Source organism: Eutrigla gurnardus (genome assembly GCF_963514095.1).
Source record: "Eutrigla gurnardus genome assembly, chromosome: 10".
In the NCBI taxonomy this organism is placed as follows: Eukaryota; Metazoa; Chordata; class Actinopteri; order Perciformes; family Triglidae; genus Eutrigla; species Eutrigla gurnardus.
Window position 1 is genome coordinate 12921015 of NC_139924.1, and position 250553 is coordinate 13171567.

The 250553-nt window shown below is 42.2% G+C and overlaps 14 protein-coding genes across 23 annotated transcripts; 4 read left to right on the forward strand and 10 right to left on the reverse strand.

The window, feature by feature from the left end:
• Positions 1 to 246: 246 nt before the first annotated feature.
• On the reverse strand, positions 247 to 912 carry LOC311020452 (zona pellucida sperm-binding protein 3-like; the record flags this gene model as incomplete). The annotated part of the gene is made up of 2 exons (XM_084020474.1): positions 247 to 385; positions 469 to 912. 2 exons carry the CDS (start codon positions 910 to 912, stop codon positions 263 to 265), a joined length of 567 nt encoding a protein of 188 aa, XP_083876600.1. The 3' UTR covers positions 247 to 262.
• A 4983-nt stretch (positions 913 to 5895) lies between these two features.
• LOC311019912 (aldehyde dehydrogenase, dimeric NADP-preferring-like) lies at positions 5896 to 13326 on the reverse strand. Of its 2 annotated transcripts, XM_084019573.1 has the most exons (10): positions 13188 to 13326; positions 10875 to 11064; positions 10564 to 10795; positions 9883 to 9968; positions 9483 to 9691; positions 8191 to 8308; positions 7962 to 8103; positions 7722 to 7888; positions 7532 to 7631; positions 5898 to 6767 (listed from the first exon to the last, which is right to left on the reverse strand). In XM_084019573.1, the coding sequence occupies exons 2-10, from the start codon at positions 11028 to 11030 to the stop codon at positions 6448 to 6450; spliced, it is 1530 nt and encodes a 509-aa protein (XP_083875699.1). In that variant the 5' UTR covers positions 11031 to 11064; positions 13188 to 13326; the 3' UTR covers positions 5898 to 6447. The 2 variants fall into 2 exon arrangements, with proteins under 2 accessions (XP_083875698.1, XP_083875699.1); XM_084019572.1 differs by having other exon boundaries at positions 5896 to 6767; positions 7532 to 7888.
• A 384-nt stretch (positions 13327 to 13710) lies between these two features.
• LOC311019815 (aldehyde dehydrogenase family 3 member A2-like) lies at positions 13711 to 24079 on the reverse strand. 2 transcript variants are annotated; one of them, XM_084019419.1, is made up of 11 exons: positions 23939 to 24079; positions 23333 to 23494; positions 23020 to 23251; positions 22596 to 22681; positions 22286 to 22494; positions 22006 to 22123; positions 21592 to 21733; positions 21106 to 21272; positions 20870 to 20969; positions 19673 to 19911; positions 13711 to 14123 (listed from the first exon to the last, which is right to left on the reverse strand). In XM_084019419.1, the coding sequence occupies exons 2-11, from the start codon at positions 23492 to 23494 to the stop codon at positions 14109 to 14111; spliced, it is 1470 nt and encodes a 489-aa protein (XP_083875545.1). In that variant the 5' UTR covers positions 23939 to 24079; the 3' UTR covers positions 13711 to 14108. The 2 variants fall into 2 exon arrangements, with proteins under 2 accessions (XP_083875545.1, XP_083875544.1); XM_084019418.1 differs by lacking the exon at positions 13711 to 14123 and having other exon boundaries at positions 18478 to 19911.
• A 527-nt stretch (positions 24080 to 24606) lies between these two features.
• On the reverse strand, positions 24607 to 57187 carry ulk2 (unc-51 like autophagy activating kinase 2). Its single transcript, XM_084018637.1, has 27 exons — positions 56060 to 57187; positions 53045 to 53137; positions 52841 to 52882; positions 46887 to 46919; positions 45719 to 45755; positions 43715 to 43888; positions 43137 to 43210; positions 39085 to 39186; positions 38940 to 38998; positions 38583 to 38665; positions 38396 to 38446; positions 38203 to 38291; positions 37217 to 37385; positions 36404 to 36461; positions 33516 to 33665; positions 31927 to 32072; positions 31753 to 31833; positions 31275 to 31540; positions 31007 to 31185; positions 30675 to 30784; positions 30333 to 30470; positions 29981 to 30222; positions 29335 to 29513; positions 29079 to 29197; positions 28718 to 28875; positions 28444 to 28579; positions 24607 to 28282 (listed from the first exon to the last, which is right to left on the reverse strand). Exons 1-27 carry the CDS (start codon positions 56147 to 56149, stop codon positions 28218 to 28220), a joined length of 3123 nt encoding a protein of 1040 aa, XP_083874763.1. The 5' UTR covers positions 56150 to 57187; the 3' UTR covers positions 24607 to 28217.
• Positions 57188 to 61041: 3854 nt separating this feature from the next.
• Positions 61042 to 126839, forward strand: LOC311019999 (neurofibromin). 5 transcript variants are annotated; one of them, XM_084019707.1, is made up of 57 exons: positions 61042 to 61282; positions 65271 to 65414; positions 67084 to 67167; positions 70185 to 70375; positions 70915 to 71021; positions 71286 to 71353; positions 72954 to 73029; positions 74795 to 74952; positions 75094 to 75267; positions 75656 to 75784; positions 75892 to 75966; positions 76053 to 76184; positions 76912 to 77049; positions 77239 to 77352; positions 78059 to 78138; positions 78766 to 78889; positions 79734 to 79980; positions 81387 to 81460; positions 81551 to 81634; positions 81874 to 82260; positions 82530 to 82669; positions 83669 to 83791; positions 84272 to 84355; positions 84460 to 84576; positions 84857 to 85038; positions 85133 to 85344; positions 85596 to 85757; positions 86036 to 86133; positions 87355 to 87490; positions 89959 to 90021; positions 94902 to 95060; positions 95406 to 95503; positions 96009 to 96155; positions 96275 to 96421; positions 97486 to 97596; positions 109944 to 110376; positions 110471 to 110811; positions 111215 to 111417; positions 111935 to 112128; positions 112204 to 112344; positions 116098 to 116377; positions 116511 to 116725; positions 117042 to 117103; positions 117457 to 117598; positions 118676 to 118777; positions 119239 to 119379; positions 120636 to 120762; positions 121072 to 121203; positions 121347 to 121482; positions 121735 to 121895; positions 122880 to 123002; positions 123100 to 123218; positions 123317 to 123417; positions 124539 to 124681; positions 124975 to 125021; positions 125591 to 125807; positions 126572 to 126839. In XM_084019707.1, exons 1-57 carry the CDS (start codon positions 61223 to 61225, stop codon positions 126712 to 126714), a joined length of 8328 nt encoding a protein of 2775 aa, XP_083875833.1. In that variant the 5' UTR covers positions 61042 to 61222; the 3' UTR covers positions 126715 to 126839. The 5 variants fall into 5 exon arrangements, with proteins under 5 accessions (XP_083875833.1, XP_083875832.1, XP_083875835.1 ...); XM_084019706.1 differs by having other exon boundaries at positions 81871 to 82260; positions 126572 to 126838; XM_084019709.1 differs by lacking the exon at positions 89959 to 90021.
• On the reverse strand, positions 97884 to 102658 carry LOC311019831 (oligodendrocyte-myelin glycoprotein-like). The gene is made up of 3 exons (XM_084019439.1): positions 102345 to 102658; positions 101423 to 101635; positions 97884 to 101086 (listed from the first exon to the last, which is right to left on the reverse strand). The coding sequence occupies exons 1-3, from the start codon at positions 102398 to 102400 to the stop codon at positions 100108 to 100110; spliced, it is 1248 nt and encodes a 415-aa protein (XP_083875565.1). The 5' UTR covers positions 102401 to 102658; the 3' UTR covers positions 97884 to 100107.
• Positions 103599 to 106872, reverse strand: LOC311020084 (uncharacterized protein). The gene is made up of 2 exons (XM_084019901.1): positions 106741 to 106872; positions 103599 to 106257 (listed from the first exon to the last, which is right to left on the reverse strand). The coding sequence occupies exon 2, from the start codon at positions 106210 to 106212 to the stop codon at positions 104893 to 104895; it is 1320 nt and encodes a 439-aa protein (XP_083876027.1). The 5' UTR covers positions 106213 to 106257; positions 106741 to 106872; the 3' UTR covers positions 103599 to 104892.
• On the reverse strand, positions 108193 to 114187 carry LOC311020000 (uncharacterized protein). The gene is made up of 3 exons (XM_084019711.1): positions 113947 to 114187; positions 109686 to 109762; positions 108193 to 109489 (listed from the first exon to the last, which is right to left on the reverse strand). Exon 3 carries the CDS (start codon positions 109481 to 109483, stop codon positions 108830 to 108832), a length of 654 nt encoding a protein of 217 aa, XP_083875837.1. The 5' UTR covers positions 109484 to 109489; positions 109686 to 109762; positions 113947 to 114187; the 3' UTR covers positions 108193 to 108829.
• A 5189-nt stretch (positions 126840 to 132028) lies between the features above and the next one.
• LOC311019848 (ATP-binding cassette sub-family G member 4-like) lies at positions 132029 to 153253 on the reverse strand. The gene is made up of 15 exons (XM_084019459.1): positions 153116 to 153253; positions 145289 to 145542; positions 142044 to 142161; positions 141519 to 141651; positions 141345 to 141395; positions 140369 to 140514; positions 139851 to 139974; positions 135897 to 136011; positions 135666 to 135805; positions 135319 to 135417; positions 134983 to 135151; positions 134775 to 134875; positions 133808 to 133966; positions 133604 to 133722; positions 132029 to 133422 (listed from the first exon to the last, which is right to left on the reverse strand). The coding sequence occupies exons 2-15, from the start codon at positions 145527 to 145529 to the stop codon at positions 133197 to 133199; spliced, it is 1941 nt and encodes a 646-aa protein (XP_083875585.1). The 5' UTR covers positions 145530 to 145542; positions 153116 to 153253; the 3' UTR covers positions 132029 to 133196.
• Positions 153254 to 166187: 12934 nt separating this feature from the next.
• Positions 166188 to 167433, reverse strand: LOC311019446 (transcobalamin-1-like). Its single transcript, XM_084018868.1, has 5 exons — positions 167415 to 167433; positions 167235 to 167312; positions 166911 to 167052; positions 166506 to 166642; positions 166188 to 166405 (listed from the first exon to the last, which is right to left on the reverse strand). The coding sequence occupies exons 2-5, from the start codon at positions 167302 to 167304 to the stop codon at positions 166344 to 166346; spliced, it is 411 nt and encodes a 136-aa protein (XP_083874994.1). The 5' UTR covers positions 167305 to 167312; positions 167415 to 167433; the 3' UTR covers positions 166188 to 166343.
• Positions 167434 to 173287: 5854 nt separating this feature from the next.
• map4k1 (mitogen-activated protein kinase kinase kinase kinase 1) lies at positions 173288 to 205838 on the forward strand. 2 transcript variants are annotated; one of them, XM_084019551.1, is made up of 32 exons: positions 173288 to 173573; positions 187223 to 187280; positions 188035 to 188125; positions 188199 to 188263; positions 189298 to 189353; positions 189681 to 189728; positions 190278 to 190320; positions 190897 to 190969; positions 191149 to 191280; positions 191435 to 191497; positions 191788 to 191869; positions 192514 to 192630; positions 192887 to 192968; positions 193386 to 193438; positions 194175 to 194221; positions 194300 to 194344; positions 194856 to 194876; positions 194968 to 195013; positions 195729 to 195882; positions 196972 to 197072; positions 197736 to 197777; positions 198148 to 198226; positions 198321 to 198397; positions 198952 to 199012; positions 199772 to 199874; positions 199978 to 200036; positions 200778 to 200878; positions 201815 to 201992; positions 202536 to 202604; positions 203205 to 203291; positions 203881 to 204007; positions 204949 to 205838. In XM_084019551.1, exons 1-32 carry the CDS (start codon positions 173433 to 173435, stop codon positions 205043 to 205045), a joined length of 2598 nt encoding a protein of 865 aa, XP_083875677.1. In that variant the 5' UTR covers positions 173288 to 173432; the 3' UTR covers positions 205046 to 205838. The 2 variants fall into 2 exon arrangements, with proteins under 2 accessions (XP_083875677.1, XP_083875676.1); XM_084019550.1 differs by having other exon boundaries at positions 173289 to 173573; positions 200775 to 200878.
• Positions 205839 to 209354: 3516 nt separating this feature from the next.
• Positions 209355 to 219378, forward strand: LOC311019539 (WD repeat-containing protein 20). Its single transcript, XM_084019061.1, has 4 exons — positions 209355 to 210036; positions 210903 to 211085; positions 212253 to 213662; positions 214251 to 219378. Exons 1-4 carry the CDS (start codon positions 209626 to 209628, stop codon positions 214296 to 214298), a joined length of 2052 nt encoding a protein of 683 aa, XP_083875187.1. The 5' UTR covers positions 209355 to 209625; the 3' UTR covers positions 214299 to 219378.
• Positions 219379 to 221592: 2214 nt separating this feature from the next.
• On the forward strand, positions 221593 to 235420 carry hif1al (hypoxia inducible factor 1 subunit alpha, like). Of its 2 annotated transcripts, none has more exons than XM_084020114.1 (15): positions 221593 to 221743; positions 224762 to 224952; positions 225779 to 225927; positions 226378 to 226462; positions 227441 to 227556; positions 228199 to 228383; positions 228879 to 228985; positions 229292 to 229439; positions 229529 to 229782; positions 230281 to 230429; positions 230515 to 230556; positions 230879 to 231036; positions 232127 to 232238; positions 232945 to 233068; positions 234204 to 235420. In XM_084020114.1, exons 1-15 carry the CDS (start codon positions 221709 to 221711, stop codon positions 234269 to 234271), a joined length of 1923 nt encoding a protein of 640 aa, XP_083876240.1. In that variant the 5' UTR covers positions 221593 to 221708; the 3' UTR covers positions 234272 to 235420. The 2 variants fall into 2 exon arrangements, with proteins under 2 accessions (XP_083876240.1, XP_083876241.1); XM_084020115.1 differs by having other exon boundaries at positions 225782 to 225927.
• Positions 235421 to 238540: 3120 nt separating this feature from the next.
• On the reverse strand, positions 238541 to 248651 carry LOC311019995 (sushi domain-containing protein 6). 2 transcript variants are annotated; one of them, XM_084019701.1, is made up of 5 exons: positions 248387 to 248651; positions 243793 to 243899; positions 241583 to 241786; positions 240666 to 240810; positions 238541 to 240444 (listed from the first exon to the last, which is right to left on the reverse strand). In XM_084019701.1, exons 2-5 carry the CDS (start codon positions 243884 to 243886, stop codon positions 240108 to 240110), a joined length of 780 nt encoding a protein of 259 aa, XP_083875827.1. In that variant the 5' UTR covers positions 243887 to 243899; positions 248387 to 248651; the 3' UTR covers positions 238541 to 240107. The 2 variants fall into 2 exon arrangements, with proteins under 2 accessions (XP_083875827.1, XP_083875828.1); XM_084019702.1 differs by having other exon boundaries at positions 238541 to 240441; positions 248387 to 248622.
• Positions 248652 to 250553: the final 1902 nt, after the last annotated feature.

Here is a 250553-nt window from a genome sequence, read left to right on the forward strand (position 1 = left end):
GTTATTATGAAACATGTAGCTAAAAGCCTTCGTTTGGTGGCGGTTCCTCAAAGTCCTGTTATCTGATATCAATTGTATAGCGAGTCATTCAGCTGTACACAATCAGGTGTTGCACCATTTTCTGTAACCAAATTAAGAAGTTCAGTCTTGTATTTCAGGTCAAGTTAAGGTAAACCAGTGAGTTAGGAATTTTATTGTGGTTTGCCGTTACATAAAATGCTGGTTTCTTCAGTGTTCTCAGTTAGCTGATCCAGCATCCAGTTCACACCCGGTAGTGGCACTCCACCCCGATGACAGCACTCTGGTGCCTCGTGATGCCACTTCTACCAGACGCTTTGGGGTTGTAGACCAGCATGAACGCATAAACGAAAGCACTCTCCGTCATCTAAGGGAAAGAAGAGAGAACAACATTTTGACATTGCTCGACTGAACGTGTAATATCAATGCATTTTATGAATTAACCCTCACCGTCAGTGTGCTGCCACAGCTGTGCAGCTCATAGTTAAAGCTCAGCACATGAGACGAGTCGTCGACCTCGGTGGCTGAACAACCTCCCAGGGTGAGGTCTTCTGGCCTGATCAGCCTGCCCCGACCCAGCAGGTCCTGGCTGACTTCCACCCGGATGGTGCTCTCGCCACATCTCACTGCAACGCGGTCGGGCCTCGCCGGCTGCTGCACTTCAAACTCGACGGGGGGCTCTTTCACCAAATCGACCGGCTCCTTTGGAAACGACCAGGAGAACGGTTCAACCTCCGTCTGGATCTGCGTCGCCTGTTGAGTAGATTCCCCGGAGGGCTCCGACTCGACGTCCACCTGGATGGCCCAGGTGTTGGGTTTTCTCTTACCGAGGAACCGAGCGTCACTCAGGCTCACACATGCAAACACAAACACAATCAGCTGCATGGACCCCATTGTTGCAAACACACTTTGCAGCACAGCTTTCTGAAGAACAAGCAGAGCAAGGAAGTGAACAGCCCTTGCTGACGAGCCCTTTTCATAGCAGCCAGTGACACGTGGTTGCAGGGTCAGCACAGGTGTAGTTGATCAATTTAATTATGGTCCCTTTCTATTTAGTGTTTCACAGTCATTCCAGAGCCAGCACGCACCGTACCAGGGTCCCGGCTAACCTAAATGGAACAGGGCCATCATTAATGGGATTAATTACACCTGCGTTTATCTGGCCTTCACATGTCTGGCTGCTGTGAAAAGTCTTTAAGGTCACAAAAGACATTAAATCAAAAAATTATATAATACAAACTTTGGGATTTGATAATGATGTTGAATGAATGAAGCCAAGAAATATTTTAGGCAGCCCATGCAATATAAGATGATCTTAAATAATGTGATGATCTAATAATCAAGGGTTGCAATGATTAATAGTTTGGTTTATTTTGTGGGGAAAAGCCCCGTTGCAGCTTCTAGAGGCCAGGGTGACACATGTGACTGTCCACAGAAAAAAAACCCAATTATTTTAAACTTACACTAAAACAAAGAGATGAAGAGATAAAGCAGCACATCCTCAGAGACCAGCAAATATGAGTTATTTCTGCTTGAAAGATTAACTCATCCATCTAATCTAGAATGTTATGTTGGTGAACCTTTGGTTTCAGCTCTATTATAAATATGATGTATTCCTTTACATTAAACTGTGAAGCTATAAATAAAGGCAGATCAAATGTTCTTCAACTTAATCAACTGGAATATTTACTTGGAAAGGAGTATCTTTACAATGTTGCTTTGCTACTTTTATTTAAATAGTTTTTCATTTAAAGAAGTTGGAAAATACAACACATGTTAGGTTTTTAACAAGAAGGTGGACTCAGGTGTTTATATATAATGGTGATGTGGGGTGATGAGATGCAGGTGTTTTCAATAGAGCCAATCAACAGAGGGAGAGGGAGGAGCCACGGCCACAGAGAGCACTTACAGAAGGACAAAGGGAACACTGATGAAGAACCAGGACAGATGAGAGGAGTTCTTATAGGCTCACAAACCAAAGCGATCTTCAAAATAATATCAAAACTCTTAGAGCAGCTTTAACTCATGATTCGGCTCCTACAGTTTTAATACTTATTAATGAAATAACTGTAAGCTGAAAGTAATGTGGGGATTTTGTTGCAGCAGAAGTTGACTTCAAACATAATATTCTTGTTAGAATAGAAAAAGGCTTTATTTTATTTTGGTGGAACCAATGATTGTGTTGGTGTAAAAAAGACAAGCTGCCATTATCAGGCCCTGTCCATATTCAACCATACTTCAGGGTAAAATAAGCACATTTAAAGGATGTTCACGATGACTAATTCAGTTCAGTGTGGATGGTTGTCGTCTCTGTGTGTAAGCCCTGATAGTCTGGTGGCCTGTCCAGGGTGAAACCTGCCTTCATGGTCTTCACAGGACCCGGCTGACGTAGACCACGAGGCCGCGTCCTCCGAAGAATGTGACCTCTGAACCGGAGGCAGCTACAAACTTTCTGTTTCAACTGATTTCTCTTCCACATCAACATGTACATTATTATTGACATTATTATTGAGATGTTAGCAATACGTTGGGAGAAAAAAACCAAACCCCACACATCCAAACTTCAATCCAAATGTTAAGCCGAGTGAAATATGTGTGAGAGCGACGTCCTTCTTTCCAAAGCAGCAGTATGACTGAGGAATGTGTGTGTGTGTGTGTGTGTGTGTGTGTGTGTGTGTGTGTGTGTGTGTGTGTGTGTGTGTGTGTGTGTGTGTGTGTGTGTCATACTAGTTCATTAGGGTTTAGATAAACATGATCCCTCACATACTGATAATGGCCCTTTGAGACATTAGGAGTCGATTCATTATGATCCCAAATCAAATGCACCTTGTTTGTGAAAGGCAGAGTTGACAGTTGCTGGTCAACTTCCAAACCAATCAATATTCCAGGCTGTACTACATGTGAAACAGGCACATTTTAATGGAGCTGGACAAACCCAGTTATTCCTAGGATGTCCTTACTACTTTGGAGTCTTTGACACTTTGAGCGCCACAAATAAAGACTGCATGGCCAATTATGAAACATGTAGCTAAAAGCCTTCGTTTGGCGGCGGTTCCTCAAAGTCCTGTTATCTGATATGGGCCATTCTACCGAATTCGTGCAAATTGCTGTCCCACAATAAAAAAACATAGAAATATGGTACAATATATGTATGGACAAAGTTTTAGGAAAAAAACAACTTTTGAAAATGAGTTTCCAACTCTGGACTCTGCACGAATTCGGTAGAATGGCCCATATCAGTTAGCGAGTCATTCAGCTGTACACAATCAGGTGTTGCACCATTTTCTGTAACCAAATTAAGAAGTTCAGTCTTGTATTTCAGGTCAAGTTAAGGTAAACCAGTGAGTCAGGAATTTTATTGTGGTTTGCCGTTACATAAAATGCTGGTTTCTTCACAGTGTTCTCAGTTGGGTTTTGCAAGCTGATCCTTTGGAAACGACCAGGAGAACGGTTCAACCTCCGTCTGGATCTGCTTCGAGTTGACAGAATAAAAGACATAATTCTCGTATGATGACATTATTTAGGAAATGAATCCTTCCGAGTTTGTTGGTTAGGAGCTTTCAACTTTCTGTTCACGTCGCTGGATGACGTGTCGTATAACATCAAATTGCTGTAATCTGTGTGCTTATGTGTCAACCTAAAGGCTCTTTATAGAATAATAGAATAAAAAAAGAATGTTCCTGCCTGTATTGATGTTCTATGAATGGTTTAATCTGTTTTTTCTCTACAGAGATCAGAACAAAGACAAAGAAGAACCTGCTGAGCGACGCCGGACCATCCGGCTGTGAGTTGGCCTCCTTTAATGGTCTAACGAGACACTTTAATTACACTTTAGCTGGATTTTATTCTCTCGTCTTTTCTTCTATTTATTTATGTTGTTCATGTAGTCTAGATCAGACTTACTGAGTGGGTTTGTAATGTTGGCAGACTGGGATTTCGTGGCAACAAATGAGGGCAAATATCCACAAAGTAAACTTTACAGTCCAGCGGCAGCAAAGCCCTGAAACTACAGAACCGTCTTCAGATGTTTATCCTGCAGTTCAACAAAGAGGTCAGAGAGTCGGAGAACTGTGAAACCTGCTATTACAAGACTCCACTAGACCACATATAATAGTTTGGTTTTTCAGATAACTGCCATGGTCTACACATTACACTCCAAACAGGCCAATCCAAGGAAGTCCCAGGTCCAATCCCAATGTCCCCCCTCAGACCTTCAGTGCCTTTAGGGACTATGAGTGGAAAGACAACTAATGGGAAAGAACTTGACATGTCACATTACTTTGATGACACAGAAACACTTGTTTTCCTTTGTAATGAAGCCCGTTCCTCTGACATGCGTTTTATGTCCCATTTTAAATCCTTGACGTGAATGTTTCTGTGTAAATGTCGTAAAACTGTGTGTTGTCCTCTTTGTTTAGCTTTTTTGAAATTCCTCCGGCCCTTCCTGGTAACCCCTGTGTTTAACGTCACAACGCTATGATTTGTGGGTAATTCCCGTGCCTCAAAGCCTGTGAGTGTGTGAGTGTGGACGTTGGGATTGGGCCATAATGTCCTTGTAGTGGGTAAGGCTACTGTAGGCTCCGCCTCAGCGTGTTCTAGTAGTTGAGTGTCCTGAGATAACTTGTTGTTGTGATATGACTCTATAAATACATTTAAATGATGCTGAGGTTTGGTCCCTCCATGGCTCCGCCTCCTCTGGTTCACAGCATGAAGGTCTCCCTGGTGTAAAACTAACAGGACATTGTTTTCCTGGCTAAGTCATGGACCGGTGTCTCCAGCTGATCTCATGTCCCAGAACAGTAAACAGCCTGACTCGACTACATGCCACTGGTATTTAGGCCCACAGGAACTCATTACAAGTGAAATGAGCCTCTTAGAGCTGAAGCAGGGTGCTGAGATAGCAGCTGTTTCCTTTTGCTGGCTGACAAGCGGACTGCCTGGATATCCACATACCTATTAAGTGATAAAGCTGTCAGTTTAGAGCTTAGCAGAGCATCTCAGAGGAACAGGGAGAGCTCGATGCTAATGGGTGCAGCGCGTAAATGATTTTGAAGGCCTTGAATCCGCTTTCTTCACGCAGCCCTCTTGTAGCCGTGCACCATTTAGCTCTAAGTTGAACAGTAGAGGGCCAACCGCCTGGACAGAAACATCATATTGCAGCATGAAGAGACCGGTATAGCCCCCTCCAGCATTAAGTCAGACTTTATTCTATATGGGCCATATGTTTGCAGTTTTAAATTGCTCCTCTCAACCAAGATCACAAGTATTTTCCTTTTTTATTAACTTCCATTACCTACAGCTGTTGTGATTGTGAATGAACTTCAGTAAGTCCACATATAGATCAATTTATGAAGATGTACAGAACATAATGCTTGAGAGGTGAGGGAAAGTAGCATGAATGTAAGGTAATTGATAGATGCATATGATAAACGGGGGATATTTGGGTTGTACATGTAAGCACTGGCATAGTTGGTTGTGTTGGATATTTGATCAATATTCCTCCTTTTCGAACACGTTATTTTGTGTTTTTTGTTGTTTATGAGAATTTGTATGTTGAGCTTTCTATTGTGTACTGTTCATTTTATTTTGTATTATTTGTTTTTTGTACATTTTACTGTATTTATTACTCTTTGTACGGCAACAGCATTGAAACTCTCAAATTAAAATCACTAAACTGTTTTCTATGTTTTCGTGTTTTGGTGCACTGAAGGGAAAAAAAGGTTTTGAAAACTGGACTAAAGATCCTCAAGTTCAGTTCAGGAAAGGAATACAAAAAAATAAAAGTATTGCTTGAAGAAGAAGAATGTTTTTAGAAGCAGAGAATTATAAATGGTGTGAAAAAAAATGGAAGATGATAATATATCAACAAATCGTTTATTCTGGAACAACAGGCAAAATACACATTTCCTCAAAGTGAATGTTAACTTGCACTCATGAAGAATGCAGAGCAGGACTCTGGTGTTTAAGACGTCTGATACAAAATACACACAGCAAATAAAAGTTAGATGAAAGGGTTATCCCTATGTTTACCTTTTTAAAATATCTGAATATAAAATAGGATTCAAAGTGTGCTCAGATGTGTTCTTAACATGGAAATCCCTTGTTATGTAAAATCACAAAAGCATCTGCACACTCAAATCTGTGCAAAAATATATATATTTTTTTATAAAGCATGTTTTCAGTCAGAGACCAAGAAGCAGTGTCTAACTATCTGTGGCGGCTCAGAGGTAGAGCGTAGATCGGCGTTCTTGATGCTGAACCCTGAATCTCCCCTGAAGGCTGTGCCATCGGTGTGTGAATGTGTGAGTTAGATCCTGATGGGCAGGTTGGCACCTCGCGTGTATAAATGTCTGTGAGAATGGGCGAATATCGACATGTAAAGTGCTTTAAGTCGGTGGAAAGACTAGAAAAGCGCTGTGTGAATGCAGGTTACCATCTATTGTAAAAGCCCCTCCAATACCAGCAGGTACAGTTGAGGCCTGCAGCTATGAGCAGGATGACCAGCAGGGCCACGAACAGGCCCAGGCCGATGATGGTGGCGACGATGGCCCAGATCAGCGTTCTCTTGGACATGTCGATCAGGGGCGACTTGAGGGCCATCCGCACCTTACGCGCCCGCCGGCGGTCCTGAGGAGGGTACCGGGCCAGGTTGACACTCTCCATGCGCAGGGAGCGGACCAGGCACGCCCTCTGGTGGCTCAGCTGGTCAAAGGAGTACTTACCATGGTAGCGGCCCATACCACTCTGACCTGGAGGGGTCACAAACAAGTGTGTCATTTAAATTAAAACACGTCATTATAATATATGGAGTAACTCCAAATAGATTTGTATTTTCGACGAGAGTTTCACTTGGTGTCTAAGTCCCACCCCTTGAACACAGACTGGCCAATCACAGAGTAGCATCAGCCAACCCACAATCACTTTATATTTTCTTCATTTTCAGTTTTCAGAGTTTAATAAGTCATAAATATGTTCCTGCGATACTTCGATGATACACCAGCTACTGAAGGTGTACTGAATGTACACACTTGCTGCTTTTGTGTTTTTGTGTTTGATTCTTTAGAGGTCAATCTGCTCCTTTCCGTACTGTTGTGTGTGATGTGGCGGTTCACTTTTATACTACATAAAAAATCAACACTTGCTCCCGCACTCACTTGAAGCTCTTCTATTTAATCAGTCAACGTTTCAGTCTATTGACCTTCATGACCTTAATGAAGGTCAATAGACTGAAACGTTGACTGATTAAATAAAAGAGCTTCAAGTGAGTGCGGGAGCAAGTGTTGATTTTTTATGTTGAACTTGACTGAGGATCTGTTCCCAGCACCACCCCAAAGGAGAATGTGCATGCTGATTACGATCACTTTTATACTGTCATCTCTAATGTGTCCAGCTTCTTTTCAGTGGGAGGAATTGAAGCCACACTGTCCGTCTACAGTCTATCTTCAACCCTGCACCGCCCTCATGATGAAGTCCACCAAACTAAACACACAGACAATAATGCACTTGGACTCACCAACACCACCAAACGGCAGCGAGCTGAGTGTGTAGTGCATCATGACGTCGTTGACCGTCACTCCTCCACTCGTGGTCTCCTCGATCATCCTTTTCGTTGCCTTCCGGAGACAAAAAACCCATAAAAGGACAAAGAACGTTAAACATGGAAACACGTTTTCAACGTCCTCCTTGCTGCTGTTTCCTCTCACCTTCTTATCAGAGCAGAAGATGTAGAGCGCCAGAGGTTTCTCTCTTTCGTTGATGAAGCGGACGGCGTCATCCATGTCACTCACGGTCACTATGGGCAACAAGGGGCCGAAGATCTCCTCCTGCATCAGTCTGGAGTGGGGGGGCACGTCCTTCAGCACGGTCGGGGCTGCATGTACGAGGAGCAACGTTCATTAGACACAAATCTAGACTTCAACACTGACCTCGTTGCATCTGCCTACCAATGTAGCGCTGTGAGGCGTCGCTCTGCCCTCCCACCACCGGGGTGTAACCCTCCATCAGAGCCATGACTCTGTTGAAATTACGCTGATTGATGATTCGACCGTAGTCTGGCGAGCATTTGGGATCGGCACCGTAGAATTCCTGGGATGAATGAAAAGGTTTGGATGAGACTTAGCTTGATTAGGTGTTAGCTAACGTGTTAGCTGAGACAGGTTTACAGGACGGTACCAGGAGAGTTTGCCGGATGCATTCCACCACCCGGCCCTGGATGCAGGGTTCACACAGGATGAAGTCTGGAGCGATGCACGTCTGACCACAGTTGGCAAACTTTCCCCACGTGATACGACTGCAAGACGAACCGGAATCAATGAGCACATTTATAGAGTTGCTCACTTTCATTTACATTTCAACTAAAGCACAATTATAATAATAATAATAATAATGTATAAATATTTAATTTCTCAAAATCTGTGCTTCACATACAGGGTGAAACAACTATAGTACAACATTAAAACTAAATCAGACTAGATAAATCAAACCTTAAACAAAAGATTTCCAAGACACAAGTTTGAAAGTGATCCATCTGGATTCTGGGTCGCAGCTGTTAAGAAAGTTAGCTTCATAATTTAAGGTCACCTTTACAGCTAAGTGTTAAAGGAGAGCGTACCTGGGTTTCATGGGTCCTATGTTCCCCACTTTGTATGTGACCGGGGATCATAGGACCCTTTTTTTAAAAATACACTAAATACTAATAACAAATATGGAAACACGTTTTTATTATACTACTAATAATAATAAATAATCAATCAATAAATAAATGCTAATAATAAATACACTAAATATCTAAATCTCAATTTAAATAATGAAATGGAGAAAAATAATTCAGTGCATAGGACCCCTTTTTGGGGAAAAACGGGGAACATAGAGGTGACCCCTGTTAAAGCAATCTTAGTAGCTAACATCATTGGTAGCGTGGTAATGACCTGTCAATCACAAGGTAGCCCCGCCCTAAAGCATCCCCTGCTTTATGGTCTATTTGACTCTAAATGGACCATCATTTACTAAATGAACATCATGAACATGAACAGAAGTAGACAGGATCGCTCTCCAGAGGGTCATTGACCTCTAAGCACAGCACTCTCCCGTCACTGGAGGACATGTTCAGGACTCACAGCCTCCACAGAACCGCCATCGCCATCTGTTCTCTCTGCTGCCATCTGGTGGTGCTACAGAGTGCTCAAGGCCAGCCCTCCAGTTTTGATAACAGAGTCATCATTGAACTGAACTCCCAGTGAAATGCACTAATGCCTACACCGGATTACTTGACATTCCTTGACCACCTGCCAAACGTTTCTAGCGATGACATGTACAGCCGCATGTCATCTTTCCACCGCTGGCTGTCGAGGTAGTGTCCTGTTCTAAACCATGACAAGCCAGAGTTGAGACCAGGAAGCAGAGTTGCCGTCACCCAAAACCAAAACCACTGAAATGAATTCAATCAAACGGGATTGGCGTGTTACCGGCAGGCAACTCTGATGTCACAGTCCTTGTCGATGTAGCAGGGGCTCTTCCCTCCCAGCTCCAGGGTCACTGGCGTGAGATGGCGAGCTGCAGCCTCCATCACTATTTTACCCACGGTGCTGCTGCCGGTGTAGAAGACGTGGTCGAACCTGAGCCTCAGCAGCTCCTGTGTCTCCGTCACTCCGCCCGTTACAACCGGGTACAGGTCCTGCAAACAAACGGCAACGTCTTATTCATCTTATTTTATTTCATCCACACAACTAGGTCACATTCCATGATGATGCCAGCCTTTAGAACGGTGCGAGATGGAGGGAGTCCCGCTCATACAGTGGCCCTGTGTTGGTACGTTACAGCACCTCTGAACATTATTCCCTCAACAATAGCTGCTGGTGTTCAGACCTTGTCCAGATAGCGCGGCAGCAGAGCCCGGAGGAGGAGGGACGAGTATTCGCTGAGCTCTGACGGCTTCACCACAGCTGCGTTGCCTGGAGAGAGAGAACACGGCTTTCTGTGAATGGAATGAGGTCACTGAGGGGTGTGGGAGGCCGAGAATGCTCGAGAACTGGAGAGATATTGCTCTCTCACTTCTTCTCCAACCTGTGTTGTAATGTGCAATGTTGGTTTTATTTAAAAAAAAATGTACTGCCAGATTTGAACGTCTTCCAGACTCTTATCATCCCAGACCAGACGAAAATGTCTAATAATTGACTTGTGTTCATTAAAACGGCTCAACAAGCAAAATGACTGGTTGATGAATAAACCAGATGCTGATTTACTTAAAGTGGGCATAAAGGGCTCAAAAGATTGATTGAGATTGGGCCTCTGTGTCACCTGTGTTGTATTTATCTCGTCAGCTTGTGTCTTGTTGTCTGATTAGTTGTGCTCTGTAAGTGTGTGTGTATCAGTATCTGGACTACATAACCCCCAATCCCCCTTCAACCTGAACAAATGTCTAAACAGCAATTTATTTCTGTGGGTTAAATTCTCATGCAGGAAAACTGAGTACACTGGCACCAGCGGTGGATACATTACAGTGAGCTCTGAAGAGGTATTGAAGGAGGAGACAGAAAGGTTGCCTACCAGCAGCGATAGCCCCAACCAGGGGCAGGAGGGTGAGCGCCCAGGGGTAGTTCCAGGCCCCGATGATGAGCACCACTCCCAGAGGCTCCGGCTGGACATACACCTCGTCTGAAATGGTGAGGATGTTCCTCTCCACCGGCCGAGGAGCCGCCCACTCTGCCAGCTTCTCTATCGCCAGCTTGATCTCATTCTCAATGCCAATCAGCTCCAAGAGCGGTGTGTCGTACTGGCTCTGTAGGAAACGCAGCACGCTCAGCACATGATTGGTCTGTTACACGTTAAACGCAGCGGTGTGCTGTTCCTCCACTCACCCTGTTGATGTCCTGTTTGAGAGCAGCGGAGATCTCGGTCTCTTTCTCAGTGATCATCCTCTGCAGGGCGTGAAGCTGCTGCAGCCTGAACTCCAGAGGCCGAGTCCTGCCGCTCAGGAAGGCCTCCTTGGCTCGCTTCACCGCCTGTCGCTCCATTCAGACGGACTGAAGACTCAAAGAGACTCTGGAACTGCAGACACACATGGAAGACAGCGGGCCCGTCTGCTTGGAATCTGGATTTCAATGTTTTGCTCGACAATATGACACAGAGATTATTATTTGCAATAATCCAATCCAAAAAAATCCAATAGAAAAACCTCATTGGCTGTTTGTCGAGGGAACCAATGTGATGCTAACTATTGGACGGCTGACGAAAATATTTCCTCTCTGCACCTCTGTAATGTCACCTACAAAAGGACTTAAATGGATAATGGAGTTTTATTTATATAGTTCCTTCAAAGTCTTCCACTCAATGTGTTTTACATATCAACATTCACCCACATTCATACACTGAGCCACATATTCCCCCACACTCACGATGGCGCAGCCTTCAAGAGCAATATGGGCTTCAGTATCGTGTCCAAAGACACTTTGAGACGTGGACTGAAGGAGCGTCGGCCAAATGAATAATCCGATTAAGGCTGTGTGATGGCTCTAGTGTCGCGGACTCCCTCAGTGCACTCTGTCTCAGGAGGCAGGTGCAATAGGTGAGCTGCCCAATCTGAACCATGCTCTCCAGGTTTGTCTCCTGAGAGGACAAACTGGGTACAGGTGATGCAAGAGTGGGACGTAGTCATGGTGACGTCACCCATTTGTTTGTGGACTCACAGCTTTGAAGCCTCAAGTTTAGCATTTTGGCCGTCACCATCTTGGTTTTTTTGCAACCAGTGAAGGAAGTGACCATATTTGTACTGTGGAGGAGCGACGGGTGGATCTGAGGAACACAAGCAGGCACCCTTTGTGGATCTGGATCCTTCTGGTGTGAAAGTGCTAACAAAGTTAGCTTTATAATACAAGGTGGATTAATTAGCTATAAGTAATCTTAATAGCTAATTGCATTAGTATCGTGGTAGCGACGGTAGTGAGGACGCGGTAGCGACCTGTCAACCAACAAGGTAGCCCCACCCCGCCCTAAATCTTTTTTTTGCTTAATGAACATCATGCTGGATTGAAGAAGACTTTAAACCAGAGATTGAGACCATAAACTCATGTTTACAATGTTTACTGAGATAATAAATCAAGTGAGGAGTAGTAGGGTCATCTTCTCATAGACTTCCATGCAATCAGACTTTTTGCAACCAGAGGAGTCGCCCCCTGATGGTCGGTAGAGAGAATGCACGTATAAGGCGTTTAATGCCTAGCTTTGGACACATTGATATGATTCCTCTGTGGTGTATTTCTTCCTGATTGTCGGGCGTTGCGATGCAGGAAGAGAGTCTACACGTGTAGGGAGCCTGTAGCTGCTATGCCGCTGCTGCTGAGGAGGGTGTCGGGTGTCGAGCTACTTCATATACTCTGGGACCCGCACATATTCAGGTAGGCACGTCCTGATTGGCCAGCTACGCTGATGCAAAATTTCAGCGGGCCATTTTGTTTGTAGGAAGGTACTAGTAGAGAACGAGGGTCTGTGGGAATGGGGAGATATCGGATTTTATCACGAATTGCGAAAAAAAAAAAAAAAAAAACGCTCACCCCTAAAAGTTGATTGTGGTGAATTTCTGTTTTCGGGATAATTGCAAATGTCGCCAAGTGACTTGAAAAAGCTGCTATTCACCATCATGGTAGACAGAAATACTTTTTTAATGAATCCTTTATTTATGCAGGGACACCTTATGATTTATGATCATTTTAGTTAAGATTATTTGATTATATTTCACTCGAAAAGTTGTGTCTGATCTGTGACGCAATAAACATATTTGTTTCTTAAGTATTTCCATATGTTTTAGTGCCATTTTAAGAATGCATAATTTTAAGATAATCAGGATAATCAGGATTCTCTTCTTTAAAAAAGACAATCAACTCTGACCTCGGCTGACCTTTTTCTGATTTGGTAAGACTCATGTTGGAGCCTGACTTTGCTTTAGTCTACAATGCGAGTCAAGGAAAGCGTGTTTTTTTTTTTTTTTTGCTAAATTGTGACACTTTTGCAATTACCATAGGCCTATTTTGAACGTTAACCTCCTGTACGCCCGCGTTGACACAGCGTGCATTAACAGATATCTGTCAGCTGATGTAGCCTACAAGTACAAGCACTTCAAATATCATCTGATGGTTTAATCCGTTTAGTAGTTTGACTCCGAAAAGCGGACTCACCTGTTCCCGCAGGTCAAATCCTCATCCAGCGGACTCTCAATAAAACACTGGTTCAATAAGCCGTCACTGATGTGATCTGAACGCGGTTCAGATGTCCGCCACGCAGCGGGCTGACTGACTGCGCGTCATTGTACACTGCTCACCAGTCAGGCTGCTCCGGGATCAGTTTACCGAGCAGCCTGGTCACTGTGACCAGCGACGTCATTCAGACCCCCCTCCTCGCGCGCACAACCATTAAAAGTAGCACGTTTTCATCAAATAACGTACAGACCTACCTGGACCGTCGTAGCTCGCTTGCGTTTCTTCTTTTACAGGCAACAGCTGAGCTAATTTTTTACCCAGAGTCATAATGGAGGTCAATGTATCTTAATAACTCCAGAATAGCCGAGTCATAAATGACAATAACCTTGGGATTGTGTTAATAATATGCCTCTCATATCAAACTCACATCAGGTTTGTACAAGGTGCAAAAAACAAACAAACAACTGCTCAATTCTAATTTGTGTTGATGTTTAATTGCAGAAAGTGTTGAGCTCAATGAAAAAACCTCATTAAAAGCAGACACAGTGATGGATGTTACATGTAAATGAATTACTTTGTGATGGAATGCTTTATGAGCTCAGAAACTACAATACAAATCTACACTTAGCAGGTTCAACACAAATATTACAGCTGACCTTGCTATAAATAAAACGACAATAAAAATGTGATAAAATGTGACAGCCGCTTTAAGATGTTCAGAAATAAAATGCCACACGTTAAAAGGACAGTGTGCATGAATGTGAAATGATATGGACCAGTGAGGTGTAGGAGTGAGGTATTTCACTATAGGCCAGGGTTTTCCCAGGATCCTCTGCACCACCAGGCTTCAAACCAGTACCCCAGGCTTCAACCCGGACCCCCGGTTTCTGCTCCTCGGCCTCATAGCAGGAATCTCTGCAACAAACACAACACCCAGATTAAATATGAAGAGACAAACTGTTGGGAACTTAACTGTTCACAGAGGCACAACAAGTGTGGATGTCAACAAAGGTGGTGGACCAAAACAAAAGGGGCCATTTAGCAAAGGGGAGTGAGGCATGCTGGGTAATCAAAGGGAGGGTAGATGAGGGGGCATTATGTGGTTAGATTTCCTGGACAACACCACACATTGTCTGCCGCAGACAAAGCCATTGTTGTATGAGCGTACAGGCCTGTAGGATTGTGTGTGTGTGTGTGTGTGTGTGCGTGTGTGCGCGCGCGCTCATATCTGGTTATCTTGAGAAACCGTATTTGTCATTTTTAAAAGGTCATCACACAAATATCCAACAACAATCTCTTCTATTGTCACATAAATAAACAACTGTTGCGTAAAAGAAATGTTTCCTGCTATTAAGAGGAATATGGTCCAATCAGTCGATCTCCGGTCAGCTGAGGTCAGACAATGTAACAACGTGTGTCAATTATTAACAAAGTATTAGCTAACCCTAACTACATTATATCACTGTTACATCTCATGGTTGTTGGGCTCCATATCCTGATACTCATCAAAATATGATTTGATCTCTTAAAATGACATTAAATTTACTGGAATGTTTATAGTTTTTATTTTTTCATTTTGTCAGACATCTTTTTTAGCGGAAAACATTAAAATGATCTTGAGTAGAAAACTTGCAGCTGCTCTATATTATTATATCTATATAGCTATTTTTTCCCTATCAAATGAATCTGATTTAGCAGCATTCCACTATTGATACAGATCTTTATGACTGAATATTGGTTCATGGTCTTTAACAAGTACTGCCTTTCAGCTACAGAAACTGTTCAATTTCAAAATATTCAGCTTTAAGAACTTAAAACTACTATGATTTTTCTGGTTTCTACTAACTGTACATCATCAAATCCTCTGAAATCTACTCCACATTTAAATGCTTTCACATACTTTCAGTGGCAGATTTCATTTAATCTTTAAACGAGTTACACAACTTTTAAAGCATGACTCAGCTTTTTGATACATTTTACAGTTATTGAATGATCGCTGTTTATTTTTTATGCTATTTCCAGACCTTTTCTGATGACTATGACTATTGTTCCTCTTTGATGCGTCTGTCTGTCTGTCTCTCAATTCAATTCAAACTTTATTGGCACGGGAAAAATACAAAGCAAGTTTGAAATAAAGACAAAAAGATGTACGTACAGTAATGTAAAGATCAAAATACAGAAATGCATTAACATTACAACATAATTTATAATAATAATAATATATAGGTTAGGTATAGGTAAGTTTAACTTACAAATACAAACACAATTGTTATTTTGCTCTAAAAGATATACACTGTAGGCTATAAACAGATAAGTAAAGATAAAAATAAAAAATAGAAAATTGTACATTTACATTTAGGTCATTTAGCAGACGCTTTTGTCCAAAGCGACTTACAATAAGTACATTTGTCAAAAGAAGGAAACAAAGAAACCACAACGTATCATTGCCGATAAAGTAAGAGCTAAAAATAGAACAAGTGTTGGGTCCTCGTCTGAGGGGGGGGGGGGGGGGGGGGGGTGTTAGTGGGTCATGCTATGTAGAGTCGAGGTGAAGTCTGAACAGGTGAGTCTTGAGCCTTTTTCGGAAGATGGCAAATGACTCTGCTGTCCTGACATTAGTCGGGAGTTCGTTCCACCACTGAGGCACCAGAACAGAGAAGAGTCTGGACTTTGCTGAGCGACATTTGTTTGATTTCAGCGATGGTGGTACCAGCCGGCCAGCTGAAGTAGAGGAGCGAAGTGCTCGCTTCGGGGCATGAGGTTTGACCAGTGTTTGAAGGTAGATGGGTGCCGTTCCATTGATGGCCCTGAAGACCAGTGTCATCGTCTTGAATTGGATGCGTGCTGCAACAGGGAGCCAGTGGAGGTCACGGAGGAGGGGGGTCACATGGGAGAATTTGGGTAGATTGAAGATAAGGCGTACTGCAGCATTCTGGATACGCTGCAATGGTTTAATCGCAGAGGCCGGGAGTCCGGCCAGGAGAGAGTTGCAGTAGTCAAGGTGGGAGATGACCAGTGCTTGGACCAGGAGTTGTGTTGCATCCTTTGTGAGGAAAGTCAGAATCCTGCAGATATTGTAGATGGCAAATCTGCAGGATCGGGCCACAGCAGTGATGTTGGGGGTGCAGGATAGTTGGTCATCGAGGATTACACCCAGGTTCCTCACAGTTGAGGAAGGTAATACTGTGATGCCCTCGACAGTGACCGACAGGTCCATGCGAGGACAGTCTTTCCCTGGGATGAAGAGGAGTTCGGTTTTATTCAGGTTAAGCTTGAGGTGATGTGCAGTTGTCCAGACGGAGATGTCAGCCAGACAGTCCGAGATGCGAGTTGCAATGTGGGTGTCAGAGGACGGGGGGAAAGAGAGGAACAGCTGGGTGTCATCTGCGTAGCAATGGTAGGAGAATCCATGCAATGTAATAACAGAACCTAGTGATCTGGTGTATAGTGAGAACAGAAGCGGTCCTAATACTGAGTCTTGAGGGACACCCGTGTCCAGAGAACAGGGTTTGGACATAGAGCCATTCCATGTGACCTGAAAGGTGCGATTTGTCAGGTATGATGTAAACCAGGCGAGAGTCAGTTATGCCAAGTTCAGCCAGAGTGGAGAGGAGGATTTGGTGGTTGACTGTGTCGAATGCAGCAGATAGGTCGAGGAGAATGAGAACGGAGGAGTGGGATGAGGCTCTGGCATCTCGCAGGGACTCGGTCACTGTGAGGAGGGCCGTCTCAGTGGAGTGAGCAGTCCTGAATCCTGATTGTTTAGGGTCTAGGAGGTTGTTCTGCGAGAGATAGGATGACAGTTGGTTGTAGGCGGCACGTTCCAAGGTTTTAGAGGAGGAATGAAAGAAGAGATACAGGTCTGTAGCTTTGGATGTCAGCAGCGTCTAGGGTGGGTTTTTTAAGGAGAGGCTTCACTGTAGCTGTCTTAAAAGCCGCTGGAATGACACCTGAGGTGAGGGAGGAGTTGATCAGGGTGGTGAGGAATGGCAAGATGTCGTGTGAGATGTCCTGGAGAAGAGAGAAGGGAATCGGTTCAAGGGAGCAGGTGGTGGCACGGTTAGATGTAACAAGTGCGTAAACGTCTTCAGAGGTGAGGGGGCTAAAGCTGGTAAGGCCATCAGAGTTGAGAGTTGGGGGAGTTTCCTGGGGTTGGAGGCAGAAGAGTTGATCTTTGCGAGGTAGAAGGCAGATTTAGCTGCCGAAACAGTTGAGGTGAAGTCAGAGAGGAGGTGGTGGTAGTGAGCAAGGTCCACGTGCTGGCCCGATTTCTTCCATTTTCTCTCTGATGCTCGCAGCAATGATCTGTTGGTTCGCAGAGGTTCAGACAGCCAGGGAGGGGAGGGAGATGATCGCGCAGGTCGTGAGATTGGGGGACAGAGAGTGTCCAAAGAAGAGGAGAGTGAGGACATCAGGATGGAGGAGGCTTGTAGACAATAGGCAGTTAAAAAATAGAATTACAAATAAGTAAACTGCGTTAACACCAACATTTTTGTCTTTTTTAAAGTAATGTAGTTTAAAAGTATATGTTCTGTACAGTTATGGAAGTTTATTGGTTTTCAAAATCTTTTTTTTTATATTTTTTAATCTGTGGAGAAAATAAGTCTCTGATGTATTGATGCAGTTGGCAGGTTGCAGCTTAGTTTTCACCTAATGTTGTGTACTCGATTCACAGTCTGACCCCTTTAGGACGCAGGTCTGACCTCTTTAGGACGGAGGTTTGACCCCTTTAGGATGCAGGTTTGACCTCTTTAGGACGGAGGTTTGACCCCTTTAGGATGCAGGTTTGACCTCTTTAGGACGGAGGTTTGACCCCTTTAGGATGCAGGTTTCTGCAGAGGCAGAAATCCTCCCCCCCCAAAAAAAAAATCTTTGTAAAGCAGAAAAACGTGTTCCTGCGTTAATTTTCAGGTTATATATAAATAAATAAATAAAAATCAGGCAGCTGCAGCTCATCCAGAATGTTGCTGCCAACACTATTGAATACGTTATTGTTCACTACAGCTTTCTCATAAATTTAAGAGATAGATTATCTATTTTTCCTGCTTATTTTGTTGTTCTTAAATCACACTTCTACTGTTTTTATTCCATTAATTCTATATTCTATACAAATAAACTTGCCTTGCCTAACAAATGTACCATTTACTTATCTTTGCTGAAAACTACAGGCCTGTCTTTCATCGTCACTGAACTTTTAAAAAAAGAAAGAAGGTGATTTGGTATAAGATTCATACCTTCAACAGGAACCAAGGGACAGAGTAGAAAAGCCAGAAAGCTTTAAGAGACAGACAAACACATTTTTGGTTTTGCCTTTATCTTTTAATACATGAACTTGCATGGTTTTGGCCCTTGAAGGCAACAGTAGTCTTACTAGCAACGTCATCAGCAGCCATTGGTCATTTTAATGAAAGGTTGTCAACAAAGCTCTGCGTTACTTGATGGTGTGACAGCTTCTCGTTGTTTCTTAAACAGGTGAATGACAGGCTTGTTGTTTAGGAAAATTACATGAGAAATGAAAGGATTTTAGTGGAGGTGATACTTTATCTGCATTTAATTTTGGTTAGTAAAAAGAAAACCTAGAAAACCGTTATATTTCTTTCCTAAAAAAATAAATCATAGTGATGCTTTATTTTACAGGTCTTTTTCTTTTTTTCTTTTTTTTTTTACAGTTTCCTAGAAAGGAAGTGAGTTTTATCTGTTAATGCAAAAGTTCCTGAAAGGAGCAAAGTAATTCAGCACTAACTATAGGGGAAAATGAGACATTGTTCAACTGGTTCACTTCCAATTTAATTACTCCTAAACTGCTAGTTTTTTTTTAGTCAATTCACAGTAAAGTAAGTGAAATGAGTCTTCAGACAAAGACAAGCATTTCATTTCGATACATGTAGACAATTAAGTGTTGAATAATTCATTAATTGATACATATGAGTTTAAATTACATAGTTGTTTCATGGAAGTTCCTTTTGAAAAGTAATTATGAGTAATTATGAACTGAATGCAACTCACTAACCTCACATAAATGTCTCAGAACTCAAATCTCCCTGTAATTAGTGCCAAATTAAATAGTTCAGAAGCTACAGACCAGGGATGGGACGATATAGGATTTTATCTTGGATCGTGATAAAAAAAATACTCCATTATCAGGATCATCATCACATCGTAAAATTGTGTCACGAGTGACTTGAAAAAGCTGTTTAGTTTACTATGAAGGTAGAAAAGTAGAAAAATAAAGCCCGATATAAAAATAAATACAGGATTTGTATTTGTAACAAAAAGCAAAGGGATTCCAGCAAGTTTTAGTGTCATTTTAAGAGTTAAGCATATTTTGATGATTGAGAGGGTGATCCTGACATTTTCATATCGTCCCAAGCCTACTACTGACGTGCAAAATAACATGTTGCCGATATGAAACCGAAACCTTTGATTGCCGTCTGGACCGGATTGGGATGTGCTCCTTTCCTTACCTGCACCACAAATGCAGCCAAGCCAGCCAATGAGGCCAGCAGTGCCATGTGCCGCAGCCAGCGCACATTGACCCCCTTGAGCAGCAGCAATCGAGCCCAGCCCAGCTTTTGGGCTGTGTGAGGGGGGTAACGCATGCTGTTGACTCCCTCCATCTTCAGCTTCTTGATCAGACAGCTGCGCAGGTGGCTGAGCCGGTCAAAGCTGTGCTGGCCGTGGTAACAACCCATACCGCTGTTCCCTGAGCGAGAAGGGGGCGAGGCAGTCGGCTATAAATGTGACAGTTTATGCACTGTTCAAAACAAAATGTTAAGCACATTTTTCACAATTACAGCAATTACATACAAAGCCAATGCAAAGATGCAAACAGATGCAAATTAACACTGGGTTGCGCAATATACTCCTTCTGTTGCAGCTGAATCAGAAATGAAGGAAACAAATCTTGTCTCCTGTGTTTGTGGTCCCTCAGAGCTCTATGATATTAGGCCAGAGACCAAACCAGACTATGTGGAGAAACCAGAGACTGTCTATGGTACAAACAACAAGGTCACTGTCGTATTTATGTCCAGATGACCATATTTGGACTGTTGATGGAGCATTCTGGGAAAGGATGTGGAGGCGGTGGAGAATTACAAGTACCTGGGTGTTACCATCAACCACAGACTGGACTGGAGGTCCGACACTGAAGCTGTGTACAAGAAGGGGATGAGCAGACTCTACTTCCTGAGGAAGCTGAGATCCTTCAACGTTTGCAGAAAGATGTTGGAGATCTTTTATCAGTCCATCAGGGATAATCCTGACCTCCCTCTCCACCACACACTAGTCAGACGGCGGAGCACCTTCCCCAACAGGCTGCTTTAGCTCCGCTGTCATAGCAACAGATACAAGAAACCTTTCCTGCCACAAGCCATCACATTCCACAACAACTCTCTCACCTCTGACAGAGAGAACTCGGAAGTCTCTCTTGTATAGTTTATTATTGTATATTGTATAGTTTATTATTGTATATTGTATAGTTTGCACTGTATATATACACTGTATATATCTTGTTTTTCTATTTATGTTATGTAGTACAAAGTGTTTTGCTGATCCACTGCTGCTCTGTCAAAATAATTTCCCTCCTCCTCTCCAGTGAAAGTTAACCCCTAAATAAAAGAAGGCTACATGGCTGCAGGTTGGTTTCATCGTTATACACTCACCTACTCCTCCAAACGGCAGGGCGCTGACAGTAAAATGGACCAGACAGTCATTAGCCAGTAGAGCTCCACTGGACGTCTCCGCTATCACCTTTTTGATCAGCTGTTTATCAGATACAAACAGAGCATTGTGGGTACAATCTCACCAACATCATAACATTCACATTTGCAGACTCACAAATACTTTAATATTCACTTGAGTTATGGGAAACAAAGATGTCTGCTGGCGATGCATTTACCTTATTGTCGTGGGAGAAGATGTATATAACCAGAGGTTTTTCTCTCTCATTAATAAACTGGATGGCCTCGTCGACACCGCTCACTGTGATGATGGGCAGCAGCGGCCCAAAGATCTCCTCCTTCATCACCTTGGATTCCCCGGTAACGTCCTTCAACACAGTGGGGGCTGCAAAGAGGCAGGAAGTAGAGGCTCAGAGGACGGATACTGCTTTAAATACAGATAGTGTAGCGCAACAGTTACCAGTTTTAAGAATCCTGGCAAGAACACAATAGACAATGGACAAAACTATCATGTAATCAACATTTTAAGAAGCGAGTGGAGTGGGTTTGGAAAAGGGATACGTTTAATGTCATTAGTTTAGTGTTTTTCAAACTATCCGAGGGTATTTTTTAACCTTCCCCGTGACCCAGGGGTAGCAGACCAGAGGGGGAGGCTAACATACAGTACAAATTATTTTTAGCGACCAGTCAAACACACCATGTACCTATGTAGCACTGGGATTCATCACTCTCTCCGCCAACAGCAACTGTGCTCCCCTCCATTAGAGCCATGACCCTCTGAAAGTGCCGCTGGTTGATAATGCGTCCGTAGTCCTCGAAGGTTTCTGGATTCTCTGTGTAGAATTCCTGCAATGTGTAAAATAAAAGATGAATGAAATTCAGATTACTTATTACATGTTTCATACACATTTTACCAATACATTTCCATGAATTTGAGGCAAATTTTCATGACTATACACTCTCTGAGACATGGATACATTAAAAAATAAGCTTGTGCTTTGCTCGAAAGCCGTCATTGCGCCGTGCAAGCCATCGGGAAATAATGGGACTCAGAATGCAGTGGTGCTATTTTGGTGTTATGTGTGAAAGGCCATTTACAATCCAAATCTTCGACCAACCTTGATGCACTTCTTGATCTCTTCCACGACTTGGCTCTGAATGCAGGGTTCACACAGGATGAAGTCTGGAGCGATGCACGTCTGGCCACAGTTGACAAACTTTCCCCACGTGATACGACTGTATTGGGAGAAGACAAATAATGCAAAAGTCTCAAAGCTTGACGATACACCTTTATGTTGTGGTAGCTCCTCAACTGCTGTGTGTTATGGTGGCTATTTGAAGCTGCAATGGAGTTCGCCTAATGGCATTTTTGTGTTCCTTTTTACAGTTCAGACTGACCGACATGCGACACTGATGTTGCAGCTTTTGTCGATGTAGCAGGGGCTCTTCCCTCCCAGCTCCAGGGTCACTGGGGTGAGGTGGCGAGCTGCAGCCTCCATCACTACTTTACCCACCGTGCTGTTTCCCGTGTAGAAGACGTGGTCAAATCTCTGCTTCAACAGCTCCTGGGTCTCTGGTACTCCACCTATCACCACTGGGTACAGATCCTAGTTGGAGCATATGCAGGCATTAAAGAAAATCCCTGTATATTCACATCAGATGCCAATAAAGAGTTTACATATCACGTCAAACAAAGCAGGAGGCTCACTTTGTCCAGATACTGAGGGAGGAGTTCCTCCATGACCTTGGCAGAGTGATGGCTGATCTCAGATGGCTTTATTACCGCTGCATTACCTGAAAGAGAGATGGCAGACTTCCATTCAATCACACTACTTTTGCCAACAGGAGTCGCCCCCTGATGGCCGGTAGAGAGAATGCAAGTTTAGGCATATCAGCAGTGGCTTCACTGTTCAGAACCGGAGGGGCAGCAGCAGATATTTGGGCCCTATGAAAGAATATAATATTGGGTCCCCCCCTCCGACCAAAACCACCCACCAGCCTAGCTGGGCGGCCCCTGTCAGTACTGGGCTATTTGTTATGGCTGGTTGCATTCTGGTCTAGTGAATCTTCTGTTGGCAGAGACATATGTATATATGTATATGTATGGTTCAGCGTGCACAAAGGTTGCCTACCAGCAGCGATAGCCCCAACCAGGGGCTGAAGGGTGACCGCCCAGGGGTAGTTCCAGGCCCCGATGATGAGCACCACTCCCAGAGGCTCCGGCTGCACATAAACCTCGTCTGAAATGGTGAGGAGGTTCTTCTCTACCGGCCGAGGAGCCGCCCACTCTGCCAGTTTCTTCATTGCCAGCTCGATCTCTCCCTCCAGTCCCAGTGTCTCAAACAGCTCGGTCCCATTTTCACTCTGAAAGGAAGGAGGAACAAAATCCAGAACTCATCCTTGCTCTTCTTTATTATAGTTCATAAACGTCCCGTTGAAACTCACCATGCCTCGGTCCCTTTTGACAGCATCTGCAATGTCCTTCCGTCTCTCTGTGGTGAAGCGCAGCAGGCTCTTCAGCTGGTGGATCCTGTAATCCAGGGGCTTGGTCTTCCCAGTCTGGAAGGACTTCCTGGCCCGTTGTACCACCAGCTGTTCCCGGGACATCTGGGAGAGAAACACCTAACGTTACCAAGTGCTTTCACGTCAGCTTTCAATTCTCTCTCTTAAAGATTATTTTCGGTTGATGACGAGTCTGTGACAGCTGTTGCTAACTAACCGTAGCTAGCATTGCTAGCGTTAGCACTACGCGAAGTGTAGGTAAAGTAACGATACCGGTCAAGTTATTGTGCACATAACCATCATGTGCAACCCAAGACCTTTTGTTTTAACAAACACTTACTTACTATGTTACTTTAAAAGACACAATAACACAAACCAGCGTCACTGTAAGTTAAGCTAACGTCTTATTTGGATGAGCACATCCTAGAAGTCCGACTGGTTTCGCTTGGTTGCTAACGGCAGCTAGCTAAAGTAAATATACGAACAACATAAAGTTAACAGCTATGAAAGAGACGACCTGGAGACAGATATTACCATTTAAAGTCTTACCTTTCAGAGGCACTTGCGCGTCCTTACCAGCTGTAGTATTTAACTGTCGCCTGCAGTGTCAACTACCGGTAACTTATGTCGTGTTTGGCTACACCCAGAGCCGTATGTAGAAAGAGTTGCGTCAACGGAAGTTTAAAACGCCGGATCGTCACGTGATTCATGGCCTTCAGCCCGTTCCAGGAAGTGCTTGGAGGAAAATCTTTTTATATGAAAAAAACCATTCATTATAATATTGATATAACCACAATAACATTAAATCAGAATATATCTACACGTATGCGTATCAGCTTGGCTTGAGTGTTGCAGTGCAACATGTTACCTAATCCAGTAGACTGTATGCATCACTCTCTGCGTTACTTTTCTGTGCCTTTGGGGATTATAAAGGGTTGAAACCCTTTGACCACCTCTTATTGTGTTTTTATATTCATGGTTTTGGGGGTTTCAGCTGAAAGGATTAGCCTAACATTGTCCTACATGCTATAACTTCTTCTATAAGTATACATCTAAGCAACACATTCGTTAAATGGAATACACTTGTGAAATTATAGTCAAATTTATTGATGGTCTAGATCGGGCAATGATATTTTAAAACTATTCATGTATAGGCCTACATTACACAGTCAGTGATTTATTGCTGGCTGCCCTTCCTGCATTTGGCAGTTTAAACTGTTGCTTTGAGCCCAGATTGTGTTGAACCTTTTCAAATTTGTCCATTATAGGTCCCTCTCTGCAGCGAACTCCGCCCCTTCATGTGAACGCGCTCACATCCAACCCTCAGTGTTGCTACCCACCGCCGTTCGGCTAAGTGAAACCAGACAATGAATAGATACCCTGGGTATGTTGAACTCGCTTATTAGTACAGGCATCAGATTTTGTCGCCTCTGGGAAAACAACACAGAACCAGGCTCGAAAGAATAAAACACAGCAAGACATTTTAATTTTTTCTCTTTTTTCATAATAAAGACTGTATTCGTGTTCCATAAAGAACCAAGACAGACACCCCTTGGTGAGGGACAAGTATAACATTAACATTTCTCTTTTAAAAATCGGTGCGGAAAGTGTTGCATTACCAGGTGGAGAGGCCCAAAAAAACGGGGTACAAACATTCAAGATTCTAGAGGTTCTACAGGGTAAAATGCAGACTTGGTACCCATGCTTCATCCAAAACAGTTCATCTTATGTTACAGTCCATGGACAAAAATGCAGGCGGGTTTCCATCAGCTTTATTTGTCCCTCTTCCGTCTGTGTGCAGTAAAAAGGCTTTGTGTGGTTCAGAGAGCTCATGACGAGGATGAGAGAAACTGAAACCCAGATATGTCTCAGAAAAACAACAGTATATCAGAGAAACAGGCCCAGAGACCTGTGAATGCATTTATAAACATTTTTACACAGAAAAAAGAATTTACTCACAGCTATACAGAGGAGTAGGCCTACATCTGCTTTTCACAAGAAGAAGGCAACTCCTTTTCCATCGTGAACTACTGGCCTTAATGCACGCGTGTATATACACACTCATACAGTACAGACACTGTTGGGAGGTGGAGGGACAGAGTGGATACTAGGCAGTGCAGATTGTGACAAATCTAGTATATCATGACATTTCGGGAAACGTTTATGAAATCTGAAGAAGACATCACACTCATTTCAGAAAATGTCATGACAAATGCATGTCTTGATCTCGACAACGAACAGTCCTGGTAGAAAGAGTTCTCTGGAAAGTTTTGGAGCTGCCACAAGTTCTGTTGTATACTTTGGCACACTCCTGTTGTGCCAAAGTATCTTTCCTTATCAAACCCTTGGCAGACATGAATAAAATGTATCAAATTCATCTATGTACATATAAAGATTTGTGCTCTTTGACTGACAGGCCTTCTGATCTGGTATCACTGACACCCCCAACTCAAACTGTGACTCACACACACACTCACTCCCGTATACATATATACAAGTTTCATAACATCAAGTTTTGTTTAAAAAATGAGCTACAGATACTGACAGAACATATAGGCTGTAGTATTTTAGTAAATTAAACGTATCATTAAGGTAACTTGTCAAGTAATATGACCATTCAGTTTCACAATCCACTCCACAGGGGCTTTAGAGTGGATGCTGATTGGTCGTTCAGCACTGCAGTGATGGGAAGGGACCTGCAGCCACTTTTCTTCCGACTGTCCGAGCTGACGGACCGTGGGAAAAATTGTGGGCAGTGTGAGCCACTGTCTCCCGAAATTGACCTTAACCCTTCCTCACTGTGAACAACATATTAATCGAGCGTCTGTTACATTCCTACAAAACTGGGCAACAAGGGAAACAATATCACAAGCATCCGTGAGATGTTTCTATCATTTGCAAGAGCAAAATCAATATCAAGTTAACAAAAGCCAATCAAAGCACCCATGCTCTGTATTTTTACGAGATTTATCAAGCCACAAGTATTTTTTTTTTATTATAAATTATGTTAGTTTGACGTTTGAGAACAACTGCAGCTGCTGTCATCTCAATGGCAAAGAACAAGGATGCCTTTAATATGCCAGACAAAACGTGCGTTATTAAAGGGATGTTCCTCCAATTTAGCATCACACCTTCTTTTACACACCTTACTCATGCTCATAATGTAAAGCGGTACCATCGGACATCAGACCCTCCTCGCCTGGAAATGCCTATATTTTGCAAACTCCACCCCCTCAGTTTACAACACAGGTTTTCAGTCAAAGACATTTAGTTGACGAGCATAAATAAAGACAACCCTGATGACATCATCAAGGAGATACTAACCCTGATGACATCATTTGGCTTACAATGTCAGAATTTAGAAAGCTCACATCAGAGAGGACATTTTAAGATTCACAGGACGTTAACAGATTTCCATGTGTCAAATTGGTGTCACGCCCCTTTAAAGCTAGAGCCTTTCTGGCTCTTTTGCACTGAAATGAATATCCGTTTCATTCAAGCTGTTGCCAATGCTGATTACGCCTTCCACTGTGAGTGGAGCAGCACACAAGGTGCCATCAACCATTTGGAGAGAACGCTCCAGATAAAAAAGAAACGCAGTGTTCAGAGGAATGATTAAAAATAGTATAGAAAAATCAAGTGACAGTTACAGAGCGCTCCTGGAGGTGGGAGGGACGTGGCAAGCGCCCTTGCAGACATTTGACAGAAGCATTTTGACAGTATTTGTGTAATTCAAATTCAGAAATAATACTATTTTTAATTAAAAAAGTTTCACACTCTGGCTTAAAATGTATGAGTTTAAATCAGCTAAAAAGAGAAACATGGTTCTGTCAAACATCTAGTTATCTTGACAGATGAGGTCCCGCATAGTTGAGCTGCAGACAATTTGTCTCGGCTGACAGCACTCTTTCCCAGGTTGCTCGGCCTTATGGGAAATGCATACATTCTGTAGACGTGTTCATCGTGCATACAGAGCAGGTAAGTTGGAGCAGGAGTGATCAGAAAACAGTTTCCTTGCCTTCACATTTCTACCTTCAGAACTGATATCGGTACAGATACACACCTCTTCCTGTCAATCCTCAATAAAGTGCTTGAGCTAACGACACAAGGAAAATTAAAACAAAGCATTTACAAATCTCTAGCTTCCTTTGCTCACATGGCTGTCGAGTTTCTGTAAGAAGAGTTTGTGTTTATGTAAAAATCCACGTCCGTTACAGTGATCGGCTGGAAGCCGTTTGCTAACTTCTTCAAACTCCAATACTTGAGGTTTTCAAGATAGGCAGGAGATATCCATGTTCTTCTGAACCAATAAATAGGAACAATAATAAGTCCAAACATATAGAAAATAATAACTGAACAGTAAGCAGGATTTAAAAAAAGATAAACTGCTTAACAGAGTTCGAGTCTCTTGAATCCAACAACACCGTTTCATAGTCCTGTCCGTCTTCTTGTTCTTCTGGTAAAAAAACGTGATATCCTGGAAGATGGACATAAGTTTTATATATATGTATATATATATTGATCAGATGGTTTTTCACCATCATAGCTAATAAGAAGAATGCACTCAAAAGTGCATGCTTTAAGTCCACATCCACTTCAGCCTTTTTGTTTCAGGATCCGTTGGCATCTTTGGTTGTAAATTTGTGCATCAGTCGCTTCTCACAGTTCAGCCCGTGATGCAGCCGGTATGATGATAAATACAGATGAAAGCTATCAAATGAAAAGTGCTCGAACTGCTACAGGAGGGAACGGCGGCTTTGTGATGATGGACGTCAAACAATCTCGGGACGTGGTCCCTCTGTGTACGCGTCGGCTTACGGGAGGGCTGCTACTCGTAGAGTGTGACGGTGCAGTAGCAGAGGGCCGAGATCCTGCGGTCCACACTGGCCTTGTCTGCAGGAAACAAAACAACGACAGTTGTTAGACAGACTACAAGTGCTGTATTCACAAACATTTTTAGAATGCTCTCAGAGAGCTCCTCACTCAAAATATTCTTTTAAAGAAAGCTGCATGAGGCCTGCTGGTTCGGACTGCGTCTCAGAATTTGTACTCACATTTGACCACGTTCTCAATGTCAGTGGGGTCCTGTAGGATCTTGGATAGACCGTCCAGCAGCATGGCCGCCTTGCTGTAGCGGTAGGCAATATCTTCTGTCTGCTTGAACATCTCATCCAGAGCTGCTGACTGAACCTGACACACACACACAGCATCACATCAGGCTGACCGAGTAGAGATTATAGCTGTACTGAACATACCGTTTGGAAAACCCGGTGGAAATGAGGAGAATCAATACCAGACAATTATTTCATTATAGCGCCTGACACTCACCATCTCCACAGCGTTGTTGTAGATGAGTTTCTCCGCGGTGATGCTGTTGATTTCATCCATAAAGCGCTGCTTATCAGAGAAGAAGTGGTTGAGTTTGTCCGTCAGTCGCCGGCAGAGGGAGATGCAGCTTTTGTAACGCTCGTTCAGACTCTTCACCACTGAGAGAAAACAGGGAGATGGATTCGTTTGTTTGAATAAGTGTGAGTCATATTAAATAAAAAGTGCGTAATTAAATAGCCACAGGTAAGTTTTACATAACAACAGCGTCTTTCTCCTGCTAATGAAGTGGGTGAACAGCAGATTCCAGTTTAATGCATCTGTTACAGTCTAAGTCAAGTAATAGGAAATGACATGTCCTTACCCTGTTTGACAGCAGTGGAAGGGTTGAGCTTTGCTGATTTAATCTGAGCCTTGGCAAGATGGAGAGAGGAAGCCAGGAGCTGAGCAGCCTTCATGTAGAGCACCAGCTGCTCCACCAGCCTGTAGGGGGCAGCACAACCATAGTATATAAAAATACTGCAGCATCACCAATGAACAAAGAACCTCTGCAGACTACATGATATTAGCGATTGCATGAGATAATCAGAGATTCAGACTAGACTTCCGTCATTCCTTACCCCCACTCTTTGCTGAGCTGGCTGATCTGGTCCACAACCACACTGTCCTGGGGGGGGTAGAGGGAGGCGGCCGACGCACCAAGCTCTGCCCCTCCAGCTCGCACTGCTGCCATCTCCAGGACGCAGTCAGTGAATGACAGCATCATCCTGAGGTGCATCAAGGTGTCTGTGTGCTCCCGCTGGACCAGGAAACACAAAAGAAGGTTGAAAGAGCATTCCAGTGAGTCATGAATGGGAAAATATAGGACGTTATCTTGGATTTAACAAAAAAAAGTTTATTGTGGTAAATTTTCATTAACTGGATAATTAATTAACTACTGTGGTAGTAGTGGTAAAAATAGAGCCTGATTTTAAAAATGTGGTTAATCCAATATTTATGTAGTGAGACCTTTTGACTTTTGATCATCTTATTTAAGATTATTTCATTATGGTTGAAAAAGTAGGATGTTTACTAAAAAAGAAGAAGAGGTATGTCTTATGTGACGCAATAAAAATACTTGTTACTCAACAAAATGTAAACTTATACCAGTATGATAATATCGGGATAATTGTGAAATAAAATGTTCACATCTTTCCACGTCTAATCATGAAGTTGTCTAATTCATCCATATTCCTTTTAAGTGATGAATAGAAAACACCTCCTCACCTCCATGAGAGTCTCCTCAGGCAGCTCCGGTGCTTCGAATGTGATGAATCCCTCCAAGCTGGGAGGTGAGGTCCCATAGGGAACATAGCGCAGGCTGTTGGGTGCCCCCTCAGTCCCAGGGAGAGCCTGCCCACCCCCAAAGCCCACCGGAGGAGAAGAGCCCAGGGCCATTCCTGGAGGAGATCCGACATAGACCCGTCCGCTAGTGGAGCACAGGGAGCCGGCTGAACTGTTGGAGCCCACTGAGAGAAGGACAGGGAGGGAAAGCCGAGGATCATGAGATCTGTACTGAAGAACACCTCACAGTCCTCCTGCTTCTGTTATAGCTTCATCACAGGGGAAGGGTCCTCACCTGACGTTGTGCGTGGTCGTGTTCCCAGGTGGCTGCAGGTTGGAGGGGTGCTGCTGTTGGGCGGTGAACCCACGGTGAAAAGGACAGCACGGGAACTCGGTGACCCACCCTGAACCAGCCCGCTGGGACCTGCAGGGGCTTTGAGAGGAGGAAAGGTAATTGTTTGATTATTTGTCTGTCACGCACTTTAAAGAATTGCAGTTTAAATGAAGCATCAGTTATAAAAAAGTATCAAGTAACAGTATGTTTGTACACAGAATACAGACACGTCATTAGTAGTTTCAAATATTGACTAAATGGCTGAGCTAGCACAACCTGTGGTAAACTGTAGTATCCCCATACCTGTGTCCATAGGCCGCTCTGTGTTCAAGCTATCATTGCTGCCCTGATAGGCCTGTCCACCCAGAGTGATTCTGATTGGCTGCTCAGACAGACGTCCTGTACTAACAGACCTGCGGGAAAAACCATCAGATAACGTCAACACGACGTCAAACAGCAGACAGAGTGAAGTCTCATAGTAGACGAGAGACAAAGGGGTGTCAAAGTTATCCAAAGTGGTGATGAACCATAATAACTGGACCAGACCTGATCGCCATGAATGGACATCATTTATCAGGTTAAGATGGAAGCTGAGATGGGTGCAAAACAGATGGGTTTCTTTTAGTGAGTCCTACCTGCCAAAGGTCCTGCTGGCCTCGGGGGCAGCTGGGCGTCCGGTGAGGTACGGGCTGCAGTGGTGGACACAGATATCATGGGTATCTGTCAACGTCTTGGTGGACACGGGGCTGTCCGCCAGCGCCATCAAGTTACAGGACGCCTGCGTTTTGGGGATCTTGAATGGTGCCGAAATGGTCTGAATGGGGAAAAAAAAACATTAAACATGGAAACTTCAACAACTGGTATTTTAGCTTATTTGGTACACTCAATAATGTCTTCACTCACCTTAGTTGGAGAGCCAATTATGGTGGGCAGCGGGGACTTCTGCAGCCAGTCGGACGTGCGGGGGGAGGAGCCAAGGAGCTTGGTGGGGGAGGAGCCGAGGTTGGCTGGTCGTCCGAGCTGAGGGGAATGACTACAGGAGGAGGAGGAAGGTTGAATGGGGTCTGATAACTGCTTGTGGAGTTTCTGCCTGGTCTGGTACACCTCCGTCAAGGTGGGGGAACTCTGGAGCCGAGCCCCCAGGAGCTGAGATAGTGAGACAGGGGAACCTAGAGAAGATAAAGGGCCCAAATTAGAGTTCTATTCAAGTTAATAATAATCCATATAGTATACAGTAGTATAACGAGCAACATGTATAGCAACATGTATAGTGCATTCACATTCTTTGCATTGATATGGTACAATGAATCTTATTCAAGTGATCAGGTTAACCAGAAGACCCAGCTATGAAGAGGACAGGTGGATTTTTGTCTGAACGGACCTCCTGAGGAGCTGCGACTGCGAGGCTCGTGGTTCTGCAGGTGACAGCAGCAGTGACCCAGCTGCTCAGGGATGGTGCCCACTGCAAACACAGTAATTAGCATTGTGAGTCCAAGGCATGGCTGGAAGGTGTTATTAAAAAGCTGCTTAGAGACATGTCTGGACATGCCCTTACCAAGAGGCGAGGGGGAGTAGGGCCTGGAGCTGCCGATGGAGAGACGCCTGCCTACTGTCTGAGGGACGTCTGCAGAGCTGGGGGACCCCGACCCCACTTTGGGAAAGCCCATAGGACTAGTGTTGGAGCGCCTCACAGTGCCAGACCTACAGAACACAACCACGGATCAAAAACAGTATGTGAGTAGAGGGATAGATCTGAAGTGCAAGTAAAAGCAGCTTAACAAAAACGCATACAGGTGAGGGTGGAAGTTTCATTTAGCCACCATTTTAAGACATGTAAAAACTTTGAAATTCACAAGAGGTGTAATAAAACGTGTGATTTCACACTCAACTCCAAGTTTAAGGACTCATATCAGCAGCTCTCTGAACAACAGAACTGATCTCCCAGTGGAAAGAAGGGCCACCCTTCCCATCTGCTTTGCCTTCACATAAAAACACCAACAAACCCTCCAAGCAACAGGTTGGGAAGCCACAAGCCCAAGCAGGCACTTTCTGTATGTTCAGTGACAGTGTATGGCTGATTAAATAACAGCCTGTATTTTCATTACCTAGCTTCAAAGTTCACTCCCAAATGGAGTAAAACATTAGGCAAACATTGATATCAACAAACAGGTGAACATTCCAAGTTTTTTTTTTCTAATCACAGTCTTGGTATGGTCATGAAAACGTTCATGTTACTTTATAAATAGTAATTTCCAGTCCCCGAGAAGTTCTGGGGCAAATAAATAAACCGACAACATTCTTGGAAATTAGCTTCATAAATACTAATTCATATATGTGGTTCAGATAAGAAAAGAACAATCTATAATGGTTAAACAATACTTTAATGATTGAGCAGATCCCCCTGCTAACACTCCTGGGAATTTGAAACAGTCCATAAAATGTTTGTCTCAGTTCAACCAACAGGAATCATCTATTTGGGGAAATCCTGCGATTAAAGGGAAGAAAACAGCATGTTGGAGGGCTCAAAGGGTTTTTTGCTGATCTATTTGGGGCAACAGTCTGGGAGAAAATTACCTAAAATATAAATACGCAATCAAGTACCTCAAAATTGTACATTACTGTATTAAGTTACATTTCAGCACAACAAGAACCAAAGCACAGTTGTTTACAAGAGCAACATAGATCTAGACTCCGCACCAAATGATGCATATAATTAAAATAGACCACATTTTCTTCCAGACAAGCATGATTCCTTTAGGGGTCTGAGGTCAACCCATCTGACAAAATCCTGTGAAAGCCTTCATGCATGTTGTGTGGGGCATTGTGTTGTTTTGAGGAGGATAGGATGTAACCCGTCATGCTGTGCTTTTGTTTTTGCTTTCCATCTATACTTGTGTATGTTGTTACCTGCAGACTAACACATGGATCGTATGTTTTCTACTTTAGTGTTGCAAAATGTTTGAGAAGAAACATAAAATATATTTTTTTAATTGTCGCACGGCATGAAAAAGGTACAAAGTCTTGGAAATGTATACATACCGGTATGTAAAATGTGTACTAACACTGTAGCCGCTAAAAAGCTATAACGCTATGTTAAGTCAGAACCCTCCCTTCACTCTCAGGCCAAGCAGAGGAGGCTCTTACCTGGGGGAGCCGTACAACGTGGTGGTCGGGCTGCTGGAGAGGTTCTGCTTGATGCGTTGGTAGTTGCGGATCTGGGTGGGAACAGGGATGGGGGTGGTCTCGGCCCTTGGGGACACCATGGGGGTCTGTCCCGGCGTGGGCTGCGGCTGCCTGGAGGGGAAGAACGGCGAGATGGGGGCAGTTAGCCAGTGGTGGTTCCATGTCCGCAGGACATCTTCAGGGGTGTCAACACCCATGCTTGTGTCAGCAGAACACCAAGCAGGACAACTCTAGAATCTAGGGACTTTGTGTTCTTTGTTTTCTGCTGTTTGGAGGAAGGTTGAAGAACTTAACTTTAGCTTGGCTGATCATGAGGGCAGTGAGTTGGTAAAAAAAAAAGAAGAAAAGTGGGCCAGGCTTCCATGTAAACACAACAGGAGAGCCAATCAGCTTGAAGCTCATTCTGATAGGGGCCGGGCTAGAGGCGGGGCTGGCCAGTGACACGTGCGAGGCACGTCCTCTGTGTGTTCAGCAGACACAGGAGGGGAAGTGCAAAGAGGCACAGCTCATTTGCATTCTTTTGTTATTCCTGAGACAAAATGTTCTCGAACATAGCGAGTCATGACCGAGTCACCCACGAGGGCCTTTGCTTACATACAGAATGCAAAGAAAAGAGGAGGAGTGGAGGGAAAGACCGTTAGAGAGTGGGACCAGTTGGAAACCAGTATTACATAATGATTTGAAGCCTGGGAGGGCCTAGAAGGGAGAGAGGAGGAGGACACGTGAGACCAGTGCAGACAAAGAACCAGAGAGAAGTTGCTTTGTTGGATTCCTGTATTTCTGAAATATAAACCGGACCACGTGCCGCCCTTCTCCTCGCACTTCACACGGATCAAAAAGACATTTGATACAGTAACCCATTATGGGGGCTTTTTATTTTCCCCATGTTGCTTAAAGCTTCATTGATTTCCGCCGAGGCTTAATATGGAGAGGAATTTTGTCCGCTATTCGTTGTTAAAAACCATCTGCTTACGTTGTCTCCCTTTTCCATCTTCTAATCTTCATTAATAATCATCTCTCTCCAGACATCCTGCCCTTCTCTCTATCTCCCCAAACCCACACTCTGCTCATCTCCCTCCACTCCTATCGATCTGGCAACCACAGGGAGCTTCAGGAGCTCTTTGAGAATGTGGCTGCTGTTGCTAAATTGCAAGGGACAACTCCTATAATGAAGAAAATAATTGGTCCTTCCTGTGTCAATGAGTGACTAACTTATGAAAGCGGTAAAGAGTTATTGCTATGGAGACAGCAGTTAAAAGGATAGGAGCGGGAGGGAGTAACGCCGGTCGCACAAACTGTTCGAGGAGGATGAGACAGAATGGCAACAAAGACAAAACAAAGTGAGTGCAATGACAAAGGTATCAGAAAGGGAAGAGCACAGCTCAGCTTGAGGCTGTTTACACAGTTAAACAGGAAAGCGGGGAGATAGAAGAAGTGTGAAAAAGTCTCTTACTAATCCTAAGAGTACTAAAATGTTCCCGCATTAGTCCAACAAGAAAAAAGGCATTAATAGCAACATTTCATTGAAAAAGGGGGAAGTAAATAAAGTAAACAAAGAGCAACAGACAGCAGGGTGCCTCCAAGCTTTAGAGAGGAAAATATCCCTATTTAGCCATCTGAAACAGAATTTAAGACTAATTAGAGAACTCTTCCCTGCAGAGAAAGAGGTCAGTAAATGCTACGAGAGGAGAATGTGGTTGCAGTACATGTGAGCATGTTTTGATCTTTAACTACACAGCTGAGGCTCACTAATAACACTCACGTATTGTTATTGCGGGCAAAATCTGGGGAGTGTGCAAGTCTATTCTTATCACTCAGCCCTCGGTGGGTCAGGTGCTTTATTTAGCACAGCACCACCTTGTTGTTTAGCTCAAGGTCTGATTCATAACCCACTCATCATGCAGATTAGACGGTGGGCAGAAGAATTCACTCATGGATAAAGGGCAGTGCGTGTGATTTGTGGTGAAACGCTGAGAGCTTGTGGCCAGAGAGCTAGAAATGAAGGAATAACGGAGGCTTTGCTGACATAAAAACACATTCAAGGCTGTGTGTGTGAAATGGTATCTGACTCACAGCAGCATGTGACACTTGCATTGAATTGTCAGTCTATTTTCTACTCTGACTCTTTTCAACATCTAGTTCATACCCTGTGAACTGTGTCTGATTAGTCAGTGATGCTCGGCTACATAAAACATTTTTAAAAAAAAGTATCCACAGCATTCACAGCGGCTTTACACACCATTTTAATGTCATTGGTAATTTATATGACCAATTTGCGACCAAAATCTGAAAAACTGAAGCTAGCAACATCAGCTTTTATTGTTGATCACAGCAAGTTGACAACAAGACAGCTCGTAAAACCACAACATTCTCACACTTGTTTTGGTATGGATTCGTTTCAGAGGTGGATTAGAGGCAGGATTTGTTACCTTTGGTCGGACTAGCTGTTGCCCTGTTTCCAGTCTTTATGAGGCTAACAAGCTAACCCTCAGCAAGACAGCAATACGTGTTTCACAAAATCAATCAATCACTAACTTTACTTGTCCGAAGTGGAGCAATTGGTTATGAAACACAGTGCACATAAATATAACACTAAGAAGAGAGAAAAAAAGACGATATATTTGTTAAACGTCACCTTTAATTCTATTTTCATTTATCATGTTTGGCTCCCACAGCTTTACTGCTCATTGACCCTGGGTTCTGAGTTCCTGCAGGCTTTTCATTTCTTAATTTCTTTGTTTACAGCTTTTAGCACTGGTTCATTACAGGTCATGCTGTTAGTCAGGTTCATTGTGTGAGATGTTTGTTTTTCAATATCCAAACTATCTGGTTGATAGCATTGTACTCACCCTCCGCACATGAAGTATTCACTGGAGGGCCGACGACCCGCTCCCATTGGCTGGTCATCTGAGGAGAAGGAAAGAAAGGAATATTAAAGGAGCAACAGCCTTAACTGGTGTATAAATCAACAGTAATTAGGTAATTAAATGCCACTCAAAAGGCCAGCTGACACCGTTATGCTCTGTTCATTGTTTGAGTGGAGTACTAGCAGAAGTGTGTGTGTGTGTGTGTGTCTGTGTGTGTTGCAGCAGGTGTCGAGTAAGAGGGTTCATTACACCAGTCAAGAGGGTAAATGTGCGTAGCTACTGTTTGTGGATTGACGTCTACAATTACAGCATTAAATGGTGAGCAGCTGTCAGATGTGCGTGGCAATGTAACGACCAACAGCATGACAGAAGCAGAAGTAACTTTAACTTATCATATGATAGTATTTCAAGATTGGGCAACCCACTTGTGTGAATAAGCACAGCTACAGGTTTGAGTGAGTTAGCTTAACACACCATGCTATTGTTTTGGTTTCAAAACTTTATAAGCGCTCCCTCTGAGGAACCGTTATATTGATGTGACAGAAAGCAACAGTTGAACTGTCACAACAACGGTAAAGAAGCTGGTAAACACAAAGGCTGACATGGAGCAGGAATTGTGACTGATTCATGTTGTGATACTGTATGCATCACACGAGATCACAATCATTTATCAAGATGATAATCAAATATTCTTAAATAAGATGATCACAAATCATAAGGTGTCCCTACATGAATAAGGGAATGAGGGAATATATGGGAAACACAGCAGTGTAGAGTGTGTGTGGTGGCACTTACAGCTGTCAGTAGAGATGTGAGGCACCAGGACAAAGTCATCAGTGTCACAGGACGAGTTCTTGCTGCTGTTGCTCCCTGCAGACTCCTTGGACAACTGCAGGAAGTTGGGCGGACCGAGTGGTGGGGAAGGCAGACCATCTTCTGCTAGTGTTTGCATGTCTGGGAGAGACTGTGTGTTCACAGAGAGACAGAGAGTGAGAGGAGAGAGAGAGACAGAGAGAGAGAGAGAGAGAGAGAGAGAGAGAAGAGGATTAAGTTATAGTGAGCCTCCTGAATGATACAACTAGGCAGTGCTGACTCTCAACACTCACATCCTGGCGAGTTAGTGTCACTTTATAGTTGTAATATAGTTTATAGTTGTGTAAAATTAAACATTTAATTTCTAGTCAATTTCTATTTTATATAGCATTTGTATAGTTTCTAATGTATGTTTAATGTATGTTCTATGTATGTTATTGCTACTGGATGCTTGAATTTCCTTCGGGATCAATAAAGTATCCATCCATCCATCTATCTATCTATCTATCTATCTATCTATCTATCTATCTATCTATCTATCTATCTATCTATCTATCTATCTATCTATCTATCCATCTATCCATCTATCTATCTATCTATCTATCTATCCATCTATCTATCCATCTATCTATCTATCTAACTCACCCTGCATTCCCACTGCTGCTGAGATTTTTATATAATTTTATTATATATATATATATACACATTATTTTTAGATTATATAATTATTTATATTTTATATACTATTACATTACACATTACTTTATTTATTTTTAACTGACTTAGAAGTATCAGATTATTTTCCCTTTTTCAACACCATGTAACTTTTCAGGCACATTTGTACCTGAAGAAGCAAGCAGGCATAATAAGAGCACAACAGGAGGGCATGGCGAACATTTCATTATCTTTGTCACAGAGTAAGTGCAATGCCCTTTGAATGAGGATTTATGATGCAATATCTAACTCACAGGAGGGGAGTTGTAGCGGATGCATGGGGAGTTGCCACAGGAACTGTCCACCACTGCATTGGAGGTGCTTGGGACTGGCACCGGACACGCTGATGGCATTGAATACATATGATTAATCATGTTTTCAGGTTGGGTGGTGTGAAAGTGTAGTACAGTAAGTTATGTTGCTTGGGAATGTGACCTTTGTTCTTACATTTTTTAATGGTGGATGAAGGCTCCAGGAAAGGATGGCTGAAAAACATGTCTGCAGAGGGGCAGAACAGATCACAGATTAATTTTCTTTACAGGGATGTTATTCTCAGTTTCCTGCCCACGTACAGATGTAAATTAGTTTATAGCTAACTATGGTACAGAAACATTTCTATTATGTCACCACTGACCAAAGTCCATCCTGTCTTTCTGACTCCTCTGCAGCAGCCCGAGCAGAAGGTGGCCAAGTTGTTGGGACGTCTCCCTTGGGATGCTGGGTAATTAGAGCATGGGAACATTAATACTTGTTGGGTGTAAAAACTGCGGCTATGTTGACTTGCCAGCTGTACTTGTGTCACATTCTACAGCAAGTGCAAAGAACAAGTAACCCTATGACACTGGAATATTCAAAGTTAAAGCTACTCAAACTACTAATTAAACGATAATAAACTACCAAATTAATTACAAGTTAATTGCATGTCATAATCTATGAGAAGGGTCAAATTAAGTCTTGGTCGCAATCTGAGTCACATGGTTTTGTGGCTTACATGGGTTGTAGATTCTTGTTCTTCTCATAAAACATCCGTAGGTCTTGGGGACTATTGGCCTGAAAATATTTATATAGAAATGAGATGCACGGACACACACATCTACAAACACATGCGTTACTGGTTTGTTGTGCACAGTATTTACCTGGAACGGTGGCTTGCCGACCAGACACTGGTAAATGACTGTCCCTATGCTCCACAGGTCGGCCTTGGCATCGTAGTTCTGGGACATGATGACCTCTGGGGCCTGAGGGAGGAAAGGTCACATGTAAAGATCGAGAGCCGCGGACACAACACATATGACAAAAACTGACCACATATTGCGCATGAAAACATAGTTAACCTAATTAGGTGACATTAACTATTAGTCAACACTGCACAATAAAAGTCCTGTATTTACATTTACATTTAGGTCATTTAGCAGACGCTTTTGTCCAAAGCGACTTACAATAAGTACATTTGTCAAAAGAAGGAAACAAAGAAACCACGACGTATCATTGCCGATGCAGTAAGAGCTAAAAATAGAACAAGTGCTAGGTCCTCATCTGAGTAAAGTAGTACTTCAAGAGTAACAGTGCTACGATCCGAGTTTTTTTTTTTTTTTTTGCGGGGGGGGGGGGGGGGGTCGAGGGAGGGTGTTAGTGGGTCATGCTATGTAGAGTCGAGGTGAAGTCTGAACAGGTGAGTCTTGAGCCTTTTTCGGAAGATGGCAAATGACTCTGCTGTCCTGACATTGGTCGGGAGTTCGTTCCACCACTGAGGCACCAGAACAGAGAAGAGTCTGGACTTTGCTGAGCGACATTTGTTTGATTTCAGCGATGGTGGTACCAGCCGGCCAGCTGAAGTAGAGGAGCGGAGTGCTCGCTTCGGGGCATGAGGTTTGACCAGTGTTTGAAGGTAGGCAGGTGCCGTTCCATTGATGGCCCTGAAGGCCAGTGTCATCGTCTTGAATTGGATGCGTGCTGCAACAGGGAGCCAGTGGAGGTCACGGAGGAGGGGGGTCACGTGGGAGAATTTGGGTAGATTGAAGATAAGGCGTGCTGCAGCGTTCTGGATACGCTGCAATGGTTTAATCGCATAGGCCGGGAGTCCGGCCAGGAGAGAGTTGCAGTAGTCAAGGCGGGAGATGACCAGTGCTTGGACCAAGAGCTGCGTTGCATCCTTTGTGAGGAAGGTCCGAATCCTGCGGATATTGTAGAGGGCAAATCTGCAGGCTCGGGCCACAGCAGTGATGTTGGGGGTGCAGGATAGTTGGTCATCGAGGATTACACCCAGGTTCCTCGCAGTTGAGGAAGGAAATACTGTGATGCCCTCAACAGTGACCGACAGGTCCATGTGAGGGCAGTCTTTCCCTGGGATGAAGAGGAGTTCGGTTTTATTCAGGTTAAGCTTGAGGTGATGTGCAGTTGTCCAGACAGAGATGTCAGCCAGACAGTCCGAGATGCGAGTTGCAATGTGAGCGTCAGAGGACGGGGGAAAAGAGAGGAACAGCTGGGTGTCATCAGCGTAGCAATGGTAGGAGAATCCATGCGATGTGATAACAGAACCTAGTGATCTGGTGTATAGTGAGAACAGAAGCGGTCCTAATACTGAGCCTTGAGGGACACCCGTGTCCAGAGAGCAGGGTTTGGACATAGAGCCATTCCATGTGACCTGAAAGGTGCGGTTTGTCAGGTATGATGTAAACCAGGTGAGAGCAGAGTCGGTTATGCCAAGTTCAGCCAGAGTGGAGAGGAGAATTTGGTGGTTGACTGTGTCGAATGCAGCAGATAGGTCAAGGAGAATGAGAACGGAGGAGTTGGATGATGTTTTGGCGTCTCGCAGGGACTCGGTCACAGTGAGGAGGGCCGTCTCAGTGGAGTGGGCAGTCCTGAATCCTGATTGGTTAGGGTCTAGGAGGTTCTTCCGCAAGAGATAGGATGACAGTTGGTTGTAGGCAGCACGTTCCAAGGTTTTAGAGAGGAATGAAAGAAGAGATACAGGTCTGTAGCTTTGGATGTCAGTAGCGTCAAGGGTGGGTTTTTTCAGGAGAGGCTTCACGATAGCGGTCTTAAAATCCGCTGGAATGACACCTGAGGTGAGGGAGGAGTTGATCAGGGTGGTGAGGAATGGCAAGATGTCGTGTGAGATGTCCTGGAGAAGAGAGGAGGGAATCGGGTCAAGGGAGCAGGTGGTGGCACGGTTAGATGTAACAAGTGCGTGAACGTCTTCAGAGGTGAGGGGGCTAAAGCTGGTAAGACCATCCGAGTTGAGAGTTGGGGGAGATGTCTTCTGGGAGGGAATAGGCGTGAATGATGAGCTGATGTCATTTACTCTCTTGGTAAAGTAAGTTGCAAAGTCATCGGCAGTAAGGAAGGAAGGGGGCGGAGGGGTAGGAGGGGTGAGGAGGGAAGAGAACATGGAGAAGAGTTTCCTGGGGTTGGAGGCAGAAGAGTTGATCTTTGCCAGGTAGAAGGCAGATTTAGCTGCCGAAACAGTTGAGGTGAAGTCAGAGAGGAGGAGGTGGTAGTGAGCAAGGTCCTCGTGCTGTCCCGATTTCTTCCATTTTCTCTCTGACGCTCGCAACAATGATCTGTTGGTTCGCAGAGGTTCAGACAGCCAGGGAGGGGGGGGAGATGATCGCGCCGGTCGTGCGATTGGGGGACAGAGAGTGTCCAAAGAAGAGGCGAGTGAGGACATCAGGATAGAGGAGGCTTCCTCAGTAGGCATTAAGGAGAACTGTTCCGAGGATGGGAGCGAGGAGATAACAGTTGAGGAGAGAGCGGAGGGAGTGAGGGATTTCAGGTTGCGGCGGCTGGTGACCATTCGAGGCGTAGAGGGGAGGGATGTGGTGGGCTTCATGGGGAGGGAGAAAGTCACAAAGTGGTGGTCGGACACGGTGAGCGGGGTAACAGAGATTGCCGAGATGCCACAGGATCTTGTGAAGACAAGGTCAAGTTGGTTCCCGGCCCGGTGAGTTGGTGGAGAGGGGGAGAGCGTAAGGTCAAATGCGGAAAAGAAGTCGATGAATTCAGATGAGTGTAGCTTTCCCGAGTGGATGTTGAAGTCACCGAGGACGACGAGCGGTGTGCCATCATCAGGGGAGCAGCTCAGGAGGGCATCCATCTCATCCAAAAAGTCACCAAGAGGACCGGGTGGGCGATAGATCACTATGATGTTGAGTTTGAAAGGAATGGTGACAGCGACGGCGTGAAATTCAAGCGTAGATTGGGGTAGGTGGTCGAGAGGAAGGACCTGGTAGGACCATGTGGGTGAGATGAGGAACCCAGTTCCTCCTCCTCGCCCTGTTCGTCTTGGAGAGTGTGAAAATGAGTAGGCAGTTGAAAGGGCAGCTGGAGTGGCAGTGTTTTCTGGGGTGATCCAGGTCTCTGTGAGGGCCAGGAAGTGGAGAGACTGCAGGGAGGCATAGGCTGAGATGGTGTCCGCCTTCTTGACTGCAGACTGGCAGTTCCACAGCCCCCCTAGTACTTCAAGTTCCTTACCGGTGGAGATTGGTGGGTAGCAGAGATTGGATGGGTTACAGCCTCGAATGAAGGGACTTCGGTAAAATCTTCGGTAAAGTATTCAAATGTGTACTACAAGTGAAACATGAAAGTGAAGTTCTACGATGCCGGACAGTTTAAAGACTAAAAAAAGAATCATACTTCAATTATTATATATTTTGTGAGTAAAATCTGAATCTGCAATGTAATCAGTAATCTCTCTCTGTCAGCTAAAAATAGTACTAAATGTAAAGTACACAGCAAGTAGTATAAATTTGAGTTGAATATTTTTTAAATGGTTTAATGGCTTTTTTGTGAATTATTTTGAGGTTGAATGAATTAGAATAGAAACATTCAATACTTTTCATGTCTAAATATCATAATGAATCTATAACTGTTTACATATTGTCCACATTGTGTAACTGTAATGTGCCCCTGGTTTTCTTCCAGCTGCGACTTGAGTGTGTGAAGGACCTTCTGGATATCGAACAGGTGTATTGTGAGGAACCAAGGACGCGTTTAGTGTGAAGTTGTTTGTGTGAGCGGTTCTCAAGAAAGTGGCAAGCAGCAACAGCAGAGGCCAAGCATTAAGCATGTTCTGAACATGCAGGTTTTAAACGGGCACTGCACTAGTTTTAAAATGTCTGCCCTTAGCTGCATTTGTAGACACACACACATAAACATGAACAAAACATGAACATAAAAACACACTGACCATATACATGGGAGAGCCACATAGTGTGGCAGCCATCATGTTGCTCTGAAGGTACCGTGCGAAGCCAAAGTCAGCTGCAGAACAGAGGCATAAAACAAACCAGTCAGGACACGTGTTATTAGTTGGAACTCAAACCACTATTAATGGCTGGGGAGACGACCACTGGAACCAGTAACGCATGCATACAAGTGTCTCGCACTCAAAACAGAGTTGAGACAGTGAACTTGTTATTCTTGTTTCAAAATAAGATATTTTAAGTGTGAGTAGGTATGGCTATGTACACAGAAAAAAAATATTACTTTTTGTCTGTCGTTCTGCTTCAACAAGTCATTATTTGGTTTTTGAATTCAAAAGTTAGACCAACTAGGGGAGAGTGACTTTTAAAAAAATAGTTTTTATTGTAACTACAATTTTGGATTCTTTAGCTGCTCGACATTGTTTTTATTTCAGCCTTCTAATTCAGTCAATTATGTCTTGATGAGCAGTCAAAAGATAGGAAATACACTACATATGGCTCACTAGATACATAAGCACTTTGATATTAGTCCCAAAAAACGTTTTCATTTAAATTCTGTTACCTATTTTAATGCGGATGCCGCTGATGCTGGACTTCTTGCGACCCACATATGACAGCAGGATGTTCTGTGGCTTCAGGTCACGGTGGATGATTCCTTTGCTGTTGAGGATGCGCATGGCAGCCGCTATCTGCTGGAGGAAAATCCTCAGCGTCTCTTCTCTCAGTGTCCCCTTTGCTAAAGAAAAGACAGATAAAGAAAATGGTTTACAACAACTTCTGCTTGTTTAGAAGGAAACTCCACAGGGCACCTTTCAGTAAATCAAAATGATGATTTTCTTTCTTCCTGCTGCCTAGTGAACCACAGTTAAGAAACATTTAGCAGATTTTAAACCAGATCTCTTCTTATCTTGTTCGGTATATAGCGTGAAAAATCTGTTGTTCTTCCACATACCAGTGACGTGACGAACTACAAAGTTGCCCTTGAAAATGGCTAAGGATGTTATGAATGACGATTCTTTAAAATGTACATTTTACAGTGCTTTGACTGACTCAGATATGCAGACATATTGAGCCCAAATTGGGATTCGAACCAGCTTCACTTGACGTAAGCCCATAATTAGCATATTCTAGCAAACAGTGTGAATTGAGGCAGTGAAGGTCCTATTCCCTGGTGGTAGTGAAATAAATCTAATCCGATGAGAAACTAAGAGGATTCCCCTCTCTCTATCAAGCCATTGTGATAACAGTGTAGGCATAGATCAAACCAGTAAGCTTATCAACCTTAATCTAGGATTTGGAGGTTTGCTCTGCCCACCACGGTGGACCAGCTTCGAACATGGAAACGTTGTGTAAGTTGTGTAATCATTCACTAGTGAGATTCTCTTACATAACAGTCGATGGCCAATACCAACGCATCATATATGTAAACAACGGTCACAGGGACGAACGAGTTCAAGATGGGCAGCCAGTTGGCTGACTCCTGGGCCACCCTGCCCCCGCTGGTCTGACCTTGACCCATTCTGTAAATGTGGACATGTTGGGCAGGTACATGATGCAAAAGTACAGCGATAAGGGAGCCGTTCCAGCAAAACAATCAGAGCTTTTATGAAACAGAGGTGTAAACACCTGTGGTTATCTGACATATGTTTTGGCAAACTGCCATTCATTACGAGGGATTTGAGATTCCATGAGTCAACCTGATTTTAACTCTGCAAAACTATTCACAGCAACTATAATAACACAAACTTTGCATATTATTATTATTTCAATTTAAGAAAGAAAGAAATCTGCGTGCCGCTGTGTCTAAAGCCTATCAGCTTCTCCTCCTGTGTCTGTGGTCCACCAGAGGTCTACGATAGTAGCTCATATCAGTCCAGAGACCAGACCATGTGGAGGAACCAGACACTGTCCATGGTCCAAACAACAAGGTCACTGCTGTATTGATGTCTAGATGACGCTATTGTCAGTGTTGATGGAGCAGCTACAATGGCAGAAAACAAGTATTTTAAAGGTTCTTGTCAACATGATGTAGTTATTTTGGCATTCTTTTGATCTGTTTATTGCAATTAAATCACAGCTAAATAGTTTAGTGTGGGTTCATCCAGCTGTAGTAAACCAGCTGACGTGTGTCTTGATAGATACAGTGAATCCAGCTTGGTGAAATTCACCAGCACCCCTGTGTGATGTTATGAACTCAGACAGGATGTCGTTTGTTTTTTTTTACTGTTTTTTTTATGTTTTACATGTTTTCCATCACATTCACCATTCAGCTTAAGGCGAGTTGTTGTTCTATGAAGAGAATCGCTGACCTTTCTTCAAAACTATCAGACTCATAAAAGCTGTGCTGACTGACTCTGAAACAGAGAAGGGAGTGTAGTGGTTCCCACACAAGCTTCCCCCACATGGAAAACATGAAGACGTACAAACACTCACAGATACACAACATCTACAACATCCCCACATGACACAAAGATGCATTATTACACAAACTATTCAACTCACATAGAAGATGACTGCACACATACCCACACCCACACTCATACCAGCTGCAGTCACATGTGCTTACCTTGCAGATAGTCGGCAAGATCACCTCCATTACAGTACTGTGTGGGGAGACAAACAATCACTATCAGCAATAACTACATTTAGGTTCAACAAAGTGAAGCAGAGAAGCAGGGATGAGAGAATATATAAGGTGAATTTCCATTATTGGGATAATCGTTAATATCATCATGAGTGACTTGGAAAAGCTGTCTAGCTGCTATCATGGTAGACGTGAAAATTCAGTCTGAGTTTAAAAATAGGGGATACAGTAGGATACAGTATTTCTTCAGTCAGTTTCCGTTATTAGGAGGCTTTCAGGGTTGTGACTGTTTTTTAATGCCAGTTTAATTATTTTAAAGCACATTTTCCCAATTCTATCATTAGACTTGCTCTAACCACCTGAAGCCTTTTTTCCTCAATGAGGCATTCCTTGCAAAAGACAAGGCTTTTTCCTGAATCGCTTGCACAGCTTTTCGATGAGTGGCAGACTCTGGCTCTTCTGACCTGTAGCTCTGTGCCGCTGCTTCCTAAAGGCTTGGGGAAGCAGCTTTGAGCTGCACTTCATTGGAGGTGCTAGGTTAAAATTTGCATGTACAATAAGCCATGTGATGGTGAGCTTCATGCTGGATCAGCAGGGTTAGTTTTGCATTTCCAGCTCTGATGAAGAGCTGCACACTTGCACTGCTTCTGTAAACTGTGTCTCATCCAGAGAGAGTCCTCAGGCAGCTGTAGCACAGGTCAAACGTTCTGCCAGCTCTGAACAGACATGTGTTCAACAGGCTCTTCATTAGTTTATCTTTCATCTGGGTCAGCTTTGAAAATAATGAATGTAAATGTATGTAACCTAGTCCTATGACAGCTGATCCACACACGCACAGATTCCAAAGGAGTGATTGAGTATTCGGTAGAGCTGTCTAAACATAGATCACAACACGATTTCAAGCCAAAGGCTTTCGGGGAAAACGGTGGTGTATTTCTAGGGAGTAACTTGAGGTTCAGTCAAGTTTGTTTTCAACCCTGCAGCAATCTGGGAGTGTTGCGAAACATGTTACTTAAAAAAAAAAAAAAAAAAAGCATTTGTAAGGTGACTAATTACTCTCACAGTAAAGTAACACATTAGGTTGAAAAACAACAGAGAAGAGGCTATGAGCTCTGACTCATCACACACACAGTCACGTTTCTGTTCTTACCTCCATGACGAGGAAAACAGAGTTGGGTGTTTCCTGGAAGAGAAGGGACACAGAATCAGTTACAAAATCAATTGATCCTGAAGCAGTCATCAGCTCAACCACACAGTCATAAGAAAACAGACCAAAAACCCACAGTCCATAAAACCAGCGATTAGTGTTTCTGATAAAAATAAACATAAATACATAATAATGTATTTTTGTCTCAACATAAGACAACATAATTTCATCTTTTTGACAAGTTATAGAATATGTTCATGACAACATTGCATAGTCATCACACACACTGGATAGACCTTTATAAGAAAGCATGCTGCTGTTACATGTACATATTGTTTCAGTAACAAAATGCTGCTTCTACTTTCATGCTGTTGCAAAGTACTCAATTTAATGCCATCAAATCTGCAAATGAAGGTGTGCATAAATTATAGCAATTTTGATTCCGATTGCCCTCAAAACACAGGTAAGGTGCCCGAGTTCCCAAAATGTTCCAACTACAACTATCTATTAAAATGTGCTATAGTTCAAATTCTGAGCACATTTATTGGGTTTTCATGACTTTCAAGTGAATCACTTCATTCACGGCCGTCAAACCATTCTGTATTTTAAAAAACACCAGGGGAACATGGTCTGACCACTAGCTACACCACCGTGCCACCACACAGGTCACTGGCGTGTTTGTAAGTAGCTCAGTCTTTTCCAATCCTGTGTGTTTTCTCCACTTGAGGCAGGTGGTAGTGGGGGATGGGCCACCAGTATCCATTCTGACTGTATGTGTGAGAACATGTGTATGTCAGGGGGGCAGGGTTACATAATGAGGATTTATTCTGCAGTGCAAACAGGAGAGGAAGGGGGATGGGAGTAAATGGCCACAAAACACTTGGAAGAGTGTTTTTCTATTGAACATCATTAAAAACTGATGCTGCATGGAGAAACATTTATTTTATGATTCACTGGCACTTTCGCAATTTGTTGTTGTCTATGTCTCTGTCGTCATAACCTTATCCCACTCATGTAATGGTAGAATCTGCAGGCGGGACAGAAGGACGAAAGGAATGTAAAGTCCCGAGACAGCACGACATACACAAAAACACTGTGGACTGCCAAGAGTCCATGTGAGCCAAATCAGCACTGTGTGCGGTTAGTCGTTCACTTATTGCGTCACACTCCAGCTCCAGGAATGGTTATGCAACAATATGGGGGATGGGATATGACCAAACTGGGGAGGGTGGAGGTGGGGGAGCCTGTGTGTACTGGGGGGGGAGAGAGGTTAAGCACGTGTAGGGAGCCAGCATGCTCTTTTCACACAAGCCACAAGTATAATCTGGGGAATTCTGGGTAAACTGGTGTGGAAGCCTGTGCTTTGATACAACAGCCCTCACGCAGTGACAGAAGACTCTCAGTGAGAGTCGCAAGGAAAACAGTAATTATGTGCTGAGGACAAAAGGTCAGCAGTGTTTTGGTATTTCTGGTGTGTGACTCAGGTAAAGAGAGCAGGATGTGTATTATTTTGCGGGTGTACAGTTTGTGATTACACAGACATGCTGATGTGGCCACTTCCAACGGACACACTTAACACAGTGCAGGAACAGAACGTCCCATGAAAGTGCACTTGCCAGCCGAAATGTTACGACACACAGCAATACTGCACTTTCACATGAAACGCTAGTATGGTTTTCAAAACCTGCTAGGTCGCATATCTCAATTATAGTCCTCAAGAAACTTTTTCTCATGCAAGAGAGAGACGCTGTACTAAAGATCTAGTGAGTTTGCACTACACACCGTGTTGCAACAACAAGGTTTAATTTTTAAATTAAATCAACAAAACACAAAATGATGAAAGAATTCATTTAAACCTCTCTTCTTTTTTTTTTTACTCGAAACCTAGATTCAACCTAATTCTGTTGCAGCAAAACTCCAGTTTTACATGCGATCCAGTATAAACTTTAAACTTACACTTGAGGATGAACTTTTGAGATGGACTGATCAAAATAATCAAGTTCCTCAACCCAATTGAGTTTTATGATTCTGCGGCTCCATGTCTATGATGTTGCTGCTCCTTTCTCTCAAGGTACCGGTTCAGCAAGGAAACTGTTATTGAGCTGAACAGGCAGAACAGACCAACCGTCTCTGTTTTTCCTTACTGTGAATTGTATTTCCTTTGTTTGTTTTTTTACTTTTAGAGAGATAAGAGATGAGTTTTGGATTGTGAAACACTCATTTTAAATCAACTAATTTCAAACCGAATTTTGTATGCGTTTGCCTGCACCGCAGTGAGCAGCAACATTGTTTTCATCTGAGCCTCTGTTCCTGCCAGTTAAATGTCTGGAAAGCAAAGCTCTGTAAAGGAATGTGGACAGACCCCAGGGTGGTTCTTACGTACTGCAGCTTTTCTAGGAAAACTCACTGAGCGCCAAAGATCCAAGAACATGTGCTCGCCTCACACACACACACACACACACACACACACACACACACACACACACACACACACACACACACACACACGGCTGGCCAGAACACAATGTTCGTGAGGAACAACACCAGCTATTGTTGACTCGCATACCAAAACACTTCATAACCCCCCCTGTTGTTATTGTTTGTGAAACACCCTCATCGATACTACACAGACTGTATATAATTGGACGTTGCTGTCGTGACGTCACCCATTGGTTTGTTTCTTGGAAAGTTTGCAACCAGTGAATCAAAAAAATAAAATAAAATAAAAAAATCATCATCTGACTGAACATTGCCAATATTTATGGTCTCAATCTCTAGTTTCAAGTCTTCTTCAATACAGCATGATGTTCATTTAGTAAATTGTGGTCCATTTAGAGTCAAATAGACCACAGGATGCTGTTTGTGATTGACAGGTCACACTACCAACAACACTTAGCTGTAAAGTTGACCTTGAATTATGAAGCTAACTTTGTTAACAACTTCACACCAGAATCCAGATGGATCCAGACCCAGAAAGGGTGCCGCTCTGCTGCTTGTGTTTACCAGATCCACCCGTTGCTCCTCCATAGTCCAAATATGGTCACTTCCTCCACCGGTTGCATATATCCAAGATGGCGTCGGCCAAAATGCAGAATGCGAGGCTTCAAAACTGTATTCCACCAATGAGTGACATGACCATGTCTATGCTTACTTCTTATTTACAGTCTATGATGGTAACAGTGAATCACATGTGTGGTAGGCCACTACTACAACTATAATGATTTAGAAGTTGGGAGAAAGTTTAAATCTGGCCACCTCAGATCACCTCAGATTATCTCTGTTGCCAGTTTCCAAAAATGTAAACAGCAAACCTGGACTGTGTAGCGAGAGAGGAGATATCCATAGAGCTCTGACACAGGACACCTGATTATGACCCTGTTTACTTCACGCTGCTGCAGCTTGCTTAACATTAACCTCTCCACGAAGGAGGACAGGGAGCCACTCAGCTGTGTGCTTATGACGGTCATCAAAGGCAGCATACAAAGCAGCTCCTCCAAACAGCCAGAATAAGAATCTAAAAGCCCTGCAGACTCTCGTCAATGCACTGCCACTCTGAGAGGCAAACAGGCAGCCAAAGTTTTACTGTATTCCTTAAAGCAGGCAGAGGCCATACATAGTAAACATGAAAGTTTTATAAAGTAATGTTTTAAACATTTCAAAAGACTGAAACTTCTTACTTATTTATTATATCATTACTGTGACCTATATTTCTATTTGTCATTAAAGCATTGGAAATGCCTTTTCTAATCAAAAATAAAGGGTTTCATGACCAATCAGTTGCACAAACCAGCTCGGGTTACATTTCCAGTTCTGTTGGGTAAACCTAGTCTTATGGGCCAGAATTCAATTCAAGATAAATATTGATAAATTGTAACATGTGAAACAAGAAACTGGAAAAAGAGAGACAAATATACAAAATGATTGAGGCATTGAAAGAAGAGGAAGAGGGGAACGTTTCCAAAGGGTTACAGAGAGGAAATCTAAACCATTATACAACACAAGGCTGCAGGGGATGGGAAAAAGAGAAGCCAGCTGGTCAGAAGAAGACACAGGGAACAAAAAGACAAAGTGCCTAAAGTGAAGCAAGACTAGCCCAGTGAATGTTACAGGCGACAGAAGCAGACAAACAAAATCAAAAAACAAAGACAGGAACTGCATGAAGAGACCTACTGAACCAACACAGTTGACAACGTGGGCTTTGAGGGACTCAGAATAGGCATCAAAACATAGCAGCAGTATATTAGTGTCTGTCTACTGCCAAAACCTCTTCTTCGTCTGCCTAAAGCATTCAAAGCATTAAAAATAATCAATCTCTCACCTACTAAATACAATATCATCCCAAACATAATACAAATATAACACAACCCTTCCAATATGGATTTTTAACGTATTAAACGAACAAGCTATAACATGTTAAAAAATAATACATTTTGTGCAAGTTGTTTCTTTTCAACTGCTAATGCTAATCGCTAGCATGCTGGGAGTATGGTGGGGTAAGTGCTGGTAAAGGGTCTGTTATTGTGACACAAAATAGCATAACATTCAAGCCTCTGTGAATTAGCAATTAGCATTAGTCATTCACAGGCTAATTAAAAGGGAAATGGCTACTCTTCACAATACAGTCTGTAGAGTCAAGAGACATTCTGTTTATAGGAGGGGGAAGGGAGAGAGAGAGGGAAGGGAGGGGAGGTTAGTTGTTGATAAAAGCTGCCTCAATATACACCACTTGCCTCCAGATCAGCCAATAGCAAAATTAAATTGCATTAGCCAGGATTCACCCAGAAAAGGGCAGCTGCTTTGTGTATTCATAAATACTTCGCACTAAAATGTAAAGATTAAATTCCAAGATGGCGACCATAACTACACCATAACTACATTCACTTCTTATATACCGTCTATGCTAAACTAATAAACATTGGTTTTGGAAAAGGTAGTTTGGGGCTTTAGTTTCTCTTTAAGGTTATGGATTTTCATTTTTTTATTTAACAGCACTCAATCAAAGAAAAAAATCAGTGGATTTTGTTCACTGTTAAAATCAAGAAGCAGTTCTTAAAATCAAAAATATACTATCTGTGTTTTTTAGCATCGTCACTGAGGGAAGCTACGATCAGCTACCTTACCCTAACCCTAGCCTGCTGAGCTATGACTGTGCTCCTCGACTGCCAACGTCTGGAAGAGGTTATTACATTAGCTCGACTAATGGAGGGATGAGGAGATGGTTGGAGGAGGGAAAGGGTGGATGGACTGATCAGCAGGGTCCCTGCGGGAGGGTTATGCAAACACAGGAAGAACCACTACAACGTGGGAAGTGCTTCATCATCACATCATATGTCCTTAAAGGAAGTACGCTCAAATGTAAGGTGCATTCGGTCCCAAAGCCTCATAGTTAGGGCTGTAGTAGAAGCTGAGCTCAGAATTACTTCACAGAGGCTAAACAGCACAATCCAAACCACTGGACTAATGGATTTTGCCACACTGCAATAGTCTGACCCTGAATCAGCATTAACCTGAAGGACTAGCCAATAGAAACATTGATCCTCTTGATTTGTGGATCTGGATTCATTTGACTAGATTCCAGTTTTTGCCAACACTGGCTCCATAGATAGTGGAACAGATGAGGTCTGAGAGGTACTTGCTTGTCTGCCAGAGCAAACAGCCCTTCGATGTACATACATACTGAAATGAGCCTGCATTTATACAGCGCCTTTCTAGTCCTCCCACCACTCAAAGTGCTTTACTCTACATGTCAACATTCATGTCACCTTTCACACACATTCATACACTGATGGCAGAGGCTGCATGCATTGTACCACCTAACAATTCACACACACCAATGGCAAAGCCAAGGATCAGACCACTGACATTCCGATAAGTGGATGACCTCTACCTCTAAGCCACTGAATACTGAATTCTCCATTAAGCTTATATCCATTTGATGCAGAAGAAAATAAACTTACCTGGACATCATACAGTGCCACAATGTTTTCATGCTGCAGTTCCTGATTAAAAACAGAAACAGAAAAACAAGATGCATTAGCAGGAATATTCACTAAGCTACAGCAGTTCATGGAATGACTTTCAGTGTTATTTCTTATGAGGGTAGTCAAGACTCATTTCTGTCCAATATGCAGACTCAAAGCCAATTAAGTGTTAATGCTCACCTTCAGGATTTTGATTTCCTTGCCAAGAAGGATCTGGGACTTGGACAGGTTCTTCTTATTAATGCTTTTGATGGCCACCTCCCAATCTGTCTTCTGCAGAACACAGAGAGCGAGATGGAGAGGAAAAAACAGATTAAAACAACTTGAAGATCATTCAGATCAACCAAATAATTTCAGTGCTATTTCTCAAATACAGTATAATTGCAGTGTTGCAGCCAGCCATGCATTTCTTCTTAAAGGGGACATATCATGCTCATTGTCAGGTTCATACTTGTATTTGTGCTTTCTACTATAACATGTTTACATGCCTTAATGTTAAAAAAACAACAACATTATTTTACTCATTCCGTCTGTCTGTATTTATCTGAAACGCTCTGTTTCAGTGCCTGTCTCTCTAAGTCCCCCTTGAAAAAGTCCACTGGACTGATTGGCTTGCGAGGACAATATGGCAGTAATGATCAGTTGAATCGAGGGCTGGACCAAATGCGTTTGTGAAAATGGATTTGAAAGACTGAACGCCAACAAAAATGGATTGAAGCAGAATATTTCATTAGATAAAAATACATTGTGAATTTTGGAAATTTACATTTTTTCCCCCCATACATTTTGACTGCATCGCTCGCTTTGCGTGCATTTGTGTGTGTTTGAGTGGAGTGAGAGAAGAATTGACAAGAAGCATGGAGGAAACTCTAGCCATCCCTCTAACACCAGGTCACTTGGCTTTCTGACTGCTCGGCCAGCCTATTACTATGAATGACACGCTGACTGACGAGGCACTCGGATGACAGCTACAACGGGAGCCAGGCAACCTACTTACACTAAAAGCTAAGTGAGACTGGGCCGAGATAATGTTTCCACATGAGCTCCTGGAGCGGGTATTTAAAGACTCTTGGAGCTCACGTGAGCTAAAAGGTTGTCAGGACATGTGCTGCACACCCAACCAAGGACACACATATATATATATATATAAGGGGAAAAACACACAGAGAGTATGCACACATTCAATAAACGGTCAGTGGAAGCTGAGGAAGAAATGCGATGAATAAAAAGACTTTCCAAATGAATCTAGGTTAAAAGGAGATGTTCTTGTTCTGTGGGTGTGCTCCGCCTAAAGCCTGGCATTGAATCTAGCACACAAGGGAGTGACATGAGTCTGTGTGTGTGTGTGTGTGTGCGTGTGTGTAACACACTGCCAACTGAATTGCATCCATACCCAGCTCACTGACAGCCTCCCCCAGCCAAGTGTGACTGAGCTGCAGACTCTGCTGCCATAGAAAACAAATGTGACCCTGCTGGCCCATCATGTAATGCTGGAGGGTGAGGAGGCAAGGGGGAGAGACGTTTCATCAAACTAAAGTAATGGCTCGGTAGTACACTACAGGATGGAGAGTAAAGCAGTGCAGACTAAGCATTTGTCCACTGCACAGAGTCATGCTGCAGAGACGGAAGCATGCATTCATTTTCAAGAATAATGCATGATCTCATTTATGAAACACGGCCGATTACAGAGGTGTGAGCAACAAAGAGATTAAGGTCAGCAACGCTGCAACTAGAAGTTGGCCGAAGGGGCTGTGATAGCGGAAAAATGAGACCGAGAAAAGTGATATGAAACCAAAGGAGGATCAAAATAAGGATGGAATGATATAGAATTATATTGCGGAAAAAGCCACTCACAACAAATGGAACCTGGTAAATTTTCATTATCGGGATAATCGTAAATATCGTTGTGAAAAATAGAGCTTGATTTAATTTGCATTTGCATGAAACAAACAATTCAAGTGATAAATTATTAGATTTTTATTCAAATTAAAATGAACAAAATGTCAGCATTAGTTGTCCTAATTATGTATTATAAGTTGCTTAGAGCTAGACATTAAACAGGTTATACTTCCCTCTAATATGTATATATTTGTGAAAACATCTCCTACAAAACATAATAATAACTTCACTGAATATAAATGTCTTTTTTCTGCATTTGTTTTTTGTTAAATCAGTGTACAAAAACACAATTGCAACTGCATTTAGCTGGTTGTCCTGTATCATCCCTGGTGATCCTTTGAATAATTGCTTGACATTACAGTGTAACAGGAGCCCATACGTAACATCCAACACTGCCTAAGCAATGAAGCAATCCATCACGTCTGTTGCAGGCAGGTGGCTCTAACCTTCCAGTTCGCCCTGAGGTGGAAATAATCCTATAAATAGGCTGAATGACATGCAGATAATAAGACTTAAACATTAAATACACCGATCACATGCTGGGACAATTTTAAGAGGACAGGAAAGCATGTGAGCAGTGGACAGACGTGCTGCTGGACAGACGTGCTGCTAGACGCACAGCGTCCAGTCATGACTGGGTGATTGTTCGCAGGGCTACATTCAGCTCCGTTCCCAGGTTGTGAGCTAGTTGTCGCTCCAGCAGGGAGCATTGGGATGCTTTAATGTGGCTTTCATTGAGTAATTCAGGACCATCTATTTCACACCAGTAGCAACGGGGGCAACATGATGTCATCCCCTGCATCTCTGCCTCACATACACAAACAAACCACCCTTGCCTGTGTCCTTGTCTGATAGAAACCAACAACCAAGTAGGATATGATAAGCATCGTGTTTATAAGGCAATAGTGCTTCACTGGGAACCTTGTGCAGCTCTTACATAAGGTTGGATTGTATCCTTAAAAAGGCAAAAGGAAAAACACTGCACCGCATCCTCCCTCCTGCCTCAGTACGTCAGCAAGTCATTCAGTGCTGCCTGACTCATCCCTTTCATGAATGAACCGGGCGCCATAAATACACTCGGACACCTAACTTCAGGGTGATGAACACTGAGATCATGTCTCAACATAACTGCACAGAACATCAGACTGGATCGACATGTTTGGTCGCATGCAATATGACCACGCCAGAGAAAAAGTGATTCTGCACTGCTACACACCGACCCAGATTGTCTAATGATCTGTAATCCTGCAAAGAGAGGAGGGGAAGACAAACTACACATGGACTGTATTTATTTACCTTCCTGTGTCTTCCTTTGAACACCACAGCAAAGGCTCCATGTCCAACCAGGTCTTTTCTGCTGTACTCAAAATCTCCCACGGTCTCCATTGTGGTGGGCTGGTGGTCCAGCCGACGCTGGGCACCGGTGGTACGCCTCAAAACGTTGCTCTCCTCTCAAGAGGATAACCCGAGGGCAGATTGTGCTCTCAGTCCTGTTTATGCCGCTTCTTGCACTGCGGATTTACTTCATGACAGGCTGCTCTGATGAGCCTTATTGCATAAATAAAAGATGCAGTCGGGACATGATGCATTCACATGCCTTCTAAATTGCTCGGGATGTTTGTAATATCACGCAGAACAGACGGCTCTGAGCATGGCTCACAGCAATTCGGAGCTAAACTGTGCCCGTGCCAGCTGTCCCTCTTTGACCCCGTTGGATAGCTGCGACCCAGCTTTACATTACTCTCCAAGGTGGCCGACTAACACACTGCGTGTCCCCAGTCTCCTGACCTGCTCGGAGGGACAGTCTACATGATGCCAGCCCCGCTAGACATGAGCAGGCACAGACTGGAGGCAGCTGCAGACAGCGAGCTATCTGTTAGCCCGACAGTGACATAACCCTGTGGCAACACCTAGCGTCATAGCTGCCGTAGTAGCAAATGCGTGAATGATAAATTTGACGATACGTAATAATGTAAATCTGCTTCTAGACGAGTTGTAGCATCATATAAAAGCAAGCTAACATCGGCGAGCCCGTCCACGGCGGATGAGCAAGCTTAATGATGGAGCACAGATGTCAACACAGAGCTGTTGTTTATCTGAAGGTTGAGTCCTTTACGATCCGTCTTCCTCGACAACACGTCCGAGTCCATTAGAGGCATCCTCTCCCGTCGAAAATCCCTGACGTTTCCCCGGTGAGCGTTAATTTCATCCGTGTGACACAGAAAAAACACTTGGTTGTCCGCTCCGTCGTCAAGCCTTTCAGAGCAGCTAACGGTAATGTTAGCACTGGAAGTAGCCGTCGCCTTTTCGGTTGTGTTCGCTTCCACGTTAGGCGACTTTATGCTAGCCTTTTAATAATAACTGCCGTTTTTTAAATCACTGTACAGCTCTGTCATGTCAAGACAGAAGGAAGGTCCGTTCGCTCGCGGTGGTTTACACAATACTGGAGCTGGTACGGCGTCCGTGCATTATATACGATCCTTCCGCGGAGGCCAGTTTTAGACATGTCCTTCCGCTGCGAAGGTTAGTCCGTCAGTTTTAAAATGATTAGTCTGGGATTAAAGACAAACGCATTGAAGGAAAACGTTTTGGACTATATGAGCTAATCAAACTGTCTATATTGCAGCAACCACATTATTTTCATACATAGCATTTTGGACGGATGTGTGCAAAGTGTTCTCTATAAACGTGTGGGGACTCCCACATTGCTACCAACATTACCAGATATATCGTTAATATTTTTAAAGATATGACATGTCATACATACAACAGATGTATTGGTCAAAATAGCTTTAAAAATGTAAAAGCACACAGGCTGTTTACATAATAGAATATTGGGTCTGTTTAGATTTGACCCCCTCTGGTGGCTGAAAACACAACTACTATAGTACAGGAGCAGAATATTTCTTCAAGCAACCTGCAATTTTACCACAACCTGAACACATAACAGGCTTCATAAATATACAGGCCACCAAGGTTATTTACGACCTGACGTCGCCAGCCCCCCGCGACCATTAACAGGGTAAGCGGTCAACGATGGATGGATAGTTATAGAATATGTGATTAAAAAATAATTCATATACAAGTGATGAAAAATAATCTAATTAGTGTTGGTGCAATGTCAATGTGACTTAATCTTAACAATGCAAGGCAAAAAAAATGCAAGAGATGTTAGTAGGGATAATACAATACAGGGCGAACAGAGCTTTAGGGGTGCTGAGCACCCAATGATCCCCCCCAAAAATCCCTTTTTTGTAAACAAAAAACTGTACATTTTAACGTTATTTTGGACTATCATTCCCACATTTGTGAATGAAGATCAGACCTTTTGGGGTAGTGGAAATCACTGTGACTGGAAATGTTAGTTTAATGCTGAGCCAAAAAAGCCATCACTTGGTTTTACAAAGTACTACAAATTGTATTAAATTGTTAATATATTAAGTTTAAAGTAAACCATAAGTAGGCTATACAAGTCCGTGTTTGACAAGCTTTTTTGACCGTTTAAGCGTGTCAAACACGGACTTGCGTTTAAAAAAACAACATGACTGTTATTTTTATATTGCATTTATCTATGCAGATATCTAATATTCTGTATATCACAAAAGATCTCAAATCGATTAATAATAAAATAACAGCCCAACAACTTTCATCTACAATGTGTTGCCAAAGTTTTAACTATAGCACTAAAAATAAGAACAGTACATGCATGTGGATTTTGAATGGTGAGTGCATGGAAAGACTTTCTACCGGAGGCGACGTAGAATTCTCTAACAAATACATGCTTCTGAACCAGGCTGCAACCTCCATTTCTGAAAAGTGAAGCCAATTCTCAAGTGCCTTAAACTTGCCTCTACTTCTGTGGACACCTGAAATGTTCATGAATTTGACAGTGTGACAGGGGAGTGATGATATATACACATCAACATAAAAAAAATCCTTTCCTTTATTTGTCAATAATCTAACCCTAATCAACAGTACATATACTACAATTATTCATATGAAACAAAGAAGCCACTACTACAAACATAACAGGTGAATTCACTTCTGATGGTCCCACCAGCCCACCAATGCACTTACTTACCCAACCAAATGAAAAAAGGATTTTCTTTACACATTTCTTATTATTTACTTCAGAGCTGCATTGGTGGTTCAAATCTGGGTTCGGGTCAGCCTTCTGCAGTTGGCCTGTTCTCCCTGTGTTAGTGTGGGTTCTCTCTGGCGTCCTCCCACAGTCCAATGACATCCAGCATAGATTGACTGATGACTCCATAGGTGTGAATGTGAGCATGAATGGTTGTCTGCCTTTGCCCGACGTCACCTGGGATCGGCCTAAGAGCCTAAGAGACAGCCACATAGAGATGTGCCAGCTCACCTTGGCTACCATAAAGAATGCTACATGTGGTATGTTTACAAAATGGGATGTCTGTGATGATGGTGTTGAACAGCGAGGTGAATTTCACAAACAGGGTCCTTGCGTATGTCCCTGCTGCATCAAGGTGCTGCAGGATGTAGTGCACACCCGTTGACTCATCCACAGACCTTTCTGCCTGGCAATGCAGGTGGTCCAGCAGGGGTCCTGTGGCTCAACTAGTCTCTCAAAGGATTTGATGAGCACAGATATCAGGGCGATGGGCCTCTCGTCATTTAATGCTGTGATAGAGAGTTTCTTGGGGACCAGAGTGGAACATTTAAAACAGGAGGGGACTTCATATAGCTCCAGTGAAGACTTTTAGGGTGCACTCACACTAGACAATCTGTACCTTGCCCAGGCAGGATTGAGCCTAAAGTCCGGATTGTTTGACTAGTGTGAGTGCTCCGCACGGTTCTCAAGCACGGTACACTCGTCGGCCCCGGCACGGTTGGAAGAGGTGTATTTCCTCATGGTATGGTTCATGCACGAGCACATGCATGGGTGTGCAACGTGGACATGATGTAGGCTATGATTGATAGGCCGCCCCACTCATTATCGCTCAGTGTTCAATTCAGATTGGCCCCCGCCATCGAGTCGATTTCTGACTGAAAAAACTGGTGATGACTATAGATTCTGAGCTTGGGCATGCTTCAGGCTCGTGGTGTGACAGGTACCGGAGCAAAATTGTACCAGAACACAAGGCAATGCTCCATCCTTTTACGATAAAAATGCCGCTCTGTGCTCTGTCCAAAATCGGCTTCACTCATGTTGCTCGCCAGCTCAGGGTTATGCCTTCATCTCCGCCACCCACCTTTGTTGCTGCCCTCCAGTTGGCTCCCCAGAGTGGGTTCCGCCTTTGATAGGAGCATCCAGGTCACCCCCCCAGAGCCCAGAATCACATTATCCTGGCTAAATAAAGCTTATAATAATAATAAAAATAATAATAATAATAATAATAATAATAATAGTTGTTTGTTTTTTTCACCTATCTTTGTTCAGCCTTGTTGTCCTTTTTTTGGCTGTATGTCTATTTCTATCTCTGTTTCTACTGGAACTGTGTATACAATTTAGATAATAATAAGAAAACTGTCATTGGTCAGATTCCACTTTTTTTTAAATGCTCTGATGATGCAATTGGATGTATATTTGGAATACAATTCGTCCTAATTCAGAAAATCTGATTCTGAAAATGTAAAGGTGTGATGAGACCCTTTTTGTGTCCAAATCACCTTTAAATACTGATACATTCTAGACATAACACTTGTGGGTGATTGTTATTGATAGTGTTAAGTCTACAGATTGTGTAAATTTGTTTTTGTCAAGACATTTGGAAGGACTAGAAATTGTTAATGAAAACAATACAATCCATTCTTAGTACTGAAAACATTCTGATAGGCCTGATCGTGTTGACGCATGCGCGCCACATGATCCGACAATATAACAGAATTGTCTACATCATGAGCGGAAGTGTAGGATATCTTACTTCAAAATAAAAGAAAAAGAATTTCACGGGGAAAACTGCCGCAGATGGTTGAGCAGAACATATATTCACAGTAACATGTGGGGTTGTAGCTGTATCTGCGGAGGTTGTAACGTCCATTTCACAGTTTCAGTGACCTTAAATACAGATGCAAGACTGTATTTACACTTTTAACAGAAGCAGAGGCATTTCTAGTTTATGTTTTAAGACTCAATATGACCTTCCAACTGTTTCTTCCCTTACTTTGTCTTTGCATTTATATATTTTTATTTCGAAAAACATTTCGACAACAATCGTTACTTTGAAGATTGTGACAGGAAGTGGTCTTTTTCGTTCAAGCTTGCTTGACCCTGGTCTCCAACACCTCCCATCAATTTCTCTGAAGAAGACTTCCGGTGGTGTGTCATGGCGGTGGCATGGTGAAGGCTACAGAAAGGGAAAAATACTCGCCCCTTTCGTCCTTTCCCATCGATTCAGGACAGATTTTCATTCATAAATAAGCCTGTCAGCTCCGGTCTCATACCTTGGATTTAGCAAGCACAGCGTCGCGGTGTCCCTCCGCCCGGCCATGGCGGCTCACAAACCAGTGGAGTGGGTCCAGGCCGTGATTACTAGATTTGATGAGCAGGTAAGATGGGTTGATTCAGTGGCTGGGTGTAGCAAGCTCCGGTCGTCTTGAGGCCGCACCACTCCGGCAAAAGTTACATTTACACAGACGAGATCCTGTTTACTAGCACATTAAAGGAGCGTTTTCCCGTTAGGAACAGTTCCTCGACTGATACGTGGTCTGTTTTGCTCGTCCAAGCTGCACAACACTGAAGATGATGTCTTTCTAGCTAGCGCCGTCTCCACGATCAATTAGCAGATGTGTCCCGCATTTGTCCTGGACTCTGTACGGGCCTAACCCGGTCAATTGCGAAAAAATACTCAACAAAACAATATGCTAGGGACATTTGTACGTGCACGCAAACGTCTGTGTACCAGTTAAAGTTCCTCAGCTAACGTTTCTTTTCTTGCCAGCTAGGTAGCTAACGTTAGCAGGCCTAGCTATCTAATGTAAACAAATGAGATGTGACTGGGTTAACTCGCTGTGTTCGTATGAGCAAATGAAGTAAGTGGCATGTGAGGAAACGCAGTTAGTGAGGGTGAATGCTGCTCTCCCTGCTAGCTAATATCCCAACAGCCACCGTCAGGTAGTTTAGTCGATATGACGTGTGAATCAACTGCTAAACAGCTTTTATTTTCCACATGGAATATCGATATACAATTAATATTGATAATTATTTTAACTTGCTCATATTGATATTATTCACATATACTAGCCCAGCTATATCAGCACGGTTTGTTAGAATGGACATTCACATTAATGTAGCCTGAGTAAACTTTACAAATTAATTAATCATCCATACTGTCCACAATGTTGGAACGCACATTGCTATCCCAAGACAAGTGACAACTTACCTAAACTATTAATATTGCAGATACAAATTAAACCTTTTAGTCACAATTGCCTATTCAAGCCACTAGATGGTTATGAGTTTTTTTCCTGGTGTGGTAATCGGTACAGTCAACTGGATTGGATGATGTAGATTGTAATTCAAACAATTCAGTTTGTCAGGTGCATGATGCAACATTTATGACAGGTCTTTATGGTGTTGGTCAGTCTGTCTGCTTGAATGACAAACCCAATTTACTGCAATAAAACAGATTGAAGTTAGATGAACCAAGTAAAAACTGTATGGTTTTAGATTGACATGTTAACAAACTGTATAATTTGCAGTTTGAGTGGGCTGGTGGCCAGCGGCAGTGCTAGCTCTAATATTCCTCAAGCCTTATTCCCCATCGCTTCAGACAGGCTAGTTAGCTAGCTATCTGTCTCCAGAGCTGCATCCATTCTGGGCTTTGAGGGTATCACTGTATACCAGGGTATTTAGAAACATAACAGTAGGATTATCAATACCATCATAAACACAGGCGTGGCGCCTCCTTTATTGATGTGATGTGTTGTAGTGACCAGCAGATGCCACCAGAGGTCGTCTCGATAGTGTAAGCTTGTTGAGCTCAGAAAGATGGAAACTCAGTGTTTCCATCTTTTGTTGCCTTGATAAGCTTATAGTTTATAGTAGGGATGTCAGTTTTGGATAATATTGCTTTTGGAAAATTGAGTTGACATACAGGCACTTTCCTTTTACCTCAGTGCTCCTTTGACCCAATGAACTTTGCTGCTGCAACGGTTATAGCCATCCAGTTTTCATGTTTTGTGTTATCATATTATTTTATTTCCTGTTGGCTTTGCTGAAGTTCACATTTTGCCACATCTTATGAGGTTATGGTTGCAGCCACCCATATACCACTGGTATTTGCTCAAAAAATTTGATTGGTAGTCTCCCTAAAGGCCGATCAGATGAGGCAACAATTCTGATTTGAAATGTCTTTAATAATCGTTTATCCGCTTTCAAGCATTCACTTTAATCCGCTCTTGAGAGCGACACTACAAGGAGCTCTGTGACGTGGAGTCAGGTTTGCATGCAATGGTGTCACAGAGCTCGCAGACGCCGTAGTGTGCCCAGCTTGCATTTCCTGCATACACACCGGACATGTCACTTGTTGAGCATGTTTGGGATGCTCTGGATCGGCATATACAACAGCGTCTTCCACTTCCTGCAAATATCTAGCAACTTCGCACAGCCATTGCAGAGTGGCCCAACAGTCCACAGACCACAATCAACAACCTGATCAACTCTCTGTGAAGGAGATGTGTTGCACTGTGTGATGCAAATGGGGCCTTTTTTTCATGTTGTCCAATCAGCATCTTGATATGCCACACCTGTCAGGTGGATGGATTATCTCGACAACGGGGGGGTGCTCACTAACATGGACACATTTTGAGAGAAATAGGTGTATGTAGATAAAGTCTAAGTTCTTTGATTTCAGTTCATGAAAAATGGGAGAAAAAACAAAACTGTTGCATTTATATTTTGTTCAGTGCAATTTCTGTCAAACTTAAAGGTTCCTTTTTAGTGAGATATGAAGATATGACACCTTTTTGTTATTATTATATTATTTATGTTCTCTCTGAAGTTGAACATCACACAAACACTGTAGAACATTATAAAAATGAATTTCAAATAAATACAATGGCTATATATGATGAACTAAAATCTTAGGAACACAAGCAAATGGACAACTAAATTCTAGATACAAAATAAAAATGACCTCACTGTACCCTTTTTAATTTAAAAATTGCTGGGAAACAAACCCATAAATAAATAGACAAAAACATTCTGTATATCCTCAAGCAGCTTTCAAACGTAAACGAAGGAGAACATAAATCACTGTGTCTCTTGTTTTTTACCGTAAAGCATGCCGCTGGAGAATGACGACGCTATGGTCTGTTGTTGTTGCCCAGCTATTACACTGGTGGATCTAGAGGTCTTCAACTGGGGGTCCATGACCCATAGGGGTCCGAAGATTTACTGCAGTCCCCGAAATGATTTGATATACAACATATAATAAGCAAATAAAAATCTTCCTATTTATTCAATGTTATGAGGTGAAATTGTGATGTAGAAATGCCAATGTAGAACTAAAATATTTTCTATAAATATATGAATCAACAGTTATTATTTTAATGGCGTAGCATTGTAAACCTACATCATTACAAAGTACTTTTATACCTACTGCACTATAAGCTGCACTACACATTATTATTATTGACCTGTTTAATTAACAACACAATTTTATACGATATGTAATTGGGGTCCCTCCACCATGTCACTATAGGCCTAGGGGTCCTTGGCCTGAAAAACGTTGAAGACCTCTGATCTAGAGGACCAGTGTTTCTGGTTTGGGACTGTTAAATCCTGCATTGTGCAGCTCTAGAGGACGGCACTGCTTCAGATGGTAAACAGATTGGTGGTGTTATTGGTGATTGGTGTGCTTTCCACACAGTCTGCAGTGCTACTACTCGGCATCTTGTCAGACTATAAATATCCAAAATATCTCCAAACTAGACGTGTCTTTTCAACAATGACCTCGTCTTTGGAGCATCAGGCCTTGTTCTCATATTTTCTGTCAAAACACGGAAGGAATTAGTTCTATGGACCACGTCTTACATTTCTATTTAGGAAAAGAGTTGTTATTGCGATAATTATCGCTATCGTTTTAATGCCCAGCCCTAATCTGGAGCATGTGTTTATAGTGATACTTGTTACCTGAAGTGGATGGATGTAGATAGGTTTCTAATACATTACATTTCTACCAAATGTGGAGCTAATATTTGCAGAGTAATTAACGTTCCAGCACATCAATACTTCTGTGACACGCTTACTACTGAAGGTTTACTGAATGCAGGGTTTCCGCTACGTTCCACGGCCGCTGCTGCATAAATGATTGCCACCACTGCTTCAGAATTTTAGGAAATGAAGTCGCAATTCCACGAGTCTGCGAGGGCTTTTATATTGAGAATCTACTGCCAGGTTTCGCTAAGACGTATATTCATGTGTTTATATACAATATGCCCATATTGAGGGAATTATGAATTGACTCCACTGTAACGTATTGGCATGGGTGAACAGTGTGTTATCATCACCATCCTCTCTTCTCTTTTCTTTCAGCTTCCCATTAAAGTTGGACACCAGAACACCCACACCAAAGTAAGCACAGAGCACAACAAGGAATGTCTGATCAACATCTCCAAGTACAAGTTCTCCCTTGTCATCAGTGGCCTCACCACCATCCTCAAAAATGTCAACAACATGGTGAGTGGGGTTCTTTCTCTTCTGTTTCAGGAGAACAGTGGACAGCTTCTATATGTTTATCACTTTTGAAAGACTTTTTAGTTGTCAGTTGTCTAATCATTCCTCTTCTTAATACTCGTAGTGAAGGAATAATTGGACACCCAAAATATTCTGCAGTGTGCTGCAGCAAAATGCACAAAAACACATGGACAGACAGACACGCGGTCACACACACACACACACACACACACACACACACACACACACGAATGAATGAATGAACGGAAGGACGGACGGATACGCGCGCATAGACAGAGAGACGCGCACACAGACGCAAACAAGCAGGGACAGAGAAATACACACAGACGGACAGACAGACAGGGACGCACGCACACACACACATGGATGGATGCAAACACACACACGCACATGGACGGACACATGCGACAATCTCATGATCTTCCTGGTGGAGATAACCATATTAGACAAATGCAGGAAGGACAACTGGCAAAACAATCAACAAATGTGTGGATCTGCAAATGAATTGGCTTGTAATAGTGCTGCCCCATCTAAAGCACGAGTAGATTAAAAATGTAAACTTTATTTTGAAATTACTTGAACTTGAGTTCTGCATTTAACCCATCCTCGGATTTAAGATTAGCAAAGTGTTCAAGGGGCAACTTGGGATCAAACTGCCAACCTCGTCATGACAGGACTACTCGCTGTACTCCCAGAGCCACAACCTTACATGTGTGTGTTTCTTATAGAATAGAGTACAAGAATATAATATCTACTTTATCATCCCCTTAGAGAAGTTATGGCCTGCTGTGTGACAACTTAAACCTTATTCTTTCACCTCTAGCAGTGTGAAACAGACTGTGGAGTGAATGAAAAATGTAAAATCATAATTTTAAGCATGTACATTAGCAGATTTAATAATGTATATCAATAATATGTAGCCGTAAGTAACCCTCTACTCCTGCATCCCAATGTGTGTTTGACTTTTCTGTTAGTATCTCTGCGATAAAACAACACAAAAATGTGGAATCTGTAGACTCTTGCCTTCCTATTTCCTTCCCTAACGAGAGCATACGTCACTCACACAGCCAACTGGAAGGGAGACAGCATAGTTTCTTAATTGGTGGCTTCATTTCAACCAAAAGACACTCAGTCGCTCTCAGAGTGAATTAAAGAGCCGACTAGAAAGCAGACAAACGAGTATTGAACATTTTTAAATCATCTGATCCGCTCTTCCGAAAAAAGCTCAAGACCCCCCCTCCCCCCCCAAAAAATGCACTATGTTCTTACGTATCACTTTGATCATAGCACTGTTGTACTCAAGGTATCCTTGTTGAACAGCTACTACTTAACTCAGATGAGGACATAACACTTGTTTCTACGTTAAAATTTTCCCACACAAAACATGAAAACTGGAAATAAAAAATCAAAATCATTGAAGCTTTGACATTCCATTGTGCCCATATGCAGTAGTCACATTGCAGGATCCCCAATACTCCTAATCTGCCCAGTGCAAATCTATACATACAATGTGTTTATGAATAAATTCTTTCATCTAGCCTCTTAATTTTGCTCTCAAAGTGCACTAGAAGCAGAAAAGTCGAACCTTGGGTGTTTCCTGATGCTGTGTTCTTCTGTCTTAATGACTGAATTTGTTTCACTGTGTTCTTAGCGGATATTTGGAGAAGCTTCTGAGAAGAACCTCTACCTCTCCCAGCTCATCATCCTGGACACCCTGGAAAAGTGCCTCGCTGGGGTGAGTCTTCCCTTCTGAACATCCTGTTTGGAAAAAAAATTAAACAATTTACAAAAACGAAATAGATTTAAAAAATGATCGATCCACACCTTCACGACAAGCCTTTGTGTATGGAGCAGGCGGTGACCTCCCATCCTTGCGCATTACTATGAAATAGGGTTGCACGGTATACCGGTACTAATTTGGTACCGGGGTACTGAGGCATTTAAAACGGTACTATATTGCATTTGGACGGGACCGGTACTTGCAGCGCCGCCGGCAGCGCCCGCAACAGCGCGGCGAACTCGCCGCGTGACGTCACCGCGTTGTAACTACAGCTGAGAGGACGAGGAGCGAGCCGCAGCTTGGAGAGATAAAAGGAAAAAGCAAGCAAGCCGGAGGAAACCGCTAGCAAGTTAGCGAGCAGCGTGGACGGTAGCAACAAACAGAGCAGGAGGAAAGCTTGGAGAGAGAGAGAGAGAGAGAGAGAGAGAGAGAGAGAGAGAGAGAGAGAGAGAGAGAGAGAGAGAGAGAGAGAGAGAGAGAGAGAGAGAGAGAGAGAGAGAGAGAGAGAGAGAGAGAGAGAGAGAGAGAGAGAGAGAGAGAGAGAGAGAGAGAGAGAGAGAGAGAGAGAGATGCACGGAGAGGAGAATGGCTGCTGCCACCGTCACCACGCCGCAACTTGCGGACAAACCAGCGCCGCGAAGTGCGATATGGCCGTACTTTAGCTTAAAACAAATGCGCAAAGCGAGGCAGTTAACGCGATGCACCACTGTGTAAACGGTGTTTAATAAACATGCATGGCCAACGGCGGAAACACCTCCGACTAGCCGAACACTTAAAGGACCAGCCCCCAGACCTGCACACTGAACTCAGGGAACGACATGTCATTTACTCAGGAAAAAAAGCCACATTCAGTGCTAAAAGCAAGCGCCACCGCCCTTCACTCTTAACAAAAGTAGCTCTGGAAACAAAAAAATAGAGCTGGTTTGTTTATATTATATTTTATATTATATTATTGTATTTATATTTTAACATTTTTTAAATTGTGTGCATTAGAAAAGCTTGTCTTTGTGGTATTTTATTTTATTTGCTGATTAATATGTTATTGTTCTAAGATTTTCTATTAAAATAAAGTCAGTAATAACAGTTTTTGCGTTCACTTTTTTATTTGAAAAAGTATCGAAAAGAACCGAAAAGTACCGAAACACATGTTGGTACCGGTACCGGTACCAAAATGTTGGTATCGTGACAACACTACTATGAAATCAAACTGAGAAATGATTCAGTGTCTCTGCCACTGTGTTTGTTTTCACCCAGACACACACCTCTGTTAATGCACTTATCCTCTATTAATCACACTCTCTTCATGTCTGGGAGGTTCTTCGGTGAACCAGCAGGTCCGGATAACATTTGCAGGCTTTTGGTGGGAGGCTGTAATCTGGTGGGAACTGCTCTCAGCTTCCTGTACAGGTTTTTATCATTAATGTTCGTAGTTGTAAGGAAGCCAAGTACTTTTATGAGGTTTGTCATTAAGTTGAAGTAAGGCTGTACCTGCAAGGTATCTTCCAAAGTCACTTATGTTCAGCTGCCATTATTGGAGCTTGGAGATATGGAATAGGGTAAAGGAGTAGGATGGCCATTGTCATTTTGAGGTCTGTTATGCTGCACAGAAGTAGCATGGTCATTCGCAAACTCAACTCATGACTCTGACTCCATGAACATATTCATCTTTATAGATGCTAGATAATATGAGGTGATGAGGGAAGCAGACTGGTTTGGTCTGGAAAGAAGGATTTGAATGAAATGTTGCAGTGAGATTTTTAGTTGAGGTTCTGTATTTGCTGGCACATTAGCCTTTTCTAGCTATAGGTTAACATCCTCTTCAGGAGCACATCCTTGATGACGCTCTGCCATGGCACAGACTGGCGGTGTATTTCTGTTTAAACCAGGCGGCAACCCCCACTTCTGAAATGTGAAGCCAAGGCCGATGTGCCTAAACTTGCATTCTCTTTACTGTCCATTCGGGGGCGACTCTTCTAGTTGCAAAAAGAAGTCTGATTGTATAGAAGTCTAAGAAAATGATCCTACTTCTCACTTAATGTATTACCTCAGTAAATATTGTAAACATGTGTTTATGGTCTTAATCTCTAGTTTCAAGTCTTCTTCAATACAGCATGATGATCATTTAGTAAATTATGATCCATTTAGAGCCACAGACCATAAAGCAGGGAATGCTTTAGGGCGGGACTACCTTGTGATTGACAGGTCGCTATCACAGAGTCAATAACGTGGCGTCGCTACCGTGGCTACCAATGCAATTAGCTACTAAAGGCCTTTTTACACAGACGATGAGGCCGTAATTGCACCGCTAATAAAGCTTTATTTACTTTGCGGCGTAACGCCGCACCTGTGTTTGTGGAACGAGTGAGACGTCACACGGCCAGCGAGAGTGCCGCTGCCCGTGTGATGTGTTAAATGAGCGTCGGAAATCCAATTAGCTCGAGCGCCTACAAACAACTATGAAAGGTGAACTTCTGCTCGTCTCGCATATTTACACAACTGCAACTGAAGTTGCTGTGCATCATAAACATGTCGATGCGTACAATGGTGGTCTCATTTGAGCAACTACCAGCTTTTCATCTAATTCGGATCTACGCTTTGAGCTCGTTAAATTCGCCGTCGGCATGTCGCCCTGGTAACGTATCTTCACCATCTCACGTTGACGGGGCTGAAAAAAGGAGCGATACTCCCGCAGCAAAAAAGCAGTGTAAAAGGGGCTATAGATTACTTCAACATTTAGTTGTAAAGTTGACCTTTAATCATGAAGCTGACTTTGTTAACCGCGTCACACCTGAAAACAGATGGAGTCAGATGCATTAAGGTTGCTGCAGCGGGTGTTTCGGTTAGAAAAAGTAACCTGTTCTTTTGGGGTGCTGACCCATAGGTCTCCCAGTTTCAACATGATGGATCACATCAATGAAACAGACTAAAGCCTTTTCTTAACTGTCTTCCTCCTCTCTGTCCTCCAACATCAGCAATCCAAGGACTGCTTGCGTCTGGATGAGACGATGCTGGTCAAACAGCTGCTGCCGGAGATCTGCTATTTCATCCATACGTACCGCGAGGGCCACCAGCACGCCGCTGAGCTCCGGGCCTCAGCTTCAGCCGTCCTCTTCTCTCTGAGCTGCAACAACTTCAATGCTGTCTTCAGCCGCATATCCACCAGGTAGCTCACTTACCCAATTTGATTTTGATTTTGTTCGTAGCTGTTTGCAGCTTTAATTCGATATCGTTCTTTATGGACTTTTACCGGAATCATATCATGATGTTATGATCTCATCAAGTTAGCTTTCTGCAAATGTATGTCATCCAGTTCAATACACTTGAATTGAACACTTTTGAAATATTTTCATTTTGATATTTGATATACTTTATTTTAATGCATTTCAATATCACGATAATGTTTTCATCCTCGTGGAAGAACATCTTGATGTGGGCTAAAACATTGAGAGTTCATTTCATGATCTCTCTGGCTGCATTCAAGGCAGCAGGATTCATGTGTGTTTTGCTGTTTTTGGGCCTAAAACCCTATTAGGGCAGTTTTTTTGCCACTATGTAATGCTTGCTCCTGATGTTGTGACTTTGAAAATGTATTAACTCTGAAAATCATGAGCGTATTCTAGTCCTGCTCAATGTGTTAAGTGTCCTGAGCTAACTTCTGTTGTGATATGACACTATAAATAAAATTGAATTGAATTTCCTCAGGCTCCAGGAGCTGACAGTGTGCTCCGAGGACAATGTGGATGTTCATGACATAGAGCTAATGCAGTACATCAATGTGGACTGCTCCAAGCTGAAGAGGCTGCTACAAGGTTAGTTGAATATAGTATGTTGTCATTCACTTTGGATGTAACTGTTTTATTTCTGAGAGCTGGTCTTGAGTGTAGGCCACTGAGAATCCTTAGAGATTGTAGCAAAGCATGTGTACTTCTGTAAGTAAGTTCTTCTGAAGTTGGTTCTTCTGTAAAGGTTTCAAAGAAGTCCGGATGTGTGCGGAAGCCAGAAATGATCAAGAAATTGAGATAGAGGTTGAGCCAATGCTTTCGATGCATGTGTTGATTCTGTTTTTCTTGCAGAAACTGTGATGAAGTTTAGAGCTCTCAAGAAGCCCGCCCAGCTAGCAGTCATCAACAGTTTAGAGAAGGTACGTCTATCATTCCTTTTCTCTCCCGAAATATAAGACGGTCCTGAAAAGTGAAGCCAAAGCTGAAGTGTCTTAAACTTGCATTCTCTCTACTGGCCACCAGGAGGTGACAACTCTGGTTGTAAAAAGAAGTCAGATTGCATGGAAGTCAATGAGAAAATACCGCTACTTCTCACTTGATTTATTTTTTCAGTAAACATGGGTTTATGGTCTCAATCTCTAGTTTCAAGTCTTCTTCAATGCAGAATGAAGTTTGTGCATGCAAACGTCACACTCAACACTGTGCTTTTCATCAACAACAATACAGTATATACATTTCCATCCCTTTTCAGCTGTAAATGGCATAAGTACACATTATGTTCAAATACTTAACAAAGAACACTTACAGAAAAATCATAAACAAGCATATATATATATATATATATATAAGACACCCATCCAGAAGATTAAAAGAGTAAAGAAAATGGTACGAGTAATTAATTACAATAGCAGAGATAAAACAAACAACATTCAGGCCATGTATTGCATGTGTTCTATGTGATGAGCATATATAGTAGGTGTAAATGAGTTGGATAGGAGGGTCGTGGTCCACCGATTAATAAGCCTCATTGTATTAGCAAGGCCACGATGGGGTTCCATCGTCTAATAAATATGGGTTTTTGGATCCTTGGCAAATATGTGATTTGGTCCTTCTGATAGAGGTCCCATAGTTTCTGGATCCACATGTTGTAAGTGGGATGATCTGGTTTCAGCCATTTAATTGTTATGCACTTCAAGGCTGCTGTATTTTATAAGGTACTTCTTACCCCCCCCCATCCAACCCCTCAGGTATTACTCCTAATAGTTCCACAGTAGGATCTTGTAGAATATCCTGTTGCAATACACCTCTTACGACATCGTTTTGTGACACACAGCAGAACATTACCAGGAGATACACTGTTTGTTTTTGCAACTTCACTGTTGAGGATCGTGATGTTTATTGTAACTGTAGTCTGCTTCCTTACGTTTGCTCCAAACCCTCAACAAAGCAGTCCGTGTTCACTTTTCTGTGGCACAATAACCTTCAGTAGTTTGGATAGGTCATCATTCAATTACATTTTTAATTCATTTATATAGCCCAATATCACAAATTTGCTTCAGAGGCATCAGCTTTACAATCCTTACAACATACGACATCCTCTCTCCCCCGACCCTCTCAACGGATATGGAAAAACTCCCTAAAAAGTGGATGACGCCTCAGGGAGAACAACTGAGGAGGGATCCCTCCCCCAGGGTGGACAGATGTTGAATAGATGTCATGTGTACAGAATAAACAACACAATAAAATTACAGCATAGTCGGGGACAATGAGCAACTACTGGTGGCTGCATTAGAGCCGAGGTAGTATTTTAAATTATTTTATCGGCAGTTGGGGGGAAAAAAAAGATTCTGATAATTGTAAAAATGTTGAATATCCCAGCAGATAATTGGCCAGGTTACCAATCAGTCGATCCCTGTACCCTATACTGAATAGCTGGAATTTTAACAATAATTGAGCCAGTTTACCACATGTTCTGTGTACAGGTTCCTCTTATACTTATGCAGTTTTCTCTTTCTACAGGCGTTTTGGAACTGGGTGGAGAATTACCCAGATGAGTTCACTATGCTTTACCAGCGACCACAGGCAGATATGGCAGGTATGAATGGATTCAAAACATTTAGACTGTATCTCTGCCCGTCTATACATCTACATCTTTGCTCATCAATCAAAAAAAACAACCAAATAAAGCATGTCATCAGATGGACAGGTGCACTCAGTAGAGTGCAGATCTCCGCCAAGTCTCTGCAATAAAATACTGCTGTATTGTGTGATTGAATGAACAGAACACACACTTGACTAATCCCATCTTTACTTATATGGAGGACTAAACCTGCCAATATAATAATAAATAAATGACTCATTAAATAAATTAATACATAAACAAGATAAAGAAAGAAATGTAGAAATGAGGGCTGTCAATTGATAAATTACGATTAATCACCATTCGTAAATATATAAGAAAAATTTAACTCACCAAACCCATCTTGGTTAGTCTTCCCACTTTTCAAACAATCACCGCCTCTGGTTTGGTCAAAGTAAATGCTTTATTCCCTGCATTAGATGTGAAGACATTCTGATGCTTCTGCTGCTTCTCTGACCTCCCGAGGTGTTTTTGGATAGTTTTGTTTCCATGGAATTTAAATTAGGGGTTTTACGACTCTAATGGTAAAAATGTACTTTAAAATGACTGTTTTTATTTATGGGATATGGAATTTAGCGACAAAGATGCTGCCATTTCTGGTTAAATACATTCTACTCTCTAACAACAGTGTACATCTTTGTAGGGATCCTTTTTCATTAACTATTACAATCATTAAAAACGAAAGTATCAAAATTGAAGGAGAGCAAACTGTGAGGAACTCCTGAACCCGACCAACATGTTCTCCACAGAGGAGATCCCTGCTGACATGGAGCATCCTGGACAGTATAACCCTGGCTATCACAGGGCTGACGCATCATGCAGCCAGGACAGGCACCCAAAATATAATGCAGTTTGATGCAACAGAATGCAAAATTAGTCATGAACATCACAGGCTCGCTCGCTCACTCACAAACGCACACACGAGTGATCACATCATTCTCCTGTAGGAGATAATGATAATAATCAAATGTATGTAGGCGCGGGTTGAAAGAATACTTATCTTCAAGGTCTTTATTTTTAGACTAGAAACACAGCTATTGTAATAGTCTGGAAAGAAAACAGGGTTTATAGAGAAGTCTCTCTGATAATATCGTTTTGTCTAATCGGATGAATAAATGTCATCACATTCATGCAAGAAACCTTAAACCCTTGGATCAGGATGACAAACACCCTCAAGTTAATCGAGGAGAATTTAAAACAAAATCATTGCAAGTGACAAGTGAAAATCGTCTATCTTGCTCTAATGGTACAGAAGTAAAAATAGAGACTGATTTTTGTTCAAAAATACAGGTATCATGTAGTTAAAAAAAATAGACTCACCCAATGTTGCCATTTTTAAAATGTATTTATCATTTATTTATGCAGGTAGACTTTATCATATTTAAGGTCATTTTATCAATTTACTGTAAAAAGACAAAATACATGTCCTATCTGTGACGCTCGACAGAATGTGAGGTAAAGTAATTACAGTATGTTTTATTGACATTTTAATTGAGCTTTATAATTGAGCATATTTTGATGACCAGCCACCTCTATATGAATAGTATGAGCAAATACCTGATGGTTCTATTGTCCCATGGTTAATAGCCTTCATACTGCCCGTCATTGGCACACATTCACTGGGTATTTAAACCCTTAAGGTATCATTTTCAGAGTTTCAGAGTGTGTTTTGTGCATGGCGGCCTAAGTAATTTCCTACCGTGCGTGTGTGTGTGTTCAGAAGCTGCAGAGAAGTTGTTTGACCTGGTCGACAGCTTTGCAGAGAGCGCCAAGAGGAAGGCAGCTGTGTGGCCTCTGCAAATCATCCTCCTCATCCTCTGTCCAGAGATCACACACACCATCTCTAAAGACACAGTGGAAGACAGCAAAGCCAACAAGGTGTGAGGGACACACACACACACACACACACACACACACACACACACACACACACACACACACACACACACACACACACACACACACACACACACACAGTGTCGAGCCTAATGCACACTTTTCCTGCTGTTGTTTCTGCAGAAACTGTTCTTGGACAGTTTACGGAAAGCGCTGGCAGGCCAGGGCGGCGGCAAGCAGCTGATGGAGAGCGCTGCCATCGCCTGTGTCAAACTGTGTAAAGCCTCCACCTACATCAACTGGGAGGATCACTCAACCATTTTCCTATTGGTCCAGTCCATCGTCATGGATCTCAAGGTCTGGCCAGTTACAGAAAATAGTTTTTTCTCTCTTCATGTTCATCTTCTTTGTATCTATTTATGTCAAATCAGCCAGATAATTAAATTATTTAACAATTTCAAAAAAAGTGAATTTCCTGATTATGATCCTTATGTAGGTTAAATGGATTTCAGGCAAAAGGATGCAGAAAGACATTTAGGGGAAGCAGGTTACATCTGGACAGGTTCCTAGTCTATCACAGCGCTGACATATAGATACATAGAGACAGACAACCATTCACACTCACATTCACAGCTTCAGGACATTTAAGTCCTGGTTTGCTTATTGTGACGAGTCTGGAGTATATATCTAGGAAATGTGCTTGTGAGTGACCTGAAGTGACCCGTGGTACTCCCTGTCCCACCAGGCTCTGCTGTTCAACCCAGCCAAGCCCTTTTGGAGGGGGGCGGGCAGCCAGAATGCTGACGTGGAGCTCATGATGGACTGCTTCGTCTCCTGTTTCCGCATCAATCCTCACAACAACCAGCACTTTAAGGTGGCCTGATGAACGCGATGTTAATATTAATATATATAACATGGAGCAGGTACGTAATATCAGTTGCTTGAGCCAATCCTGATGACTGTTTCCTCTTTGCCCTGAAGGTCTGTTTGGCCGCCACCTCCCCCTCCACCTTTCACTTTGTCCTGGTCAACTCGTTGAACAGAATTATCACCAACGTAAGCCTGCAGAGCTTCTTTACGTATAAGTAATGAAAACATTTTCATGCATTACATGTCTCTCACCCTGTGTTGTCTACTTTCAGTCCCATCTGGACTGGTGGCCTAAAATTGATGCGGTGTACTGCTACTCTGGAGAGCTCCGCTTTATGTTCTCAGACACCCTTAACCGGGTGACCCAGGGCGCCACCACCCACGCTTCACTACGCATGACCCCGGTGAGACCACAGTAACATGTTACATTACATTTTTGTTTGGGAAATCCTATAATGATCCAAAATGAACTGGTACTGATAATATCATTAATTGCACAGAACTGTGATGAGAACAGTAGCCAGTGTTTAAACTGTGATGGAGGTTCAAAAGGGATAGAAATGTGCAGAAAAGTAACAAAATAACACAGACTGCAAAGGAATGGAGCTGGCAACCTGCTTTATCTGAACGACCGGATGACTTAACATGGCAAATGCCTGAACATAGATGAGTAAATAGGGCTAACATCATCTGTCACAATTAGGGATGGGACCATGTAAGATTTTATCGTGGCTTGTGATCAATGACAATAAGTTAATTGTGGTGAATTTGCGTTATAGAAATTGTCACGAGTGACTTGAAATAGCTGTTGAGATCACTAGATAAAAAATAAAAAAAAACACAGGACGCAAAAAACGTGTGTGCGTGTGTAAATGTATATATGCGTGTGTGTGTGTGTGTATGTATGTATGTGTATATATATATGTGTGTGTGTATATGTTTATATGCGTGTGTGTGTGTGTGTGTTTGTGTGTGTGTGTGTATGTATATATGCGTGTGTGTGTATGTATGTGTGTGTATATATATGTGTGTGTGTATACGTATATATGTATATATGCGTGTGTGTGCCATTTAAAGCAACGTGCCTGAAGTCAACCCGAGTCCTCCGTGTTGTGTGCTGCTCTCCCACAGAGTCTGACATTCAAAGGGAAGATGACCACCAGCCTTAAGTTCAAAGAGAAAGCCACAGAACTGGACACTCGAAGTTACAAGTGCCTCCTTCTCGCTCTGGTCAAACTCATCCACGCTGACCCCAAACTCATGTTGCATGTGAGTTTGACACAGAATGTCAGAATGTGTATCATTTAATTATGACTCCTTTTCTTGAATGCAGTTTTTTTTTTACGCACCCATATAAGTTCGATATTTTGTATTTTGTTATTTTGTGTCAATCTCAATTAATTTCAACTGGAATGACAAACAACCTTCTTGAACGTGAACGTATGTGTTGTGTGTCAGAACCCAGTGAAGCAAGCTCCAGAGATGCAGAGCAGCACAGCAGAGCTCATCACCGGCCTGGTGCAGCTGTTACCTTTAACTAACACCACTCAGCTCTCACAAGAAGCCATGGAGGTCAGTGAACAAACCCACTCCTTCACTGAATGCATGACTTACAGTGTTCACACCAAATGTCCTGTCTGAGTTCATAACATCACACAGAAGTGCTCGTGATTTTATTGAGCTGGGAATAGCAAGACGCATGTTGGCTGGTTTACTACAGTGTTATGAGCCCTAAATAACTATTTAGGATATGGGTAAAAAGTAATGATGGTGATTTGTAAAATTTCTGAAGTCATGCTTTGTTATGTCTGTCTGTGCAACCTCATCTAGACTGAATAAATTAAGTTGCTTATTAAACCGGACCATGTATAACTTCTTCCCAAAATATGATTCAATATAGTCTGTGCATCACTCACCACTCAGTGAGGATTGTTATACCCCATACAGTGGACTCCCAAGTACACCACAACTCATCTGTAGTGTACAACCAACTGTCACGAGTAGTTCTGTGTGTTAAGTAGCTGCCAATCAGTGGAAAGAAATGGGTGTCGAGTGTGAACCCAGTAAAAGCAATTTACATTTTTTTGTTGTTGCTGTTTTTACTACTTTGGTATCATTTGTTTAACATTTATTCAGCATGTATTTATATTTTTGCTGTAAAACATACACTAACCACAAATGATTGTTTCTGTGTCCTCCTCCTGGTTCCTTGTCTTCCTCTCCTGTCTCCTATCTCCTGTCCTGCCTTCCTCTCCTGTCTCCTGTCTCCTGTCTCCAGGCTCTGTTAGTTCTGCACCAGCCAGAGACCATAGACATGTGGAATCCTGATGCCCCCATGGAGACGTTTTGGGACATCAGGTACCCAACAATCTTCTCAACTTTCCATGAAGAAGAGGGAGATCAGATTCCATGCTCTAATCTAAGATCTAATGCAGTCATACCCATAGAGTCTGCTGTGACTCTTTACAGCGTCAGATCCTTGTATTTTTAAACATTTTCATCACATTTAATTGATATAAAACGAACATTATCATTAGTCATTAGACTTTATCCCAGAAAGCACATTTTTAGTTGATATTTCTAACCTTGCTGTGCTTTGAGGTCTACAATAAAGATTGTGTCGTAAATCGCTGCAACTGATCTGAAAACACAGGTTGTGATGCGTGATATTGGAGGGCTTTTGCCTGATTTTAATGTGAATATATATAACATTCATGTGAGATGTTTCATTTAAAGTGTACTAACGACAGGTGTCACCGGTATTGTTAACTAGGACAGGTGTGATTTGAGTGGTTGAGAAACAGTTCTCAGTAGCAGAATATAGAGTGTGTTCAAACCTGATTAATGTGCTGGATTATGGTTGCTATGATACGTCATCACCCCACAGATGGACATTTTCATCAGGTTGATCAGTTTACGAGATATTGGGGTAAGCATTAGGATTTCATTATAACAACGTTCTTACTTTTTTGCTTCTGTCTTCAGTTCACAGGTGCTCTTCCTTGTTTGCCGCAAACTGATTGGCCAGCAACTGGTTAATGGGACAGAAGTTCTCAAATGGCTGAGGGAGATCCTCATCTGCAGGAACAAGTTTCTGCTCAAGAACAAGGTACAGGTCCGTTCCTTAACTCTATAATGATAACAACAATAATAATAACATGCCAACAACTGAACAAATGATGCAGTTCCTTCAGAACAATCGTGAGAATAAAATACTATGACTCAATATGGGCATGTAGATTTCTTCAGGCCTGCAATCTCAAGTCAAGTAAAACAGCTTCTTGTGTCGTGGCGAAGCATGTACATTTCCCAAATTGCCATGGTTTATGCCGTTCCAAGAAATCCCAAAAGACTTGCAGTTTGGCATGGTGAAGGTCTTGTGCTGAAAGGATTTGAGAGGGACTCCTTAAATCCCATAGGAGGAGTTATGTTCCATACCGGAAATTGGCTAAATGATGTCACATGACATCATCGTTAGAAGTATTGACTATTCCTTTGCAATATGGTGTTACATTAACTGGAGGCGCTCTGGAGCTTGATGGCCACACCCGAGCCCAATCAATTTAGAGCTTTGCCGTTTTCACCAGTTCTGACTTTTTCATACGTTTTTGAGCATCACAAGCACCTCTAAAACCTTTCAAAAACCAATAGTGCACCAAAAGTGCCCTTCCACTTTCAGTGCCAGGATAGAAAGCATTAAAAGAAACGAAAAAAGCAGACGAGCAGCTAGTATAGAAAAGGCATAACCAAGGTCATATTACACGTAACAGTTCATGTCAATGTCATGTTCTGCTGTCATGTTCGGCAGTGTAGTCCTCTAGGAGCCTGTTTCGCGGGCTGATCAGCAGGTTTTTGGTGTTGTTTATGCTCTGAACAGTTTAAGATTTGCTGTGGCAGCCTGTTTGTGAGAGAAGCGGTGTGTAAAATGTGTATTTGGTCTTTGATTGCTCCAGGAGTGTGCCACTATGGGTGGCGGCATCCCCATCTGCCGGCAGGCGCAGACGAAGCTGGAGGTGTCTCTCTACATGTTCCTGTGGAGTCCCGACACCGAGGCGGTCCTGGTGGCCATGTCATGTTTCCGCCACCTCTGTGAGGAGGCTGACATCCGCAGCGCTGCTGACGAGGTGCCCGTCCAGAACATCCTGCCCAACTACCCCACCTTCAGTGAACTGGCCTCCGTCAGCAACATGATGGGAACAGGTCAGTACTGCTAGTCTCTTACTCTTCAAGCTGACTTGGTTAGGTTCTCATACGGAGTGGTACAACTTAGCGAAGTTTTCAGCACTGCACCTCGTGTATTATATGTCAATGATGTTTCATTTTTATAATATAAACTGCTGATCTTTGAAAAACAAAAACACTTGACTGTCTGACAGGTGCGTTGGGGGAACTAGCTGCCCAAATATTGATTAAATGACGACATTAATTTCCCACCATCAGGTGGCAAAGCTATTCCAAGTGGATGCTGCACCTGCAGTTATATTTCAAAGAAAAACATTTTTGTTTGGTACACCAGAACATTATAATATGCCCATCCTGATATATGCACACTAGGCTTGGGCGATATTAGGGTATACCAGGGTATTCAGGTATCCCGACGATGGGATTTTCTGCTCATTCTTGTGTTGTAGTGACCAGTAGACGCCACCAGAGGTCACCTCTATAGTGTAACACAGTGTGCCAAACCACCGGTCTGCAGAGAAAAAAATCAATAACTTGCTCACTAATGTTTAATTTTGGGTGGGAATGTTGCCACAGACATGGAGATCCTATTTCAAAGCAGCAAGTACAAGCACTTTCTTTAGTGGGTCATATGATCAATCACCATTGTTTCAAGTTTTTTTAATATAATTAACAGTTTTGGCGCATGTTTCCCTCACACCGGTCCACGAAAATGTTGCCTGCGTGGTACCGGTCCGTGACGTAAAAAAGGTTGGGGACCACTAGTGCAACAGGCAGCTGAGGTCAGAAAGGTGGAAACTCAGTGTTTCCATCTTTTGTTGCCGAAAAGCTGATAGTTTACAGCAGGGATGTCAGTTTTGGTTAATTTAGAAAAGCTTAGTGTCCCTGAGTCACAATTATGGTGTTCCTAATTAGGCCATATCCCAATTAGGCAGGGGACGACAGTAAAATGTCATGTCACAATTCTCCTGCTAAAATATTTTGTGTCACAGATAAGACATCTTTTTTAGTGAAAAACAATCGATAATCTTCCTGCATAAATAAAAAATAAATACATGCATTTTTCTATCCTGTAGTTTTTTAAATTAGACTCCATTTCCGCTTCTCTATCATGATAGTGAGCTAGACAGCTTTTTCAAGTCACTTGTGACAATATTTACAATTATCCTCATAACTGTGATCAATTTATTGTGATTGATGTTTTTTATTGTGATCCGCAATAACATCGTCCCATCCCTACTCCTATTCTACCAGATAATGGCTCCAGACTATGGATATTAGCTGATATAATGGGTATTTTGAAAGTATGGCGCATAAAATGGTGCATAAAATTCCCAGTTGTAGCGCTGAGTTCAATGTAATTCCTCTCTCTGAGATTTTGTACAAATTCTGTAGGTTTAACAGTTGTGGTTTCATTTCCACAGGCCGGTCCACATTGCAGAAGCGGGTGATGGCGTTGCTAAGGAGGATAGAGCACCCTACCCCAGGAAACATTGAGGTAACGTTGAGTTCAACTCTAGCAACTCAGTTTTCCCTCACCTCTGTTCGTGCACTATTATAATTTGATTGTCTATTCATCCACTTTCAGGCTTGGGAGGACACATATACTAAATGGGACCAGGTCACCAAACAGATTCTCAACTTTCCTAAAAACAAGGCAGATGATGGGCAGGTAAGCATGTTAAAGAAGCTACCGTAGAGTGATGGAGTTATGATCTAATATGATATGATGGCATTGGTTTGATCTAAGGAGGTGTCGGATGTTTGCTCCATGTTTAAAGACATCCTGACTGACCAGCAACATGGCGTGGCGATGTAATCCATTCCTGGTCATTCCTCTTATCCTCACAGATGTTGCCTCTCCGGTGTTGTGCTCCTGTCGTTCAGTGCCTCTTTGTCTCCCCACAGCAGGAGTGGATCAACATGACGGGCTTCCTGTGTGCTCTGGGTGGCGTGTGTCTCCAGCAGCGCAGCACCCCCGGCCCAGCCACCTACAGCCCACCTATGGGCCCCATGAGCGAGCGCAAACACTCCATGATCTCCATGGGGCCCTGTGATGTGTCTAACCCCGTGGCCTCAGCCTCCTCCTGCTCCTCATCGGCATCCAGCGAGACGCCCGTCAGCCGCTTCCTGGACCGGCTGCTGGCCCTTCTGGTCTGTGGCCACGACAGGGTCGGCCTCCACGTTCGCACTAACGTGAAAGACCTGCTGGGTCTGGAGCTCAGCCCCGCTCTCTACCCCATGCTTTTCAATAAGCTGAGGAACAGCATCGGCAAGTTCTTTGACACGCAGGGACCGGTGAGTGGAGGCAGTGTTTTTAGCAGCTCTTCAAAATCACACTTTGGCGTGCACCATGATGATTCTAGTAGATATTAAATATAAAATATTAACTTCATTCCAAATCTGCCTGTATTGATACACTATTGGATTAATTAAAAAAATAGTAATCCATGTCCGATCCAATCGAACACAATTTCCTATTCTTATCCAAGATCAGCTGTTTTGTATTGGTTTGCTTTTATCTATTTTTTTGTGTGAAATGTACTAAGTAGTTCTCCTGTTTCCAGGTTCCTATCAATGACACTAACACCCAGTTTGTGGAGCAGACCATAGCCATCATGAAGAACCTGTTAGATAACCACACAGAGGGCAGTTCTGAACACCTGGGACAGGCTAGCATCGAGACCATGATGCTCAACCTGGTCAGGTCAGTAGCTGTCAGTGAGTGAGTGAGTGAGTGATGCAGTTATACCATTGGTTTGTCAAGTTGGAGTTTCCCTATTGGCCGTTGCCTTTTCAGAATGTATAGGTGCGGTTTCTGTTTTCTGTTACAATTTTCCCACTTCTTCAACACACATGGTATTGCAGAAAAGTATCCATACTCATCTCGAAAGCCTCATTAGAGAGAGAGCTTTAAAATATTATAATCTCTGTTGCTTTCAGTTTTTATGCGACAGCCATGGCCGGAGTTATTAGCAAATGTTTATGGTATGATAACGATCACATTTCATATACCGTGGTGTATTGCTGCAACCCCAGCCACGAGGATGCCCTAAACAATGCGCATGACATCAAATGTAAAAGCTATGGGGAAACAGAAAAGGCCCCGGAGAAGAGAACGGAAAACCAGTCAGCATCGAGTGGGAAGGGGTCGAAGTCACTGACCAGAAATCAGTGGAGGGCCACAGAGAGATCAAGCATGGCATTCTCATCGGACTCCAGAAGCCATATTTGAACTGAGACTGGGTTAATGCAGGGTGCGTTAACCCAGTCTCAGTTCAAATATGGCTTCTGGAGTCAGATGAGAATGTCATACATACGACAAAACATGGTGCCATGTGTCTTGATTTGATTAAATACCAGTCATACATTGAAACATTTTATTAATGTGATGTGTTGTAGTAATTTAAGGGCACCCTTGATGCAGGCAACAGGCAGGCAGCCAAACTGAAATAGTGGGTATTTTTCATCGAGCCATCTTATGAGCCTGGTGGTCAGGTCCACTACTCCACTCTGAGTCTGAGAACTGAACCAGATACTGGTCCAGCCCAGCGAAGAGGGAACCTTACTGGTCAACAGATGTAAGACCAACAGATTCTGCCTCAATCTGTTGGATGTTGGCAAACATCACAGCATTGCTTTTGATCGTATGGTGACTTAAAGGACAAAGTGTTCTGAGGTTATTGACCTGTGCTCCATCCCTCAGGTATGTGCGCATCCTGGGCAACGCCGTCCATGCAATCCAGATCAAAACCAAGCTGTGCCAGCTGGTGGAGGTGATGATGGAGAGACGAGATGACTTGTCCTTCTGCCAGGAAATGAAGTTCAGGTCAGTGACGGCACGCATGACGTTTACAGGTCAATGACAGCCAACTCTACGAATCAACATCAGGTTTTTATTCATTCATTTTGTTAGGATAAGCACGAAGATATGATTAAAACTTATAAAATGACACTCAAGTACACTGGAATCACAGACGCATCTTTTCAACCAAATCATCTAAATAAAGGATCATAAATCTTAAGGTTTCCCTGTAAATACAGAATAAGTAGAAATGTATTATTGTATCCTGCATTTTCAGGTTCTATTTTTAACTTCTCAACCATAATTGTGAACTAGACAACTTTTTCAAGTCGCTTATGACGATATTTATGATTATCCTGCCAAATAAACCACATCAACTTATTGGGATCTCGTCCCATCCCTGGATTTATGTTTCCCTCTTCTTCACTGCCCTCTACTTCAGATACTCATTTATTTCTCCTGGGTCAGTTTGGAAGGTTTCACTCATGCTGCTGTCGTTTGTAGGAACAAGATGGTGGAGTACCTGACCGACTGGGTGATGGGAACCTCCAACCAAGCTGCTGATGATGACATCAAGTGTCTGACAAGGTGCAGCCCGGTTGCATGTTAACTAATGCATTGTAAGGAGCTGAGAGAGCTCCCTCCTCACTATTGTGTGCTTCCTGTGTGTGTATGTTTGTGTGCCTGTGCAGGGACCTGGACCAGGCCAGTATGGAGGCAGTTGTGTCTCTGTTAGCTGGTCTTCCCCTTCAGCCAGAGGAGGGAGATGGAGTAGAACTGATGGAGGCCAAATCTCAGCTCTTCCTCAAGTAAGAACACCGGTGCACTCCTGAAGGGCGATGGATGTAACATATGATCAGAAATTAATATTAACTGAAGATGACATGTCTGGATGTTCTCAGTCATCCAGGTCCTGGTAATCCTTAGGCATTTTTACACGGACATCCTGCCATTATCACAGAAAGAAGACCCCTCAATATATTTATACTGAACTTTGCGGTTTAACGCTGCATAGCGCCACAATGGTGTCTCCCCCAACTGCATGGGCATATCTTTTCTAATGAATGTGTTCTTTGTGGTGCTGTCCAGGTACTTCACACTGTTCATGAACCTGCTGAACGACTGCAGTGAGGTGGAAGATGAGGGTCAGTCAGTGGGGGGACGAAAGAGAGGAATGTCACGCCGTCTGGCCTCCCTCCGCCATTGCACCGTCCTGGCCATGTCCAATCTGCTCAACGCTAACGTGGACAGTGGCCTCATGCACTCTATCGGTGAGTCGGCCACAACCGCCACTGGTCGTAGCGTTTGAGAAGTTTTGCTTTGGTCATAGAAGTTACCAACAGAGTGTTCCCGTTCCTCCTCCAGGTCTGGGCTACCACAAGGACCTCCAGACTCGAGCCACCTTCATGGAAGTGCTGACCAAGATCCTGCAGCAGGGAACGGAGTTTGACACCCTGGCAGAGACGGTTCTGGCTGACCGCTTTGAGAGGCTGGTGGAGCTGGTCACCATGATGGGAGACCAGGGAGAGCTGCCCATTGCCATGGCACTGGCTAATGTGGTTCCTGGGTCCCAGTGGGTGTGTACCTCTTCTTGATTAAGGATTGGTTTCAAAAACACTGGGCACACAACTTAAATACCACCGCTCAACTTGGAGTATGTGATCAGAGTTGTAATGTTTTTATCCTTAACGGTTTTATTGATCACTCAGCACAGGTATATTGTAAAACAATACATAACTTTACTTTATGTGGAATAAAAGTCTAAAAGGTTGACTTATATCCATAAAACCTTCCAGCTTTGATGTGCATGTGTTTGTTGTATTTCCAGGATGAGCTGGCCCGAGTCCTGGTGACGCTGTTTGACTCCCGCCACCTCCTCTACCAGCTGCTGTGGAACATGTTCTCCAAAGAGGTGGAGCTGGCCGACTCCATGCAGACTCTCTTCAGAGGAAACAGCCTGGCCAGTAAAATAATGACCTTCTGTTTCAAGGTAGAAAACACAGAACGACTCCTTCCATGAAATAATTAGAAATACCTAATTCTGGGGCAGCCGGTGGTGCAGTGGTTAGGGCAGCCGCCCATGTACAATGTCTTCTCCCTCTCTCTCCCTGTTTGCACACTGTCTGTATAAAAATAATAAAAGGCTTGAACGGCGCTCTAGCCGAAAAAATAATCTTTAAAAAAAAGAAATGCCTAAGTCGTGCCTCAAACATCACCCTAATAGGGCATGTTGTAAGTATGTCAACTGTATATTGTGTTGTCTTGTAGGTTTATGGGGCAGCATACCTGCAGAAGCTACTAGAGCCTTTATTAAGAGGGGTCATCAACACCCCTGAACACATCAGCTTTGAGGTGGACCCCACCAGGTAAGCATCTGAATCCCTACTCTGATGATGTATAGTAGATGTAATATAACCCAATTTTCCCCTGGGTATCAATGCATTTCTGATTCTGACATATACTTGGAGATATGACAGTAAATGATGTGTCGACGGTCTCTCATCTGCGTGATGCTTTCAAATGCTCCACACTGAAAGGAAGTCTGTCGTTTTCCCTCATTCACGGTCACTTTGCTTCTTGATTACTTGCTCTTCTTCACTTCCATTAGTTTTGTTTCTTTTTCTCGGGACTGGAAGATGAATGGTCTTCTTTCTCTGCCTTTTTATCCTCCATTGTGAGTCAGCAGTAATGAAACGTACCTGGCTGCGCCAGTCAAACACTTTAGGCTAGAGGGAGCCTGACTCAGCAGTTGGAAGTTACCGATTTCTGATTACAATGAAACGCAGCATACTCCGTATTAATTTACCATAATGTAACAATTACTTGAACAATGCCACTATCTTGTGGATACAATCTGATATGGAAGTTTCCCATGAAATATTGACAAAAAATGTAAATCTTCACTGATTGTCCGCAGATGTTACATTTGCTGTCTCGCATCACAGCACCAAAAACACCTGCACACTTTCTAGGTCATGTGACCAGCCTAAATATGTTGTATTGTTAATTATGATTTACTGTGTTTGGGTAGAAGAGTGTGGAAAATGGATATGTAGGAGCTTTACATTTCCCCTCTGCTGATAATTATAAATTGTGTTTTTGGAGGTGAGGGATATGCCCAGAGGGAGTGGCTATTAGTTTAAACAATAGATTATATATTGTAGTTGGCGATAGAAAAGTCTTGGTGTGGTTACAGAGGAGTTAACAGCTATGGGGTGTCCAGACTGCAAAATGGAATTACACTGTTTTTTCCCTGCGTTGAAGTGTAAGATTTATTGAGGAACTCCAGTCAGTCCTGTTTTTTTTTTTTTTGTATATAGTATTTTCCACTTTTTCAAATTTGTCCATCTTTTGTAAATATTTTCACTCTTTTCACGTTGGCAGGCCAGCATAATAAATTACACCATTGACACATTTCCGACTACGCCAGTGTTTTTGCAAGTCAAGTTTTGTGTTTGGATTAGAACCCTGAAGAATCCCACTGGAACTGTGAACACAGTTACTTTACAGTTCCTACTTATTACTAACAAGTTGGACTCATAAGTGACCAGCGTTATAAGACAATATCTGTGTGTGTGTCTCATCAGGCTGGAACAAGGTGAGAACCTGGAAGAGAACCAGAGGAACCTGCTGCAGATCACCGAGCGGTTCTTCCAGGCCATCATCAGTTCCTCCAGCGAGTTCCCCCCACAGCTCCGCAGTGTCTGCCACTGTCTTTACCAGGTAGATCTCCCCCCTCCTCCCCCCCTCTCACTCCACCACGGCGCCCAGCTGCTCACCCAGCCTCTCTGCCCCTACCTATTTGTGCAGTATCACTTACACATTTCAAGCTCCTGCCTCTCTCTCTACATACCTTTTAACTACATACATGCTGCTGGACCAATACAGCCAGACCTTTCTGTTTCCACGTGCTCAGTGTTTCGACATTTTAGATCCAGGACACTGAGGTGATTCTAAAACATGACCTTGTTTTCCTAGTTTTTGCCATTGTGACAATTAATTGTTCACTTTCCTCACTTAAGTTCATCAGAAGTGCTGCTTTCCAGTTGACACATTATATAAGCAGCAGGAATACTACCCAAATAGGAATGCAGCCAACAATGAAAAGTGTCTTTGCAATTACATAAAGTATTGAAAAAAATGCCCATTATCATTTCCGAAAGCCCCGGGGTGATATTAAGATTTTTGATCAAAAATCTGATCAAAACATGAACTCAATTTGAAGACAAAGAGAAATACATTTGCAATTGGTTAATATTTGGCATGTTTTTGCTTGCAAGATGACTTTAATATGTTATCAGTTGGTAAATTGTTGTTCAATTGATCAAGCATTTCTTCAGATTAAGCACGTTGTAGGCAGAAGGCACGACCAGAAAAAAAAGGATGTTACAAACACTAACATGCTATAAACGCGTTAGAAACACTAACATGCTATAAACGCCTTAGAAACACTAACATGCTATAAACGCCTTAGAAACACTAACATAACAGCATAAGAGCAGCTGTTATTGTAAATGCCTGTGATCCAGTGCTATTGTCCAGATATCATATCCTGATACAGATCACATGTTTATACCACATGGGGATGACTGATGGTGGCAAAAACTAGTAAAATGGGCTCTGGTTGAAGAAAACCAAGTTCGGATGGGTTAAAACAGGTTTCATTGACTATTGGATAACATGTGATGGTGAATCACACTGCAGTGATTCATGCGATGGTGAACACATTGTGAGTAAGTAAATAAAACGCACACAATTATAAAGTAATTCTCTCATGGGGGAAAAAAAAGTGTGATCACACCTAATCCGTTGCATTGTCATGATATCAGCATCTCTACTCTACTTGGTGCATCTGTTGGATGGTGGAAGAAAAGATCATCCGCACTCTTCCTGCCATATCAGCAAATCATTATTAGGATCTCAAATAACTGCGAAAAACGGGAGGATTCTGTGCCTTTATTTTGTCATAGACAGCAGTAGAGAGATGACAGGAAACAAGGGGGGAGAGACAGATGGGAACAACATGCAACAAAGGTCTCGGGCCGGATGTGAACTACAGAACCGTAACCTCAAGACCAGCAGGGCGCTCCCTGGAGAGAGACTTACAACTCAAAGAAATGCATACATTAGATTAGCCAAGCAGGGAACTGAGCTAAGCATTCCAGTTTTTAATCCATGGATGCAGGTGTGGTTTAACTTCTGGTCTTTTACAAAAAGCCATACTCACCTCCGATAATAAAGTTGCTTGATGTTATGAACACTGAAATGTGATGTTTTCAACAATAAATACCATCCGCTTCCATTTTGCTGCTGTACACTCATCTCACAGAGTATCACAGCCGTTGTCAGATCAGTGCAGATATCTTCCATATCTCATGCTTTCTTTGTCCATCAAAATGGATTTCTTTTTGCAGAAAACATCCAAACCCGGCAGCTCCATGTAGACCTTTCCATTTAACCATGAGTTTTAATATGGAGCTCAAATGAAAAAATTATTTCCAATTAAAAATGTTGGTCCCTACTGTCCATGCCCAAAACTGATGGATTAGGTGTGATCACAGCAACTGACTGGCCTGTATCACCGTATATATTTACCAAATACTATTGTAGTGTGAACTCAATATACACACACACACACACACACACTTTCCACGTCTTCTCCACCTGAATGTCAGCCTCACACTGCTGTTGCAGCTGCTGATGCTGCTGCTGCTGCTATCTCAGCTGCTATCTCGGCCTTACCACAGTGGAAAGGAAGCTCCTCAGCTCCGTCTACTCACGCTCAACAACTGAATGAATTTATCAAGGTGTTACACGTATTGCTAATTCAGAACGCTTCACACCCACACATACAAATGTTGTATTTTCCATGTGTTGACATCTTTGATTTCTCATTCTTTCCTTCTTGGATTTCCTTTTGCAACTGTGTAGGCACACACACGCACTAACGCAGTCCGCTGAAGTCAAACCACGCTAGCGCATGCATGGATACGCTTTAGACCCCTGAGCAGCGATGAACACTTTTCTAACGGCAGCTTTGATTTTCCTGTGTTTTACTAGATGTGAATGTGCGTACATGTTGAATGGTTAGGGCTGTGCTGCCTGTGTGTGCCTGTGTGTGTGTGTGTGTGGGTGCGTGTGTGTGTGTAGCTGGTGCTGTGACCATGATTGTGCTCATCTCTGTTCTGTAGGCTACTTGCCACTCTCTACTGAGTAAAGCAACAGTAAAAGAAAAAAAGGAAAACAAAAAAGCAGTAAGTTTGGAGAATCTATTTTCCCTCAGACACTTTCCCCCTAAACCAAAAAAGCTTTTTTTGCATTTTATCCATTTTATTTATTCATTTTTTTATATACAGTTTTGATTTGGTGTGTCTCTGGAAATGTTTTATTCTTTTCTTCATATCAGCTTTGTCTACAACCCTCTCTTAAAATCATTGTACTAATATCAGCACCATTTGATGTATTTTCAATTAACAGTTTCCAGGAAACCGTGGCATTTTCTTTTTGTCTTTTCTTTCTGGACTGGTGTTTACTCTCCAGGAGACATTTTCTCAGAACATTTCATCTGCACTCAAATCATGGTTTTTCATCTTTTTATGACTTATTTTAATAAGTCAACCGCCCCAACACACACACACACACACACACACACACACACACACACACCTACCTGCGTGCCTCACTATATAAACGACATGAATGGTCCTGATGAAATATTCTGAAAAACTGGCCTTCCTCTGTCATGGGTTGGATTCTTCGGCTGAATGGTCTCTCTTTTCTCCACCATATGTTTAGGGCAGTGTGCTTTGAATTTAGGAGTGATTTACTTTTTATTTTTCTCCAGTGCCCTCCCACAAAACCGTGTCACTCACTTGAGAATTGAAATGCTCATTGGCAGATTTGCTCTTGCTTAAACTCTTTTGCTTGACTCTCAGTGCTCACACCCAACATGTCTCTCTTTCTCAATGATCAAATACAAAGAAGCCCCACCTAAAATGACCTCTATATTTGATTGGTTATGAAGCAACAGTGTTGATGTACGTTATTAAAGCATTAGAGTGGCTGTGTTGCCAGTGAGGATTCCTTTCATTTTGGCTTTGAGTTAAGTTAGTTACAGGATTGAAAGCTATGATCAGTAAGAGATCCATAGCATCAATAGAATAAGAACTCAGTAAATCATAGGCATTTCTACTAGAGGAGGATTGGGGCTTAATGGCAAAGTTGCAAAGTAAACATACTGGTATATAAACATGACACCTGAGGAAGTTACTGTACTGTAATTGTTGAGGTCACTGGAGAAAATGCAGCACCATTGACAAGCTCTATTAATTTGCCTTTACATTCTCACCCTGACCTAGTGTTGAGTTATGTTCACACCAGACGTGAAGCTAATTTTCGCCTTCATGACGCCAACAAGGTTTCATCAATCATGGCTGAAATAACCTTTATTGCTGCGTTGTACATGTTGTGAAGTCCCAACTACACCAGGAAACCAAATGCCGTCCTGTCTTGAATTCTTAACATCATCCCGAGGTACTCGGTGGATTTCACTGAGCTGTACTCACTGTGGAAAAACAAGACACATCAGCGGGTTTACTACAGCGATATGAACCCAAAACAAACAATTTTGTTGTGATTTAATTGCAATAAATGGATAAAAAGGATTCTGAAATAACTACATAAAGACAACAATTTATAAAAAAGTCCAAAGTCATGGTTTAAGTCTGTCTGCAAGACGACAAGCAAACAACCTTTAAAATGCTTGATTTCTGAATGGAGTTTGGATCTATCAGAGCTACACTTTGCTAACATATTAGCTGCTCCATCAATACGTAAAATAACATCATCTAGACATCGATATGGCAGTGACCTTGTTGTTTGTACGATAGACAGTCTCTGGTTTCTACACATAGTTACGAATATGAGGTTCTATCGTAGAGCTCTGGGAGACCAAAAGCTGCTACCATATATCTTCTCTCCATTTCTGATTGATGACAGGAGGAGAATCTCAACACGGCTTCATGCAAATATTTTGCTCCAGTTGAGCGTCAATTTCAACTCGATTCACTTTGCGTTTGGTGTGAACACCCTTTAGAGCATTCTATGAGCATCCGACCGGAGAGCTAGCGGAGAACATAAATGCATTGTCGAAGAGATACCTGCATGAGCTGAATGTGAGGCAAAGGCTGGTGTCCGCTGCAACGCTTATCTTTACATGGAAGGGACAAAAGAAAACGGTTCGGGACAGCAAGGGGGCGGAGACGTTTATTCAAGATGTGGCATAGAGGACCATGGCAGTCGATATTGAAAACATGAGGAAGTATGGTAACTTATATGATGGTTGTGTATAGGGCCAATGTGGTTAGTCAGTTGATTTGAGTTACTTTGCACAGGGTTATGTTCTTTTTGTACATGTATAGACTGTTTATTTGAGTAGGCCTGATAATGTTTTGGACAACCTTATTTTGACACTATTACTGACATTGTAGTTACAGTCCCAGGGTATTTATAGGTTTGACGATGATGGCTAACAGGTACATTTAACAGTGCTTGGGATAGTTTGAGTTGTGTAATTAGGTGGCTTTGTGGTACATGGAAGGCTACAGTGTGGCATTAAAATTGGGGAACACCAATGTTTGCTGACAGTGGGTTTGTTCAAGATGCCCCGTTTGTCTGCCAAGCCCTAATTGTCTATTTTGAGATTAAATTGGGGGGCAGTACAGTAGAGGCGAAGGATGAGGTCACCATGAAGTAGCCCCACCCTCCCCCTGCCGGCTATCACAACCGCCCTCCAAGACCTTATGGGTGTATGTGGTGGGACACAGTGGGACAGGTAGGGGGCGTGTCATAGAGAAGGAGGCACGGGTGGATCCCCACCACCAGGCTGCAACCCCGCATCTCCAGGAGAGGAGGGGGAAGGCACGAGCCCCAGGTCACCCATCCCTAAACTAAACCCTGGATCTGTCGAGGGGTAGAGCCACCATCCAACAAGGTGGCAGCAACCCCTGTACCCATCAGGTACATCACCCAAGAGCAAAAATGTGAATGTGTGTGTAATCATATGTGAAACATGCGTGTGTGAGTGTGCGCGTTTGTCAGCGTGTGTACGATTTGTAAATAGTGTTGGACATAATACAAAGAGAGGCTTGATGTGATCATGTAGAAATAACACATACAAGAGGGAAACAAGTGCACAGGGGAAAGAGAAAATGAGAAAGAAACAAAGTGAGCCTGTGGTAGACTCTGCTAGTGGGGTTTGGGTGGTGAATCCGGTGGAAGGTGACGGTCTTCACGGTGTCTGGAGGGAGTTTTGCTGTTGTAGAAAAGCCTTTTTCCGTCTCCGCTGGGTTTTCCTCCGGATCTTCCTCCGGGTCTTCCTCTGCCCGCTCAGGTCTTCCCGAGAAGACCAAAATATCCCCCATGCCTCTAACTTGTTTGTCTAGAATCATCGTTTTTCCTTTTTTTTTTTTCCTTTTGAGAGAAGTGAAACACCATCAGTGAGGGGTTTTACAGACTCTCTGAGGATTCTGTTGCTGGCTGAACTCCAGAGAGTCCTGCAAGGCCTCAAACTCTCTGTGGGCAACGAAAACTTTATGGTTCCGACTAAAGCAAACGGAATGATAAAACAGTGACTGGGAAGGAAGACTTTAGTATTTGAGCCCTGATCAATGGAATTTGGACTGTGTTATGCAATATATACCCACCTAACATTGAAGATTGAATGATCTCAAGATGATTGATAAAGTGATAGGAAATATGGAGGATCAAGTTCTACTGGGAGGGATTTTGAACCAGGTAATGGATGATTGATAAGAGTAAGCCCAGTGGTAAATCTTCACCCAGGGATATAGCTGCAATCCAGATGTTGGCAATGGAATTGAGTTCAGTGGATATATGGAGATTAGTGACTCCACGTGAGAGAGAATACACATTTTACCCTCACTGCCACAAGTCTCATTCTTCTGATATCGAATGCGTTAATAGACTCGGTAGTGGACCGCTCCGTGACCACGGAACAGTGGATTTGCATGTTGACTTGAATACAGATAAGGTTAAAAGAGGTTGTTGGAGGCTTAATACTACGTTGCTTCAAGATGAATCATTTAGCAACACATTGTCAGAGGATCATAAATCCTGAAATGAATATTGGTTCCACAGGAAAAATGTCCTCTGTTTGGGAAGCATCAAATGCATATATAAGAGGGAATATCATTGCTCACTCTTAAAAAGTAAAGGAAGAGAATGAAAGAATGAAAAAACTTTAGATGAAGAAGAAGTTTCTGGCAAGTCACCAGGTTTGGCTGGCTTCCCGGTTTAATATTAAGAAATATTTTGTGTGTACTTTCACACTTTTGTGTGAAACGGGCTCTTTTCCTGATACATTTAATGAAGCTTTAATTTCTCTTATCCCTAAAAAGGACAGCAATACTTCAGACCCATCTGATTTCAGACCTGTAAGTCTCCTTGCGGTAGATTGTAGGACACTGGCATAAAATACAACAAGGCATTATAAATGGTCAGTAGGTTTTATTAAAAACAGACTGAACTGAACTCTGCAGAAGTAACTGTCGATTCTGCAGCTTCTCACGTGTCACAAACAGCCCTGATAAGCTTTAAAGAAAGATGTGATTTTTTATCTTTCACCCGTACGGCTCGGCAACCGCTTTGCACCACAACTCATGGCTCTGCATCTGTCATCCACCTTCTTTTTTTCTGATCACGTCCAGTTTTCATCCTTCACCAACGAAGAGGAGACAGTTGGTTTGCTTGTCTTGCTCTTCCTCTTTGTTGGGCTGTAACTGGACTAAGAATCTGGTTACAGCCCAAAATGACCTGGGATTGTTTCTAAGTCTCTCTTCATATGTCTTCTTCCACCGCTCCTCCTTCTGAACCCGACATCTTTTACTGTTTTGGCCATGGATCACCTTCCTCTGCTCTGTTACACACAATGATTCATGTTTATTTTTGTTATTTTCATCATTCCCTTCTTTGCTCTTTCATGTACTGAAATCCATTTCAATATTTCTTCTTTCCCTTTGCTCAAACCTCTCTATTCTGTTCCATCTGTTCTACATTTCCCCTTTGTTTTCCCTTCCTTTGTCTTCCCTTGTTCCCGCCATCCTCCTTCACACAGGTGGTGAGTCAGCGTTTCCCACAGAACAGTATTGGCGCGGTGGGCAGTGCCATGTTCCTGCGCTTTGTCAACCCCGCTATTGTGTCTCCCTATGAGGCCGGCATCTTGGACAAGAAGCCCCTACCCAGGATAGAACGGGGTCTCAAACTCATGTCCAAGGTAAGCCTGACGAAGAGACCGGTTTTATGATGCAGTTGGGTTTAGGACGGCTTTATTTAACGGGGGATTAAGTCATACTGGTGTGATTGTGTTTAAAAAGTGGCCATATAGAGCACAGTAAATCCACATAGACTAAAATGTGTTATTGATACATATTTAGTAACAACATCTCAGTCATGCTATGTGCCTGTTCATTTTCTGACCTTTATGAAACCACTCTGGCTCAGACTTGTTAGGTCCAGTCCAGTCAAGTTTCGGAACAAACCTCTGCTTAGTCTAGGAGTTTGTTTTGTGGATTTGTTTTGTTGTAATATTCATGTTGTATATTCCTGTCTTTTCCTTAAGATTCTGCAGAGCATTGCAAACCATGTTTTGTTTACGAAAGAAGAACACATGAGGCCTTTTAATGACTTTGTTAAGAGCAACTTTGATTCAGCCAGAAGGTAAGACACCTGGAACATGTTGCTAATTACCCTCATTCAGTCCATGAACACAGAAATGTTTTCTTCACATAAAATCATCTGTGCATAAATGAACAAGATGGTTCATTCTAGGGTTAAAACTAGATGCCTAGTTGCCATGGCTACAAAAAAAAAGGGACACATGACACTGCATTCATGTTCAGCTAGTAAATGATCGTATTGTGTCATAAATGTCAGCCGCATTTGAATAAATATGAGTTTTTCTTGTGGTTTAGATGGATTTACTTTATTGATCCCAAGTTGGGAAATTTAAGTATTTAAAAAAAAAAAAGTACCGTTCTTGTGTGGTTAATTCAGCCACACATCTCATGCGACCTACTTTCAGCTAGAGTTTTTGTGAGATCCTTCTAATGATAAAACTACTAGTGTACAAACCATGCAGGGTATCTTTAACTAAAGCAGTGTTGTGCCTGAATAGTATCCTTTGTCTAGAGGTTGAATGCATTGAATCTTGTCTCCATCGCAGGTTTTTCTTGGACATAGCGTCTGACTCCCCGCCCAGCGACTCGGTCAACCACAGCCTGTCCTTTATCAGTGACAGTAATGTGCTCGCCCTCCACCGCCTGCTGTGGAACAACCAGGAGAGGATCGGCCAGTACCTCTCCAGTAACAGGTCAGGGTAGATGATTTCATGCAGCACACCAGTGTGTTCTGCTGTATGTCCTCAATTATTAACGCAGTCTTTACCACTCATTCTTTTTGTCAAATGATTAATTATGATCTCATTTCCAGGGACCACAAGGCTGTTGGCAGGCGACCCTTTGACAAGATGGCCACCCTACTGGCTTACCTGGGACCACCTGAACACAAACCTGTGGCTGACACACACTGGTCCAGTCTCAACCTAACCAGCTCCAAGTTTGAGGAGTTCATGACAAGGTAGCGTTCATCCCTTCCTGTAATATAATGTAACTCCCAATACAAGCACGTCACAGAATATATCATGGATGGGGCCCTTCATCCATCATTGATTATCAGCTGTGACAGTCAGATTACACAGCTATGATGAAGCTGTGTGTGCTTTCTGATCTCTCAGTGATAAATGTCTTAAACCACCCCTGGGTTTCTGGGTTTAGGGTGTTTCCTCTGTAGTTTCCTCCAAGCAGCAACCACTACGACCTCATGCTGAAGTTCATACCAATGTGCTTTTCTAGCTGGTGTTTCCTGCAGTCTTTCTAAAACTGAAGTTTTCTGTCAATAGTTTTCTTCAGCTGAAAACAAAAGCTATAACAATATGTCAGAGTAAAAACAACACCTTTGGGTTATAATCCATGGGGAAATATGTCTGCCGTAAGAATTTGAGTTGATTCCTGGGTGTAAACTGCTTTTAAATACATAATTACATCATAGTCTCAAATATTACAAAATATGTATCTAACAAATCCTGAAGTGTGATACAACAGCACAAAGTCCCACAACCTTTTTTAACCCCCTATCCGAGTCATTTAATATTGAGTATGTTGAGTATGAGGGCACCAGTTATGTTGGGGCCAGCAGGGGGTGACAATTGGAATATGGCTCTTTGGGAAAAAAAGAATGATTGAAAATATAATGATGTTATTGATATAAATTGACTCTCTGGGCACCACCCTTTTAGAAGGGGGGGGGGGGGGGGGGAGCCAATTCACAATTTAATTTACTCTCATTTACTAACAAATAAACCAGATGTCAACCTATTTTACTGAAGAGTGTAGCCAAGTGCTTTTAACCTGCAATCTCTCTACTAGCCATCAGGGGGCTCCTCTGTTTGCAAAAATGTATTATTTCAGTAAACATTGTAAACATGAGTTTATGATCTCAATCTCTAGTTTGAAGACATAAAGACAGCAGCAGGGTAGGCTTTAGGGCGGGGCTACCTTGGAATTGACAGGTCGAATACGGGGAAATCTCTCTGAAACCCTGTTAATTTAAACTGACCCTCAGATCTCTGGTTTGGTTTGTAGGCACCAGGTCCACGAGAAGGAGGAGTTCAAAGCCTTAAAGACCCTTAACATCTTCTACCAAGCCGGAACCTCCAAGACCGGCAACCCAGTGTTCTACTACGTGGCCCGAAGGTAGGAGCTGGGCGTCCATCTTTCTTCTCTTCTTATAGTGAGGTTACTGCTAGGTTCTTCTGAGGTTTTTCTGTCATATTTATGCATTCATCTGAAAGGTTTAGCAGTGGAGGGGTTTAGCACACAACCAGAACAGATAAACATACTGTGGAGAATAGTTGGCTCAAACATGCATAACAGCAGTTTAATTGCTGTTTGAGTTCAGAGTAAAGTCGATGCATTTGTAAAAGCAGCAAATCAAACATACTGAATATTGTGACCAGGAAAATGAAACTCCGGTTCTCTTTAATGCAGTAACATACAACAGTTCTGTAGTATGACAGATGATTCTAGCATGTTTACCCTCCCAATATACATATAACAAGACATAATATAAGGGCTGTAACTGTTTTTGAGTATTTGTGCCAAACAGTCATGGAACCAGGTTCATGACCTGAGCCACTTAACCACACACAGGCTACATGGTGTGTAGATTAATGCGTGTAATGTGTGCAAATTCCACCTGGAAACCTTTGGCGCCATTAGCAGCATGCACTGAAGTTAGCATAACAAGCTAATGTGTGCAAGTCGGGCACACGATGGTGAGAGCATATGAAACGCTGGAGCTGGAAGAGCTGACTGCATCCATTAAATCTGTTGTTTTTTTAATTTTGCTTCCCGCACAGTCGCCTCAATGGAGAAAGAGGTTTATATAAAACAGGGAAGGTGTGTCGGCGTTGCTTCACTGTCGTCGGTGATGTGAATGGATAAAGTTTCAAAATTGTTGTCAAACCAATGGAAGTTTTTAAATTTTGTAGCAAAAGAGATTATTTTCAGTTGTATAGCCTATCATGACCTGTTGCCTTCTGGACAAGTGTTTGTACAGTTTAATACAGAATTGTTTGAAATGTTCCTTATTTTTATAATGGAAATAATGACCTCCGTATCCAGCAAGTGAATTGCAACCGTCTCCAGCTCTTGCACTACTGTCTTCTTATGCATTTGTTCCCCCCATCACATACATACATCACATACCAACATCGTCTTTTTTGTTCAGTCCTGTGAATCGTTATTTATGACACAACTAGTCGTGCAGTCCAGGTATAGATCTGGTTATGCTAAATACTTTTACATCCGGGTTCATAATGTCGTCCATAAAGTTTCTGCTGCCATTTGTATTTTCTTTTGTTTCCGAACTGTTCATGATTTTCCGAAGGTCGCCACCTACTATTCAAGATGATCATTTTAAGAATTGGCATAGTCTCACATAGCGTTCAACCTAAATGTTAGGGAAACGTGGAAAGCAAGGCTGTTCACATTGTTTCTTTGTTGCAAGTTAGCCATCCAACTTCTCCTCACACCACTTCCTGTCCTGCTGTCCAGGATAATTGCTCCTGCAGCATCACAGGGGCCATGCAGGCACTGTATCAGGGTGTCTAAGTTAGAGTTACAGAGGGCGTAATACATTGTCAGCCCACTTTTGAATGGCCTTACAGTAAGAAAAAACAGCACCAACATCGGGTCTCATTCACCAATATCGCCAAAAGTTTTTCCTTAAATTTGTTCTTAAAAAAGGGTCCTAAAAGAAGTCGACATCAGATTAATGACGTGTTAATTCTAACAGCGGACTACTTTATTACATTTTGGCAAATTATTTAAACAACATTTGTATAGGAGTGAGGTTTTTAGCCTTTAATTGATCACTTTAAGTGGTTTCTACTAAGCAATAACCAATTGTACTTACTACTACTGCACAACTGAATTAAATAAAACAACCAGTTATTTTGTAGAATTATGTCAGCACTCAAATGTGGGGAGATACTGTTCTTATCTAAGAACAAATCCCTAATAGGACATTGGTGAATGTCAGAATCTCTATACAAACTGCATACATGGGTTTTTGGAAGAATCTTCTTCTTTAAAACGTTTGGTGAATGAGGCCCATTGTGAAGTTAAAGTGTGAAAAAATAGACCAGATGCCGAAACTTTGGCTGAATATGGTGAGCCAGCCGTAGACCTTTGCACCGTGGCGAGTCCTGTGTGAACAGTTCCTCTGGTTCACGGCGGCACCAAAAGGGAAACGAAGCTAGCATCTAGCGTAATTTTGATTCCGTGGCCAGTGTGAACCCGGCGTTATTTGTTCATACGTTTCTACTGCAGACAGGAAAACCTTTAACCATTCCATGAATTCCTGTTTCAATGATTTCATTTAACTAGCCCTTTATTGGTGACTTTTTTCATATTTTGTTGTGTAGACTACATTAGGCTTCTCACTACTCATTACATGTCCAACCATGTATTCACATATTCTGTTAGTCTTGTAGGTTTATACAGTTCATCGTTGTTTGTAGGGTTTTGAGAGACATCGTCATGTTGTACATGTTCAGCTCGTTGAAAACATGATACACTTGATGGTGACAAAAGGCAGTAACAGTCTCAACAGTTTTTACAAGAGAAATGACAATAGAGGTGTGAAGTGGAGTTACTGGGTCGTACATTCACTCTCCAGGAGATGTATCCATACAAGGTGGTTCAGAAGGTGTTGAACAGTGTTGTCATGACTAAAACGGTCAGTGTGACCGTTTGTTGAGTCTTGATGAGGAGTCTGTGACATGTATTCCTCGCTGCTTTGGGCTTCTTCGGTGAGGATGGGTTTGCCGTTGTGCTTATGTGTGTGGAGAACCTGTCAAAATCAGTGGTGGATGTCCAGACGAACACCATGTGGTCACCAGATTCATTCACTCCTCTTTTGTCCTGATATTTCCCCGTCTCAAAAAGGGATTTCACCTGGAAACTCGACGTGGCTTCTCCAGTCCTTGCAGGTGATCGGCCGTCATGCCCTTCACCTCTGCTGTTAACCCAGAGCGGTGGCTCTGTGAACAGGGCAGCATGCCACTCCCCCCCTGGTGTTCCTGGATGGGTTTGCCCACAGACAGGTCTTGTGTAACAGGGGCAGCCTAATATGGTTGCACGGGTCTGCCCCGCCCATGTCAGGAGCTTTGTTATGTTTTGTTCTTCTTCACAAGCCCAGGGGTTATCCCCGAGAGTCATCACCTCCAGTCCTACCAGCTTATCAAATATCCCTTCTGACAACCAGGAGAAGCGATTCGCATGCAAGTAGAAGTTAGCTAGCCTCGGCATTCGATCCAACGATCCCGGCAGGATCTTCATGAGATAGTTATGAGACAAATCAATGCTCTCCAAGTTGTGTGGCATATTCGTGGGCACAGTCCAAAACCTGTTGTGACTGAGGTTGAGAGCGTGGAGACTTGGCAGCGTGTTGTTGATGAAGACGACTTTCTCCAGCTCATTATCGGACAGGTCCAGTACTTTCAGGTTCCAGTGGTAAGCCGTGTCGTTTTTGTCCAGCGAGCGCAGATGGTTCCCCACCGCTCGGATGTTCCACAGAGACCGCGGCAGGGCGGGGGGCAGGGTCTCCAGGCGGTTGTAGGACAGGTCCAGGGTCCGCAAGTGGGCATAGTGGGTGAGCTGGCTGCCCAGACCCTGCAAGCTGTCAGAAGAGTGCAGTATAAAAAAAGACATCCACCTACATACATACACAGTAATATAGAGGTAGCTTTAATTCTGACACCGCTAACATTCTTTAGCTCATTTTTTTCTTTACCTGACAAACTAGCCCCACTAGGGATGGGGCGTTATGTGTTTTTATTGTGATCCACAATAAAAACACATGATGTTGATCGTGGTGAATTTCCATGATCCGGATAATCTTGATAATAATCGCCACGAGTGACTCGAAAAAAGCTGCATAGTTGGCCATCATGGTAGAGAAGTGAAAATGACCCAACACATGGCAGTTGCTCCAGTGCTGCATACAGCTGCTTACCTATTAAAAGAGAGGTTAAGGAAGTGGATGTTGTGCTGCAGACCAGGCGGCAGCTTGGTAAGGCCTCGTGAGGAGCAGTCGACCATACGGTGTCCCCCACTGCAGGAGCACACGGTGGGGCAGATCGACAGCACCCGACCTCCCAGCAGCCCGCACAGCAGCAACAGGAACAGGCAGAGCAGAGAGGCGGAGCTGACAGGCATGGTCAGGGCTCTGGGAAGGAGAGAGAGCTGTTCAATAGGAGGACAGGCATGCTGAATTGTAGAAACAGCAAAATGGTAGCAAAATATGCTGGGTTTACACTATTTCATGTGTAATGGATCTGGTTTTCCATATGTATTATAGTGACTCCAATATTATAGATTGGTTCATTTAAATCCTGAATATCTGTAGTGTAAAGAGTTCTGTTTTGATTCTCATATGAAAACTGGATTGGATAAAGGTGCTAGTCATCCTGAGAGTTGAATCTCTGCCAGTGGGACTGGAGCTCGCAGTGCTGCAGTGAGACTCAATTCATTCAGGGCAATACAGTAACTGTGTGTCCGCAACTGCAGATGCCCCGAAATCTAGTCTAAAGACTCGCTCGTTTGTGTGTCTGTGTTTTTAGACAGAGGACTCAGGCTCATGTTAACACCCTTTAAATGTGTTGCAGAAATCGGTTCACGGCATTGCATTGTTTGATGGATGGAGGCAGGTGATTTTCTGCTGTGTTGGTGCCATGACTAAATTCCTTTTGTTTTATTTAATTGCCGTAATATAACTTTTACCAATTTCTCCATAAAAGGAGAACTCTGCATAGAGACTGTTTCCTCATGAGCCAGTACAACATCACACAGTTGTTTACTGCTAGTTTAGCATTGAAATGGCTCACTCCTATGTGGGTAGCATGTTTGTCCTTATCTTCCCGCTTCAAATCACTCACCTCATCCTTTTTAGTGTTGCTCTGTCATCTCTCCTTTTCTCCTGTCGTTTCCTCATCCAGCAGTTTCCCCCCTTATGTACTTTATTGGTTGCTGGTGGAAGGTTCTGGTCTCCACATCTCTTCTCTGGCAGTTATGGATGTTGTTGCCTGGCGTTTAACATGCTGCCTGCGAGTGCCGACCCCCGTCGTCCTGCTCACTTCTCTGTAGGTTTTCCCGATGCAGCCGGAGGTTTAGGTTAGGAGAAGGAGAGATGCATAGAGGGGAGGGAGAGAAGGAGACAGAGAATTGCAGCAGCAAGCCAGCCCACTCTGCTGCTGATGAGGCAAGCAGGAGCTGTGTGTGTGTGTGTGTGTGTGTGTGTGTGTGTGTGTGTGTGTCTTTCTTGTGCATGCGCCGAGGCGGAGCTTACCTTGATTTAGACACCCAACAATGTTTCCTCCATCATGGCCGAAATAATCGCCTTTTCTGCTTTGTACATGTTGAAGTCCCAGATACACCAGCAAACCAAATGCTGTCCTGTCTGATATCATAACATCATCCAGAGGTGCTCGGTGAATTTCACCAAGCTGTATTCACTGTGACTAACAACACACACATCGACTGGTTTACTAAAGCTGGATGAACCCAAAATAAACTATTTAGCTGTAACTATCGTAGATAGGACGCAGCGGCCTTTCCTGATATTCTGCACCATACGAATTAAGGAAGAGTGCCGTTTGGTCTACCGGCATGTGGTGTGCTGTAATGTATATTGGCTGAAATGGCAACAAAGCCCGACTTGACTTGACTTGACTAGAGCTCTGGGTGACCACAGACAGATACAATATTTTTTTCGGAGGAGGATCTCACCACATATTAGGAATCAGTAATAATAATAATAAATAGTGACTTTTTAAAATGAAACACATTATCAGTCTTTAGTTAATAGTAGGCTACTCAAAGTCATCAGTAAAACCATGAATAAAAGTCCTGCATTCAAACTTTTACTTCAAGTACAGATCGAAAGAGATGCATTACCAGCACAGTGTACTTATTTATTTATGATCTGTTTAAGGTGGTGCTTTAATTTATAATGCTGGATAGTTACATGAACAACAATTTGTCATATTTAATTATATTTTGTAAGTAACTCTGAATCTGCAATGTAACCTATGTCAGATACATTTTGGCTAGGACAACAATGGTGTCCTCTGAATAAGAAGTATAGTATCAAAACAAATCTTTATATGTTAGGGACTTGGAGGAGCGTGGCTGATAACAATCGGAGCTCAGGCGTGTCGCTGCTCCAGTTTGAAGGTTTCCTGCCTTGTACTTCTGACAGCAGCTCATTGATTTCACCAGTTTTGTTGGCTCATGGCCAGCTAACAGGGTGACTGCTGGTACATTTGTCAGTAAAAATGACTGTAATATGTATTACTCGCCATGTGAATGCAGTGAAGAAATCATCAGTTTCTTCTCGTTTTTCAGGTTTGAATATTTTTAATTGTAAGTTATTTGAGGCGACCAGTTATTGTACAGCTGAAGAAGTATGTGGAAGTGGGTTTGCATTTAATGTGTCACCAACCACAACCGCTTAAACGTGTGGCAGAAACCAGTTTCACACTGCGTATTTCAGAATTCTCTATAATAAAAGAAACACAAGACAAGTAAAACATATTTTACAGTTCAACAAACATTTTTTGATCTGGATTATTACCAATTTGTAAAGATATAATCCATACTCTTAAACATATAAAACCATTAAGCCATAAAGCACTGAAGCACAGATCAATACACCTCTCAAATTCAACTTTCTAATGTGCCCTTAATTGCAAATTAAACATACTCAGTTAAAACATACCTCATGATTGCACAAGTAATGGTGGTGATTCAATAAAAATGCACAACAAGTAAGCTGGATTCAGATTAACAGGAAAAATGTGCATTTGAGTTCTCCAACCATAGCACTTTCTAACAAATATTTGTTCTCACACCACATAACCTCTGCTTTTCCATCACCTGCAAAGAAATACGAAGGTGCCAATATGTGCATGGTTATATTTTGTTTTTCACAGGTCGGGCTAGGCAAAGACGCTGGCAAGAAAGTATTTTAGATTTACAGTTTTCATGTCTGGGTGATATGACCATTATATTACATGGTGATGAAGGAAAGACAGCAGGACTCTGGAGTTTTCAGCAAGATAATTGTATCTCTGATCATTCTCACACCAAAGTTACCTGACGTTTGACTCTGACATTTCCCTCTGCATGACATATGATTGAGGATCTGACAATGTGTAAAAAAATAAAATAAATAAATGTCTTTTTACTCGAGGCCCTACTATAGTTTGCTGGTATGTTATCTAGTTTTCCTTTAACCATGATCTTCTGTGTTAATATACTGCTTTTTGTTCTGCTTTCTCAAATGTTGCTTCAGAGATCAGATAAATATCACTCTTGTCACCATTTCCTCCAGCGTTGACAAGTTTCCTGTGTTATCAGTCACAGTTGACTTTGCTTAGAAACCACTGAAAGTGGGTGCTTCAGGTGGGCTGGGCTGAAGTTCAATTACGGTTGCTCAAAGCCCTCATTCATTTGTGGCTGAGGTTTTTCCACAGCTCCAGATAGAATGAGGGGATTTTCAGAATCCTCTTGATTGTGGTCTGCAGCCTCTGAATTATTATCTGTGGACAGCAGTTGATTTGTTTCTGAAGAGGTCACCAAGACGGAGTTTTCTACAGTCTCTGGAGCGCCTCCTGTGCTGTTCACATCTGGAACAACTACTACAGTCCCATTGCTTCCTTTTACATCATTTCCCTCCGGCTCTCCACCAACTGAACTCCCTTGATGATCTCCAAACGTAGTGCCTGGAATGTCTTCCTCTGTGTCTGGGAGCATTGAGAACCTTTTGGAAAGTCTCTGAGGCAGGAAACTGGAAAGAGGAATTTGGTTAGATGACCGTAGTGTTACCTCGCCATTGTCCGGTCCACCCTCAAGAAATGGCGAAGGCCCAGCCCAGTCGCTGGTTGTTATCTGCTGCTTCTGAAGCTTCCGTTTCTTTATGAAGATGACGAGGAACCCCACCATCATCAATATCAGGGCTCCACCTATTAGCCCTGCCACCACTTTACCGTTGCTTGTTCCCTTAGGGGAGTTTGCATTTTTTTCTGGAGGATCTTGTCTGCCGTTTGTCGTGCCGATGTGGATGAATGGTCTCTTTGTGGTGGACATTGAAGTTTTGTATAAACCTGTGGAAGGCGTGGCATCATCAGCTGTTCCTGGGCTTCCACTTGTAGATTTGTTTTCATCAGGCTTGGTAGACGTGCTTGTAGTAGAGCTGATGTTTGTAGACTGTGTTCTACCTGGGGACGGATTGGCAATGGTATCATTGGCGAATTGGCTTTGAGTGGAGCTGCTTTGCATTGATGGTGCCCATGTCGTCGTGGTCGGGATGCTGGTGTGACTGGTTGCACCTGCTGCTGCTGCTGCTGCTGCTGCTGATGTTGTAAATTGTGTTCCTGTTGTGGACGTCTTGCCTGCTGTTGAGCTGTTTATCTGAGATGATGTGGGATTAGTTGGAGTTGCTGCTGTTTGATTATCTGGTAGGACTGTCTGGGAAGGTGTGGTTGGCAGGGAAGGTTTTGTGTTGGGTTCTGTGTATTTTCCTCCTTTTGGATCAACCGTCATAGACGGTGTGATGGTACCAGCTGAGCCCTCTGAGAGTGGATTTGATGTGGACTCCTCCCGTCTAGTTGTCTGGCCGTGAGTGAACCCATTTCCTGTTACTTGTGTTCCCGTCATCACTTCAGTGACATTCATATTCTGGCCACTGCTTCCTTGTAGCTGCAGCAGCCATATGAAAATCAGGCTTACGAAATTGATGCTCATTTTTAATTTTTTTTGGCCTTTTGGACGATTGCTGTGTCTTTGTTGCTAGAACAGAAGAAGATGATTTGTGATGCGAAGCAAACAATCTGATGCAATTTGGTCTTACGTAATGTAACCGTTTGCTCAAAATGTATCTCTAAATAAACAAATGTTTCAAGGGGACATACATGGTGCATTTAAGAGCACTACAGTCAATGGTTTCATCGGACTTCGTCTCTCTTTAGTGACATTTTTAGAAGTAATAGTAAGCATTAACTTTGAAGATGATTTTTTTCTTTTTTTTTTAATCAAACTTGTCATTTACATTTTTTCAGTCAGAAATTGCCATCAACATGTGGTGGTGGGACTGTTTCTAATCCTTTTAATATATGCAAGTTGTCTGTAAGTAGATTAGTTATCTTTGGCTCGGTTTCAATACACTTGTGTGGACACTTTGCCCCATTTTTAGCTCCAGCATCAATCCAAGGCGCCCTAGGGATAAGCTGCACCTCAGGCTGCATTAATAATTCATGAATAAAATGTACTTACCAATGAATTTACACAGGTAACCGTCGTAATTGTTTTGCCTCGTCGTTCCCGGATGTATTAACAGTTGAATAGTTGTAGGATATAATGCGGCTGCCCGTCTTCCAGGATGTCCTCTGAATAAAAGCAGAAGCTCGGGGCATGAAAGGCTGGAGCGGAAATGTTGAGTTGTTCTTGCCTCACTAACAGGAAGTGAGACATGTGAAACTGATGACAATCCACCTAAAAACAGTACTTCATGTTTCACACCAAAGCATTTCTACATTTAAAAATGTTTCAACAAAACGCTGAATCGTACAGAATTTTGTTATTATAATTATGCCCAGTAATAATAATGTAATATGGACTTTTCATGTAGGTCTGATGGGAATCATCAAGCATGGTGACCAATCTGTCTAACCACTGCACATGCAGGGCATTTCAGACACGGCAGCCACAAAAACTCATACAAGCAAATAACTTAAATTAGGAACATGAATAACTTCTTAAATGAAATGTTAAACTAAGTAATGAATTAATTTCTATGTCTCAGGATTTTAGAAGGATTATTTTGAAATGCTTGCTGACATGCTAACAACAAGTGATCTTAGAAATCTGCATTAGAGTCAACATTTTATCAGTCAAATCAGGTTGTTTACAGGATATTCCACCTTTCAACTCTTCTTTTATTATAATACATTTGTTGTGCCAAATATTTGACTCCTTTCTTTACAAGGATTGTATAACGGCAATGAATATTTGATATGATATGAGTTAACCGTTAATTACAATTGCTCTTTGGCATGGTTGGTCTATGGAGCTTTGCCTGAACACTGATTGACTTCTTGCTTCTTCACAGAATATTTAGTGTGTCCCCTTTGTGTGGAGGCCACAGCGTCTTGCATGAGTATAAACTAGGTCTAAAGCTCTTGTTGCCTATGAGGGCTTGTGCTTTGTTTCCAATAAAGGTCACGGGGGGTGAGGCATAACTAAATCAAGCGTCTCTGTATCATGGATGCTATTTTACTCATACACATGAGCTCGATCGAACTCGCCTGATGAAAAGCACACTGTTGCTCATACAGTGAATCATATAGCAGGAGGTCGGCAACACTTACTGTCTGCTCAGTTGTACGAGATGCAAATTTGACCTTTTTTTTAGCTCATGCAGAACATTAACATCAATCTAATTCAAACACCCATAGTCTGAAGGCCAGGGAGCGTCCGTTTAGCCCTCTAAACTGCATTTCTTTACAATTACACCCCCCCCACAAATGGGAGGTTGTAATGTGCTTGTTTTATTTCTGCTCATAACACATTCAATACCCCAGTACTGTCTGGGCAATCACATCTTACAATTATGCCTCAATGTTTTTGTATAACTATGCACTATACCTAAAAGCCAATATAAATAAAGGTGTAGTGACTTCATAATAGATATTGATTTGAAACACAAGACACTGAAATTATGCAACAATCCATTTATTTAAAACCTGACATTTAAACAAGCTCTCTTTCATGTGCACAAGTGTTATGAAATAACAGTAGTATAACGCTGCATCGTAGACAACTAAACTGACAGAAGAAAAGTTCAACAAAGATTTATTAATACCATGACTTTAGCAGACATTGTTCGCAACTTTCTGACCACCATTTCAACGTGGCTTTCAGCGGCACTCAAGGTCACTGGTGTCAAATCTAGGATTAGGTCCTGGGATCTCTTTGATACGTTACACAAGTGTTCTTCTACTTGTTAGGGTTCACCTTTTTTTTTCTTAAATTGTTTGTGTCCAATCATTTTGTAACACCAGAAATTTGAGCTAAAGTGAGCAGTCTTAAAGTAAATGTTGATTATTTTATTGTGTTGTAAGTGAGGTATTGAGAAAGTATCCTTGTCGGCCAGGTATTCCATCAGCACCAGTATACCACATTTCAAATGATGCCCCTGCTGGCCTCCATTTCACTGAGATGTTAGTTAAATTATGTGAAGTGAAATAAACAGCAAGAACATGAACAAAACATGCCAAACTAAACCCTAACGCATAAGCTGAACTAAATGTTTTGCTGTTGTGAAGTAAAGTGTCTGGGACTGGAGCAAGGCGGCGTTGCCTCTTCACACAACTAGAGGCATGTCCTCCAGGTCCCTGGGAACCTCCAGACAGGAGTCTTTGGAGCTGGAGGTTGGCATCTGACTGGCATACTCTTCAGGATCGAAGGCCATTGCCTCTGCCCTTCTCTCTCCTACCCCAGCCATTTCTCTTGCCTCTCGTATTTCATCCTGCCTCTCTTCCTCCGTGTTGCTATCAGCTCTCACTTCCTCGAGCATGACACTGGCATCACACGGCCCAACCAGTCCTGTGACCTCCGGCCGGTCAACACCCCAGTAGCCCGTACCGCTCACCAAGTCCATGTTGGACCGGGAGGTTCGCGGGGCGTAAACCCGGCGCCGAATGAGGCAGACCTGACATGCCAATATCATGGTGGCAACTAGCAGGCAGATGATCAGCCCGCCCGCTGATCCGACAGCAATCAGACCCATCTCGGTGTCGATCAAGCAGTCGCCACGAGTGCCATTGTTGTCCGTGTCGGGGGAGTTGGTGTGGCCCATGGTAGTGAAGCTGTGCTCCACAACAGGGGTTGAGATGCCACCTTGATCTTCTGTTTTGTACGAATGCGGCTGCAGGGTTAAAAGTTGTCCGTCGGCATCGGTCGGACAGAACAGCAGCTGGCTGAGGAGGAGAAACAGCCAGAGAGAAGTGCCTTCCATTGTGCTCTGAAATTAAAAGCAGAAATTGCCCTTAAATCTAATAAAGCAACTAATTTATGTTTTCCCGTTAATAATTTCAGTTTTAATGTAAGTGATCTTGTATTAACGATACCTACTTGAAATAGTCTTATCTGGAGGTCTTGGTTGATGGATGGTGTGAGACACTGACTGCAGACAGACAGTTTTGATGCTCTGAACTTACTTTCTTGACGCCGCCTCTCAGTCTTTTTCTGGAGTGGTTATTTCTGGGATTCCGTTGATACCACAGATGCTGAAGCTCTTACAAGAAACGAGACAAAAAGAAAGTTCTCAGAAGCCAAAGGAACTTTCGTTAGTGTAACACATGCATTATTAGGTGTACACAAACACATGAGCCAAAAAATAATGCATCGTTTACTACAGAACGTCTGAATTTAAAATGATTGACGTCTCATCTATGCTTTTCATCTCCCTTCTTTAGGTTCAAAACAGGCCAGATCAATGGTGACCTGCTCATCTACCATGTTCTCCTCACTCTCAAACCCTACTATGCCAAGCCCTACGAGATAGTAGTAGACCTGACTCACGTAGGACCCAGCAATCGCTTCAAGACCGACTTCCTTTCCAAGTGGTTTGTGGTCTTTCCTGGCTTCGCCTACGAGAACGTAGCAGCCGTCTACGTCTACAACTGCAACACCTGGGTGAGGGAGTACACCAAGTACCACGAGCGGCTACTGACGGGCCTGAAGGGCAGCAAGCGACTCCAGTTCATCGACTCTCCGGCTAAGCTGGCCGAGCACATTGAGCCCGACCAACAGAAGCTTCCTGCAGCCACCCTGACCCTGGAGGAAGACCTTAAAGTGTTCCACAACGCACTGAAGCTGGCCCATAAAGACACAAAGGTCTCAATAAAGGTGAGGATGCAGTAGCGATGTCTGCGGGGGATTGGGAACTGGAGTAGTAGGAGCCCATTTCACTACATTATGCTGTTTTTTTTGTTTTTATCAGGTGGGTTCGACTGCCGTCCAGGTGACCTCGGCTGAGCGGACCCGGGTCCTCGGCCAGCCCGTCTTCCTCAACGACGTCTACTACGCCTCAGAGATCGAGGAGATCTGTCTGGTGGACGAGAGCCAGTTCACCCTCACCATGGCCAACCAGGGCACGCCGCTCACATTCATGCACCAGGAATGTGACGCCATCGTCCAGTCCATCATCCACATCCGGACACGCTGGGAGCTATCACAGCCCGACTCCATCCCACAGCACACCAAGATCCGACCAAAAGATGTTCCCGGCACTCTGCTCAATATCGCCCTGCTGAACCTGGGCAGCTCGGACCCCAGCCTCAGGTCAGTCTTGTAGGGAGTTTGGAGTTGGTGTAGAAACCTACAATAACAAGAACCTCGCCAGCTGTGTCTGATCCACGTATTTGAGACACCGAAAAGAGGCCGAACAAGTTTCTGCTGAAACCCAGCTGAAGGAAGTGATAAATCAAACTAAAACGGTGGAATCCATCTTGTTGTCTAAACTAAGCAAAGCAAGCTCTCTTTTCAGTGAAACCTCATCTGTGTGTTGTCTTTACCGTATGTTGAAGGCACACAGCTGAAAATATACCTCGTTTGGCTATAGTTTAGAGTTAAAAAGTTCTTATTTCTGCCCAAATCTAATTAAAAGACAACCGTAGAACGGTAAAAACACTTTTTTTTGCACTACTCTTTAACACCTCTGACTTGTTGTCTATCCCACATCCAGGTCTGCAGCTTACAATCTACTGTGTGCTTTGACCTGCACCTTCAATCTAAAGATAGAGGGCCAGCTGCTGGAGACGTCGGGCCTCTGCATCCCAGCCAACAACACTCTCTTCATTGTCTCCATCAGCAAGACGCTGGCTGCCAATGAGCCCCATCTGACACTAGAGTTTCTAGAGGAGTGCATCTCAGGCTTCAGCAAGTCCAGTAAGTCCACTTAAGGCCTGCTGGGTGGTAGTATGCTCTTACACATACTGTCATACTGCGGTGTCACTTTTTCGTTCTTTTTACTCTTTCTGAAAGTAAGAGACACATTGTGCTCATATGAGTTTGTGCACTTTTGCTACTTGCTGAAAAGCAATTTGGATCTAAAATTACTCAGTCTGGCCTACAGAGGATTTCCTGTTTGCGTCACCCTTGCCTCTTCTGTCGCCTAGCAACCAGCTGCATGCTTCTGCAAGAAGTTACTATTTTTATCTGAATAAAATTGGAGCCTGAGATCATATTTTAAGTATTCAGTTTATTGAGTTGGATCCTCTGAATCCGGGGAAAAGAAGGCCGCATTTCTGGGCTGCATTTGAAACGGGACAGACCTCGCTCTTCAAACGCAGCCTCCGAAGGCCGAAGGATGGACGCTGGATTGGGACACAGCTATAGAACTCGGCTATTAGCTACCTTATATTCAAAAGTATGTCTATTAATAAGTGTTGTTTTCCATTTTCAGGTATTGAACTGAAGCATCTCTGTCTGGAGTACATGACACCCTGGCTGCTCAACCTGGTTCGCTTCTGCAAGCACAATGATGACGCCAAGCGCCAGCGCGTCACTGCCATTTTGGACAAGCTCATCACCATGACAATCAATGAGAAGCAGATGTATCCCTCTATCCAGGCCAAGATCTGGGGCAGTCTGGGTCAGGTGAGTCTAACGCAGCCTGACGATTAAAAATGTGTTGTGGATTTGACCTTGAACCTTTTCCACTGTGTCCTCCAGATAACGGACTTGCTCGATGTGGTGTTGGACAGCTTTATTAAGACCAGTGCCACGGGAGGCCTGGGCTCCATCAAAGCAGAGGTCATGGCTGATACAGCAGTGGCTCTGGCTTCAGGGAATGTCAAACTGGTCTCCAGCAAGGTGAGCAAACACATTCTGGACTAGTGTCTGGAGATTTACCTGTGCTCAGCACGCAGACAGAGTCTGAGGAAGTCACATTGATGCTGAATGCCTCCCAGAGCACCTATACTTGTCAGGAGACCTCACCTCAGAACCATGCGTTCGTGAGCAAATATTGAACCTATCATATAATCATCGAATTCTACCAGTTTTAAAACCCTCAACATGCAGTTACCATTGTTGAAATGCTCATTATAATGTCCTACTGGTTGTATTATATTCAGCAAGACAAATTCAAAGGGTCACAGAGGATCATTAGCAACTAGAGTCCCACCAACTTTTGACAAAGGCAAGTTGGGGTCACCGGCATGAACACCCAATGCTGTGTTCACACCAACCCGTGATCAGACAGCGGGCGAAAATTCCATGGATGCTTTGTATTGCTCCTCTGTAAAGAGCTTGGCACTAAAGATGTGATAGTTTGGGATTTTATTGCTGGTCGCGATAAAAAATCACACAAAAAAGTTGATTTACATTTTCAGGATAATTGGAAAAAGCTTTCTAGTTCACTACCATGGTAGAGAAGTGACAAATAGTGCCTGATTTAATATATATAATTTATATAAGATACCTTTATGATTTATGATCATCCTATTTAACATTATTTGATTTTTTTAACTAATAGCTAATAAATAAAGGATAAATACATCTTAAAAAATGTTTGTATTCTTTATTTTTAAAATCAGGCTCTATTTTCCATTGTTCTGCTTTGATAGTGAACTAGACACTGTAGACAATATTTACAATTATCCCGATAATGAAAATTCACAGTGTTGTTTCATGCTATCCGTGATAAAAATCCTATATCGTGCATCCCTACAGCACTTTATATGGGATAGAAATTGTGTCACCAAAATGTACAGGCCGGCTCACTGTAGACCGACTGTGTCAGTCTGTCTCACACATAATATATGCATCTACACACTAACGACGAGAGAGAGAACGTCAAAGAAGAACTTCTTCTTTACGAGTGTCAGTCGCTTCGCACACTTCACTCTGTCAGCAACCGAGTCAGATATAGAGCTGCCACATTAACTTTTTTATCTTTCTCTCGCGGCCGGTTGTGCCGCAGTCTTTACCCACGAATCATCCTGTCGCTTTCCCGAGAGTGCAGAGCCCCTCTGTCCCGTTCCTGTTAAGTCGAAAGTTTATTTAATTTGATTTCCCCCTCGAGTCTTCTGAGAGCTTTTACGTAGTTGTTCCATTGGGCTGGAGCCCCGGTGAGCCTGTGCATTAGTGCTGGTGGGAGGGGGACGATGTCCCCAACACAAGCTGTTAGGCTTGCATCCATCATGCAAGTTGGACACATTTTAGACGACATATTTGTAACCCTTACTTGACATGAAAACGTGATGCTCCGTTTAATTTGAATAATTATTTCTCACTGTTAGAGATTTGTATTATATTCTGTAACATTAATTAAAAAAATGGAGTGTTACAGTTATGGTTGTATTAAGTATAGTATAAGTGATTAATGAGGGAATCTAACTTTTGTTAAATGTTTAATTTCCATACCACTTTGATGTGAGAAATCAGCATTAAATGTAATTATTGCTTACTTACTATTGGAAGAAATGAGTCCAGTGCTGTAAATCAGGCCTGACTTATCAAAGAGACAAACTCATTCACTCACTATCCATCAGCTGTGTGCTCTGGCTGGAAACTCAGATACACAAACACAACATCCACCCGCAGACACAATAGAAAAGCCAGGCCCTGGCTCCGATTATGGCAGACACCAGCACTGCACTGAATAGTGGCCATTGTGAAGATTGTTGACGAAGAAAAGCCAGTCGGTGTTAAGTAGTCGTGCTCCTCCCCTCAGTGATTGTCTGTCGTTGTACCACAGTGTTGGACTGAATTTGAGAATATGTAATTGAACACATACGTGAGTCTTTCTCCGTGTGTTATCTACATGTCCTGTCTGATGTCATGGCAGGACAGCCGACTGGGCATAATGGTGCCTTGTCTGCTGCTCTTCAACTCTTTGTTTCCCAACAGATGAATACGTTCTATTTTCGTTTCATTGGGTCTAAACATAGCCATAGTGTCATGTGTTATAGGTCCGTGTACGGTAGACTTCTCTATTGTATGGGAGCTATACAACTCTCCCAGCTTCTTATGAGATGCTACAGTAAGCCCAGAGCGTAAAGATAGAGATTAGGCATGGGACAATGTGAAAATGTCATGTCACAATTATCCTCCCAAAATAATTGCCATTCACAATATTATAAAAAAAAATGTTAAAGCTCTTAAAAGTGCACTAATAAACACTGGTATCACTTTACATTTAGATTATTTGGATGGGACACACTTTTTTTTAGTGAACATCCCTTATAGTCCATCCATCGTCCGCTTTATCCTGTATTCAGGGTCGTGGGAGGCTGGTGCCGATCTCAGCTCACATTGGGCGAAGGCGGGGTACACCCTGGACAGGACGCCAGTCTATCACAGGCCCACATCCCTTATAGTGTAAAACAAAATAATCTGAAATAAGATTCTCATTAATTATAAGGTATCCCTGTAAATAAAAGCATCAGGATCAGGCTGCATTTTCACTTCTCTAACATGATAACGAGCTAAAATCGTAAGGATATTTACATTTGTCTTGATAACAGAAATTCACCACAATCATTGATTGCGACTGTTTTTTGTTGCGATCTGCCATAAAATCCTTTATCATCCCATATTTTATAAAATTTTTAGCACAGAAAACAATGACTAGTGCTGCTCAGTGAGATGTGTATGGGGTCAGTTCAGTCTCATTAATAATGAATGCACAGAGAAGGATTCACAAATGTATTTTGTGATTTATATATAAATAACTCTCTTCTCACAAATACATTTCGTTTTAAATAAATGTAATATAAATCCATAAATATATGAATTAAAAAATATTTGCAATTTTCATCAAAAATGTATTGATGTTGATGTTAGTAGGATCATATTATGCTAGCTAAGTTAGCTTATGATCCGTTGTCTAAAAGCATTATGGCTAACTAGTCAGCTAACGCAAATGCGCAAAATGCGCAGAGTAAAAGCTGTGCTCTGGCCATGGTGAGGTGCCCCTCGTGGGAATGCAGTCATGTGATTGGCTGAAAACGAGGGAGGCATCTGATAGGCTACAGAGAGTTCCTTGTTGAAAAAAATGCATTTGTGAATCCAGACACATCAGGAGAGTCTCAAAAACCCACACACAAATACAGACCAGTTCACGAACAAATGCAAACAAGTTCACAAATGAAAAGCGTCTTTTAAATTCAAGTTTAACAGTTTGGATATAAATGTAACAACATACAAATACATGTTTGATGATTATTTTAATTCATATATTTATGGATTTATATTACATTTATTTAAAACGAAATGTATTTGTGAGAAGAGAGTCATTTATATATAAATCACAAAATACATGTGTGAATCCTTCTCTGTGCATTCATTATTAATGAGACTGAACTGACCCCATAGATGTGAGCTATCTGAGGGGAGGCTCATGGTGGATTTGGTAATTTAATACAGCCATTCTGTGTTTGTTGCTAACTAGATGTGTTGTAATGATACTAATTAGGATTTGTCATGAGAGCTGCCTGCATTTGTTGATTGATATCGATGAAGGCTTATAAATCATCTTTTATTGTCCCGTCAGCAATCAGCATTTTGAGAATATCTGTTGGCTGTGTTTCAATGTTGCTCTTCTGTCCTTCTTTATGGCAGGTTATTGGTCGGATGTGTAAGATCATAGACAAGACATGCCTGTCCCCAACGCCCACCCTGGAGCAACACCTCATGTGGGACGACATTGCCATCTTGGCACGTTACATGCTCATGCTGTCCTTCAACAACTCCCTGGATGTTGCCGCCCACCTGCCCTACCTGTTCCACGTGGTGACCCTGCTGGTGGCCACCGGGCCGCTGTCCCTCAGGGCCTCCACCCACGGTTTGGTTATCAACATCATCCACTCCCTCTGCACCTGCTCGCAGCTCAACTTCAGTGGTGAGGACCTACTGTAGTCATTTCATTTGGCCAGCAGCAGACATTCAACAAGCTTAACATGCATGGGAATAGCATTCAGAAAACAAGGAGTTTGTGTCCGATCAAAACAAATGTGTGTGTTCGATGATTTCAGAGGAGACGAAGCAGGTTCTGAGGCTGAGTCTGACTGAGTTCTCACTGCCCAAGTTCTACCTGCTGTTCGGTATCAGCAAGGTCAAGTCAGCCGCCGTCATCGCCTTCCGCTCCAGCTACAGAGACCGCTCTTTCTCACCGGGCTCCTACGAGAGGGAGACGTTTGCCCTCTCCTCCCTGGAGACGGTCACCGAGGCCTTACTGGAGATCATGGAGGTCAGCGCCACATCTGTTTGTCACTCCGTCTCTCACTGATGCATTTATTTCAGATAGGAGAACCCACAACCCCAGCAAGATTTGGGAGACATGACAGGAAATGTCCATATTAATGACAAACTTTAAAGACTTTCTTTGTTTGAGATGTTACGAGCCAAAGGTGGTATTCCCTGTTCAGGTTTGAGAGGCCAGTGTTTCCTGCATATTGATAACTTATTTGTAATACAACAACTCATACTGCTCTACACCTGTTTGTTTCTCAAAGTCCAATCTGTCTGTCTTTCAATCTGTTTCTGTGTTTGGTTCTTTCCTCCAGGCTTGTATGAGAGACATCCCAGCCTGCAAGTGGTTAGACCAGTGGACGGAGCTCGCACAGAAGTATGAACCTCCTCTTTCTTATTTTAATGCATCAATGTTAAACCTGGGGTTGGTAATGTATTAAAGAAAGCTTTTAATTATATTTGTTGAATATCTCTTTACATCCCGACAACAATCAATAAATCCAATGTGCTGACAAAAAAAATGTAAATGTAATGTTGCAGGACTTTAATAAGGCCGTCCAATCATTTAATTCAGGCCAAATGAAATGTTTGGTAATCCTGCTGTCAGCTGCTTTCATTGGTAAAGTGTTGGCTTGGTATTTCGGTTCGTACTGGTTCCTCCGATGATGCTGACCCCAGCTTTAAGAACATGAGTGTGCAGTGTGCAACTTATGTGCGTTTGGATTCCAGGTTTGCGTTCCAGTACAACCCGTCTCTCCAGCCCAGAGCGCTGGTGGTGTTTGGCTGCATCAGTAAGAGGGTGAGCCACGGCCAGATAAAGCAGATTATCCGGATCCTCAGCAAAGCCAGCCCTCTGCTCAGCATAGACCGGGTGAGACTCCTTCAACCCAATCCAATCTATGCACTTACCCATTAACATGTGGTTCAGTCGCATCCACTAACACTGCACTATTGTCAAGTTAGGCTACTTCCACACCAGTTTGGAGATGGACACGTTTCCATAGCCCTGTCATATAGTCACCTTTTAGAGACCAAGTTTGATTATGTAATATTTTATATTCAATAGATTTGTTGAAAGGGGAATTCCCGTCTTAGTTTCCGAACAGTGGTACATCTGTGTATATTCTTGCAATCCACCATGTAATAAGACTCTACTGAATGGTGTTATTGCTTATACTTGTTTTGGCAACACACATATCATGCCAATAAACTACATTTAAATTTAAGAAAATAACTATGATCCCATGATCAGAAAACTAGGATAAACTAAATTTGTACAGACAGATCTAGATAAGGTTTATATTTCCATATGACCCATTTCATTGAATGCCATAGACTGTATAAAAGAAGTGGATATATCCACTCAAGTTTGGCAAATTGGCCAACGCCTTCTTCACTTCCTCCTTTGCCCTCTGGTCGCCACTCGGACATGCACGTCCCTCACTGCCTTGTCAGAGGAGTCCCTGAACTCATCACCAGTCGTGCCTGTAACCAAGGGGTGATAGATTTCAGGGGTAGATGCAGTGAGTTGCACCATACAGGCCCTGCAGTAAAGCACGGCGGCCACTCTAGCCATTAACGATTTAAGGAGTTGGTTTTAACATCCATCCTGCTTACGGCTGATGAGGCAACTTCACACAGCTTCAGAGGCCACATTATCCTTTGGTACAATGTGAAGTCGTAACACCACACCTTGTACTTTCCGACTAGCTGAGTCAATCTTAGCCAGGCCTTCTGACAGCTGCTGAATGCTTTTCCCATCTCCTTGTCTGAGAGGCTAGCTGTGTATTGGCTTCCCAGGCTTCGGATGGGCTGATCCACAATGAGGGGAATGTATTTCTTTGATTGGTAACGGCTAATCGGAACATTGACGGCACACTTGAAAGAGAATATTTCTTGTTATGTTGTTTAATGACTTTATATGACCACTTCTCTTTCGTCATCACAGGGTCTGGAGAGCTGTCTGAAGGGGCCGGACAATTATAACAGCCAAGTATTGATAGAGGCTACAGTAATCGCTCTGACCAAGCTGCAGCCTCTACTCAGCAAGGTATAACCGCTGTAGCTCCACCTCCAGCCACAGACAAAAGCCAACACTCTGATTTGTTACTGCTGAATATTTTCAAATAAGAGACGTCTGGTTTAGATACATTTTTGACCATTCGTCATAGCTGTTTTTTTTTAATTTATTTTAGGTTTCTCTGGCTGCCACTCCAACTCACTCTTATGTGTAGCAGTTTCCACTATTTCTGTAGTACATTTTTTATTGGTCAGCAAGAGAGTCGGGTCTCCTCAGAGAAGTCATCATGACTACAATAGTAATGGTCAAGTTGGATTATTATTTTCATGAAGACAATGTTCGAGTTATCAAAGTGCCATATCTCTGTTAAGCTAAATCAAATCTGAACATTATCTTGGTTGTTCATAAAGTTGAGTTGAATGATCAGCAGTTCAGCAGCTGACTATCGGTACCGTCCCATCCAAACAAGCCCGCTCTGTGTGTGTCTGCAGGAGTCCCTCATGCACAAAGCCCTGTTCTGGGTGGCAGTCGCTGTGCTGCAGCTGGATGAAGTCAACCTGTACTCTGCTGGGACGGCGCTGCTGGAGCAGAACCTCCACACGCTGGACACAATGCGCATCTTCAATGACAAGGTAACACACAGACTATGCACCCCTGAAGGGCTGCATCCCAATTCTCTCAAACTGCATCCGTGCTTCCCTTACTTGCATCTCGTGAGGGAAACCTGCGAGGAGAGAGGAAACGAGGAGATGTGTTTTTAGAGAAATGAGACGTCCCTTCTTCTGAAGCCTCACGTGGGGCGACGTCTGTTTGTGATCACAGCTGGATCAGTTATCTGTTGAAACAAACAGCTTTTGATGGAGTTTGTTTCTGAAAAATGTCCATCTCTACAAATACTAATAAAGCCACACAGTTATTATCTGTGGCAGAGCAGCGGCGTTTCTCTCTAGTCTGTTACCTGTTTAACAAACATCTGCGTTCTGTATTTCTACTGGCAGAACGAGTTCATATTGTTTATATTGAATTTTCATCTGTATTTCTGATTGTGAATTCAATATTTAATAACACAGATTCTGATTTTAGTGTCTTTTGAATAATGTAACTCACATCAAAGTCGATGCTCATGATTTATGGGTAAAAAACAAGTTTATTGCTGACAGAGAGAGAAAAGACGTTTTGTGATTTATTTTTTTTATTTTTCTTGGATCAGCAGAAACACTGTCAGACCAGCTTCGCTGCGGTCCAGCTGGTCCAGCTGAAAACAGGGGGCTCTTTTCTTCCTCGTTGTCACTTTTAGCTGCGTCTGTTTTGCAGAACTGTGCTGGTTACGATACAACGCCACCACAGAAGCGTAACGCCACTGTTGTTACAAATGACAGAAATCAGCCGAACGCAGCGCCTAGAATAGTAATTCCCATGAAGACGCCCGTCAGAGTTTTGTCAACGGCTGAAGGCAGGAGGAAAATTAATGGCCTCGTAATTCTCTATGCAGGAAAACCCCTGGGCACAGGGTGATGAACAAAAGAAATAAGTCCGCTAGATTTATGAAGATTAACGCTACAAAGTATTATATAAGGAAATATAAGAGTCTGAACACAAATCATTCCCTTATTGACTCAAAGCTCCGCCCCCTAAACTGTAGGGTTGGTACCTCACTGCCAATTCACCTTTTAAAAGCGTGTCAAGGTTTTATGTCTGTGAAGATCCTTTTCGAGTTGTGTGGATGATTGCATGTGTATTTTAAGTCAAATAACACACTCATTAAGGACTAAGACCTACTAGACCTACTTCTATGTGCAAAAAGTAGACTGTGGCTGTTTTTAAAATGATGACATGACTCAATGCTGCTTCCTCACTCCCCTCTTCTCCTGCTAATGTGTCCCTCTAGAGTCCAGAAGAAGTATTCATGGAGATCAGACGTCCTTTAGAATGGCACTGTAAGCAGATGGATCACTTTGTGGGCCTCAACTTTAGTGCCAACTTCAACTTTGCACTGGTGGGCCACCTCCTCAAAGGTAAAGCTGTGGCTGAGATGAGCATCCACCATCACACAGCGTGGATTCATTGGGTGTACATGTTTCTATCAGTCACATATAGAAGAAACATAAAGACCAACAGTAAAAACGCAGATCAATCTGCTGTCGGCTTATGTTCTAACATGGTATGCACACAGTACTGTTGGTTCAGTTTAACTGCAGTGACAGTGAGCTCCCAATTATTCTTCTGTCTGGGTGAATATTGTGTTTGTTTTAATGCAAACGTATGTGCCAAGTCCTTTGGATCAGTGTCTCATCTGTCTTTGTGTCCCTCACCTGTGTCTCTAGGATACAGACACCCGTCGCCCACCACAGTAGCAAGGACAGTGAGGATCCTCCACACACTGTTGGCTCTCATCAGCAAGCATCTGAAATGTGACAAGTTTGAGGTCAACACCCAGAGTGTGGCCTATCTGGCTGGTATGAAACATTTTACATGCATTTATATTAAAATCTCTGATTTTCTAAAGTCTGGTCATATTTAATTGGAAATCTGTGTCCTTGGTTGGTTTGGTTCTGCCTTGCTGTGTTTGATGACCATTGCTTCTTGTTATTTCGTGCAGCACTGTTGACTGTATCAGAGGAAGTCCGAAGTCGCTGCAGCCTCAAACACAGGAAGTCACTATTGATTTCTGACCTCTCCATGGACCCGGTACCCATGGATACCTATTCTAGTCACATCATTGATCCCAGCTGCAGGTGAGTCGATTGACAGAGAACTCAAGACGTACCTTGTCTGATCCAACTACAACAAAACAGGAGACTAGTAGACATTCAGCCCGATGAGCATGTTAATGAGCGTTTTGTTTTCATGGTCTGTATCCTACGTATTTCACTTTCCTAGTAAGAATTCTAGTGTGTCATAGTTTGGTTTGTATTGTCCAGATTGTAGTTTTTACATGAGTTATCAAATTGTCTTCTCCTACCTGACCTTTGGTCTGTTCACTTCAGAACTCTGCGAGAGACTCAGCCGTGGACATCACCTCAGGTTTCAGAGCGCTACCTTTCAGCCCATCACTACCCCACAGTGGGCCAGATCAGCCCACGAACTCGCAAGTCCATGAGCCTGGACATGGGTCAGCCCTCACAGGCCAACACCAAGAAGCTCTTGGGTATGATTTATCCCTCTCCGATGTACGATACAGATTTTCCAGGTTCACACTGGATGCAAAAGGGCCACAAAGCACCATCATTTTGGTTAAAGTGCTGCCCGCGTTCCTCTTGCAAACCAGCTGGGCTGTTCACGCAGCAGGCGGCGCGGAAGTCCACGGCCGGCTTGTGATTGCAATAGTTTAAATCTGGAAATATAATACACTGATAATGTACCACGAACAATATAAATGATATATGTGATTGTGTTATTCCTCGTATTTGTCAGTTGTGTCAAAACCAGGTTGCAACCTCCGGTTCTGAAAAGTGAAGCCGTGGCTGAAGTGCCTTAAACTTGCATTCTCTCTATTGGCCATCAGATGTGACTCCTCTGAAGTCTGATTACATGGAATTTTCTGAGAAAATTACCCTACTTCTCCCTTGATTTATTATCTCAGTAAACATTGAAGACATGAGTTTATGGTCTCAATCTCTAGTTTCAAGTCTTTTACAGTACAACATGATGTTCATTTAGTAAATTATCGTCCATTTAGAGTCAAATAGCAGGGGATGCTTTAGGGCGGGGCTACCTTGTGATGACATGTCACTACTATGGCCTCGCTACCATCACTACCAATGCAATTAGCTGCTAAGATGACTTAGCTGTAAATTTGACCTTGAATTCGCTCCTCCACAGTCCAAATATGGTCACACTCCGTTAGTTGCAAACATTCCAAGATGGCGAGCGCCAAAATCCAAGATATCGACGTTCAAAATGCCAACCTGACGTCCACAAACCAACGGGTGACGTCATGATGAATACGTCCACTCCTTATATACAGTCTGTGGTGTAAGCATAGTGACGAGCAGACACAGAGACAGATTAGTTAAGCTACCGTGCAACGTTTGACATATCACAGCGCTTCTGCGTTTAGACTGTCTAAATATAATCCTTATGTTAAAACTCCAGATTGTGAGGGTATCTGGTGTGTTTGCTTGTTGTTCAGGCACCAGGAAGAGCTTCGATCACCTCATATCAGACTCCAAAGCACCAAAGAGACCAGAGATGGAGTCGGGTATGACCACCCCTCCCAAGATGAGGCGCGTAGCAGAAAATGACTACGAGATAGGTGCGAGTGCAATCCTGACACTTCCTTTTTTTACGTGTGATTTCACAGTTTGTCTGAGGACATATTCAATGTTAAACCTTCCATATTATAATTACAGAGACACAAAGAATCGGAAACTCTCACCTTCGCAAGGTGTCTGTCTCGGAGTCCAACGTCCTGCTGGATGAAGAGGTGCTAACCGACCCAAAGATCCAGGCTCTGCTGCTCACTGTGCTGGTGAGGAAACGCCACACGGTGTCTGAGGAACTTGATGGCTAGTAATCAAATGTTTGTTCCCTAGTCACCGTTTCTTTACTGTCGCTCTGATTTTCTAGGCTACCCAGGTCAAATACACCACTGACGACTTTGACCAGAGAATTCTGTACGAGTACTTGGCTGAAGCTAGCGTTGTCTTCCCAAAGGTTTTTCCTGTCGTGTAAGTAGCCAACATATCACCTTTTCTCTTGCTTAAGTTGTTTTTTGGGTTCTTTTTGGAAGTCATCCCAAGTATTAACTGGCCCGACCCGGTATGTGACTAGGAACTGGTCCAACAGTCTAATCGGGTACCTAACAGGATCTATGCGGACTCTCCTGTCAGCTCTGTTCACGTGGGCTACTCGTTATTTGGTGGAGCGTCATGTTGGTGCCACTATTGGTGTTTTCTTCCAAGTCTATTCTGGTCAACGTCAGTTTGGATCATTTTCCTCGGGTGTGGTCTGTAGTGTTGGATCAGTCTGGGATGATTAAACACAGCCTTTTATACAGAAATGAACACTTAATGCTGCCCAGCCCAGTTTCTCACCTCGGGATCAAACGCCATTGTATTTGTTCTTCTTGGCACATATTTCCAAATAGCTGTTATTTGGATAAACGGATCACTCTCTTGGCACAAGGAACACATGATTCCTTTGGCTCCGTCCCATTGGCCAAAAGTTCTCTGGCTGGCTCTGATTTGGACAGGAAGCGGTGAGATAAACAAGCTTGTATGAGAAACGTTCAACGTTGGTTTACGATCCACAATTCAATATAGAGAAGATGATACTGGTGAAAGAACAACTTCCCAACATGTCCCAGTATGAATATGAGGAAGAAGTACTGGGAGAAGCTGAAAATCATTCATTCATGGAGACTGTTGAGTCGTATCAGTACAAGCCTGAAATTCACAATCCTTACTTTGGTCCCGCCCTCTGAGCTGTCAATCACAACAGAGCAGAGATAGCCAAGTGAACGCCTGGAAAAATAGTTCCCTACAATAACTGAATTTCTAACTGGAATTTGAGCTAGGAGGAGGATTTTAACAACGAGGTGAGTCTTAACTAACCCTGACAAACATGTCCAGGTTCATTCTGAAACGGACAAAACGTAAACAAACTAACTATCTCAAAAATAAAGCAACTTTGGTAAACATGGTAGAGGTTTATGTAAACTAGTAGGCCGAAGTTGTTGATGGACAATGACTTGTAGTAACACTGGCACGGTCCATCCATTTTCACTTCTATCTGAAGTCTAATTATGGCTAGCTCCATCTGATCGTGTGTTGTGTGTTGTGCTCCTCAGCCATAACCTGCTGGACTCCAAGATCAACACTGTGCTGTCCATGTGCCAGGACACCAACCTCCTGAATCCTGTCCACGGCATTGTCCAGAGTGTGGTGTACCACGAGGAGTCGCCCCCCCAGTACCAGCCCTCCTACTTACAAAGTAATACATGCCGACATGTTCACATTCTGTACAGGCTAATCATGTTAAAAATGCTTTATATTTGAGTGAGACTGGAAGTGGGGGGAAGAAGGGTGTCATGCAATAAAGGTCCCAAGGCCGTACTTGAACCTGGGGCTTTCCACCAATGTGGCATGTGCTGTAACCGCTCTACATTTGGGACACAACCTGTTGCCTAAAATAGGAAGTTATGTAAAACTCTAACTGTAAGTAATCATGCTCTCCTCCTCTCCTCCTCCTCTCCTCCTCCTCTCTCCCTCCCTTTCATTTCACAGGCTTTGGCTTTAATGGACTTTGGAGGTTTGCTGGACCCTTCTCTAAGGTATGATTGATTCTTCCCTCCTGTCATTTGCCAACCAGCCTGCCACTTAGTGGAGTGATATACTGGAGACAGTTTTCAGGAAATACTGAATGTTGTAGCTGCACATAAATTTAGAATACACAACAGGCAGTGTAGAGGGTTATCACAGGATGTATATTTAGAGCAGTAAAGCACAGTGAACTCGATAACAAAGCGTGTGCATGATTTCATATCATTTCATTGCAAATGAAGTTGATTGCAGACTTTTCTCACCCTTTCATGAAATCAGTTATTTTAATGCAGAATGGAAGAACACTGTTGTCCTAAGTAATGATTATTTCAGTTACTGGATAAACGCTACAGTTAAGTTGTAGTATTTATTACAGTATTTATTAAATGGAGTTTTACTTATGAGCTTAAAATGTCTTGAGGTCAAATGCCAAGTGAATGTTCACCTAGTTTAATGGCGTGAGTTTGACCGCAGGCCAATTTGTATGTAGTCAAACTTGATGCGGTACAAGGTGTGTATGTATGTTTAGTTGTGACCTCACTGGCTTTCTAATGAATCATCCATGATGTGACGCTCGCAGCAAACGCAGATCCCCGACTACGCCGAGCTGATCGTGAAGTTTCTGGAGGCGCTGATCGACAACTACCTGCCGATGGCTGACGAGGAGCGAGGGGAGGAGCAGCTGAGGACGCCCACCTCCCCCTACCCCCCCACCAGCCAGAGCCAGCTCAGCATCACTGCCAACCTCAACCTGTCCAACTCCATGACCTCATTGGCCACCTCACAGCACTCACCAGGTCCGACTCTCCGCATGAACTAAATCTGCACCACACTCACTGTCCCCGTCGACCCTTTTGACCTCGAGCAAATCGAAATGTGCAGCTGATTCTCGTCACACGACAGGACTAGAAATATGTTCACAGCGTTGTGACGTTCACATTCTTGTCTTTAATAGTGTGATGTTGTGTTGCTTTGAGCCGCAGCAGAGATGAACACTAAACTTAAGGCTTTGCCTGGTTGATGAACTGCAAACGCAGGAAGGAAACAAGTCATCTACTTATGCTGCAGCGCCCCCTGTTGTTTTCTACATTACACATCAGATTCAGGAGACAAATGTGATACTTTCAATTGGTGATGTCTTGACATCAGTAGACAATCACATTATTTAAAGGGGGAGTGAGAGTTTCTAGCTAACGAAGCTTAAATCAAATGTTTAACGTGATGAAAACATTTTTTATTTATTTATCAATATAAAGTGATACCAGTATGTTTTAGTGTCATTTTAAGAGTTTTGGCATATTTCGATGGTTATCGGTATATTATTTTGTCAGGATAATCATGACATGACATTTTCATATCGTCCCATGTGACCTACTCAAAATAAAACCACATTCCACCAGTAGGGAACCACAGATTTAGGTGGTCAGAGGAAATATTTAAATTTTGATTCTGTCCCAAAAATATGAAATGGATAGCAGATGTTGTCCTCGATGCTAGACATACAGCATTTTTTGGATGCATTTAAACCCGTGTGTGTTGTCCGTCCTCTCTGGTCCTCCAGGTGTAGATAAGGAGAACGTCCAGCTGTCCCCCAGCTCTGCTCTGTCCAGCGGGTGTCGCACTCGCCACGGTTCAGCCAGTCAGGTCCAGAAGCAGCGCAGCGCCGGCAGCTTCAAGAGACCAAGCATCAAGAAGATAGTCTGATCAGCCAGAGAACACCTCCCCCTCCCCCGCCTCTCCCCAAGCCTGCCAGACCTCATGCTGCACTCCACTTTCTACTCTCCTCATTTCCTCCTCCTAATCCATGGATGTTGGAGAACGAGTGGTTTTCTGTTTTGCATTTAGGAGGAATATTAGCAACGGCGAACTTGAATTTTGTGCTGCTTGAGATTCAGTTTGAGACGGTGCGCTGTGAAGGAGGAGCTTCTGTGGATGTTTCAGCTCTTCCTCACGTCTGGTCGGCACCAGTTTGAGTCTCCTGCAGCAACAGAGGTCACACGTGTGAAACTATTGGAGAAAATATCCCCCTGAGCTCAATGGGAATACAGTCCAAACACCACGGTCTGGTTCGGACATGGACTCTGACAGTTTACATAGGGAGGAACTAGAAAGTGAAATTCTGTCTTTCCGCTGATGTTTGATCCGTAACTCGTCCCTTGGCCTTCCTTATGACTAAACACTCCTGTGTCAGTGAAATGGACCAAATGACAGCAGCAGTGGGGGGGTGGATCTGTGAGACAGGACCTGCACTCTGGACCTGGTCGGACGTCCCGGCTCACCTCTCCCAGTCCTGTACATATTTTACATAGACAGATTATGTATAACTAGTCCTTAGTGCTAATTTAGACGTTGACGTTTTCTCCATGGTGTGCCTTTGTCAGGGTTTTTCAATGTGTACAATTTGTAAAGTAAAAGTCAAACTTTGCTGGGGACAAAGAACAGGTATTAATTATGGAGGCAAGCCGTCCATATCACCACAAGTTCACACGAGCAGCGTCACGACGGGCCTCTAATGATCGTCAAATATACCCTGTTGCCTGAAAGTATGTATCCTGTACAGCTAGATAGTGCTACACAAATCTTCTTTTCACACTCTTTCCAAAAAAAAAAAAATCTTCTTTTCAAACGCGTTCAATGTATCAACAGGAAGATTGCAAAACACTAGGGGAAATGTAACCATGTAAATAGCTCCAAGCTTCTTTTTGTTTTGTGCGTTTTGCTTTTATTTAGCTGTTTAATGTCTGTTGTTTTTAGTCCAAAGTTATCAGCAGCATAGCGTTTTAATTTGTTTACACAGTGACAAGGAAAATTGTGTAATAGGCAATAATCCTCAACTGTCAAACTACTTTGTCAGCCGCCCATTTTACAGCAAAGAGGGAGGAAGCATCAGTATGTCAGCTCTGAGTTGCCCGTTACCATGGAGATCCAACAACCATTCGAATAGAGAAGAGACAGTAAAGAGTCGCACACTCGCCTCCATTTGTTTCATTGAGCAAACAGCTGGACCCTCAACCATCAGAGGTTTGGCCTTTAAAGGAAAAATCCACCCTAAAAGAGGCTTTCACACAGCGTTCGTTAGTTCATATCCACAAACGTTCTCTTTAACACACATCGTTCTTCACAAATGAATTATTACTACACAGCTGAAGCCCATCTGCCCCCTCCCTGTACAGCGCTGCTGGTTACACACCAGTAGAAACCAGCTTGAGATGTCTGTAAAAGCCCTCAAAAAACTAGTTTTATAAACTCCTTTCCCGTCACAAATAAATGTTCACACTAAAAATCAACAACACTAAAAATACTAGTCTTTGATGTTGTCTGAGCACATGTCAGGAGATATATCACTAAAGATCTGACCAAACATTTGGTGTCAACGTTCACTACATTTACTGTATTTAGCAGTTCAGCCATACTCGGCTCTATTGTTGCTGTCTTGTGCTATTTGCTACACAACATAGTCTCTGGCTGCAGGGTTTCTATCATTTTCACAATAGCCATGTTTGGATTCACACATCTTTAAGTACCGCGCATTAGAAAAGCTGACTTGAAAATTCACCAAAACTTCCTCAGTTGTGGAAGAAAAAGTTTTCATACTACTTTTGAGGTATTTCTTTTGCCTGAAAAGCAGTTCTGGAAACTCTATTCTGACATAGTAAACATATGGAGCTCCCATCTTGCACCATCATACAGGACACACAGGTGGTGGATTTTTCCTTTTCAGAGCTTTAGTGTTAATAATCAGGTTACAAATGCCTGAATGCCACAAATCCCATCAGCTCTACGTCACTGCTGACTGTTCCTAAAGCATTCTGTAGAGTTTCAGATATCTAAGTGGGTTTGCAACCTTCAAGGCAACTGTTGGTCTCCATTCATCTCACAATGTTGGAACTTGCTTAATCCATCACAGTGACCATCATGTCTCCTGTCAGTGTTTCCTTATGGTTGCTCGTGGTCATACAGTGCACACAAAACAATCGGTACAAAGTCCCATCACGTGCGTCACTGACACCAGCGGCCAATCAAAGCTCTTCACAGAGAAACGCTGACCAGTTGATTTTTACACTGTAAAATATTTCTCATTGCATGTATTCAGTCAGTTCAAACATCGCTGTTGGTCTTACAAATCCAGCTTCATCTGCCACAATAACTTCCCTTTCACAATAAAAGCGTGAATGGGAGCCGACGGCTGCCTGAAAGGTGGAAAGACACACTGACGGATCTGAAACACAGTGTTGGTGGTCGCATGATCGGTGGTGAATGGGTTTAACTATAAGGACGCTCAGGTCTGAGCCTGTAAAACCACATGGTTTGGACTGTTTGGTTGAGAGGATGTAGGACCGGACTGTTCTGACCGCTCGCAGCTCAGCACGCTCGGTCAGAATGCTCCTGTCCTGCCTTAACATCTATGCATGGCAAGAGTTTGTTTCTGTCTCAGGAGCGTCTCCACACATCGCCGTCGTTTCTCACCACGCTACGTGTTCATGTCACCTTATTAGAGAATCACTTCACCACTGTTTTTTCTTTCTTGTATGGTCGTTATCTGAGGGGATGTTATTTTCTTCATCATCATGAGTTAATTCCACGGAAAGGGACATTTTCATTCGAGGCCTCCTTTGAAACAGTATTCGGTAATTCAACCTTAAAGGGAAGATAAAGAGTAATGGTTTAGAGCTGAATTCATCGTCTCAGTTTCAGCTGTGAAGGTTTAGCAGATGAACGGGTTCTTGAAGCCCAGCATCACTGACATGTTGTTGCTGACAGATTGGCTCCTACGAAGGGAATTTGGACAAACAATATAGTGTCGTCTGAACACATCTGAAGACAAACGTGTCATAAAGTGAATCAGTGAATCATACAGACGCTTTCCAACAGTCTCGCCTCGGAAGTGCTCACACTCACAGCTGGAGACGCGAAAGAGAGAAGGTCAGGCCCCGCCCACTTTCACACCTCAGTGACCTGGTCAGTGTTTCCAGACGCTGTTAAAGTGTACTGAGGCCTTCATCCACTCACGTTTTTATGGAAAAATAATAATAATGTGTCATCAAATCCCAGTTGATGTCAGGTTTTCCAAATTATGATTTTAACTTTGATCTCAAATGTATCATTTAATAAATATTGGCCCCCCTTCCCCTGTAAATAGCCCTGACCCTAATCCATATTCGAGCATGGGGTTTCATCACCTTTAACTTGTTAAAGACACTTTTTCTGACACAGGATGTTTGGAGCGGTGATGTATCCGCCAACATCTGTGCTTCAGACATTTAGGATGTAAAATCAGGAGTTTTAAAGGTACATATTTATTCAGATTTCAGTGTCAGACTCCAGAGAAATGTGTCATCGTATAACTCGATCCATCGTTCTGCTCACCAGTTTTCACTGTCCAACTGTTAAAGCTACTCTCCCTGACTTCCTTCTAAAATGAACCCACAAATGAAGAATCGGAGACTGTACCTTTAACGAGACACAACCAGGAAAAATCCAAGGCTACGTTGATTTGAGCACCGCGTTAGCACATTGCCATCGTTCCAGGTTTTAGTTTGACTTGTGTGTGAATGGAAATATTAAGGATTATGGATCCATAACCTCTTAAACAAGTGGTTGACTTGCACTAATTTAAAAACGGTCATGGGTTTGTAAAGATGAAAAACCTCAAAATATGGCATGTTTTATTTGATGTTATGCAAAATCTAATGTCTGTAGAGTAATAGTCTGAGTTTTGTTTTATTGCAGTATGTGTGATAATTGTAAATACTTTGTGTACAATTTGAGATGGTATATTTACTACACTGTACATACATGTGATATTGTATCATTTTTGTTTTTGTAAAGCAGTTAGTTCCTGTATAATAATATACAAATTGAACTATTCCAGTGTTAGTAATAAAATGTTTTGCTCTCCACAATGTTTGAACCTGCGTGATAATAACCCAAACCAGCGTTCATGTTACAACTCAAGCTTAAACCTCAAATTATCTGGACTTTTCTTTTTACAGGGGAAATATTTTCAAAGGTGCACTCAAGTAATGTAAGCTGTTCTATCAGAGGTGGTGAGATCCTGTTTATCAGCTGTCAATACTACAGCCATGTTGGCCCCATATTAGCCCTATTGGTTTGTAGACTTCAGTTTTGAAGCCTCCAGTTCAGAATTTTGGCCGTCGCCATCTTGGATTTTTGCAACCAGACCATATTTGGACTACCCATGACTCTGGTGGTATCAGTGAATCAAGTGGGCCCAGTGGTTGGTCTCTCCTGGTGCTGCTGTATGTGGCCTTGAGATGGTCATTGATGGCATCTCTGGAGCAGAACAAGCAGCCAGTCCTCTTTTGATCAAGGAACTGCTTGGTCATGAAGGGGTTGGCATCTCTCTCCCTTGCCCTCTCCCTCCATCTTCTCCTGTGGCTCTCTGCCCTCTGTAGTGTCTCCTTCCTGAGGATGACCCCAAGATCTCCTAGGCCGGCCTTCTCAACCTCCCCTTCCTTCTGGTACTGAAGCGTGACTTCAGGTCTTCCCTGAGCTGCTGGATTCAATCTGACCATCCCTCTTAATTTAAACGCCTCTGCCTTCTCTTCCTGACCAAGATTCCTGCTCTTCAGGCTCTGGCTTTACTACACTGTGGCGTTCAGCCCAGTGACAGCCCAGTCTCCCAGTGGCCAGCTGTCATTCGATGTGAAGCAGAACAACACACTTGTCTGCAGGAGAAGCTGCTGCAGGACATGACAGGTGAGTACTTCAATGCAGGTCAGTGGACCCTTAAATTGTCTCTCCTGCACACATACAAATCAGATTGTTCTTCTCTGAGCTTCAGCCTTCCTGATAGTGTGAAGCGCTCAGACTCGTGGGAGTAGAACCACAGGTCTCTCATCAGCCTGCTGAGATGGTTCTGGTGCCTGATTCCTTCAGGATGCTCCCTGTGGAGGGATTCTGGGAACGTCCCCCTAGGGGGAGGAGATGATATAGCATATATCCTGAACACAAATACACTGAGATATGTAATTGAACTAGTTAGATCAGTGTTTATTGGAATTTCAGATACTTTACATAGCTGTACAGTTAAGCTGAAAGTTCGCCAAAATCTGTCCAACAACAACGAAAACAGAAAGACAGTCAAAACAATGTAAATAAAATGTGAGCATACTTCCAGTTACAATAATTTTCTTTGGTTGTTCTCCAAGTGCTCAGTATTTCTGTAATGTGCAATCCAGATGCATCATCTTTTTTTTTTTTTTTTTTACATGTAATTCAAATAAAACATGAAACTTCAGATAGCACCAAAGATGATTGCATGAGCATGTTGTCATCACGTGATGTATGTAGACACAAAAGAATAATAATAAGTAGTTAATATATTTAGCTCAAATACATCTATATCATTGCATAAAACACTAAAGTGAATACAGTATAAAATGATTAAGGCTTAACTTTTTTTTTTTTTTTTTTTTTTTAAGATTTCCGACTATATTATGGAAGTACAAAAAATACCAAATTTCAGTCAACAATCTTGATAAAGCTTAATTTACAACTATCAACATGTTAGAAAACAATCTAGCTCAAACAATGATTTTATTTGAATACACAGGAAGTAAATGTTTTGGGAAAATAAAGAACAAAATCTGACCCAAACAAACTGCTTTCTTCCAGTTCGCTCTTTTAGGCACAATACATCAATTATCCAGTGCAACCATTTGTATTTCGTTTCGACTATTAGAGCAATGTTAACACTCTGTATTTACTTTTCTCAAAGGGGCAGTTTTGTGGACCAAGGTCCGAACTCCACCACTGACAGTATGGTAAAATAAACATGCATGTCCACTCCAATGAGAGCGACAGTATCACATCCACCTCGTCTTCAAAACATTCCTGTCTTGCAGGAATATGAAACGTACAGTTGCTGCTGAATCACTGCCCTCACTGCTGATCTAGCTTTGTGCACCGGAGATGAGTCCTGATGTCTGAGGTAAAACAGGTTTATGTTAATTCATAAGATGACTCTTCACTGCTCTGCATCATCAGTCACTGCACAGTTGTTGGCTGTAGAAAAAAAAAAGTCTGAATCTACGTTCAGCCCTTTTAGCAGCAATGCTTACAATGAAATGAAACAAATTCCCACAGGAGAGGTTTGTTTTCTGTGCACAGAAAAGACATTATGGAGGACCTTGAGATTTGGAAGGCGAGTGTAGCGAAATCCCCTATCGCTGAGATTTGACCTTGTAGCGGACGACAAGGTAGGTGGCCAGCCGTAGAATGAAGAAGAAAATGCCCAGGACAATGAAATCTATGTAAAGCTTTGCATCTTCCACATCCAATAACTGGAGGACTTCCTCGGGCTTTTGGAACTTACACACCTTCCCCGGACACTCCAGCTCTGAGCGGTTCATCCCGTAGATGGACAGGATCACCCCTTCAAAGCCGTACCTGTAAGAGATGCAAACGCTGACATCAATTCTTCTTCTCAAGTAGTTGAGCAAATCCTCTCCCGATGAAATAGCTCCAAATTCTTCAACTCCACTAAAAGGATATACTTTATATTATATTTTCCTCTGACTAGACCAACCGAACAACGGGTCCCAACGCTAACGCAAGATACTGTACACACCTGACGTATGACACATAGGAGCTCCACTGCAGATACTTGGGGATTGTGTCAAAGTTGACAAAGAATCCAGAGAAAAGCAGCACTGGGATCGCTGTGACGGGTCCGACAAACGTGGCCACCTGTTTAAGGATCCAGAGGACATATTCTCACTTATGTATTACTTGAGCGTAATGATCCTAATTTGCCAATGGAAACATGCAGCACCTGTAGCGAGGAGGAGGCGGCCCCGACCAGAAGACCGAGGGACTGGGCTACCAGGGCAGTGCAGGTGGACAGGGCTAGGAACAGCAGGTAGCGGCTGGCCTCGGGAGGCTGCTCTGTCATCCAGTACACTATGCTGCAGTAAAGGATGGGGCAGATCACCTGGAAAAACACCTTCATTAACCTTGATTCAGTGGAGGAACAGCTCACCCCAAAATAACACTTTTATCTACTGTAACCGTGGAAACGATTCTAAAGCCGGACCCACAACCAAACGCAGAGAGTATGTCTGCATTTACACCAAGGGGTTAGAAGGGTTATCCAGGGTTACCTGGGGACCAAACAAATCTGGGAGCTCATGTTGTATTTTCTCTGGCAGATGCATTTGGTTGCCCTTCTGCTTTGGACTGATATTCAGCAGCTTGATCACAACCATTTATCTAATATGGGGGGGGGGGGGGGCTTGTTTGAGTCGAAGACCAAAAAGCAGATTTGGGACTTTCTGTCAAGGCTGCTATTGAAAATGGCAAAAAAATGCCTTGAAAATGTAATAATTGCATTTGCTATTTGGTTTGACACCCACTTTGGGAACCACAAAGGTAGCAGATAATAATGATTGTAGGGTTCGGTTGAGGTTCCAAGCAAGATTTTCTGTCTTCCTCTTCTACTCTTCTCAAGCATAGTATATACCACACAAACAATCCAAATACTGGAACATGAAAAACAGCATGCAACACATTTGATTATATTAGCATATGGAAAATATACCTTAACTTTCACTTTAACCAGCCTCTGAATAATGTAGAATAATGTACAACACCTTGAACTAACTGCCACTCAAGAGAGGTAAAACCCTGCAGGGTGTAATCCACTGCAACAACCAGGTAGTACCTCCAACTAACACTGGGGTGCGCTGTAGTTTGCCTCAGTGAGGCTGCCCAGCCCTCCAACACCAACACTGCCAGCTCACCTGGAAAGGGATGTCAGCCATGGTCTTTGCCAGGTAGTAGGCTTTCAGGCTGTACCAGTAGTTAAGATGCTCCCGCAGGAACACAGACATCTCCAGAGGAACTAACAGGGTGATTCACATGCATCATAATATTAATTCACATTATATGGAATTTTGAAATTGGACTTGTACATTTGAGTCAATTCCCTCCTCTCTTCATCAAACTCACAGGTCAACACAGTCGGCATGAGCGCTCCAAACATAAGGAAGAGCATTGAGAAGAAGAGGAACCCGGTGTTGTTGAAGACCTTGCTGGCATCGTTGCCGATGTTCAGGTAGAGCAAGCCTATTAGCACACCTATGGCGATGTGGGAGATCAGTCTGAGGTGGGTCAGAACCTGAGGACAACAGCAGGATCAAATAAATAGATTGATTGTTTGACGTAGCATCTTTTTATTTTTAAAATACCTTCATCTCAATAGACACTTTAGCTTTTCCATGTATTTGGAACCAGGGCACAGTAAAAATATTTAGACAGTATTATTGAAGAAATGTGGTGACCCACCTGGTCTCGACATATAGTTATGAAGGTCCTCTTGAAGAGGATACAGAATTGTGTTAGTGTGCTCGTGGCGAAAGTATGGCTCTCTATGTGTCCGTCATCCTGGTGGAAATGGAAGCAGATAATCTCATTACATGGAGAAATGTGTCTATAATTACATCCCACGTTACAAAAGTAAGCAAAGTAAGTCAGTAAAAACACATTCTACTGTTAAAATGGATTAACAGATTTGTTGATAAATAATAATCTGACATTTATTTTTAAAAATATATTGATTTAAACTGCAGTTTGTATCATTTTTATCTAAGCGCATATTTTCAAATGTACTTGTTACATCATCTACTAGATACCTTCGGGCACTTTGTCGAACATACTGATGGGCCGTTATCACATTGGTTCTTCTTCTCCTCTATTGCACACATTCCACCTTGGACGGCCTCAAACAGCACCGGGTTCAAGTCTCCATACTCCCCTGAAGCCACTTCGATGACTTCACCAGAGGCAAGGGAAGAAAGATGTTTGTATACATGAAATAATTACAGTCATTCACAGCTCAATGAATAAATGAGATGTAGACCTACTGAAGTCTGCAGGGTTGTGGTAGGTAGGACAATACAGGCCCAGGGTCTTCAGGTAGGGGATGAGGTAAGGGACCGTGCCTTTGTAGATACACTGTCCCTGACTGAGAATGTAAAGCTGCAGAGGAACAAAATTATTCAACTTAAATTACCTTTCAAAGTGTTATTGATTACTAGTGCTATGCCCAGTGGTGAGGCTAGCCCACCCAAAATTTGCCTTAGCCCATCCTATCGTTTACTCCTCAAATCGTTTATCCTTTTTTTCCCCCGCAAACCTGTACGGAAGAGGATTAGGGCCACGTGAATTTTTTTTTAGTTTTGACTTTAAAATCAGAATTCTGAGAATAAAGTCAGAATTCTGACTTTAATCTCAGAATTCTAACTTTATTCTCAGAATTCTGACTTTAATCTCAGAATTCTGAGAATAAAGTCAGAATCTCAGAATTCTGACTTTAATCTCAGAATTCTAACTTTATTCTCAGAATTCTGACTTTAATCTCAGAATTCTGAGATTAAAGTCAGAATTCTGAGATTCTGACTTTATTCTCAGAATTCTGACTTTAATCTCAGAATTCTGACTTTAATCTCAGAATACTGACTATTCTCAGAATTCTGACTTTTTTTCTCAGAATTCTGAGAATGAAGTCAGAATCTCAGAATTCTGAGAATAAAGTCAGAATTCTGACTTTATTCTCAGAATTCTGACTTTATTTTCAGAATTCTGACTTTAATCTCAGAATTCTGACTTTATTCTCAGAATTCCGACTTTATTTTCAGAATTCTGACTTCATTCTCAGAATTCTGAGATTAAAGTCAGAATTCTGAGAATAAAGTCAGAATCTCAGAATTCTGAGAATAAAGTCAGAATTCTGACTTTAATCTCAGAATTCTGACTTTAAAGTCAGAACTCAAAAACAAAATTCACATATGGCCCTAATCCTCTTCCGTACAACAACCTCCATGCATACATCTCTTGTCTCTGATTGGTGGGTGGGGGTCTCTGTGTTTTACAAAACAAAAAATGCAGCGGCATCCCAGGAGCACAAGACGACGCTGTTCCGAGAGGCAGGGCACTGAGGGCAGATAACCTGCAGTGCAGCTGAATAATATGAGCAGTGTTGTAACACTAACTTCATTTTAGGACCTTGACATAATCTGTCAGATGTCTATTAAATTTCAGCTTTTTTAACTTTAAGCCCAGATTCTCTCATGTGATCTAGCCTACAGATTTCCAAAGAAACCATCAAACCATCAAAATTGACTGTCAGCTTGAAAAAGGCATATTTCTGATATGCAGAACAGAACATTTCAAAAAGGTCCACAATAGAACAAGCAAATATGGAAAAAAGAACAAGGAAATATTCTGCTGTGAAGTCAGAATGATAAATCCTTTTCACTCCATAGAACAACAAGTCAGCGTAGTCCTCCTTTACATTCAGCCCGTTACTGAGACAGACCAGTCTGTTGACATTGTCAGAGGGCAAAGCAGCACACGCCACATCTAGTGTTTCTCACGCAGACAAATTACCGGGATAATTAAAAAAAAAACTCCTCGGCGATGTGTGCCCACCGCACATTGACAGGTTATAATGAAGGCCTACATTTGCTGTATTTACCCCAGGAAGTGGCCAACTGGGCTTGTTTGCTTTATGTATTATGTATAATTATAAAGGTTTATAACTACTTCCTTACAAAACGTTTGTTTGTATGTGAAGAGGGAGAGAGGAGGATGGAGAGAGAGAGAGGAAAGACAGATGGTGCAAGACCTGGAAGAAGCAGGTGAGAAAAGGGCATTTATTGTTAACCACCTCACTAATTACCTATAAAAAGAAAGTACATTATATTCAGTGCTTCTTTAAAGCTGAAGTTCTTTTAAAGAAGTTTTTTGAAGTATGAGTGCTTTTCCACTGAATAACTCATCAATAAGTACGACTGTTTAATTTTGTCAGGCCTTATACATACACTCAACAAAAATATAAACGCAACACTTTTGTTTTTGCTCCCATTTTTCATGAGATGGACTTAAAGATCTAAAATTCATTCCAGATACACAATATTACCATTTCTCTCAAACATTGTTCACAAATCAGTCTAAATGTGTGATAGTGAGCACTTCTGCTTTGCTGAGATAATCCATCCCACCTCACAGGTGTGCCACATCAAGATGCTGATCTGACATCATGATTAGTGCACAGGTGTGCCTTAGACTGTCCACAATAAAAGGCCACCCTGAAATGTGCATTTTTTTGCTTTATTGGGGGTCTGGGGACTCAGAACCAGTCAGTATCTGGTGTGAGCACCATTTGCCTCATGCAGTGCAACACATCTTCTTCGCATAGAGTTTATCAGATTGTCAATTGTGGCCTGTGGAATGTTGGTCCACTCCTCTTCAATGGCTGTGCGAAGTTGCTGGATATTAGTGGGAACTGGTACACGCTGTCGTATACGCAGGTCAAGCACATCCCAAACATGCTCAATGGGTGACATGTCCGGTGAGTATGCTGGCCATGCAAGAACTGGGACATTTTCAGCTTCCAAGAATTGTGTACAGATCCTTGCAACATGGGGCCGTGCATTATCTTGCTGAAACATGAGGTGATGTTCATGGATGTATGGCACAACAATGGGCCTCAGGATCTCATCACGGTATCTCTGTGCATTCAAAATGCCATCAATAAAATGCACCTGTGTTCTTCGTCCATAACAGATGCCTGCCCATACCATAACCCCACCACCACCATGGGCCACTCGATCCACAACATTGACATCAGCAAAGCGCTCACCCACACGACGCCACACACGCTGTCTGCCATCTGCCCTGAACAATGTAAACCGAGATTCATCCGTGAAGAGAACACCTCTCCAACGTGCCAGACGCCATCGAATGTGAGCATTTGCCCACTCAAGTCTGTTACGGCGACGAGCTGGAGTCAGGTCAAGACCCCGATGAGGACGACGAGCATGCAGTTGAGCTTCCCTGAGACGGTTTCTGACAGTTTGTGCAGAAATTGTTTGGTTATGCAAACCAATTGTTTCAGCAGCTGTCTGAGTGGCTGGTCTCAGACGATCTTGGAGGTGAACCTGCTGGATGTGGAGGTCCTGGGCTGGTGTGGTTACACGTGGTCTGCGGTTGTGAGGCCGGTTGGATGTACTGCCATATTCTCTGAAACGCCTTTGGAGACGGCTTATGGTGGAGAAATGAACATTCAATGCACGAGCAACAGATCTGGTTGACATTCCTGCTGTCAGCATGCCAATTGCACGCTCCCTCAATGCTTGTGGCATCTGTGGCATTTTGCTGTGAGACAAAACTGCACATTTCAGAGTGGCCTTTTATTGTGGGCAGTATAAGGTACACCTGTGCACTAATCATGATGTCAGATCAGCATCTTGATGTGGCACACCTGTGAGGTGGGATGGATTATCTCAGCAAAGCAGAAGTGCTCACTATCACACATTTAGACAGATTTGTGAACAATGTTTGAGAGAAATGGTAATATTGTGTATCTGGAATGAATTTTAGATCTTTAAGTCCATCTCATGAAAAATGGGAGCAAAAACAAAAGTGTTGCGTTTATATTTTTGTTGAGTGTATTTGTAACCATCTGGACGGCCTTAGTAAAGACCTGAGACGGATAAAAACATTGTTCCACATAATCAGCCTCCTAATTCCTTGTCAAGAGCGGATGTCGGCTGCTTCCTGAGGGCTGAGCCCACCCAAAGGCTATGCCCGAAACATGCCGGATCAGAATGCTTGGCTCAGGTTCATTGGTGACTCTAAATTGCTGTCCTGTGAGAGTCTGACGACCGGTCCAGGGTGCACCCTGGATCGGCATTCAGTGAGCCAGCATACAGACGGACCGACACGAGTCCTGACTTCACAGCTCCACGTTACGGCATTGACATGCATTCACCACAGCCCCCCGTTCATCTCCACAGTCATTGACAGAATTGTACCTTGTCAAACATCTCAAACAGTTTGGCACTCGGTTGGTGGATGGTGCAGATGATGGTCCGTCCTCCCAGAGCCAGAGAGCGCATTAGTGAGACAACCTGGTAGCAGGACACACTGTCTAACCCACTGAGAGAGAGACAGAGACAGAGACAGAGAGACATACAGGATCTGAAGGTAAGCTAGTAAGGAACAAGCTTTTATGACAATGAACCCAAAGTATTGATGTAATTTTTTTACAGTAAAAGTACTTTCAAGACATTCTTGCAGTGAAACCTAAGGAACTTCATGCTCATCAGGGTCCTATTCCCATTTTATTAAAATATAATGTATCATCACTGGTTGTTCCCTTAAAGGAAATGTTTGGCTTTTTAAGAAATAAGCTTATTTGCTTTCTTGCCAGGATTGAAGATCGATACCACTCACAGTTGTATACCAGCCAGCAGCAAGCTCAGCATAAAGACTGGAAACAACAGCAAGCTCAGCTTTGCCCACTACTTAACACTTTGTGTCGGTGTCTCACCTGGTGGGTTCATCGAAGAACATGACGGGAGGGTTGTTGACCAGTTCGAGGGCGATGGCCAGCCGTTTACACTGACCACCAGACAGCGAGCTGGTCCTAGTGTGAGCACAGTCGAGGAGCCCCAGTGCCGTCAGAATCTCATTCACCTGGACAGACAAAGTCAGAGAGAGATCCACACGCTGTCCATGTGCAAATATTACATCCAAACCCACACAAATGTGGCTTATAAGTGATCCCGACATAAATATAAAAATGCTTCTATGTGGGTTTTTGGAATTGTGCTTCATATAGGCTTCAAATCGTTCACAACCATGTTGTAACGCTGTTTAGGGAGAATTATTACACCCTAGTGGACTCAAAGTATCCCACAATTCACTTGGAAAAGAAGGGTAAAACCGATGGTCACTAACTGAGCATTATATCCCATCATGCATTGCGCCAACGGACAAAAGATGGACAAGAGCAGAGCCACTGAGACAAATCTATGACTATATATAATAATATATTTAATCTGAATAGAGCAGCAAAGTGTGTCTGTAGGGACCAAGGGGCAGAGGAAAAGGGTGCACCGGCTAGTGCCCGAGATGTGGATAAGATAAAAACTATGAATATATTAAAATATGTTTTTAAATTTATAAAATAAAAAAAACAGAGGTCATTATTATATATACATTTTTGTCTGTTTTATATTTAAATATCTAAAGAAAATAATCATAGTGATACAAATGAATGATGAATCCAATGTGGCTAACGATTGTTATAATTTCAGAAATTGTGAATCAATGATTTTTTTTCACCATTGCTTAAGCGCCCCCCCCCCCCCCCCGGTATCCCATATAGATTTGCGCCACTGTATGCGTGTCAAAATATGAATTTCCTATTAATTATGCATGTTAAAAGTCAGGATCCAGTATTCAAGGGTAAATATGACCTTTCCTGTATGTTAATCTAGTAAATGTGTATTTGTATAGCTCACCAGTTCTTTCTTCACATCCATAGATTCATTCAGCTTTAAGTTGGCTGAAACCTGCAGCCAAGAAGAGGAAAATCTCATTAATTATGTCAACAGTCTTCACTAAGGGTTTAACCAGATTGTAAATATCCTCATTGCCACACAGTTTCTAAATGAAAACACACGTTGACGGCTCACCATCATGGCTTCTCGTGCAGTGAGGTGTGGCAGCAGCATGTCTTCCTGCATGATGTAGCAGGACATTTTCCTGAATGTTCTCAGGTCCCTGGGTTTCCCATTCACCAGGATCTGACCCTTCATCCCTGTTTCCCTGCAGCCGGGAGGACACACACACACACACACACACACACACACAGTCTGGTTGATGGGTGCTAGGCTATGCTAACATTGTAGCTGTTCCACCAACACTCCAAATAAGGTCATCTAGGAATAAATACAGCAGCAGTGTTGTTTGCACCATAGACAGTCTCTGGTTTCTCCACATAGTCTGGTCTGGACTCTGGACTAATAAGAGCTATCCTAGACCTCTGGGGGACCACAGACCCAGGAGAGAACATTAATCTCCTCCATTTCTGATTCAGCAACGTCAGGACGAGAATCTCAATGCTGATAGGCTTACGCATTAATTTAGCTTATCTGCTTCATTCCCGTTGTGCATCGACTTGGCCTTTCCTTTTTTTGTGAACACAGCATTTCATTTACCTGTATCCAGCCAGGATGTGCATTAAGGTGGACTTCCCAGCCCCCGAGGGCCCCATGATTCCTATCAGTTCTCGACTGCAGAACCTTCCAGACAGACACTTCAGTAAGGCTTTGAAACCTGCGAACGACAAAGAGGGCATTGATGGCACCGCCCACTTATCAACAATAACAAGGAACTACTACTAAGCGTGACTTGCTCACTTGCTTGTCAGTGTGATGTTGCCAGATGACTCCCTCTGCACTTGTGGAGGGTGTTTAGCCAGATGGAGACTTTCTATAATGAGTGAAACAGCAGGAACCACACGCTAACCCGTTGCTTTAGTCTGGGAGTGTGATACCATGTTGTACAGTATCAAATGTTCCACTTAAGTCTAACAGCATTAGCACTGAGCACTTACCTGCATGAGCTTCCAACGTGTTGTAAGTAGTTGCACAAAAACAACAACTACATTGTGCTGTTTAATATCAAACACATTTTTTTCAATGAACCCCCAAAAAAGACCCAATCTGAAATCATTGAGCAACGCTCTTTTATTTAACCTGCATTTACCTCGGTCCTTCATAAAACTTGAGCCTGTTTTATTTGCAGATGCATTTGCAGTTTGGTCTGGCGATGTCATGCTACGCTAAGATAATGGCTAGGACCCAAATTTCCACATCAGTTTTGATCAGTTTTTTTTTTAAATGCCTCAACAGCTTTAGATTCATCTCAAACAAGCCCCATAATTTATAAACAGTTGTGATTGACTGGCAGATCTCAAGTTGGTGGAAATCTTTCTCTTGAAACTTGATGCATCTGCCAGAGCAAATGACAACTGAGCTCACAGATTTGTGTGGTTCCCAGGCCGAACCCCCAAACTCCTTATTAGGAAACTGTGATTATCCACCTTGTGAGTATTTAACTCATGTTTACAATGTTTGCTGAGACAATAAATCAAGACAAATGTAGGGTCATTTTCTCAGACTTCTTTTTACAACTAGAGGAGTCGCCCACTGATGGCCAAGAGACGGAATGCAAGTTTAGGCAGCTCAGGCTTGGCTTCACTTTTCAGAACCGGAGGTTGCCGCCTGCTTGAGACGTGAGAATGGAGTTGCATTTGAGAGATGACATGTACTGTTTGTATTGTTTCACAAGTAGCAATCTTTCCTCCAGGAATAACCTTTTCACTTTCCGTTAATAGACAATAATCACTGAATTCAAATCAACTTGTAAAAGAGACGGAGAAAGCCAGAAAGTTCATAACCAGAAAATGCTATTATTTGGGCCAAATTAAAACCATTTTATTCTATATTTAATATAGAGTTATGGATTAAAACATATCTAAGAGGTAAAAGTATAATGTTGAAACATTCTTATAGGTTGACACCCTGAGAAACTTATCATTTGCTTCATTGACACAGTGCTGTGACACATAATCTGTGCTGTGGCTGTGCAAACACAGTCAAAGAGGTTCTGTACTGGGACCTTTCAAAAGACACTTCAAACACAGTCAAGCACATGAAATTCAATAAAATGAGCTGAGCGGCACATCACTCACAAGTGAAATATTATTAATCTTTTATTCATCTACGGTGTTTACACTGTCTTAAAGGAATTTAAATGAATGTATCCTAGCACACCTACCTCACTTGACCTTCTTTTTAAGCTCCCTTTCCCCCTTCCTAACTTCACCTCCCCTCCTTTTCTTGGTGACAGCAGGTTAGTGAGCAGACAGACGGACAGAGATGGTTATGGAAGACGGAGACTGTGAATGGATGACAGAACGCTTGTTCGCCCACAAATTAGAACCACAGATTGCATTTAAATAACCACAATAACACAAAATCACACTATGACTACTACTAATGCAAACTACTTCAGAATGGGCAGGCTATGACGCCAGCACCAGGCCGACCCTAAATCAGGAATAATGATATCGCGAATGCATACAATATATATAAGGGAATTGGCAATCTAACCATGGATGAGATCGGCCAACTCACTACTCTCATTTCTTCTCCACTCCTCCCCATCTTCTATCCTTTGGCCCAGTCAACTACATTATTAATGACCTAAACTGCCTTAGACGATGCAGCACTTACTGGAAAGCTCAGAAAACATACTCAAACACGAGCACACCGTATACACTTAACAACACGCGCATCGATCAAGACCAGTTTATGGCATCTAACTCATATTCATTACTCTTCCAAGCACGTCTCCAAACAGTGTCCCCATTTTGAGAAAAATTAAAAGCACTGCACTGCTCTAAATGTTGGACTGACAGAGTCATCAGGGACAAAAGTCATTACGCTGAACATGGAAACTCATCTACTCACTATTCCGCCTTAAAAGCCTCATCATGTTTATTCTTAAACTCTTGCAAACGATTGAAACTCAAACTTCTGACTTGCAGATTAATCTCGATCATGTCAGGCTAAGAGGAACTGCTTTTATGCAAGTGATGAGTGATAAGCACACAAAACAAAAGTCCAAAAGTCAAAATGTATTGGAAAAATACTTTGATGTAAGAATGGCAATTATATGCCATCTTGCCATCACATAATATGTGAGAAGAGCATCTCAATACAGATGGTATAGAATTTATTAATTTGGTAAAAATCACTATATTGTCTCCTTAACGACACTGCTCCTTTCGGTGTGACCTTTCACAACAAAAGCCCTCAACATATACAAGGCAAACTAACTCACAGCATGTAGATAAGAGGCCGCTCAACAAAATAGGTTACAACATGTATTCATTCCACATTACGTCCACATTTATTATGGATTGATCTGACACATTTCAATTGTGCAACAGCAGTAAGGAAGCACATAAAATGCCTTTTTGCTGATGAGCTCACTATATAGTCCTCTACATAGTCCTTTATATGGGACATGTGTGTAGGAAGTAGTGAGTGATTTCTGACATTATCCATTTTTGTTGGTAGTTAGCCTTTCAAAAAACACATTTTCACTGACCTCAAAAACCTTTCTTTTTTTTATTTGGAGCGAGCAGTCAGTGATTTGCGTTGGAGAGTGGAGCAGAAATACTCACGGCTCCACTCCCCTCACAGGTCTACACTAGACACAGGAGTTGTGCTGGCAATCTCTCCCAGAAATCTGTGTGTCAATGGCAAAAAGCCAGCATATACTGGCGAATGTAAGCCCTGCATGGCACCTAGCACCTTTCACTCCTTTACAGAGTGGTTTAAATAGATGCGACTAACTTTACACACAGTGTGTATGAGGACCGGAGCGTTACCTCTCCTCCTCCAGCACGGTCCCTCCTGGATGGTGTAGGACAGGTCGTTGAACTCCAGGTCCACGGCTGAGCGTTTGGGTAGGTGGGAGAAACGCTGTGCTTCAGTGATGTGGTTCTCTACCTTCTTCAGGTGGGTCAACATGGAACCTTCCTGCGGCTGAGGCGGGCCGCCTCCGTTACACATGATGGCGTCCTCTATGGGGATACTCACAGAATCGGGTTCCAGCGCCTTATTGTCCATACCAGCTCTCTCTCTGTGAGAGGAAACAGAAAGACCAAAGGTAGTGGAGGTTAGAAAGGCAAAATCAGTTCCAGCTTCATGATCTGCAGTCTAATTTTACACGGCACTGGGAGATGTGTTGCATATTTGGAGGTAATTTAATAACAAGCAACAAAACAGCAGGGCACTGAGCTTTCAGCAGCTTACCTTTATGCCAAAACAGAAACAGAAGAGGAAAAATATGCACAGAGAGAATGAATTGATGGCACTTCTAGGAATTATGGACAGCAAAAAACAGTGTGGAGCATAGTAATTTATCAGACTGCTGGCATGAAGATCAATCTCACTCAAATGGAAACGGATAATTAAATTATCTCTGGATTGACAAGGAGAGAAATTTCACAACATTTGGCAACCTTTTTTACTTCAATTATATCAAATGTCCTGACAAGAATTAAGTTGGTCCTTTAGATGTATGGAAGCAAGTAAATAAAGGATTATTATCTTATTGTTGTTTTCTTTTTATGGAGGAATATATATGTTATCATCTGTACTGACTGACCTCAAATATGGTGTAGACCAGAAAATAAAAAGGATATGGTCAATAAAAACAGACTTCAGTTCTAACACAGGTTTACAGATGAATGGAACTGTGTTTAAAGGCAACAAAGTTGCCAAAGAATATCCGATGGGACACATGACATCAATGGATCTTTATGTTTGGATTCTCAATAATATGTCAGTTTACTACCTAAAAAAAAAGCTCAGCTTCCCCATCCTCAAATACAATGCTGCTGTTATGATCTTGTGTTTTGTCGTGTGTATTTCCTCCTTATTTTGTCGTTTCTGTCCCGTCTTAGCTTTACTTCCTGTTGTTCTTGTGTCTGATTAGTCTCGTCAGCCTTGCCCGGTCTCCTTGTGTCTTCCTCCAATCAGCCTTCAGCCTGCCCTCAGGTTTGCCCACCTGTTTCCCAATTAGTTCCTGATGTATTTAGTCTGTATGTTTTCTCTTTGTCAGTTCATCCTGGTTGTTCAGTTCATGGTCTTCCAACAGTCCCCTGGGTTCCCGACTCTTCTCCTGGATGTTCTCCTGTTTTTTTATTGGACTGTTCCCACTCTTTGCCTGCGTCTACTTTTGGGTCAAAATTGAGTTCCACTAGACCCTGACAGCTCAATTTCCCCAGTGTCGGCATGGAAGCAAAGTCAGGTAAGGGTTTATTTTCACATATGTGCTTCAGTGGCAGTGATATGTCCTCACTACGCATGGAACGATATGGAATGATCATGTCTTGATTATCCTGCCAAATAATTGCAATTCACAATTCTTTCCTGATCATTGTCAAAAAGTGCTTAAGAGCTTTAAAATGGCACTAAAACATACTGGAATCACTTAAAATTTTCTTAGGAAGTATAAAAGTAAAATAAAAATCAATCAAATATTCGGAAATAAGATGACCATAAGCCAAGATGAGCAGAAACATGGATCAATAGATGAGCCGGAGTGTTTGGTAAGCACAGACAGATCAATAACACTTGTGCAGATATGTGTAATCAGTCCTATATGTGCAGGGATGCACCAATAATACTTTTTTCCAGACTGCGTAGTTACATTTCAGTACATTCGGATACCGAGTACCAGTATGAAGACTTCTCATATGAATACAATCCTGTCTTCAAGTCACCGTTGACTTCTTGTGTTCCATAAAAACACTATAGTTTATTTGCGGGGAGAGGTTATGGAAAGAAAATCAAATGTACTACTTTGACAGTAAACATTTTGGAGACACAGTTCAAATAATAAATATAACACGTGGGGCGTTGATTAATGTTATGTAATGTTCTGCCTTTATTCCTGTTCTGCTAGTTCTTCCTGTTGTAATCCCTTTATGTGGTCAAAGTCCTCACATTCACAATTCTGATGTCATCATATCCAGCCAACAATATATCAGTCCTGAGTTGTTGCTCTTTAAATACGACCCAATAGTATAATACCCACCACCTCCAGGATGCTGAAGGTGTGTGATTTAAATGTCCAACAACCATCTGCTGGCTTTTCTTCCACCAGAGTCGAACTCCTGTCTTCATACAGTTTATTGTTCTCATGAAGAAACATCATGTTGATGAAGCGTCTATCTCTCAATCCAAATATTTGGGGGTTTAGGACAATTAGTTGGAAAAAATGTCACCTTGGACTTTCTTTTTTTTTTGTTATTTCACAGACCAAACAAGAAAATATCGATAGATAACCTCATATACATGCACGGTTTATGAGGTTAATGTAAGGAAACGTCTATCCCATCACATCATAGTGGTTTCTGTGGCTTTCTTGGTCCTTCAGTAAGGTACCATATATCAGAGTTGAGCTTAGGGTCATTATTGGGGGACTTCCAATGCAAAAAGCTACTAATTTGGTCCGTGACACTGATCTTTCACTTGTTTGTACGTTCTCTTCACTGACGGGTGCAGCCTGGTCTCCTGAAGAGGAACCTCCCCAAAACTGCATTGTCAATAGCTTTTCAAGGGAAACGTATTTATCCTAGATTATGTTTCAAATCAAAGCTAAACTATGATGGTTTTAATAAAATTAGTAGTTTTGCTGCCTAAAGATAATCAGGTGATTTTGTTGTAATCTGGGAAATAATCATTAACCCTGGAAACGTAGTTTCGTGAAGGCAATATTGTAGGAGACAGGGTCGACTTGTGATGGTTCATTATTAGTCCAGATTCAGTGGAAATGTATATACGGTTCCTGGGAAAGGATCGCTTAGGTATGATCAACGTCAGACAAAATCCATTTTCTTGGTCCTGGCAGGACTTTAAGCAGCAGAAATATGCAATCTCCCCTGTGATCGCGAGGTATTACTGATCATCGAAATGGAGATACGTCTAATCTACTTTGTTCAGCACAGGCCACTGTAAAAACGGTTCCCAAGTCTGAGGTGGTACAGTAATTTGTCCTTTTTGAGACAGAAGTCTCATTTAATCACTCATGGGGTTCTTAATCCCCTTGGGGATTAAAATCAACCTCCCTTTCTACCCTTGATCTGCTCGGAGAAGGAGGGGCCTGGAGTTACCGGCTTGGGAACAAATTTGCAGACTCAGGTACACTACCAAGCACCAAGCCAAGCTAACGTATGGGAAATGACTGCTCCTTCACTTGCCCCCCAGATCAGACCTCCACGCTGACACAGTTCACTGACAACCAGGAGGGAGAAGCCAAAGAAAAGTCTTATCTGGGTGTCAAACGGTGCTGATAAGAGGGAGGCAGGAGAAGGGAGAGACACGTTACGTATGCATGTCACGATTCAACCTGGATGGGACCACACTGTTCAAGATGAGAGGGAAGACAGGCAGAGAACTCCGTGACCTGAGATCATACCGCTCCAGATTATCTACACCACCACGGTTACGTTTCTATCTGACTCTAAGACTTAATACCTCAAATACAGCTGGATTAAAGGCCCATTAAATAAATAAAGTGGTCGGTTCAGCACAGCTCAATCATCAAAGTGACGATAAGAGAGGAAACCAACCGCCTGGTCTAACTGGAATGAACTTCCAACAAAAGTCTAGTATAGAGATGTTTTTGCACCGCACATATTCATGCTTATGTACTCTGGTTTAACAACTTGACAATTCAGGCTTTTCACACTTCGCACCTCTGAGCCCTGGTCTAATCTAGACGTGGAATGATAGGAAAATGTCATGTCACTATCATCCTGACCATAAATAATGTTTTATATATCAACCCCTGATGGCCAGTAGAGATAAGTTAAATCACGGGTTCACTTTTTAGACTGGGCGATGGATGTCTGGGACAGAACCCCTTAATTTGTTAACTGAAATTTGTCTGAAAGTGTTTTTCCTTGGCTCAATGAATTAACACTGGCTTTTAATAGTGGAGATTTATCATTATTTACAAATGAACAAACTCTTCTTGACCATTTTCATTTATAATGAAATTAAAAATCTATATTTGATGGCCATTGTGAAAGGCAAATTTAATTTAGAATTTGTATAATTATGTTTCTATGTATTTCATCCTTGCGATCAGAAAGTAGTGCTTTGATCGGTGTCAGTGCAGCTCTGTAGACATTCTGCAACTGTCCAGACCAGGACCTGTACCTGGATTAAAGATTCATGCTTGGAAATGGTGGTTCATTAACATTTCTATGTGGCTGACGGGATGCGACTTCTTGAGATTTTATTTGATGATGAATATTGAAATAGTAGCTTGGGACCTTTATTCATAGAAGAGATGTTAACCCTTTTTTGGGGGTGTGTGAAATGTGTCATAACGTAGGACCAGACTCCTGTTTAACTGTACACTCTGGGGAAACTGGCTTAGCACAGGGCTAATTATAGTGTGTGTGAAGCTTCAATTAAACAATCACACAGCTGTGTTTTTGTAAAGTTCTTAAAAGTAAAAATTCATCTTTCAACACAAACTTATTCCAAACCAGCTATTGGCACCAGCGACAGAATGCGTAAAAACGGGGGAATTCATTATTTTAGGTGCAATATGTTTTGACATTCTGGGAAAGTAGACGAGACTCTGACAATGCATGCCACAGAGAGATGCTACCCAACAGTGCAACTGTGCTGCATGCTGGGATACCTCCTGCACAGTTACTGCTGTCCCGTGTTCGTGCTGCATTTACAGATCAGATCACACAGTGGCATCTTTTTCTTTCTTCAACAGGCTTCATTGGACACTACAGACCTCTCCACACATCAGACTAATGAGTCGATATTCTGCTTCAGAGAAGGAAACGTCTGATTACCAGGCCGCATCATAACCTCTTTTCCAACTATGAGACGAGTGGCTTGACTGGCTGAGAGTATTTAACAATCACCTCAGCTACTGATCAATATTCACCTTCACTCAGCCGTTTTGCACGCTGCTGTACCAACATGACCCAGAATAAAAGGTCTGTGCACCAGCCATCTAGTGGCATTTATTATTTATTTATTCAAATTTCAAATGATGGTGCAAAATATTAAAGTGAAGGTGCAGTGCTTCTGCAGCCTCGTAGAACTGGGCCTGTCTCTTTCTCTCCCTCGGGACTCAGTCGCACATGAACCCGAGGTGAAATTTGCCTGAAAATGTACCAACTCTACGTGATGCAACATGCTGGATGTTCACATCATTGTAAATCTGTGTTACCAGAATCCCATGTTTGTGCCAGCAGTATTCACTGGAAAAAAAACTGCCCAAATAAATGATTTAGCTGTGATTTAATTGCAGTAAACGGATAAAAAGGATGCTGAAATAATAACATAATGATGGTGATGAGTAAAAATCCTGAAGACATGCTTTGTTAGGTCTTTCTGTAAGACAACAAGCAAACCAATAAAATGCTTGTTTTCTGAATGGAGTCTGGATTGATGGGTGCTAGGCTACGCTAACATCGTGGATGCTCCATCAACACTCCAAATAAGGTAATCTAGACATAAATACAGCAGGGATGTTGCTGTTTGTAACACAGACAGTCTCTGATTTCTACACATTTCTGCATTTCTGGTCTCTGTATTTATATGAGGTGCTACTGTAGAGCTCCGAGGCAAATTTTGTGTGTTTTCTTTGTGAGAAAAATGTGCTTCAAGTTTGTTGAATCCATAGCATGAGGCTTTGTCATGTGCACCTTTGAACCCTGGTCTAGCTCTGGATGACCACAGATGGATACAACATTCTTTTTCCTCCCATTTCTGATTCACGAACATCATGCAGGAAACTCTCCGAGTGCACAACAATGCAATACTTTCTGCCCCCTAGTGGTACATCTGTTTTTGTCATTACCTGCACAGCAACTTGTTTGCATGAGTCATGTGATAACCAAAAATGTTTATCATGCTTGAGTAAATTTTCAATAAAAAAAACTCATCAAATAATTATTTAAATACAAGCCTGAGTGAGTTTAAGGGAGAGGAGAGGCAGCTTATTGCACATCCTGCTTTGTTGCATAAAACCAGCATTAAAAGTGCACGCCACTACTGCTCTGTTAGGAACGTGGAGATGCTGAACAGCCCAAACTGACATTAAATACCGTGAAAAGCACTGAGTCCGTTATTGGCCAATACTTCCTCCTTGCAGGAAAAACCCTGTAATATGTTACATTTTCTGAGGCTGAACTCACATTTCATACACAGCTCTTTAACCCTCGCACGCTGTCTGATTGTTCTGCCGGTGAACAGCAGCCTCCTAGTAATGCTGGCTGTTCTTACATAACATGGGAGGGCAGATCATAAGGATATTAAGACCCATGGAAGTAGGTTAACAGTGCTGGTCTCCCATGACTTTATAAGAATGAGAGCTAATTCACTGAAGAGGCTTTGACGGGAAAAAAAAAAAATTCTTACAAGCTCACGTACATTCCTAAAGCTACAACAGAGGCTCCATAAGCTACAGCAGCACTTCTTACTCATGAGACAGGAGCTGGACTGGAAAAGGGAAGTATTTTCTAATGTATGGTAGCAAACTATCTCACCGTAATCAGACATTTGGGATAAATTGTCATAATTAGCTCGTGAATTTTTGAGTTATGGCCAATAACGTGTTTGGTGAGTTCAGTGTGACCAGCAGTTCTAATCAACCTTGAGTGCAAATGGATGTTTGGGCCAAATTTGAAGAACTTCGCTCAAGGCGAAATCACGAGAAATCACGAGGACGGGACACACGTGAGGTCACAGCGACTTTGATCTTGGACCTTCAAAATCCGTTTGTCCTTTAGTCCCAGTGGATGTTTGTGCCAAATTTGAAGAATTTATAGACGAACAACTTGAAAACATAATGCTTCGGGACACAACTGTCAGAGTTTAGTTTATATTATAGTAGAGAGATAAATTGGCCATACCGATACATCAGCTATTGCAAATATATTGAAAAGCCAAAATTATGTTTTGAAACGTCACCATTGTTGTTAAAACACTCATAAAATTGGTCAATAAATCATTATCAGATTTTTTTAAACTCTCAAATATCAACATATCAGGTTCAAACTGTATTCGTCGAGTTATGGTCTGTATTTCAACTGCCACTTCAAACTTTTCAAATTGAAATAATATTGAAATAGAGAAACCATTTAACAGGAGCATTTCAGTGCCTGTAGATTTTCTTAAGACATTTACTTTAGTATTCGAACGTGAATGGTTGCATACATGAAGAGAAGGGCTATAATTCTAGTGCTATACCAAAAATACAGGGCAAAATAACTCAAATTGAAATATTTTTGACACACAAATTCACCCTTTAAAGTGACATTATAGGTACATAACTGCAGACATGTCCCAATAATATTGTGTATAAAGGGTTAATATGACATAATAAAAGCGTGAACACGTTCAGTTGTTTAATTTAAAGTGTGTGGCTTAATCCCACAAATTCCACTCGCCGTTATAATACCTTGACTTGACTTCATACAAATTTACTGTAATAATCGGCTGCTTGTTAGAAGGAGCGCGTGGACGCGTGATGAGACGGATGTGTGCGAGTGGACGGACCGGCGGGGCGGTGACACGTCCGCTACACAGGGATGAGTCATAGAGGTAAAAAGTCCGACTGATCAGGACCTGATGGAGCAAGAAGAGGAGCAAAAAAGAAAGCTTACATTGACTGCTGTAGAGTGACTTGTCGTTACCCGCCGCGGTGTCTGTCGGGATGATGTTATCCAGCCCGGCTGCTGCCTTCACCATCTAACCGTGTCTGTTCCAGTCTGCCGCATCTCCAGCATCGCTGCACGCCGGAGCCGAGAGCCGGGAGGGCGGACCGGGACAGGAGGGCTGGATGGAGGAGGGACACAGGAGTTCTCCTGTTATGATCTTTATCATGGGGGACAGGTGTAGGCTTATGTTTATGTAACCCACATTTCTAATGACCTGTATCCCGGACGTTTATTTCCCATCACTTATTTAGTTGACTCGTATTGACTACAATTAAATGCAGTGTATGATTATTGTTGTTATTATAATTATATCATGTAATTGACCTGCAGTAGCCCACACACACACACACACACACACACACACACACACACACACACACACACACACACACACACACACACACCGTCTCTGATTATTTCACTGGTTTGACATTAAAGGCAGAGAAGGTCATTTGGAAAAACCTCAGAGATTTTGACTTTGAATGCATCAGCGAACCGAAAAAGTCCCGCCCCCTTCGCTCAGACCGATTGTTTAAAGCCGCTCACCCAGAACCCCAAATGAGTGCCTGAGAGCAGCAGAGCACCACAATCAAGAAGTAAGCGATGATGGTCAGGCCCGACTTTTTTGATTGGACTGGGTTTTTACTGTCCGGCCACGACCACAGATTAGAACTATTAGTACTACATTTCATTGTCCATCGACAACATCGGCCACCTAGCCTACATAAAACTCTTTTTTAAAGATGGTTTGTCTGTTTACGTTTTGTCCATATTCAATAAAAGTTACAGAATGTACCTGAAAATGTTTGTCAAGGTTCGCTAGAACTCACTGCGTCATTCAAATCCTCCTTCTAGCTCAAATTTGAGTACGACATTCAGTTTTCCAGGCGTAATAACGTTCAGCCCAACAGCTCTCTTGGCTCTGTTGTGATTGACAACTTAGAGGGCGGCTTTTATTCTAGTAATTCAGTAACTGTAGATAAAATAAACAAGGCAACACTTTTCACAAGGTTGATATACCTAAACCCAGAGACTTAAGTCTGGTAAAGTGTTTTTACACACCGTTTCAACATGAATGGCAGTGAACGGCGGTTAAAACAGGGAGACTGAGCTTTGCAGACACTGATGCGCAGAAGGTGTGTTGAAGACAGGAGCATTCTCTGCTAACTAGTCCTTTAATGAGCTACCAATTGGCAATGAGGGGAGTTTGCTTAAACTGTTGTACTTTGCAGACATTTAATACTGAGATTTGTGAGATGATGTTTGTGTTACAGACCGACATCCTGACAACATCCCCAGTCATCACATTGAAGCACCAATGATATAATGTGTACCAAAGCTGAGCTACGTTTGTATATTCAAGCAACTGCAACTAAGGAAATGCCAACTGAGAAAGATCATGAGATGTGGTTGAAGTGTGTGATATAAGACTTTCCATCAAACTGAAATTAAACTTCCCTCTGGTAAAAAAGAAAAGAACTCCTTAAATGGGCGATCAATTCGAATTGGTTTCCTATTAATTGATACTCATTGAATGCATTAACAGAGAATTTGACTTCAGTAGAAACATCATATTGTAGAGATACATGTCTCCTTGTGTGTATTCACATGTTCCCGTGTGTTTCTGACACATCCTGTGGAGGATGGAAACACTGATGAATTCCTCAGAGTCTTTGGGGATGTGACAGATATGGCAACAAGCCGCGACTCGTTAACAAGGGCCGCATATCTCAGAGTCTCAATCTACAACTCCTTGACATGCTCCGACTTGTAAACATACATATCGTGTACAGATAGACACTATTGTCTCTGCCGCCCCTTCTTGTCTCTCATCCATCTCTGACTTCCCCAAACTTGCCAGAAGGAGGGAATTCTCCAGTGAACACTCATCGTGTCAAACAGATGATGGGGCACTTCAAAGCGGTTGCACAGTGAAGTCTGTGACAGATGGGGATTTAAACTGGATGGAAAATAAAAGTCTCGATACTGAGTAAAGGTTTGTGTTGAGTGTGTCAACTGAAACCCTGTATAGTCAAACTCTGGGAATGTGAACAACGTCTGCTCTCACCAAGCCCTCCCACCCAAAACCTTAGAAAAAAGATTCATATGATCGTTTTCTGATTCGTTGCCAACATTGTTTGTCACCGCCTTCCCACCTCAAACTAATCATCATAGATTACAAGGTCCGACCTCCTCCCAAAGAGATTTTTCAGCACCACATAAATGCCCTTAAGTTAGTTTTCGTCATTATTTACACAAGAGGGCATTTGTCAACAAATATAAAAATGGGTTGTTTTAAAGTAATAATAATACCTGGGATTGCTGTCCTCGTTGACTCACCAGCATCTCCAGTGGTTACTGTGGTAACAGCAAGTGTGGTTTCGTAACAAACACTTAAAAGTAGCAGTAGGATGTTCAGTTTGTATCAGCGATGACTCCGTTCGCTTATAAAGAGAAAGTTAACTCTTTATAAGTTTGGTAGGCGAGGTAGACTTCAGCTGGAGCCCCCTTGCATTGCATTGAACTGCACAGCTTTATGTTATTGAGATGAAGTATATCACCCATTCAGACCAATTTTATAGGCTGGTTATGTTGGTGTGAGTGTTTTTTTTTAAAGATAGTTTTAAAACAGGATTTGTTTTAAAAAAAAAAGCCTGTTACAACTACAAGGAAACCCAAACGCAGGAGACTTTGGAGAGGAATGAGATAGCAACGTAGAATTGCAGCGAATGAAGAAGGAAGTGGGGAGGGAAACCAAACAAGGTTGGGGGAGCTGACTGGCAAAGAGGCCGGCTGACGGAGATGGCAAGCTGTGAGTGTTACGCAGATTAGAAAGGAACCTTGATTTGAAACAAGGGAATAACTTGAAATGTACTATTCCAGTGGGCCAGGACTTAACAGTGTAGTTGAGTCAACAACCATGGTGATGAGTGATTGAAGAGCCAGTAGATCCATTGCAGAGAAGATGAGGTGATGAATGTCAGCGGTGTGGGCTGGGGGAGGGGATGAGCACATTCTAGACAGGTGTGGTAGACTTGGCCCAGGACTAGAAGAGACACGGCAGGGACATGAACGACAAGAGGGGTGGAAACACAAGGGACAGTGAAAAATAAATGATTAATGCAAGTAAGGCAGAGTCCACATTTATGCACTGTATTATATTGTTAACGTGCTTTTAATTGAAGTAATTAATGAAAAACAACTTTTGCAGATTCATGAGTTTGCTTGTATTTTCAATCAGGCGGCAACCTCCAGTTCTGAAAAGTGAAGCCCTTCCTGAAGTGCCCTAAACTTGCTGTCTTCCTACTGGCCATCAGGGGGGGCACTCCTCTCTGATTGCATGGAAGTCTATGAGAAAATGACCCTACTTCTCTCTTGATTTATTATCTCAGTAAAGATTGTAAACATGAGTTTATGGTCTCAACCTCTAGTTTCAAGTCTTCTTCAATACGGCCCTGGCAGAAATGCTCCCCTTCCCAGTTAGAAGGCCGACTCTCTTGCAGACCTGCAACTCAGACGTAATAACAAACAGTCCCATGAACCACTGCGACTCAGTAACTACCCCCCCCCCCCCCGCCGCCACCCCCCGCAGCAAACCAGAGCCCGAATCAAATCGTTTTGTTCATATTAAGTCAAACACATATTTGCTTATGTGATAACCACTTGAAACTGAAATATAATAGTGCTTTTGGCTCATGAGAAATGTTTACTTGGTATATCTTAGCAATTGCAACGTGATAAGAAAAGAGTCTGTTTATATTTCACAAGTACAAAGATTTGGCATGGTATAAAACAGTTTTCTGTGTTTATTATAATAAGGGAAAAAAAGTTGACTCCATAAAATCTACTTTAAGGACATCCATCAGTTATCAAAAAACAGCTGCTTCTGACAGGTTCTTGCTTTAAATAGGGCTTCAGTTTAAGTAAGACTTAATTCCTGCATTAATACATCAATAAAGTCTGCAGAGCAAGTTTCTCATTATGTTCTGTTGTAATGACATGAGTCAGTGTCCATTCATCAGTAAACGACCATTGTGGCTGATGCTCATATATCAACATTAACAGACAATATTATCATACACGCTGCATAATATTTGTCTTTTAGATTTCCTGGGTTATAAGGAAATGTCCTGGAGATCTACAGAGACCTCTGCTGGCAAAGAACCGCTAACAAGACAAGAGAATCTGTGATGAACTTTGTTCCAGAGTGTGCCACAAGGTACAGAGAGCAATGACAGCAAAATATAACATGAATAAAATGTGGCCTTCCAAAATAAAAGTTAGAATATATGGTTTAGCATAAATCTGCAAGGTTAAGGTTGGAGAATAGTTGTTTTGGTTAAAAGAAATTCGAGGTATTCACTGCTTTTGTTTTCATCTGCCACCTACAGTGAAAATGATTCTCTTCACCAGTCACCATCACAACTTCCTGTGGCATGCCAGAGCTTTAACAGCCTTAAAAACAAACGCCAATCCAGGAAGGTGATGGAGCATCTTGACCCATGATGCAGCACGTTTGAAGGTCATTATTCATTGGCGCCACATTTTGCGTTCCAAACATTATTTCATAACATAACTGCAAGGTGACATTTGAATTGGCTCAGTGGAAAATATTATCAACTTTTTCAAACCAAGATCAACAAAGTTCAATCTGCTCCAGCATGATAACAGCAATGACTGGAATAAAACACGGCGACCAAATACAGTTGAAGTCTCACTCATGATGATGATGCCTGCTCTGCTGTCTGCAGCCATACTGCTGCTGCTGCTTCCTGGGACTCAGACTATAAGTAAGCTTTATTTTAATTTATCTTCTAAGAAAACTTTTAATATGAAGCAATTTTCTGTTTTGATTTTTCAAACCTGTTTTGGATTTGGATAAAAGCTTCCTCACACTTCAGTGTTAAAAATGATTACATTTTCCTTATGAAGCTAATGATTGATGTCGTGGAGTTAATGTTAGCTCAGTAGCGTTTTAGTCGGAAATCATTTTTCAGCTTTTGTTAACCGCTGTGCACCGTTGATGTTATCAGATATGCCAGAAATATTTTGCAGACTCATTTTTGGACTCCAAAGCAAGATTGTTACTGTAATTTATACAGTGTAACTTTGTGTAATACATTATTGATGGAAGTGTGGTCGTGGACGATCTGTACATTTTCTGTAAACTTAACAGAAAAGGTACTGATCAATTTTTGCCAGGACATTATTTGTTTTTCTTACAATGTGGATATTTAAAAAAAACATTTTTTTAAATCATATTTTTGCTTTTTTGTTATCCATTGTTTAGCAAGTGAACCAGTTCCCATTGATGTGGTGGTGGAGAACAGCTTACTCGGCACCTCTCCTGAGACCTTCAGCACTCATGTGGCTTACAGAGGGCTGCTGCTGGGTGCCCTGAAGAGACTCATGGACTCCAATGCAAACTTTAAGTAAGTCATGAATCTAGAAAATACCTTTCAATAATTTAAGCATTTTTGGATTCCATCCCAAATCAAGATGCTCAGAACAAATCCCCAGGAATGGTCAGTACAACCCCAGTGTCTTTGACATGTATTCACTCGTTTTTCTTAGAAGTAGCCTACTCCAATAATAATACAATACACAAACAATATGATGAATTGTTCCTATTCTGTCTCACCTTTAAAGATTTTTAAACTTAGTTTTTATTTCAGTTGAAGAAAGTCATAAAATCATATAATCATATTTGAAATGTTTCTGCTCTATTTTTGTTTTTTTGTACAATATCCACGTGGTTTAGTGTAAAACATCACTGCACTTGACTTTGTGTACAGTTATATATTTCAGTTCTTAAAGACTGACATTACACCGACCTGCAGCTGTCAGAGCAACAAGTCCTTAAAAGCAAACTTGCACAGATGCAGACTCAGACAGCTGGTCAGGTTTCTGAGACGATACAAGCTATCATAAAAGGGTGATTTTAAATGAAAGGGTTCGAGAGAAACCCTTACAACATGTGTTACTATTAATTACATTATTATGTTATTCATTTGATTTTCACAATAAAGACTTACCTATAAAGGATTAAAAGAACATGAACCAACCCTATAAGAGAAAGACGTGACCTCAGCTAAAACTTTGAGTGTTGGAGACAGAAAAGATGAGATTTACGTGTGACATGATGATGGATATTGTCATTGGTTAATCAGTTAATTGTTTACACCTAATTCATGTGGGTGGTAGCAATAAAGTATTTTAAATTGAAAGTTTATCAACAAAAGGTTAATTACCTTACTATAATTATCTACCAAACTTGAGCTTTGAAAACAGCACTTATGGTAAAGCTCTTAATTATACAACAATGGGCCCTTTTTAGAGCAGGATTTTTTAAATGTCATTGCAGGATAAACACGGGTGTAATTAATAATAATAATTTAATCTGTTAGGTGCACAGGAATGGATGGAATTAATTTGATCAGTTACACCCATGTTTACACAGAACGTCCAGTCACAGCTGACAGCAGCTGACCAATATTCAAAGTCTTTTTCTAGTTGAAGGTCAATGTCCTTCTGTTCGGTCTTGCAGATTCACTTACAAAGAGAATCCTAACTATGGTCCTTACCTAGAGAGTGTGAACGGAGTGGCTGGAAATGATGAAGACCACACATACTGGCAGCTGCTGGTCAAGACACCAGATGGCAAAATCATAACACCTGACGTTGGTAAGTCCAGTATGCAAATGTCTGCCAATCAGTCTTTCTTTTAGTAATCTTATAGTAACTCTATATGGCTCTTTCATTGCAGGTATTGGATGTTACGTGCCAAGTGCAAAGGAGCAAATCATCCTGAAATTTGCAAAGTGGTGAAGTTTCAGAGCGAGTGTCCAATGAAATGACTGATGATGTGTCAGTGAACCATCACACAACAGTTATGTGTTTAATGTTGAGTGATATCCCTCTGTTAAAATAAAAAAATAAAGTCGACGTCTGACTTTAATCTTGTGAGGAGCAGTTACAATGCAACAACGTGTGAGGATGCTACAGAGGAAGTGCTCAAATCATTGTTGTGACTTGAGTCTTTTAAAGGCACAGGAGATAATGCGTCACTGACAGTTAACCTTCATGTAGAACAAGACATCATGACTGGCCTCTGATAACATTTAGGTCAGCCATGGGGATACTAAAGTAATAAACAGTTCAACACATAAAGCTGTAACCTGAACAAAGAAAACTGTAAGACATGAGTTTATACAAAATTCTTATAACATTCCCTCCTGTTTATGCTTATCTCAAGCATAATCATTAGTTAATTTTGTGTGTGAGAGCGAAAGTGTGAGAGCGAAAACCCTGTCAGGCAGCTTCTTAGCAACTTCAGTATCCATCTTTACATTCGGGCAGGGAAACTCTCTCACGGCCCCTCTGCCTACAGGCGACCGCCCTATGGTACTCCAGTCCAATTGGGAAAATACAGTGATTCAAAACAGAGTTATACATAGCACATCCAGTAAAACTAACCTCTAGTACTTTAAAGTTTAATATGGAAGGAGAAATAGAAATCAAACAAAACTGTCCAACGCAGGCTGGTCAACCCATCGATCCCGTTAGTTGAACCTGACCCTGCCTAGGAAATCTCACCCTGGACTTGTGGAAAACAATAAAACATTAAACAATTCCTCCCATCATGTGATTAACATATATATAGTGGAGATAACATCCTTCTCTTAGGCTACATTCGGAATGCTTATCAGTTTTTACATCTTCTTTTTGGGATTTTCTGTAAATACATCATTGTGCTATGGAATTGATGTTTTTATTTTTATTTAAACTACTAATCATAGAAACCCTCCAAGTCTCCGTGCATGTCCTCAGCTTCCAGATCACCTGGAACTTTCTGCTCACCTAGGAATCGGGAAGCACACTTCACAGGGGTTATTTCATCATCACTGTAATCTGATAGATATGATGTTGCATCACCTTTATCCTCCTCATCCGGCACTCTGGTGTACAGTAACATCTTGTTCATGGCAACGTCAATCAGCCTCTGAACTAAGTCTCTCAGGAATGGAACACAACAACAACACAACGCAGTCATAATTATGGTCATTATATTTATGGTTATCAGAACTGATTGTATGAGCCCTGACCACCTCACGAACATGTTCCATCCATGAAAAGTAAGGGTGATCGTCAATACCTGAGTTTTCCGTGAACTCCTCGGATAGCGGCGTCAAACCTTCCAGCGCCCTAGTCCCACTGCCGCCAGGGGCGGTGTTATTGGGAATGAAAGTGCGACACATATCCCCAAACATCTTACACACGCCTCCCTTCTCGGCCAGCAGCATGTCCAGCGCCAGCGGTTTCTGCCATGCCAAGAGACTAGTCCTATCTAATTGTATAGATAACCCCTTGATGCCGTCTCTGACATAATTGATGAACCTTTGTTGGTTATAATACAAATAGTTAATCCAATCAATTGTTAATGTTGGTCTAAGTGTCTTACCACCGCAGAACCACCAGATGTCCGCCCTGGTCACAAGTTGTCTTCTCACCCACGCATCCTGCACACCCCAGTCTCCTGCTGATAACTTCAGGGTTAGATTACAGGGAGCCAAAGTTCCTACACTAACCGTACCTTCTTCTCTAGACAGACAGGTGTAGTTGCCGTCATATGGCTCAAACCAGGGTGGCCGCGTGTGAGTTGGCACAGGGGGGGAAACAATTGGTGTACAGTGGTGCAGTTCCTGTCAGCGGGTAGAGACACAAAGTTATACAATTTGCGGTCCGATTTCTCTTTTAGCTCTTAATTTGTCCGGTGTTGAATTAGCTAGCGTTGTATTGGCTAGTGTCAAATCTACAATCAGTGATTCAGCTGCGGTGCGATTGTTGTTGCCATTCGATTGCTGAGACTGAAGTTCGTGTACCCAGAGTATCGGAACTACCACTGTCACTGCTATCAGACTGATTAGACACAATGTTCCTCTCGTACCGCATCCCGTCCTTCGAAACAGATGCCACAGTCTATCTGCCATGGTGTGGTGTTTTTACTTATCTGTCTCCCCTGGAGTGCTGTATGCTCTCTTACAGTGTGTCAGATGAACCCACGTTCCTCTCTCAGCGATGTGGACTGCTGTCGGTGTAGATAGCAGAACCTGATATGGACCTTCCCAGCAAGGAGATGACCAGTGATACCAATGATAACTGCAATGAAACTTTTAGTTGAATGTTAGACCTTTCTGATAATTTAGCCATGACTTGGTTTCTGAAATGTGGACCGTTATCGCAATAAATTGTTTCTGGGAATCCAAATCTTAGTGCAATAATAGTAGCAAAGATTTTTGCTACCACTATAGCGTTGTTTGTTGCTGTTGGTGTGATTTCAACCCATTTTGAAAACATATCTACTATTACCATGCAGTATTTCTTCCCCTCTGATTTGTTTAGTTCGATGAAGTCCATGCATATTGTTTGGAAAGGATATTCAGCTTTCGGGAATGCTCCTCTTTTAGGTCTCATTCTTCCTTGCGAGTTGTGCTTGGAGCAAATCACACAGGATGCACAAACATTTTTAGAGTAATTTTGGAATCCATATGTTGTAAAACATTTACCTATCATTGCCACCATCCCTCCTGTTGAGACATGGGTAATTCCATGGCTCAAAATAGCCGCAATTCTATAGAGTTTTTTTTAGGATGGATGGGCTATCAGCTACAAAAATCTAATCTGAACCCTGTCCCTCTGTTGCTGCGCGTTTAGCTTCTTCGTCTGCTTTGCGGTTTCCTCGTGAAACTGGATCAGTCCCGGTAGTGTGTGCTGCGCATTTACAGACTGCAACTGCTTTTGGTAGGAGAATAGCATCCAATAAATTTAGTATCAAATCTTTGTGTTGAATAGCTTTGCCTGTAGATGTTACCATGCCTCTGTTTTTCCACTGTTGGTCGAAAACATGCAGTGTGGAGAATGCATACTGGCTATCTGTGTAGACTGGGATTTTCCTGCAGGAACCATCAACAAACATTGTTATATCTGGATGTGTGAGTGGTGTATCAGTCAGGTCTGCTCTCGGCAAAACAGTCTCCTCAGTTTTAGCTAAGCAGTCATGTTTATCACCGTCCTGTTCGTGTGGCAAAAGTGTAGATGGATTCAATGTGCAGCGTTCGATCGTCAAATGTGACTGCACCATTAGTATTGTCATACAATTGAGATGCCGTGCTGGCGACGTGAAAGCTACTTTGTTTTGCATCAGAAGTACAGAAACCGCATGTGAAACCTTCAATGTCAAGGGATGAAACAACACGAGCGAAGCTGAACTTTGTACAGCAATAGCTGCTGCCTGCACTGCCTGTAAGCATGGAGGCATAGCTCTATGGGATCAAGTTTAGAAGAGTAGTAAGCTATCGGTCGTAGTTTTTGTCCAAAAGGCTGTTAGAACACTGGTCATGAATCCTTGTCTCGCGTCACATGTTTGGATGAAAGGTTTTTTCGTAGTCTGGGAGTGCTAATACTGATGTGCTCACTAAAACCTGTTTTAGTTGTTTAAAGGATTGTTCTGCCTCTTGTGTCCAAATAATATTATCCCCGGCTGCCATAGGTTGATCATAGATTACACCCTGCAGTGGTTGTGCTAATTCAGCGTAATTAGCAATCCATTGCCTGCAAAAGCCTGTCATGCCTAAGAACGACATCATTTGCTTTTTTGGTTTTGGTTTTGGAGCTTGCAGAATAGCTTCTTTGCGTTTGTCATCGAGATGTTTTCCTTCCTGAGATGCTAAAACCCAAATACTTCACCGTTTGTTTCCACAACTGGAGTTTGTTTCTAATTGTTTTGTGACCTTGTTCAGCTAAAAACTTCAGCAGCGCCAGACTGTCTGTTTTACAGTCAGCTTGAGTTTTTGAAGCTCAAAATATCATCGACATACAACAGAATTTGACTTTGTTTTGGTGGGTTAAATTTGGCTAGATTAGAAGACATTGCCTGCGAGAAAATGGTAGGACTTTCACAATATCCCTGAGGGATCCTTGTGTAAGTGTACTTCTTTCCTCTGTATTGAAATGCAAACCAAAACTGTGAGTCTGGGTGCACTGGAATAGAGAAGAAAGCATTCGCTAGATCAATGACTGAGAAGAATTTGGCCTGTGGACTTAACTCATTTAGCAGCGTATGTGGATCTGGCACTAGGGGCGCCCTTGGTATCACAGCTCTGTTGACAGCCTGCAAGTCTTGAACCATGCACCATCCTGTAGATGATGCTGACTTTTTGACTGGAAACAGAGGTGTGTTACAGGGTGAATCAGGACATTCTATGATGATTCCTGCTTTAGCCAGATCTTTTATGATTGGTTCTATGCCTGCTTCGGCCTCTGGTTTTAGTGGATACTGACGTTGATATGGTCTGAATGATCCTTTTGGTGTAATTTTTATCGGTTCTATATCTTTTATTTTACCCACATCTGCAGACCCAGTTTACCATAATATTAGTGGAACACCTGTTAACTGATGTTCTTCTTCTTCAGTTAACTGCTATCATTCCGCCACGTTTGGTTTGTTCCACCCTTTTAGATGAACAGCCTTTGTACCGTTTTGTTACCCAATTTAGCTGCAATCATCATCATCAAAATAAAGTAGTCACTTATCTCCTCCTTTCCCTTGTTTCTGTGTATGTGATGAAATTCCTATTCCTGTCTTCCTTTTCTTGCTTTTCCTGTTCGACTTTCTTAATCCTATCTTCCTCCTCCTGCCTCTCCTGTTCTCATTTTTTCTTTCTATCTACCTCCTCTTGCTTTTCCTGTTCTACTTTACATCTCCCGTCTACTCACCTTCCGTGTTCCGGCCGCAACACGAATGGCTGTTACCCATCATATTTTATTTATATCTAGTTCACTCTATTCTATTTTATTATATATAAATTGTATATATATATATATATACGAACAACTTTTAACAAACAATAAAAAAAATACACATAAAAAACTTAAGTTTGTCTTACCTGAGTGACTGCGCGGTTTGATAACTCAGGCGGCCTGGGGGATCAAAGTAGTTTCCATCGTTCCAAAGACGTATTTACTGGCCTCAAGACCCAGTACTTTGAGGAAGGGATCAAAGTAGGTCTCGTCGTTCCAAAGACGTACCTTATACTGTTCTTAGACCCAGTACTCTTAGGTGCATACTCTTAGATGCTTGACCTCGTATTTTTACTGACTTAGCAAGACTCCCTCCTAATCAAAACTACCCAGATAGGAGAATCCCTCCTTTTTTTTTTTTTTTTTTTGTAACTGGTCGACTTTCGTCAACACAGTTCTCTGTGTCTTGCTAAATGAGTAGAAACCTTTCCTTCCTATTTGGGAAAACCATTCTCGGCAAGTTGAGAATCCTGGATTCTACTATACGGTGCTTTTTGGGCCTCAAACCCACGGACTTTAAACTGGACTTTAAGATATTGGGCGCCAAATGTTAAAATAATTTTTCCGTAAACGAATAAATTCACCCAAGGAGGAGATCGGAGACAAAAGTAAAGTCGACGTCTGACTTTAATCTTGATCAAGAGGAGCAGTTACAATGCAACAACGTGTGAGGATGCTACAGAGGAAGTGCTCAAATCATTGTTGTGACTTGAGTCTTTTAAAGGCACAGGAGATAACGCGTCTGACAGTTAACCTTCATGTAGAACAAGACATCATGACTACCAGGCCTCTGATAACATTTAGGTCAGCAATGGGGAAACTAAAGTAATAAACAGTTCAACACATAAAGCTGTAACCTGAACAAAGAAAACTTTAAGACATGAGGTTATACAAAATTCTTATAACACCCTCCATGTGTTGATTTCAATGCGTTTCAAAGGGAAACAAAATAGGCGAATAAACAACTGTGATTGTTCAATGATTATTCACCTTGCTGTGTCATTTGAACACTAAAACCACAACACTTTGCCTCTGGTGGCAAGGGGCCACATTTCTGTGGTTCAGGTGTGGCCGGGCCAAACATTCCCTTCCAATGTGGTGAACAATGTCTGTTCAGGTACACACACCCACTCTTAATTCAGAAGATTCAAACAAAGCCTTTTCAAGTGTACAATGTAGTATTTAATCCCACAGCCTAAGTAATAAGAGGACGTTTCTGGTTACCAAGCAGGACATTTAAAGTGAAATACATCGTCATACAACTGAATCTGTCTCTGGCTTTGATCCCATGTTGATTTCCGTGGCTGCTGATCCTTTAGTACTTATTAAAGTTCAGGATAATTTCTTCATTGGCATCCGGGATGTAACATCCAATACCTGCAAACACAAGATAAAACAAGAGTATATATTGATTTACAGCAGATACAGTGGCTTTTGGCTGTTAAAAGACGGAGCGGTGCTCTCTCGGTTGACTCACCAACATTTAGCCTGACGATTTCTTTGCCTGGTTTCTTGGCCAGCAGCTCCCAGTAGGTACGGTCCTTATCTTTTCCAGACAAACCATTCACACACTCCAGGAACGGGCCAAAGTCTGCATTCTCTGTGTATCTGAACCTGCACATAAATGTCTTTTATTGTCATTCAGACACAGACTTTTACGTTAATGTTCCTCGTGGCTTCACTCAGACATGACAGCATGTTTATGAACAGAGCATGGGTGCGAACAGAGGGTCAAGATGGAAGAATGGAAGCATCACTGACGGAGTATAGTTAATGACCAATGCTCGTCCCCTCTTCTCTCAGTGATTAATTTCCCATTCATTTCATGATTTTAATATTATTTGATTCTACTTTAAGTTGATGATTCATGTGTTAATCTTACCTAAAGCCTGTATTTGCGTCCCGCAGTCTCCTCATTGCACCCAGTAAGATTCCTCCGGTAACCATGTTAGTTTTGTAGGTTTTAAGGGGGATGTCCTTCACAGAGTTTTTCACAATGATAGTTATGGGAATCAAACCAGTACCTGACAAAAAATAAGCCAAAGTTAGTACAGAAGTCAATAATAAACGAATAATCGAAATAAGGAGGATAAACAATATAATATAAATGCTATAATTAAATTGGATTATTGTCATTGGCCATGGCTGAAGATATTTTTGTCTTCAGTAATAATAAGAAACAACAAATTCAAATTCAGAGGTTTACTGGAAGATGGAGCCCCAGAAGGCAGCAGCAGCAGCAGAAGGGCAGCAGAGAGGAGAACAGGAGTCATCATTCTGACTGCTGAACACCAGATCCAACTTCAACTGTTAGCTACAGAAGCAAATCAATTATACACATATCATACTTAAAAACATTTAACATCACAACCAGTTTTCAACAGACCTGTAAGGATCCAGGAGATCTGAAAAGAATCCCTTCCTCTTCAAGAAGCTTAATGGGAGGTTTCCTGGTCAGTAACTTTTATAGCTCTCTTACACCTATGACATCACTCTGAAACAACGAATTATCTCAGGCCAGGATAGCTGAGTCATGTGACATTCCAAATTATTTTCACAGCCACAGAACAACATGTACAAGTCATGAACAATGAGCATAAAAAGTGACAAAACGTCATCCTCAAGAACATTGGATCCACCTGTGTAACGGTATAGCGTTGGGTTAGATCGCGCCATTTTCAGATCAAACGCTTTCAGAGCAAATTGATCTTATTTGTATAATATCACATTCAGTTTTAAGTTTATTGGAAAAAAGACAAACACTAGCAAATTAAACGTAATATTGTGCTTGTCAGATTCAGTTTTTTAATGCAAGTTGAGCAATTTGAGCCGGAAGAAAAATAGAGTTTCCCAGAAGGGAAGGGAGTGGCTGAAGCTCTAAAACACACCTATTTGAATGTAAACTTGCTGGTTTATCCACTAAAGTCAGCAAGTTAACTGACAGTGACACCCTTTGTGTGTGCACCAGAATACTGTAGCCAGTACTCGAGTTGTAAAAAAAAATCAGGGGGGATGGTGGATTTTAAGGTTGGAGAGATCATTTGTGTTGATGACGCCGCATATGGTGGGAGAACAATGGTGTACCCTTTTGATTATTGTTTAAGCACGAAGAATTATTTTATTCTATTACTCCAAAACAACATGCATGTTATGGATATATTATGTGTCAAATATGCTTGGTCCCCAGGCTGGCATGGCTACCACTGCTCCTACATACAGTAGTTAGGGTAAATGCAGAGGACACATTTTCCCACAGGGTGCAAGACTCATGATACCTATAAGTCTATTGGGAATACATCTATTAAATGTTGAAACAAAACTGTACAAAACATTGTAAATGAACATGAATCCTCTCAAGTGTAGTTCATTTTAATTCAAGTACAAGAACAAATGAATTAAACAAATGCACCATTTACAAAATCTGAAAATAATACAAATAATACAAATACATAACACCATCTGACATTTCTTAAACTTGAGGTGGCAAAACAAAAGACAAAAGAGGGGAAGCAAAATGAATAACTGACCAGTTAGGGTTACATTTCCCCCTCTTCAAAAGTGTCTATTTAGAAATCTTGATCAAACCTGTTCCTCCTCCAGCTCTAGGCTCCTCTTCTCTCCGTCCTGCTTGCATGGTAATCCTCTATATGAAGAAAACAATGACATTATGATTTTGTTAGAAGGAGCAGACAGTCAAGTGCTGTCAAGTTATGTTTTTTGGATAAAATAAGAGGGCAGTCACCTAGCCCCATATTTAATTAGAACAATCCTTACTATTCCAGTAAGATATTCCAGGTGAAACCTTTTAACCTTTCCCCTTTCTATTCTAGTCGTGAAAAACTGCGCAAAATTTTGCATTGATGTTTAGAGGCAGTTGTGAAACAGAGCAGCCATATCTGCCTTGTCAACTGAAAAATCAAGTGCATGTGTCAATATTCCTTCCTTAATTTGATCTGTTGGGTTATAAAGAAGCCATGCATGAGTTTCAATTAGAGTAAGAAAACAAATAGGAATTTTATCACTCTGTGATATCGGACATGATGGTGGCAGATCTTTGAAATAATTGTGTATGTGATCTAATCCTTTTGTCCAGTTTGTAATATTCTCAGTCAAAATTGACTGAAAACATTTTATTGAATTAACTTTAACGTTAACTTTTTACTAATACCATTACTACTATTATTTTGAAATACTACATATGCCGCCCCGCAATAACTGCATAGCAAAGCCTATTAAATAATGGAGAGGCCTTTTTTTTTTATAGGGTTCCCCCTCCCCAGCGCGTACCACTTTACCTGCCCTCTGTGGGGGGGGGGGAGCCAGATGACGTAGCTGATTCGGACGTAGGTGATTCTGACGTGACGTGACCCCAGAAAAGATGCCGATACTTCAGCGTTATCATGTCAAAACGAATAAAGCTCTCTGGCGCCCAGGGAAGGACAATAAGGAAGAAGAAGAACAACGGACAGCGGACAAAAGGTACAGTAACGTTTATGTGACGACATGGATGAAATTAATAGTTTATAGCGTCGGTAGTTACCGTTGTGGGAGCAGAGTGTAAACTTGCTAGCTTACTTTTGGATGATAGCCTAGTTAGTAACGTTGTTTGCTAATCAATAAATGGTTAGAGTTGACGTCACTAAACGTGACTCCCATCTGAAATACATCCGGGACATTAGGAAAGTTAACGTTAGGCCTATTCAGGTGTTATTTCACCAGTTGGCTAAGTTATACATTTTTATTGACATCTGGTCAGGCAACGTCTGCTCTGCTTGTGATTGTTAATTCAAATGCTAATCGTTTTCCATCCCCTTTATGAGTAATGGTTGTAAGCCTTTGGTTTATTGTGTTAAAGTGTTTAAAAGTGTCTGTTAAAGGGTTAAAGTGCACATAATTACTGTTAATACTCCTTAACTTAGCTTCCCCATATCTTTCACCGCAATTTACTGCTTCTTTGCACTGTTTACAGACCACATTTCATTTTAATGACCACAAAGTTGAATCTCATCTAATCTCCATTGTATTTTATGTTACAGCAAACACAATGTATCAGTTCATTTTTCATCTTTTTGTATTAAAATGTAACACACAATGACATGTACTTCTCTTCTGACACATAGAGACACGGCTGCTCAGGGCAACACATAGAGACAACCATTCACAGTCACATTCACACCTACGGACATTTAGAAAAACAGTTTAACCATTTCGTACACATTTCTTAATAGTAGCATACTATTAAATTATGAGGAGTACAGGTCAACACAAATACAATGAAGGATTATCATAATTAGCACAGACTTAACTTAATCTTATCACATCTTAACTCAAGTCATTATATTAAGTGACCATCAGGATCTCTATCACCACAGGATGGCAGTATGGCTCCATGCTAAAACAATGATTAAACCCATAAACTACATTTGCCGTACTTCCTCCAACAGGACTAAGAGTTGAATCCATGTACCGGTATTCGCAAATGTGATTCACATAAGCTTAAGTTCTTTAAACTATGATTTCATACAAAGAAAGTGATTTTTCAAGAAAGTGATAGGGGGCTCTCTCAGACTAGGGCCAGGATGATATGTACCATGCTGAAGCACGTTTGCCCCTCCTCCCCTGTCCCCCACCGATCTCACACTGATCCAAGCCAAAACAGGCCTAAGCCCCCCCCCCCATCAGATATTTTCATAAACTTCTCACTTTATTTATAGACTCGGGACCTGCAAAGTGAGTTTTCTAAAGTGCCCACTTGACACAAATACAGGAAACTGTCCTGTTGGGCTGTCTCTATTCTGAACTATCTCTGGTCCCGAGTAGGCCACTACCCCAAAATAACCTCACAATCCGGTGCTGTCCCGGGGACACCATCTGCCACCAGATGACTAAGGATGTTTTGTGCCCACCTTTATTAAAGTCGCAGTCGGCAACATTTTTATCATATTCACTGAAACCGACACCATGCTCTGATAGAACAACATAAATCATCTGGTTTTAGAAAAAAAAAAAAAGCGCGCCTCTACGTGCACCTAGAGCTTGTTGTTTGTTTTGCAAAAATCCTCCGTGCCCGTATCATCCTGTCCACTCAGCGCAGTTCACAGTTCGTGCACACGCCACAGATCCCACCTCCCCCCTCACGCATGTTACAATATCACAGGCACACGCCTCAAGCTAGGCATACGCTAAATGACGTTAGCAGTTGCTATCTATGAGTAAGTTAGCCAGCCTACCTCTGTGTAGCGTGTACTCCATGCTGTTTATCGATGAGGAGGGAGTGGAGGAGCTCGGTGGTAGAGGGCTCCGGAGAAACATTTGAAATTTGACTGAGTCAACTCGATCTGCCAGACTTGCCAACTGCAGCTTTAACCTCCTCATCCGTCCTGCTCTGTTCCCATGGCTGAGTTGAGGTTCAGACAGTTATTTGTGGTTAGCTGGCCTGTGCCATGTGTCTGTTTGTGAGCCATGTGATAGATCAGACTGAAGTCAGGCAGCCTTCAGACAGACAGATAAATGTCAAATCGTGGAGATGGCGTGATGTCTTTCTTTCAATGTATTCTTTTGCTTAACACTTTAATGGATAACACTCATTCAGATATGTGTTCTTTTTTTGTGCTTTCATCAGTCTGATACAAGGGTTGCATCTGTTTTTGTGTCTCTTCACAAGATGAGATGAAACTTCCAAGATCCTGCAGTAACAACTTTTTGTAAAGTTAAAACAAACAAGCAAATAAAATATATAGGAAGCTATTGAGAAAATATGATGTGCAGGGATGCAGTCAATGACTTGCATATTGATGATGAAGAGGATGAATTTATCTGTTTGCAAGGTATTAGCTAAGCGTTTGCATGCACTTGCAAACATACTGCATGTTTTAGTGAACAAAACAAATGTTGGGTTTAGGCAAAAAAAACACTTGGGAAACGGTGTCAAACACGGTTCTCACGGTGTCAACAAATGAGTGAAACACTTTGAGGGACTTTATGAAAATGTGCGATGTTATCCCCATATTTAAACCATATCTTACCTTCCAGTGTGGCCATTCATAACAACGACAAACACTTGATTTCTTAGGAACTAGTCTTGTTTGGGCATAACCCAAACCAAAGCACAGCCTGCTAGCATGGCTTCAGTCTTGTGAACCAATCTGTAGGTGTGATGGCTCTTTTTAAACTTCCTTCTGTCTGGTGCATGTGTACTTTGTTCTTTTCTCACACATAATGAGTTAACTCAACAAATATTTAACTTTATTTATTTAAGGATGTCTTTCAAGATCTGGCCAGAGACACTGGATCAAAATTATGAAATAAACATGCTGCAGTGCTTTAGGGTGCTGCAGATAAGTATGAACGTCAGCATGTGAACATGCCATTCGAGGCGAATCACCTCTTATACCTGCGTCAAAATCATTCAAATACGAAAGCGGTAATATAAAGCTAATCGGGTAAAGGGATTTCAACTTGTTTACAGGATACAACGGGTGCCCCTTATTTATCTGTGGGGGGAAACGCTTCTTAACAGGAAGCTGACAGGGAGCTCCAAGCACTAGTGACTCTTCTTGCAGAGCTGCAACACACACTCACACATTTCAGTAGGCGTGAAGCTGATACTGAAACTTAAGCTGAAAACCCCAAAGAGCACAGCTGCAATTAATCTGCTACAAGCAACACATCCATTTTATAGACACACACACACACACATATTTTGTCCACATGAGAAGAACGATATGAGAACACAAATATTAAAGGTGCCGTAGAATGCATTCACAAAACCATTGACCAGTGACAAAGATTCTCACCATAGGAATATAGTTGGTCTACTCGGCTCTCCAGGACATACGTAGTGGAGTGACCTCTCCCCTCTTTGGGCATCCTTAGTTGTTAAAGCCCTCTTAGGACCAACCTGTGAGTGTGTCCTGACCTGTAAACCAGTTCTGAGATGGTATTTAAGATGGTATTTGGTTAATCATAAAGGCTTCCTCTGACTACACACCCAGGCACGCACGCACACGCACGCACGCACACGCACGCACACACACACACACACACACACACACACACACACACACACACACACACACACCTAACAGGAAACCAAATTGGATTATGCAAATTAGCTAAGAAAAAAATGTTTGAGAGAAGAGAGGAAGGTGTGTGAGAGAGAGGGAGTAACAGAGGGAGGGAGGATCAATAGCAGGCTGAGAAACAGAAACAGGAAGGTGTATGTGTGAGTGTGTGTGTGTGTGTATTTGTGTGTGTGTGTGTGTGTACGTGTGTGACAGACAAAGACACTGAGTGTTTCAGCAGCTCACTTCTTCTGACGTGGATCAGCTTTGTTGCCTGTAGATGTAGATGCCAGAGTGTGTGAGGGTGTGTGTCTGCGTGTGTGTGCGTGCGTGTGACATGCATGAAGAGGAATTTTAGCAACACAAACATCAAAATGGATTTCCAACACAGGGCGGCTCTGGATATCTCCACCAGGAACCCTCAGGATGATTTTGAGATCCTGCTGAGAGTCGGAGGAGGAACTTACGGAGAAGTGTACAAGGTCAGAGCCTCTGCTGTGGCTTTTCAACTCTTACTGCTGCTGAGCGTCACTGATCAGTGTTCAGTTTGAATCAAATCTTATTTTTCTTGAATTTCAGGGCTTCTTTAAACAGTTTGAGAGAAGAGAGGGTGTTTTATTTTAAGAGCAAATGAAATGTAAGGCTGAGTAAATTCATCAGTGTGAAGGAGGTGTTTTCCGCGCTGACTGCTGGTGTCTCTAGTCAAGTTTGCTTACTTCTACTGACTTTAAAGTTGCTCTTATCTTTCCCTCACAGTCTAGCCTAGAAAACACACGGTACTATTGGAGGAAGAAGTGTTTGTACTTCAGTTAAAGTAACAAATACTGTGTAAAAATACTTTGTTAGAAGTTTAGTCATAGTTTAATCATAACTGAAAGGACAAAGGATCAGCATCATATATATATATATATATATATATATATATATATATATATATATATATACAATTACAACATAATGTGTTCATCACTTTAATGTTGCAGCTGGTAAAGTTGCTCAACCTGTAATCATACCTCCTCCTTATTGGTTGATTTTTTTATTATTAATCTGACTCTGGAAAGTAGCTGAAATAACAAATAAATGCACTAAAGTAAAAAGTACAACATGTAGTGGAGTAGAAGTATGAAAAAGAAAGACATTGAAATGCTCATGTAAAAGTACCATACAATTGTACATAAGTACTGTAATAGAGTAGATTAGACTTAGTTAATGTATAAATATGCTCCATGTCCCTAGGTTGAATATATGTTGTTCTCACAGTGGATTTCGAGTTTAGAAGGACATTTAGGTGTGATTAATTTTAGTTTCATTGGTTGATTGCAGGAGGAAGTGGTTTTTCAAGAAGTGAAAGTATCCGTTGTTATAGCTGGTTTGAGAGAATTTTACTCCAACTGAAACAGAAGTCAGTTTTAACTATAGTCAAGTGTCTTGTTGATCTGTTCCTCAGGTGCTGATTTCATATTTCACTTGTTTGAAAGCTATTAAGAGACCTCGCATTCTAAACAGAACTCAAGCACAACATTTCCACAACAGAGACGTTCTGTTAGATGATTCAGCTTCAATAAGGGGTCAAATACAGTCAGCTGTGTTCAGCCTGACTGTCCTCTCACACCTTTCCCCTTTTCAGTGATTTTATTGTTTTGCGTTCTAGTTGTTGTTTCCTCTTTTATGTAACAGCTGGTATTTTTCATTGTCCCGAGCTCCTTCAAAGCCGGGATGCTTGTGTAAAAGGAGAAAATGGTGAGATTTCAGCATATTGAGGGGTCTTGTGAGAATGGCGGGCTCGCTGTGTAAAAACGCCGAGATGTTTCTAACACACAAAATATAATCTTTAAAAATTAAAAAAAAGTTGATGTTGACATTCTTTTCAAAGTTCAAGTTAAAATGTAAATAGTATATTATGAACATGTATTTCACAAAAGACACCCATTCTCATCTTTAGTAATGCTCATTGTTGACGTTAAACTGTAGCCTGTGTTCGTCCATACCAGTGAACACGTGGCCACGGTGTTCTCTGGTACTTTCCACACACACAGTCACACCTGAAACCATCATGTTTGGAAAGGTTGAAGCAGGCTGTTAAAAACATGAGTGGACCGTTTCTCGTTGAGAGATCCATTCACAGAAGAACACTAACCACAGTTAGAACTTGTATATGGGGATTTAAAACGGAACATTAGCAGTGGTGAAAAGTAACTAAGTATATTTACTCAAGTACTGTACATAAAGAGTAACTAAACCCCTAAATATGTTTTTTCTTTTTTTAGGGGGGGTAACCTTAAAACCAATGTACATGGGTATTTAGTGGTGTTGATCTTAATCTTGACATTTTTGTATTTGCATATGATGTTATAAATGTGCATAGCAACTGCTCACTACTGATTGAAAACCAGCAATGGCAATTGGATTTTGCTATTGGGCTGATCTGGAGCCAGCTTTCATCAACGACAAACCCCCCTCCCCAGGCCCTCCTATAAAACCAAGGTCTCCTGACTCTGCAGACTGAGGAGGAGAGGAGTATTAGTGCATCCATGGAGCTTTAGCCCATTAAATTAGCCTGTCATACCTTTTGGGCTCCGGTTTGGATTGTAATTTACCTTTGAGTGGCTGTTTGCAGCCCGTCTTTCTTTCTTTTTTGTACAGCTTTTGGGAATATCAGGCTTTACAAAGTCATGTGATGTGCTTAACTCTACTGAGCTCTGAACATTTTAGTGATGCAAAGCAGGTTAGCTGTAGAGTGAGCACACTTCCTCTAACCAGGTCAGCCAACCCTGCTGTTCTGTGTTACAGACGCAGAGGGAGATATGCTTAGTTGTTCTTCCTCAACACATGGACACGCTTCCACCCACATACAGATATGATCACACATGCACGTGCACCCAGCTACATGTTTTCGGCCCGCATGGTGCTACACCCACACTGAATAGTGGGGGCCAGTGGGGTCTGCACTATCAGCAGCAGTGAAGAAGTAGAGAAAGGAGGCTTTTTACTAACTATGAATGAGATCAGTGGTGGACTGTAAATAAGTACTTGATTATTGTATTTCAGTTCACATTTGAGGTATTTGAAAACCATGTATCTCCAGATGTGTTGAGGGTGAATATTTGTGATAAACTGAAGGATGAACTGTTCCTTATGTGTTGAGAAAATTCTCCTACTTCTTCTGCTAAATGAACTCTTTATAAAGCTTCTTGGATCAGCTGGAAAATGCATCGACACAAAACTGAAATGGCGCTGTTTTTCTTTATAGAGGCGCATGGTACTCACGGGACAGTGTCGATACAAACAAAGGATGAGCTTATAGAATATGATGTATCGCTGTAGATTAAACTAAAGCCAACAGTATGTAAAGGAGATGCAACATGTGACATACACATTAATGCAGCAGTAATATTAATCCAGAAACATCATAATAGTGAAACACAGGGAACATATTACCGCAACATCAATTCTAATAGCTGATAATGCTACATACTTTTACTAAGGTAACCTTGTAGTGGATGATTTTCACAGTGTATATTAGTACTTTTACTTAAGGAAGACATATCCTGCTCGTTTTCTTGTTCATATTTGGGGTGTCTACTAAAACATGCTTTAATATAAAAAACACATTATTTTTCATAGTGTGTCTGAAACGCTCTGTTGTAGTGTCTGTCTCTTGAAACTCCTCTCCATAAAAAAAAAAGCCTGGTCTGCTCCAATTGGCTTAGTAGAAAAACATGTTGCACCTTTGCAAAGGTGTCTCTGATGTTCAGGTGGGTGGCTGTATATTATAATGAACCTACATGTGATGAAGAATGAGAGCCAAATCTGACTTTTTCGTCTTATTGCACACATGATAGGTCCTCCAGATTCCCCTCCAGTGTTTGTGCAGAAGCACTGGAAAAAGTTATTTTTCATGCTATCACCCTTTAAGTAAAGGATCTTAATACTTCTCCCACCACTGATAGAGATGACATAATTCATACCAAAATGCCTGTTTGTATCGGTGCAGCGGAAGGAGTCAGTTGTAGAAGGAGGGGGGGTCACAAACCTCCTTAGGAGGATCACTTAGAGGAGTGGACAACGATGTGAAGACAGTCCGAGAGAAGGATGTGGTAACACTGGATGAGTCAGATTTGTTCAGTACAACTGGCTGCATTTTTGCTACACTACTGTGTAGTTTATGCTCATGTCGGTTCGTCCTAACCACAAGCTTTGAGTTACGCCGGCTTTCTCTACTCATGACTACTCAGGGTTTTTTGTGTGTGAGAAGCTGTTTTTCCCAGGAAAAGAGATACTATGCAAAGCGTCTAGATCAACAAATGCCCAAACTTTTCGAGTGATTTAAACAGCCTCACCCATCTTACATTATACAAAAAGTTCTGAAATTCAAAAAGCAATCGAGAAGTTGTATATTACAGAAGAGAGAAGTCGAAGCGAGCTACTTGTACGCATCAATTAGTTAATGCTGGCATTGTTTTTATTTCATCGCACTGTGGCATGCACCCAAACAACATTTCTGCCTCTCACTTCACCGCCATCCACCATCGCTGTGCTGGAAATAGTATCTGGTTTAACCTGTTGGACAGCAATGCACAACAAAGGTCAATGTGCAGAGTATTTGTTGTGTGACCTCACAAAAAGGTCATAACTAAGATATGTTAATTATGACAATTTCACACAGAGGTCTGATACAATGATATAAAAAAAAAATACAAGCCAAATGTATAGACATGTCAAATTATCTAGAACACAAATAGAAAGCAAACTGTGAGACTTCTGAATGGACAACATGCATAATTGAAGTTTATAGTTTCGTGGAGATTAAATTAAATGTACACATCACTGATAACGTGTGACATTTGTGTGATCAACATCCATCATGGTCCTGAGTCTACATCCAACCCTGTTTCTATGCCAACAAGCCAGGCTTGGTCACAGTAGCCCTTGGCATCTGATACCGAGGCAGCCTTTAACATCTGAATGTGATGCACCAGACTTTCAACTCCATCCATGTCAGTGTTAGACGTAAAAAGGGATTAACCGGTCAAACAAACACAGGACTTTCACCTAGGAGCGTGATTTTGTGTCCCGTGTGAATCCAAGTAAACGGTAGAACATAGTTATTGTATGCAACAAGCATACTGCTATCTTGCTATCTTGCACTTCTGAATACTACCTTAAACATTTTTTAATGTTAGCTGGGTGCAACTCTGTGACCCTAAATGCATCATTGTGGTCAGTGGTTTGTTACAGAGATGCACAGCTGTCAAACACAAAAGGCTTCTTTTACCTTTTTAAAAAAAAACACTTCTGAGAACTTCCTCAAGGCTAAATGGACTGACCTTTGTATCATGTCTTCATAATGCTATTTATTATCCCTCATCTTCTTCTGTTGCTTTCCATTTGTTGCTTTATGTTGTTTTTTATGTATTGGACATGGGTTTAGGGAAATTGTAACTTATATTAACTCACCTCCAACTCTAACTCCACTTGGTTAATTTTCTCTGTTGAATCCCCCACGCATGATTCAAGGTCATGGCCTATAGAAGTTTGTGTGATGATGACGCCATGAGTGCATGCATTTAGCGTGTAATAAGAAAGCCTTTACATGTCATTCGTACGCTATATACTCTCTACTACCTGCAATGTAAACGTATCCGTGTAACTATGATAGGTTCTCAGCGGGTGACGTAGTGTAAAATGCGAGACAAACCAGTCTCTCAACCAGGAGACTGCTGTTCGAGACCAGTGTCCCGAACTTTTTTCTGTACTTATGTCATGTTTTTACCTATATATTTTACTTAACTAATGTACTTATTTTAAGCCCAACCATGATATTCTTCCTAAATGCAACTTAGTGGTTTTGTTACATAAATCTAACCACAACCATTTCATGTAACGGCGTAACTTGGAAGTGCTACGCTGATTCATATCGTTAACCCTCCTGGCGTATAAATGGCACATGAAAAGACAAAAAAGTGCATACCAATGAAATGAGTGAAATCAGCTATTTATACACATTCTGAAACCAGGATGCACTTTTCTGATGTGTTCAACAAAGTATTGTCACTTGGTCTTCCTATGAATGTCTGATTAATGATTGACGTTTCCTTCACAACTGTACTGACAGTTGAAGAGATTTAACTTGTATGAAAAATGTGTTACCTTTGTGCACACATCTGGGAATTGACTCAGACTCTACTAAGCTGACTGCAACACTGCATCCGATCATGTCAAGGTATTTCCTCATCTTACAGTAAAAGTCTGACTCTCCTTATCAGATGTGGCTTGTGCTACTAAGCTGCAGTTGAAGTTGCACTAAAACACGGTGCAGCTCTAGTTTCACAGAAGCTGGGGGCCGCACCTGTGTTGTGTGTGTGCAACCTCAGACGCCAAAAAAATGAAGAAGTGAGATAAAAGAGCAGCGGACTACATACAGAACCTGTGACCAGAGTTGAGTTAACTGTGTCAGATACAAACAGTGTGGGTTTTGTGTGTGTGCGTGTGTGTGTGTGCGCGTGCGCGTGTGTGTGTGCGTGTGTGTGTGTCTGTCTTTCTGTGCGATGTGTGCTTGAAGTTTTGGTTGGCATTGATTTATCTTTAACCCAGGAAAAAGGAAGAGATCATTTATGATGCCAGTCCATAACTGGCATGTGTGTGTGTGTGTGTGTGTGTGTGTGTGTGTGTGTGTGTGTGTGTGTGTGTGTGTGTGTGTGTGTGTGTGTGTGTGTGTGTGTGTGTGTGTGTGTGTGTGTGTGTGTGCTGTAGAACTTGTGTTGTGAGATCAAAAGGAATGATCTCAGTGCTCACGCTTATTTTTTTTAAGTGGTAGCACTGGTCTGGTGCTAGCAAGTAAAAAAATGTTGTAGCACAGAAATAAAATTTGTAGCACACACAAGTTCATAGAACAATTATTCAATGCAAATTTTTAGCCTCAGTGACAGCAGAGCAGCTCTAGTGGGTGGGGAGGGAGGCAGAAGGTAAACACAAACATGTCAAAGTGGGTGCAAGTATTCAGAACAAAGGTATGAAAACAAGTGCTAGGCATAAACGTGTTGATTCAAACATATAACAATATAATATATTGCAATATTATATATCTAGGTATTATGAGTACGAGTATCCGTATTATTTGTCTTTTTGGGGCAGTTGAAACATTTAATCTTGGCCTCTCCTGGTCTGGCGGGATTCCAGCCATTCCTGTAACATTTTAGGGGAAACTGATCGTGTTGGCATGTTGAAGAAATACTACCGAGTACGGAGAAGTAACTTTTAACTTTTGCTACATTTCCCTCAATACATTTCATTACATTTCCCTTGATGCATCGCTCCTCTGTGTCTTAACGTGACTCACTCGTCCTTCGCAACCTATCGCACAAGTGCCAGTGGAGTTGTTCGTGCATAATACGTTTTCATAGCAAATGCGATCAAAACTGATCATTTGTCATTGTCATTAAATGTCATTTAAAGGTGCATGATGCAAGATTCAGAGCATTTCATGGTCTCAACATGACAACGACTGATCCGGCGGTGCTAGCACTAGAAACTACAGCAAACGTTCTGACAGAGCAAACAATGCTGTGGGTGTGGGTTCTATGTTTCCATGACAACACTGTTGGTCGGGACAGTGTTATCACCCGTGACCTCCATATGAGCTATCCAGTGAGGCACACTCACATGCAAGAACATGCACTAAAGACACAGGAGGCCCGTCTAACCTGCACAAATATCAGCCATGCTCAACCATCTCTCAACCGAGGAGGTTTAAGACATGACAGCCACAGACCTCCGATCAGTCCCTAGACAAATCAACAACCATCCACACTCGGACTCATGTGACCCTAAGGACTCGCATGGTGGCAGGATGGATGAACGACTCTCAGGTGACCCATCCAACACCCATGTGAATAGTTCACCACTAGTCAGTTAGGAGCAGTTGTTCCGTACTGTGAGACGATTGTCCCCCTCCCTCGCAAATATTTCTAGTAAACACTCGACCTGCATCAGAGCAAGGGAGCAGAGCGAGTGGAGTGGATTTTGGACAGAGTGCAGAGTGGCATTTTTATTATAAAAGGATGGAGCGTCGCACTATGTCTTGGTCCAGTTCTGCTCTGGTACCGCTCACTCCAAGAGTCTGAAGCCCAAGCCCGACCCAGAATCCTGCTGTGTCTTGCAGGGTGAGGAGGCGGGCAGCAGAGTTTTGTATGTATTGCAGTTTGTCGAGGATTTTGGCAGGTGAACCGTAGAGGATGCTATTGCAGTATACTCTATTTTGGATGTGATGAATGCATGAATCAAAGTTTCAGCAGCAGAGAAGGTGAGTGATGGGCGGAGACGGGCAATGTTCTTGAGGTGAAAAAAGGCAGTCCTGGTGGTGTGATTGATGTGTTGTTGAAATGTGAGGTTGCTGTCGAAAATGACACCTGCGATAAAGCTTTCCAGCTTTCCTGGATGACCGAGAATCTTCACAAAGACAAGCATGATTTTTTTTCTTTTCTGAGCCACGTGGGCAGTTTTACGTTGTCTGGTTCCAGGGCTCAAGTGCTTTCTGTAACAACCAAATCTTCTGCTGGGGATCAATAATCGTATCTCCTTTCTTGTTCCTTCTTTTTGTTGTCTGCAAGCATGGTGATTAGCAGCATTGGCTTTAGCAGCAACACTTCGAGATGGAAATGTTGCTGCGGCTTCTGCTGTGACGTCCAGCTTGTGTGTGTTTGGTTGTTTACTCGTAGGACATCTTTCCCCTCAGTGACCTCTCTTATATCTCTCTCTCACATACACACACACACACACACACACACACACACACAGCAACATCGCTCCTTCGATTGAGTTGAGTTTCCATTATCATCTTAACCACTAAATGCTTTTGTTTTTCTTGACTTTACTTCACATGTGAGTGCACAGCTTTTGTTGCTTCCCAGAATATGTGATGACCTGCTATGACTTAACTAGAAATGCTGCGTAATAACGTCCAGCAGGGTACTTTAGTGTTACAAGTAATCTGCTCTCTAATGACAAACACTAAACTTTCTCAGAAACACATTTCACAGAAGACCTCGGACTGTCTGTCACTGAAGTCCTGTGCAGCTTACAGCCGCTGCTGACCCAGTAACTCACAGAAAACACCTGTCCGTGAACACTGTTCACATTTGAAAACACCTGTAAAGTGTACAAAGTATACAAGAGACTGGTGAACAAAATGGACCATCTAGCAGCTAAAAAGGCAGATCTTTTTTTCAGGTGTTTCCACATAGTTAAGTCCATAGGATAATTTATAGTAAAAAAAAATATGATCTTTCTTAAGTTCTTAATAACATGAGATATATAGTTTGTGCTTTTCATTTGTTAAGTATTTAATTAACAGGAGAAAACAAAACCATGTGATTATTTCATATAGTTTTCATATAATTACCAGAAAACATGCTATATCGTTATCCAGATATGCAATTACCTAAATCATGATAGAATATCTGGCCCTGCGATAGACTGGCGTCCTGTCCAGGGTGTACCCTGCCTTCGCCCAATGACAGCTGGGATCGGCTCCAGCCCCCCCGTGACCCTGAATACAGGATAAGCTGTAGAAAATGGATGGATGGATGGATGATAGAATATCTCAATTCAGATACGGAATCTTATCTCAATTGAGATATTCTATCACCTAAATCGCTTCAAAGTGCTCCGTAGAAAAGCAGGAGATGGATGTGCATGCCCATTGTGGGCATACGTTAAATTACCAGCCTGAATTATTATCCCAATACCGAAGGCTAGCAGCTAACAGTGCTACCTGAGGAGGAACCCTAGCGTGGGCGCTGTGTTTACGCTACATTGCAGTCTTTCGCAACGCTGTTATTAAAGCAGCAGCCATGAGCTCACCAGCAGGGCACAAACATTTGCACACTTACATGCATGTGTGGTCTGCCTGGCTATGAAAACAAAGTAAGGAGAAGCTCAGATAACATTGCTCAACTATCACCAGCAAATAGTCGTCTGTTGTTATATTAATGCTCTGAATGTTGAATTTAGCACCTTTAACTCTAGTGGTACATCATATCTGTATCTACCTCTGAGGTTCCAGGAAAATTCCCAATTATTCCATAAACAGTATGCCTGTCATGATTGTTCTAGAATCTAGAACACAGATATTTTTAAATAATGAGGTCTGTACATTATCTAGTAGGCGTGGGAATCTCTTGGCACCTCATGATTCGATCCGATTACGATTGAGAGGTCAACAATTCGATCATAAACCGATTCTCGATGCATCTCGATGCAACAATTTTTTTTGTGTACATTTCCATGCATTATTTAAAAAAAATTAAATATGAGTTTGCTACTCAGAGTTTGCTAGTCACTTCCTACTTTTGTGATGATCAAAACCAACAGGTCTATTACCATCCATCCATTGTCTACCGCTTATCCTGTATTCAGGGTCGCTGGAGCCGATCCCAGCTGTCATTGGGCGAAGGCAAGGTACACCCTGGACAGGACACCAGTCTATCACAGGGCCGACATGTAGAGACAGACAACCATTCACGCTCACATTCACACCTACGGGCAATTTTAGAGTCATCAATGAACCTATCCCCATCCTGCATGTCTTTGGACTGTGGGAGGAAGCCGGAGAACCCAGAGAGAACCCACGCTTACACAGGGAGAACATGCAAACTCCACACAGAAGGAACCCGGGCCGACCCGGGAATCGAACCCGGGACCCTCTTGCTGTGAGGCGAGAGTGCTACCCACTACACCACCGTGCAGCCCAGTTCTATTACCTTCTCTGATATTTTATTAATGAAAAGAATATGACTTCCTATGAACACAAAATCCTCCTGTTCCTGGCGATGAGCATATCTCTGAGAGAAAAACAGTATACTATAGCCTATATACAAATATGTCAATGCAATAATCAATGCAGCTTGCATTTCTACACATCACAGCGTAGCGGTCTGTGGTCTCCCAGCACCGTGAGATATTATCTTATGTTTCATACAGAGACCGAACAAAGTAGGAGTAAAACCAGAAACTGTCGGTGGAACAAACAACAAGGTCGCTGCCGTATTTATGCCGAGACAACGTTATGTTCAGTGTTTACGTAGCCGCTACCGTGTTAGCCTAGCTTAGCTCTGAGCAGGCCGAACGCCAAAACAAGCATTTGTAAAGTTTTATATCGTCTTAACGAACAGACTTAACAAACCATGAATAAAAGGACTTTTTACTAATCGGCGTTACTACGGCATACTCTTTATCCGTAAATTGTAATTAAATCACAACGTGGTTTTTGATAGCGACCACTGCTGTGAATACAGCTCTATGAGATTCACCGAACCACCTCGGGGTAAAGGTATGAACTCAGACAGGACACCGTTTAGTTTCCTGGTGTGTCTGGGACTTCCACAACATGTACAAAGCAGTAATAGTGTTTATTTCAGCCATAAGTGATGAAACATTATCCGTATCTATTATGTGCAACGCCACAGACTGTCCGGGCGCTTCCGTAAAAAATCCAAAATAAATATAATAGATTTTTGCCATTTGTGAATTGATTCAGAATCGTCCACGTCAGCATCGCTATGCATCTAAGAATCGATTTCCCCCCCACTCCTATTATCTCGAGTCTAGATAATGTACAGACCTCATTATTTAAAAAAAGTTCAGATCAAATCTGTCAAGAGGTCAGCGTATCAACCTGAATAACAGAGGCATTGTTGCCTTTGATTTGTTAAATTTAATTTATGAAAGCTATGAGGACAAGAAACCAAGTTTCCCATTGCAGTAAGTAGCGGAGGTTTGGTGTTGGTTGAAAAGGAAAGCACAGGCCGAGAAGGCGAGCGGTTTACGACCGTCCTCCACCACGTCCACGACCCCCCAACTTTCCACTGAGCCATTTCAACGTCAAACCCAAAGGGTATCAACACATCACCAACAGTTTCCAACAAAATAGATGTAGCACTGTGACAGCGGAGGTGGATACCGCCTGCTGTCTAGTCAAGTCCTTAAAAAAGATGTTTGTTTGGAAAATAAGTTTGTCATTCAAAAAGCATCTTAATGCGTATGCTAACGATGCTGCTCATTTCATGAAATATGTGACTAGAAATTTGTTTCGTTATAACAGTTTACCCTCGAAGGGAAAAACAATTACATTTGAGTAGTTCATCTTTTGATAGTGTTCATAATACTTTCCGGCTGAAAGCATTTACACTTGTGATGTTATTTGGTGCTAAAGTATCCACCATGTGTGGTGTTTTTTAAAAATCCCTCCCTGAGACAGTGGAGTTTCCACTGTCACCTGTGTTGGACCCGGCCTGCCATCGCTGACCGAGTTCACTTTGATGTTACTGTATCGTGTTTCACGGGTAACATTATATGAATCGGTATTTCCTCTCAGTGAAGTAGGTGTTCAGTCAAGTTTGAACTACAGTCGCAGTGGAAGTACTCAGATCTTTCTTTGACTAAAGTCATCAAGTAAATGTAGTAAAAAGTACATTCCGAGATGCAATGGGATAGAAGTATAAAGTAGCATAGAACGGAAATACGGTTTAAAGTACAAGTACATCAAAATTGTACTAAGTGGTTACTTGAGTAAATGTAGCATAGTTTCATTATGATCTATTTTTAGCTGTGTATTATAATAACTGAGCACTCATAAATCATTAAGTTTAATCATAACCCATTATAAAGTTTTATAATGACTATTAGGATCGTAGTGTATTATCATTCATCATTTATCATTGTACTTGAACTAACTTATAATCATAACTGTGACTATAAGGCATTATAAAAAGATAATAATGTAATACAACTATTCCCATAGTTGTAATACATTGTAATACATTATATTCACATACGTCATTTTCACAGCAGATTATTTTGGTAGTTGTTTGTCTGCAGTTTTTCTGTTTGGAATGAAGTCTCTCTCTTTCTATACTGTATCGTGCTTGTAAAAGTAACTTTTATTCCCAACAGCCCTCTTGTTTAAAAACTGCAGCATGAATCAATGGCAAAGTTGCTTCTTGGTCCCATTTAACAACATTGCTGTGAGAAGGAAGTTATCTTTGTGGTTTTTGTTCATAAATAGTGTGAATAAGCAAAGTGATATCACACATTTAAAGGTCATGTGTGTGTATGGTCGCCTGCTCTGTGTGTCTGCGTGTGTTTGTGTGTGTGTGTCTGTGTGTGTGTGTGTGTGCATGTGTTTTTGTGTGTGTGTGTGTGTGTGTGTGTGTCTGTGTGAGTGTGTGAGTGTGTGTGTGTGTGTGTGTGTGTGTGTGTGAGTGTGTGTGTGTGAGTGTGTGTGTGAGTGTGTCTGTGTGAGTGTGTGTGAGTGCTTATTTGCATCTTTAATGCCAGAGCAGTGCGGTGGGATGTCTGTTGCACTCTACTGATCTGGACAGAAAACGTGCAAAAATGAAGTTTTACAATGTTCTGCAATCGTGTTCTGCCATGACACGACGCTGCATGGCAGAACACGATTGCTTTAGTGTTCAGTGACACGAATTGGCAATTTTTTTGTGTCGCTCAGGACGAAAACTATGCCAAAAGAATGTCAATTAAGATCCTTTTTCCTCTTATTAGAGTTTCACAATTTTGAATTATATAAACCCAGAGACTTAAAGGCAGAGTAGGAAATTTGGAAAAACCACAGAGATTTTGAACGCATCACCGAACCAAAAAAGTCCCACCCCCTTTGTTCAGATCGCTGTTTAAAGCCGCTCCCCAGAACGCCAAACAAGTGCCACAATCAGGAAGTCAGCGTTGACAGACAGGCAGGCCGTCTAATTATTTTCTCCAGCTCAACTTTATTGATTGGACGGGGTTTTTACAGTCCTTCCACGGCTACAGATGACATTTTTTTAATGTCTGAGCATTTAATGTATTCATTGCTATCGGTATGTTACGAGGATTTCAAGTAATATAACAAAGTGTTTCTGAATAGAATCACCTACTCAACCTTTAACAGTCTCTTAGAGTTAATTAAAACCGTTTCAACATGAATGGCAGTGAAGTTGATACTTTTCCTAGATTACATTCTGCATGCAGGTCTTTTACTTGAAACTAAAAAGTATTTTAGTTTTGTTGACTCAAAAAGATATAGTTCTTCCACAACTGTCAATGACAAACTGTTTATGTGTTTTTATGTGTTCAGGCACGTAACAAGCAAAATGGAGAGCTGGCAGCCATCAAGGTCATCAAGATGGAACCAGGTGAGAAGTTTCCTTTGATGTTCATCATTTTAAGATGAAATTGAAATCCCTGGACAAAGGTAATGAGCGTATTTACAGCCAAGGTACTTGTACTTGTACTGAGTCTTTTCTTTTCATTGCACTTTCTACTTGTTGAATTTAATTTGAATTGCCAACATGTGTTAATTGTTCTATAGATATACACTTCTATTACACTACATCTCAAGAGGGAATTATTGTACTTTTCACTCCAAAACATTAATAGGAATGACAGGACAGGAAGGGAATGAAAAACCTGAAAAAGTAACTTAAGCTGTCAGACAAATGTAGTGGAGTAAAAACTACAAGATCGGAGATGTAATGGAGGAGAAGTAGAAAGCTGCATAAAATGGAAATACTCAAGTAAAATACAAGTACCTCAAATATGTATTTTAGTTCAGTACATTAAATGTGTTAAATTCCATCACTGCCTGAAGCTATTTATGATATTATAGCCTCTTATACTTTTAGCTTTTGAGGTGTTACTATGCTCACTGGGCAGGAATATTTCATTATGAGTAGAACGTATATAGCAACTGCTGCTCTACCTGTATACATTATGTTCATGTCTTTTGTCCACAGCCACTTATAATAAACTCACAAAACAGGAGCTACATGTCATCAAGACTTGGTTGTGCAACCGTCCCAAATAAACAGCTAAAAGCATGCAGTCACTGACGGTGTGTAACGTGATGAAAATAGTAAAAGTGTGTCCTCTTTCTGTCTGGCTCCACAGAGGACGATTTTTCTATCATCCAGCAGGAAATCGTCATCGTGAAGGGCTGCAAGCATCCCAACATAGTGGCTTATTATGGCAGCTACATACGGTGAGCTGTGTGTCTCTGTGCTTCCTCCCTCACTCATCTCAGATACAGAAGTTAACTCGTCTTCTGTCTGCAGAGCCAATAAACTGTGGATCTGTATGGAGTTCTGTGGAGGAGGCTCCCTGCAGGATATCTACCATGGTGAGTGGGTGTGTGGGGTGAGTGTGTGGGTGTGTAAGTATGAGTACAAGATTAATGTTCTATTGGTGCACGTGTGTGTGTGTGTGTGTGTGTGTGTGTGTGTGTGTAGTACTTTGCTGGACGTTATTACGCAGCATTTCTAGTTAATTCATAGCAGGTCATCACATATTCTGGGAAGCAACAAAAGCTGTGCACTCACATGTGAAGTAAAGTCAAGAAAAACAAAAGCATTTAGTGGTTAAGATGATAATGGAAACTCAACTCAATCGAAGGAGCGATGTTGCTGTGTGTGTGTGTGTGTGTGTGTGTGTGTGTGTGTGTTGTAATATATATGTATATTCCTGGGATCCTGTGAACAAGCCCAGAGTGCCTGAAAATAATCATCTATGCATTGTGAGCAGGTGTCTGTGTACGTTTTATAATGAGCAATGTGTATTAGTCAAATTTAGATTAAATTAGCTGTAGGTTTGTATTGAGTGTCACAGCAAACATATTTGGCTTTATTTCTATTCCGAAGTCAATTGAGGGCGAGGTGGTCAAGTCTGTGTTCCTGTCAGCTGTTATTTCCTCATTAGAGGTTAATAAAACTCTGTCAAGATTTGAGGTTAATTTATCTAGATTTGTGAGAGTTATATCATTAATTATTTTTTGGAAGGTTTAAGTGGGTTATAAGATATATTATGGTTTAATTATGGACTTAAGTTGTAGATATTCTAAAAACTGTTGTTTCCTAAATCCGCACTTCTCTACAAGGTCTTTGAAGTTGAACTGATTGTTGTGGAATAGATGGAGAAGGTGTGTTATGATACCACTCTAAAAAATGCTCATAGATGTGAATGTGACTGTGAATGGCTGTCTGTCTCTACAGCCCTGTGATAGACTGGCGACCTGTACAGGGTGCATCCTGCCTTCACCCGATTTCTTTTGTCTGGGGTCCAAATGAAAACGTCCTCAGTTCTGATATGCTAAACAGCACTCATCCACATCACTTTTAATTACACACATTATTATTACAAGTCAATTGTGTTCCACAGTGACTGGTCCTCTGTCTGAGCCACAGATCGCCTACATCTGCAGGGAGATGCTGCAGGTAAACTGATGATTAAAAACTAACTTTCACTCATAAAACCCAAATAATGGGAAACTGTTGATTATAATCTTCAAGACTCAAAACGCATGTTTACCATCTGTTTTGGTCCCTTTATTCTTTGTTTTCTCCTCATGGCTAAAGTGTGTTTAATAGGTGAAATTAATAAGTAAAAGCTTTTATTTTGGTGTCAAATTTTTTGTTTTTGACATTTTTGATGCTCACAATGTGTGTGTGTGTGTGTGTGTGTGTGTGTGTGTGTGTGTGTGTGTGTGTGTGTGTGTGTGTGTGTGTGTGTGTGTGTGTGTGTGTGTGTGTGTGTGTGACCAGGGTCTGGACTACCTACATGCACAGAAGAAAATCCACAGAGACATCAAGGTGACCTTTCTGTTTACTTGTATTTCGTTCTTATTTGTGATAAAAGCACTTAGTTTACAAAAGTAGCATACACATTCTCTCCGGGTTCTCCGCCTTCCTCCCACAGTCCAAACATGCAGGATGGGGATAGGTTAATTGATGAGTCTAAATGTCCCGTAGGTGTGAATGTGAGTGTGAATGGTTGTTTGTCTCTACATGTCAGCCCTGCGATGGACTGGCGTCCTGTCCAGGGTGAACCCTGCCTTCACCCAATGATAGCCTGGATCAGCTCCAGCCTCGTGACCCTGAATACAGGATAAGCGGTAGACGATGGATGGATGTGGTATGTGTGTATCGTGGTTTGAATGCAAGACTTGCATTGACTAACTGAAGCAGCAGAAAATGACACATTGAGCTCACTAACTCGATGAACCACGATGCTGAACATGAAACATGAACAGGTTTTCCATTCTGCGTGGGTTCATTCAGAGTGTTCAAAGCAGCGTGAGACCAGGTTTTTTTTCTGGTTGTGTCTGTGTTGATGTTCCTCTTGCCTCTTTTTTCCTCCAGGGCGCCAACATCCTCCTCAACGATCAGGGCGAGGTCAGGCTGGGTAGGTAGATGTTTGCTCCGTCTGCTCTGCTCTTTGCCGCCATGGTTAAGATGAGTCACTCGCTGCACGGGTGACGGCTTAACAAGTCTCTGCTGTCTTGTTGGGTGTTAGTTTAGGATTCAAATGGGCCTCTGCAGACTTTCCCACCAGTTGAGAATTTATTTTGTGGTGCTCTGAATCTAACTCTGAAAAATGTTTTATTCAAAAGCAATTGTAGTTCATTTTTCTGATATGATTTTCCCATAAATCCACCACATTGGCTGACAATTTCAACCAGAAAGGAAGGAATAATCTAGTTGGGTTGGATTTTCCTTTATGTATTGAAACCATTATTAAAAATGTATTGAATAACAATTATAACCTTTCCTTTAAAAAAACAAAACAGGGTTTATGCACTGGAGATACGTATCAGTGCTTGAAATTTGCATGAAACTCTCTACATATCTCTACATATAAAGACTTCAGAAACCTGTCTTGTTAAGTGTATTTTTTAGTCAAATTGAGTGAGATGTTATTGTGGTTATTATTCATATTATATATATTCACATTATTCATTTTTGTTCCTCTGTTGTGTAGCTGACTTTGGAATCTCAGCTCAGATCACTGCCACTCTGGCCCGGCGGATGTCCTTCATCGGGACGCCATATTGGTGAGGTCAAAATCCAGAGCTCCTTCTCTGTAGCTTTCAATCTCACAGGTCCCGTACTCACCTGAATCTGGACTTTTAGGGACAAAGTAACTGCAGGTGCTAGGAGCAGCTTCCTCTTCTTTCACCTCTATCCATTTTCCCAGTGATATCACTTGTTGCTGTTTCTCTCCTGTCCTCAGGATGGCGCCAGAGGTGGCAGCAGTGGAGCTTAAAGGCGGCTACAACGAACTCTGTGACGTCTGGTCTGTGGGCATCACAGCCATCGAGCTGGCAGAGTTACAGCCGCCACTGTTTGATGTCCACCCATTACGGTAATGGCAAAGACGCACGCATGCACACACACACACACACACACACACACACACACGCACACACACACACACACACACACACAGGCCTGTGTAAATCTATATGACATTCATGCACGTTAATACAGATTCTTGACTGTGTTCTTTTTCCCTGCAGAGTCCTGTTTCTCATGTCCAAGAGCGGCTACCAGCCTCCTAAACTAAAGGACAAGTCAAAATGGTAAATACCAATGCATTACATTTAATCATTAAATAATGCAAAGCAAATAACGCAAGCTGTTTCTGTAGGTCTTGCATTTATATTTCCAGCTGTGAACAGATATGTTTTAGTGTTTGTTTACACATATGGAATATTTAAGTCTGAAGACGGTCAGATGAAGAAACCTTGAGAATGTAAACAATAACATGATTAAAGCATTTTAATATGAATGCAATCACCCATTAGGTATTTATAGATTCACTGAGCTCTTTTCGTTAGTGTCATGCTACAAACGTATCTCCTGTGTGCAGGTCCTCCATGTTTTATAACTTCGTGAAGTCCATGTTGGTGAGGAACCCCAAGAAGAGACCCAGCGCCTCCAAGATGCTCTCAGTCAGTACTGCTCACATGCTGCATGCCACTATTAAGCACGATATTGTCACGAGGGACAGTTGGAAAGAGACTTTACACGACTGAGACTGGCTATGATCATTTTATCACAACAATGAATGGACTGACAGTCACTGAAGAGAGTGATCACATGAACCTGCAGCTTCCCTCAGCTTTATTTCTAGTTTCAGCTCCTTATTTATCAGCAGCAAACAGCAGACAGACACAGTTAGAGACCAGCTGGTGAACATAGTGGAGCTTTTAGCAGCTGAGGAGGCAGATATTTGGGGGTGGAGACCTAAAACAGAGCTAAAAGACAGAGAACATTGGGCTTTTGTTCATTAGGTGACACAAACAAAGACTGCTGATGAATTATCGTGCTGCTCTGTAACTGCTTGATGTGTTAATTAAATGCTGTTTGTTACAAGTTTTAAGTTGTCTCATTTTCAAAGCAACTGTTGACCACAACTCAGTCTTCTTGTATTAAAAACCTACTGACTGCCTTCAGGTCTCAGTCAGCCTCAGTTTGGGCTTCCTGTCAGCTTTTTCTTTACTTGATCTGGACTGGGCAGGTCCTCATCATCACACTCCTGCTGACTCACCTGCCTATCTCTCCATCTTCTGCTCCCTGTGCCTCCTCTCTGCAGAACCCGTTTTTGACCCAGCAGTGCCTGAACCGGTCGCTGACCCTGGACCTGCTGGAGAAGTATCGCAACCCTGAGAAACTGAAGTCCTGCCCGGTGACAGAAGACGAAGAGATGGAGGTCCAGATTCTTTTTAACATCTTTATTTGATAAACCTAGACTAAGCTTTTAATAGATATTAACAGTCTGGTCATGATTCCACCTTAATGTATTTATTATGGATGAGGCAAAAGGTATTTAATGCATTATATTAATTCATTACTTTTTTCTCTTTTGCTTAAAGCTTTTGATGTGTTTAACTCGAATTTACACCTTAAAATTAAACCTTAACGAATACCCTCATAGAATGAACCCTATGTTTTCTTGTTCATTTAAGGTGGCACTGCCTGGATCCTTGAAGAGAATCCAGTCTATCAACAAACACAACCGAGCAGAGAGGACGAGCTCTGATATTAGCTGTAAGAAAACACTCTCTTTAACTACGAAGAACCTCATTTTGATGTATTATGTCAGATTTGTCAGATATGTCAGGAAGTTTGAAGACATTTGCTAAAATAGATGTATGGTTTGACAAAGTCACCATTAAAAACGTTGTTTTCAGGTCAACAGCGTAATGATACATGACAGCAAAACAGGAAAATGTACTTTTATCTGCTGAAGAGAATAAAAGTATATACAATTTACGAGTGGTGGAAGAAGTACTCGGATCTAAATGAGTACTTTCTTTTCATTGCTTCTGTTTATTGGATGATGACAATGCTGGTGAAAGAATACACATTTATTCTGCTCTTGTTTGAGTTTCATTGGATCGATGAAATGAAATGTAATCCTGAATTGAGTCATTGTGTCAAATTGTTTTGCTTGTGTTCACTCAGTGGAACAGATTTACACTCGGAGGCCAATGAAAAACGAATCTCCGAACACAACGGTAAGTTTAGGACACATCTGATGACATCACCGCCATTACCATACAACACACACACACACACACACACACACACACACACACACACACACACATTTGTCTGGGTCATAATTAATCACTTTAAGCGGATGATTGTTACAACTTTTTCATTCTTTATGCAGATCACCACCTGATTCAAATACACTATAATTCAGTGCAGCACTCTATATGAAATGTTACACATACAGTAACAGCAGAAATGTGAATAGGCTTCTAAGCCACAGCTTATTTTTCTAAAATAAAAAGTGGCCCATCACTGTCTAACATAACAATATAATATATCAGTTTTTTCCATATGATGTCACGTATGAAAAACCCCCCAAATGAACAACTTGATTACTGTTAGCAAATGGTTTAAAGAGCTTTGCATAAGAGTGATTCTGTCCCGAACTTGTGTTTGATCACAGTTTTGAAAATAATTATTAAAAATATTCTAAATGATAAATTATTAATGTAATGTAAGTCCTATAATAACTGTAGAACTGACAATAACCAATTATTTTGCAGAAGAATTTCAGCACTCAAATATGTGTACGTGTGCTTTTGAGTGCGTAGATTCTGTTCTTACCTGAGAACAAATCCCAAATAAGAAAACAGGAGCGAAAGTCTTTGTGAAAACTGTCGAAGTGGGTTTAAACAAGCAACAAAGAATGAAGCCCGTCCGCTGTCACCTCTTTCACAAATATTGTGTTTTCCACAGTTACGACCTTCACCGGGATCCACCGGCAGCAGCAGGAGTCCAGTGAGGTAAGAGACGGATCACAGACCCGCATTTAAAACCTGAAACATCTGACTTCAATATTGAACTTGTCCTTTCTGTCTCAGGGATCCGGACACAGACTCGGACGACGACTACGATGATGTGGACATGTACGGAAACATCACAACCATGTTTCACTAAATAGCTGTAGAATAGATGATCGTATGAAAAATCTCCAGTGGTGGAAGAAGTACTTCAGTAACTGTAACAATACTACAGCGTCAAAATACACTCTTACAAATTAAAGTCCCACATTTCAAATCAAGTAAAAGTTCAATATCAGAATATTCTTGCCAGCAGTAAATGTACTCATTCTGCAGTATGACCCATTTAGGATTCCGATATATAATTTATCACCAGATTATTATTATTGACGCATTCATGTGTTCATAACTCAGTGTTAAAGATGGGGATCATTTGAATAACATTATATCCCGCTGGGTAGTTTAATCTAATTTAGTAGTTAACTGATCAAATAAATGAAGTAGTTATATTTAGTACAATAGTTACATTTTGCCATAGAAAATGTTGTTATTTAGTCAGCGGTCAAGTGTTTTTCTCTTGATATCATTGAAATCGATGGCATTGACAGGTTTTCTCTCTTTATTTTGTGCTCCTCAGCCCGACGATGCAAGCCACCGGGTAAGTCTGAATGAGCACGAACTCAAATGTGTGTATTAATGTGTATTTATATCATTACCACGTTGAAGCAACTCTCTCTGTCCACCAACAGTCTCATAATGCCGGATTATGAAACTCCACCTCCGCTCCCTCCAAAGGTGATTGTTGATATAGTACTGAATCTATACATGAAATGTGGTTTCATGTCTGTTTATTGCGCTGCCATGGCTGTGTATTTGAGGCCGAAACCTTCTTTTCTATGTGTTTTACTATTAGAGATGATGTTTCTGGATTAATGTTACTGCTGCATTACTGTGTATGTTGCATGTTTTAACTCCTTTACATACTGTTGGCTAGTTTAATCTACATCAATGCATCATATTCTAAAAAATCATGTATTTGTTATAAAAGAGGAACACTTCATCCTTCAGTTTACCAAGACATGGAGATACGTGGTTTTCACTGGACAGAAAGGGAATAAAGTAAAGCTGTCAGACAAATGTAGTGGAGTAAAAACAGTTCAGTATTGTAGTGGTGGAAGTAGAAAGTAGCATAAAATGAAAGTACCTGAAGTTAAGTAAAGTTCTTCTAGTAAATGTTGTTAAATTCCACCATATGATAGATATTTGACTAATGATCTGTAGTTAATTATCGTGATCATACTACTGTTTGATGTATGCAGCATCAAGATAGAGCTCATGCATTACTGACTGCATGTACTTATACACCTGCAGAAGTAGTTGATATAGCAGCGGTGCAGTGTAACACACGTTTAGCTTCCTGGAACAACCCAAACCTCTTCCTGCTTGGGTGTGAGATAAGAGGCGGTTGGTACCGGTCGCTCACCATGTCGGCCTGTTTCCGTGTGTGCAGCCCAAAGCTCGGACCAGCTCAGAGGAAAGCGTGGCGGGGGAGGATGAGCGGACGAGGAAGCCCTGCTCTCTGTACGCCCCCACCCCTCTCATCAGGACCTCCAGCGGGACGCAGGTGCGACCGACGCCCCAACCCCGATCCTCAAGACACTCAGGTGAGCTGCCTCACTGGACTCCAGTGTGTATTATCATACACACAATGTAGTACTCAAATGTGTTTGTGTGCTTTTGGTAACGCCGGTAACAACCGCCAGTGGTCCGTCTGTCCGGCCGAGGAACGCCTGGAGGGAAGTTTTTCATATTATACAAACCTCTACCTGGACTCAAGGTTGAGCTGATGAGATTTTGGAGGTCAAAGGTCACTGTGACCTCACATGACGTGATTTTGGTCCTATAGGATTCATATGTTAATTATGACAATTTCACGCAAATGTCTGACAGGATTTAAACTAAACTGTTTAGTAAACGAGGCGCTAATTGTAGTTTTAAATTTAAGTTTGATCCTCCAGCAGGACTGAGCTTTTCTGTTTTATATCTTTTCATAACTGGTGGAATTTACATTTTTGCAATTACTGTACGTACATATGTAGTATTTCTTTTTTGTGCTACTTTCTACTTCTCCTCCACTACATCTTAGAGGTACATCTGGTACTTTGTACTCCACTACATCTGTCTGACTGATTAGGATACTCTTCAGATTACATATTTTCACCCCCTCCTGTCCAGTGAAAATCACGTACCTTAACTGACATTCTAATGAACGTTGAGTACTTTAACTTCTGATATTTTAAGTACATTTAGCTGAAATACTTACGTACTTTTACTTCAGTAAGGTTTTGAATGCAGGACTTTTACTTTAAATATTGAACTTCAATATTGAAATGTATTCCAATGAAACCATTTCAAAATCCAACTGGATAACAAGAAAACATAATTTGGGTATAATTATGTCATGCATAATATTTGATGCGTATCTAAATGAGATAATACTTTACAGACAGTACGTAAAATGTCGTAAAATTCAAAATGCTCCATCTTGAATATCGATATACAATTCCTGATTGACCTCTTCTTTATTTTATTTATTTATTTATTTGTCAGACACAATAGTTTAGAAACAAATGATTGAACAAGTTTGTGTGTGTGTGTGTGTGTGTGTGTGTGTGTGTGTGTGTGTGTGTGTGTGTGTGTGTGTGTGTGTGTGTGTGTGTGTGTGTGTGTGTGTGTGTGTGCGCGCGTACCAGACCCTGCCTCCTTGCCTGTCTGGTCCATTGACAACCCGGCAGACCTCCTTCCCCCTGAGCTCCCCCCTAAAGGCATACGTAGACGGCGACCTCCATCAAAGGTAACAACACTGTGCCTGTACACCAGTGGTGGAAGTACATTTACTCAAGTACTTGTACTTTACTTGAGTATTTATTGGTAGTATTTTATCTCATGGGACATTATACTTCTACTACACTACACCTCAGAGATGAATGTTGTACTTTCACTTTATAAATTTAGACTTTAACACAAAACATATGAAGTTTATAAAAGATGATGTTTTGGAAACTTCTCAACGGTTTATTCCCCCACAGCTGAAGTAGATTAGTATGATTATTAGTCGATGACATTATTGACAGAAAATTAAGTAAATAATCAAGTTCCAGCTACTCAAATGTGAGAATTACCTGCTTTTTTCTTTAGTAATGTTAATGTGCTAGATATAATGTTGAGGTTTGGACTTAACAAACATTGTTAAGTTGTCACTCATTTTCACTATTTTTACAAACCAGATGGAGAAAATAATCAGCACATTAATCCATAATGAAAATAATAATTAGTTAATAGTTCAAAATTAGCTCCAGCTCAACAAACTACAACAGTAAACTCCTGCTTTTACATTATTGCTGATAATAATCTCATGCTGAAATCTACAACGGTGGAACCGTCACCGTTTAATACTTCCTTGGATAATAAAGTCTTTTCATGACACTCGTCTTCTCTCCTTCCTTTCCGTTGTCAGGACCCTGTCGAGTGTGTCAGCCCCGTCATGAAGAAACCTCCAGTAAGTTTGAAGTCTGTGTCTGATGTCTCACATTTAAGCTCAGCACGCTCAATATGTATAAATAACTTAAGATTGTGATCATTTTTAACAATGCGTTTTTGCCTTTTTAACTACATTTCATACATACATGATTATATTAATACCTTGCACCTTATAAAATATTTCATCCCATGTTCCATCATAATTTACCATATGTAAGTATGTCACCTCTCTATAAGTAATAGTCTATAATATCAACATTACGTTTGTATAAATACAACACTAAGTGCCATTACTTATTACTCACTTAGCTGCTTTCAATCACACTGCTGTCACTTTACCTCGTATGTGTTTATTTGTAGATAAAGCAAGTTAACTTCTCTCTCTCCAGGTTTACTTTAAAAAGATCTTCCATGGCTGCCCTCTGAAAATAAACTGCTCCACGACGTGGGAAAACCCAGCTAACAAAGGTTGTATCAACTGTCCAATAAAACTCACAGTAAATCTTCTCAAACTTTAGTCTGAGACTGACCAGCCTGTGTTCCCTCGTTCTCTCTCCGTCAGACCAGCACCTGATCCTCGGGGCCGAGGAAGGGATCTACACCCTGAACCTGAGCGGCTCAGAGGCCACGATGGAGCTGGTAGGATGTCCGCCTCACTAATAAACAGAGCTGCATCCATGTTTTACAATCTCTGAAGTGAGCCCCATAATTACTCTGGCAAAAGAGGACCAGGTTTAGTTATTGGTGTTATTGTGACCAAACTTTTGTTAATCAAGTATGAAACTTAAAGGAGCAGTCTGAAGGATCTAGTGAGGTTGCAGTTTGCAACAGGTTCTGGTGGCTGCTCCCGCTCCACATGTATATAAGGCCCTCATTCTAAGCTAAGAAAAACATTCTTAGTTTCAGGTGATTATATGAACACATACTTGTGAATATTATATTAAATTTCTGCCCATAAATCCCCTGAATCCTACACACTTGTTCCTTCAAGTCGACATGTTTTACTGCACTACATTTGTCTCACAGCTTTAGTCACTTTTCAGGTTTTCAACCCCTTGCTGTCCAGTGGCAACCTCGTATCTCCAGATGTTTTTGATGTGGAATGATGAAGTGTTCCTTTACGTGTTGAGAAAATAATCCTACTGGCAATAAGGAAGCAGTGACTGAATGTATTTCTTCTTTCCCTCTTCCAGTTGTATCCAGGGAAGTGTACCTGGGTCTACACCATTAATAACGTGCTCATGTCTGTATCAGGTAAATGAAAAGCTGAAGGAACGTTTTGCTAACAAAGCAGCGGACATGTTTTAATAAACAGCATTTATTTTTGTGGTAACTCTTATTAAAGCTTCTGCAAACTGACTTAGCAACAGTAGCTACCTTAAAAAAACAACTCACTTTAATAACTCTTTAAATGTTTCCCTCTCTCTCTGTCTACCTTAATGTGTTGGCTGTAATGCTTTTATTGTTTCACAATCTAACAGAAATTATTTCTTTTGTTGAGTTAAACATCAACGTTCAAAGCCAGAATCACATTTTTTTCACAGCACGAGTGAACAAAGAGGAAAGTGGTCAAAGTCGGAATGAAAATATGAATATTCCATTAGTTATTATCTTATTCCTTTGTCCATCATGTTATTCAGACAGCAGTCGAGGCACCTAATGCACATACAGGCGCTGTTTAAACTGGCGGGTTCAGTGGTTAGCATCTGTGGACATTTGCATGTACTTAAAGTATACTTGCATGTATTTAAAGTACATTTGCATGTATGTAAAAGTACATTTGCATGTATTTTAAGGCACAATTGCATGTATTTAAAGGTACATTATGTAGTCACATCAGCGTTTGCTGTTTGTAAACACTGCATGTAAAATTCACCCCTCCTCTTAAGGCTCAACGAGCGAGCTACTGGATGGAGTGAGTGAATTAGTTTTGCATGTCAGTGTTTGTCTAGTTTTGTGTTCACCTTGTGATAAAATAAAACGTTCAAACTACGTGGGATTGTGTGTTTTCAGGTAAATCATCACAGCTTCACTCTCATTCACTGAAGGAGTTGTACGATCACGCTCGGAGAGACCAGAGGATGGTTTCCTTGCCGACCCACAGATTGTTACCAAGGTAACATGGGACTCTCTCTCTCTCTCTCATACATTTTGTCTTAAAAACACGTTTTAACTGTCATTTAAAAACAATCTTACACACATATATATTTTGTCTTTAGGAAATGTGCCGTGACGTGTAAAATACCTGATACCAAAGGCTGCAAGACCTGCGCAGTTGGTGAGACGCAAGACCGAACTATAACAACAAAACAATAATACGTAAACATGCCTGTGAACACAGAAGATTATTTTGAATAGACACCATGCATTTAATTAGAAATGAACACATCCGAAACAAACACGTCAGAAACTGCCGTTAGAGGGGTACACCGAGTCACAGTTTGAAGCGTAGTGTGGGTATTTCACGAGTTGGAAGTGAGAATGTGTTAAAGCTGATAAACAACGGTGGATAAACTTCTGGTACCAAACTTATGATCTGATTCTAGTGACTGTGGATATATGCGTGTGTAAAACTGTATTCTGTAGTAATGTACAATCGCCACCAGATGGCAGTGGCTACATCCAAAGTACTATGCAAGTCACTGACATTTTCAAATGATTTTGTGGGATTTCTGTCGACAGAAATGTTACAGGACATTTAATTTTAAAGGGTCACAGGAAGTGTGTTTGAATAAACAGCATAATGAAGAAATGAAAATTGAACAGGGGGAAAAGGAGCAGATCAGGGGAAAAATAGGCTTTGTACATAAATATGACCAAGTTTACATCAAACAGTGAATTAGAAAGTCCTGTCTCTAATTAAAGCCTGCTTCAAAATAAATACCTGGTACCACCTGCAGTTAAATAACTGAGGATTTTGAACCTAACTATAACCAGTAAATGAGGCAGATGCCCGTACAGCGGACGGTGTTGCTTGGTCTCAGAGAGAGAACCAACTGAAACGTGTCTCCTGCAGCAGGTAACATGCAACGGGGCTGTGTGTTCCTGTGTTGTGGTCTGGAGTCCTGCGTTGTGCTGCTGCAGTGGTACGAGCCCATGCACAAGTTTATGCTCATTAAGGTAAGTGTACAAAACATTATTTAAGACATGTGTGTCAGGAAGCTTTTTTCACTCAGTGCTGGAAAGTAACTAAGTACATTTACTGAAGTACATTTGAGGTATTTGTACATACGGTATTTCTGTTTAATGCAACCTTATACTTCTTCTCCACTATATCTAAATATTGTAGTTTTTACTTTACTACATGTATCTGACAGCTTTAGTTACTTTCCATATTAAGATTTTACAAACCAAACGTGATCTTTAAAAAAAAAAAAAGATTCTTTGTTACAGATTTAACTACCAAAAGTACATGAAGTTGTTCAAACCACCAACACCAACAATAAAGTACCAATTATGAATGCATATTATATATAAAAGTATATTTTCAAGCTTATTCTTTTGGACTTTTAGTTGCAATGGAGTATTTTAATAACATGATATTGCCACTTTTACTAAAGTAAATGATATGAATACTTCCACTGAGCTCACTAGTTTTTATATAATAGGCTAGTAAGATGTTTTGATAATAGTTTGTTCATGTTCTGACAAAAACAGATTTCCTACGAAGAAAAATGCAAGGGAACATCACAATCTCATCCTTAGCTTTTCCTTAGATGCATCGTGGGATGCCACAAGCTTATCGTTGTCTTTCAGTTTTTACTATTTTTATTGTGCTGTTAACACTGACAGCAGCTAATAAAATGACTGCTGGTGGGGAAATAAAGCATTTTATGAACACTATTAAATGTAAGAGTTAGCTTTAGACCTTTTGATCATAAACATTTGATGGTGTTGAGAACCAGCCCTCAGTTAAACTCCACGCTGCGGCTAAAAGATTGCAGGTTTAAGAGCCCTCGAACGAAAACACTTAACCTCTGCTTTGCTTGCTGCCTCATGAAAAATCACCCAACGATCTTTAAAAGGAGATTAAACTCTTGGCTTTCATGCTTGCAGCATTTCGACTTCCCCCTGCCCAACCCTCTGCGGGTGTTCGAGATGGTGACGGTGCCCCAGCAGGAGTACCCGCTGGTGTGTATCGGTGTCCGTCGGGGGTCCGACCCCAACACGCCCGTCATTGTGGAATACATCAACCTCAACTCCAACACATCCTGGTTCACCAACTCTGGCCTGGGTACGTTGATTCTGCATTATGACAGCCATTATAAAGACTTAGAGAAGGTACTTACTACTGAAACATGATCCCAATCCTCTGCATTCAACGTCTCTCTCTCTTTTTACCTCCAGATGTTGGCTGTAAGGCCTTTATTCTTTCATAGTCCAGCAACAGATTGTAGTTTCAGTTATGAAACGTGGTCAGTTCTGTTGTCTGTTCCTTTATTTATCATGTTAATATACCTTCATCCATCATATTATTCAAGGTTTTTGATAGACAACACCGTGATCTGAATTTCATGTTGCTGTCCCTGGTGTCTGTGTTTGATCTTTATTCCATATTTTGGATCCCTATTAACTTCCATAAAGTGGTCACCATTCTTCCTCAGTTTTCTGTGTATAATTCTGTGTTTAAAGTCACACAGCATCAACAGAACAAGCCAACTTAATTAATCAGGAATTAACTGAAATACAATGGAAACAAAAACAACTGTCACAAATACTACTAATAATACTACTAATAATACTACTACTAATAATAACTGTGTGTGTGTTCTTCCAGAGAGACCTTGCCCAGATGTAGTTCAAGTTAACCAGTTAAATAGCAGCTCACTGCTCGTCCTCATAGAAAGTAAGTTATTCCTTTTAAGTCATTAATATTAAAGGACTCACGTTTCCACAATATTTTTCACAACAACACATATGTCTGTATGCATCTATGACATCATGGTATTATTGCATCTATTGTGGTGTAATGGGTTGAATTTCTGCAGCAGCTTCTTGTAACTTTATATTTTAGATAGCATGTTTTTTAAAACCTGTTTGTATGAGTATTGTTCGGGAGCGTGAGATCTAAGATTTTCACTGCCAACATCTGTAACCGTTGTGTATATGACAGTAAATAACTTGAAGCTCGTACAAATAATTACCAAAAATGCAAGACTTCAATAAGCTCTAGATTGTGGAAAATACCAGAAGATAGTATAGTTTTGATGCTATTTATTCTATGATAATTGTATGTTGTGATTTGGACAGGAAGGTAAAACGGGCAGATTAGGGGTTTTGTTTGGGACTATGATGTGGAGTCCATCCTGAATAGTACTTCCACTACCACAGCCCCCTTCAGCTCTGCATCATTGTGATGACAGGATCTTTAACTCTAGGTGATGTTCACTCTGGTTCTGCTGCTTCTCTCTGTCGTTGTCCAACACTAAGCCTCTCTCCTCCACAGAGTCGGTGCATGTAGTCGGTCTGGAGGGGGAGTTGAAGAGCAGCAGACCTCATGAGACCACCTTCTCTCATGATGTTGAGTCTATAGGTGAGAACATCCAGGGGGACACTAGCAGTAACTACATTTACTCAAGTACTGTACTTAAGTACAAATGTGAGGTACTTCCATGTCATGCTTTTCCCCTTCTTCTCCGCCACGACTTCTCCGAGGTAAATCTTGTATCTCCAGATGTGTTGTTGAGTATGGTTGATAAGGATGAAGTGTTCTTGTATGTGTTAACTGTTTAAAAAGCCTCTCATCAGCTGGAAAATGCATCGTCACAAAGCTGAAACAGTTTCTCTTTTTAGAGATACGTGGTTCTCACAGGACAGCGGCGCTAAAAACAGATGATGATCTTATATAACATGATGCATTGCCAACAGGATATAAAGGAGTTAGAATATATATATATTAATTAATGCAGCAGTAATATTAATCCAGAAACATCATCTATAATAGTAAAACACTGACTGCACTATGAGTACTTATATTTTAAGTCCATGCAGCTGATACATACTACTAATAATATAAATAGTACTTTCACTTAAGTGAAGAATCAGAATACTCCTTCCATGGCTGCGGACCAGTGATGGTTAGTACTGTAGATGATTAAATGTGTCTGTCTCCGTCCCTACAGTGTATTTTGAGGACACGCTGCTGGGAGTGTGGCGTCACGGCTGGCTGAGGAGAGGACCAGGTTTCACCGAGGTGCTGGAGGAAACCACCGACCCCAGGAAGATCTACCGACTGGTGCAGTCAGACCGGTACTACATGTCTTCACTGCCGTGGTGTTCATGTTCGAAATTCAGGAAATATAAAGCACTTGACTCCGTTTTTAGAATACAACAAGAAAGTACAGTCATGCTAGCAGCTCTGTGCTGCTTGACATTACACACTGCATGCTAAATGCTAACATATTGAGCAGGTACAATGTTTACTGTGTTCACAATCATCGTTTAGCATTCATTGCAGTGGTGGAATGCAACTAAATACGTTTACCCAAATACATAAGTACTATTTTGAGATACTTCCGTTTGATACCACTTTATACTTGTACTCCACTATATATTAGAGCAAATGTTATGACTCTTGTTTTACTTTAATTTGTTTAACCCAGTTCCTTTGCCGTTTTAGATTATTAATACAATCAACTAATAAACTGTGTTATTAAATATTAAAAAAATAAGCTCCAGCAGAAATGATGAACAGATCACTGCATCACTAGTTCTAATTCACTAATTGTATATATTCAAAAAATTGAATAATTGGCTATTCTGCATAATAAGTACTTTTGGTACTTCAAGTATATTCTGATGCTGCTACCTTTACTGGAGTATGAATGCAGGACTTTTGCTTGTTACTTATATAGACCTTTGCATTGCTTGTGGAAAAATAGGCCAATGATTACATTGTAGTAAAATATCTGAATGCTGGGTTTGAAAAAGTCATGAGTTTTTCAGCTATTCTGTCACAACGTTTTGAACAAATTAAATGTTTTACCTGATGTTAGGAAAAGTTTGAGGCTCATCAAAGTCAATAGCGTTCATCCTCTGAGAACCATGAATATTTGTACATAATTTCATGGACTTCCATCAGTTAGTAGTTGAGCTATTTCAGTCTGGACAGACGCAGACACATTAAACACATTAAACTCCACTGCAGCCATGCTCAACATCCTCTGACCTCTCTGACCTTCTCACTGCAGGATGGTTGTCTTGGAGACGCGTCAGATTGAGGACCAGTCGGGGCTGTCCAACCTTTACGTCCTGGAAATTGCTGAGAACTACGTCATGCTGCCCTGACTCTCCTGCCTACTAGCATAGTGCATCATGGGCTTTCATCTGTCATCGTTAAGTCTGGCGGGCATGGATGCTGCCGTATTTTATTTTCTTGTGGCAGGAGAGGAGATGTCAGAAGGACAGAGGATTGTTGTGTTTTATCCTCCAATCTGGCGTAGTTTTCTCTTATTTATGCTGATTTCAACCTGTGAGATCCAGAATGATGTCCAGAATCCAGACAGCTGAGAACAGCCCGGTCTCCTAAAAATTACGTTAATCACAACAAAACTGGATTTTGAATTACTTTTCCAGGGAAACGTATTTTGACTCTCGATGTATCATAAATTAGTTTCAAACAAAAGTAGATTTGTTGCCTCAACATAACCAGGTGCTTTTGTTCGGTTTTTGTTCCGTTTCAAGATACACCAGGATGTTTTTCTCTCAACCTAATTATGTCGATTTGAAGTATTTAAAAAAAAAAAACATTTCTATTCACCACGTGTTTCTAACTTCTAATAACTCTGACTGAATGTGTTTCCCTGCAAAGGTAAAAGAGAGTGCGGTTTAGTTGCGTGGGCACGATATTCAGCAGGAGACAGGGTTGCTGAGAAACCCCGAAATGAACAGTGAAGTTGGGATCCTCCTCTAACACTAAAGAGGAGCATCTACTTCCTCCTGCAGGGACTGAAACATGCCACGGCTTCCAGAAGAAGACGCGTATGAGCATGAAGGGCTGGATGGACTTGTGCTGTGTAGTTTGTATGTCAGTGTTCAAGATGCACACTCACTGCCGTTAATAAAGTTAATTTACACAAGACGAGGTGAACTGTACTGATCTTAGAGCGGAAACGGTTCACGGTGAACGCTACACCCATTGTGTTTGTGTTGTATTTGTCTGTTAGCTGTTAATGAAGTGAATAGTCCTACTTTTATAGAAAGATCACAGTCTTTGGTACCATAGAAATTACGTTTTACTTTTTAATAACAGGCACACACTACCGTTGAAAAGTTTGTACTCGGCTGTTATATCAATGTTTTTCTCCTTTCCTTCAATAACAACCATTTTAACAGACAAAAAGAGAATAATGCAGACACCACGCGTGTTATCCATCAATCCACCATGTACCCCTTATCCTGTATTCAGGGTCGCAGGGCCACGTGTGTTATTTAAATTTTAAATAGTTTTGGCATTCAAACTTCCATTTACTTCACGTCCCCACATTGTTACATGACAAGAGAGAACACTGTTGAACTTAATTTTCAGTCCAGAAAAGCGCCGGTGACCTTCGATCAAGAGGTTTTAACTGTCCCAGTATGTTCCGTTGATATATTATTACAGTGCTAACCTGTGAGGTTTGAAGAGAGCTCCTCTTCAAACCTCACAGGTTCGCACTAAAGGTATGGGATCAGAGGGATTTATGTCTCTTGCTGCTGTCGGGTGTTTTAAACATTGTACAGCATTTGGTTCTCAGTGTGGATAATTATATATCATCCATTTGTTAACCTGGAAGCATGAAAGCATCCAGACATGTAGAGTCGTCCTCTCAGACGCCCGAGGACTCCCTGCTCCCAGAGTGAGGACTGGCCCCCCATGAACGCAGTTAACTCAAATATCTGTGGGGGTCTCTGAAAAAAATACAGCAGCAATAATATTTTAATTACAAATGAAGCTATTTTCCCTTCCACATACATAGTAATATCGACGTTAAAGATAAATAGCGTGACATGACAAGTAATAAGAGTAGCCTAAGTGTCACACGTAGCCGTTACTAAAGGTGCACCTATTTAATTATAGCCTATATTTACTTGCACATCAATATTTTTTATTTATTTATTTTTTGGAGACCCCCACAGAGATTAAATCATAACTCGAACCCTGCTGAAGTCTCAGTGAAATTATGTTGGATGCTCTCGTTAATATTCACCTCACCATATCTGACCGCTAAAACTCAGGTGAGGAGGTGTAAGAATACAGGCACACTTCCACTCTTCAAGGCCCTTTTGAAATGAACATAAAAAATGTACTGTATCCACCTCCAATCCAATACACTTTATTTACATAGCATAAATCTAACAAACACAATATTTTCCAAAGTGCTGTACAACAAGATAAAACACAATAAATAGACACAATAGAAGTACAATAAAAAGATGAAAGTAAAAAATAATAATGAATAAAATGTACTGCCCGCACAAGATACAAAAATCATAAAACCAACACCCTACATGGTGTCAGAAGCCAAAGAAAAGATGTTCGTCTTGAAATAATAATAATAATAATAATAATAATAATAATAATAAAATAATAATAATAAAAATAAAATAATAATAAAAATAAAGATAATAATAATAATAATAAAAATAATTATAATTATAATAATAAAGATAATAATAATAAAGATAATAATAATACAAATTAAATAATAATAATAAAGATAATAATAATAAAAATAATTATAATAAAAATAGTAATAATAATAATAAAAATGTAATAATAATAATAAAGATAATAATTATTATTATTATATTAATTATAATAATTATAATATTTTCCTCTGACATGTACAGGTCAGAGGTATATAGCACTGGCATATTTTGATTAAAATAATAAAAAAAAATTGTGTGTGTGTGTGTGTGTGTGTGTGCGTGCATGCGTGTGTGTCTCCGTGGTCCTGAGAGGATCCAGATCCGTGGATGGATCTGGATCACGTCAGCCATGGGTGGTGCTGAAGGGTCTCCAGGGTCGGTCGGTCCTCTGACCTCTTGAGCAGACAGCTCAGTACGAAATCCTGGCAGTCTGGACGGACAAACAGAAATCATTTCACTTTTGTCCTGACGAAGGCCAGTTTGGCTGAAACGCGTTGACTCGCTTTTAATAGATTAGCCATGTACCAATAAAGGCATTTTAATTGGTCGTACCCTCACGAGTGCCTCGGTTTTCTGTCTGCAACCCACCCTTTATGGATCTCCCCAACTGAAGAGCACCTGAGGGATACACTTTTCTGCAACACCCAAGAAGCACTCCATGCACTGCGTTCCTGTCTAAACAGAAATCATGTTTGAATACAAACCCTGGACTCTGTGTGTGTGCTTGATTCTCCTGCATGTGTGTGTCTATGTCTTACCAAAGGAAAGCCCGACAGAGACGTCAGGGTCTTCAAAGGCGATCTGGTGGCGGCGGCTGAAGGGGAAACTTCTATGCAGCATCACAAACAGCACGACACCGACCTGCCACACAGTAGTGGGTTCGGCCCTGTAGCGGCGTCGCAGTAACCACTCAGGGCTGAAATAGTCAAAGGTTCCTACCAGACACACGGAGACAACGGTTACTGGTGAGGAACAGAGACAGCAAAGATGCTGGGTTGTTTCAGAGGACAGGAGCAGAAGAAAGACAGCCTACCTTGTGGTGTCATGTACTCGCCCTCCATCAGAAATGTGCCACAGCCGAAGTCAATGAGCCTGACACAAGGGACATCAGAGCCGGTCTCCATTAGGATGTTCTCCAGCTTGATGTCCCTGTGGAACACACCTCTGGCGTGGACCTCTGTGAGGGCATCGCCCTCAGTTGGGTGACGAGCTTCGCCTGGGTCGTAGCGACGGTGGAGAGATCCAGGAGGATTTTGTCTCTCCCCTTGATGTCGGCCATCAGGCCAGAGACGCTCTCCCTCAGTTTTGAGAGGGTGGGGAGACAGCCAGGACTTGCACACCGCCATCATACCTGCAGCCGTCACCCCGGAACAAAGTACCACAGCGTATACATTTCAAAGATGAACAAAGGTTTTACTCCACAGTCCAAATATGGTCACTTCCTTCACTGGTTGCAAAAGAAAACCAAGATGGCGACAGGTCAAAATGCCAACTCGAAGCTTCAAATCTGTCGTCCCAGACCATGGGAATGAACCAATCATATAACTTAAATTACACCAATGTTTATATTTTTCAGGTTTGTGAGTTGACCCCGGAGGCATTTTAAATTGTTTCAATCTGGAGATACGTGGTTTTACCTGTTACTGAAGCTGTTACATAAATGTAGCAGCAAAAAGTAAAACATTTACCTCCGAGGTGTATTAGAGTAGTAACATAGAGTGGCATTACATTGAAATACCCAAGTAAAGTACAAGTAGTTACACCCCAGCACAGCACCAGAATGTTGTTTTCCTTATACACCATATATCTTAGACGTGGTCCTGTTGGGTGTCATGGGGGTTAAATGTGGGATAAATGAAGCTCCCTGTCCGGGCCGGATGGCCTCTCTTTGCCCCCGACAGTGGGGGGGAGGGGGCGCAGTGCCAGGCCGGGCCAGCGGCAGCAGCAGTCGACGCATCATCGCACGTATGACGCACAGTGGATGAACGGAGGCAGAGGAGGATGCTTACACCGGCTCAGAAGGGCTTTCTCTCGGGCTTTATTTACCAGGTAGCGGCGGGATGGTCTCCGCTACTGGTGTAAAATGCACCGGACCGGACCGGGCGTGCTGGTCGGCCTAGCTGATCTCGGCTCGGCGTCGCCTCTCCCGTTTTTATTCTAGCAGGCTACTTTTTATTGTAGCGAGATTATTTCCAGGTCAAAATCTCAGTTTCCTGTGCGGTTTGTTTGTACTGAAAATGGCCGGAGATGGCGGCGCACTGAAGGATATCAATGAGATTAAATCCCAGTTCCGGACCAGAGAGGGTTTCTACAAGCTGCTCACCCTCTCGGACTCGCAGCAGCGGGGCGGGCTGCCGCGGGGTCCGTCCGCCGGAGCGACGCTGGGCCCCGGGGCTGGACCCGGTCCGATACCGGGCGGAGGGGTCGGGCTGCTGCAGGGGCCCGGGGCTGCCGTGGCGGCCGCCGCTGCCGCAGCCGCCGCCTCCTCTTCCAATGCCGCAGCCAACTCCTCCCCGGCGGGCTTCCTGCCGCCGGTCCGGGTCTCCATGGTAAAGCTGCAGCCCGAAGACCCGAGCGAGGAGTCGGAGCGGGTGTGCTTCAACATCGGCAGGGAGCTCTACTTCTACACGTACACCAACATCAAGAAGGTGAGCCCGCTGCTGGACGGTTAGCTTAGCACGCTAGCCTGCCCTGCTGTTTGGGTGCTGTTTGATGCTCGTATTTCATCGTGTTTTTAAAACGAGCCTGTTCGCACGCGCACATGAAAGCTGCATGTGTTACACAATGTGACGCGCGATGATTTGCGCGAGTAGACGGTGAATGGTGCATCACGTAGACGGAGGCAGCAGCAGCAGCACACTGGCAGGTAGTGGAGTATTTCCTGGAGTACTTTTACTTCAGTGAAAGATCTGAATACTTGTGCCGCTGGCCCTGAAGGCATCTCTGTTTGGAGTAAATCTCACTGTCTCCAGATCAGGGGCGCAACTACCTAGTGTCAGAGTGGTATGCAGCAACAATGCCCCCCCCCCCCCCCCCCCCAAAGAAATGTGCCGTACATCATCATGTATGGGCTTTAAATAATAATATATCAGTCACTGTAGGCCTACCATCAAAATAGATATATGGTAGCCTATATACATTATCCAATATTGGTAATGATTGCAGATTTGTTTGACCACAAAGTACCAGGCAATAAGGGTTAGGGGTTTAGAGTTGGGGTTTGTTAATTCAGTTTTTGATTTTTTTGCACAGGCTTATTGATATGGTGGTGGTAGGAGTGGAATCTTGGGGAGTCCAAGGGGCCTCAGTGGGTGTGTGGTGTGGTGGTGTGGTTGGTTAAGCTCTGCTCCCTGACCCCGGAGGCCAGGGTTCGATATCCAGGCAGAGCGCATCTGTAGGGACCAACTAAGCCCCCTTCAGGACCTCTGAATTTCTCTGGAACTTGTGAACCTTCACTGTATTCTGCTGTTCTGCTTGTGCATCACCGTTCTCTGTCCTTCTGCCTCGCCTGCAGGCCGTGGACCTCAGTAAGCCGATAGACAAGAGGATCTACAAAGGCACTCAGCCAACATGCCACGACTTCAACCAGTACTCCGCCACAGCGGAGAGCGTAGCGCTCATCGTGGGTTTCTCAGCCGGACAGGTCCAGTACCTGGACCCCATCAAGAAGGAAACCAGTAAACTCTTCAATGAGGAGGTATTGTGGAAGAGGTTGCATCTCTGAGTGTTGTTGTGATTAGTAAAGCCTGCTGCAACAGACACTTCGTCATCAAAGACATGGTCACGCATGTTGGTGATGGAAGCCATCCAAACGAGTTAGAAGCTTTAAACATTGAATTAAAACTGGCAACGGGTGTTTCAGTCCAACCAGTGACTGTGTTAACTGGTGACTCTCCGCTGAATGCGTCTGTCGTTGCTCGTAGTAACTTATATAAATGGCTGGATTAATAATAATTAGATAATAAACCCAGATAAATATGGATTTAAAATTGATGGAAGGCTTTCCATGAGAACACCTGCACGTTCTGCTGTCGTTTTTCAACAGCTGCCGTCACTACGAGCAACCGCTGACAATTTCAGTCACAACTTAAACCCAAACACTGGCAGTGTCTACGGCTACAAGCTACTCAACGTGTTGACTACCACTGGACTGCTTGCAGTAGCCATTTTTAAAACTCAATAAATCCCAACTCTGAGTCTATAACATGGTGTGTGACATGAGCACAGATACATGTATATGTGGCCACTTGCTAACGTTTTCTACCCATCACTGATAGCACACACACATCTGGAAAGTCAGTTTGTTGTATGTTGCATTCTTGATCTCTGCTGGTTAAGCCCTTGCATAGCTTGACGTGATCTTTCACTCCGCCAACCTGCCAAATTTAACGCACACGCTTTGTCATTATTGTTTACAAGCTGTCATATTTCACCTTGTATTGATTCCTCTGGCGTTGTTTGGATGCTGCGATGTGGCCATGGTGATTTCCACGTCTCCTTAACTGTTAAATGGGATTCTCTTTAATGGGATTTCCAATTAAATTTGGGCGATTGGGGGGTGCATGCAGGCAGACGTTGTGCTTGGGTGTCTCCTCAGTCTGATTGGCTCTGTGGTATCTGCTTTGAATGTATTCCCTTCCTCCTCTGATCCCTCTGGTATACTCCCTCGGTTGGTTTCAGTTATTTTTCTCAAAAGTTTATATTTAGTTTATTTACTCACAAAATACACAATAATATCAAATTATGTAATATGTATTATGTAATATCTTCATTTTTTTCTCTTCCATCGTTCTTTCTTTCATATTTTTCTCCAAATCCCTCTGCCTTCTCCACTCCCTCACCTTTCCTCCTTCCTGTTTTCCAGAGGTTGATAGACAAATCCAAGGTGACGTGTCTAAAATGGCTGCCCAAGTCTGAGAACCTGTTCCTGGCCTCTCATGCCAGCGGCCACCTCTACCTCTACAACGTGGACCACCCGTGTGGCACCACCGCCCCACAGTACTCTCTGCTGCGGCAGGGGGAAGGCTTCGCCGTCTACGCCTGCAAAACCAAGACGCCGCGCAACCCGTTGTTACGATGGGCCGTGGGCGATGGAGGCCTCAACGAGTTCGCTTTCTCCCCGGATGGCGTACACGTGGCGTGCGTGGGCCAGGACGGCTGCCTGCGCGTCTTCCACTTTGACTCGATGGAGCTGCAGGGGGTGATGAAGAGCTACTTTGGCGGGCTGCTGTGCGTGTCGTGGAGCCCTGATGGGAAATATCTCGCCACAGGCGGAGAGGATGACCTCGTTACTGTGTGGTCGTTCGCAGAGAGCCGTGTGGTTGCAAGAGGTCACGGCCACAAGTCCTGGGTCAATGTGGTGGCGTTTGACCCCTTCACAACCTCCCTGGAAGATGAGGAGCCTATGGAGCTTAGCGGCAGCGAGGAGGACCTCCACCAGGGAGCCCAGAATAACTCCATGCATTTCGGCCGTGTCCGAACGAGCAGCACGTTGTCGCGTCTTTCCCGGCACAGCTCCAAAGGTGGTGGTTCGGCATCAGTCACGTACCGGTTCGGCTCGGTGGGGCAGGACACCCAGTTCTGTCTGTGGGACTTGACGGATGACGTGTTGTACCCACGCCTGCCGCTCTCCCGCGCCTTTACTAACACTTTTGGACCCTCGTTGTCCAACTCTGGCAGCGGTGGCGTCAACAGCACCTCAGTTGGGGGAGGAAGTGGAGCGGTTGAGGGGCACCATCATCCGCCTAACACTAACACCGGGACCACCAACCCACCAACGCTCCCCTTACCGCTTCCTCGCTCCCTTTCCCGCTCCAACTCTCTTCCCCACCCTGCCGTGGCTAACGCCTCCAAGGGCCCGGGTGCCTCAGAGGGCAGCGGCGGAGGTGGCGGTGGCGGAGGGAGCAGCGTCGTCGGAAACAGCACCCCGTTCAGCATAGGCCGCTTCGCCACGCTGTCGCTCCAGGAGCGCAAGTCGGACAAGTCGGGTTGCAGCAGTGGGGTGGAGAAGGAGCACAAGAGGTACCACAGTCTGGGCAACATCAGCAAAAGCAACGATAAGATCAACGTGGCGCCGAGAAGCAACCGGCTGGACGCGGCCAAGGTCCTGGGCACCACGCTGTGCCCGCGCATGTACGAGGTGCCGCTGCTGGAGCCGCTGGTGTGCAAGAAGATTGCACATGAGAGGCTGACCGTACTGGTCTTCATGGACGACTGCATCATCACAGCCTGCCAAGAGGGGCTCATCTGCACCTGGGCACGGCCGGGGAAGGCGGTGAGTCTTCATTTCACTCACGACAACTAACGATTATTATTCACTATAATTATTATTTTTCACGATTAAAGACTGACGGTGTTTTCAAACAGAAACAAGATCAAGACGACTAAAGATATATAGCAATATGTCCATTACTGTTTGAAGTGGGGGGTGATGGGTTCGAGTGAGTGAGTGAGTGAGTCCTTTTTGGATCCCCCTAGTACCGGTACTGTATCAGCATGAATAGAGGATGGCTTTGTTGACCGACTTAGGTCCCTCCCCGTCTAGACTCCCTGCGCCGCCACTGTCCTATTTTTGTGTCCTATTTTTGTTCACAATGTGATCAGTTATAAATTTGTTTTTAACTGTGTGTGAGAGTTGGCAGCCCTGTAATATTACAGAAGTTCATCAGTCCAGTGATATTCTGCTCACAAGTTGTTGTTTTTTCATTGCTAGTCAGTTATCAGTTTGTTTTGAGTGGATGTTTGAGGCTTTAGGATATGACTCAACAGTTGAAGATTGATCTTCCTGCACTTTTAAGTAGATGTTCTTGGTTGGATTTTCACTACTGTCTAACTCTCCTTCATGTTTTGTCTCTGTGATCAGAACTTGGCGGCACAGAACGGGAACTCTCCGAGCGGCACGGTGGTATAGCTGGAGGCGAAGCTTTGCACTCATCCCTCCCTCCCTCTCTCCCTCCCTCCCTACGACACATGAGGGGCAAACACAGCCAGAGGCCGTACCCTCCCTACCTACCTGCCATCCTACCATCCTTCCTACCATCCTACCTACCTACCTACCATCCTACCTACCTACCATTCCTACCTACCTACCTACCTTCCTTCCTACCTACCTACCTACCTACCTACCTACCTACCTACCTACCTACCTACCTACCTACCTACCTCCCTCCCTCCCTCCCTCCCTACCTACCTACCTACCTACCTTCCTTCCTACCTACCTACCATTCCTACCTACCTACCTACCTACCTTCCTTCCTACCTACCTACCTACCTACCTACCTACCTACCTACCTACCTACCTACCTACCTACCTACCTTACTACCTACCTTCCTTCCTACCTACCTACCTTCCTTCCTTCCTACCTACCTATCTACCATCCTACCTACCTTCCTACCTACCATCCTACCTACCTACCTACCATCCTACCTACCTACCTACCTACCATCCTACCTACCTACCATTCCTACCTACCTACCTACCTACCTTCCTTCCTACCTACCTACCTACCTACCTACCTACCTACCTACCTACCTACCTACCTACCTACCTACCTACCTACCTACCATCCTACCTACCTACCATTCCTACCTACCTACCTACCTACCTTCCTTCCTACCTACCTACCTACCTACCTACCTACCTACCTACCTACCTACCTACCTACCTACCTACCTTCCTTCCTACCTACCTACCTTCCTTCCTTCCTACCTACCTATCTACCTTCCTACCTACCATCCTACCTACCATCCTACCTACCTACCTACCGACCGCTGCAGTATTATACCACCAGTATACCCTCTGTACCCGCCACCTCCAAAACCCTAACCCTGCTGATTTCACCCTCACAGCGGCCATCTTGGTGGGAAACACTTCCTGAATCATTAAAATAACATCACTCCAACAGATTTACAGTCTTCAGATAGCAGTCTCGGGAACACCTAAACACAGATGCTAGCTAGCATATCAGCTTTTCAGCCCTTAAGTCTGCTTAGACGAGAGCTGTGTCCGAAATCACTCACTACTCACTATACTCACTATAGTGAGGTCTCCATGTTGTAGTGCTGTCTGAATGTATTGTGAGAATTAGTATACAAGGGGCAACTCGACAAAATAGCTTTCAATGTATATTTATTACAAAATATTATGTCTGTATTTATTATGAATGATCACCAGCCGCAGGTTTTAATTACGCTACAGCAGTGAAGTAATTTACTTTGTGGAGAAAGTGACCAGAGTCCGAAAGTTTTTTCATTTTGCCAAGGACTTCACTGTATAGTCATCTATATAGACCTCAACATAGTCCTCTATATAGTCCTCCACATAGCCCTCTATATATTCCTCCACATCGTCCTCCATGTAGTCCTCTATATAGTCCTCTGTCTAGAACCCTAAATAGTCCTCTACATAGTCTGGTAGCTAGCATGACATAACCAAATGTATGTGGACACCACTCTGGTCTGGGATGATTGTTTGGGTGAGGCCTCTTGGATTTAAAACTTTGATCCCCCTCAAAGGCAACAGTTATTTTGGTTGAAAGTTAGAATTTGCTGATGTTTTTGGCATTTTAGAGCCACAGATTCTTCTATTCACTAAGAAGAATCATGTGTTGATTAAACGGCCCCATCCTGAAAAATGTAGGTTGTTGTCAGTAGATAAAGTCGGTTTAACTCATAGTTGGGTTAGTTTCACCAGTTTCCACGCAGACGGACACAGCTACACTGTACTTCAGGGAGAGTTTCCCACCTCGGGCCACTGAGGAAGGTTTGCCCCGGACCTCTGCCTCCACCCCGCCCCTCTGTGATTGTCTGCAGAAATACTGCGTCAAACGAACACAGATCCTTTATCCTTCCTGTCCGCAGCCATGAAGCAACAAACGGTGAGCAGCGTCGCAGCCCGATCCCTCCCGTCTCCCCTTCATGCAAAAGACACCGCAAAAGCCACGGCCATTGTATTTAAGTTATTTATTTTATCACAGGACTGTGTAGTAATTTATAATGTAAATACTGAAAATACTCTATAAATACAAAAAGGACAAACGTATGGGAATATTGACTTGACGGCGACGAAGCAAAGAAAAATCAGAAGAATAATATATGAAGATGGTCTATTGTACATAGCAACCACAGTTGAAGAGAAAAAAATGAATGTCTGCTGTTTTAGGGAACTTGAAGATGATGATTTTTATTTAATGTGATGGAGTTTCTCCAGTTTGTCACTGAAAGCGAGCTGGCGGAAGCATTTGGGGTCCAGTGTGACCCAAGTGGAGCACAGAGAGGCTGCTAGCTGTCCGAGCTAACAGGCCTGAATAATGCTAACTTCCCTCAGCATCATGTGCACAAACGGCGTCTTAATAACGAGGAACGAACAAACACGAACTCTCTTGCACATTCCGAAACATCAAACGGCTCACACACACACTCACACACACACACACTGTCCCCCCATGGTGTAGCATCACATTTATCGTATCTTCATTCCTGTTGCACCTCAATTGCCTCCTGCGAGAATTTGCACGTCCAGTAAATCCACGCTTCCATCTGAGCAGCCTGATGAGTGATACGAGGTCTGATCCACTATGTCAACATCCAGATTTTTCCTCTCTGCAATTTTTATTCTGCTTATTGATTTCTGGTGCTTTTTGAATATTATTTTAGTAAACAACAATATGTTGGAAGCCAAAACCACCTATATTTTCAAGCAGATTTTGGCCTTACCCACCATCAACTTGCTGAAAGATATTTTGTGAACAAAAGGCAAAATGAAGGTGAAAAATGAATTAAGTTATGAGTTCCTTGACAAACATGACATTGTTTTGCTACTTTAGCTTTTTAACTGTAAGTCGGACTTGCTCACGTTAGCTGATCCAGTTTTAGAGTCATCGGCCTCTCTCTACACAGAACCAGGACCAGTTAATGCTGTTAGCATCGTTTTCAGCCATTCTGCAATTCGATGTAGAGAAGAAGATCCTGGTGAGAGAGCAACTTCCCAACATGTCCCAGTATGAATATGAGGAAACAGTACTGGGAGAAGCTGAGAAGCTGCTTTGAAATTGTGGGTCATAACGAGATTTTGTCCTAAACGTGATCAAGTTGGAAGCTCACAGAGCAGCAGGCCGGCAGTATTTTATACCTGTCTGAAAATACCTCCTATTAATAGCTAACTTTCAGCTCTGCAGGAGCCAAGGTTGTGCCCTTGTCGCAGCAGACGAACCACCAGGTTCCCTCGCAGCCCATGTACACTCATCTTTGTTGGCGTAGCAACCGCATGTCTGCTGCTGAGTATGTCTGGAATGGGCTTTCGGCTTTAAGGCTAAATTAATACCTCATCACGATGGAAAAACTAGACGTGTTAAACGAATAATTCACCACAGAATATCAACCTCCCAAATATGGAAGTTAATGTTGAATTCTTTTTTTTAAAGGTTGTGCAACTTAATTCAAGGCATTTTACAGTTAAATATTTGGGTGCAGCTATCGGTCCTGTTCACACTTTAAAGAGTAACTAAACCTCCAAACCACTTTAGCTTAAAACCAATGTATCTGGGTCTTAACTAAATTCAAAATTATTTGAATTCAACATATTGTGTTGTAAATATTCATAGTGAGTGCCCTCTACTGGTTGAAACCCAGCTATTGCAATTTAATTTTGCTATTAGCTGATCTCGAGGCAGATGACGTAAATGGAGGCAACTTTCGTCACCTACAAAAAAAACCCCGACTTTCTGCCGTGACATTACTGGCCTACCCTTCCAACTAGCATGTAAATTGCTAATGCTAATCACTAGCATACACATATCCCAGCCTTGCATGTAAACTGAAATTAATTTATATTGTACTGTGTTGCCATAACAGACATTTTACAGAACTGCTCACTTACCATAACCATAACAATAGACAGCATGCTACCGGTTAGCATTCGTGATAAGCAAGTGCTACATAAAAGGGTAACAGGTCATTTTAAAATGGTCTCGTCCGGCAATGTGTTAAAGTAACTAGACCAAGCCAAGCAGTTCACGTGGTGCTTTTTATGTTCTGCAACTGTAGCAGGAAAGTATGGTGGTTTTACCATGCTAGGTAGTTAACTAGCAATCCGATACTTGAGTAAAACACTTAAAACTATAATTCAGCTTCTAGAAGAAGAAAAAAACATGTAGGCACTTCAGGCAAAACTCCGGGGTTTAGTTACTCTTTATGATACATCAGTTGTTAAATACAGGTGTGAATGCTCACTGACTTATTGTCTCGGGCCTCATCGGCACGTGGTCAGGAATGCATTTGTTGTTGAATCATTTAATTTTGACATTTTTGATGCTCACAATGTTTGTGTCTGTGTGTGTGTGTGTGTGAGAATGCAAATGTGTTTCTGCTGCATTAAAGTCAGTATATTAACAGCCGGCATTACAGTCTTTTTATCACTTTCTCCTCTTCTTTGGCTCGAAAAAACAACTAAGTGTGTATGTTTTCACATGTTCATGCAGATGTTTAGACATAATGAGGATGTGTTGTATTTAAATAAAAGATATCCGATGATGTGAACATGGCCCTGGATTCATAGGAAGTCTTAGATCAGAGCGAGGTGAAGTCCCTTTTGATTGCATAACACACAAAGCACTTGAATTCTGCTGCACAAGGTGTTTTGTTGACTGAGGTGAGGTTGGAGGCTTGGATGTGTGGATTCCACAGTTTTAGAAAAGACTGAGGTGAAATACAGAAGACGACTTACTGAGGAGTTGATTGAAATATTTTATAATCGAGCACATTATGACCATCAGAAAATATCAGAAAGAAATATGAAGGTGGATCACTCAGCTGGAAAAAAAAAAAGACCAATTCATAAAGTTTAACTTGACAAATGTTAACAGGATGTTTTATGGTTTTGTTCTTTGTTAGCTGATTAATTAACTACCATCCTACAGGGAAAGACTTCATTTCCAAGACAATTAACTCGAACACTCACTGTTTCTAATCAATAAAAGACTGTGTTTAAAGTGCTTTCAGCTTCACATCCGAGGTTTATGTTGCTGTCTGGACTTAAAAAATGCTTCAGTCATTGAGCACTAATTAAGCCTAATATCTGATCAGCCAGATGAAGATCAAGAACATATAATTGTAACGGGAGTTGATCGTATTATTTAGGTTGTGGAAGCATTGGGAGACAGTCTTTCTCACCTCTACACACCGCTGAGTCCAGGCTTTCTATGAGTCGGTACACTGACAACATGAAACAGCTCAAACTCGTTACCAAGGGAACAAATATCATTCCATGTTCATTATAACGTGACTGAAATGAGACAATTTATTTCAGTTTTTTTCTTATTTCTCTGTGTTTGTGTGTGTGTGCATGTTTAAAATATGCATTCTCTATTATCACCATACAGTTATGCGCACACACACACACACACACACACGTTTTCACACACTTTACGTCTGTTCTGGTGGTAGAACGACGTCACTGTATCCAGTTTGTATATGGAGATCTGTTATTAAAACGTTCAACCTGAATGATCGCGTGTGTCCTGTAATATATTTCATCACATTATACTGGTTCAGTATATCATATATGCATGTAATAGTTTTACGCCGCTACATTTATCTGACAGCTTTAGTTACTTTACAGATCCATCCATCCATCCATTTTCTACCACTTATCCTGTATTCAGGGTCACGAGGCTGGAGCCGATCCCAGCTGTCATTGGGTGAAGGCAGGGTTCACCCTGGACAGGACACCAGTCTATCACAGGGAGACATGTAGAGACAAACAACCATTCACACCTACGGGCAATTTAGAGTCACCAATTTACCTATCCCCATCCTGCATGTCTTTGGTCTGTGGGAGGAAGCCGGAGAACCCAGAGAGAACCCACGCTTACACGGGGAGAACATGCAAACTCCACACAGAAGGAACCCGAGGCCGACCCGGGGATCGAACCCGAGACCCTCTTGCTGTGAGGTGAGAGTGCTACCCACTACACCACCGTGCAGCCCGTTAGCCCGGAGAGGGAAGTCTGGGCGTCCCTGCTCAGGCAGCTGCCCCCGCGACCCGGTCCCGGATAAGCGGAAGAAAATGGATGGATGGATGGATGGATGGATGTTTTAATTTTGTTTTAGTTTTTTTACATTGAAAACCAATCTTAAAGTTCAGTAAAATGTTCCTTGTTAGTGTTTTACTATTTTATATGATGTTTCTGGATTAATGTTACTGCTGCATTAAGGTGTATTGTATTGATGATGCATTTTCCAGTTGATCCAAGAGGCTTTTTAAAAAGTGTTTTAGCTCAACACATAAAGAAACACACACACACAGATACACACACACACACACACACACACACACACACACACACACACACATCAGTATATATAGTATAACTAGCATTTAATGCAGATACTCAAGTAAATAACCTTCTTTTACCAGACACAATGATGGAATAGAGGAAATAATGCAAAAGAGTGCGATTCAGATACATCCAGCCAGCTTCACTTCTTCTCTGCGTCCGTGGAAGAAGAAAACGACGCTCGCAGAGAAGCCAGCATGGCGACGTGACCGAGGGGCGTGACTCCAAACGTCGGTTTGGGTTCGCGCATGTGTCAAGCGACAGAAAGTAACACCAAGAAACTTAAATAAATAGAAAAATTAAAGCTCTGCTAGGAAAAAATGTTTGTTATGATCAAGTGAGCTCTCTCTTTATTGAAGATTGTTACTCAGACTGACATTCATCACGACTCCAGTGTGTAATAGAGTTATGACAACCAAATAAAATATGAAAGGTAAATTAATTACATTAAGCATCTTAACATAATAAATACACAATAACATAAAAAGCCAACGTAGTTTAATCAGGGGCTGCAGAAAATAATTCGAAGTGTATTTTATTCCTCTCTGTCACCTGTTTTGTGTGTTCATTTACGTACATACATATTATCGGTAATGGTCGCCATGTTTGAGGACATCACACCTTGTTTATCTTCATTCGTTAATTAACACACAGCTACAAGCAACACAAATGAACCGAGGAGTAATGAAGGAAACGGACGTGTTTGACTCCATAAGAGAGGCGAGTGACCTCGACGGGCATGATCTGAGGGGGCGTTCACGTGCAATTTCCGAGTCCGAAACTCGTATTTACTATAATTCCGTTAACACGTGAAGGCAGCATAACTGCGAGCCGACCCGACTTTTATTTTTTAGAGCTGACCGGAAACAGCGTCTCGTTAAAGCCGTTAGCTCAGTAAAGCGGAGGGTGAAGCGTCTGTTGTTGTGCCCGGACATAAAGAAACAACAATAAAGAGCACTCTCGGCTGCTCTGTGGTCGGTTTTAACATGAAGGACAAAGAGGATTCAGTCGTGGTCAAACGGTAAGATGCTCTACCGAGTCACACATGTAATGTGTTTCCTATTTCCGCGTTGTCTGTTGCGTCGTGTGTCGCGTGTTTGGTGCAACTTTCCGAGTCCCAGCGACCAGTAAAACCACCAGGGTCCATTAAAACCACCAGAGTCCAGTAAAACCACCAGGGTCCATTAAAACCACCAGAGTCCATTAAAACCACCAGGTTCCGGGATCATAATACAGGCTGAACATCTGCCTAAACGTCCTGCTGGTTGTGTTTTAGTCTCAGCTGCTCATGAAATACTTAAAACCATCATTGGTGTAACGCAACTAAATACACTGACTAAAGTATTATACTCGAGTACATATTTGAGGTACTTTACATGTTATGCTTCTTTATTCCCCCCCCCCCCCCCCCCCCCCCCCCCCACACCCCACACACACACATACACACATACACGCACACACACTATTTCAGAGACAAATATTGTACTTTCTACTCCACTACATTCATTCAATAACTTAGTTACTCGTTACTTTTGTATCCAGATTGATAATACATAATAACACATGATGTAATATTGATCTCTGGGGAGAAATCACAAGCTACCTAGCAGACAAAGTGATTAAATGAGCTCCTCCTTAAAAACCTCCATAATATACATTATGTTAAAATGGGCCACTCTGCATAATGAGTACTTATGGTACTTTGGTACTTTTGTGAGTACTTCTTCCACCGCTGGAAATCTTATTTAAACTACACCTGACCCATCAACAGGGGATGTGGTTTATATCTGTTCCTCAACGGTGAGTTCAAAGTGAAATAATCTCTCAGATGTGTTTTATGATATTCTTTTCAGACTTTGACAAATTTCCTTTGGGACAATAAAGTGTATCTTATCTAATGTATTTAGCTGTTGTGTCTCTCTAGTGTCCTGCCTTGTTAGATAGCTAGAGAGAGTAAATGTGTTGATAAGAGTGTTCTCTTGATGTCACCAATCCCATGTTTTTTTTCCTATACAAGAATATTGTATTGAGAGAAAAAAACAATTATTCTTGTTCTTTTTGTGGAAATTTTAGATTTTTGTCAATTGCATTTAATTGTCCAAATCACTAAATACTTTATTTATTAACACTCAATATCACAAAATATAGGCTGTCTGCTATTTGTGCTTGTGGACAGTAGAGGATGCTCGGTAAATAAGATCCTTCACTTTGCCTTCACACAATCCTATACAGAAGTGTGTGTGTGTGTGTGTGTGTGTGTGTGTGTGTGTGTGTGTGTGTGTGTGTGTGTGTGTGTGTGTGTGTGTGTGTGTGTGTGTGTGTGGGGGGGGGGGGGGGGGGGGGGAGCTGAAGGTGTTTGTTGGCTTGGAAGCCTTTTATTGCCGTGTGTGGGTGTTTCTCACAAACTTTGGCAGGACTTCTTCTTCTAGTAAACACCGGCTCAACTTCCAGAACACGTACACAGACTTTGTTTTGTTTTGGGATGCAGAGTTTGATCTCTCTCTCACACACACACACACACACACACACACACACACACACACACACACACTGAGCTATAAATAATGATTAAGTGTGCAGTTCTGCTGACGAAGGACACTTTGTGCTGTGAAGCCCCTCCCAGCTGGTACAGTTGTTGTTGTTGTTGTGTTAGTGTCGGAGCGTTCATGGGTTATTATTAGCAAGTAGTAGTAGTAGTACTATTAAAGTGATATGTAGAACTATTGAAGTGCTACGTTGTCTGGATTGTAAAGCCATCTGGGATGAATGTGTGATTTAGCGATTGTTTAAATGACCTCATTAATAGTCCAGTCCTATTTAAAGGACAGTGTGTAGGATTTAGTGGCATCTACAGGGTCCTTCCTGCTCCTAATAAGGCTGAGCTGGTACCATCCTGATTATGTGCGCCTCAGTGGTGGAGCAAACTCCTGACCGATGTCAGGACGGCAGAGTCACTTGCCATCTTCCACAAAAGTCTCCAGACTCACCTGTTCAAACTTCACCTCGACTCTGCAAAAAAAACTAAAATAAATAATGCATTGATTGTGTGTATAATGCAATGTTCTTACCAATAGCACTTTGATCATAGCACTGTTGTACTTAAGGTATCCTTGCTGAACAGCTACAACTTTACTCGATGAGGACCTAACACGATTATTTTGCTCTTACTTTATCGGCAATGATATGTTGTTGTTTCTTTCGACAAATAAAGTAAGTCGCTTTGGACAAAAGCATCTGCCAAATGTAAATGTAAGACACACATATACGCTACATATATCTTATCTTAAGTTAGTTGTGTGTGGTCTTTCAAGAGGAGCATAGTATTCATACCGTTTGGTTTCTGTGTTGAATTGGATGTATCTCCGCCCACTGTAGAAAGGACAGAATTGAAACACTGCTTTTATCACGTCAGCACTTTTTTTTAAAATACAGGCCAAAGCAGTGCAGTGATGGATGAAGAGAGAGGGAGGGAGGGAGGATCTGGACAGTCTCCCGGTTGTGGAATAAATAACATTCTGTTCTCTTCTGTTTTGGACTTGTTTCACTGTTTTTACGTTCAGCTCTGTTCCCACTCTGGGGGAAAAACATCCAGGAATGTCAACAGATCTGAACTCTGTGATTGAGGTCGCACGTATAAAGAGGCAGGGGTCATCATGTCTCTCCCCCCTTTTAGAAACACCAAACGCTTGATGGTTCGTGAGAGCGTGAGACTCTGTTGAGGGGAAAACCGGAGGAGGATAGAAACTTACATGTATGGTGCATTTGCAATTCGGACCAAAGTTGTTGTTGCACATGGAGGAATGGGATAAATAGTAAAGCCATGTGATAACCAGCTTATATCAAGCATGACTACAAAGAGAGTTCTGCTGATCACTTGGACTCGAGCGGTGGAGGAGAGTTAAATGGAGCTCTGGCAGCAGCAGCGATGCCGTGTCTCTTCCGGTGTGTTTCTGTAATAAAACACCAGAAACACTCATCAGGGACGGACGGATGCAGCCCTGTAATTCTCACCCAGCTCGTCCCTCCCTTCCTCTTGCAGGACCAATTCGGAGCAGAGGAAGTTGCGATCTCGTGATGCGGCCAGGTGTAGGCGGAGTCAGGAGACAGAGGTGTATTATGAGCTCTCCCGCAATCTGCCGTTCCCCCGGCGAGTCTGCACCCACCTGGACAAATCCGCCATCATGAGAGTCGCCCTCAGCTACCTGCGAATGCATCACCACCTCCGACCAGGTAAGAAGCAGGTCTTCAGCTGGTCGACTGGACAGGACCTGTTTATAGAGGGATGATTTTCTCATGATACGATTGCCACTCATAGAATGAGATGTTTGTACTGTTTGTAACATACTTGTGTCCTCCTGCTAACAGCAGGTCCAAATCTGAACGTGTCCAATAGTTTGGTTTATGGTTATTATGCAATTTTAATGACATTCTCTTCGGCCTCAGATGTTTCCCGTATCTGGTTGTGTATCACAGTCTACATCTCTGACTGCTGTCTGACGCAGTTTCATTGCATTTTTTTGATGGCGGTCACACCATCTCAACTCCAGATCAATGTGTGCCATTGATGGATGTTAGAGCTTGTGGGCGCCGACAGGGACTTCATGGTGCATTCAGGTGTACCTCATGAACTCTGAGACTCTCTTCAATCTGCCATCTAGATTGTCTTTTAGTTTGTTAATGTTTGTTCCCTGTTGACTGGTGTGAAATATATTGTTATTGCCTATTAAAAATATTCTTTATATTCGACCATACATGGGGAGAACATGCAAACTCCACACAGGAGGAGCCCGAACCGGGCTGTGAAGCAACAGTGGTACCCACTACACCACCGTGCAGCCTAAATACAATAATTATTCAATTCTAATGTCAAATCAAGTGGTGGATTTTGAGTATCGCGACATCCCCATAAATGAGTAACACAAGTAAACTGGTGTCCACAACCGATGCAGAGTTACAGTTAAGCAGCCATGAGAAAATGTTTTGCTCCATGAAAATCCAAAAGGAGATTTCATCCAGGGCTGTTCTGTCTCTAATAATCAGCTGTCTGATTTCCCAGCAGGTGAGAATGGGAGAGAGGAGGAGGAAGACGACCCGATGGATTCCTTCTATCCTCAGGCGCTGGCTGGCTTCGTCATGGTGATGACTGAGGAGGGCGACGTCATCTACCTGACGGAAAACGTCAGCAGACACATTGGCATCACACAGGTGAACACAACCTGCTGCGTTCAACGTAGTCCGCTGCTGTTACTGCTCTGTGTGACCGACTCTTTTACTGTAAGTCTCTGGGAATACGTGACTTCACCAGTAACTTGAGCGGAGAGAGAAGCCGTCCAATAAAATCTATTCTTAGCTCTGTTTGAGATCAGCGTTGAAACACAACTAGGAAACGATACGTGCACACAAACGTAAATAAACAACGGTACTGTAGAGTTATTAACATTCACTGTTCATTCCCTAAGCAAAGGTTCAACCCCTTCTTCATTAAATTACATTTGGTCTGTTTTGAGTAATTTAACTGCACTAGAGACATTGTTTTAAAAAGTGAATACAGATAAATCTTTAACCGAGTCACATCAGATATATGATTCACCATGAAATGACTTCACACTGATTCCTCAGCTTTTGTTTGTCACTGACTGTTGTTGTTGTTTACAGCTGGAGCTGCTGGGCCAGAGTATTTATGACTTTGTTCATCCCTGTGATCAGGAGGAGCTCAAAGACCTGCTGAGTCCACGTCCAGGTCAGACGCTCTAGTTATTATTACAACTACATTTTGTAGTTTAAGAAGATTCTTTGCTATCTCTCTGTCAACAAATATTCTGTGTTAATATTCAAATATGACAGAGGTGTGTATATCTGAGGCTCTGCGCCAACTAGACAACCCCCCAATTAAACCCAATAGACAGCATGAAGAGAGCTGCTACTCAACACGGCCAAAATACAAAACTGGATTTCTAAGAATGAACAGTACATTCACGTATTGCCTCTCTTTTATATGCACCCAAAAAAGTCAACAAAAATGTAGATAATCCACCGGGTAGGCCGATCGTCAGTGGGAATAATTCTATCTCGGAACTTCCAAATTTGTTGACTACTAATCAAACCTTTTGTTGGAAAATTACATTCAGACAGCAGGGACGACAGAAGACCGCAGGAATACAGAACATTGGTTGTTTTGGCCACTATGCATAATGGGTCCTGATATAGTAATATTGTACATAATGAAAGACACTATTTTGGGTCTCGAGCTTACAACGTGGTACCTCCTAATGACTTAATTTCCAAACTCACAGAGTGGATTCCTAAAGAAGAATGTTTTCTTGTTGAGGACAAACTGTACAGACAGAAAAAGGGGACTTAAGCAGGGAAACTTATGCAAATCTCTTTTTCGGCCTATGGGAGGAACAGCACATCTTTGCAAATTGGAATCCATTTAAAGATAAAATTGTGTGGTGGGCACTAGGGTACTAAGACACTTCCATTTTCAGAAAATCGATCAAACACTATGTGGCATGCAGACAGCTTCATCCCCCATGGCTCATTATAAAACATTCCACAAAAAATGAAATACAGAGAAGATGAGAGTTGATTTGTTCACAGGACCCCCGCAGCTCGTTACTGTGCCTTTTGATCATTATATTAAAAAGTCTTATGAATGCTAAATATCTTAGGTTGATAAACGTCTGTGAGCTAACTGCGTTCGCTTTGTCGCTTTCAGGTTCGAGCAAGAAACCGTTGCCAGAACAGCGGAGCGAAAGGAACTTCTTCCTGCGAATGAAGAGCACGCTGACCAGCAGGGGGCGCACAGTCAACATCAAGTCTGCGACCTGGAAGGTTCAGTGTTACCAAAGACTGCACAGGAAGCCACACAATCTAATCTCAAAGTCAAGTGCAGATCCAACCAAGAACACATGCACCTACAGCAGTGTTTCTTCATGACCGGTGTAACAGCAGAGGAAGGAATTAGATGGATAGATAAAAATAAGCTTAAAATCATTTGAAGTTCCAGACTTTAGCCTGTTGAAAATGTATAATGATAGACGGACTTTGCAGAGCCACACAACCATATTTAACCATTAGGCCTTTGCATTGAATGGACTTGGTGTGATGTGATCAACGTGAAAGACTAGACTTGCATTTTGACTGTGAAGAGTTGTAATGTGACTATTATTGTCATAATAATTAGTAGATTGTATTATTTGGACAAAGTTAGTGTTAGAATGCATTATGTGGAGATTGGCACTGAAAAGGGATCTAAAAGTTGAAATAAAACTCCCCCATCAGGGAAACAGTGTTCAACACTGAGAGCTTAGCATTAGCATTGTGAAAGTTTTCACCACAAAACTGGGAGAGTTTGACGTTTTTTTGGATGTAAATCGACCCTGGAGCTTCCTAAAAACAAGCACCACATATTATATTATTATCAACCACCCTTCCCTGCAGGGGAACTTAAATCTGCCCTCTCTGTTTCTGCAGGTTCTCCACTGTACAGGTCACATCCATCAGCTGGGTGGCAGCTCCCCGTCGCCCCCTGCAGGCAGAGTGATGACTCTGCTGTGTGAACCCATTCCTCACCCGTCCAGCGTGGAATTCCCTCTGGACACATGCACCTTCCTCACCCGCCACAGCATGGACCTGCACTTCACACACTGCGAGGGCAGGTAGGATAAACACCTGTCTGTGGTGGGAGGCCGGAGGAAAGAGGGCTTTTCCTTTTAGAAGGACAAAACAGAACAGAATATTTACTTAAATTGTGAGATCAAACTAAGCCTTAGCATTTTACAATTCAAAAAAAGGTACAAGAAAACAATGTGACCAATATAGAGAGGAGGACATCTGAATCTGATTATTGATCAAACAAAATCACAGAGAAATATTGTAGGTAAATTATAGAATTTTACTGTTGATGTATTAAAGCATACATATTTCTTTGGGTTTTTTTATGACATATGATGAAGTAGGGGCAGGATTTTATAAGCATTTTGCTTCTGTCTGCTCCTCAATGTATTTGAATTTCTGGATGAATCTGATTTATGGTTGTATTTCTTGTCTTTTATAATATGTTGAATACTTGAGATAAGTAAATAAAGGGGAATAGAGATTTCTAGACCTTTTTTGTTTTATAACTTCAGGGGTGGGTTTTCTTCTGTTTCCAGGGTGACAGAGTTGGTGGGATACAAACCTGAAGACCTGATTGGTCGCTCAGCCTACAAGTTTCATCACGCGCTCGACTCTGATCATGTTAACAAGAGCCTGCACACGTGTGAGTTTATTTATATAAATGTTTCAGGGAAATTTGCATGTTTAGCGTTTTTTCACCATAATTACATGCCCCAGTTGTTTTGTTTCGTTTGTTGTAGAATATTTAAACCCACAGAGAATGTATAACCTCTTTATTTAAAGTTAAAACCTGAATTATCTTCTGTAAACACACTCGACACACACACAGGAGGATATTACGCTACAGTCTCCTGGTCCTCCATGTTCGTTCCTCGTGTCCAGCCCTTAGTTACCCGTCTCTTTTCTGTGTGTGTGTGTGTGTGTGTGTGTGTGTATCTGTCTGGTTTAGTGCTGTCCAAAGGTCAGGTGAGCACCAGACATTACCGTTTCCTGGCAAACAGCGGCGGCTTCGTCTGGGCCGTGACTCAGGCAACTGTCCTCTACAGCAGCAAGACGTCGCAGCCAGAGGCCATCGTGTGCCTCAACTTCATACTGAGGTATTTAAAATGCAGCGAGCGCTGGGAGGTGTGGAAGGATGTCGCGTCTCCGTCTGCTTAACTTCCCACATCGTCTTCTTCTCCTGCAGCGCCGTGGAGCAGCCAGACTCTGTTTTCTCCACGGAGCAGGTCCGTTGTGGCCGGGTGCCTGAAGCTGATCCACCCACAGCATCCTCACCGGCGCCTGACCCAGAGGATTGTGGGACTGCTGACATCAGCAACTCAGCGACTGCCGGTGCAAATCCCAGCGGCGCTGCAGTGCTCTTCTCCAAACTGAAGGACAAGCTGCAGGAGTTTCTGTTGGCTCCCCAGGATGGAGACGCCATCGTCCCGCAGACAGAAGGTGAGACAGACGGAAGACTTTCATATTTACTTGAGCACTCCTCTTGACGGTTTCTATCTCATCACCTGCCCAAAACGGGAACTAGATGCATCTTTACACATACATTTTGTACTTTTGTTCAGTCAGCACGTTGTCTGACTGGGGTTTTACTTTCTTCTGGTTCCTGTCTGTCACATAATTCAAATACCACTGTTGGTTTAAAGCACTGAAGGGTTAATTTCTGATCGTCTGCTACGTTATGAACCATCCAGACCTGCTTCCTGTCCCCACAGTCAAAGCTAAACATGGAGAAGCAGCGTTCACTTTTTATGCTCCAAATATCTGTCTGATGAAACTCTCACGTCTTCTAAATCTGGGCTGAATGCCCACTTATGTTTTTATATTTTTATATTAGTCTCGCTATTCCATTGACTCTTTAATGTCTGATAATTGTATTTTAATGTCCTTCTTGAATGTGTTTTTTTAGCACTTTGTCTCGATGTTTCTCGTCTCCGTCAGATTTTGTCGAGCTGTCGTTCAGTAGTCTGCCCGACCCAAACTCAGTGCCGGACCACCCTCAGGACCTTTGCATGCCACTGCTGCGACAGCTCCTCTCACCCATCTTCAGCACCACAAGTCCACCAGCCTCGTCACCTGCTCATGAGCCGGTAAGTCCAGGCCTTACATCATTTTAAAGCTCTGAAAGCCTCACCTTCAGTCTGGTTTGACTGTTTTCTCTCTCTTTATCTGTAGTGTGTCGACCGTCCCCAGAGCGAGCTGATGGACACCTTTGAGGTGGAGAAGTTTTTTGACGTTTGGCCGTTCCATGTTCTTCAAATGAATGTGTATAAAATGTGCATCTCTCTTATGGGAACTCTGTATAACTGTTTAACTTACTTTGAACGAATGCTTTTTAAAAAAAAATGTTTTTACAGTTTTGTACACATTGTTCTGTTGTTTTTCTAAAATAATATTCTGACCTGCAAATTACCCTGATTTAAATCAGTTGTGTAAAACACAACTTGGGCCTTGAATTGTATTTGGAAAAAGTTAAATATCTAATGTTTTTATTATTATTTTTTTCTCTCTGACTTTAATTTGCTTTCTTCTGGAGAAGGAGATGATGGATCTGGACATGTTGGCTCCTTATATCTCCATGGACGATGACTTCCAGCTGAGTGTGCTCAGCAGTTTGCCAGAGGAAGCTGACAAACCTGCGTCGTCTTCGTCTCAACCCTCGACTGTGACGCCGGCAGCCTCAGTGAGCAGGAAACGGTATGATGATCCTTCTGTACATTTAAACTTCAGGGGAAATATGTGTAGAAAATACCAGCTGAACTGAGAGGAAGCAAATACTGCAAAAATAGAATATGTAGGAGAAGATGCAACATCGGTCCATCATCAGGCAAATTAATCATAGATTTGTGCTTTAAATAATACATCAGTCCAATATTAATAAATTAATCTTGAGAGAAACGTGGGAGTTGAAATATGATTATTTGATTTATTTCTGAGCAGCCATCATGCATTTATTTGCCATATATTTCAAGCCAAGGTAAATGAGATAAAGAATTAGGGTGAGCATCGCCTTTTTTGCTATAAAATTATGATTAGCTTTAAATACTTTTAATATTAATGCTGGAATCCTTTTTATCACACAAGCCTTCACTACAGTATGTTTCATAGGAGGGGGTGATAACAATCTTTACTAATCTAGGAGACTGATGCCCAATATTTGTATGCAGTAAAAAAAAACCTATGTTGTTTTGGTGTCTTAAAAGTAGAAAATCAAAGACAACTGGATGTGTTTGTCCTGAAGGTGGCGCCACAGGAAAGTCCATGTCCCATCAAAGGGGTTCATCCACTGTACGGTGGCCACATAAGGACAAACTAGGCATAGTCTGAATCATCCTCTCAGGCCACTTATTCACTGGAGGCTAATGGATGTCAGCCTGATGTCAGGTCAAGTCATTGTTAGGACTTTGCACTTGAGTCCTAAACAAGACATCATTTTAATAATGTGTTTTTTTTTTATTGTTTAACAAGTATGACTGAACATAATCCTAAAAAAGTTATTTTCAGGAAATGAATTTATTCGTGGAACATTTTTAAATCGTTGGGCGTTTGGGGGAAGGTGTCAAGTATTTTGAAGTATAAAAAGGCTCAAGTCCAAGTGAAGTCACGAGTCATTGGTGTTAAAGACCACGTCTTTTGAGTCCACACCTCTGAGCTCAGCTGTTCTTTGGGCTGAAGGCCAACGTTAGCTACTTCCCTCACTAAATGCAGGTAGTACAGAGGTTCTGATGCAAGTCTTAAAGACAACAGAGGTTTCAAATGGTGAACCAGTTCCCCGTCTGTGTGTTAGGATTCATAACCCGGATGAGGAGATGCCGATCCAGCTGATGATTCAGGACAAAAGACCGAAACAACATCCTTCTTCAATAGAAGAGGAACTTCTTCTCAGCCACAGGCTACTGGTGAGTGGGAGAAAATGTTTATCCAGCACCTTTAAGAAGAAAAGCGATCCACAGGAAGATCATTTTTGTGACAGGATGGAGATCTAGAGCTGGGTATTTGAACATATTTGAGATAGATACTCCCACATACTTTTCTGATACTTTGTAGCCTAATTCTAATTCGTAGACTTCCAAGCTGTGTTTCTTTAAATGACTACAGCTATTTTCTCTATTATGTAAACGTCTCATTGTGAATGACAAGAGGTGTAAGTTCAATCATAACCAACATGCAGTTTAACATATATTTCTTTAAATATTTATTATCAGTCCCTTTATGAAATCATCAATTCGACTGCGGTTAGGACCGATGTAATCCGTCTGACCTTTTAGAGACACTCGTGGTGAATGAAACATCTGATCCAGTTTGCATTGAATCACAGATCACAGGCTGATTATGTCACTCTGAGTAGTTTCACTTTCTAAGTGACACGAAGCAGCAGAAACAATGTCCAGAACATGACCAGGAATAATTAGCACATTTACTGACACATTGAATTGGCTTAAAATCAATGATGTATCATTATACTTACCTTTAAAAAGGAGTTTGTAATTCACAGGCTGATTTCTCCCCAATTAATGTAAATACTTCAAGATGTTTTCTTAAAGCTTTGTTGTTTAGGCTGCCATTATTTCACTTACTTCACCATTATTTCTACTCCTTCTTCAGGGCTGTCTGGGGGAGATGGACCAATCGGATCTGTTTCTGGACCCGGGTCCTGGAGGGTGCAGTCAGCTGCTCACAGACAGAGACCCTATTTTAGGAGGCATTCAGGGACTCTCTGAAAATACAGGTAAGATGAACGCACACACAGAGTAACAGAGAAACCAGCCTCAGACTTCTGAAGGTGTGTTCACAATAATAGAGAAGCGCTATTACATATAAATTAAATGCAACGATGCGAATACACACATTTTCATCAGGAGGCATGAATGATTTTTTTATTTGGTCTCGATGATGATATTTTAAGTGTTTATGGAGCAGCTACAATGTTAGCATAGCCTAGCTCTTTTTTAGCATTTTAAAAGTTGCTTGCTTATCGCCTTGCAGACGGACCTAACAAACCATGACATTTTACAAATCGTCGTCATTATGTAGTTAATTCTGTATTAGATGTTGTTAGATGAGTGTTAGATGTTAGTGAATACAGCTTGGTGAAATCCACCGAGCACCTCTGGGTGATGTTATGAACTCAGACAGGACGCCGTTTGGTTTCCCAGCAGATCTGAGACTTCACAACATGTACAAAGCAACAAAAGTGGTTATTGCATGTCGGTGTCTACATGGAGCGTAGCTGCCCTTCCTCTTTTGTGTGTCTAGCCCGGGTGACGCGAATAAACGCGATTAACACAAGGCGGAAAATCCACTTTTGGTGTTAGTTAGTGGGGAGGTCATGAACAGTTATTTATGGACAAGTATAAAGGAATGGCGTTGGAGATGTTAAGTTTTCTAAAGGTATTATGTTTTTTATTTTTGTGTTGGATAATGACTTCCACAAAGATATGAGCTATATGTAAATTAACGTGACAGGACAAGAGAAGTCTAGCTTCCTTCTGCCTTGAATTATTTTATTGATTTTTTTTTTTTTTGTCTTTTTCATTTTTGTTTGACAAATTTTATGTCATGTACATATTGTACTTTGTATTTGAGGAAAAAAACACTTGAAAAAACCATCTACTACACAATGACTTCTGACATTATGCCATGATGTGTTTAGTGACTTATTAAGCGTATTTATTATACAGCACTGTGACTATTAGTATAGTATAGTAGAGAGAGTTTTTGTGACACTGTATTGCTGCGACACTATACTTTGCATTCACGGCCTGTTATATACTGTGGGATTTAAAAAATGGTTATCACATGAACTGACTTATGGGATACTAGCAAAGAGGCCATCATCACACATGTTTCTCTCTCTCTTCCAGCTCTGATGAGGGACATATTTGCACATCGTCCACCTGACCTGTCGCTGCCTCCCTCACCTGTGACCTGACGGAGCTTCTTCTTAACCAAATCGGTGCTCAAAATAAGAAAGTTGACCCAGACACCTGTATAGATTTACGCACACCGCGAGGTCAAACGTGACCTTTTTGCCTGTAACTGAACCAGGAAGGTCCAAACAAGAAGTGATGACATGTTGTAAAGCAGCTGGAGATGCTGCAGTTTGCCTTCTTTAACCCGTCACTGCCATGTTGCTTGTTCTACATTTATCAGTGATTTATGTCAGGAACCCAAAGCTGGTGCTAACCAAGAAAAAGTCCTGTGAGACAAATGTAGCTTAATTACATCAAACATAATGATGATGCGTGGGAACTCCCAGCATGCTCTGCTTTAACTTTTAGCCAACGCAAATGTGCAAAAATCATTGTAACCATTTATTTCAGTGGCATATTTTTCTACACTTTTATTACCGTGTTCCCTAAAGCATATGGTCTTCAGTTTGTTTGCGTTTGTTTTAATGTTCCTGTGGTGCCAGGGGGGTGGGGTTTACCTGACACTCACCACAAGCCAGCGTGAGGCGATCCCAGAAAAGATTTCAGACACAACTCCATGAACAACCATGTGAAACGATTGTGTTTCACGCCAGAGGAAACAAAGTGGACTTAAACAAATACAATGTTGCTTGATCTGTCATTTTATTATTTTTTATAATCACAGTAGTTTGTAATACGATAAGGTTTAGAATTAGTGTGAGCTTGTTTGTGCAAGAGTATTCATGTTGGTGTCGACGATGAGTTTGATTTTATGACTTGTAACAAATTGTGCCTCAACATATCTACGAGGTATAACAAGAGTACACTTTTTCAGTGTTCTACTGCTCTTTTTAATTTGACTCAGACTGTTATAAACCTTCAAGTTCTCTAACTTTTCTTTTACAGTTTTGACCTGTTTGCTTTCTTAAGCTGAATAAAGCTGTTGAGGCAGGAACTGTGTGCAGAGTTGAAACCTTTACCTGGTTCAGGGAGGAGCCGCTCCATCTGTAGGGCGACCAGTCAGGGTTTGATCATCACGTCACTGCTGCTCTGAAACAGGAAAGTCACATTATTGCTATCAATGTGCACGAAGGCTTTTAGATTGTAAGTTAACTGTAACAGCAAAGAGTGCGTTTGAATAAACTGAAGCCACAACCTTCAAAAAAAAATATCTCTGTGAACAGTTATGAAATACTTGTACTTTACTTGCATGTTTTATAAACATACATACGGTACCTTTAATAATAATATATTTATAATACATGGTATATTGCTAAATGTTAAACTACACTACACATGAATGCATCAACAATAACATGCTGTAATATAGAGGCCATAATTATATATTGAATATTTTTTACTTTTCATAGTTTAAATACATTTGACAAAAAAATACTAGCGACTTTTACTTGTAAACAGTGGTGAAATGTAACTGCATTTACTCAAGTATTTCCCTTTTATACATATTTATACTTTATTACATTTCATTGCATTGTAATATGCGTTGAATAAAATGTCAATAATTATACTCCAATTTAACCAATTCTGCATAGTTAGTACTACAAATATGTTTTGGTGCAAAAAACAAAACATTTATACTGCAATTTTGAATGCAAGACTTTAATTAATTTAATTATTGCTTTTTTTACTCATGAGAAGATCTGAATACTTCCTGCGCAGCTTGAGTACTCTCGTCTTCTCAAAACATGGAGTATGTTTTAATAATAAGTGAATAGAGCAGTGACTTCTCAGCCACTCTCCTCTCTACGTGCACCCGATTGGCTGAACCAATAAAGAGCTTTGGGTGAAGGTTCCCATCAACCCTGAATGAGTAACTGAATTTACCCTTTTTTCACAATCTCATTCTGATGTCACCTTCAATGTTCATTGATTTCTCAACTGAATATACCAGAAAAAGTAGGGAAATGTGCATTTCGTAAGTCAGAATGACAACATAAGTGACTGAAAGGAAGGTGATGATAACACTAAACTATTGAAAATGTCCTAAACATATACAGTTTGACCCCAAAAAATGTCATAAGGTCAGTCAATCTATTGTATAGCATAGGTCATAGTATAGCATGTTGCAAAAATGTATTTAAAAGTTTAGAAAGGCATGGTATAGTATATCAAAAAGTCAAAGTCATGGAGTAGTATGTTATGAACAACCATAAAGTATAAAAACATCCCTGATATATTATACCATAAAAAAAAGTCATGACTCACTGTGTCCAGAAAATGATAAAGTATACTCCATCAAAAATCTGACAAAATGTCATAATATAAGTTGTCATAACGAATACAGTGTACTCTAAAAGCTGGCAAGGGTATGAAAAAAAGTTTTTAAAAAAATCATAGTACGGTAGGTAAAAAATAAAATCACAATATATTATGTTGAAAAAAGTAAAATAAAGTCATCATATAGTATGTTGAAAAAAGTCAAATAAAGTCATAGTATATTATATTGAATAAAATAAAATAGTCATAATATAGTATGTTGGAAAAAGTAAAATAAAGTCATAGTATAGTATGTTGAAAAAAAGTCAAATAAAGTCATAATATATGTTGAAAAAAGTCAAATAAAGCCATAGGAAAGTATGCTGTAAAAAAAAGTATTTTTCATAAAAATCATGATCTAAAATGTCATAAAAAAAAAGAAAATCACATAAATGTCTTACTTGACAGTGATTTTAACCTGTGAAGATTTTGGTTGTTCGATATGAAGACGTGAAATTAAATAATGAAAAAAATGTATTCCCTATTTTCCTAAGGACCCTATGGAACTCCCGCTAAGACCCTCTGGGGTCCCCGGACCTCTGGTTGAGAACCACGGAAATGGAGTTTAACTGCAGTTTCAGAATAATGGATTAAAATGATTGATTCATACGCAGACGCGTTTTCCTTAATGCTGCAATTTTAATTCCTAAAATATCATAATTTATGACTCAATTTACATTTTGTATTAATCTGAATCTACAGCGTACTAGCCAATTTACTCTAGCTGTCAGATTAACGTAATGGAGTACCTCTCATATTTATATTTCAACTTAACTACATAAGTATAAAATATGAATGCTCAAGATTACAAGTGCCTCAAAATTGTAATTACTAAATGTACGTTCCACCACTGGTTTCATCTATAAGAATGTGTTGTACAATTTACCATTTCATGTTTTTTAATGTAAAGGTATTAATCTTAAGAGTAAATATTACTTAAATATTAAATGCAATGCAATGTGGTGGAGTAGAAGCAGAAAACGCAGAAAGCACCCCTTGAGTAAATGTGTTACTTCCCACCCCTGTATTTGGGAAACACTGGTTTGTCTTCATCAATGACAGCTCATCCTTCTGACTGCAAACACAGCTGACCGCTGACAATAAACAGCACCAACTCTTCCCCTTTCTCATTTCCTGACAGTCATCCAAGCTACGTCTGCCTCAAAGACACCAAGGATTCACACTAGACCAGGAAGTCGAGCAGGAAGTCGAGCAGGAAGTCAACATAAAACCGCCGTCACACGATGGAATCCATATTTGAATCAGCTTCCATGGAAAACCCCTCACGGCGTCACAGGAAGAAAAACTACAAATAAACTGCAGTACAGTGATGTGTAACTATATATACTCAAGTATTGTACTTCAGTACACATTTGAGGTTCTTGTACTTCAATTGTCAACTACTTTAGGCTTAATAAACTCTTTAAAAAGCCTCTTGGACCACGTAAGAGATACGTGGTTCTCACAGCAGCGCTACAAACACATGATGATCTTATAGAATATGATGCATTCATGTAGATTAAACGCACCAACAGTGTAAGGGGTTAAAAACATGCAACATATTAATGCAGCATCCAGAAACATCATATATACCTGCAAAACACTGAACATTTGACTGCACTAGCAGTACTTTTTTACTTTAAGTACATCTTGCTGATAATACTTTCATACTTTCACAGACAGACTTATAGACAAGTAAAGGATCTGATCTTTGGGTGCTCAGCATCCCTAAAGCTCTGTCCCTAGAATCACCCCTGCCAAATAGCAAAGAGAAAATAAAAATGCACACCAAAAAAGAGGTCAGCTCTTATGGTTAAGACGCTTCGCCTGCTAAATACCTTATACTGCAGCTTTCGGACCACTCAACAGTAACGTAAAACTAAATGTCAGCAGCAAATCAATTCTTTACCTTGTGGAGAATATTCCTGTCCGTCTGCTGAGCTGAACACATCCGGTGTCACCCAGGTGATGCTGATCAAGTTGAATCAAATCACACACACAAGGCCACGACGTCCAACATCTCAACATTTATTCATTATATAATTCTGTGCAATAACAATGTACAAATAATTTCTCTGTAAATATTAAATCCGTAGTTAACATTTGTGGCCACGATATGAAACATAAAATACATTCAAGGTCTGTGAAGGCGTCAGTCGCTCTGCAGAGGTGAAAGAGGGACAGAGGTGAAGTGCGGAGGAGCGCGCACAGAGTCAAGATGAGTATCAGCTGTATTAAAGCTGTTAAAAGCACCTGTGTGTGTGTGTGTGTGTGTGTGTGTGTGTGTGTGCACCGAGGCCACCAGGGCAAACGCATGTACAATTATGTGACATCATCTTGCTGCAGTACACAGAATAAATGTTTGTTTGTCATCTGGAGGGTTTTCATTATCGTATTATATTTATTTCTACTTCTCCTGCATCTCAGAGGTAAATCTTGTATTTTACTCCACTACATTTACAGCTCCAGTAAGTATTCCCATGACAGTGTTTCATCCCATTCCTGTCCAGTGAAAACCACGTATCTCCAGATGTGTTGATGGTGAATGTTTGTGCCAACTTGAAGGATGAAGTGTTCCTGTTATGTGTGAAGCTAAATGCATTCTTTAATGAGCGTCTTGCTAGAAAAGGCTTTTTAGAGATACTTGGTTCTCACAGGACATTTGATCTTATAGATTATGATGCATTGCTGATTAAACTCACCAACAGTCTAAAGGAGTTAAAACATGCAACATACACAGTAATGCAGCAGCAATATTAATCCAGAAACATCATAGTAAAACACTGACAGGGAACAATTTACTGCAACATCAATACTTTTACTTTAAGTGCTTCTTGCTGACGATATTTGCATACTTTTACTCAAGTTAGATTTTGAATGGAGGACTTTTACTTGTAGTGGAGTTTATTTTTCAGTGTGGTATTAGTACTTTTGGTGAAGTAAAATATCTGAGTACTTCTTCCTCCTCTGCATGTGCACAACTCTGCTGCCTTCAAATCCACCGAGAGAGAGACGCTGTACAAATATAGAATCAGAGTCGAGTCGGTTGCCGTGGCAATCCACCGGGTATCTGCAACAACACGATGGGCCCCGTCACTGACGGGAGAGGATGGACGAGTCTCCAGAGCAACACTGAAAACACACACTTACACTTACAGACATGACTGCTGTCCTCTGAAAACCTCATGACTCCTTTTTTTTTTTAATTAAACTGAAGGATTCTCACTAAATGTTTGAACAATTAAATACGGTCATCACACTAAAAACAAGGCCGTCAGGGTATAAAGGTTCTCAAAAGACAGCACATCAACACCCTCCTCTGTCACTCACATTCATACAACACACTGTACAATCAACTGTCCTCTTCAGGGCTTTGTGACCTCACAACCAGCCAATCACAGTTCATCGGCTTCGTCTAAACTAGCGTGTGATTGGACAAAGTGTCCTGATGCTGGCGAGCTGCAGCAGACCAGGAAAAGTGCAGGAATCTGCTGTCAGCCTGTGCTTTTGTGATCATGTGTGTCAGTCACAATCCTTCATTGATAATCAACATGGAGTCTGATATGGACCGTTTGTCAATCAGGTGTCCTTGTCGTCTGAAAATGCAACGCGTAGCTGCCGGACGTCCCCGTCACTCATCCGGTCTCTGGGACGTGACGACTGGACCTCCTCGTACGGGGGCGGGGGGTTGTCGGGGCTGGACAATAGGGGGCGGTCGCTGCCATCCGACTGGTGGTTGAGAGAAGACAGGTGACGGCTGGGAGCTTCCTGAGCCAATAGGAGCTGAGTGGGTCCCGGCGCCGAGCAGGCGGGGAGGCGCTGCCCCCAGCTGCCGTACACCGCCTCCTCGTAGGAGGGGAGGGAGACAGGAAGTCCGTCCACCATCAGGTCCAGCTGGTCGGAGGAGCGACGGCTGCTGGGCCAAACATCAACGATATTGTTACACATGCTCCTGTAATTATCTATATTCAGGGTTGCTTCGTCTATAAACAGCTGCATATTTCAACTGTGGACCGTGTTATCATATGATACAAACAATTTCTTGATTTCTCACGTTAGTCGATGCAAATGTTTTTGTCTATAAAATGTCAGAAAATAGTGACCAGCGACGAGCTGAGCTGCTAATCATCTTCTCACCTGTGTGATTGACAGGGGTAGAGGCGGGACTTGACGACCAGGCAGACTGTGGTGGTGAGCAGGAAGATGGACACGCCCACCGCCGTCGTGGCCATGCTGGGCATGGAGTCGTTCACTCTGTCGTCAGAGTTCATGTTCAGACTCTCTGAGGAGGACAAGCACAAATACTGAGCGTGGAGACACGACAACAGACACCAGAATATATACAACGATCTGCTTTTCATGCACATTCTCAATGCATATTGAATAGTTTGGGGTTTGGGACACATTTGAAGATTTGTAATATAAAGGCTTTATAATAATAAAACCCTGACTTAATGGCAGCCACAGTACTAAACGTGTTTGTGTTGTGTTACAAAGTGGTATTTATGGAAGCAGTGACAGAAAATCATCACAAAACAGGAATTCTCAGAAATAGATGATCAAATACAAATCTACAAGGAGGGAGATTTTTTTTTTTATCCAATTATGTGGTTTTCTGAGCTCATACAGCAGCTTTCCATGAGGCTCTGACAGCGTCGACGCGGAGGAAATGTAATGGTTATTACGGCGGCTTCGCCCGCTTCCTCTTTCGGCGCTCTGACTTCCTGTCACAGCGGCTTTGAGTGAACGGCGACAGGGGAAGTTGGAACTGGTCTGAGGAAGGTAAAGCTTCTAGTTCTGCTGCAGAGAGTCTGAGTGTTTCTGTTAAATAGGTCAAAGTGAGCGGCTGCTGCGTTTTAGAGGCATCGGCCCAGAAACGCTCAGGGGTTCAGCGTTTTAGTTTTAGTGCTGATTAACATTTAGAAGAGAGACCAAACTCAACTGCAACAACACACTGAAGACTACCGAATGCCATTATTAAATACACATTAATATGCCTATGAAATGAATCCTGGAACAAAGAAATGACTCCATCACGTGTGGTGTATTCATACCTCTGATGGGGACGCAGGCGGGTATTGGAGGGTGCCACCTCCCGTTGCGGCACCTGGAGGCCCGGACCTTGTTGCTGACGTGGTATCTGGGCTCACAGAAGAAGTGGATGGAGCTCCTGTGGGGGAAACCTCGACACGGGGACGGATCACAGCGGAAACCTCCATGTTCTGGCACCAGAGGGTGGGTGCAGTTACTCAGTCGGTCTGGAGACACAGAAAACACAGCTATCTGTAGTTGCATCTCCTTTCTCAGAGTAAAAACCATAAACGCCTCTTCCTTTGTACCCTCCTTGACCTCTGATACACATGCATTTGTTCTCTTCTGGCTCGTGAAGGCCAATTGTTTCTGGTTATGATATTATTATTATAAGAAAAAGGTGGAAGAAGTATTCAGATTGAATGGACAGTGTTTTACTATTATAAGGGATGATGTTTCTGGATTAATGTTACTGCTGCATTAATGTGTATGTTGCACGTTTGCACTCCCTTATAGACCTTTAACGAGTTTAATCTTCATCATCGTATCGTATTCTAGAAGATCATCATCTGTTTGTACCATCTTTGATTTCAGCTTTTGTGACGATGCATTTCCCAGCTGATCCAAGAGGATTTTTAAAGAGTTAGCTAAAGAAGGAGGGGGATTTTCTTCCATAAATCACTTCCTGTGAGGCCATGAGAGGTTTTCCATGGAAGCAGGAGCATTCACATATTAATTCCCAGGAAAAGTGAGTCATTCCTGTAACCGTCATTATAAGTTGTTGCAGCGGTGTCGTCTGACGGTTGTTTTATGTGTAAAAAATGCAGCTTCCTGCTGTGAATCCTGGGTTGAACTGAAGAAGCTTCTTGGATGAGAAGTGAAACATCTGTCCAGCTGCCTACACTAAAGCTTCCGGAGATGTGTGGCTTCCACTGGACAGGAAGTGAAAGAACCACTGCTATCTGGAAAATAACTACAGCTGTCGGATGTAGTGGAGTAGAAAGTACAAGATTTACTTCTGAAATGTAGTGGAGGAGAAGTAGACAGTAAAATGGAAGTAAAGTACAACTATCTTGAATTTGTACATAAAGCTACTATGAGGAACTCTCGTTTTGCAGAAGTGTTTCTAAGCACCAGACTCCCTTTAGAAAACCTCTCATTTAGTCAGACCCGCTCAGTCCTGATCCTCCTGTGCCTCCCTTTCCTACAACATGGACCTGGCAAAGCTCTCCGCCAGGTGACAGGTGCAAGGTGGAAGCGAAGCCGCGGTGGGCTAGTCGCTGCTGGACTCTGGGCTTCAGTAGTTTCTGGTGAACCTGCATGATTTTGTCTGACTATGCAGAATCCGAGCATTAAGAAACATCTTCTTACTGTTGGTCTCGTTTAGTTATGTTTCGTTACCACTTGAAAGGTCCTCTCAGTAACTTAGTACTTAGTTTTAGCCTGAAAGGACCACGGTGTGAAAGGACATCAAGGCGATGTTGTTACGGTAAACAAAGTGAGTAAGAGAGTCTATGAGGTTTAGAGATTCATATTTCTGTAAATGCACTCTGCATGCCGGCAGCTTTTTTCGAGCATCAAAACGTTGCCCACATCCACCTCGTCTTGCATTACTCAATGGGCAGAGCAGGCAACGCCGTCACCCACTTCCGTTGCTTCTTCACCCTCCTCCTCTCGAAAGTCTGCGTCTGCAGAATCATGGTTTTCCACCGCCCCCGTAAGCCCCGAAACCCAACCATCAACATGTGAAGAGTAGGTCAAGTGTGAGAGTGGAAAATCGCGAGAAGTGAAGCTACAGCTGGAAACAGTCACAGCAAAAGCAATGATGATTTCAACGTCAGAAACAGGAAGTCACGCACAAATACAGAAACGTATACAACACGACAACGGGATCAACTGTTTCCAGGGCTCCCGATAAAAAGTGGTGCACACAGCTGGGAAACCCCTGGATTGTGTCCGAAATCACTCACTGCTCTCGATATAGTGAGTTCTTCATGCTGTAGTGCTGTCTGAATGTATATTTGAATGTATAATTACATATCAAGCTGTGTTGAAGTGTCATTTCGCTCAGCTGGGAGCCTCCCTAAGCAGAAAAGACTTTCTTTAGCGTCCCCTGGAAGCAGTTTCTGTTGCCGTGTGGTGTTTAGTGCGTCGTTTTCAGGTTCAATATCTGCTACTGAATGATGCAGAACCCAAAGACTTAGTCAATGAATGTTGGGGTCAGAGGTCATACCTGCCGTGAGGAGCGGTGAGGAGACCAGGAGGAGCAGTCCACAGACCAGACTGACGCGTCCACACGAAGATGGATACTGGACCGACACAGACATCAAACCAGCCTTCCTGAAGACGCAGCGGAGATGAAGAGTCAGAAAGCAAAGAGTCACTGAACAGGGAGCAGAAGTCACACCTCGCTCAATAAATGCAGATCTGGTTCTTTTCAGTCTGAATGTATTTTCAGCTGCGAACGCGCCTGCTGTTGTGTTCATTCACACCCGTCAGCTGCTGAGAGCCAGCAAGCCTTTGCTGCTTCACCTGCGGTCACTGAGCGGCTGCTTGATCAAAGATTTTCTATAACATTTCATTTAAGAAGCAGTTTATAAAACGTCACGCTTAAAGCCAGAAACTTGATTTTGGTCCCTTTTTGCTTCCCTAACACGTCTTCTTTCTAACTCATCTTCTTATTACATTGTATATTTGCATCGGTAGATTTCTCCTAATTTGCATATTTGACCTATATTGTCTTCAAAATGTGTAATTTTACGATCCATATAGCTAAAGGCCGTTTGAGACTCATTCCTCTGAAGGTTTTAAACATAAGAGTTTGCTCATATATCATTCATAGCTTGATTTGTACAACATTATATTCCCTATAACCACATTTTTTTATGGCTGTGAAAACTATTTTTATGATTTATGAAGTGATATAAAGAGATATACAAAATCCCCTCTTTAAAAATGTTTGACACTCATATGTAAACAAAATGAAACAAGAATGTTGAACCTGGTTTTATCCAACGTTCAGATTTCAGAGAGGGGATCGCTCTAAGCTGCATGAGCTTAGAATCGCTCTAAGCTCATATATATATATCCATATTTTGCTAAGTTGTATGGATACATGGAAGTATCGTCATGTATCGTGACTTAAGTATTATTATTATAGCATTGAATCATGTGGCCCCTGCTGGTTCTCACCACTATCATTTAATAAAAAAATAATACGTTTTCAGAAAACATGTAATACAACTAATAATTGCCTCTTTAAGGTCCTCGCTTTAAGGTCGACGCTCGGTCCTCGTTTCTCGTCAGAGCCTGAATAAATAAAGTTTTTGTGTTCTGCTTCTGATCCCCCCCCCCCCCCCTCCCCTCCCACACACACACACACACACACACACACCTGACTGTGCAGCAGCTGAGCAGTAAACAAAACAGAAACTGATCTTCACCACCACAACAACCCAAAGTCTTTCTCCAGATGACTTGCACCCTGCACCAAGCAGGGCAGCAGAGCCCGGGCCCAGCTGGAGCGCCAGCCTGAATGCCAGTGTGTTTTCAGCGCGTGAACATGTGTGTGTGTAGGCATAGCGTTCGCTGTCTGTAGTGTGTGTTTAGTGCTCTGATGTCTAGAGAGATGCCAGTCATCTGTGGAGAAGCGAGGGAGGGAACACACACAGAGAGCTCCGTCTTATGTGACCACAATCTGTGTGGGAGGTCTGCCTCTTAGTCATCGCGGCCCTCCGTGATATTAGAACAATCTGCTGGAGCGATGGCCAACTTGGAGACGCAATTATTGTGATCAGAGCAAATTAAAATGGCTCCCTTAAAAAAACACCAAAAGAAAAGGATTAATTCAGCTGTTTTTATGTGAAAACTGCACGTTGTGATGCTGTTAAATTAAAAGGAAGCTTTCTGGAAGAGAAAGTAGCAATATCACAGTGTAGAAATACTGTGTTGCAAGTAAAAAGTCTGCATTTAAGCTCAGGACAAAAGTACCATCATCAAAATACACTTAAAGTATATTATTTCATAATATATAGTATATTATCACATTGTAATGCATGCATGTGTTTCTAGTAAAAGTGGAGCTCATTTTAAGTACTCATACTGCTGTATGTACTTATATTCCACCACACCTTATGAACTCACGCCACATTTTCACAAGCTTAATGATGTGCTAATCAACCGGATCACAGTCGCTCCAAACATCACTCTGGAGAGGCTTTAAACGCCACAATCTGGCACTTCTGTGCTGCAGAAGACAAACGGTTGGAGCTTCACAGGTGACGTCACACCCGGAGGTCTGGATGAATTCACACAGAGAACACAGCGACTGTCTCAGAGATGTGATGTTTCTGGATTCATGTGTGTGCTGCATGTTGTAACTCCAATAGACTGTTGGTGAGTTTAAGGTGGAGCTGAAACATAATTTCCAGAGTATCTATCTTTAGTATGCTGACACATTTCCAGTGAAGCAGGAGGCGGGACATAACACTGGGAGGGATTTGATTTGATGGTTGAAAAGATGAGCTCACCAACTTCCTTAGCGCTGACTGATTGATGGATGTCATGATATTATTGGTTGAAATTGTTTGGTACCAGCTGATGTCAGCATGCACTATATTTTGTTTTTTTGAGTTACAAATACAAAACGTTTTTTATTTTATTCCCCTGCATAAATTGTTAAATAGGTGAAAATAAATACTGAAGTAAACTACCTCAAGGAGGTACTTTCCACCACTGTGCCGGTGACAGAGAGGAAGTTGAGCTGCATCTAACAGAAGTTCCACCCTGGTTAACTACCTGGTGAATCAGACAAACATGACGTTATGTGAAATGACGTAAAGTAAGGCTTCGTGGCAGTTAAGGGTGCAGAGTCTCTGGCTTGGAAAGTGGTGCGTTTTGTGTTTACGGCCACAACAGCGATTTGCTTGGTGAGAAACAGAGCTGGAGCGACCACCAACAGAAACCAGACAAAAACAAACCCTGCTGCACTGGGAATGAAGTCAACACCCCCGTGTTGATGCCGAGAGTCTTGACCCACTGAACCACATCTGACAATCTGGTGGATCAGTAGCCACGTTGGTGACTCTGCTGTTGCACTTTGCTCTTTCTGCTCTGTTTTCCACAGTATGTCTGAAACCAACAGGTGATTAACGTTTAGCATCAGCGTTCACTGTTTCTCTCTGGCGTTTTTTACACAACATTGTGTGTTTGGATGTCTGAGTTCGACCTTTCTGGCGGCTTATTGACCCGAAACCCGTTTCTACACTGTTTGAATGAGTAAGAATCAAAATCATGAAAGCATTTAAAATGGAGTGACGATGGTAATTGTAGCGAGGAAGTCAACGTGATCACGCCTTCAAAACGTCCTGTCTGCACTTAATGAGACATGATGATGTATTATATCAGCTACACCTGCTCCGTGTGATTGGTGGGATGGTTCGTGAGCGCTCTGAACAGCCGGTGAACACAATGTACACAAAGGAAGTGCTGATCCTACTGAACAGGTCAGAGAGGTGCAGCTTCTGTTACAATCTGCTGCCACAGATTTGTTTTATGACTTTAATCCATGAAGCACTTCTGGTTGAACTAGAACTATTAGACGCTAATTAGATTATAAAGTCCGATAAACATTAATGAAAGAAGCATAAACAGGGTGTAGTTTTGAGATTGCTGCTGTTTCGTCTTGTGACCAACAACTGGAAGTCATTAATAGTAATAATATTTTTAGAATTCTGCTCATATTAACATATTATTTTACATATTTATTAATGTCTTGATCACTGGTTGGGTTTTGAGCTGCCGCACACAAATAAAGTTGAACTGAATTGCCCTTGAAAGGCGACCAAGCGTTTCTATGGAGACCTTCAGTGTTATCTCTGCGGGTCAAGCGGTACATGAGGTGACGCAGGGTCACAGCAGGTCACACACACACACACACACACACACACACACACACACACACAAACACACACACACACAAACACACACACATTCAATAACATTGGTGTCGAAAAATGTAAATACTTTCCTTATTTAGTCTATGAGGTGTCCCAAAAAGTGAATGAAAAAACCTCAGTGACATCTTTTAATTGCCATTTTTTGTCCAAAACTCGATTTTTACAAACAGCAAAACATTGAGAATCTGGAAAATGACACCTGGATTACACAAAACCTCTTCTCCCCTTCAAACCTCCAGAGACCCCGTCAGTCTGAGACCAAGTCAGTCAGAGACCTGTTCTGTACTGATACAGTAACACACAGGTTATGTAAAAAGCTGCTTTGTTGCTCAGTGGTAGCTTTGAATTCACGGTGTTGATTAAACCTTTATTAGAGTTTAAGTACAGACACACACACACACACACACACACACACACACACACACACACACACACACACACACACACAGTCTACTGTCAAACCCTCCTCCCTCATGTGTACAAAGCATCAGCCCATATTTATCCCAGCACCCTTTGCACTATAAGCACCATTGCATTGTTGTCATATAGACTTAAACTTGCCCTTGTTTTAGGTGTCTGTCTGTCTGTCTGTCTGTCTGTCTGTCTGTCTGTCTGTCTGTCTGTTGCTGTGTGAGTAGCCTATAAAGCTACATTGAGAGAAATTACAAAACTGAAGCTCATTCATTTTATGTGTTCACTCCAATAAAGCGGACCCTGTTGTATCACCTTATCAATAAATCATGTACGGCTAATGATCTCTCTCTAACCAATCGATCAATCGGTTTGATCAAGCAGACGTTAATACATGATTTTAGTCACTATCCGATGTCTATGAAGGAGCCAAATATGAAGCAGGTGAACATGTCTCACCTGAGAGCCGCGGATGAGGAGGCAGCAGCGGCGGTGTGATGCGGTGTGAAGCGGTCGTCGAGCCTGCGGAGGAGCTGCTGCTGGTGGTGCTGCTGGTGGTGCTGCTGGTGTTCAGCGAGAAGTGAAGGCGGATCAGAGACCTCCGTCCGTTCGACCGTCTGTCCGTCAGCCGCCGCTCCTGCTCAGCAACAAGTGGGACCTTCTCGGCTGCTGTCATCGATCAGCTGTGTTTGACACGTAAGACGCGGCCTTCTGATTGGCCACTGCGTGACGACAAGCACCGCCCACCTGCGCGGCTCCGTCCTCTCTCTCTCTCTCTCTCTCTCTCTCTCTCTCTCTCTCTCTCTCTCTCTCTCTCTCTCTCTCTCTCTCTCTCTCTCTCTCTCTCTCTCTCTCTCTCTCGTAAATAAATAACTTCCTTTAAACTATTTGGAACATTAACAGTACACAATACTGTACTTTCTAGTGTGTAAAGGTTCTCAGTCATCCACGCCCTGGTAGTCTTTGAAAGTTTTGTTGAAAGGCTTTTTACCACATGTGTCTGACAGCTTTAGACAGTTACTGTTTCAGAAAGCAAGGGTTTGGTTCTGTAAACTGAAGCAACGCTTTAGTGCCTTAGACTTGCATTCTCTCTGCTGGCCATCAGGGGGCGACTCCTCTGGTTGCACAAAGAAGACTTGTCTTAATTACCTCAGTAAACATTGTAAACATGAGTTCATAAACTCTTCGAGTCTTCCTCAATACAGCATGATCTTCATTTAGTAAATAATGGTCCATTTAGAGTCAAATAGACTATAAAGCAGGGGATGATTTAGGCGGGCTACCTTGTGATTGACAGGTCACGACTACGCTACCAATGCAGTTAGCTGCCTTAAGATGACTTAAACATTGAGCTGTAAAGTTTACCTGGAATTACCAGAATCCAGATGGATCCAGATGCAGTACTGCTCGTTGTGCCGCTCCACTGCTTGTGTTCATCAGATCCACCTGTCACTCCTCCAAATATGGTCACCACCTTCACTGGTTGCAAAAATCCAAGATGGCTACGGCTCAAGGCTTCAAAACTGAAGTCCACAAACCAAGAGGTGACGTCACGCTGACTACGTCCTCTTCTACATTTAGCTATTCAGCAGTATATGAAGTAATTACCAGCTGCAACACTGAAGTAATGAACACATTGTTCAGGAAAGTAAGACTAGGTCTTGACTGTACTTTTACCTGTAACAGAGCATTTATACACTGAAGAAAAATTAAGAACCAGTGTTAGTTTTTTTTTTTACCTCTTTACTTTCTATTCTTGTGAGGTCCAAACACACGTGGACCACCAGCAGCTGCCCTGTGGTCTGTAGCTGCCATTGTTTTTGAGGGAGCCACTCTTCAGGTGATATGAAAAGCTGCAGAGCTGCAGAGCGGCAGCCTGCTGCTCGTTTACCGCCACTGACTTGACGGATGTGCTAAAAATACAAGCGTGCTGCCTGCTGCTGTGATGCAGCAGAGAAGAGTGTTTCTCAGGGTTGCCACGGATGGTAAATCTACAGCTCATCAGGCAGCCTGTGGGAACTTAATCAGACCTGCAATCAGTCGGATAGGCGAAGGATGGCTTCTCATTGGGGTGTCAACATTTGACACTGTGGCGCCAAATTCATCTGAGCAGAAATGTTGGGAGACTTGAGAGCTCAGCACGCTGAAAATAGAGAAAATACAACGGGTGTGTTCAAATACTTCCGTAGTATTTAGCAAAACACAAGACTCACTATGTCCCAAGACATTATGGCTACGTTGACACCACAAGCCTTCATGCTCAATTCTGATGTACACTTCGGATCCAATTTCTTTTTATGTGATTGTTTCACACTATTTTTCAAATGTGGCCAATGTCAGATCTCAGTGTGAACTGGTCCGGGTCCCGAACTGACCTGTACGAGCAGACGAACGATAACAAAGAAGTCACACTGTCTTAAGGAAGTAAACATGGATGCCACTGAAGTTAACGTTTACAGTTTCATGTAGAAGTTAATGTTCAGTGGCAGCCACAGAATCCATGAGCAGATGCACAGACAAGCAGCTCCCCGTTCAGATGACTGTTCAGATTTGCATTGCAAAACATCCGACCTGTATCCGATTTCAGACCACATATGAAAGTGGCCCAAAGTCCTAATCACAGTGG

Coding starts and splice junctions, on each gene's coding strand:
- LOC311019912 (XM_084019572.1), bottom strand. CDS start 11,030: ATGGAGCGACAGGCGGTGAAGCGAGCCAAGGAGGCCTTCCTGAGCGGC. Junction 7,889..7,961: donor CGCCTCACAGCGCTACATTG/GTAGGCAGATGC, acceptor TCGTACATGCAG/CCCCGACCGTGCTGAAGGAC. Junction 6,768..7,531: donor GCTGCCGTTTGGTGGTGTTG/GTGAGTCCAAGT, acceptor TGACCCCTCCAG/GTCAGAGTGGTATGGGCCGC.
- LOC311019815 (XM_084019418.1), bottom strand. CDS start 23,494: ATGTCCCGGGAACAGCTGGTGGTACAACGGGCCAGGAAGTCCTTCCAG. Junction 21,273..21,591: donor TGAATCCCAGTGCTACATAG/GTACATGGTGTG, acceptor GCCTCTTTGCAG/CCCCCACTGTGTTGAAGGAC. Junction 19,912..20,869: donor CCTGCCGTTTGGAGGAGTAG/GTGAGTGTATAA, acceptor CTTCTCGCTCAG/GGAACAGCGGTATGGGTTGT.
- ulk2 (XM_084018637.1), bottom strand. CDS start 56,149: ATGGAGACCGTGGGAGATTTTGAGTACAGCAGAAAAGACCTGGTTGGA. Junction 43,889..45,718: donor TCTTGCCGACTATCTGCAAG/GTAAGCACATGT, acceptor TCTTTTCTTTAG/CAAAGGGGACACTGAGAGAA. Junction 33,666..36,403: donor GAATACTTCATGTGCGGAGG/GTGAGTACAATG, acceptor CTTCCCCTCCAG/GCAGCCGCAGCCCACGCCGG.
- LOC311019999 (XM_084019706.1), top strand. CDS start 61,223: ATGGCGGCTCACAAACCAGTGGAGTGGGTCCAGGCCGTGATTACTAGA. Junction 74,953..75,093: donor AAGACAGCAAAGCCAACAAG/GTGTGAGGGACA, acceptor TTGTTTCTGCAG/AAACTGTTCTTGGACAGTTT. Junction 96,422..97,485: donor TTTGAGGAGTTCATGACAAG/GTAGCGTTCATC, acceptor TTTGGTTTGTAG/GCACCAGGTCCACGAGAAGG.
- LOC311019831 (XM_084019439.1), bottom strand. CDS start 102,400: ATGAGGAAACGACAGGAGAAAAGGAGAGATGACAGAGCAACACTAAAA. Junction 101,636..102,344: donor GCAACACTAAAAAGGATGAG/GTGAGTGATTTG, acceptor TCTCCTTCCCAG/AGCCCTGACCATGCCTGTCA. Junction 101,087..101,422: donor CTTAACCTCTCTTTTAATAG/GTAAGCAGCTGT, acceptor CTCTTCTGACAG/CTTGCAGGGTCTGGGCAGCC.
- LOC311020084 (XM_084019901.1), bottom strand. CDS start 106,212: ATGAGCATCAATTTCGTAAGCCTGATTTTCATATGGCTGCTGCAGCTA.
- LOC311020000 (XM_084019711.1), bottom strand. CDS start 109,483: ATGGAAGGCACTTCTCTCTGGCTGTTTCTCCTCCTCAGCCAGCTGCTG.
- LOC311019848 (XM_084019459.1), bottom strand. CDS start 145,529: ATGGACAATAAGGCGCTGGAACCCGATTCTGTGAGTATCCCCATAGAG. Junction 136,012..139,850: donor TGTTTGAGATGTTTGACAAG/GTACAATTCTGT, acceptor GTTCCTCTGCAG/CTTTACATTCTCAGTCAGGG. Junction 133,723..133,807: donor CCGCCTCCTCCTCGCTACAG/GTGCTGCATGTT, acceptor ATCCTTAAACAG/GTGGCCACGTTTGTCGGACC.
- LOC311019446 (XM_084018868.1), bottom strand. CDS start 167,304: ATGATGACTCCTGTTCTCCTCTCTGCTGCCCTTCTGCTGCTGCTGCTG. Junction 166,643..166,910: donor GACGCAAATACAGGCTTTAG/GTAAGATTAACA, acceptor ATTTATGTGCAG/GTTCAGATACACAGAGAATG. Junction 166,406..166,505: donor AATCGTCAGGCTAAATGTTG/GTGAGTCAACCG, acceptor TTGTGTTTGCAG/GTATTGGATGTTACATCCCG.
- map4k1 (XM_084019550.1), top strand. CDS start 173,433: ATGAAGAGGAATTTTAGCAACACAAACATCAAAATGGATTTCCAACAC. Junction 194,877..194,967: donor CCGACGATGCAAGCCACCGG/GTAAGTCTGAAT, acceptor GTCCACCAACAG/TCTCATAATGCCGGATTATG. Junction 201,993..202,535: donor GTTCACCAACTCTGGCCTGG/GTACGTTGATTC, acceptor GTGTTCTTCCAG/AGAGACCTTGCCCAGATGTA.
- LOC311019539 (XM_084019061.1), top strand. CDS start 209,626: ATGGCCGGAGATGGCGGCGCACTGAAGGATATCAATGAGATTAAATCC. Junction 210,037..210,902: donor CGTACACCAACATCAAGAAG/GTGAGCCCGCTG, acceptor CCTCGCCTGCAG/GCCGTGGACCTCAGTAAGCC. Junction 213,663..214,250: donor GGGCACGGCCGGGGAAGGCG/GTGAGTCTTCAT, acceptor CTCTGTGATCAG/AACTTGGCGGCACAGAACGG.
- hif1al (XM_084020114.1), top strand. CDS start 221,709: ATGAAGGACAAAGAGGATTCAGTCGTGGTCAAACG. Junction 228,384..228,878: donor TTCACACACTGCGAGGGCAG/GTAGGATAAACA, acceptor TTCTGTTTCCAG/GGTGACAGAGTTGGTGGGAT. Junction 230,430..230,514: donor CGTCACCTGCTCATGAGCCG/GTAAGTCCAGGC, acceptor CTTTATCTGTAG/TGTGTCGACCGTCCCCAGAG.
- LOC311019995 (XM_084019701.1), bottom strand. CDS start 243,886: ATGTCTGTGTCGGTCCAGTATCCATCTTCGTGTGGACGCGTCAGTCTG. Junction 241,787..243,792: donor CTCACCGCTCCTCACGGCAG/GTATGACCTCTG, acceptor CTGTGTCTCCAG/ACCGACTGAGTAACTGCACC. Junction 240,811..241,582: donor CGCCTGCGTCCCCATCAGAG/GTATGAATACAC, acceptor TGTCCTCCTCAG/AGAGTCTGAACATGAACTCT.